Here is a 282,539-nt window from a genome sequence, read left to right on the forward strand (position 1 = left end):
GTGATTGGATCTGAGGGCCATTGTAGCCTTGGAGAGTGAGAGTTAGCCTGCTAGGGAGACTAGCAACGAGAAAGAGAGAGACCAGGAAAAGGACAGGAAAGTGCAGCCAGTATGCCTTCTGAGAAGGGCAGAGTGTGGAAGAATCACAGCATCTCTCCTTTCTTCCCCTTCCCCTTCTCTGAGTGGTGAAATAACTCTACTGAAATAATGCATATAAATCTAACTCAGACAATAGTTCATTTTCAGATAAGGGAAGGAAGGGATTTGGGATGATCTATCTAAAACCCAAGTCAAGTGGTTACCTCCACCATTTAATACTTCACTACCTACAAATCTACTTGCTTCATCTAGTGAAATGAAACCCCCTTAGTTAATATATAAAAGTGGGAAGGAATTGAAGGTAGCAGGAACAGGATTCAAAGGAAGGTCTCGCTGACAGTTGTCCTCTGGAGTCTTGAGCATCTCTGTTGGAAATCAGTCTCGGCAGTAGCAGGGACCCACAAGAACAGACTGGATCACCAGGAAAGCCACAGGAGAGAGAATATCTAGCTCTCTACATCCTTCCCAGAAGAACTAGACAGAAACTCAACTCCTGGCTGCTCAACTGTCCCTCTCAGAAGGAACTGCCTGTCACTCTCCAGAGTTCTGGAACCATGCTCTTCTGCCTTGCAGGATCTCTTATTCCTGCTAATTTCCGTGTAACAGTGGGCAAGCAATGTGATATGGAGTGTACAGAAGCAATACTGTCAAACTGTACCCCATACTCATCACTGAGTGGAAGAGAATCTGAGCCAAGAAAAGAGGAAGTCTGCATCCAGACTCCATCAGCTCCTTCTCTGGAGGCAGAGGGCCCTTCTTGTCATGAGTCCTTGTGGTTGTCTTCATGTGGCTCTACTAATTGGTGTTGAAAAGCCAATATTGTGCCCACCTGAGAGTCAGAATTAGTAGAAGAGTTTTGCAGATAAGAAGTGTTTTTCATTCCTTCTTGGAGACAAGCACTCATGGTGATAGACTCTTTGAAACTGACTGCAGGAAAGAGAAAGAGAGATCTCTTAAAGACAGGTAGGGGAAGTTGGATTCTTAGTCTATCCCCATTTTCCATTTGCTTCCCTAAAGACTTCTGGGAGTTTTCCCCAATATGGAAGAGGCATGAAGGAAGAGATAATTTCATGCATGGAAGACAGAGCGTAAAGGACCTGTTAATGTAGAAATTTTAGGCTTCTGGGAGAGGTTATAATATTGTAATGGCTAAAATTGTGGTTCCAGGATTTATGTAATATTAAACAATGGCCGCCAAGGAATTTACTCATGAAATTCCTAAAATGAAACACTCAAGTCAGAATGGAGTTTATGGAGGTTTAATCACACTGGAAGTAGAGAAAGGAGAGGGAGGGAAGGAGATAAGAGAAAAGGGAAAGGGGCTACTCAACCTCTGACCAAGGCAGAGGGAGTTTTAGGCCCAAAGGCCCAGGTGGAAAGAATCAGTCCTTAACTCACGTGACCAATCTGAAGGAAAGCTGTCTGTGGGCGTCCTCCCTCTCCAAGCTCCTAACACCAACTCCCGTCTCACTCTCTCCACAGGAAGTGAGCGAATTCCAGAGCCTGTTCCCTACCTCACTTCCTGTGTCTCACAAATGCCAATGGTTGGCTCTAGCTTGGCTTAGGACAGCCCAGGTGGGCAGTTAGTTATTTCTGATTTGTCATTGACTAGCACATGCCTGTGTAGTGTGAGTGTACACAATTTTTGGGTGCTAGACCAAGATGGAGACTTTTAAAATTCACAGACCTCAGATGTCAATAAAGAAAGACATTTCAAATAGAATGTTCCCAGGAATGTCAGGTGGAGAATGGCCAGTGGATGAACTGAGAGACTGCCTTGGCTTCTGACCAAGGGGAGACTGGCTTGCTTTCTGACCTAGGCTGAGGCTTTGGTGTGGCTGATGTTGGTCATTGACTATTATATACTGGGCTGATTAGAAGAAGACAGAAGAAAGTCAATTGTCCTTCATATCTCCTTGACAGACTTGTGTCACAGCTGTGACAGAACTGACATTTCCCAAAATCCTCCTAACCTTCCTTAGAGATTAGGGAACATCTTATCCCTCTCACCTCATCTTACCTCGGTTCTCCATCCTGTTGTTCCCAATAAACCCCCTTACTTGAAAAAGGAAGAGAAAAGAGTTTTTCCTCATAAATCCTATAGTCCACTCGGGGGGGGGGGGGGGGGAGAGTGGTGGGAGTGGTGTTTGCGAAGCCAAAGGCTTCAGAATAGGGTGGTGAAGGGAGGGATTGAGGGAGGAGGAGCTTAGGAAAAATAATCAATTAGACATCAGTAGTGATCAATAGGCAACCCTAGAATATCTCTCTCTAATAGTATCTCTCTATCTCTCAGAAGTACCTCTATCTCCATTACAACTGGGCTTCCTGAGTTTTCCCCAGTATCTCTCCTCAGAAGCAGAGTATGTCATTTACCGCAAGTAGAAATAGCTCCACAGATCATCTATTTTTAATACACCTGGATGATACTGAAGGCCTGTCTCTTGGTTGAACTCAGATATCTTGCTCCCCTTTGAGGAGTCATTTTCTATATACTATGCATAAGTTCTCTGATTTTGGATTTCCCTTCATGAGTAAATGAGTTCCCTCAATATTTCACTCTTCACATTATATATAAAACCCAGTGGAATTGCTTGTTGGCTATGGGATGGAGGTAGAAGGAGAGGAGGGAAAGAGTGTGAATCATGTAACCATGGAATAATATTCTAAATTAATTAATGAAAATTTCTCAAAAAATTTTGTTCAGTCTCTTTGCTGTCCCTCTAACGAAGGAAAGTAGAAGGTTCATGGGAATGTGCCTTGGCAAGAAAAGAGGGAAGGGAAGATCTTTCTGACATGGAAAGAAACCATCCTGAATATGAGAGCTGCCCAAAAGGAGTTGTTGGGGAAGGTTAGCATCTGGAATGTGAATACCCCCCTTTGGGTACATTGTAAAGAGTCAGAATTAGAGGGAAGGTCCCTTCCTCCTCTGATTCTGGGATCCTCTGTGGTTTAGAACCCTTGGACTAGAATTCTATGCCTTTGGGGATGCATGTGCCACAAGGGTATATGTGCATATGAGTCTGTTTTCTGTTTAGGAGTTTAATTAGAGGAGCATCTAGACCCTCCAGAAGGAAGGATTGTTTCCCTTAATGGTGTTAGACTTCCACTTGAAAGCCAGTGTAAAAATAAAGAAAATATTTAGCTGGAAAAACTGTTTCTATATAGATTCAAAACTTTTTAAAAGTGTTCCAATACTTTTGATAGATATAATCAAAAGTATCCTCAGTGATCAAGTGAAGCTCATATGTGAACTTCCCATCAGGCCCAGGTGCAAGGATGCTAAAGAGACTCTTATTATAAACACAAAATGTTTATTGAACTATATAAGGAAAAATAAAGGACTTCTAATTCTAAGAGATTCTAAATCCACCCAAATAAACTCCCAGATTCCAGGAGGAACCACTTCTCCTGTGTTTTGCAGGCTACACTACTCCTCCCTGATCTGACTAACCCAAATTTATATTATCTAAACAAAAACTACTGCTATTATCCTTATACTTCTCAACTTCACCTTCAAATTACAAAATAGCAAAGTCTACTGGTTAAGTCTCAACAAGAATCAAGTTAGGACTCTGAACCTTAACAGACTCAGAGTCCAAACCAAAGATCAGGTTTTTCTTTGGTCTTCCCAGAGTTAAACACTCTACAAAAACCCCAATAGAGGGTCATGAGTGTTTCCTAAGTTGGGAAAGGAAAACGTGATGATATGTGTATAACCCAGATTGAATTGCTTGCTTGACTGCCAGCTCTGTGAAGGGGGAGGGAAAAAGAAAATTTGAATCTTGTAACTTTGAATGATTTGGAAATTTCTTATTGGTAAATTACCAATTTTTTGTAAAATGAAATATAAGAATAAATTTTAAAAATCTGTCACTCTTGGAGCTTTCCTATCATGCCTTCTTTCTCCTAATGAAGATTAGCTACGATTAAATTGTGAGACTGACTCCACACTTTTCTCCAACTCCGTTTCATTTCTTTTTTAAAAAACTCATGAACAAGGCTTCTGGTGTCCAAAGCAGAAGTGATTTCCCTGTTGGAACAAGAAGTATCATGGACAGCAGAGAAAGAAGTGCCAAGAAACACATATCCAAGTAAGGAAGAGAGAAGACAAGTGGATGGTAGTTATTGTAGTCAATAGCTCTGTTCCTCAGTCTTTGGAGTATTAGGTGTGTAGTTTTACTCAGTCTACTAGTCCTGGAGAGGGGGCCTCAGACGTTCAGACATTAGTTTGTTCCCATAGACCTTTTGTCATCAAATCACCTGCCTGATTTGTGATAAGACAACCTTATAGTTCTCTAGTAATGGTATCTTATCTTTTGCCTGCTTTAAACTTTTTATTACTGAAAGGACACTCTCTTTCTCATCTAAGCTAACCTCTTTCATATACTGACAAACAGGAGTATGCCTCCTGCCTCAACTGTCCTGCTCCTTCTCCAGTAATCCACATACTCTACATCTTCTACATCTTCTAAATAGTCAATTGGAGCCTCACCTTCCTTATGTCCATCCCCCCTTTTTTTTTGCTATTACAGATTATTTTTATTCCTCCCTTCCTTGAACTTCTATTACTTAGTCTTTCTCCTTCTAATAATCCCTGTCTCCCCTGGCTTTTCTATATCTGTAAATCTGGATGTTACTCAGTCTAAATATTTCACCAGATGTTTGTGAGGAAATGTTATTTTTAATCTGAGTGAGGAGAAAATATCTCCAATATGAACATTTTACTCCAATGATTTGTTTCCCCATAAATTGGGAGGCTAAACTTGAGACCAAGAACTCAGTTGCAAAGCAAGGTACTTCCTTGAAAGACTTATCCCAGGGAAGACTTGCAGAATATGACTTATGGGACTCCAATTTGGGACCATACTGGGAATGTGATGGCAGATTCCAGAGGCCACAGGAGACCCATGAAAGGAATTTGAGGCAAATAACAATCAGCCACAAGAACATACCTTATAAAATAAGAATTTGTGAATGTGATATATTTGGGAAGAATTTCCTTCATAAGTCAAGCATTGTTATAGAAAGAGACATTTCTCTAGGAAAGAGTATTCATAAATAAGATATACGTGGGAATAACTTTAAACAGTATTCAGAAGCAATTAAAAACATAGAATCTCAAGAAAGAGACGTTGTAACAAAAATGTTTGTAAGAAAGAATTTAATTACTCTTCAGCTCTATGTAATAAAATAGCTACTGGAGAGAAATCCTACAAACATAATGAATTTGAGGAAGCATTCCTACACAGTAAGTTCTTAACTCAACATCAGGGAATGTGTACTGGAGGGAAACACTATAAATGCAAGGAGTGTGGGAAAGTTTTAAGTAAATTTCATCTCTTAAACTACATCAAAGAGTTGATACTGGAGAGAAACCTTATGAATGCAATGAATGTGGTAAAGCTTTCAATGATGGCCCTTCTCTTACTAAACATCAGAGAATCCATACAGGAGAGAAACCTTATAAATGTAGTGACTGTGGAACATCCTTCATTGACAGTTCGTCTCTCGCTCAACATCAGAGAATTCATACTGGAGAGAAGCCCTACAAATGTTCTGAATGTGGTGCAGCATTCACACACAGTCATCCCTTTCTCCCCACCAGAGAATTCATACTGGAGAAAAACCCTTTAAGTGTAATGAATGTGGCAAAGCGTTCAGGCAGAATGTATTTCTGATACTACATCAGAGGATGCACACTGGTGAGAAACCCTATGAATGGAGTGGGCGTGGCAAAGCCTTTGGTGATAGCTCTTCTTTTACTAAGCATCAGAGTATTCATACAGGAGAGAAGCCCAATAAATGCAATGATTGTAGAAAATCTTTCAGTGACAGTTCATCTTTTACTCGACACCAGAGAATTCACACTGGAGAGAAACTTTATAAATGTACTTGTGGAAAATCTTTTAGTGATAGTTCTTCTCTTTCTCATCATCAGAGAATTCATCCTGGAGAAAAAACCCTTTAAGTGTAATGAATGTGGTTACACCTTCAGGCAGAATGCATTACTGGTTCTACACCTGACAGTTCGTACTGGTGAGAAACCCTATGAATGTAGTAGATGTGGCAAAGCTTTTAGTAGCAGCTTTTCCCTTATGAAACATCAGAGAATTCGTATAGGACCAAAGTCTTATAAGTTTATTGATTGTGGAAAATCTTTCAGTGACAGTTTATCCTCTCAACATCAGAAAATTCATACTGAAGAGAAACCTTTTGAATGTAATGAGTGAATGTGGGGAAAACTTCACAAACAGGTCATCTTTTTCTCATCATCAGAGAATTCAGAGTCAAGATAAAACTTAAGTATGAATTCTCTGATGGTGAGAAAAAGGTGACCTGTGTGTGAAGTTTTTTCCACATTCTTTCAGTAAAGTGTTGTATAATTTCTAACTGTAGGAATGCAAATAAGGGAAACCAAGTCTCCAAGCCAAAAAGAAATAGTTTTATTGCACGAGTGCCAGTCTTATAATAAAGCCGGACTTCTGGTTAAGACTAAAGGAACCCACTTGTGAGAAGACTTCTTTTATAACTCAAGAATATCACAACTTGTGAAATAATCTAAGACAGTAATAAAAATAGAGGGATGTGGATGGGTTGAATAATCTTGTTGGTAGAAGTCACTTGATAGGCAAGGCGAGGAGCAGGGGAAACTGATCCCTACTTTTTAAGCCTGATGATGTCTAGGATGATGTATACAAAGATGACCAGGGTAAGGAGGAGGTGCCAGGTGCTGAAGAGGGGCAAAAACCTGATGAGGTATTCTAGGATTTATACAAAGGCAGAGGGAAATCTGTTGTTGAGAATGAATTGGGTTCTGCAACCTACCCAAAATGGCCATTTGTGAAGAATTCAACTTGAAGATTATGTTGAAGAATATCCTTCATAGCTAAGAAGATTTAGCAGTAACACTTAAAACAGGAAAAAGATACAAAATCTGTATAAAATTTTCAAACTCCAGAAGGATAGAGATAAAGCTCTTTAAACAACAAAAATAGAACTGACATCATGAAGACTTCAAAAATCATAAGATTATAAGCTAAAAGTCATGAAGAGCCTAATTTGTAAAAATCCTAAAAGGCATGGTTTGGAATCTAGTAATCATGTTCTTCAAACTTATGCATAAAAAATTGCCTTTCAGAATAGAAGCTAAGACACCAGGGATGTTCTAGAGTCAGGAGGACCTGGGTACAAATCTGGGTTTAGGCACTTCTTAACTATGTGACTGTGGGCGTGTCACAACCCTAGATCTCTAGTTCTTGTTGCTCATTTATTAGAATGACTACTAAGACAGAAGGTAAAGGCTTTTGAGGGTGGGAGGACTTGAATTGAGGATGTCAGAGGAAGGTCTGATTGTAGAAACTTCCAAAATATCACAAGAGCAGAATCTATAAGAACTAAACTTTCTCTGAGTATTCTGCAAAGATCTCCAAGCTCTTTACTCCCAAATCACAAACAACTGAAAGGAGTTACTTAAAAACAATCCAATCAAATATTGGCAGGACTGTGGGGAGAAAAATGTTTCTGCTATTGATAGAATTTGTACAATCTGACAATAGAGAATAGTTGTAAGAGCTTTCTTCTCTGAAGAGGTAATTCTGACTAAAATGTGTCCTTGGGGGAAAAGAAAACTATATACAAATTTGTTTCCAGAAGTCTTATATATAGTATTTTTTTAAAAGCCCACATCTGGAAATAGTGTAAGGACCCCAGATTGGGAAATGGTTACGCAAACCAGTACTTCAATTCAATGGAAACTGTCATGCCATAGAGCAAAAAGCATGAGGAACATGCAGGCATATTAAAGAATCAACACAGTGTAATGCAAAGTGAGGAGAGGGCTTACAAGATTGTAGGTATTAAAAAGAATGTTGAGTGAATTACTGAAAGTTCTTCCCAATTGTTTATTCATCTTATGGTGAAACAAATAGATTGCATAAAGACCCAGTTCTTTCAATACTTTAGTCCCCATCAATGAAGGAGCAACCCCATTTATCAGTATCAGGCAGCTAGAGCCCTAGCACTAGGAGGCCTCCACAGACTCTGCTTCTAGCCCAGCCCCATAGCTGTCATCCAGTGTAGCAGAAATAATCAAAGGGGGCCAGTGACCTTCACCAATTGGTACCTATGGGGCAAGAAAGTCAATTTAGCATAAGTGGCAAAGCACCCTGAAGAGAAGACAGGAGATCACATGTCAGGGGAGTCATGCCGCCACCACTTGGATCACCATCCTCACTCCTGTGAGAATGCAGATTGCCCAGGATTCCGGGCCCTAGATTTCTGGAAATAGCACTGCCACGCAGACCACCACTTCTAGCTTAGCCCTTGTTCCCTGTTAACCAAGATAGCAATCCTTGGGGAGATGCCACCTGACGAACTGCTTTTGCAACTATAACAACCACTACTGAGGATTCAGAAAAGCAGGTTCTCACCACCAGCGTCCTTGACATGGTCAAATGATTTAACATTAGAAATGAATGTGGTTTCATCCATGGAAATCACATTAGAGAATGTGCCGTACCATCTTGTTTTAATGTTGTACCCTGAGGAACATGGGACTTGTAGCTCAAACTTTTGATATGGTGTCTCCCTGATTAGAATGTGAATTTCTGAGACCAGAGACATTTCACTTTTTTATTTGTGTTGCCAGCACATAGCATCTAAGTGCTTAATAAATGCTCTTTCATTCATTCTCCTCATCTAGACACAGGAACTTTGGTCATGAACAATGAGGTCTATTAAAAAGTTTATCCTTAAAGTCATAGAGTCCAAGGAGAATGCCTCTTGCTGTTTAATTTGCTCTAGGATTAGTGATTGTGTCAGCTTTTACCCCCTCAAGCTTTCAAGATGTATTTGAAAGAGCAAAGCCACTTTTCCTGGGATTGGAGGGCAACCACACATTTCTCATTCCTTGGCAGTAGTAAGTGTGAATATAGAAATGTGCAGCCTTTCTTGGAGGCGACTTTTCATAGATAGATTCAGGTGAGGAAATAGAATTTTGTATGGAAGCTCCTTGATGGTGGAGACTTGTTTTTCTCTTTGTATCTAATTGAGTGCCTTGCATAAGATGCCTAATAAATGTCTGTTAGATTTGTTAGTTGGATCTCTCTCTCTCTCTCTCTCTCTCTCTCTCTCTCTCTCTCTCTCTCTCTCTCTCTCTCTCTCTTTCTCTCTCTCTTTCTCTCTCTCTCTCTCTCTCTTTCTCTCTCTCTCTCTCTCTCTCTCTCTCTCTCTCTCTCTCTCTCTTTCCCTCTCTCTCTCTCTTTCTATCTATCTGTCTATCTATGTCTGTCTGTCCATCTATCTATATATCTGTCTGTCTATCTGTCTATCTTAAATAAAGAGAACATTAATCAGAAGTTAAAGTAATTGGAGAAATAGTGACGGTCATGTAGAAAATACCAGCACGCTTCCTTGTGCCATAGAGATGTAAGGACACCATTACATTTTCATATTTTATTAGGATGGTCAGCACATCAAAAATTATTTGTAGGTGTGCCCAGAACTGGTGAAGGACTAGGCTTCTATAGACAAAAACAGTCACCTCACAGAAAGAGCTCACATTCAAATGATACTCATCCAAGATATAGAGGGCAAGTGGAGGCACTGGTTTTGATTGGAACTAGGAAAGAACTCTGGCATAAGGTAAGATTTTAACTGATAAAAGAAATTCTAATCAAGGTAAAGAATAATGTTGCTCAAGAGAAACAGCAAATTTGGAAGAAGAGATGGGCTATGAAGAAAAGCATCTTTATGTGCAATGTTTCTACATTAAAGATAATTGATTTCATGGGATTGATCAAACTACCATGGACAGAGAACAAGTATAGAGAGCCTTTTATGAAGAAGCAAAGAGGGTCATATGAACAACATGACAAACAGATCTTTTCTTTCTCTACAACCCCTTTAATCTCTCAAAAGTATTTTATATAAGACATAAAGCAATGACAGCTGGCTTTATAATTGGGACATCCACAAGGTTAGGGACAACCAGGAACTGATGCTCACTGATTCCAGCTGCATTACATGCTCCTGGCAGCAAGTTTGTACTAACAGATCCAAGGGCACTCTAGACATTTGTGTCATGACCACCCTTATACCTTCCCTTTCTTTCCAAAGCCATGGAGACCCTGGCTCTAGGATATGGAAGTTTGCTGGGCAGCCAGCTTGACCACAGCCCTTCAGGAGTGAAAGCCTGCCAGGGAAAACTGACTCTGAACCACTAGTGCCATATTTTATTACTATATATAAAGTAGAGAGGAAGATTGGGGTTAGTGGGCAATGCCCGAACCTCACTCTCAAGAGAATTGGCTCAAAGAGGGAATAATATGCATACTTAGCTGGATTTAGAAATCTTGATCTTGGTCTACATGAAAGTAGGAAGGGAATAAAATAGAAGGAGGTTCTCAAGGAAGTGTGAACTAGGGGAAGAGGTGTTCAGAAGCAAAATATTTTTTGAGTAGGGATAGGGTGAAAGGAGAGAGAAGGATAAATCGGGAAAATTGGATGGAGGGAAATACATAGTAATCATAACTAAGAAATATTACAGCAAAATTCTCTGATAAAAGCCTCCTTTCTGAAATACATAGAGAAATAAGCCAAATTTGTAAGACTGTAAGTCATTCCCCAATTGAAAAACGGCCAAAGGATATGAATAAGCACTTTTCAGAAGAAGAAATCACAACTATCTAAAGTCATGTGAAAAAAAAATGCTCTAAATCGACATTGATTATAGAAATGCAAAAAGAACTGCTTATAATGGGGAAAAGAAAAGAAGAGTTCCTACTAAGGACAATAGGAAATTCAAGCTTCCCATTCTTTTTTTTGTGTTCTTTTTTTTTAAATATATTTTATTTGATCATTTCCAAGCATTATTCGTTAAAGATCATTTTCTTTTCCTCCCCCCCACCCCCCATAGCCGACGCGTAAGTCCACTGGGCATTAGATGTTTTCTTGATTTGAACCCATTGCTTTGTTGATAGTATTTGCATTAGAGTGTTCATTTAGAGTCTATCCTCTGTCATGTCCCCTCAACTTCTGTATTCAGGCAGTTGCTTTTTCTCGATGTTTCCACTCCCATAGTTTATCCTTTGCTTATGAATGGTGTTTTTTTCTCCTGGATCCCTGCAAGTTGTTCAGGGACATTACACCGCCACTAATGGAGAAGTCCATTACGTTCGATTATACCACAGTGTATTAGTCTCTGTATACAATGTTCTCCTGGTTCTGCTCCTCTCGCTCTGCATCACTTCCTGGAGGTTGTTCCAGTCTCCATGGAACTTCTCCACTTTATTATTCCTTTTAGCACAATAGTATTCTATCACCAACATATACCACAGTTTGTTCAGCCATTCCCCAATTGATGGGCATCCCCTTGTTTTCCAGTTTTGGGCCACCACAAAGAGCGCAGCTATGAATATTTTTGTACAAGTCTTTGTGTCCATTATCTCTTTGGGGTACAGACCCAGCAGTGCTATGGCTGGGTCAAAGGGTAGATATTCTTTTGTCGCCCTTTGGGCATAGTTCCAAATTGCCCTCCAGAATGGTTGGATCAGTTCACAGCTCCACCAGCAATGAATTAATGTCCCTGCTTTGCCACATCCCCTCCAGCATTCATTACTTTCATTTGCTGTTATGTTAGCCAATCTGCTAGGTGTGAGGTGATACCTCAGAGTTGTTTTGATTTGCATCTCTCTGATTATAAGAGATGTAGAACACTTCTTCATGTGCTTGTTGATAGTTTTGATTTCTTTATCTGAGAACTGCCTATCCATTTCCCTTGCCCATTTATCAATTGGAGAATGGCTTGATTTTTTGTACAATTGATTTAGCTCATTATAAATATGAGTAATTAAACCTTTGTCAGAGGTTTCTATGAAGATTTTTCCCCAATTTGTTGTTTCCCTTCTGATTTTAGTTATATTGGTTTTGTTTGTACAAAAGCTTTTTAGTTTGATGTAGTCAAAATTATTTATTTTACATTTTGTGATTCTTTCTATATCTTGCTTGGTTTTAAAGCCTTTCCCCTCCCAAAGGTCTGACATGTATACTATTCTGTGTTTACCCAATTTACTTATGGTTTCCTTCTTTATGTTTAAGTCACTCACCCATTTTGAATTTATCTTGGTGTAGGGTGTGAGGTGTTGATCTATTCCTAGTCTCTCCCACACTGTCTTCCAATTTTCCCAGCAGTTTTTATCGAATAGTGGATTTTTGTCCCAAAAGCTGGGATCTTTGGGTTTGTCATATACTGTCTTGCTGAGGTCGCTTGCCCCCAGTCTATTCCACTGATCTTCCTTTCTGTTTCTTAGCCAGTACCAAATTGTTTTGATGACTGCTGCTTTGTAATATAGTTTGAGGTCTGGGACTGCAAGGCCCCCATCATATGTGTTTTTTTTCATTATTTCCCTGGATATCCTTGATCTTTTGTTCTTCCAAATGAACTTTGTTATGGTTTTTTCTAAATCAGTGAAGAAGTATTTTGGTAGTTCAATGGGTATGGCACTAAATAGATAAATAAGTTTGGGTAGGATGGTCATTTTTATTATATTGGCTCGTCCTATCCATGAGCAGTTAATGTTTTTCCATTTGTTCAAGTCTAGTTTTAGTTGTGTGGCGAGTGTTTTGTAGTTGTGTTCATATAGTTCCTGTGTTTGTCTTGGGAGGTAGATTCCTAGGTATTTTATTTTGTCTAAGGTGATTTTGAATGGGATTTCTCTTTCTAGTTCTTGCTGCTGAGCTGTGTTGGAGATATATAGAAAAGCTGATGATTTATGTGGGTTTATTTTGTATCCTGCAACTTTGCTAAAGTTGTTGATTATTTCAATTAGCTTTTTGGTTGAATCTCTAGGATTCTTTAAGTAGACCATCATGTCATCCGCAAAGAGTGATAACTTGGTCTCCTCCTTGCCTATTTTGATGCCTTCAATTCCTTTATCTTCTCTAATTGCTACTGCTAGTGTTTCTAGTACAATGTCAAATAGTAGAGGTGATAATGGGCATCCTTGTTTCACTCCTGATCTTATTGGGAATGCATCTAGTTTATCCCCATTGCAGATGATATTAGCTGTTGGTTTTAGATATATACTGTTTATTATTTTTAGGAATGACCCTTCTATTCCTATGCTTTCTAGTGTTTTTAATAGGAATGGGTGTTGTATTTTATCAAAGGCTTTTTCTGCATCTATTGAGATAATCATGTGGTTCTTGCTAGTTTGCTTGTTGATGTGGTCAATTATGTGGATGGTTTTCCTAATGTTTAACCAGCCCTGCATCCCTGGTATGAATCCTACTTGATCATGGTGAATGATCCTTCTGATCACTTGCTGGAGTCTTTTTGCTAGTATCCTATTTAAGATTTTTGCATCTATATTCATTAGGGAGATTGGCCTATAGTTTTCTTTCTCTGTTTTTGACCTGCCTGGTTTTGGAATCAGTACCATGTTTGTGTCATAAAAGGAGTTTGGTAGAACTCCCTCTTTGCTTGTTATGTCAAATAGTTTGTATAGTATTGGGATTAACTGTTCTCTGAATGTTTGATAGAATTCACAGGTGAATCCATCAAGCCCTGGGGATTTTTTCTTTGGAAGTTCTTTGATGGCTTGATGGATTTCAATTTCTGATATGGGATTATTTAAGAATTCTATTTCCTCTTCTGTTAGTCTAGGCAGTTTGTATTTTTGTATATATTCATCCATTTCTCCTAAATTGGTGTATTTATTGCCATATAATTGGGCAAAGTAATTTCTAATGATTGCCTTAATTTCCTCCTCATTGGAGGTGCTGTCCCCCTTTTCATCTTTAATGCTGTGAATTTGCTTTTCTTCCTTCCTTTTTTTAATTAGATTGACCAGTACTTTGTCTATTTTGTTTGTTTTTTCAAAGTACCAGCTTCTTGTCTTATTTATTAAATCAATAGTTCTATCACTTTCGATTTTATTAATTTCTCCCTTAATTTTTAGGATTTCTAATTTGGTTTTCTGCTGGGGGGTTTTAATTTGATCGCTTTCGAGTTTTTTCATTTGCATTTCCAATTGATTGATCTCTGCTCTCCCTTGTTTGTTAATATAAGCATTCAGGGATATGAATTTACCTCTGATTACCGCTTTGGCTGCATCCCAAAAGGTTTGAAAGGATGTTTCGCCATTGTCATTTTCCTCGATGAAATTATTAATTGTTTCTATGATTTCTTCTTTAAACGGTTTTGGAGTATCATATTGTTTAATTTCCAATTGGTTTTAGATTTGGTTTTCCATGTACCATTACTAATCATTATTTTTATTGCCTTGTGATCTGAGAAGGCTGCATTCATTATTTCTGCTTTTTTGCATTTGTGTGCTATGTTTCTGTGACCTAATGTATGGTCAATTTTTGTGAATGTGCCATGTGGTGCTGAGAAGAAGGTGTATTCCTTTTTATCCCTATTTATTTTTCTCCATATGTCTATTAATTCTAATTTTTCTAAGATTTCATTCACTTCTTTTACCTTTTTGTTATTTATTTTTTGATTTGATTTATCTAAATTTGATAATGGTTGGTTTAAGTCTCCCAGTAGTATGGTTTTATTGTCTATTTCTTCCTTCAATTCTCCTAGTTTCTCCATTAGAAATTTGGGTGCTATATTATTTGGGGCATACATGTTGATTAATGATATTTCCTCATTGTCTAGAGTCCCTTTTAACAAAATATAATTACCTTCCCTATCCCTTTTGATCAGGTCTATTTTTGCATTGGCTTTATCAGATATCATGATTACCACTCCTGCCTTCTTTCTATCAGTTGAGGCCCAGAAGGTCTTACTCCATCCTTTAATTCTGACCTTGTGGGTGTCAACCCGCCTCATGTGTGTTTCTTGAAATCAACAAATGGTAGGGTTTTGGATTCTAATCTATTCTGCTATTCGTCTACGTTTTATGGGTGAGTTCATCCCATTCACGTTCAAAGTTATGATTGTCATTTGTGGACTCCCTGGCATTTTGATTGCCTTCCCTAATTCTAAGTTTTCTTCTTCGGCTCTACCTTTTAGTCCAGTGATTTACTTTGAATCAGTCCCCCTTGTCCCCTCCCTTGATGTTTCCCTTTTTAGTTCCTCCCTTTTTCTTCCCTCCCCCTCCCCCTCTCTTTCCCTCCCTTTTTGTTCTCCCTCTCCCCCTCCCCCCCTTGGTTTTCCCTTCTCCTTACCCTTGTTGGGTAAGATAGAATTCAAGATCCCAATGGATCTGGATGTTTTTCCCTCTCAGAGTTGATTTCCCTGAGATTGAGGTTTAAGTAACCCCCCCCCCTCTTCCTCTCCTTCTTATAGGAGTTTTCTTCCCCTCCCCTTCCCATGTGAATCTTTGTGTGAGAACAATTATTCATACTGCAGAAAAACCCTTTAAGTGTAATAAATGTGGCAAAGCATTCAGGCAGAATGCACTTCTGATACTACATCAGAGGATGCACACTGGTGAGAAACCCTATGAATGGAGTGGGCGTGGCAAAGCCTTTGGTGATAGCTCTTCTTTTACTAAGCATCAGAGTATTCATACAGGAGAGAAGCCCAATAAATGCAATGATTGTAGAAAATCTTTCAGTGACAGTTCATCTTTTACTCGACACCAGAGAATTCACACTGGAGAGAAACCTTATAAATGTACTTGTGGAAAATCTTTTAGTGATAGTTCTTCTCTTTCTCATCATCAGAGAATTCACCCTGGAGGAAAAAACCCTTTAAGTGTAATGAATGTGGTTACACCTTCAGGCAGAATGCATTACTGGTTCTACACCTGAGAGTTCATACTGGTGAGGAACCCTATGAATGTATTAGATGTGGCAAAGCTTTTAGTAGCAGCTCTTCCCTTATGAAACATTTCGTAGTTTAGCCCTTGTTCCCTGTTAAACAAGATAGCAATCCTTGGGGAGATGCCACCTGGCAAACTGCTTTTGCAACTATAACAACCACGACTGAGGATTCAGAAAAGCAGGTTCTCACCACCAGAGTCCTTGACATGGTCAAATGATTTAACATTAGAAATGAATGTGGTTTCATCCATGGAAATCACATTAGAGAATGTGCCGTACCATCTTGTTTTACTGTTGTACCCTGAGGAACATGGGACTTGTAGCTCAAACTTTTGATATGGTGTCTCCCTGATTAGAATGTGAATTTCTGAGATCAGAGACATTTCACTTTTTTATTTGTGTTGCCAGCACATAGCATCTAAGTGCTTAATAAATGCTCTTTCATTCATTCTCCTCATCTAGACACAGGAACTTTGGTCATGAACGATGAGGTCTCTTAAAAAGTTTATACTTAAAGCCATAGAGTCCAAGGAGAATGCCTCTTGCTGTTTCTTTTGTTCTACGATTAGTGATTGTGTCAGCTTTTACCCCCTCAAGCTTTCAAGATGTATTTGAAAGAGCGAAGCCACTTTTCCCGGGATTGGAGGGCAACCACACATTTCTCATTCCTTGGCAGTAGTAAGTGTGAATATAGAAATGTGCAGCCTTTCTTGGAGGCGACTTTTCATAGATAGATTCAGGTGAGGAAATAGAATTTTGTATGGAAGCTCCTTGATGGTGGAGACTTGTTTTTCTCTTTGTATCTAATTGAGTGCCTTGCATAAGAAGCCTAATAAATGTCTGTTAGATTTCTTAGTTGGATATCTCTCTCTCTCTCTCTCTCTCTCTCTCTCTCCCTTTCTATATATCTGTCTGTCTATCTGTCTATCTTAAATAAAGAGAACATTAATCAGAAGTTAAAGTAATTGGAGAAATAGTGAAGGTCATGTAGAAAATACCAACACGCTTCCTTGTGGCATAGTGACGTAGGGACACCACTATATTTTCATATATTATTAGGATGGTCAGCACATCAACAATTATTAGTAAGTGTGCCCAGAACTGGTGAAGGACTAGGCTTCTAAAGACAAAAACAGTCACCTCACGGAAGGAGCTCACATTCCAATGATGCTCATCCAAGATATAGAGGGCAAGTGGAGGCACTGGTTTTGATTGGAACTAGGGAAGAACTCTGGCATGAGGTAAGATTTTAACTGATAAAAGAAATTCTAATCAAGGTAAAGGATAATGTTGCTCAAGAGAAACAGCAAATTTGGAAGAAGAGATGGGCTATGGAGAAAAGCATCTTTATGTGCAATGTTTCTACATTAAAGATAATTGAACTCATGGGTCTGATCAAACTACCATGGACAGAGAACAAGTATAGAGAGCCTTTTATGAAGAAGCAAAGATGGTCATATGAACAACATGACAAACAGATCTTTTCTTTCTCTACAACCCCTTTAATCTCTCAAAAGTATTTTATATAAGACATAAAGCAATGATAGCTGGCTTTATAATGGGGACATCGAAAAGGTTAGGGACAACCAGGAACTGATGCTTACTGATTCCAGCTCCATTACATGCTCCTGGCAGCAAGTTTGTACTAACAGACCCAAGGGCACTCTAGAGATTTGTGTCATGACCACCCTTATACCTTCCCTTTCTTTCCAAAGCCATGGAGACCCTGGCTCTAGGATATGGAAGTTTGCTGGGCAGCCAGCTTGACCACAGCCCTTCCGGAGCGAAAGCCTGCCAGGGAAAACTGACTCTGAACCATTAGTGCCATATTTTATTACTATATATAAAGTAGAGAGGAAGATTGGGGTTAGTGGGCAATGCTCGAACCTTACTCTCAAGAGAATTGTCTGAAAGAGGGAATAATATGCATACTTAGCTGGATTTAGAAATCTTAATCTTGCTCTACATGAAAGTAGGAAGGGAAGAAAATAGAAGGAGGTTCTAAAGGAAGTGTGAACTAGGGGAGGAGCTGTTCAGAAGCAAAATATTTTTGAGTAGGGATAGGGTGAAAGGAGAGAGAAGGATAAATAGGGAAAATTGGATGGAGGGAAATACATAGTAATCATAACTAAGAAATATTACAGCAAAATTCTCTGATAAAAGCCTCATTTCTGAAATACATAGAGAAATAAGCCATATTTGTAAGACTGTAAGTCATTCCCCAATTGAAAAATGGCCAAAGGATATGAATAATCACTTTCAGAAGAAGAAATCACAACTATCTAAAGTCATGTGGAAAAAAAATGCTCTAAATCAACATTGATTATAGAAATGCAAAAAGAACTGCTTATAATGGGGAAAAGAAAAGAAGAGTTCCTAGTAAGGACAATAGGAAATTCAAGCTTCCCATTGTTATCATACTTCTCAATATGTTAGCTAAAGGAATTAGAAAATAACATTAAGAGAATAACTATTGGTAGATATAATTTGGAAGTATTTCTAGTTGCTGCTGCTGTTTTTGCTCTTTTCCCAATTACATGCCCAATGCACTATAAAACTGTGCAGTCTTTGATCCCTTAATACCATTACTAGGTGTGTTCCAGTGATATAAAAAAAGGGGAGAGAAAAGGTGCCGCAGTCGTGGTCCAGCCCAACTTGCAACTCCAGGGTTCCTGACAGGTGGCGAACGATCAGTCAAAATAAATAAAATAAAATAAATAACAAACAGAAGGCAGCTTAATCATTATGGCCATGGGACTGCTTTGCATCTCAGCTGCTCTGACATTTCCAGGCTTGGGATTATTTTATATCCATATTCTCGGCTTGCAGACACACAAAATCAAAGAGAGATAATTGGAAAAGTGATACATCAACTTTTAACAAATGACTTGATTAACATTCTATATTCTTGTATTGTGATTACAGACAGAATAAAGGTTGCGCACACGATCAATGATTTCTGTCACAGGTGGCTTAATTTTCTCATTACCTTGTGAGAAGTTTTGAGCTTACAATCCATCAAGGAAAATTATGGATTGCTTTTAATACAATGGAATAATTAATCAGCAGTTCATAGAAGACAATTCAACAATCATATCATGGAGGCTGAGGGGTCTGGGAACACAATTCAAATTTAGACTGGTGGCTTCTAGGGAGTTACTGATTTGTGGGATCGAGTCACTGAGGCATTCTGAAGCTTGATGTACTTGTACTTATCGCTTGGGCCTCTATGACTGATTTGTGTGCTTCCTTCATGAGAAGAGGCTTCTGTATGTGGGAGAGTTTTTGGCTTGGCCTGTAGCTGCGGTTTTGCTGGGAATTATGTACCTAAGTAAAAAGTAACCCATGATAGTCTTTTGGGATTGAGTTTGAGGGTCTGATCTTTTAGTGATGTTTAGGAGAATTAGGGTTCAGGTGCTTTGCTCTTGCATTATTTCTTTTGAGACTGGGGGAATAATAATCATGTCAATTCATAGGTAAGGGGCATTGATGGAAGAAGTCATGCAAGGGGGATAGAGTGGGCAGTCACATCTCTCCAAGGACACTCTGTGGCCTCCCCAGCTACCATGAGTGATTCTGTCAAGGCATCATGGACTGATGGCCCCCAGCAAAAAGGACCTACTTGTACAAAAATATTTACAACTCTTTATGATAGCAAAGAAGTGAAAATTGATGGGATATCCATCAATTGGGGAATGGCTGAACGGACAGTGGGGTATGATGTTAATGGAATACTATTGTGCTATAAGAAATGATGAGCAGCATGACTTGAGGAAGAATTATACCAAAGTGAACTGATGTAGAGTGAAATAAATTGAACCAGCAGAATATTGTACACAGTAACAACAATAACTCATGGTGATTAACTGTGAGAGATTTAGCTATTCGCAGCCATTTAATAATCCAGGAGAATTCTGAAGGACTTATGATAAAGAATGCTATCCACCTCCAGAGAAAGAACTGTGGGAGTTGGAATACAGATCAAAGCATTCTATTTTTCACTTTCTTTGTGTTTTTATTTTGGGGATGTGGTTTTATATGACTATTCTCTTACAACAGTGACCAATATGGGAAGTATGATTTGCATGACAATACATGTATGTATAACCCAGATCAAATTGCTCACCCTGTGGGGAAGGGAGAGGGAAGGGAAGAAGGGAGACAGTTTGGACCTTATAATTTTGAGGAAACATTGAATATTGTTGTTACATATAATTGGGGACATAAAATATTTTAAAAATTTAAATATGTAAAATATATTCAATAATACCATTAGGCAGCATGTCAAAATTGGTAAAAAGTTGGTCTTCTCGTCCTAAAGATCTGAGTTCAAGTTCTACTTCAGACAAATTTGAATGAATCTGGGTAAATCACTTAATAACTCAGTCCCTCCAAAGCTCTAAGACTAAAAATTGCAAAGAAGGTGCCTCAACGGTAAAGAAAATTCCTTACCAGGAGCTCAGTACACATTAAATCACAGGTGCAGTAAAAGATAAAAATACTGCATACACATGATAAAGATGATGATGGTACTCAAATGGATCAATCTAGAGAGTTTTATCCAATCAAAATAGCACTTAAGCTTCATTAAACTAGATAAAAATGTAAGAAGATAGTATGTAAACATGTAAGGAAGTGAGAACAGTAAGGCAAAATTGGCAAATATTGACAAAGTATAGAAAAAGATCTGAAATCTGATTAGATAATGATGAGATAGAACTATGACAGTTGCCATATTGGGTATTATTCTGGGGTTGGATAGACCATAACTCACAAAACACAGGAGAAGGTTTTGATTAAAAAGAAACTGTTGGAAAACTGGAAAGCAGTTTGGTGAGAAAAGGAAGCAGATGATCGTGTCATAGCAGAGCCATAATGTCCAAATGGATTCATGAAAAGATTTAGAAAATGCTCATCAAAAATATAAAAGATGATATTAAATCTTTTACACATATGATGGGGAAAAGTCTTAATGAGACATAACATGAAACTGTGAAAGAAGATTAATTTGTTTCTATAGGAAGGAAAAGCAGTGCATGAAGAAATCCAAAACAAACTTATGATCAACATCTATAATGATACTATCTCTAAGCAATTGGAAGTTTTCAAAGAAGGAAACAAATTGCTAGTAGCCATCAGAAAGAAGTGAGACGACAGGCAGCCAGGAGCTATGAGCAGGAGAGTCTGGGATCATCTGAGAGGGAGTCTTCCAGAAGGTGTGGTTGGCTGGTTGGGGAAGGTGGCAGGGAAAAGGCAGGGCTTGAACCAAGCCTTGAAGGCCATGTCAGGCTGAGCAGTGAAGACCAGGCAGTCCCTGCAGAGGGTGAACACCAGAGACAGCCTGCCAGGGTCAGGAGGTGCCCAGGGGCCCAACTGGGATGGGTCAGGACATGCCCAGGGTCACACAGCTTAGAAATGTCTGAGGCCAGATTTGAACCTGGCTCTCAATCCACTAAATCACCTGGCTGTTCCCTCTTTGTTCTTTCTCATAAAAAGTCACCAGAAAGGAGAAAGAGAGATCTCTTACAGATATGTAGAGATAGCTAGCTCCTCAGTATATCCACTCATTTCCATTGGCTTCTCTAAAGACTTCTGAGAATTTTCCCCAGGATGATATGGAAAACCTGACTGTTGGTTGAACTTAAATCGCTTGATCCCAGTTGGGGAGCCATTTTTTTCCATACTCTAATATTTGCAATTCATCTATTTTGTGGTTTGGGTTTGGTTGAGTAAATAGATTTCCTCAATATTCACTATTGGTGACAGCCTTTTTGTAGCCAGGATTTAGTGGGAAAGGCTCAGATGGTTGAGTGTGATCTTAAGACAGCCCATTTCTCTTAAAGAAAAAGTGGCTAGGAATGAGAGCTGTTTGCCCTCCTGCTCCCAGACTTAGAATATTTCGGTTGCAAAGTGGAAGACCCTGGCTTTTTTAAATGTCTAACCAAACTCTAAGAGCCCTAAAACCCAGCCCTGCCTCAACCACTGCCTTCATGACTGTTGTAAGAAATGGTTCTCATCTGCCCATTCAGCTGAGGAAGTCTTCACATTCTTTGGGGAGACATCTACCTAACACTGAGACAAGTTTGAGGCTTAGTTTACTGGTGTGTGTGTGACTGCTGCCAAAGGTAAGAGTTCGGTGGCAGGTAGATAGGTGGCAAAGATATACCGCAGACTCCACATACTATATGAGAAAGAAAAGGGAACATATATGTGTGTATACATGTGTGTGTGTAGTCTTAGAGAAGAATATTACAATCTTCAACTTTGTGGTATGATGGAGTTCTAGGCTTGGACTGCTCTGTCATACAGGAGATCTGTACCCTGGCCAGGGTACAGCAACATGGTGGTCAGGATCGATATTGGATCAAAGTTCACTGGTTGATTCAGAGACTCCCTTTAATGAGGGTACATGCACAGAAGTTTTCAGCTTAGTCTCAGCTGAGGACCCAAGTTCTGATGGAGTGATCTGGTGTTCTGGACCCTTGCAGGGGCTGCCACACGCCCATAGCAAGAGCAGCAGTAGAGGTTTAGACCTGCAGTTCTGTGGCCCAGAGTGGTGAAGTTCTGTAAATCATGGGAAACAACTGAAAACAAATAACAAGGCCTGAAGGAGACTCTCAGGAAGAAAGGCAACTCAGCTCCCTTTTATGTGGTGCATTCCTCCTATGTTCTTTTACAGTTCTATATCTGGAACTATAAAGGTTGAATTTAATGGTTGGACAATACTTTTATGAAATTATGTGTTCACCAATATTTATTATACTTTGAGTCAGAACTTTATTTACAAATAGAGAAGAAACAATAAAGAAGAGAAATGTGAGGGGATTAGAGAGGTTATCCATCCTATCTTAATCCAGGCAGAAATTAATTAGCTCTCAACCAGGAAGGCCTGTAGTCAGTAACCATACAGCTTCCTCCAAGATGGAAGCTAGTCTCTCCAGAAACTAGGAACAGAGTCAACCTTTCACTCCCCTCGCAAGTTAGTCTAGGAGTCAGGATCCAAGTTGAAGCCAAGCTCTAAGCCCTGGATCCAATGCACAGTCTCCAGTGAAGCTCCCTTGAAAACTCTCTCCAGTCAGGGGTCTATCTCCACAAGACTGACTCAAACTGAAGAATTCATGGCTTTTATAGTGAATTTTTGTCCCTATCTCTCTTCACAGGGGCCAGTCACAGTTTCCAAATTGTCCAGCACTGCTCAGGGGGCAGTGCTCATAGGAACCATTTCTCATCTTCGGGGGGGGGGGGGGGTGAATACTCATCAAAAAGGTTCACAGATTCCTGGCTGATTGTGTTTCTGAGGGTTTAAACTCTGATCATCATATTCACAAATTTGGGACTGAGTTAAAAGGGTGGAGCTCTCTCAGTAAGTGACTTGTGAGTTCTCTAAGTACCTTGTTAGCTTCTTACCTGTGTTCAATCTTGTTGATTCAATTCAAATGTAGACAAAGGAGAGTTAATCCTGTCTTCACAATCTAAGTAGGGCTTAGTGTTAACTAGAGTGTTAACTCAAAATAGATACTGGGAATAAAGAATTCCCTTTCACAGAATTGTGTGTGAGGGGGAGACAGGGCAAAGGGCCATGCAAGAATTAGCCAGAGCCTTGGCAAGGACCCTTCACAGGCCATGAAGAGGGAGAAGGGAGTGATGGGAAGGGTGACAGAAATAATATGTGGTACCTCAGAGGGGTTTTACTTTGCAGGGATATAATTTTTTTTTTTAATGTATAAAACAGAATCATAGTAGTCCAAAGGAAGCAGTTGTATTGGAATTGTTATTAAAGTATATTTTAAAACCAAATTAATCAAGCACAGCCAAGAATCCTGGCAATCAACATTGCTGGGTTGCCAAATTCCAAAAGAAGGAAGAGAGCAGGACATCAAACCAGTGTCAAAGGAACTGGCTATGTTTTATTTAAAGCAGAGTTGTCTCTGGTGAAGGTTATCCATATGGTCTCCCTCCATGCTGGTAGGAATTCTTAGGGCCATTAGCAGCAGGATGTTGGAGCCCAGGCTATACTCCTGGCCCCTGTCCTTCTCTGCCAGATATGCCACAGAAACATATTTACTCTGGAAACTCACTGACCTTCTGGACGTACATTGTAAATAATTCTGTCCCTGTGTCCTCTTCCTCTGACTGGATGCTTCTTCACAGAAGCACTAAGTCCAGAAGAGAAGCTGTGTGATTCTAGACAGGCCATGACATTTCTGAGCCTCAGTTTCTTTATTTTATGAATTCATTATAAATAACGCAAGAGGTCATTTGAGTATCCAATGAGGCTGCTCCTCTTAACCCTTTTTCCAGCCTTAAAGTCCCATGTCAATGCCAGCTACTCTCATTAATCTCTCTTCTCCCCTCTCTGCTTTATCCTTCTTAATATTCCCTTTTCTCTCTACCCCCTGCCTGCTCTTTCCTCCTCTCCATTCCCTATCTCTTTCCTTAGGTTCCTGTTGCCCTCTAACCCCTTCACCAAGTTCCTGACCTCTGCCAACATCCTACATCCCATTCCTGACCTCTCCAGCTCTGTAGCTACCTTCCATCTCATCTTTATCCACTTGGCTGCTCTTCTCAAGCCCTGGGATAGACTAGCCTCTGGCCATTACAGTGGAAAGGAAAACTAAAGCAAGTTTTGGACTTTCTGCCAGTCAGGTGGAACAAACAGTAGTTGGAATGTTAGAGACAAGATATTGACAAGAATGACAGGTGGTGGGGGGAGGGGCAACTGGAAGTGGAAGTTGGTCTTGTGAGGAGCACTCTCTTCCTGTTTCAAGATAGAAGTGCCTCTATTCACAAATTTCCCAACTGTGTGCTCTACCTGGATCCCTGTGATCATATTCATCGGACAAAAGGACTCAGTGGAAACAGTTTGGATGGTAAGGCCAGTATTTTGGGGCATCAGCCCGAAGAGACAGGCCCAACCACCTCTGAAGATCAGAACTTTTCTTCCTGTTGCTGTCAACTGCTAAGACTTTGAATTTAAGAAAACTAGCACAGAATAGCATAGACAGGAATAAAGGAAACCCTCCATCCCTCTGTGAGACCTGGCCTCAGCTCAAAAGCTGAGAGAGACTCAAACCTCATCTAGGGAAATCCCTCTTCTTCCCTGATACCTTCCCCAATCCAACATTGTTATTAAAATTTATCTTTGCAGTCACATAAGAGGACTGTCATTTCAGGGGACATAGAGGGATCTGAATCTCAGGACAGTTATTCAACAATCAATAGTCCTTGACCCCTGCTGGGCAACTAAGACTGGAGGGAGACTTGTCCCTCAGGAGTGTCCCATGCCTTCCTGCTCTGGGGTATCTGCCACATCAATCCAAATACAGAAGATGTCCCCTCAGGCTATCATTTTCAAAAATAGCATCAGCAGGGGGTATCTCCTATTCCCTCATCAGCAGCCATATTTCCTCTCTTTCCTCAACTCCTCCATTCCCTGTTCCAAAACCTTCAGTATCTCCTGTTCTTCATATCCCACCCATTTCCTCTATAAATATTACATTACTCAGGCCCAAAACCTTAATAGTATAGGAAGGAAAAGGGCCCTTCAGCTTCTGCCGGACAGTCAGAGAGGGAAGAATCTCTGGGCCTTCTGTGCAGTCCTTTCTCCCTTTGCCAAGAGGCCCACATTCTGCTGTGTGTGACTGCCTGGAGTAGGAGGGCACTTTCTGGGAAATCCTAACAAAATGGGAATGTCTACACCCCTTCTTTGATATGTGCCATCAAGTGACAAATTGGAAACCACTGACAGACGCCCTAGGCTGTCCTAAGTCAAGCTTAAGCTACCATTGGTACATGTGAGATGCAGGAAGTGATATTAAAAAAAGTCTATATATTCACGGCACTTCCTCTTGCCAGCTCTCTTTTGGTGGAGAGGTGGCTTGTGGCAGTGTGCTGGGCATCTTGGCATGGCTGCAGCTATTGTCCCGGTTTGGTGATGAGTGTCCTTGATACAGTAACTGGGAGAAGCTTAATATTGTGGGTCAGGTGAGGCCTGTTTCCTGAGCTCTCTTGGAGTTTAGGCTGATTCCTTTTTTTCCTCCTAGGAGGTCCCTCATCTTGGGAGGAGGCCTCATGATTGCAAGATTTCTGAAGAGCTTGGCTCAGGCTTGGCTGGAGAAATCTTATACCCTTTTCCCTCTCTGTTCTTAATTCCTTCCCTCTATATTAATTAAACCAACATAAAAAATTCCCTAATTGACTTGAATATTTTTATTGGGATTTGAATGAATCTCTGGTGACCATAAGGATGATATATTAGTCAAAACCCCTAAATTTACGCCTTTACATCCCCTGATTCTAACAATGAAGGCACTTGGGTCTTCCTTTCTTGGGAAGATTGAATTGTAATTCACAATCTACTTTTAGATGTTAATCTACAAAAAGGTGGTGATTCAGTATTTTAAGTAGATCTACCCATTTTAACTACAAAAGGTGTTAAGTAACTACAAAAGGTGAACTAATTTAAAAAAGGTGTTAAAATAACCAAAAATGTATAATATAACTAAAGACAGTGTGAACTAAAGAGTGGGCCGTCCTGGAGGGGAGCATCTGCTGTGATTGGACGTGACAGGAGACAAAGATCTTTAAAAAGATCAGAGGCCAGAAGAAGATATTATGACTCAAGATTCGAGTTGGATGGAGGATTCTCTGACTCCTCTATCCAACACAGAGTTGGACTAGAGGAACTGGACCTTTGGAGGAACTCCTGCAGGAGACCTCAGACTGCTTTTCCTTTGGTGAGTGAAAGTCTGAAGCAGAGATCTAAATCTCTTAAGAAAGGCCCATCATCTTGAGACCCAACCCCCACCCCCCTGGGGCTTAGAAATTCTAACTGATATCAGAATAAGCCCAATCCTGATGTCTCTCTATCTCTCTCTGTATATAATCTTCCCCTAATTGTAAATAAATAAATCATAAATTCCATTTACTTTAGTAATTCATCTTGGGATTTAGAATTTAATTCCCTGGCAAAGGCCTAATTAATATGTTTCAGTCACAAGCACAAATAAATTTAACACCTCCCATGGATGGGAGAACAACCTTTGGCCTCTAGAGGGGCTAGACTACCCTCAAATGAAACTCTTGGACAGGAAATGGATTGATATGCACAGCCAGCCACAAAGCACAGAAACAGTTGTATTCCCCAGGACTGAATATAGCCCAAAGATCCTGGACCATAGAGAATCCTAGAGTTGGAGCTGGAAGTTATCTTCTCCCGACCCTGTGCAACATCCTCAAAGAGGGGTCAGTTACTTCTCTGTTACTAACCTGTGAAGAAACAATTTCCCTCTACCCTATCCCACCAAGCCACTTCTACCCTCTGTGGGCAGCTCTCATGTTATATGGTTTTCATCAATGGAGGAAATCCGCCCTTCCCATCTTATCTTGCCAGGTCTTATGAATCTTTCACTTTCATGGATTATAGGGACAACAAAGAATATGGGGAGAGTAGGGGCCCTACTGGGAAAAGCTCTCTGCCTCCTCCCCAAATTAGCTGTAAGGTGTATGAAGGCTGCCCTTGTAAGATGAGGAAGCCTACACGATTTGTCTAAATGCATCTTCTGGGACAAAATGGAAAAATCTCTCTGGAATATTGCCAAGTTCTCCCACTCCAAAAGACACTGTGAAGCCTGCTTGGAAACCTGGAATTAAAATCATTTGGAAAACTTTTTACAAAACTGGCACCTCCTCACTACTGGTATTCATCCATGGACAGAAGGAACCATTCAAGTGCAACTTGTAAAGCAAATGGAGAGAATTGCAATATAGTAGGGTGGAAAACCCATCAAAACTGAGAGACTTCTTTCCCTTCTCTTGCATTCCAGTGCTCACAACATCATTTTTTCCTCCAACTCAATCGCCTTCTCATCTACGAGTCTGAAGCATCCATGGTGATACCCCCTCTAATAGGCTGGCCCCCCATTTCTTTAGCCTCTCCACATCCAAGTTAACATTGTCTTGGTGACTTAGCCATCCATAAAGTTGATTATATGCTTGATCTTAACATCACTCAAAACTATCTACCTCCATTATCTGGAAATCTATCATTTCCTTAAACACCCAATTCTTCCCATTTACTACTAGTCTGCATCTGCCCCTAGTAGTACAGATCCAAACTCATCTCTTCTTCCTCAGCCCTTTACAGACAATCCACCTAATGTGCAGATATTGTATGGATATACCAACAGAGGACATATTCTGTTCAGCAATGTTCCCTTATTCCTGCTACTGAACTTGTCCCTGTACTGTCCCCATTATATGTTTTTTCTATAAATGAATAAATGAATGATGGGATTGACAAAAAGAATAAAAAGAAAATTATTGAAAATAAACTGAAATTCCTAAATTTTAGAAATAGTTTGAATTTCTTATTAAAATAAGCCAAGTGGACTGTCTCAATTAACAAAAACACTGATGAGTTTTAAAAACCATTGAAGATAAACAATCCCTAGTTTTAAAATAAGCAATTATTCTAAAAATCACATTTTATTATACGTCAGAAATTAGAATATTAATATCAAGATGAAGTGACATTCAAACTAGAAAGCATTACCTTGTTTGTAATATGTAAAGATAAATATCAATCCTATATAAAAGTGGGAATAAATGAGAGGAGAAAATATATTAATAAAAATAATAAATATAAATGGTTTGTATTATCTGAGTGTCAAAAATGAGGTAAAGAATGAAATAAAAATTGAATTCATTATTGGGCTACATAACAGAAACACATTTCATGATTATCATACAGCCAAATGAAACTTTTTTTTACATGAAAGTTTTTTTTCAGCACAAGTTTTCTAATGTAGAAAATTTTGTATTTTGTACCAAAACATTCTCACAAGAAGCGTACGGAAAAGGTTTATATCTAACATGATCAGATGATCAATGAGTACTAGATGGTTACAGAGCCCTTTGGCATATTCATCACATTACTAAAGTTTCTCACCAATATGGGCCCTCTGATGATCAAGAAAATATGACTGAAAACTGAGGACTTTCTCACAGCCTTCACATTTATAAGGTTCCTCACCAGTGTGAATTCTCTGATGTACCAGGAAGTTTGTTCTCTTATTGAAATCTTTACCACATTCATGATTTTTTAATGAGCTTTCCAGTATGAATTCTCTGATGGACAATTAAATTTGAACTCCGATTAAAGGCCTTCCCACAATCATTACATTTAAATGGCTTCTCACCAGTATGAATTCTTTGGTGTTGAAGGAGGTTGGAACTCTGATTAAAGGCCTTCCCACAATCATGACATTGAAATGGCTTCTCACCAGTATGAATTCTCTGGTGTTTAAGGAGGGTAGAACTCCCATTAAAGGCCTTCTCACAATCATTACATTTAAAAGGCTTCTCACCAGTATGAATACTCTGGTGCTGAAGGAGGTGGGAATTCTGATTAAAGGCCTTCCCACAATCATCACATTTAAATGGCTTCTCACCAGTATGAATTCTCTGGTGTTGAAGGAGGTTGGATCTCTGATTAAAGGCCTTCTCACAATCATCACATTTAAAAGGCTTCTCACCAGTATGAATTCTCTGGTGTTGAAGGAGGTGGGAACTCTGATTAAAGGCCTTCTCACAATCATGACATTTAAAAGGCTTCTCACCAGTATAAATTCTCTGGTGTTGAAGGAGGTGGGAACTCCGATTAAAGGCCTTCTCACAGTCATCACATTTAAATGGCTTCTCACGAGTATGAATTCTCTGGTGTTGAAGGAGGTGGGAACTCCGATTAAAGGCCTTCTCACAATCATCACATTTAAATGGCTTCTCACCAGTATGAATTCTCTGGTGTTGAAGGAGATGGGAACTCCGATTAAAGGCCTTCTCACAATCATTACATTTAAAAGGCTTCTCACCAGTATGAATTCTCTGGTGTTGAAGGAGCTAGGAACTCCGATTAAAGGCCTTCTCACAATCATTACATTTAAAAGGCTTCTCAGCAGTATGAATTCTCTGGTGCCGAAGGAGGTGGGAATTCTCATTAAAGGCCTTCCCACAATCATGACATTGAAATGGCTTCTCACCAGTATGTATTCTTTGGTGAACAGAGAGGTTGGAATTCTGATTAAAGGCCTTCCCACAATCATGACATTGAAATGGCTTCTCACCAGTATGAATTCTTTGGTGTTGAAGGAGGTGGGAACTCTGTTTAAATGCTTTCCCACAATCATTACATTTAAATAGCCTCTCAATATTATGAATTCTTTGGTGAATAGAGATGTTGGAATTCTGATTAAAGGCCTTCCCAGTACCATGACTTTGAAATGGCTTCTCACCAGTATGAATTCTCTGGTGTTGAAGGAGGTGGGAACTCTGATTAAAGGCCTTCCCACAATCATCACATTTAAATGGCTTCTCACCAGTATGAATTCTCTGGTGTTGAAGGAGGTGGGAACTCCGATTAAAGGCCTTACCACAATCATTACATTGAAATGGCCTCTCACTAGTATGAATTCTTTGGTGAACAGAGCGGTTGGAATTCTGATTAAAGGCCTTCCCACAATCATGACATTGAAATGGCTTCTCACCAGTATGAATTCTCTGGTGTTGAAGGAGGTGGGAATTCTGATTAAAGGCCTTCCCACAATCATGACATTTAAAAGGTTTCTCACCAGTATGAATTCTCTGGTGTATAATAAGTTTTGACCTATGACTGAAGACTTTCCCACAATCATTGCATTTAAAAGGCTTCTCACCAGTATGAATCCTCTGATGCAAAATAAGTTTTGAGTCATTAATAAACATTTTCCCACAGTCATTGCATTGATAAGGATTTTTTCTAGTATGTGCCCTCCGATGTATGTTAAGTTCTGACCTATGACAGAAACCTTTCCCACAGTCATTGCATTCATAAGGGTTTTCTCCAACATGAATTCTCTGATGCAAAATGAGTTTTTAGCTTTTATTAAAAGCTTTCCTACATTGAGGGCACTTGTAGAATTTCTCTCCAGTATACATGTTGGTACTTTTCTGAAATGAGTAAAGATGAAATGCCCCAAATGTGACTCCTGGTTTCTCTGATTTCTCCACAGAATTTGTTTTCATCAATTTCTACTTCTCCAAAAGCAGAATGCAAGACCAATCTTTTTGCTTCCTTCTTCCTCAGGAATGCCTTATTTTGGAGTTTCCTTCTTGCTCTTAGACCTGGACTCCCAGTCTGAAAGAGATGAAATGAAATACACAAATTTCCTTTGTGGCCTCTTCTAGGGGAACAGGACCCTTGTAGCTGAGAAAAACCAGGCACATACCCCACAGTGACAATAGCCCTAAAAGGAATGCCCTTGAGTTCTCTCAAACTTAGCCTGAACTCATGGGGAAAAGGCAGAGAAGGTCAACAGAACTAGGAGGGAAAAGTGGCCATGATCCATGGGCAACAGAGCTAGGAAGGAATTGATGGAGGTGGGTAATGAGGAGTGATCAGAGATTCGGGAATCCAAGCCATGAGAACTACCAAAAGAGTTCAAGGATGAAGGAAGATGAGGGGAAATATCAGAAGGACAACTGAATGATTGTAATGAATAAACACTGTGTAAAAGGAGGTTGGAATGAGGTAGAGAGGCCTATCAATGCTGAACAGAGGAAGACTCATGAATTCTTTGTTTTTTAAACCCTTCCCTTCCCTCTCAGAATCAGTACTGTGTATCAGTTCCAAAGGAAAAGAGCAGGAAAGACTAGACAGTGGTGATTAGGTGACTTGCTCAGGGTCACATAGTTGGACCCATGAATTCCAGAGCAAATGGGAGTCACTGGCATTTCTTGAGTAGGAGAATGGCATGGTCTGATTGGGATAGGAGAGTCAAGTCAGACTCCACCATCAGTCATAGGAAGCAGCACTGTGGCCTAAAGAGAACCCTAGTTTAAGAGTCAGGAAATCTGGCTTCAACTATTAGACTAACTACTTAGTAGACACTGGGTCAATCACTGACTTCTCTTATTTCCCCTGCTAATTGCAGATAATGTCCCTCCTAATCTAGTGGCAGTGAAGTGATGGTGAAGGGAAGAGTTCACAAGGGCCTAAAGTCAGAAAGATTTGAGTTCAAATCTGGGCTTCAAACTCTTCCTAGCTGGGTGACCCTGGCCAAGTCACTTTACCTCTGCTGACTCAGTTTCCTCAACGGTAAAGTGACAACCTACCTCTTAGGACTCTTGTGAGGATCTTAAGAGATGGTAGTATTATAAAGTGCTCAGTACAGCCCAGCATAGAATAGACTTGCTGTCGATATTTTTTTTATCCATTAATTTATCTATTATCTCTAAATCTGCTTCTGAAGTTTCTAAATTTTCTATGTCAAGTTGTAACCGATTTGATAACACTCTAAACATGAAAAATAGATCAGTGGACATCTCTTGAGAGCTTATTATGAGCTGTGTATTATGCTAAGTGCTGGACATCCAAAAAAGGGGTAAAAAATGGCTCCTCCCTGAGGAAGCTCACAGGAGACAACATTCAAACAAAAACATACCAAGGAAGCTATACACAGGATTAACAGGACATCCAAGGGAATATCTCCTGGTTCCCCTGGCCCTTCTTAGTATTGAGGTCCCTTCCCATTCCCTAGGTTCTTATCTGTTTGCCTTAGGGTAAATGGGAAACTCCTAAAGGAAAGGTTCTATTTGCCTTTGGCCTTTGATTCCTCATCACCTAGAACTGGGAGTAGCACCTACCAGAGGTTTCATAGATAAGGGTTTCATTGGGGAACTAAGGCCCCTGAGGAATCCAGGGCCTCCTTTCCTCTGCAATCAGGGGTGACCCTCAGCTACCTTGTTCTAGGTCATTGGTCCTCATTAAGGCAGGAGGAGACCCCTCTGAGAGCTTGGGGTGAGGGACTGAAGCAAGGAGGACTTGAGGAGGAGGAGGAGAAAATGGGGCAGACTCACCCACAGCAGGAACAGACCCCAGAAGGCCCTGAAGCTCAATAGAGTAACCTCAGGTTCAGTTCAGTGGGACCAGAACAAGAGCTCCCACCTAAAAAGACTCATCCAGGCTGAGGGCTGCCTGAGGAAGTCTCCATCAGAAAGTGTAGGCCTGGTACCTCTCACTTCCTTATCTGGCCTCTTTCCTCCCAAGGTTCTGAAGCTCTGGGAGTTCTGCCTTTATTCCAGGCCTCAGCTCTGCCCTGCCCCATCTTGATCACCTCCAGGTGGTGGAATTTTCCCTTAATTCAGTGCTTATTTACTTCCCTGGAGAGATGGCATAGACCTTGAGAAGGTTTTGATTTCTTTATCTAAGTAGCAGATTTGGGGCCCAGCCTGATTTTTAACCACCTTTAAAATTTTTTTGAGTCAAATTGTTTTCCCCTCTCTATGGGAGTCATGTGTGGTAGACTCGTGATGAGTGATTCGATCTGAGGGCTGTTGTAGCCATGGAGAGTGAGTGTGAGCCAGCTAGGAAGAGTAGCAGCTAGAGAGAAAGAGTGAGATAAGGAGAAGGACCAGAAAGGTGAAGCCAGCAAGCCTTTTGAGAAGGACTAGGGGAAGAATCATGGCACCATGACTGGGGCTATGACTTCCTTTATTGTGACTAAAAGAAAGTCTTTTATAGAGAGAAAAATCCTAAGCACAACAACATTCCTGGGGGGCTGGATGTGCTACTCTCCTACAGGATAATGTTTATGAAAATGACTCCACACATGAACATTACCAGGGTTGCTATTATAGAGGTAAGCAAGCTGAGAAACTGTGATTGCTAATCTCTTCTGTGTAACTTGGAGAAAGGCAAGTGTGGTACTTTCAGTCTTGGTATTACAATGACTTCTTTGCTTTCCAGAGTGAGGGGGGACTCAGGACTTCATGATGTCATTTGACTGAGTGCAGTACTATTGACTATCAATTACTGTCTTTATAGATTGTTTAACTCTGAGAAGGCCAAAGAAAGATGTGGTCTTTGGTTTGGACTCTGAGTCTGCTAAGGCTCAGAGTCCTGACTTGGTTCTTGTTGAGACTCAACCAGCTATCCTTTGCTTTTTTATAATTTGAAGGCACAGTTAAGATTTATCAGGATAATAGTGGTAGTTTTTATTTAGATAGTATAAATTTGGGTTAGTCAGATCAGGTAGGATTAGTGTAGCCTGTGAAACACAGGAGAAGCGGATCTTTGTGGAACCAGGGTCTTGTGAGTGGTGTGGATGAGCTGATGAGGGATCCCTGCTGCTCGAGGAGAATCTGATTGGAGCATGTCTGTTTCTGGCTACTTCAGCTGCCATGTGTGATTGGATCTGAGGGCCATTGTAGCCTTGGAGAGTGAGAGTTAGCCTGCTAGGGAGACTAGCAACGAGAAAGAGAGAGACCAGGAAAAGATCAGGAAAGTGCAGCCAGTATGCCTTCTGAGAAGGGCAGAGTGTGGAAGAATCACAGCATCTCTCCCTTCTTCCCCTTCCCTTCTCTGAGTGGTGAAATAACTCTACTGAAATAATGTATATAAATTTAACTAAGACAATAGTTCATTTTCAGATAAGGGAAGGAAGGGTTTTGGGATGATCTATCTAAAACCCAAGTCAAGTGATTACCTCCACTGGCGCCCAACGTGGGGCCCGAGCGACCACCGGACGACTGACGAAATGTTCGGCGCCGAAATCGAGGCTACAGTAATGGGTAGGGATCGAACAGACGATCCTGAGGAAGGGGGTCGTAAGGGGCTGGTCCCCGACATCTGGCAGCCCAACGTGGGGCCCGAGCGACCACCGGACGACTGAGGAAATTTTCGGCGCCGAAATCGAGGCTACAGTAACGGGTAGGGATGGAACAGACGATCCTGAGGAAGGGTAAGTCGTCCCATTCATATCTCCCTCTCAAAGGGGATTCTTCCCAGCTGTGTCACTCTGATAGGCAGAAAACAGCTGTTTTAAATCTCAGCAACAGGACCCTAAAGTCCTGGCTGGAAGAGCTGTTTCTAAATATCCTTTCCCTTAAGGAACAACTTCCTGGATTAGAAAAAAAAAAAACCCTGTGGAAAGTTTGTTGCTTTGCTCTACTCCCCACGTGTTTTGTGAAATTACAAAATATATATATATATAAATGAATACTACATTCTTTGACAAATATATGGCAGCTGAAGAATTAGGGGCATTGAGGAATGAAGGATACCTCCAAATTTTTATATTAATAGGTACTGTCATTTTTGTACTCCTCAATACTATATTTAGAGATGCTGAAATAAAAATTATTGAGGATAAAATAGAAAAAATTGAGGATAAAATGCAAGCCCAATTAGAAGATCTAAAATGTTTCTTACAGGATCAATGGGCAAACACCCACTCTACCAGAAACAGATCTGTTTCTGAACCTTTGAATGAGGAAATTTCCTTCCCTGAAATAGAGATGGAAAACACCTTCCCTATAGCCCAGTTAACAGACTGCTTTTCTCATGTAGTGCAAATCTTGTCTGAATTTAATCCCCAAAACCCTTCCCTTGCAATCCCATTTTCTCATGTTCCCTCTCCTACAGAAAACCAAATTCCAACGCAAAGGAGATCTTGTCCTCCTAGAGAAACCTGTCCTTGTCAAACTGACCTACAGGTATAAAATTCAACTAGAGGCCTGTTTCCTCTAAGAGAGGTACCTGAAAGAGGACAGAATGGGGATGTGGTGACTTTAAGACATTGGATACCGTTTACTCCCCAAGAAATAAATGAATTTACACAAAATATCCCCACATATGAACAAGATCCTTTTCTAGTAACAAAAAAGATGGCAGACAGATTTTTTCAGTATAATCTGTCTTATAAGGACGTTGAGAACTTACTACAGGCTTTTGTAATTGAACGTGAAAAAAATAAAATAATTGCTCATGTCAACAAAACCCGGGGGCTTAATGCAGCACATTGGCCATCTCAGGATCCCGAATGGGACTATAACAATCCTGAGGATTATCTACAACTATACCGTTGTAGAGACGCCATCCTCACAGCAATCAAGGAATGTGCAGACAGTACAGATAAGTGGATGGAACTGGAAAAAATTAAGCAAAAGGAAGAAGAATCACCGTCCAGATTTATGGATAGAATTATCGAGTTTGGGGACAGATACTTAGATTGGGACTTAACTAAAAAGAGTAGTTTAAGACAAGTTAGAAGAATCTTTGTAAATAACTCTTGCAAAGCAATTAAGAATTATTTTAGAACACAATGCCCAAGATGGTCAGATATGGACCTTGAAGAATTGCGAAAAACAGCTATATATGTTTTAAAGGGAAACAAGGAAAAGGAGGAAGAAAATAATGATGACATGGAGGAAATGAAGAAAAAAATGAGATATTTAATAGATAGGATGACTAAATTAGAAAGTGGGCATGATAATGAACCAACGACAATTGCCCCTCTCCAGAAATCCAATTATCAATCCATTACTTGCCACTTCTGTGAGAAGAAGGGCCACAAAATGATGGAATGTAGAACCCTTCTTAAGATGATTGGAAGGAATACACAGTTTAATAATAGCTTTAGAAATAATAACTATAGAAATGATGATAATGGTTATAGAAACCAGAATTCTAGAAATTATAATAATGACTATGGAAATAACTATAATGAATATAGAAATAAGAACTTTAGAAACCAGAATTATAGAAATAGGATTTGGGAAAATAATGACAATGCTCCAATTGAAGAAAATTATAATGATAATGAAAAACAACAATATATGAGAAATGGCGCTCGTCCAAAAAATACTCGAGGTACTAATGACCCTCAGAGAGGTGCCCTTCAGGGGGGTGCCCAAGGAATATCCCAAACACAATGATGGTGTCCGGGGGGGCTGGGGCACAGGATTCAGAGGATACAACCTTTGATTTCCCAGACCCTGATGTCCTACTACCCGTTGTCCCTATCCACTGCCCCCCCATACTAAAGAACCACATGTTACCTTCAAGGTGGGTAACACCTATTATGATTGTCTATTAGACACCGGAGCTTCCTGGTCTGCATTAAAGAGAACACCTGATTTATAATGTTATTCTGTTGGCTCAGAGAATGTAATGGGAGTATCAGGAATAACCCAAAGAGTTAAAAGACTTCCTCCTAGAATGGTGTCTGTAGGACCCCTAGAGGTACAACACTCCTTCCTTTTGATGCCTGACTCCCCTTTAAATTTGCTGGGGAGGGACCTTCTATGCAAACTCAGAGCCACAATAACCTGCTCCCCAGATGGCTCATTATCATTAGAAGTACCAGAGGAATCTTTAAATTTACTCCCTGTACTTCTCTCGGAAAACCAGGAGGCAAAAGAGCCTTCCACTTTGGAAATACCTAAAGATATACTGGAGTCTCTTTGGGCTACATCTTCTTCTGATGTAGGCTTACTTAAATCTGCTGTTCCTGTGAAGATAAAAACTAAATCTAGCCCACCTCCTTCTATCCCTCAGTATCCCCTCTCAAAGGAGGCAATTGAGGGTATTACACCAGTTATTAACTCATTAATAGAACAGGGAATAAGAATCCCTTGCAAATCTGAATACAACACGCCCATCCTGCCAATTAAAAAACCAAAAAGAGGGCCCAATGGCAAGCACCTCTATAGATTCGTACAGGATCTAAGGGCAGTGAATAATCACATTATAAAGAGACACTCCATACTTTCTAACATACATACTATTATTCCATCTATTCCTAGCACAGCTACATACTTTACAGTAGTAGTTCAGCTATCTTTTCCATACCAATACATGAGAACTCCAGGCATCTTTTTGCTTTCACCTGGAAGGGCTGACAATATACCTGGTGTTGGCTGCCACAGGGTTATGTTGAAAGTCCGAGCTTATTTGAGCAAATTTTGAGCCAAGACACAGACAATATAACATTTAAAAATAGCAAATTAATCAAATATGTAGATGATCTACTCTTGGCTTCAACAGATGCAAAAACATGTCAAGAAGATAGCAAACACCTTCTTTTGGAATTGCACAAAAGAGGACATAAAATCTCTAAGGATAAAATTCAATGGTATCTCCAAAAAGTAGAATATTTGGGATTCATCTTGACTGTGGGTGCTTGTTATATTTCTCCAAAACGAATTGAGAACATTCAAAAATTGAGTGCTCCTAACACTAAGAAACAGCTGAGAGCAATTTTAGGAGCAACAGGGTTTTGTAGACAATGGATTCCTTGCTATGGGGAAATCACTAAACCCCTTATAGCATTAACAAAGGATTCGGTTCCTGAACCCCTCAAATTAGAGCCTGAACACTTGTCAGCTCTATCAGATCTAAAAAAGGCTATCATGTCTGCCCCTGCTCTAGGCATCCCAGATTACAACAAGCCATTTACTTTATATGTGCATGAGCGAAGAGGAGTAGCCTCTGGTGGGTAAACTCAGACTTTGGGACCTTCTCAGCGCTTTCATAACGATGCCAAAGGCTGGACGTTATAAATTTTGTCTAGTAATTGTAGATCAACTGACCAGATGGCCAGAAGCATTTCCTATGACCCGAGCCACAGCAGATTTTGTTGCAAAGATACTTTTAAAAGAAATTATTCCTCATTTTGGCCTGCCAGCACGTATTGACTCCAATAGAGGGAGTCATTTTACCAATTCTGTCTTAAACCAAATATGTTTGAGCTTGGGGATAACTCCAAAATTCCATGTTCCATATCACCCCCAGAGCTCAGGCCAAGTGGAGAGGATGAATAAAGAATTTAAGACTATGATTGGCAAATTATGTACTGAGACCCATTTAAAATGGCCTGAAATTCTCCCTCTGGCCCTATTTTATCTTAGAAGCAGGCCTAGAGGAGACTTACATATTTCACCATTTGAGACGCTTTTTGGACATCCACCTATACAGGCTAAGCCTTTCTCCCCGGCTTATACATCGCTATTAGGGGGAGATATTACTATTGTTTCCTATATACAGGAGTTACAGCACAAACTACGTGAACTTAATGAATCCGGAGCTGCAGTACAAGCCGGACCATTAGACTTTTCTCTGCATGACCTGAACCCAGGAGAGAAAGTTTATATCAAGAATTTCAAGCGAACTGGAGTAACTCAACCTTCATGGGAAGGACCATTCCAAATATTATTAACTACTCCAACATCTATAAAGATTGGAGAAAGAGACTCTTGGATTCACTGCTCACATGTGAAGAAAGCATCTTCTGCTGAGACTGATTGACTCTATCCTATCATATGAATTGTGACTATATCTTATCATATGAATTGGAGATAATAATCCATAGACAAATGGATATTTTTTTTCAAGAATATATTGAATTACTGATTTTTTTCTTATTTTTTCTTATTTCTTTTCTTTTATTTTTTTATCAGAATATTTGATTTTTTTCTCATTTTTTTTACTGAAGGTACACATAATTAATATTAATATTATTTTTCCCTGGAGTAATACAAGTTAATATATATACTCTTGCTATAATATCAATATATGCCTAAAAGCTTTAAACTATGGGAACCTGCCATTTATTGATAAAATATTATAGGATTGTGATTAAGGTTTGTGTCTGATTCCAGGAAAAGGGATAAAAACAAGGAGCACAGACTAAACCTGAATATTGCCAATAGAGCACACAAGAAATATTAAAGTGAGACTCGAGGTTGCGACGCTTAACTTATGTTTAAGTCGTAGGACTTCCTTGTATCTACACTCCTTTCGAAGTACTCAAACAAGTGCTGGCTCCCTATATCCCTGAGGAAAAAATCAGACAAGGGAATGACATTTCCCCATCAAAATAGAATTCTAATTTTTTTCTTCTTATATTATGGCAACTTCCTGTAGTCTTGGCTACAAATGGCTAAGTGAAATATTACTGCATTCTGTCCTACATACTTGTGGGATAGAAATTACTTTAAACTGGACCTATACAAGACCTATTTTGAATTTTTCTTATGTTTCTTATTATTTTTCTATTCTTTTGATAATTGACACATACACCCCCATAACTGAACATTGCATTCTGAGCAAAACTAGATATTTTTTTAAATACTTACTTCAGAGGGGATTGTATTTTAATTTAAAATCTAAGAATTTTGAATTTTTTTTTGTTTGAGATTGTATTTTGTAAAAATCCAAGAATTTTGTTTAATATTTTACTTTTATAAAAAATTCAAAGATTTCGATTCTTTTTGAGAAAAGATCTACAAGAAAGAAGCTTAAAACTTTTATATACAGAGAATGAGCTGTTGCAGAAAGATGCTGAAAACCTACACTTCATCAAGAAGATCAAGAATGAACTTTGGATGTGATTGATTGGACTGAACTTTTGATTGAACATTTATTGTAACTGTACACATTTATGCCAAAAGGGACTGCCCCTAATTTGGCTTTCTGTCAATGCGCCTAGCAAACATTGGTTTTGCTTTCTTTTCTTTTCTACTTCCTCTCTCACTATTCTAATTTCTCTTGGAAAATTGAATATTGTGTTTACCTTTAGTTAGAAGTGAATGTAGAACTACAAAATGATTATATTAAATGATCAATGGGGAGACTAGTCTCCCAATGTTCATCAGGGGGGATTGTAAACCTTAAAATTCCTTAAACTTATAAATGTTGGAAATTTCACCATTGGGAAATATCACACTTGAAAAATTTCGTATTGAGAATGGGAACTCTATTGGAATGTGAACCCCATTGGCATGGGAGGTTCCTCCTCCTCCCTTCTTAAGATTACATTAGGACAGAAACCTTTTGCTGAACAATGGAAAGGGCTTTGACCTATACTTAAGCACAGAACAGGAAGTTCTTTCAGTCATGATTGATTTTAGAATTGATACAATAGAGATACTTGGAATGACAGAATCAGGACTTGGAAATTGCAATCTCCACCCTACTCAGTCCTAACAGGATTTAGGAAGGGCTGCAGCATAGATCAAAATTTAATTATTCCAATCTCTACCCTACTCAGGGTAACAGGATTTAGGAAGGGCTGTAGCAAGAGATCAAGATTTAATTATTTGAGAATATGACTTTCAACAGACATGTGCAAAGCCAGAGACCTCTGGGCGGTCCTGGGTAAAGCTAGAGCCACCATTGGCACAGGGAGACATGGACAGTGATTGGTAGATGTGAGAACTGAGGGGAGGGAACTTGGATGGTTTCCTTAAAGATAGAGGGGTCTGAGACCTGAGGGGTTTGTTGGAGAGTTTTGGCTCTGAGTTGTTTGAGAGGTGCTCTGAGAAGCTTGCTCTGAGGGAAGCTGGAGGTGGAGGCCCTTGAGACTGTTTCTCCATTTTGGTCACGTGAGTAATAGGGAGTGATCTCCTTTCTTTGCCCCAGCTATCTAAGGGCTTGGGCCTTTTGGCCCAGCCTAAACAGAAGGGGTATTTAAGCCCTCTCCCTTTTCTCTCTCTCTCTCTCTCTCTCTCTCTCTCTCTCTCTCTCTCTCTCTCTCTCTCTAATTCCTTTCTTCCTCCTGTTTGTAATTAAACTCTATAAAAGGTTGATGGCTGACTTGAGTTTTCATTTAGAAATTACATAGCTGAATTCCTTGGCGACCTTAAATTAATATATATCAGTCTTTTAAAGTGATTTCCTTGTCACAGGTGCAATAAACCGATTTCTTTTTGGCTTGGAGACTTGGTTTCCATTATTTGAATTCCTACAGTTAGAAATTATACAACACTTTACTGAATGAATGTGGGGTAAACTTCACACACAGGTCACCTTTTTCTCACCATCAGAGAATTCATACTTAAGTTTTATCTTGACTCTGAATTCTCTGATGATGAGAAAAAGATGACCTGTGTGTGAAGTTTTCCCCACATTCACTCATTACATTTATAAGGTTCCTCTTCAGTATGAATTTTCTGATGTTGAGAGGATAAACTGTCACTGAAACATTTTCCACAATCAATAAACTTATAAGACTTTGGTCCAATACGAATTCTCTGATGTTTCATAAGGGAAGAGCTGCTACTAAAAGCTTTGCCACATCTACTACATTCATAGGGTTTGTCACCAGTATGAACTCTCAGGTGTAGAACCAGTAATGCATTCTGCCTGATGGTGTAACCGCATTCATTACACTTAAACGGTTTTTTCTCCAGGATGAATTCTCTGATGATGAGAAAGAGAAGAACTATCACTAAAAGATTTTCCACAAGTACATTCATAAGGTTTCTCTCCAGTGTGAATTCTCTGGTGTCGACTAAAAGATGAACTGTCACTGAAAGATTTTCTACAATCATTGCATTTATTGGGCTTCTCTCCTGTATGAATACTCTGATTCTTAGTAAAAGAAGAGTTATCACCAAAGGCTTTGCCACGCCCACTCCATTCATAGGGTTTCTCACCAGTGTGCATCCTCTGATGTAGTATCAGAAATGCATTCTGCCTGAAAGCTTTGCCACATTTATTACACTTAAAGGGTTTTTCTCCAGTATGAATTCTCTGGTGGGGAGAAAGGGATGACTGTGTGTGAATGCTGCACCACATTCATAACATTTGTAGGGCTTATCTCCAGTGTGAATTCTCTGATGTTGAGCGAGAGACGAACTGTCAATGAAGGATGTTCCACAGTCACTACATTTATAAGGTTTCTCTCCTGTATGGATTCTCTGATGTTTAGTACAAGAAGAGCCATCATTGAAAGCTTTACCACATTCATTGCATTCATAAGGTTTCTCTCCAGTATCAACTCTTTGATGTAGTTTAAGAGATGAAATTTATTTAAAACTTTCCCACACTCCTTGCATTTATAGTGTTTCCCTCCAGTACACATTCCCTGATGTTGAGTTAAGAACTTACTGTGTAGGAATGCTTCCTCAAATTCATTATGTTTGTAGGATGTCTCTCCAGTAACTATTTTATTACATAGAGCTGAAGAGTAATTAAATTCTCTCTCACACACATTTTTGTTACAACGTCTCTTTGTTGAGATTCTATGTTTTTAATTGCTTCTGAATACTGTTTAAAGTTATTCCCACGTATATCTTATTTATGAATACTCTTTCCTAGAGAAATGTCACTTCCTATAACAATGCTTGACTTATGAAGGAAATTCTTCCCAAATATATCACATTCACAAATTCTTATTTTATAAGGTATGTTCTTGTGGCTGATTGTTATTTGCCTCAAATTCCTTTCATGGGTCTCCTGTGGCCTCTGGAATCTGCCATCACATTCCCAGTATGGTCCCAAATTGGAGTCCCATAAGTCATATTCTGCAAGTCTTCCCTGGGATAAGTCTTTCAAGGAAGTATCTTGCTTTGCAACTGAGTTCTTGGTCTCAAGTCTGGCCTCCCAATTTATGGGGAAACAAATCATTGGAGTAAAAGCCCATGTTCATATTGGAGATATTTTCTCCTCACTCAGATTAAAAATAACATTTCCTCACAAACATCTGGTGAAATACTTAGACTGAGTAACATCCACATTTACAGATATAGAAAAGCCAGGGGAGACAGGGATTATTAGAAGGAGAAAGACTAAGTAATAGAAGTTCAAGGAAGGGAGGAATAAAAATAATCTGTAATAGCAAAAAAAAAAAGGCAGTGCTGGACATAAGGAAGGTGAGGCTCCAATTGACTATTTAGAAGATGTAGAAGATGTAGAGTATGTGGATTACTGGAGAAGGAGCAGGACAGTTGAGGCACGAGGCATACTCCTGTTTGTCAGTATATGAAAGAGGTTAGCTTAGATGAGAAAGAGAGTGTCCTTTCAGTAATAAAAAGTTTAAAGCAGGCAAAAGATAAGATACCATTACTAGAGAACTACAAGGTTGTATTATCACAAGTCTGAAAAAAAAAAGACAAATGGGTGGTCTGACCATATTCAAGAAAACCAAGGGCTCCAAGTCCTACCTTCAACTCATAATGGTTGAGGGAATGGCAGGAAAGAAAAGATGAGAAAGTCAGGCAGGTGATTTGATGACAATAGGTCTATGGGAACAAACTAATGTCTGAAAGTCTGAGGCCCCCTCTCCAGGACTAGTAGACTGAGTAAAACTACACACCTAATACTCTAAAGACTGAGGAACAGAGCTATTGACTACAATAAGTACCATCCACTTGTCTTCTCTCTTGCTTACTTGGATATGTGTTTCTTGGTACTTCTTTCTCTGCTGTCCATGATACTTCTTGTTCCAACAGGGAAATCACTTCTGCTTTGGACACCAGAAGCCTTGTTCATGAGTTTTTTAAAAAGAAATGAAACGGAGTTGGAGAAAAGTGTGGAGAAAAGTGTGGAGTCAGTCTCACAATTTAATCCTAGCTAATCTTCATTAGGAGAAAGAAGACATGATAGGAAAGCTCCAAGAGTGACAGATTTTTAAAATTTATTCTTATATTTCAGTTTACAAAAAATTGGTAATTTACCAATAAGAAATTTCCAAATCATTCAAAGTTACAAGATTCAAATTTTCTTCTTCCGTCCCCCTTCACAGAGCTGGCAGGCAAGCAAGCAATTCAATCTGGGTTATACACATATCATCACGTTTTCCTGTCCCAACTTAGGAAACACTCATGACCCTCTATTGGGGTTTTTGTAGATTGTTTAACTCTGGGAAGACCAAAGAAAAACCTGATCTTTGGTTTGGACTCTGAGTCTGTTAAGGTTCAGAGTCCTAACTTGATTCTTGTTGAAACTTAACCAGTAGACTTTGCTATTTTATAATTTGAAGGTGAAGTTTGAGAAGTATAAGGATAATAGCAGTAGTTTTTGTTTAGATAATATAAATTTGGGTTAGTCAGATCAGGGAGGAGTAGTGTAGCCTGCAAAACACAGGAGAAGTGGTTCCTCCTGGAATCTGGGAGTTTATTTGGGTGGATTTAGAATCTCTTAGAATTAGAAGTCCTTTATTTATCCTTATATAGTTCAATAAACATTTTATGTTTATAATAAGAGTCTCTTTAGCATCCTTGCACCTGGGCCTGATGGAAGTTCACATTTGAGCTTCACTTTATCACTGAGGATACTTTTGATTACATCTATCAAAAGTATTGGAACAGTTTTAAAAAGTTTTGAATCTATATAGAAATTATATAGAGATTTTTCCATTTTGTCCCAGAAGATGCATTTAGACAAATCGTGTAGGCTTCCTCATCTTACCAGGGCAGCCCTCATACACCTTACAGCTAATTTGCGGAGGAGGCAGAGAGCTTTTCCCAGTAGGGGCCCTACTCTCCCCACATTCTTTGTTGTCCCTATAATCCATGAAAGTGAAAGATTCATAAGACCTGGCATGAGAAGATGGGAAGGGCGGATTTCCTCCATTGATGAAAACCATATAACATGAGAGCTGCCCACAGAGGGTAGAAGTGGCTTGGTGGGATAGGGTAGAGGGAAGTTGTTTCTTCACAGGTTAGTAACAGAGAAGTAACTGACCCCTCTTTGAGGATGTTGCACAGGGTCGGGAGAAGATAACTTCCAGCTCCAACTCTAGGATTCTCTGTGGTTCAGGATCTTTGGGCTAGATTCAGTCCTCGGGAGTACAACTGTTTCTGTGCTATGTGGCTGGCTGTGCATATCAATCCATTTCCTGTCTAAGAGGTTCATTTGAGGGTAGTCTAGCCCCTCTAGAGGCCAAAGGTTGTTCTCCCATCCATGGGAGGTGTTAAATTTATTTGTGCTTGTGACTGAAATATATTAATTAGGCCTTTGCCAGGGAATTAAATTCTAAATCCCAAGATGAATTACTAAAGTAAATGGAATTTATGATTTATTTATTTACAATTAGGGGAAGATTATATAGAGAGAGACAGAGACAGAGAGACATCAGGATTTGGCTTATTCTGATATCAGTTGGAATTTCTAAGCCCCAGGGGGGTGGGGGGTGCGGTCTCAAGATGATGGGCCTTTCTTAAGAGATTTAGATCTCTGCATCAGACTTTCACTCACCAAAGGAAAAGCAGTCTGAGGTCTCCTGCAGGAGTTCCTCCAGAGGTCCAGTTCCTCTAGTCCAACTCTATGTTGGATAGAGGAGTCAGAGGATCCTCCATCCAACTCTAATTTTGAATCAAAATATCTTCTTCTGGACTCTGATCTTCTTAAAGATCTTTTTCTCCTGTCACGTCCAATCACAGCAGATGCTCCTCTCCAGGACTGCCCACTCTTTAGTTCACACTGTCTTTAGTTATATTATCTAATTTTGGTTATTTTAACACCTTTTTTAAATTAGTTCACCTTTTGTAGTTACTTAACACCTATTGTAGTTAAAATGGGTAGATCGACTTAAAATACTGAATCACCACCTTTTTGTAGATTAACATCTAAAAGTAGATTGTGAATTACAATTCAATCTTCCCAAGAAAGGAAGACCCAAGTGCCTTCATTGTTAGAATCAGGGGATGTAAAGGGGTCAATTTAGGGGTTTTGACTAATATATCATCCTTATGGTCACCAGAGATTCATTCAAATCCCAATAAAAATATTCAAGTCAGTTAGGGAATTTTTTATGTTGGTTTAATTAATATAGAGGGAAGGAATTAAGAAGAGAGAGGGAAAAGGGTATAAGATTTCTCCAGCCAAGCCTGAGCCAAGCTCTTCAGAGATCTTGCAATCATGAGGCCTCCTCCCAAGATGAGGGACCTCCTAGGAGGAAAAAAAGGAATCAGCCTAAACTCCAAGAGACCTCAGGAAACAGGCCTCACCTGACCCACAATATTAAGCTTCTCCCAGTTACTGTATCAAGGACACTCATCACCAAACCGGGACAATAGCTGCAGCCATGCCAAGATGCCCAGCACACTGCCACAAGCCACCTCTCCACCAAAAGAGAGCTGGCAAGAGGAAGTGCCGTGAATATATAGACTTTTTTTAATATCACTTCCTGCATCTCACATGTACCAATGGTAGCTTAAGCTGGCCTTAGGACAGCCTAGGGCATCTGTCAGTGGTTTCTGATTTGTCACTTGATGGCACATATCAAAGAAGGGGTGTAGACATTCCCATTTTGTTAGGATTTCCCAGAAAGTGCCCTCCTACTCCAGGCAGTCACACACAGCAGAATGTGGGCCTCTTGGCAAAGGGAGAAAGGACTGCAGAGAAGGCCCAGAGATTCTTCCCTCTCTGACTGTCCGGCAGAAGCTGAAGGGCCCTTTTCCCTCCTATAATATTAAGGTTTGGGGCCTGAGTAATGTAATATTTATAGAGGAAATGGGTGGGATATGAAGAACAGGAGATACTGAAGGTTTTGGAACAGCGAATGGAGGAGTTGAGGGGAGAGAGGAAATATGGCTGCTGATGAGGGAATAGGAGATACCCCCTGCTGAGGCTATTTTTGAAAATGATAGCCTGAAGGGACATCTTCCCTATTTGGATTGATGTGGGAGATACCCCAGAGCAGGAAGGCATGGGACACTCCTGAGGGACAAGGCTCCCTCCAGTCTTAGTTGCCCAGCAGGGGTCAAGGACTATTGATTGGTGAGTAACTGTCCTGAGATTCAGCTCCCTCTATGTCCCCTGAAATGACAGTCCTCTTATCTGACTGCAAAGATAAATGTTAATAACAATGTTGGATTGGGGAAGTTATCAGGGAAGAAGAGGGATTTCCCTAGATGAGGTTTGAGTCTCTCTCAGCTTTTGAGCTGAGGCCAGGTGTCACAGAGGGATATAGGGTTTCTTTTATTCCTGTCTATGCTATTCTGTGCTAGTTTTCTTAAATTCAAAGTCTTAGCAGTAGACAGCAAGAGGAAGAAAAGTTCTGATCGTCAGAGGAGGTTGGGCCTTTCTCTTCGGGCTGATGCCCCTAATTACTGGCCTTACAATCCAAACTGTTTCCACTGAGTCCTTTAGTCCGATGAATATGATCACAGGGATCCAGGTAGAGCACACAGTTGGGAAATTTGTGAATAGAGGCACTTCTATCTAGAAACAGGAAGAGAGTGCTCCTCACACTCAACCATCTGAGCCTTTCCCACTAAATCCTGGCTACAAAAAGGCTGTCACCAATAGTGAATATTGAGGAAATCTATTTACTCAACCAAACCCAAACCACAAAATAGATGAATTGCAAAAATTAGAGTATGGAAAAAATGGCTCCCCAACTGGGATCAAGCGATTTAAGTTCAACCAACAGTCAGGTTTTCCATATCATCCTGGGGAAAATTCTCAGAAGTCTTTAGAGAAGCCAATGGAAATCAGTGGATATACTGAGGAGCTAGCTATCTCTACATATCTGTAAGAGATCTCTCTTTCTCCTTTCTGGTGACTTTTTATAAGAAAGAACAAAGAGGGAACATCCAGGTGACTTAGTGGATTGAGAGCCAGGTTCAAATCTGGCCTCAGACATTTCTAAGCTGTTTGACCATGTCCTGACCCATCCCAGTTGGTCCCCTGGGCACCTCCTGACCCAGGCAGGCTGTCTCTGGTGTTCACCCTCTGCAGGGACTGCCTGGTCTTCACTGCTCAGCCTGACATGGCCTTCAAGGCTTGGTTCAAGCCCTGCCTTTTCCCTGCCACCTTCCGCAACCAGCCAATCACACCTTCTGGAAGACTCCCTCTCCGATGATCCCAGACTCTCCTGCTCATAGCTCCTGGCTGCCTGTCGTCTCACTTCTTTCTGATGGCTAGTAGTAATTTGTTTCCTTCTTTGAAAACTTCCAATTGTTTAGAGATAGTATCATTATAGATGTTGATCATAAGGTTGTTTTGGATTTCTTCATGCACTGCTTTTCCTTCTTATAGAAACAAATTAATCTTTTTTCACAGTTTCATGTTATGTCTCATTAAGACTTTTCCCCATCATATGTGTAAAAGATTTAATATCATCTTTTATATTTTTGATGAGGATTTTCTAAAACTCGTTATGAATCCATTTGGACATTATGGCTCTGCTATGACAGGATCATCTGCTTCCTTTTCTCACCAAACTGCTTTCCAGTTTTCCAACAGTTTATTTTTATTCAAAACCTTCTCCCATGTTTTGTGAGTTTGGGTCTATCCAACACCAGAATAATACCCAATATGGCAAGTGACATAGTTCTATCTCATCATTATCTAATCAGATTTCAGATCGTTTTCTATACTTTGTCAATATTTGCCAATTTTGCCTTACTGTTTTTACTTCCTTACATGTTTACATACTATCTTCTTACATTTTTATCTAGTTTAATGAAGCTTAAGTGCTATTTTGATTGGATAAAACTCTAGATTGATCCATTTGAGTACCATCATCATCTTTATCATGTGTATGCAGTATTTTTATCTTTTACTGCACCTGTGATTTAATGTGTACTGAGCTCCTGGTAAGGAATTTTCTTTACCTTTGAGGCACCTTCTTTCCAATTTTCAGTGTTAGAGCTTTGGAGGGACTGAGTTATTAAGTGATTTACCCAGGATCATTCAAATTTGTCAGAAGTAGAACTTGAACTCAGATCTTTAGGACTTTAAGACCAACTTTTTACCAATTTTTACATGCTGCCTAATGGTATTATTGAATATATTTTACATATTTAAATTTTAAAAATATTTTATGTCCCCAATTATATGTAACAGCAATATTCAATGTTTCCTCAAAATTATAAGGTCCAAACTGTCTCCCTTCTTCCCTTCCCTCTCCCCTCCCCAGAGGGTGAGCAATTTGATCTGGGTTATACATACATGTATTGTCATGCAAATCATACTTCCCATATTGGTCACTGTTGTAAGAGAAAAGTCATATAAAACCACATCCCCAAAATAAAATCACAAAGAAAGTGAAAAATAGAATGCTTTGATCTGTATTCCAACTCCCACGGTTCTTTCTCTGGAGGTGGATAGCATTCTTTATCATAAGTCCTTCAGAATTGTCCTGGATTATTACATGGCTGGGAATAGCTAAATCTCTCACATTTAATCACCATGAGTTATTGTTGTTACTGTGTACAATATTCTGCTGGTTCAATTTATTTCAGTCTACATCAGTTCATTTTGGTATAATTCTTTCTGAAGTCATGCTGCTCATCATTTCTTATAGCACAATAGTATTCCATTAACATCATACCCCACTGTCTGTTCAGCCATTCCCCAATTGATGGATATCCCATCAATTTTCACTTCTTTGCTATCATAAAGAGTTGTAAATATTTTTGTACAAGTAGGTCCTTTTTGCTGGGGGCCATCAGTCCATGACGCCTTGACAGAATCACTCATGGTAGCTGGGGAGGCCACAGAGTGGTCCTTGGAGGGATGTGACTGCCCACTCTATCCCCCTTGCATGACTTCTTCCATCAATGCCCCTTACCTATGAATTGACATGATTATTATTCCCCCAGTCTCAAAAGAAATAATGCAAGAGCAAAGCACCTGAACCCTAATTCTCCTAAACATCAACAAAAGATCAGACCCTCAAACCCAATCCCAAAAGACTATCATGGGTTAACTTTTACTTAGGTACATAATTCCCAGCAAAACCGCAGCTACAGGCCAAGCCAAAAACTCTCCCACATACAGAAGCCTCTTCTCATGAAGGAAGCACACAAATCAGTCATAGAGGCCCAAGCGATAAGTAGAAGTACATCAAGCTTCAGTATGCCTCAGTGACTCGATCCCACAAATCAGTAACTCCCTAGAAGCCACCAGTCTAAATTTGAATTGTGTTCCCAGACCCCTCAGCCTCCATGATATGATTGGTGAATTGTCTTCTATGAACTGCTGATTAATGATTCCATTTTATTAAAAGCAATACATAATTTTCCTTGATTGATTGTAAGCTCAAAACTTCTCACAAGGTAATGAGAAAATTAAGCCACCTGTGACAGAAATCATTGATCTTGTGCGCAACCTTTATTCTGTCTGTAATCACAATACAAGAATATAGAATGTTAATCAAGTGATTTGTTAAAAGTTGATGTATCGCTTTTCCAATTATCTCTCTTTGATTTTGTGTGTCTGCATGCCGAGAATATGGATATAAAATAATCCCAGGCTTGGGAATGTCGAAGAAGCTCAGAGATGCAAAGCAGTCCCATGGCCTTAATGATTAAGCTGTCTTCAGTTTGTTATTTATTTTATTTTATTTATTTTGACTGATTGTTCGCCACCTGTCGGGAACCCTGGAGTTGCGAGTGGGGCTGGACCATGACTGCGGCACCTTTAATCTCCCCTTTTTTTATATCACTGGAACAGACGTAGTAATGGTATTAAGGGATCAAAGACTGCCCAGTTTTATAGTGCATTGGGCATGTAATTGGGAAAAGAGCAAACACAGTAGCAGCAACTAGAAATACTTTCAAATTATATCTAGCAATAGTTATTCTCTTAATGTTATTTTCTAATTCCTTTAGCTAACATATTGAGAAGTATGATAACAATGGGAAGCTTGAATTTCCTATTGTCCTTACTAAGAACTCCTCTTTTCTTTTCCCCATTATAAGCAGTTCTTTCTGCATTTCTATAATCAATGTCGATTTAGAGAATTTTTTTTTCCACATGACTTTAGATAGTTGTGATTTCTTCTTCTGAAAAGTGCTTATTCATATCCTTTGGCCATTTTTCAATTGGGGAATGACTTACAGTCTTACAAATTTGGCTTATTTCTCTATGTATTTCAGAAATGAGGCTTTTATCAGAGAATTTTGCTGTAATATTTTTTAGTTATGATTCCTATGTATTTCCCTCCATCCAATTTTCCCTATTTATCCTTCTTTCTCCTTTCACCCTATCCCTACTCAAAAAATATTTTGCTTCTGAACACCTCCTCCCCTAGTTCACACTTCCTTTAGAACCTCCTTCTATTTTCTTCCCTTCCTACTTTCATGTAGACCAAGATCAAGATTTCTAAATCCAGCTAAGTCTGCATATTATTCCCTCTTTGAGCCAATTCTCCTGAGAGTGAGGTTCAAGCATCGCCCACTAACCCCAATGTTCCTCTCTACTTTATATATAGTAATAAAATATGGCACTAGTGGTTCAGAGTCAGTTTTCCCTGGCAGGCTTTCGCTCCGGAAGGGCTGTGGTCAAGCTGGCTGCCCAGCAAACTTCCATATCCTAGAGCGAGGGTCTCCATGGCTTTGGAAAGAAAGGGAAGGTATAAGGGTGGTCATGACACACATCTCTAGAGTGCCCTTGGGTCTGTTAGTACAAACTTGCTGCCAGAAGCATGTAATGGAGCTGGAATCAGTAAGCATCAGTTCCTGGTTGTCCCTAACCTTTTCGATGTCCCAATTATAAAGCCAGCTGTCACTGCTTTATGTCTTATATAAAATACTTTTGAGAGATTAAAGGGGTTGTAGAGAAAGAAAAGATCTGTTTGTCACGTTGTTCATATGACCATCTTTGCTTCTTCATAAAAGGCTCTCTATACTTGTTCTCTGTCCATGGTAGTTTGATCAGACCCATGAGTTCAATTATCTTTAATGTAGAAACATTGCACATAAAGATGCTTTTCTCCATAGCCCATCTCTTCTTCCAAATTTGCTGTTTCTCTTGAGCAACATTATCCTTTACCTTGATTAGAATTTCTTTTATCAGTTAAAATCTTACCTTATGCCAGAGTTCTTCCCTAGTTCCAATCTAAACCAGTGCCTCCACTTGCCCTCTATATCTTGGATGAGCATCATTGGAATGTGAGCTCCTTCCGTGAGGTGACTATTCTGGTCTTTAGAAGCCTAGTCCTTCACCAGTTCTGGGCACACTTACTAATAATTGTTGATGTGCTGACCATCCTAATAATATATGAAAATGTAACGGTGTCCCTACATCTCTATGCCACAAGGAAGCATGTTGGTATTTTCTACATGACCTTCACTATTTCTCCAATTACTTTAACTTCTGTTTAATGTTCTCTTTATTTAGATAGACAGATAGACAGACAGATATATAGATAGATGGACAGACAGACATAGATAGATACACAGACAGATATAGATAGACAGAGAGAGAAAGAGAGAGAGAGAGAGATCCAACTAACAAATCTAACAGACATTTATTAGGCATCCTATGCAAGGCACTCAATTAGATACAAACAGAAAAACAAGTCTCCACCATCAAGGAGCTTCCATACAAAATTCTATTTCCTCACCTGAATCTATCTATGAAAAGTCACCTCTAGGAAAGGCTGCACATTTCTATATTCACACTTACTACTGCCAAGTAATGAGAAATGTGTGGTTGCCCTCTAATCCCAGGAAAAGTGGCTTCGCTCTTTCAAATACATCTTGAAAGCTTGAGGGGGTAAAAGCTGGGACAATCATTAATCCTAGAGCAAATGAAACAGCAAGAGGCATTCTCCTTGGTCTCTATGGATTTAAGGATAAACTTTTTAATAGACCTCATTGTTCATGACCAAAGTTCCTGTGTCTAGATGAGGAGAATGAATGAAAGAGCATTTATTAAGCACTTAGATGCTATGTGCTGGCAACACAAATAAAAAAGTGGAATGTCTCTGATCTCAGAAATTCACATTCAAATCAGGGAAACACCATATCAAAAGTTTGAGCTACAAGTCCCATATTCCTCAGGGTACAACAGTAAAACAAGATGATACGGCACATTCTCTAATGTGATTTCCATGGATGAAACCACATTCATTTCTAATGTTAAATCATTTGACCATGTCAAGGACTCTGGTGGTGAGAACCTGCTTTTCTGAATCCTCAGTAGTGGTTGTTATAGTTGCAAAAGCAGTTTGCCAGGTGGCATCTCCCCAAGGATTGCTATCTTGGTTAACAGGGAACAAGGGCTAAGCTAGAAGTGGTGGTCTGCGTGGCAGTGCTATTTCCAGAAATCTAGGGCCCGGAATCCTGGGCAATCTGCATTCTCACAGGAGTGAGGATGGTGATCCAAGTGGTGGTGGCATGACTCCCCTGACATGTGATCTCCTGTCTTCTCTTCAGGGTGATTTGCCACTTCCGCTAAATTGGCTTTCTTGCCCCATAGGTACCAATTGGTGAAGGTCACTGGCCCCCTTTGATTATTTCTGCTACACTGGATGACAGCTATGGGGCTGGGCTAGAAGCAGAGTCTGTGGAGGCCTCCTAGTGCTAGGGCTCTCGCTGCCTGATACTGATAAATGGGGTTGTTCCTTCATTGATGGGGACTAAAGAATTGAAAGAACTGGGTCTCTATGCAATCTATGTATTTCACCATAAGATGAATAAACAATTGGGAAGAACTTTCAGTAATTCACTCAACATTCTTTTTAATACCTACAATCTTGTAAGCCCTCTCCTCACTTTGCATTACACTGTGTTGATTCTTTAATATGCCTGCATGATCCTCATGGTTTTTGCTCTATGGCATGACAGTTTCCATTGAATTGAAGTACAGGTTTGCGTAACCATTTCCCAATCTGGGGTCCTTACACTATTTCCAGATGTGGGCTATTAAAAAAAATACTGTATATAAGACTTCTGGAAACAACTTTGTATATAGTTTTCTTTTCGCCCAAGGACATATTTTAGTCAGAATTACCTCTTCAGAGAAGAAAGCTCTTACAACTATTCTCTATTGTCAGATTGTACAAATTCTATCAAGAGCAGAAATATTTTTCTCCCCACAGTCCTGCCAATATTTGATTGGATTGTTTTTAAGTAACTCCTTTCAGTTGTTTGTGATTTGGGAGTAAAGAGCTTGGAGATCTTTGCAGAATACTCAGAGAAAGTTTCGTTCTTATAGATTCTGCTCTTGGGATATTTTGGAAGTTTCTACAATCAGACCTTCCACTGACATCCTCAATTCAAGTCCTCCCACCCTCAAAAGCCTTTACCTTCTGTCTTAGTAGTCATTCTAATAAATGAGCAACAAGAACTAGATATATAGGGTTGTCACATGCCACAGTCACATAGTTAAGAAGTGCCTAAACCCAGATTTGTACCCAGGTCCTCCTGACTCTAGACCATCCCTGATGTCTTAGCTTCTATTCTGAAAGGCAATTTTTTATGCATAAGTTTGAAGAACATGATTACTAGATTCCAAAACATGCCTTTTAGGATTTATACAAATTGGGCTCTTCATGATTTTTAGCTTATAATCTTATGATTTTTGAAGTCTTCATGATGTCAGTTCTATTTTTGTTGTTTAAAGAGCTTTATCTCTATCCTTCTGGAGGTTGAAAATTATATACAGATTTTGTGCATACGATTTTGTGTCTTTTTCCTGTTTTAAGTGTTACCGCTAATTCTTCTTAGCTATGAAGGATATTCTTCAACATAATCTTCAAGTTGAATTCTTAACAAATGGCCATTTTGGGTAGGTTGGAGAACCCAATTCATTCTCAACAACAGATTTCCCTCTGCCTTTGTATAAATCCTAGTATACCTCATCAGGTTTTTGCCCCTCTTCAGCACCTGGCACCTCCTCCTTACCCTGGTCATCTTTGTATATATAATCGTAGACATCATCAGGCTTAGAAAGTAGGGATCAGTTTCCGCTGCTCCTCGCCTTGCCTATCAAGTGACTTCTACCAACAAGATTATTCAACCAATCCACATCCCTCTATTTTTATCAATGTCTTAGATTATTTCACAAGGTGTGATATTCTTGAGTTATAAAAGAAGTCTTCTCACAAGTGGGGTCCTTTAGTCTTGACCAGAAGTCCGGCTTTATTATAAGACTGGCACAGCTGTGTAAACCTTAAAATTTCTTACACTTATAAATGTTGGAAATTTCACCATTGGGAAATTTCATACTTGAAAAATTTCCTATTGAGAGTGGGAACTCTATTGGAATGTGAACCCCATTGGCATGGGATGTTCCTCCTCCTCCCTTCTTAAGATTACTTTAGGACAGAAACCTTTTGCTGAACAATGGAAAGGGCTTTGACCTATGCTTAAGCATAGAACAGGAAGTTCTTTGAGTCATGATTGATTTTAGAATTGATACAATGGAGATACTTGGAATGACAGAACCAGGTCTTGGAAATTGCAATCTCCACCCTACTCAGTCCTAACAGGATTTAGGAAGGGCTGCAGCATAGATCAAAATTTAATTATTCCTATCTGTACCCTACTCAGGGTAACAGGATTTAGGAAGGGCTGTAGCAAAAGATCAAGATTTAATTATTTGAGAATATGACCTTCAACAGACATGTGCAAAGCCACAGACCTCTGGGCAGTCCTGGGTTAAGCTAGAACCACCATGGGCACAGGGAAAATGATGGACAGTGATTGGTAGATGTGAGAACTGAGCGGAGGGAACTTGGATGGTTTCCTTAAAGATAGAGGGGTCTGAGGACTGAGGGGTTGGTTGGAGAGTTTTGGCTCTGAGTGGTTGGAGAGGTGCTCTGAAAAGCTTGCTCTGAAGGAAGCTGGAGGTGGAGGCCCTTGAGACTGTTTCTCCATTTTGGTGACGTGAGTAATAGGGACTGATCTCCTTTCTTTGCCCCAGCTATCTAAGGGCTTGGGCCTTTTGACCCAGCCTAAACAGAAGGGGTATTTAAGCCCTATTCCCTTCTCTCCCCTTTCTCTCTCTCTCTCTCTCTCTCTCTCTCTCTCTCTCTCTCTCTCTCTCTCTCTCTCTCTCTCTCTCTCTCTCTCTCTCTCTCTCTCTCTCTCTCTCTCTCTCTCTCTCTCTCTCTCTCTCTCTCTCTCTCTCTATCTCTCTCTCTCTCATTCCTTTCTTCCTCCTGTTTGTAATTAAACTCTATAAAAGGTTGACGGCTGACTTGACTTTTCATTTAGGAATTACATAGCTGAATTCCTTGGCGAACTTAAATTAATATATATCCGTCTTTTAAAGTGATTTCCTTGTCACAGGTGCAATAAACCTATTTCTTTTTGGCTTGGAGACTTAGTTTCCCTTAGTTGCATTCCTACAGTTAGAAATTATACAACACCTTACTGAATGAATGTGGGGAAAACTTCATACACAGGTCACCTTTTTCTCACCATCAGAGAATTCATACTTAAGTTTTATCTTGACTATGAATTCTCTGATGATGAGAAAAAGATGAGATGTGTGTGAAGTTTTCCCCACATTTACTCATTACATTTATAAGGTTTCTCTTCAGTATGAATTTTCTGATGTTGAGAGGATAAACTGTCATTGAAAGATTTTCCACAATCAATAAACTTATAAGACTTTGGTCCTATACGAATTCTCTGATGTTTCATAAGGGAAGAGCTCCTACTAAAAGCTTTGCCACATCTACTACATTCATAGGGTTTCTCACCAGTATGAACTCTCAGGTGTAGAACCAGTAATGCATTCTGCCTGAAGGTGTAACCACATTCATTACACTTAAACGGTTTTTTCTCCAGGATGAATTCTCTGATGATGAGAAAGAGAAGAACTATCACTAAAAGATTTTCCACAAGTACATTTATAAGGTTTCTCTCCAGTGTGAATTCTCTAATGTCGAGTAAAAGATGAACTGTCACTGAAAGATTTTCTACAATCATTGGATTTATTGGGCTTCTCTCCTGTATGAATACTCTGATGCTTAGTAAAAGAAGAGCTATCACCAAAGGCTTTGCCACGCCCACTCCATTCATAGGGTTTCTCACCAGTGTGCATCCTCTGATGTAGTATCAGAAGTGCATGCTGCCTGAACGCTTTGCCACATTCATTACACTTTTTCTCCAGTATGAATCCTCTGGTAGGGAGAAAGGGATGACTGTGTGTGAATGCTGCACCACATTCAGAACATTTGTAGGGCTTCTCTCCAATATGAATTCTCTGATGTTGAGCGAGAGACGAACTGTCAATGAAAGATGTTCCACAGTCACTAAATGTATAAGGTTTCTCTCCTGTATGGATTCTCTGATGTTTAGTAAGAGAAGAGCCATCATTGAAAGCTTTACCACATTCATTGCATTCATAAGGTTTCTCTCCAGTATCAACTCTTTGATGTAGTTTTAGAGATGAAATTTACTTAAAACTTTCCCACACTCCTTGCATTTATAGTGTTTCCCTCCAGTACACATTCCCTGATGTTGAGTTAAGAACTTACTGTGTAGGAATGCTTCCTCAAATTCATTATGTTTGTAGGATTTCTCTCCAGTAGCTATTTTATTACATAGAGCTGAAGAGTAATTAAATTCTCTCTTACAAACATTTTTGTTACAACGTCTCTTTCTTGAGATTCTATGTTTTTAATTGCTTCTGAATACTGTTTAAAGTTATTCCCACGTATATCATATTTATGAATACTCTTTCCTAGAGAAATGTCTCTTTCTATAACAATGCTTGACTTATAAAGGAAATTCTTCCCAAATATATCACATTCACAAATTCTTATTTTATAAGGTATGTTCTTGTGGCTGATTGTTATTTGCCTCAAATTCCTTTCATGGGTCTCCTGTGGCCTCTGGAATCTGCCATCACATTCCCAGTATGGTCCCAAATTGGAGTCCCATAAGTCATATTCTGCAAGTCTTCCCTGGGATAAGTCTTTCAAAGAAGTACCTTGCTTTGCAACTGAGTTCTTGGTCTCAAGTCTAGCCTCCCAATTTATGGGGAAACAAATCATTGGAGTAAAAGCCCATGTTCATATTGGAGATATTTTCTCCTCACTCAGATTAAAAATAACATTTCCTCACAAACATCTGGTGAAATACTTAGACTGAGTAACATCCACATTTACAGATATAGAAAAGCCAGGGGAGACAGGGATTATTAGAAGGAGAAAGACTAAGTAATAGAAGTTCAAGGAAGGGAGGAATAAAAATAATCTGTAATAGCAAAAAAAAAGGGGGGGTGGAAATAAGGAAGGTGAGGCTCCAATTGACTATTTAGAAGATGTAGAAGATGTAGAGTATGTGGATTATTGGAGAAGGAGCAGAACAGTTGAGGCAGGATGCATACTCCTGTTTGTCAGTATATGAAAGAGGTTAGCTTAGATGAGAAAGAGAGTGTCCTTTCAGTAATAAAAAATTTAAAGCAGGCAAAAGATAAGATACCATTACTAGAGAACTGCAAGATTGTATTATCACAAGTCTGAAAAAAAAAAAGACAAATGGGTGGTCTGACCATATTCAAGAAAACCAAGGGCTCCAAGTCCTACCTTCAACACATAATGGTTGAGGGAATGGCAGGAAAGAAAAGATGAGAAAGTCAGGCAGGTGATTTGATGACAATAGGTCTATGGGAACAAACTAATGTCTGAACGTCTGAGGCCCCCTCTCCAGGACTAGTAGACTGAGTAAAACTACACACCTAATACTCCAAAGACTGAGGAACAGAGCTATTGACTACAATAAGTACCATCCACTTGTCTTCTCTCTTGCTTACTTGGATATGTGTTTCTTGGTACTTCTTTCTCTTCTGTCCATGATGCTTCTTGTTCCAACAGGGAAATCACTTCTGCTTTGGACACCAGAAGCCTTGTTCATGAGTTTTTTAAAAAAGAAATGAAACGGAGTTGGAGAAAAGTATCAGTCTCACAATTTAATCCTAGCTAATCTTCATTAGGAGAAAGAAGGCATGATAGGAAAGCTCCAAGAGTGACAGAATTTCAAAATTTATTCTTATATTTCATTTTACAAAAAATTGGTAATTTACCAATAAGAAATTTCCAAATCATTCAAAGTTACAAGATTCAAATTTTCTACTTCCCTCCCCCTTCACAGAGCTGGCAGGCAAGCAAGCAATTCCATCTGGGTTATACACATATCATCACGTTTTCCTTTCCCAACTTAGGAAACACTCATGACCCTCTATTGGGGTTTTTGTAGAGTGTTTAACTCTGGGAAGACCAAAGAAAAACGTGATCTTTGGTTTGGACTCTGAGTCTGTTAAGGTTCAGAGTCCTAACTTGATTCTAGTTGAGACTTAACCAGTAGACTTTGCTATTATATAATTTGAAGGTGAAGTTGAGAAATATGAGGATAATAGCAGTAGTTTTTGTTTAGATAATATAAATTTGGGTTAGTCAGATCAAAGAGGACTAGTGTAGCCTGCAAAACACTGGAGAACTGGTTCCTCCTGGAATCTGGGAGTTTATTTGGGTGGATTTAGAATCTCTTAGAATTAGAAGTCCTTTATTTATCCTTATATAGTTCAATAAATATTTTATGTTTATAATAAGAGTCTCTTTAGCATCCTTGCACCTAGGTCTGACGGGAAGTTCACATTTGAGCTTCACTTGATCACTGAGGATAATATTGGAACAGTTTTAAAAAGTTTTGAACCTATATAGAAACAGTTTTTCCAGCTAAATATTTTCTTTATTTTTACACTGGCTTTCAAGTGGAAGTCTAACACCATTAAGGGAAACAATCCTTCCTTCTAGAGGGTCGAGATTCTCCTCTAATTAAACTCCTAAACAGAAAACAGACTCATATGCACATATACCCTTGTGGCACATGCATACCCAAAGGCATAGAATTCTAGTCCAAGGATTCTAAACCACAGAGGATCCCAGAATCAGAGGTGGAAGGGACCTTCCCTCTAATTGTGACTCTTTACAATGTCCCCAAAGGGGGGTAATTCACATTCCAGATGCTAACCTTCCCCAACAACTCCTTTTGGGCAGCTCTCATATTCAGGATGGTTTCTTTCCATGTCAGAAAGATCTTCCCTTCTCTCTTTTCTTGCCAAGGCACATTCCCATGAACCTTCTACTTTCCTGGGTTAGAGGGACAGCAAAGAGACTGAAAAAATTTTTTCAGAAATTTTCATTAATTAATTTAGAATATTATTCCATGGTTACATGATTCACACTCTTTCCCTCCTCTCCTTCTACCTCCCTCCCATAGCCAACAAGCAATTCCACTGGGTTTTATATATAATGTAAGGAGTGAAATATTGAAGGAACTCATTTACTCATGAAGGGAAATCCAAAATCAGAGAACTTATGCAGAGTATGTAGAAAATGACTCCTCAAAGGGGAGCAAGTTATCTGAGTTCAACCAAGAGACAGGACTTCAGTATCATCCAGGTGTATTAAAAATAGATGATCTGTGGAGCTATTTCTAGTTGCAGTAAATGATGTACTCTGCTTCTTAGGAGAGATACTGGGAAAAACTCAGGAAGCCCAGTTGTAATGGAGATAGATGTATTTCTGAGAGATAGAGAGATACTATTAGAGAAAGATATTCTAGGGTTGCCTATTGATCACTACTGATGTCTAATAGATTATTTTTCCTAAGCCCCTCCTCCCTCAATCCCTCCTGTCACCACCCTATTCTGAAGCCTTTGGCTTCGCACCACCCCCCTGAGTGGACTATAGGATTTATGAGGAAAAACTCTTTTCTCTTCCTTTTTCAATAAGGGGGGTTATTTGGAACAACAGGATGGAGAACTGAGGTAAGATGAGGTGAGAGGGATAAGGTGTTCCCTAATCTCTAAGGAAGGTTAGGAGGATTTTGGGAAATGTCAGTTCTGTCACAGCTGTGACACAAGTCTGTCAAGGAGATATGAAGGACAATTGATCTTCTTCTGTCTTCTTCTAATCAGCCCAGTATATAACAATCAATGACCAACGTCAGCCACACCAAAGCCTCAGCCTAGGTCAGAAGCCAAGGCAGTCTCTCAGTTCATCCCCTGGCCATGCTCCACCTGACATTCCTGGGAACATTCTATTTGAAATGTTCTTTCTTGATTGACATCTGAGGTCCTTTACTCTCTGTCTTCCATGCATAAAATTATCTCTTCCTTCATGCCTCTTCCACATTGGGGAAAACTCCCAAAAGTCTTTAGGGAAGCAAATGGAAAATGGGGATAGACTAAGAATCCAACTTCCCCTACCTGTCTTTAAGAGATCTCTCTTTCTCTTTCCTGCAGTCAGTTTCAAAGAGTCTATCACCATGAGTGCTTGTCTCCAAGAAGGAATGAAAAACACTTCTTATCTGCAAAAGTCTTCTACTGATTCTGACTCTCAGGTGGGCACAACATTGGCTTTTCAACACCAATTAGTAGAGCCACATGCAAGACAACCAAAGGACTCATGATAAGAAGGGCCCTCTGCCTCCAGAGAAGGAACTGATGGAGTCTGGATGCAGACTTCCTTTTTTCTGATGAGTGATGAGTATGGGGAACAGTTTGACAGTATTCCTTCTGTACACTCCATATCACATTGCTTGCCCACTGTTACAGGGAAATTAGCAGGAATAAGAGATCCTGCAAGGCAGTAGAGCAAGGTTCCAGAACTCTGGAGAGTGACAGGCAGTTCCTTCTGAGAGGGACAGTTGAGCAGCCAGGAGTTGAGTTTCTGTCTAGTTCTTCTGGGAAGGATGTAGAGAGCTAGATATTCTCTCTCCTGTGGCTTTCCTGGTGATCCAGTCTGTTCTTGTGGGTCCCTGCTACTGCTGAGACTGATTTCCAACAGAGATGCTCAAGACTCCAGAGGACAACTGTCAGTGAGACCTTCCTTTGAATCCTGTTCCTGCTACCTTCAATTCCTTCCCACGTTTATATATTAATTATGGGGGTTTCATTTTACTAGATGAAGCAAGTAGATTAGTAGGTAGTGAAGTATTAAATGGTGGAGGTAACCACTTGACCTGGGTTTTAATAGATCATCCCAAATCCCTTCCTTCCCTTATCTGAAAATGAACTATTGTCTTAGTTAGATTTATATACATTATTTCAGTAGAGTTATTTCACCACTCAGAGAAGGGGAAGGGGAAGAAGGGAGAGATGCTGTGATTCTTCCACACTCTGCCCTTCTCAGAAGGCATACTGGCTGCACTTTCCTGTCCTTTTCCTGGTCTCTCTCTTTCTCGTTGCTGGTCTCCCTAGCAGGCTAACTCTCACTCTCCAAGGCTACAATGGCCCTCAGATCCAATCACACATGGCAGCTGAAGTAGCCAGAAACAGACATGCTCCAATCAGATTCTCCTCGAGCAGCAGGGATCCCTCACCAGCTCATCCACACCACTCACAAGACCCTGGTTCCACAAAGATCTGCTTCTCCTGTGTTTCACAGGCCACACTAATCCTCCCTGATCTGACTAACCCAAATTTATACTATCTAAATAAAAACTACCACTATTATCCTGATAAATCTTAACTTTGCCTTCAAATTATAAAAAAGCAAAGGATAGCTGGTTGAGTCTCAACAAGAACCAAGTCAGGACTCTGAGCCTTAGCAGACTCAGAGTCCAAACCAAAGACTAGATCTTTCTTTGGTCTTCTCAGAGTTAAAAAATCTATAAAGACAGTAATTGATAGTCAATAGTACTGCACTCAGACAAATGACATCATTAAGTCCTGAGTCCCCCCTCACTCTGGAAAGCAAAGAAGTCACTGTAATACCAAGACTGAAAGTACCACACTTGCCTTTCTCCAAGTTACACAGAAGAGATTAGCAATCACAGTTTCTCAGCTTGCTTACCTCTATAATAGCAACCCTGGTAATACTCATGTGTGGAGTCATTTTCATAAACATTATCCTGTGGGAGAGTAGCACATCCAGCCCCCAGGAATGTTGTTGTGCTTAGGATTTTTCTCTCTATAAAAGTCTTTCTTTTAGTCACAATAAAGGAAGTCATAGCCCCAGTCATGGTGCCATGATTCTTCCCCCTGGTCCTTCTCAAAAGGCATGCTGGCTTCACCTTTCTGGTCCTTCTCTTTATCTCACTCTTTCTCTCTAGCTGCTAGTTTTCCTAGCTGGCTCACTCTCACTCTCCATGGCTACAACAGCCCTCAGATCCAATCACTCATCACCAGTCTCCCACACATGACCCCCATAGAGAGGGGAAAACAATTTGACTCAAAAAAATTTTAAAGGTGGTTAAAAATCATATTTACATTTAATTAAGGGAAGAAATAGAATGTGATTTTTAAAAATGTACCAGGCTGGGCCCAAAATCTGCTTCTTAGATAAAGAAATCAAAACCTTCTCAAGGTCTATGCCATCTGCTCAGGGAAGTAAATAAGCCCTAAATTAAGGGGAAATTCTACCACCTGGAGGTGATCAAGATGGGGCAGGGCAGAGCTGAGGCCTGGAATAAAGGCAGAACTCCCAGAGCTTCAGAACCTTGGGAGGATAGAGGCCAGATAAGGAAGTGAGAGGTACCAGGCCTACACTTTCTGATGGAGACTTCCTCAGGCAGCCCTCAGCCTGGATGAGTCTTTTTAGGTGGGAGCTCTTGTTCTGGTCCCACTGAACTGAACCTGAGGTTACTCTATTGAGCTTCAGGGCCTTCTGGGGTCTGTTCCTGCTGTGGGTGAGTCTGCCCCATTTTCTCCTCCTCCTCCTCAAGTCCTCCTTGCTTCAGTCCCTCACCCCAAGCTCTCAGAGGGGTCTCCTCCTGCCTTAATGAGGACCAATGACCTAGAACAAGGTAGCTGAGGGTCACCCCTGATTGCAGAGGAAAGGAGGCCCTGGATTCCTCAGGGGCCTTAGTTCCCCAAAGAAACCCTTATCTATGAAACCTCTGGTAGGTGCTACTCCCAGTTGGAGGTGATGGGCAATCAAAGGCCAAAGGCAAATAGAACCTTTCCTTTAGGAGTTTCCCATTTACCCTAAGGCAAACAGATAAGAATGTAGGGAATGGGAAGGGACCTCAATACTAAGAAGGGCCAGGGGAACCAGGAGATATTCCCTTGGGTATCCTGTTAATCCTATGTATAGCTTCCTTGGTATGTTTTTGTTTGAATGTTGTCTCCTGTGAGCTTCCTCAGGGAGGAGCCATTTTTTACCTCTTTCTTGGATGTCCAGCACTTAGCATAATACAAAGCTCATAATAAGCTCTCAAGACATGTCCACTGATCTATTTTTCATGTTTAGAGTGTTATCAAATCAGTTACAATTTGACATAGAAAATTTAGAAACTTCAGAAGCAGATTTAGAGATAATAGATAAATTAATGGATAAATAAAATATCGACAGCAAGTCTATTCTATGCTGGGCTGTACTGAGCACTTTATAATACTGCCATCTCTTAAGATCCTCACAACAGTCCTAAGAGGTAGGTTGCCACTTTACCAGTGAGGAAACTGAGTCAGCAGAGGTAAAGTGACTTGGCCAGGGTCACCCAGCTAGGAAGAGTCTGAAGCCCAGATCTGAACTCAAATCTTTCTGACTTTGGGCCCTTGTGAACTCTTCCCTTCACCATCACTTCACTGCCACTAGATTAGGAGGGACCTTATCTGCAATTGGCAGATGAGTGCTGGGGGCCATCAGACCACGAGACAGAGTCACGCGTGGTAGCTGGGGAGACCACAGAGTGGTCCATGGCGAGACGTGATTACCCACCCAACCCCCTTTTACATGACCTCTTTCATCAATGCCCCTCACCTATGAATTCACATGATTATTATTCCCCCTAGTCTCAAAAGAAATAATAAAAGAACGAAGCACACGTGCCCTAATTCTCCAAAACATCACCAAAAGGTCAGACCCTCAAACCCAATCCCAAAGAGACTGTCATGGGTTACCTTTTACTTAGGAACATAATTCCCAGAAAACCTCATCTACAGGCCAAGCCCAAAACTTGCTCATGAAGTCGGCACCCAAATCAGTCAAAGAGGCCCAAAGATAAGTACATGAAGCTTCCGTGTGACTCAGGAACTCCCTAGAAGCCACCAGTCTAAATCTGAATTGTGTTCCCAGACCCCACAGCCTCCATGATATGATTGTTGAGTTTTCTCCTAAGAACTATAGATTAATTATTCCATTTTATTAAAAGCAAGACGTAATTTTCCTTGATTGTTAGCTCAAAACTTCTCACAGGGTGAGAAAATTAAGCCACCTGTGACAAAATCATTGATCTTGTGTGCAACCTTTATTCTGTCTGAAATCACAATACAAGAATATAGAATGTTAATCAAGTCATTTGTTAAAAGATAATGTATTGGGGCAGCTGGGTAGCTCAGTGGATTGAGAGTCTAGAAATGGGAGGACTTAGCTTCAAATATCGGCTCAGACACTTCCCAGCTGTGTGACCCTGGACAAGTCACTTGACCCCCATTGCCTAGCCCATACCACTCTTCTGCCTTGGAGCCAATACACAGTATTGAATCCAAGAAGAAAGGTAAGGGTTTAAAAAAAAAGTTAATGTATCACTTTTCCAATTATCTCTCTTTGATTTTGGGTATCTGCATGCCAACAGAATGGGTATAAAAATAAAGATTAGACATGGAGAAAGCAGAGCAGCAGTCAGATGCAAAGCAATCCCATGGCTGTTATGATTAAGCTCTCTTCTGTTTGTTATTTATTTTGACTGATCGTTCATCACTCCGGAATACCCTGGAGTCTTGGACTTCGCCCATGACACCAGTTGACCCAGTGTCTACTAAGTAGTTAGTCTAATAGTTGAAGCCAGATTTCCTGACTCCTAAACTAGGGTTCTCTTTAGGCCACAGTGCTGCTTCCTATGACTGATGGTGGAGTCTGACTTGACTCTCCTGTCCCAATCAGACCATGCCATTCTCCTACTCAAGAAATGTCAGTGACTCCCATTTGCTCTGGAATTCATGGGTCCAACTATGTGACCCTGAGCAAGTCACCTAATCACCACTGTCTAGTCTTTCCTGCTCTTTTCCTTTGGAACCGATACACAGTACTGATTCTGAGAGGGAAGGGAAGGGTTTAAAAAACAAAGAATTCATGAGCCTTCCTCTGTTCAACATTGATAGGCCTCTCTACCTCATTCCAACTTCCTTTTACACAGTGTTTATTCATTACAATCATTCAGTTGTCCTTCTGATATTTCCCCTCATCTTCCTTCATCCTTGAACTCTTTTGGTAGTTCTCATGGCTTGGATTCCCAAATCTCTGATCACTCCTCATTGCGCACCTCCTTCAATTCCTTCCTAGCTCTGTTGCCAATGGATCATGGCCACTTTTCCCTCCTAGTTCTGTTGACCTTCTCTGCCTTTTCCCCATGAGTTCAGGCTATGTTTGAGAGAACTCAAGGACATTCCTCTTAGGGCTATTGTCACTGTGGGGTATGTGCCTGGTTTTTCTCAGCTACAAGGGTCCCGTTCCCCTAGAAGAGGCCACAAAGGAAATTTGTGTATTTCATTTCATCTCTTTCAGACTGGGAGTCCAGGTCTAAGAGCAAGAAGGAAACTCCAATATAAGGCATTCCTGAGGAAGAAGGAAGCAAAAAGATTGGTCTTGCATTCTGCTTTTGGAGAAGTAGAAACTGATGAAAACAAATTCTGTGGAGAAATCAGAGAAACCAGGAGTCACATTTGGTGCATTTCATCTTTACTCATTTCAGAAAAGTACCAACATGTATACTGGAGAGAAATTCTACAAGTGCCCTCAATGTAGGAAAGCTTTTAATAAAAGCTCAAAACTCATTTTACATCAGAGAATTCATGTTGGAGAAAACCTTTGTGAATGCAATGACTGTGGGAAAGGTTTCCATCATAGGTCAAAACTTAACATACATCGGAGGGCACATACTAGAAAAAATCCTTATCAATGCAATGACTGTGGGAAAATGTTTATTAATGACTCAAAACTTATTTTACATCAGAGGATACATACTGGTGAGAAGCCTTTTAAATGTAATGATTGTGGGAAAGTCTTCAGTCATAGGTCAAAACTTATTATACACCAGAGAATTCATACTGGTGAGAAACCTTTTAAATGTCATGATTGTGGGAAGGCCTTTATTCGGAGTTCCCACCTCCTTCAACACCAGAGAATTCATACTGATGAGAAGCCATTTAAATGTGATGATTGTGGGAAGGCCTTTAAGCAGAATTCCCACCTCCTTCAACACCAGAGAATTCATACTGGTGAGAAGCCATTTAAATGTGATGATTGTGGGAAGGCCTTTAATCAGAATTCCAACCTCTCTGTTCACCAAAGAATTCATACTAGTGAGAGGCCATTTCAATGTAATGATTGTGGGAAGGCCTTTAATCGGAGTTCCCACCTCCTTCAACACCAGAGAATTCATACTGGTGAGAAGCCATTTAAATGTGATGATTGTGGGAAGGCCTTTAATCAGAGTTCCCACCTCTTTAAACACCAGAGAATTCATACTGGTGAGAAGCCATTTCAATGTCATGACTGTGGGAAGGCCTTTAATCAGAGCTCCCACCTCCTTCAACACCAGAGAATTCATACTGGTGAGAAGCCATTTAAATGTCATGATTGTGGGAAGGCTTTTAATCAGAATTCCAACATCTCTGTTCACCAAAGAATTCATACTAGTGAGAGGCCATTTCAATGTAATGATTGTGGGAAGGCCTTTAAACAGAGTTCCCACCTCCTTCAACACCAAACAATTCATACTGGTGAGAAGCCATTTCAATGTCATGATTGTGGGAAGGCCTTTAATCAGAGTTCCCACCTCCTTCAACACCAGAGAATTCATACTGGTGAGAAGCCATTTGAATGTCATGATTGTGGGAAGGCCTTTAATCAGAATTCCAACCTCTCTGTTCACCAAAGAATTCATACTAGTGAGAGGCCATTTAAATGTAATGATTGTGGGAAGGCCTTTAATCAGAGTTCACACCTCCTTCAACACCAGAGAATTCATACTGGTGACAAGCCTTTTAAATGTAATGATTGTGAGAAGGCCTTTAATCGGAGTTCCACCCTCCTTAAACATCAGAGAATTCATACTGGTGAGAAGCCATTTAAATGTAATGATTGTGGGAAGGCCTTTAATCAGAATTCCCACCTCCTTCGGCACCAGAGAATTCATACTGGTGAGAAGCCTTTTAAATGTAATGATTGTGAGAAGGCCTTTAATCGGAGTTCCATCCTCCTTAAACACCAGAGAATTCATACTGGTGAGAAGCCATTTAAATGTAATGATTGTGGGAAGGCCTTTAATCAGAATTCCAACCTCCTTCAGCACCAGAGAATTCATACTGGTGAGAAGCCATTTCAATGTCATGATTGTGGGAAGGCCTTTATTCGGAGTTCCACCCTCCTTAAACACCAGAGAATTCATACTGGTGAGAAGCCATTTAAATGTAGTGATTGTGGGATGGCCTTTAACCAGAGTTCAAATTTAATTGTCCATCAGAGAATTCATACTGGAAAGCTTATTAAAAAATCATGAATGTGGTAAAGATTTTAATAAGAGAACAAACTTCCTGGTACATCAGAGAATTCACACTGGTGAGGAACCTTATAAATATGAAGGCTGTGAGAAAGTCCTCAGTTTTCAGTCATATTTTCTTGATCATCAGAGGGCCCATATTGGTGAGAAACTTTAGTAATGTGATGAATATGCCAAAGGGCTCTGTAAGCATCTAGTACTCATTGATCATCTGATCATGTTATATATAAAGCTTTTACTTACTCTTTTTGTGAGAATGTTTTGGTACGAAATACAAAATTTTCTACATTAGAAAACTCGTGCTGAAAAAAAACTTTCATTTGAAAAAAAAGTTTCATTTGGCTGTATGATAATCATGAAATGTGTTTCTGTTATATAGCCCAATAATGAATTCAATTTTTTATTTCATTCTTTACCTCATTTTTGACACTCAGATAATACAAACCATTTATATTTATTATTTTTATTAATATATTTTCTCCTCTCATTTATTCCTAGTTTTATATAGGATTGATATTTATCTTTACATATTACAAACAAGGTAATGTTTTCTAGTTTGAATGTCACTTCATCTTGATATTAATATTCTAATTTCTGACGTATAATAAAATGTGATTTTTAGAATAATTGCTTATTTTAAAACTAGGGATTGTTTATCTTCAATGGTTTTTAAAACTCATAAGTGTGTTTGTTAACTGAGACATTCCACATGTCTTATTTTAATAAGAAATTCAAACTATTTCTAAAATTTTAGGAATTTCAGTTTATTTTCAATAATTTTCTTTTTATTCTTTTTGTCAATCCCATTATTCATTGATTCATTTATAGCAAAAACATATAATGGGGACAGTAAATGGACAAGTTCAGTAGCAGGAATAAGGGAACATTGCTGAACAGAATATGTCCTCTGTTGGTATATCCATACAATATCTGCCCATTAGGTGGATTGTCTGTAAAGGGCTGAGGAAGAAGAGATGAGTTTGGATCTGTACTACTAGGGGCACATGCAGACTAGTAGTAAATGGAAGAATTGGGTGTTTAAGGAAATGATAGATTTCCAGATAATGGAGGTAGATAGTTTTGAGTGATGTTAAGATCAAGCATATAATCAACTTTATGGATGGCTAAGTCACCAAGACAATGTTAACTTGGATGTGGAGAGGCTAAAGAAATGGGGGGCCAGCCCATTAGAGGGGGTATCACCATGGATGCTTCAGACTCGTAGATGAGAAGGCGATTGAGTTGGAGGAAAAAATGATGTTGTGAGCACTGGAATCCAAGAGAAGGGAAAAAAGTCTCTCAGGTTTGATGGGTTTTCCCCCCTACTATATTGCAATTCTCTCCATTTGCTTTACAAGTTGCACTTGAATGGTTCCTTCTGTCCATGGATGAATACCAGGAGGAGACCTCAGACTGCTTTTCCTTTTAGATGGTCACCATTGGTGAGTGAAAGGCTGACTTAGTGACCATGCCTTTCTCAGAGGTCTAAACTTCTGAGAGAGTCCCATCGTTTTGAGACTTTTTTCTCCTGGCTGGGGCTTAGAAATTCTGATATCAGAAGAAGCCAGATCTCTCTCTCCCTCTCTCTCTCTCTGTATACATACATATACATATACATATACGTATATATATATACATATACATATACATATATATATATTCCCTCTATTATAAATAAACTACCATAAATTCTATTTACTTGAGTAATACTTTTTGGGATTTATTATTTAAATCCCTGGCGACCACCTAATTAATATTTCCATCTCAACCACAACTAAATTTAATACCTACCATGGATCGGAGAACAACCTTTGACCTCTAGAGGGGCTAGACTCCCCTCAAATAAAAGTCTACTGAACTTGTCCGTTTACCTTACCCATTAAAGGGCTTTGCTGTAGATGAATGATGGAATTAGCAAAAATCATGAAAAGAAAATTATCCAAAATAAACTGAAATTCCTAAAATTTTAGAAATAGTTTGAATTTCTTTTTTTTTATTTTTTTTAAATATATTTTATTTGATCATTTCCAAGCATTATTCGTTAAAGATCATTTTCTTTTCTTCCCCCCCACCCCCCCATAGCCGAAGTGTAAGTCCACTGGGCTTAAGCCCAGTGGCGTAATTAATGTCAACTAGAAAAAACAAAGAACTATTAAATAGTCAAAATCACTCTTTAATCAAGGGAAAAGGGGTTAGCGCTGCTACTATGACAACAGAGCTGATTTCCAAGACTGCACCAGAGTCAAGACGCTCTGGTCACCAGCCCCTGGGAGTGCCACTGACTCAGGATGGACTCTGAGGAACAAAAGAACTTAGAGAACCTATATACCACTCTAGATGACCTGGGGGCTTTAGGATTAGAGGGACAGTTGATTGACTTTACAATGGTAAGAAAGGAAAATGAAGAGTTCTGGACAGGAATAATAGTGAGGGGCTGGGGCCCTACAATGGACACAAAAGGGAAAGACTCAGCCTAGGGCTGGGTCACCTTGGTCATGGACTTTAGCCTAGGGGGAAGAAACCATTGGGACAAAAGGGATGCTTAATATTGGATGGGATTAGCTGTTCCCACCCAAACTACCAGGAAGTTCACTGTCTGGTGAAGAGGGACCTTCCCTCAGGGGAAACTCTCCTGTGACAAGGTCAAAACCTGGGGTTTCTATACTTAAACTAAATAAACTGGGGATCTCTAGATTTCCATGTTGACACACCCCCCTTTTGGTCAAGACCAAACGTCGCTGACCAAACATGGACAAATGAGTAATGCTATATGGGATTGGACTCCATCCCCTACTGGTGGGAAAGTCTAGGGACACAGATATTGGTGATTGGCATTTGGGGGCGTTCCCAATGCCACCGGCACATTGACAATTGAGCCAGAAAGGCAGGCAGTCTGCCTTTGGCCAAAAACTGACTAACAATCAAAACACTACCCCAATTCCCAAAGTCTCAAGTCTTTCACTTCTGGTGGGTCCTGATGATGTCTTCAGCCTCTTCTCTCGCAGACTTCTGTCCTCTGGTAGGCTCCTCCTTTGGTATCAGTCAGTTTCCTTGCTGCTGCAAGAGAAAACTTAAGAGAGATCTATAAACACATTCTTTAACGGGACTTGATCTACTCCCTATATGCTTATTCACTATAAGGATTATCCACACTGCTAACCTCAAATCTGTAATTCCATCTTATTAATTTTAATAATGTCTTTTCCACACAAATCATAAAATCATGTAATTTACATGCTTAATCAGAAAGATTACCTTACTTTACCAAAATATAAAAATCCTACAAACTGTAGAAATATAAAAGCAGAAAAATTCTCACTATTAAAAATGCTTTTAATTTTCTCCCTAATGAATATAGATGCAAAAATCTTAAATAGGATACTAGCAAAAAGACTCCAGCAAGTGATCAGAAGGATCATTCACCATGATCAAGTAGGATTCATACCAGGGATGCAGGGCTGGTTCAACATTAGGAAAACCATCCACATAATTGACCACATCAACAAGCAAACTAGTAAGAACCACATGATTATCTCAATAGATGCAGAAAAAGCCTTTGATAAAATACAACACCCATTCCTATTAAAAACACTAGAAAGCATAGGAATAGAAGGGTCATTCCTAAAAATAATAAACAGTATATATCTAAAACCAACAGCTAATATCATCTGCAATGGGGATAAACTAGATGCATTCCCAATAAGATCAGGAGTGAAACAAGGATGCCCATTATCACCTCTACTATTTGACATTGTACTAGAAACACTAGCAGTAGCAATTAGAGAAGATAAAGGAATTGAAGGCATCAAAATAGGCAAGGAGGAGACCACGTTATCACTCTTTGCGGATGACATGATGGTCTACTTAAAGAATCCTAGAGATTCAACCAAAAAGCTAATTGAAATAATCAACAACTTTAGCAAAGTTGCAGGATACAAAATAAACCCACATAAATCATCAGCTTTTCTATATATCTCCAACACAGCTCAGAAGCAAGAACTAGAAAGAGAAATCCCATTCAAAATCACCTTAGACAAAATAAAATACCTAGGAATCTACCTCCCAAGACAAACACAGGAACTATATGAACACAACTACAAAACACTCGCCACACAACTAAAACTAGACTTGAACAAATGGAAAAACATTAACTGCTCATGGATAGGACGAGCCAATATAATAAAAATGACCATCCTACCCAAACTACTACCAAACATTACCTCTGCTGACTCAGTTTCCTCAATGGTAAAGTGGCAATCTACCTCTTAGGATTGTTGTGAGGATCTTAAGAGATGGTAGTATTATAAAGTGCTCAGTACAGCCCAGCATAGAATAGACTTGCTCTCGATATTTTATTTATTCATTAATTTATCTATTATCTCTAAATCTGCTTCTGAAGTTTCTAAATTTTCTATGTCAAGTTGTAACCGATTTGATAACACTCTAAACATGAAAAATAGATCAGTGGACATGTCTTCAGAGCTTATTATGAGCTGTGTATTATGCTAAGTGCTGGACATCCAAGAAAGAGGTAAAAAATGGCTCCTCCCTGAGGAAGCTCACAGGAGACAACATTCAAACAAAAACATACCAAGGAAGCTATACATAGGATTAACAGGATACCCAAGGGAATATCTCCTGGTTCCCCTGGCCCTTCTTAGTATTGAGGTCCCTTCCCATTCCCTACTTTCTTATCTGTTTGCCTTAGGGTAAATGGGAAACTCCTAAAGGAAAGGTTCTATTTGCCTTTGGCCTTTGATTCCCCATCACCTAGAACTGGGAGTAGCACCTACCAGAGGTTTCATAGATATGGGTTTCATTGGGGAACTAAGGCCCCTGAGGAATCCAGGGCCTCCTTTCCTCTGCAATCAGGGGTGACCCTCAGCTACCTTGTTCTAGGTCATTGGTCCTCATTAAGGCAGGAGGAGACCCCTCTGAGAGCTTGGGGTGAGAGACTGAAGCAAGGAGGACTTGAGGAGGAGGAGGAGAAAATGGGGCAGACTCACCCACAGCAGGAACAGACCCCAGAAGGCCCTGAAGCTCAATAGAGTAACCTCAGGTTCAGTTCAGTGGGACCAGAACAAGAGCTCCCACCTAAAAAGACTCATCCAGGCTGAGGGCTGCCTGAGGAAGTCTCCATCAGAAAGTGTAGGCCTGGTACCTCTCACTTCCTTATCTGGCCTCTTTCCTCCCCAGGTTCTGAAGCTCTGGGAGTTCTGCCTTTATTCCAGGCCTCAGCTCTGCCCTGCCCCATCTTGATCACCTCCAGGTGGTAGAATTTCCCCTTAATTTAGGACTTATTTACTTCCCTGAGCAGATGGCATAGACCTTGAGAAGGTTTTGATCTCTTTATCTAAGAAGCAGATTTTGGGCCCAGCCTGGTACATTTTTTAAAATCACATTCTATTTTTTCCCTTAATTAAAAGTAATAATGATTCTAAACTTTCTTTAAAATTTTTTTTTGAGTCAAATTGTTTTCCCCTCTCTATGGGAGTCATGTGTGGTAGACTGGTGATGAGTGATTGGATCTGAGGGCTGTTGTAGCCATGGAGAGTGAGAGTGAGCCAGCTAGGAAAACTAGCAGCTAGAGAGAAAGAGTGAGATAAGGAGAAGGACCAGAAAGGTGAAGCCAGCATGCCTTTTGAGAAGGACCAGGGGAAAGAATCATGGCACCATGACTGGGGCTATGACTTCCTTTATTGTGACTAAAAGAAAGACTTTTATAGAGAGAAATATCCTAAGCACAACAACATTCCTGGAGGGCTGGATGTGCTACTCTCCCACAGGATAATGTTTATGAAAATGACTCCACACATGAACATTACCAGGGTTGCTATTATAGAGGTAAGCAAGCTGAGAAACTGTGATTGCTAATCTCTTCTGTGTAACTTGGAGAAAGGCTAGTGTGGTACTTTCAGTCTTGGTTTTACAATGACTTCTTTGCTTTCCAGAGTGAGGGGGGACTCAGGACTTAATGATGACCTTTCACTGAGTGCAGTACTATTGACTATCAATTACTGCCTTTATAGATTGTTTAACTCTGAGAAGACCAAAGAAAAATCTGGTCTTTGGTTTGGACTCTGAGTCTGCTAAGGCTCAGAGTCCTGACTTAGTTCTTGTTGAGACTCAACCAGCTATCCTTTGCCTTTTTATAATTTGAAGGCAAAGTTAAGATTTATCAGGATAATAGTGGTAGTTTTTATTTAGATAGTATAAATTTGGATTAGTCACATCAGGGAGGATTAGTGTGGCCTGTGAAACACAGGAGAAGCAGATCTTTGTGGAACCAGGGTCTTGTGAGTGGCGTGGATGAGCTGGTGAGGGATCCCTGCTGCTCGAGGAGAATCTGATTGGAGCATGTCTGTTTCTGGCTACTTCAGCTGCCATGTGTGATTGGATCTGAGGGCCATTGTAGCCTTGGAGAGTGAGAGTTAGCCTGCTAGGGAGACTAGCAACGAGAGAGAGAGAGACCAGGAAAAGGACAGGAAAGTGCAGCCAGTATGCCTTCTGAGAAGGGCAGAGTGTGGAAGAATCACAGCATCTCTCCCTTCTTCCCCTTCCCTTCTCTGAGTGGTGAAATAACTCTACTGAAATAATGTATATAAATCTAACTAAGACAATAGTTCATTTTCAGATAAGGGAAGGAAGGGATTTGGGATGATCTATCTAAAACCCAAGTCAAGTGGTTACCTCCACCATTTAATACTTCACTACCTACTAATCTACTTGCTTCATCTAGTGAAATGAAACCCCCATAATTAATATATAAACGTGGGAAGGAATTGAAGGTAGCAGGAACAGGATTCAAAGGAAGGTCTCACTGACAGTTGTCCTCTGGAGTCTTGAGCATCTCTGTTGGAAATCAGTCTCAGCAGCAGCAGGGACCCACAAGAACAGACTGGATCACCAGGAAAGCCACAGGAGAGAGAATATCTAGCTCTCTACATCCTTCCCAGAAGAACTAGACAGAAACTCAACTCCTGGCTGCTCAACTGTCCCTCTCAGAAGGAACTGCCTGTCACTCTCCAGAGTTCTGGAACCTTGCTCTTCTGCCTTACAGAATCTCTTGTTCCTGCTAATTTCCCTGTAACAGTGGGCAAGCAATCTGATATGGAGTGTACAGAAGCAATACTGTCAAACTGTTCCCCATACTCATCTCTGAGTGGAAGGGAATCTGAGCAAGGAAAAAAGGAAGTTTGCATCCAGACTCCATCAGCTTCTTCTCTGGAGGCAGAGGGCCCTTCTTATCATGAGTCCTTATGGTTGTCTTCATGTGGCTCTACTAATTGGTGTTGAAAAGCCAATGTTGTGCCCACCTGAGAGTCAGAATCAGTAGAAGACTTTTGCAGATAAGAAGTGTTTTTCATTCCTTCTTGGAGACAAGCACTCATGGTGATAGACTCTTTGAAACTGACTGCAGGAAAGAGAAAGAGAGATCTCTTAAAGACAGGTAGGGGAAGTTGGATTCTTAGTCTATCCCCATTTTCCATTTGCTTCCCTAAAGACTTTTGGGAGTTTTCCCCAATGTGGAAGAGGCATGAAGGAAGAGATAATTTCATGCATGGAAGACAGAGAGTAAAGGACCTCAGATGTCAATCAAGAAAGAACATTTCAAATAGAATGTTCCCAGGAATGTCAGGTGGAGCATGGCCAGGGGATGAACTGAGAGACTGCCTTGGCTTCTGACCAAGGGGAAACTGGCTTGGTTTCTGACCTAGGCTGAGGCTTTGGTGTGGCTGAAGTTGGTCATTGATTGTTATATACTGGGCTGATTAGAAGAAGACAGAAGAAAATCAATTGTCCTTCATATCTCCTTGACAGACTTGTGTCACAGCTGTGACAGAACTGACATTTCCCAAAATCCTCCTAACCTTCCTTAGAGATTAGGGAACACCTTATCCCTCTCACCTCATCTTACCTCAGTTCTCCATCCTGTTGTTCCAAATAACCCCCCTTATTGAAAAAGGAAGAGAAAAGCGTTTTTCCTCATAAATCCTATAGTCCACTCAGGGGGGTGGTGCGAAGCCAAAGGCTTCAGAATAGGGTGGTGAACGGAGGGATTGAAGGAGGAGGAGCTTAGGAAAAATAATCAATTAGACATCAGTAGTGATCAATAGGCAACCCTAGAATATCTCTCTCTAATAGTATCTGTCTATCTCTCAGAAGTACCTCTATCTCCATTACAACTGGGCTTCCTGAGTTTTCCCCAGTATCTCTCTCGTCAGAAGCAGAGCATATCATTTACCGCAACTAGAAATAGGCTCCACAGATCATCTATTTTTAATACACCTGGATGATACTGAAGGCCTGTCTCTTGGTTGAACTCAGATAACTTGCTCCCCTTTGAGGAGTCATTTTCTACATACTCTGCATAAGTTCTCTGATTTTGGATTTCCCTTCATGAGTAAATGAGTTCCCTCAATATTTCACTCTTCACATTATATATAAAACCCAGTGGAATTGCTTGTTGGCTATGGGAGGGAGGTAGAAGGAGAGGAGGGAAAGAGTGTGAATCATGTAACCATGGAAAAATATTCTAAATTAATTAATGAAAATTTCTGAAAAAATTTTTTCAGTCTCTTTGGTGTCCCTCTAACCCAGGAAAGTAGAAGGTTCATGGGAATGTGCCTTGGCAAGAAAAGACGGAAGGGAAGATCTTTCTGACATGGAAAGAAACCATCCTGAATATGAGAGCTGCCCAAAAGGAGTTGTTGGGGAAGGTTAGCATCTGGAATGTGAATTACCCCCCTTTGGGGATGTTGTAAAGAGTCAGAATTAGAGGGAAGGTCCCTTCCACCTCTGATTCTGGGATCCTCTGTGGTTTAGAATCCTTGGACTAGAATTCTATGCCTTTGGGTATGCATGTGCCACAAGGGTTTATGTGCATATGAGTCTGTTTTCTGTTTAGGAGTTTAATTAGAGGAGAATCTAGACCCTCTAGTCGGAAGGATTGTTTCCCTTAATGGTGTTAGACTTCCACTTGAAAGCCAGTGTAAAAATAAAGAAAATATTTAGCTGGAAAAACTGTTTCTATATAGGTTCAAAACTTTTTAAAACTGTTCCAATGCTTTTGATAGATTTAATCAAAAGAATCCTCAGTGATGAAGTGAAGCTCAAATGTGAACTTCCCGTCAGGCCCAGGTGCAAGGATGCTAAAGAGACTCTTATTATAAACATAAAATGTTTATTGAACTATATAAGGATAAATAAAGGACTTCTAATTCTAAGAGATTCAAAATCCACCCAAATAAACTTCCAGATTCCAGGAGGAACCAGTTCTCCTGTGTTTTGCAGGCTACACTACTCCTCCCTGATCTGACTAACCCAAATTTATATTATCATTTATATTATATTTATATTATATGTGGCAAAGCTTTTAGTAGCAGCTCTTCCCTTATGAAACATCAGAGAATTCGTATAGGACCAAAGTCTTATAAGTTTATTGATTGTGGAAAATCTTTCAATGACAGTTTATCCTCTCAACATCAGAAAATTCATACTGAAGAGAAACCTTATAAATGTAATGAGTGAATGTGGGGAAAACTTCACACACAGGTCATCTTTTTCTCATCATCAGAGAATTCATAGTCAAGATAAAACTTAAGTAAGAATTCTCTGATGGTGAGAAAAAGATGACCTGTGTGTGAAGTTTTCCCCACATTCTTTCAGTAAAGTGTTGTATAATTTCTAACTGTAGGAATGCAAATAAGGGAAACCAAGTCTCCAAGCCAAAAAGAAATAGGTTTATTGCACCTGTGACAAGGAAATCACTTTAAAAGACTGATATATATTAATTTAAGGTCGCCAAGGAATTCAGCTATGTAATTCCTAAATGAAAACTCAAGTCAGCCGTCAACCTTTTATAGAGTTTAATTTCAAACAGGAGGAAGAAAGGAATTAGAGAGAGAGAGAAAGAGAGAGAGAGAGAGAGAAAGGGGAGAGAAGGGAATAGAGCTTAAATCCCCTTCTCTTTAGGCTGGGCCAAAAGGCCAAAGCCCTTAGAGAGCTGGGGCAAAGAAAGGAGATCAGTCCCTATTACTCACGTGACCAAAATGGAGAAACAGTCTCAAGGGCCTCCACCGCCAGATTCCTTCAGAGCAAGCTTCTCAGAGCACCTCTCCAACCACTCAGAGCCAAAACTCTCCAACCAACCCCTCAGTCCTCAGACCCCTCTATCTTTAAGGAAACCATCCAAGTTCCCTCCCCTCAGTTCTCACATCTACCAATTACTGTCCATCATTTTCCCTGTGCCAATGGTGGTTCTAGCTTAACCCAGGACCACCCAGAGGTCTGTGGCTTTGCACATGTCTGTTGAAGGTCATATTCTCAAATAATTAAATCTTGATCTTTTGCTAAGGCCCTTCCTAAATCCTGTTACCCTGAGTAGGGTAGAGATTGGAATAATTAAATTTTGATCTATGCTGCAGCCCTTCCTAAATCCTGTTAGGACTGAGTAGGATGGAGATTGCAATTTCCAAGACCTGGTTCTGTCATTCCAAGTATCTCCATTGTATCAATTCTAAAATCAATCATGTCTCAAAGAAATTCCTGTTGTATGCTTAAGCATAGGTCAAAGCCCTTTCCATTGTTCAGCAAAAGGTTTCTGTCCTAAAGTAATCTTAAGAAGGAAGGAGGAAGTACCTCCCATGCGAATGGGGTTCACATTCCAATAGAGTTCCCACTCTCAATAGGAAATTTTTCAAGTATGAAATTCCCGAATGGTGAAATTTCCAACATTTATAAGTCTAAGAAATTTTAAGATTTACACACCAGTGCCAGTCTTATAATAAAGCCGGATTTCTGGTCAAGACTAAAGGACCCCACTTGTGAGAAGACTTCTTTTATAACTCAAGAATATCACAACTTGTGAAATAATCTATGACAGTGATAAAAATAGAGGGATGTGGATTGATTGAATAATCTTGTTGGTAGAAGTCACTTGATAGGCAAGGCGAGGAGCAGGGGAAACTGATCCCTACTTTCTAAGCCTGATGATGTCTAGGATGATATATACAAAGATGACCAGTGTAAGGAGGAGGTGCCAGGTGCTGAAGAGGGGCAAAAACCTGATGAGGTATTCTAGGATTTATACAAAGGCAGAGGGAAATCTGTTGTTGAGAATGAATTGGGGTTCTCCAACCTACCCAAAATGGCCATTTGTGAGGAATTCAACTTGAAGATTATGTTGAAGAATATCCTTCATAGCTAAGAAGAATTAGCAGTAACACTTGAAACAGGAAAAAGACGCAAAATCGTATGCACAAAATCTGTATAAAATTTTCAAACTCCAGAAGGATAGAGATAAAGCTCTTTAAACAACAAAAATAGAACTGACATCATGAAGACTTCAAAAATCATAAGATTATAAGCTAAAAATCATGAAGAGCCCAATTTGTATAAATCCTAAAAGGCATGGTTTGGAATCTAGTAATCATGTTCTTCAAACTTATACATAAAAAATTGCCTTTCAGAATAGAAGCTAAGACACCAGGGATGGTCTAGAGTGAGGAGGACCTGGGTACAAATCTGGGTTTAGGCACTTCTTAACTATGTGACTGTGGGCATGTCACAACCCTAGATATCTAGTTCTTGTTGCTCATTTATTAGAATGACTACTAAGACAGAAGGTAAAGGCTTTTGAGGGTGGGAGGACTTGAATTGAGGATGTCAGTGGAAGGTCTGATTGTAGAAACTTCCAAAATATCCCAAGAGCAGAATCTATAAGAACTAAACTTTCTCTGAGTATTCTGCAAAGATCTCCAAGCTCTTTACTCCCAAATCACAAACAACTGAAAGGAGTTACTTAAAAACAATCCAATCAAATATTGGCAGGACTGTGGGGGGAAAATTGTTTCTGCTATTGATAGAATTTGTACAATCTGACAATAGAGAATAGTTGTAAGAGCGTTCTTCTCTGAAGAGGTAATTCTGACTAAAATATGTCCTTGGGGGAAAAGAAAACTCTATACAAAGTTGTTTCCAGAAGTCTTATACATAGTATTTTTTTAAAAGCCCACATCTGGAAATAGTGTAAGGACCCCAGATTGGGAAATGGTTACGCAAACCAGTACTTCAATTCAATGGAAACTGTCATGCCATAGAGCAAAAGCCATGAGGAACATGCAGGCATATTAAAGAATCAACACAGAGTAATGCAAAGTGAGGAGAGGGCTTACAAGATTGTAGGTATTAAAAAGAATGTTGAGTGAATTACTGAAAGTTCTTCCCAATTGTTTATTCATCTTATGGTGAAATACATAGATTGCATAGAGACCCAGTTCTTTCAATTCTTTAGTCCCCACCAATGAAGGAACAACCCCATTTATCAGTATCAGGCAGCGAGAGCCCTTGCACTAGGAGGCCTCCACAGACTCTGCTTCTAGCCCAGCCCCACAGCTGTCATCCAGTGTAGCAGAACTAATCAAAGGGGGCCAGTGACCTCCACCAATTGGTACCTATGGGGCAAGAAAGCCAATTTAGCGGAAGTGGCAAAGCACCCTGAAGAGAAGACAGGAGATCACATGTCAGGGGAGTCATGCCACCACCTCTTGGATCACCATCCTCACTCCTGTGAGAGTGCAGATTGCCCAGGATTCCCGGCCTTAGATTTCTGGAAATAGCACTGCCACGCAGACCACCACTTCTAGCTTAGCCCTTGTTCCCTGTTAACCAAGATAGCAATCCTTGGGGAGATGCCACCTGACAAACTGCTTTTGCAACTATAACAACCACGACTGAGGATTCAGAAAAGCAGGTTCTCACCACCAGAGTCCTTGACATGGTCAAATGACTTAACATTAGAAATGAATGTGGTTTCATCCATGGAAATCACATTAGAGAATGTGCCGTATCATCTTGTTTTACTGTTGTACCCTGAGGAACATGGGACTTGTAGCTCAAACTTTTGATGTGGTGTCTCCCTGATTAGAATGTGAATTTCTGAGATCAGAGACATTCCACTGTTTTATTTGTGTTGCCAGCACATAGCATCTAAGTGCTTAATAAATGCTCTTTCATTCATTCTCTTCATCTAGACACAGGAACTTTGGTCATGAACAATAAGGTCTATTAAAAAGTTTATCCTTAAAGTCATAGAGTCCAAGGAGAATGCCTCTTGCTGTTTAATTTGCTCTAGGATTAGTGATTGTGTCAGCTTTTACCCCCTCAAGCTTTCAAGATGTATTTGAAAGAGCAAAGCCACTTTTCCTGGGATAGGAGGGCAACCACACATTTCTGATTCCTTGGCAGTAGTAAGTGTGAATATAGAAATGTGCAGCCTTTCTTGGAGGTGACTTTTCATAGATAGATTCAGGTGAGGAAATAGAATTTTGTATGGAAGCTCCTTGATGGTGGAGACTTGTTTTTCTGTTTGTATCTAATTGAGTGCCTTGCGTAGGATGCCTAATAAATGTCTGTTAGATTTGTTAGTTGGATCTCTCTCTCTCTCTCTCTCTCTCTCTCTCTCTCTCTCTCTCTCTCTGTCTGTCTGTCAGTCTATCTATCTATGTCTGTCTGTCCATCTATCTATATATCTGTCTGTCTATCTGTCTATCTTAAATAAAGAGAACATTAAACAGAAGTTAAAGTAATTGGAGAAATAGTGAAGGTCATGTAGAAAATACCAACACGCTTCCTTGTGGCATAGAGACGTAGGGACACCACTATATTTTCATGTATTATTAGGATGGTCAGCACATCAACAATTATTAGTAAGTGTGCCCAGAACTGGTGAAGGACTAGGCTTCTAAAGACAAAAACAGTCACCTCACGGAAGGAGCTCACATTCCAGTGATGCTCATCCAAGATATAGAGGGCAAGTGGAGGCACTGGTTTTGATTGGAACTAGGAAAGAACTCTGGCATAAGGTAAGATTTTAACTGATAAAAGAAATTCTAATCAAGGTAAAGGATAATGTTGCTCAAGAGAAACAGCAAATGTGGAAGAAGAGATGGGCTATGGAGAAAAGCATCTTTATGTGCAATGTTTCTACATTAAAGATAATTGAACTCATGGGACTGATCAAACTACCATGGACAGAGAACAAGTATAGAGAGCCTTTTATGAAGAAGCAAAGATGGTCATATGAACAACGTGACAAACAGATCTTTTCTTTCTCTACAACCCCTTTAATCTCTCAAAAGTATTTTATATGAGACATAAAGCAATGACAGCTGGCTTTATAATTGGGACATCCAAAAGGTTAGGGACAACCAGGAACTGATGCTTACTGATTCCAGCTGCATTACATGCTGCTGGCAGCAAGTTTGTACTAACAGACCCAAGGGCACTCTAGACATTTGTGTCATGACCACCCTTATACCTTCCCTTTCTGTCCAAAGCCATGGAGACCCTCGCTCTAGGATATGGAAGTTTGCTGGGCAGCCAGCTTGACCACAGCCCTTCCGGAGCGAAAGCCTGCCAGGGAAAACTGACTCTGAACCACTAGTGCCATATTTTATTACTATATATAAAGTAGAGAGGAAGATTGGGGTTAGTGGGCAATGCCCGAACCTCACTCTCAAGAGAATTGGCTCAAAGAGGGAATAATATGCATACTTAGCTGGATTTAGAAATCTTGATCTTGGTCTTCATGAAAGTAGGAAGGGAAGAAAATAGAAGGAGGTTCTCAAGGAAGTGTGAACTAGGGGAAGAGGTGTTCATTAGCAAAATATTTTTGAGTAGGGATAGGGTGAAAGGAGAGAGAAGGATAAATATTGAAAATTGGATGGAGGGAAATACATAGTAATCATAACTAAAAAATATTACAGCAAAATTCTCTGATAAAAGCCTCATTTCTGAAATACATAGAGAAATAAGCCAAGTTTATAAGACTGTAAGTCATTCCCCAATTGAAAAATGGCCAAAGGATATGAATAAGCACTTTTCAGAAGAAGAAATCACAACTATCTAAAGTCATGTGGAAAAAAAATGCTCTAAATCGACATTGATTATAGAAATGCAAAAAGAACTGCTTATAATGGGGAAAAGAAAAGAGGAGTTCCTACTAAGGACAATAGGAAATTCAAGCTTCCCATTGTTATCATACTTCTCAATATGTTAGCTAAAGGAATTAGAAAATAACATTAAGAGAATAACAATTGGTAGATATAATTTGGAAGTATTTCTAGTTGCTGCTGCTGTTTTCGCTCTTTTCCCAATTACATGCCCAATGCACTATAAAACTGTGCAGTCTTTGATCCCTTAATACCATTACTAGGTCTGTTCCAGTGATATAAAATAAGGGGAGAGAAAAGGTGCCGCGGTCGTGGTCCAGCCCCACTTGCAACTCCAGGGTTCCTGACAGGTGGCAAAGGATCAGTCAAAATAAATAAAATAAAATAAATAACAAACAGAAGGCAGCTTAATCATTATGGCCATGAGACTGCTTTGCATCTCAGCTGCTCCGACATTGTATTCAATAATACAATTAGGCAGCATGTCAAAATTGGTAAAAAGTTGGTCTTCTAGTCCTACAGATCTGAGTTCAAGTTCTCCTTCTGACAAATTTGAATGATCCTGGGTAAATCACTTAATAACTCAGTCCCTCCAAAGCTCTAAGACTAAAAATTGCAAAGAAGTTGCCTCAACTGTAAAGAAAATTCCTTACCGGGAGCTCAGTACACATTAAATCACAGGTGCAGTAAAAGATAAAAATACTGCATACACATGATAAAGATGATGATGGTACTCAAATGGATCAATCTAGAGAGTTTTATCCAATCCAAATAGCACTTAAGCTTCATTAAACTAGATAAAAATGTAAGAAGATAGTATGTAAACATGTAAGGAAGTGAGAACAGTAAGGCAAAATTGGCAAATATTGACAAAGTATAGAAAAAGATCTGAAATCTGACTAGATAATGATGACATAGAACTATGACACTTGCCATATTGGGTATTATTCTGGTGTTGGATAGACCCAAACTCACAAAACATGGGAGAAGGTTTTGATTAAAAATAAACTGTTGGAAAACTGGAAAGCCGTTTGGTGAGAAAAGGAAGCAGATGATCGTGTCATAGCAGAGCCATAATGTCCAAATGGATTCATAAAGAGTTTTAGAAAATCCTCATCGAAAATATAAAAGATGATATTAAATCTTTTACACATATGATGGGGAAAAGTCTTAATGAGACATAACATGAAACTGTGAAAAAAGATTAATTTGTTTCTATAAGAAGGAAAAGCAGTGCATGAAGAAAACCAAAACAACCTTATGATCAACATCTATAATGATAATTTCTCTAAGCAATTGGAAGTTTTCAAAGAAGGAAACAAATTGCTACTAGCCATCAGAAAGAAGTGAGACGACAGGCAGCCAGGAGCTATGAGCAGGAGAGTGTGGGATCATCTGAGAGGGTGTCTTCCAGAAGGTGTGGTTGGCTGGTTGGGGAAGGTGGCAGGGAAAAGGCAGGGCTTGAACCAAGCCTTGAAGGCCATGTCAGGCTGAGCAGTGAAGACCAGGCAGTCCCTGCAGAGGGTGAACACCAGAGACAGACAGCCTGCCTGGGTCAGGAGGTGCCCAAGGGACCAACTGGGATGGGTCAGGACATGCCCAGGGTCACACAGCTTAGAAATGTCTAAGGCCAGATTTGAACCTGGCTCTCAATCCACTAAATCACCTGGCTGTTCCCTCTTTGTTCTTTCTTATAAAAAGTCACCAGAAAGGAGAAATAGAGATCTCCTACAGATATGTAGAGATAGCTAGCTCCTCAGTATATCCACTGATTTCCATTGGCTTCTCTAAAGACTTCTGAGAATTTTCCCCAGGATGATATATATGGAAAACCTGACTGTTGGTTGAACTTAAATCGCTTGATCCCAGTTGGGGAGCCATTTTTTCCATACTCTCATTTTTGCAATTCCTCTATTTTGTGGTTTGGGTTTGGTTGAGTAAATAGATTTCCTCAATATTCACTATTGGTGACAGCCTTTTTGTAGCCAGGATTTAGTGGGAAAGGCTCAGATGGTTGAGTGTGATCTTAAGACAGCCCATTTCTCTTAAAGAAAAAGTGGCTAGGAATGAGAGCTGTTTGCCCTCCTGCTCCCAGACGTAGAATATTTCGGTTGCAAAGTGGAAGACCCTGGCTTTTTCAAATGTCTAACCAAACTCTAAGAGCCCTAAAACCCAGCCCTGCCTCAACCACTGCCTTCATGGCTGTTGTAAGAAATGGTTCTCATCTGCCCATTCAGCTGAGGAAGTCTTCACATTCTTTGGGGAGACATCTACCTAACACTCAGACAAGTTTGAGGCTTAGTTTCCTGGTGTGTGTGTGACTGCTGCCAAAGGTAAGAGTTTGGTGGCAGGTAGATAGGTGGCAAAGATATACCGCGGACTCCACATACTATATGAGAAAGAAAAGGGAACATATATGTGTGTATACATGTGTGTGTGTAGTCTTAGAGAAGAATATTACAATCTTCAACTTTGTGGTATGATGGAGTTCTAGGCTTGGACTGCTCTGTCATACAGGAGATCTGTACCCTGGCCAGTGTACAGCAACATGGTGGTCAGGATCGGTATTGGATCAAAGTTCACTGGTAGATTCAGAGACTCCCTTTAATGAGGGTACATGCACAGAAGTTTTCAGCTTGGTCTCAGCTGAGGACCCAAGTTCTGATGGAGTGATCTGGTGTTCTGGACCCTTGCAGGGGCTGCCACACGCCCATAGCAAGAGCAGCAGTAGAGGTTTAGACCTGCAGTTCTGTGGCCCAGAGTGGTGAAGTTCTGTAAATCATGGGAAACAACTGAAAACAAATAACAAGGCCTGAAGGAGACTCTCAGGAAGAAAGGCAACTCAGCTCCCTTTTATGTGGTGCATTCCTCCTATGTTCTTTTACAGTTCTATATCTGGAACTATAAAGGTTGAATTTAATGGTTGGACAATACTTTTATGAAATTATGTGTTCACCAATATTTATTATGCTTTGAGTCAGAACTTTATTTACAAATAGAGAAGAAACAATAAAGAAGAGAAATGTGAGGGGATTAGAGAGGTTATCCATCCTATCTTAATCCAGGCAGAAGTTAATTAGCTCTCAACCAGGAAGGCTTGTAGTCAGTAACCATACAGCTTCCTCCAAGATGGAAGCTAGTCTCTCCAGAAACTAGGAACAGAGTCAACCTTTCACTCCCCTCGCAAAGTAGTCTAGGAGTCAGGGTCCAAGTTGAAGCCAAGCTCTAAGCCCTGGATCCAATGCACAGTCTCCAGTGAAGCTCCCTTGAAAACTCTCTCCAGTCAAGATTCTATCTCCTCAAGACTGACTCAAACTGAAGAATTCATGGCTTTTATATTGAATTTTTGTCCCTATCTCTCTTCACAGGGGCCAGTCACAGTTTCCAAATTGTCCAGCACTGCTCAGGGGGCCGTGCTCATAGGAACCATTTCTCATCTTCTGGGGAGGGGGGTGAATACTCATCACAAAGGTTCACAGATTCCTGGCTGATTGAGTTTCTGAGGGTTTAAACTCTGATCATCATATTCACAAGTTTGGTACTGAGTTAAAAGGGTGGAGCTCTCTCAGGAAGAGACTTGTGAGTTCTCCAAGTACCTTGTTAGCTTCTTACCTGTGTTCAGTCTTGTTGATTCAATTCAAATGTAGACAAAGGAGAGTTAATCCTGTCTTCACAATCTAAGTAGGGGTTAGTGTTAACTAGAGTGTTAACTCAAAATAGATACTGGGAATAAAGAATTCCCTTTCACAGAATTGTGTGTGAGGGGGAGACAGGGCAAAGGGCCATGCTAGAATCAGCCAGAGCCTTGGCAAGGACCCATCACAGGCCATGAAGAGGGAGAAGGGAGTGATGGGAAGGGTGACAGAAATAATATGTGGTACCTCAGAGGGGTTTTACTTTGCAGGGATACAATTTTTTTAATGTATAAAACAGAATCATAGTAGTCCAAAGGAAGCAGTTGTATTGGAATTGTTATTAAAGTATATTTTAAAACCAAATTAATCAAGCACAGCCAAGAATCCTGGCACTCAACATTGCTGGCTTGCCAAATTCCAAAAGAAGGAAGAGAGCAGGACATCAAACCAGTGTCAAAGGAACTGGCTATGTTGTATTTAAAGCAGAGTTGTCTCTGGTGAAGGTTATCCATATGGATAACCATAGGAAGGTTATCCATAAATCATAAATATGATTTATATTTGGACATTGGCTACGTCCTTTATGTGCCACTTGGGGGGTCCTAAATTTCAAGTTCATTCCCATAATGAGCAACTTCAAAATTAGAATGGAGAATGAATAGTAGTGGGAAGAACCAGGCAGTACTCTAGATAGTAGAGGATGTCAGTGTTTAGAGGAGAGAATGGGGCATATTCTAGAGATGCTGCAAAGGTAAAAACAACAGACCTGGGGAAGCTTAGATATGGGGTGGAGGTAGTTAAAGGATCTTTTTTTTTTTTTAAACCCCCACCTTCCATCTTGGAGTCAATACTATGTATTGGCTCCAAGGCAGAAGAGTGGTAAGGGCTAGGCAATGGGGGTTAAGTGACTTGCCCAGGGTCACACAGCTGGGAAGTGTCTGAGGCTATATTTGAACCTAGGACTTCCCGTCTATATGCCTGGCTCTCAATCCACTGAGCCACCCTGCTGCCCCCTAAAGGATTTTTTTGAGAACATCTGTCATCTAAGTTTTGTACTCAACTCTTAGAACTTCACATTTTTCAATCCTAAAGAGTGAGATAGGAAGGAATCCTGGGTCACTGTTAGGTTGGAAGTCTATGGGAATGGGAGAATGCTGTTGCCCTCAACAGTAAGAGGGAGTGGAGGAGGATTTAGAGGGAAAGATCAGGAGTTCTGTTTTGGATCTTCAATTTATTCTTTATTTATTTATACATCTTTTCCCACATTTACATGATTCATTTTCTCTCCCTCCCCATTCCAGTGGCTGACAAGCAATTCCACTGGGTCATACAAGTGTTATCAATGGATACCTATTTCCATATTATTCATGTTTGCAATAGAGCAATCTTTGAAAACCCAAACCCCAAATCCTATCCCCATATAAACCATTGATGAATCCTATGCTTTTCTTCTGCATTTCTCCTCCCACAGTTCTTTCTTTCTCCTAAGTCCCTTGGGGATTGGACATCTTCAATTTAAGATGTCTGGTGGACATGCATTTGGAGATGTCTGGAAGACAACTGGAGATGTGAGATTGGAGATCAGCCAAGAAATCGGGGCAGGAAAAGTAACTGAGATTTATCAGCCTAGAGATGACAGTATCCATGGGAGCCAATAAGGTCACCAAGTAAAATAGTAGAGAGGGAGGAGAGCCTGGGATCCAGGATAGACTCTGGAGAGAGGCACCCATGGTTAGAGGGTATGATCTGGATTAGGATGAAGCCAGGAAGACAGGAATGGTTAGAGAGACAGGAGGAAAAGCAGGGGGTGGGGGGGTCCTGATAATCGAGAGTGATCAACAGTGTCAAAGGTTCCAGGGAGGGCAGGAAGAATGGAGCCTGAAAAAAGATCACTGGATTTGGAGACTAAGAGATCATTCCTGTGCTGCCTCCTCTTATGGATCTAAAATTGCTGGTTCTTTTTGAGAACGATTGCCATCTAAGTTTAGACTCATGAAGTTCAATTTTTGTATCCAACCATAAAACTTTCCATTTTTCAATACTAAATTTAATCATATGATATCCAGCCCAACGTCTCTCTAACCTATTGAGATTCTTTTGGATCCTGCCATTAGCATCCATTGACTTGTCACTCCATCTTGCCGAAACTGTCCAACTTGGTGAATAAACTATCTATGCCTTTATCCAAGCCATTGATAATGATGCTAAACACCAGGGAACAAGCCTACACTGGTAGAGTATGCCAATAGGGAGCTCATGCTTTGTTGACCTTGAGCCATTAAGGAATCTTTGAGTCCTGCTTTGGAGCCAAGTCTTGGAGTCTTTCATCCTTGTAGAAAGATATCCTTCCGGAACCCCAGGGGAGCATCTCTTCACTCCCAGCCCCCAACGCTACCATCCATCCAATTCTGAATCCTTCTTGCATTACCCCTACTCACTCCGGGACCCTTGCCCTTTGGCATGACAGGACGGGTTATTTAGGGGTTGGTTCTTGGCCCATCCAGGACTAAGAACATTTCAACACAAATACTTGACTATGTACCTACAACTAGACAAGGGGAAGGCGTTTTAATTACCTATTTTCTTGGTCAAAGATCAGTCATTACATTTCGAACTCAGATCCCTTTCCCCTCTGGTTCCTAAAATAGTGCCTTCTTTTTCTTGAAGCTTCTTGATTTATTCCATGTATTTATTTTCCTGTTTGTTTCACTGAATGAATGAATGAATGAACAAGGAATGAGAAATATTTATTATATGAAAAGAACTGTTTAAGCACTGGGAAAACGCTAGAAAAGCAAGGCTGCCCTCAAGGAGCTCCTGTGCCAAGACAATCTATGGAGGGTCTTTCAGTTGTAAGTCAGATGGAAAGACCTCCATGGCTCTTAGGGTACGAGAACAAAGTCATTTTGAGGAAGACCAAGGAGCCTGGTTCAGCATGTCCAGAAAATCAAGCCTCTGGGAGATTTCTCGCAGGGGCTTTGGAACCAATGGAGATTGTTCTAGTGAGCTGTACTGATTAGAGCTAGTCTTTATGTGGCTATTTATTAAAGGATTCAGGTAGAAATTAGGGAGATGAGGGATTCATGAGGCTTCCAAAGCATTTTACAAGTATCATTTCATTTGATCCTTACTACAGCCCTAGTCGGGGTAGGTGCCTATTATTATCCCCATTTTACAGATGAAGTTCAGTGACTTTTAAACTCTGGACTTTTGAACTTCAGGTCCTGTGTTCTATTTCCTTCACCATCTAGCCACCTCAGTTTTTGTTTTTGTTTTTTAAAATAAACCGTTACCTTCTGCTTTGGAGTCAATACTGTGTATTGGTTCCAAGGCAGAAGAGCATAAGGGCTAGGCAATGGGGGTCAAGTGATTTGCCCATCTAGGAAGTGTCTGAGGTCACATTTGAACCCAGGACCTCCCATCTCTAGGCCTGGCTCTCAATCCACTGAGCTACTGTTCAGTAATTTTCAGTCCTGTCTTATTCTTCATGACCCCATTTGGGATTCTTGTGGCAGAAATATGAAGCACTTTGCCTTTTCCTTCTTTAGCTCGCTTTACAGAGGCGAAAAGTGACTTGTCCAGGGTCACATAGCTTATAAGTGTCTGAGGCCAGATTTTAATTAAGCAAGATGAGTCCAGGCCCAGCACTCTACCCCCTGGGCCACTTAGCTGCCCCTCATAATTTCTTACAGTACAATGAACTGTCACATTTGTATGGAGATGTGGTCCGTAAAATGTTTTAGAATGAAATTGTATTATTTTAATCAGAAAGAAATCTACCCTCTCTTCTTCCACCTCCCTATTCCCCATCGAAAAAGAAAAACACACACATACACACAGACATGGTCAAGCAAAGAAATTTCTGCATTGGCCAAGTCCAAAACAAAGGCTCATTCTGCACTTCCGACAGGAAGCAGGTAACTGATTTCAAATCATGAGTCTTGTTTTTCTCCTTAAGTCCTTCAAAAGTATTCGCCTTTATGATCTCGTTGCCATTGTGTGAATTGTTCTCCTGGTTTTACTCCCTTCTCTCTCTCTCTCAGTTCATACAAGTCTCTCCAAGTTTGCCAGAAATCATTCCCTTCTTTGTTTCTTAGAACAAATTCTAAATTGAAATTAAAAGTTCCGTCCCAATTTCTATGTCATAACTGGTTCAGCCAATCCCCCGTTGAATGGCGCCCAATTCTTTGGCTCTCCAAGAAGACCCAAGAACATTTTTATACTTTCTTGGGGACTTTTTTGTACTTTCTTGGTGCCTTTTTTGTTTGGCTTCAGTCTACTCTCTGCCTTTAATGTACCCTTTTCTAGTTCCCTCTTCTCCCCTCTTCCCTCGATTTCCCCGAGTGAAATCGATTTCTTCTTGTCATTTTTTAGCCCGTATCTTTGGTCTTAGTTAGGATGTGTCTGTCTTAGCTACCAGACTGATACTTTGGGGGCTTTTTAACCCTTCCTTTCCATTTAAAAATCAATATTAAGGATTAGTTCCTAGGCAGAAGAATGATAAGGGTTGACAATTGGGCTTAAGGGAGTTAAAGCTGGGAAGTGTCTGAGTTCACATTTGAACCCAGGATCATCTATATGCCTGGTTCTCCCTCCAGGGCCCTGGGAAAGGTATTTCTATTTAATGTGGATTCTTCCCTCCTTTCACAAATTGGGATGAGGGTGAGGCTTGTTTCTTGGGATCCTCCAGATTTGTATAGAGTTCTCATTTAGTGGGATTACATTTCCCAATTATGCTCTCCTTCTTCCTCCCTTCCCCACCCTCCAGATTTGTCCTTGCCTTCCTTTCCATTGTTTCCAAGAAAAAAAGACAGTCAATCCACCAGGGCGCCACTCCCAGGGCCTTTGTCCCATTAACTTGGGTTAGGATTTGGCATCTGAATGGATTTGAGAAAGGAGGGCTCAGGAAGGTGGAGCTACTATCTGCCTGGAGGGGCTGCTAGATGGTTCAGTAGATGGAGCACTCAGGCCTGGAGTCTGGAAGGTCTGGGTTAAAATCTAGCCTTGGACTCCTGGGAGTTGTGTGACCTTGAGCAAGTCACTTCTTCATTTCTCAAATGGGAACCCATTGGGGGGAAAATGGCGCACCACTCCAGTACCCTTGCGGAGAAAATCCCGAGGACCAAAGTCCAAGGGGTTCAGGGCTGAGAACAGTAACAAGTCTCTGGGGACACAAAGAAAAACATGAAAGCCTCAGGTCCAGGGGACCAATTTTAATGAACACATACAGGCACCTGCATAATAGATATAAGGGATTTTATTGGGGATGGGGCTATGGAGTAACAGCTGGAGGAATCAGGAAGGGGAAGCTGGGTGACTCAGTGGATAGAGGACCAGGCCTATAGATGGGAGGTCCTGGGTTCAAGTCCCATCTTGGATTTTCCTAGCTATGTGACCCTGGGCAAGGCACTTAACTCTTCTGCTTTGGAAGCAATACCTGGTATCAGTAAGGGCTAAAAATAAAGTGACATTTGGTCTGAGCCTTGAGTAACACTAGGAATAGTGAGAAGCAGAGGTAAGGAGTACAGTAGAGGAATGCCAGGTAGACTGAGTCAGGTAACAGTAAAGGAAAAGTCTAAATTTGAGGCTGGTAGTCTGGGAGACTAGGAGAAAGGCGGGGGGGGGGGGGGGAAGCCTCTTAAAAAAAAACCCAACCCTTACCTTCTCTCTTAGAATGGGCAGAAGTGTGCTAAGGGCAAAGCAATTGTTAAGTGACTTGCCCAAGGTCATGTAGCTAGAGAAGGTCATGTCAAATTTGAACCCAGGTCCTCCTGGCTCCAGGCCTGGCTTTCTGTCCTCTGAACCCCCTGAGTACCTCCATAAACCCTCTTAATTCTAGTGCCTTTTCTCTCATCATTATTTCCTGTTTATCCCTCATAGAGCTTGATTTGTCTACATTTGTTCACCCATTTGTCTGTCCAGTTTGCTTGTAAGCCTACTGATTGAAAGCAACTCCCTTTGGCCTCTTTTTGGATCCTCAGAATACAGTTGGAGGCACATAGTAGGTCTTAATAAATGCTTTTTGACACTGAAATAGAGGTTCAGAAGAGGAAAGTTGGGGGAGGTGGGGGAAGAATTCATTCCATTTTTTTAGAGATGTTTGTTGAGTTTGGGGACATCCTAGGGCAAGTCCAACTGGTACATTGTGATTCTGGGCTGGGAGTCCAGAGAGGGAAAAAAGAGATTTGTGGTCATTTGCATAGATTTGATTCTGGAGCCCCAGGGAGCAGAGACTCACCTGGGAAGACAAAGAAGAGAAGGAAGGCACCAGAAGGGCTAGGGTCTGAGCTCTGCCTTCCATTGGAAGCTTTTCCCCAGCTTTCTTCCTTCCAGTGGCTTTCCCTCTCTTCATCCCACATCCAACATGTCTGTCCATATCTGTCTTCTTGCTCTCTCCCCAGGAGTTTGGGAGCTCTCTGAGCATAGGGACTGGCTCTGGCCTCTTTCAGCATCTCCAGCACTTAGCCTAATGTCTAGTGACCATGTGGCATCTAGAGTCCCCCAATTTGTAGCCTAATAAGATCTGATGAACCCCAAGTTTTAGGACTAGCTTGTAAGTTGGAGCCCCCAAAGTTCCCTGTTCCTATGAGGATGGGCAAAAAGTGAGAAGGGCATAGAGGGTCCTGGCTGTCCAGGAACTTACCATCTAATGGCACCCAGGACGACGAGTAATGGCAAAACTGGGCCACCACCATAAGCAAATGGTGAGTGTGTCTGGGAGTGGTTGAGGGTGGTCAGTCCTTTGTCTCTTCTCTTACTGGAATGATCCCAAACCAATTCACACACACACACACACACACACACACACACACACACACACACACACACACACACACAGGGGTGCCCTTATTTTCCTGCCAATTTGTTGTTTTCTACCAATAAAATAGAAACTCTTTCTGTCTTGGCATTCCCAGCCCCTGGCGTAGTGTTTGGTACGTAGGAGATGCTAAATAAAGACTTACTCAATGACTAGATTAATAATTAGGTCCTGGGACTAAGCATGGAGATATCCCAAGTAGATGGGATGGATAGGGGTGCTGATAGAGTCAAGGAGATCAAGGAGGAGCAGACAGAGTAAGAGAATCAGAAGGGACCAGAGATTTCCCAAGAGGAAGGATCAATCAATGGTGACATAAACAATGGACAAAATGGAGATAAAGATCCAAAACTCTTGCACTTAGCAGTTAGGGCTGTCTGGGTGTTCCAGGAGGACCTGCACCTTTGGGAGGGCTCTCCATCTAGGAGAGAGAAGCTCCATTCCGGTGGTTTGGGCCAGAAGTGACTTGCAAGGGGCTCAGTAATGGATGGGAAGTGAGAAAGTGGAGGTGATGGGCCAAGGAGAAATACGGGATCATCTTTTTCAGGAGATAAGCTCAAGGGAGAGTATTTAAAGGTAGATGGACAGCTTTGAGAATGGATATAGACAACAGGAAGGCAGTTAACAGGGAGAGATCCAAGATGAAAGAATGATGAAGGGGATAACTGGGGGGGCTGAAAGTGTCCCCAAGTTCTGGTTGGGGAATCTGGGTCAGTAAATTCCTGAAGATCAAGTGTCCAGAGGCAGGATAAGGGGGTGAGAGAGGAGATTGGAATAGATGATACTGAGAATACAAGGATGGGGATGGACTTGGCAGGATGCTCTTCTTCATAACTAGGGAGAAGGTGGTGAAGATGTAGATTGCTGGGTTGGTTGGTTTGTTTTTAACTCTTACCTTCTCTCTTAGAATCAATACCAAGGATCGATTCCAAGACAGAAGAGTGGTCAGGGCTAGGCAATGGGGGTTCAAGGACATGCCCAGGGTAATACAGCTAGGAAGTATCTGAGGTGAGACCAGATTTGAACCCAGGTCCTCTAATATCTAGACTTGGCTCTTTTTCCACACATCCACCTAGCTCCCTTTGTAGAGTGGTTGATTTTTATTTTTTAAAAATCCTTACCTTCTGTCTTAGAATCAGTAGTGTGTAAGGGCAAGTAAGGGCAAGATTAAGTGACTGGTCCAGGGTCACTCTGCTAGAAAGTGTCTGAAGCCAGATTTGGTCCCTGAACCTCACATCTCTAGGCCTGACTTCTATTCATTGAGCCTCCCAGCTGCCCCTGGACTTCACTGGCCAATAACTATGGTGTCCCATCAGCATCCCTCCTGGGCCTTCTCTTCTCCCTCTAAACTGCTTTACTAGGTAATCTCATCAGCTCCAAATGCTTTACCTATTCTCTATTCTAATGTTTCAGGAATCTTTATCTTTATTTAATCATCCTACTTAACTGCTCTACTGATTTCAAGATTTTGGGTTTTTTTAAACCCTTTGTCTTATAATCAATACTAAGTATTCCTTTCTAGGTAGAAGAGTGGTAAGGGCTAGGCAATGGAGGTCAAGTGACTTGTCCAAGGTCACACAGCCAGGAAGTGTCAGATCACATTTGAACCCAGGACCCCCTGTCTCTAGGCTTGGCTCTCTGTCCCCTGATCCACTTAGGTGCCCCTTGATTTCAAGTTTTGCATTTCTAACTACATTTCAGACATCTTGAACCAGAAACCCATTTTAATTGTCTTACAATCCAACAAGGCCCAAACTGAATTCAGGCTCTTTCCCCCCTAGTCTACCTTCCCCACTACTATAGAGGCAACCCAGGTGTCATCCCTCAACTCTGTTTTTTTTAAAGCCCTTACCTAACACTTTAGTGTTGGCAAAAGAGTGGTAAGGGCTAGGCAATGGAATGAAGTGACTTGCCCAGGGTCACCCAGGTAGGAAGTGTCTGAGGCCAAATTTGAACCCAGGACCTCCCATCTTTAGGCCTGGCTCTCAATCCACTGAGCTACCCAGCTGCCCCAATCCCACAACTCATCAGGATCACTCACTCTCGTGTCCAATTTGTGGCCAAAGCCTATTTGATTTTACCTTCCCAATATTTCCCCAGGATGCCGCCTCTCCTCTGATACTGTTGCCACCCTAAAGCAGACTCTTGTGTCCTCACTCTTTGACCACTGGAATAGCCCACTGGTTGTTCTGACTGCCACAAATCTCTCCTCACTCCACTCCATCCTCCATTCAGCCATCTGTGATTTCCTTCAAGCTCGGGGTCCATCATTTCACCTCCTCTATTCAATAATCTCTAGTGGCTCCCTATTACCTCCAGAATCAAATACAAAATCCTTTGCCATTCTAAGTCCTTCATAACTTTAACCCCCTCCTCTACCTTTCCAGGCTTCATATACCTGAAACTTTGAGCACCCTCCCCTCAATATTCTTCAATCCATTGACATTGACCTACTATGTGTCAGGCACTTGCTAAGTGCACCAGGTACAAAAAGAGGCAAAAGATAATCTCTGCCCTCAAGTAACTCACAGTCTCACGGAGGGGACAATAAATAAATATCTGGACTAGCTTTATACATGGTGAAATGGAAACAATTGATAGAGGGAAGGTGGGGTAGTAGATAGAGCAATGGACCTGAAGTCAGGAAAACCTGAGTTCCAATCCAGCCTCACACAGTTAAGTCACACACTAGTGTGAGCCTGGGCAAATCACTTAACCCTGTTTGCCTCAGTTTCCTTATCTGTCAAATGAGCTGGCAAACCACTGGGATCTTTGTCAAGAAACCCCCAAAAGGGGTCATGAAAGGCCAGATCTGCCTGTAGAACATCTAGAATGGAGATGAATTGAGAAAGGTTTGCTGCAGAAAATGAGATTTTAGCTGGCACTTGAAGGAAGCCTGGAAAGCTCAATAAGTGAAAAGACTATGTCTGATGCTTCCATCCTTTGAGAGGTAGGAGAGCTGGATTTGGAGCCAAGAGGATGGGTTCAGCTCTGTGATGGGGCAAGTCATTGGTTATTCATTTTGAGACTGAATTCCCTGTCTTCTCCTTCCAATTAGAGGAGGAGTGGCAAGAGCCAGGCTTGATCCCCAAACTAATGGGCACAGGAGCTTTCCAACCCGGGACAGCTGCCCTTGGTGAGCTAACCAGTTGGCTTTCTGGTCCCCATGACAAATTTGTGGGTCTTTTGGTGGCTTTAGCCATAGTGACACTCGGAATTCCAGAAATAAAGTTATCTGCCACTCCAACAGCAGGGAAGAAAAGCATATGCCATCATGCCCCGGTAGGCTAGTCATTTAATCATATTCTTTTTTTTTAACCCCTTACCTTCCATCTTGGAATCATTGCTAACCACTTTCTGGTCATTATGCAGCCATTTTTTTTTAACCCTCACCTTCCAGCCTTGGAGTCAATACTGTGTATTGGTTCCAAGGCAGAAGAGTGGTAAAGGCTAGGCAGTGGGGGTTAAGTGACTTGCCCAGGGTCACACAGCTGGGAAGTGTCTGAGGCCAAATTTGAACCCAGGACCTCTGGTCTCTCAACCCACTAAGCTACCCTGCTGCCCCCCATTTAATCATATTCTGACTCAGTTTCCTCATCCAGAAAACTAGGGAATTGAATTAGATGATAGAGATGCCCTAGGGATATCAAAACAAAATGGAGAAACTGTCTCCCAGAGGTGGAGTACAGTATGTAAATCTCAGATAAGGCAGGAGGTGTGGTCTCAGAATCCAGAGAAAGGGCACATGAGATGCTCCCCACCCCCACCCCCCCACCCCCGGGGCATGGGCTTTACACCCCTGCTGGGTGGGTGAACTTCCTCCTCCTTGGAATCTAGTTAAGATTCTGGTTTAAGCCATTATAAGTAAATGTCTGCTGGGTAGGGAGGGATCTTTTGTTTTTCCTGCCATCTCCAGCATTTAACATAATGGTTACTATCAGGTTAAATGCTAATTGGTTGATTGACTTAACCTTGGAGAGCCTGGGCTTAAGGCCCAGGAGGTACCAAAGATGGTAGGAGTTAACTTGGGGGGGAGGGGATGAAGTGGAAGGAGAAGGGAGAAAACTTCTGCCCTTTGCCATCCCCTGACTCTTCTCCCTTTCCCCTCCCCCCCCAGCCCCTTCTGGTCTTTTCTTTCCCTTTTCCAAGCATATTCTTTTCCCCTTTCATGGCTCCATAAATTCTCCAATGACCCTGTGGGTCCCTCAAGCAGGTCCATCTTCTAGTTGAGGTCACAGAGGTTTTAATAGCCAGATTGACATGTTCAGGCTCACTGGACTTGGGGGTCAGATCCTGCCTGTGTGACCCTGCAAGGCCTGCCTCAGTTTCCCCAACTATATGAAGGGATTAATAATAGCATTACCCTTTCAGGGTTGTTTTCTGGATCAAATGAGTCTTTATAAAGGTCCTAATAAACCTTGTTTATTTATTTTTTAAACCCTTTCCTTCTGGCTTAGAATCAACCCGGTGTATTGGTTCTAAGGCAGAAGAGGAGTAAGGGCCAGGCAAGGGGGGTCAAGTGACTTGCCCAGTTAGGAAGTGTCTGAAGCCACATTGGAACCCAGGACCTCCCATCTCCATCCACTGAGCTATCTGGCTCCCCCCTCCCCCCCCCAATAAACTTTAAAGAGCTCTAGACACCCTGGCTGCAGAGAAAAGGTCTCCTTCCTAGAACTGCACTCTATGAATATTTATTGAGACTTGAATGTGCTTTGTTAAAACCCTCTGGTCTCTTCCCCATCCTTCTCCATCCCATCACCCCCATCTCTAGGGATTCTGGGCCCCAGGTGATGGTAAAGTTTGGCCTAGCTTTGGGGATTCCCAGCAGCCTCTGGGCAGGGGCAGGATGGAGCCCCCAAGGGACCCTGTACTCAGAAGGACCCAGAAGATCCTGGCTCCAGGGCAGGAAGTCTGGACTTGGGTTTTCTCATCTCTAAAATGGGAACATCCATGGCTTCTACCTCACAAAGGACAGTATCATAGAAAAGGCCCCCAAGAAGGAGGGGATCTGAAATGGGGGAGGGAGGGGATATTGAAGGACTCCATCCGGGATCCTGGAGTTTGCCCTGGAAACTGCTTGGGTGGGGGCTGAGGAGGGTGGGGGGAGGTGGGTGGGGGGAGGTGGGTGGGGGCTGAGGAGGGTGGGGCTTTGTGTAGTGGAAAGCAGGTATATGAGAGGGGCTCCTGGAGTTCCAATCCAGATCTCCTGGCAGCCTCTTGGGACCTCAGGAAGCCTTATTCTCACAGGAGCGACTCCAGCCCAGACCTCAGCGGAAGGTGAGCCAAAGGGCCTTTCCAGGCCTGACAACCTGTGTCCTCTCCCTCCTTTCCTTCCCTTTTCCTTCCCTTCTGCCTCCTATCCTTTTGGATGTTCTGTAATTCTGGCCCCCTGCCTGTCCCCCAGTGGAGCTCCTTCCACCCAGCATCCTCTGGCTAGGCTTGCAATGAGTTCAAGTTAATTGGCTTTGAAGAACAGGATTAATTGTTAAGGATGCAGGACCTGAGATACAAATTGAGCCTTTTTCCTCTTTCCTTTTTTTTATACCGAGGCAAACAGGTTTAATGACTTGGCTAGGGTCACTTGGGGTTAAGCCCTTGCCTTCTCCTTACAGTATGGTTGCCCCCTCAGGAAGGAAAGCAAGTAGGAATGGCCGGGGAGTCAATCCACAAGTCTGGGGACTTTTAACTTTTAAGTTGAATTAAATTATTGATTTATTAAATAGTTGAATTAAAATTTCATTGGGATACACTCTCCCTGGGGAAGAGAATAGCATCCAGTGACTGTAGTCCATTTCTACCCGGGCCAGGATATGGTTTTTGTTTAAATTCAATTATAAAATTATAAAATTCTGTCTTTCATCTTCTATGCAATATATATTTTATAGTGCCACTATAGTGCCACTATATATTTTTGTTTTTGTCATTGATTGCTGCTTTGTGGATCTGGTGCTTGATTAGAATTTTTCTAGCTCACTATTGGGGGGTGCATTAATGATACAGAAGCATTTTCTTGAGATAAAAATCTGCTTCACATGTTGCCTCTTTAAGAAATCAATAGTTATCAATACTGTATTGGTTCCAAGGCAGACTGAAGGGTTAGGCAATGAGGGTGAAGTGACTTGTCCAGGGTCACCCAGCTGGAACCCAGGACCTAGCTCAATCCACTGAGCTACCCAGCTGCCTCCACTTGGCAGGCCTGCACTTCTACTTCCAAGGGGAGGGTGCTCACCAGAATAACCTAGCCTGAGCATGCACCTCCTAACTTGGGGCCCTTATTTAATGTATCAGACTGATAAGTGCTCCCAGTTGGGACTTGCATGAGGATTAAGTTGCTATCAGAATGGATAAAGGAGATGGAGGACGACTTGGACTTGTCATTCCTAGCTGGGATCACTTTTGTGAAGAAGAATCCGTCCCTCGGTGGGAAGCATTTAGTATTTGGTGATGATGTTGGTTATAAGGTAATATAGCAATATGGGCTGGTATCAATAATATGGGGTAACTTGGGATAGGATGGAAACTGCAGAAATGCAAAGGCAAAAGTGACTTGCTAGCTGGGAGCTTTCATTTGGCATGTGATAGTTTAGGGGCAAATCAATCCAACAGACACTTGCCAATGGTCGTTCCTTCCCTCTGGCTTTTTTGGGGGGATGTCGGAACCCTGGCTGCTAGCCCAAATCCAGAGGACCACTTGTGCTCTCATTGAACCTGCCAGTTCTAGAGGCAAAAGATCTGTCAGGTCTGCAGCACAGACACGGGATAGAGAATGTAAGTGGCAAGTCTGGGAAGTTGCCTACAGAGGAGCAGCTAGACTTGCGCCTCCTAACTGGGAGCACTTCTTTAATTCATCAGAGAGATAAGTGCTCCCAGTGGGGAGGAGCCAGTCTGAGGGACTCTCCGAGTAGGAATCCTGATGTCAAGCCAATGGATTATTTTGCTAAGGGGGAACCTGGATGTGCTGCTTCGTGCATACTTGATGCCTGCATAACCTAGACTTGGACTTTCTAGCTGGGAGCATTTGTTTGGTTTTGAAGATCAATAAGTGCTGCCAGTTAGGATGTGGCAGTCTAGGAGTAAGGCTGAAGGCCCAGCAATAATGGGTTTCTTGCTTCAGAAGGCGAGAATGATCACTGCTTTCTAGCTGGAACTCTAGCAGGATTACTAGGCTGGCACCTCCTAACTGGGAGCACTTGTTTGGTTTTGAAGAATAAGTGCTCCCAGCTGGGATGTGACAGTCTAGGAATAGATCCCTGGGAGCACTTATCCCAGTCTGGGAACAAAGGCAATAATAGAATGACTAGCAGAAATTTTAGTTTAAAGGGAGAATGATTGCTTCCTAGCAGTAACAAGTGTTGGATTTGCTCTTGAGCTACCCATCTACCTATGGACTAATTTTACCTAATGGGATTATTTTCTACTGTTCTCAATGGCAGAATGGAAGTTCAGGATGGAAATAACCTTTTTCATTTTACCAAGCTAACCCATTTATTTTACCAGTACATCCTTTGCCTTTTCCAAAAGGTAAATGGCTCTAACTGGGAAGAACACTTTAGTGTTGTCCGGGGCCTCTGGGAAATGAGGGCCATATTGAACTTGGGAGCTCCCCTCTCCATGCCTGGCTCTTAATCCATCCCCCTCTTCATTCAGGTTTATGATGTGTGCAAGTTCATGGTTAAATCTCTAGTGCATGTCAAGGCAGTCCTAGGCTTGTACCTCCTAACTGGGAGCACTTATTTGATTTTGAATAATAAGTGCTCCCAGTTGGGATGTGGAAGGCTAAGGTCAGAGCACAAACTCCCAGTTCCTAGTTAGGCTGTGCAGGGGAGAAGTTCACAATACCTCATCTAGAAGGTGAGGATGGGGTTTGCCTTGCCTCAGATTCTAGGATGCCTTCAGGGACATCCTACATCAATACAGCACTTGAAACAGCCCAATTCACTCCCAATTTGAGTTTGTCAGGTAGGTGTGTCTGAGGGTTAGTCCAGTGTTTTGCCACTTTGGCCTCAAAGGTGAAGTAGCAGAAGGTGAGGATGACCTGGGCTGGCACCTCCTTACTGGGAGCACTTGTTTGATTCAGAGTAATAAGTGCTCCCAGTTGGGATGTGACAGTCTGAAGGAACAAAGCAATAATAGGATGATGAGCACAGACTTCTGACATGCCCAGGGCTTTGCTTCAAAGGTGAGGATGATCACAGCTTTCTAGCAGGATTACTAGGCTTGTGCCTCCTACCTGGGAGCACTTATTTGGAATTATTAAGGAATAAGTGCTCCCAGTTAGGATGTGACAGTCTAGGAACAAATTACATTACAGAAGTGCCAACAAGCATTTCTATATTCAATCCACATCTTTCTGTGCTTCTATATGTATAGAAGTTGATATTCTTTGGGGTCTTTTGCTCTTCTTAATGGCTTGACCATCTTGACGGCTTGACAGTCTCAGAGGAGCGTCTTGCTCAGTTATCTTAGTCTAAAGGATTCATCCTCAGAGTTCAGTGCTTGGAAATAATTCCAAGTAATAAGTACAAGTAGTCAGGATGCTTTTTATTCATTCAAGCACCAGAAACTTTGAGAAACCAGAAACGAGAATAATCACTGCTTCAAAAAGGTTGAATTACTTCTACTTAGGCTGGCACTTTCTAACTGGGAGGACTTATTTGATTTTGAAGAATAAGTGCTCCAGGTTGGGATGTGAAAGGCTAAGGTCGAAGTACAAAAAGTCTTTAGAAAGATCAAGTGTTCCTAGTTAGGGTCTGCAAAGGAATGTGAGAGTTATGCCTCATCTCCTAGAAGGTGAGAATGGGGTTTGCTTTCTCTGAGATGCTGCGATGTCTTCAGGGGACATCCTAGATAAATAAGCAATAATAGAATGATCAGCACAACTTCTGTACAGGAATGCTTCCTAGATGAGGCTTACCTAGGCCAGCACCTCCTAACTGGGAGCACTTATTTGATTTTGAATAATAAGTGCTCCCAGTTGGGATGCGACAGTTTAGGAACATTAATCTCTTGCATCAACCAATCCACAGGAATTGCTTCCTGTACTATGGACAGTTTCAGAGGAGACCTTGCTGAGATGATTTAAGGAATAAGTGCTATAGAATTTGATATTCTTTGGGGTGTAGGTCTCTTGCTCTTATGGGCTTGAAGATAGTCTCAGATGAGCTTTTATCTTCAGTTATCTTAGTCTAAGGATCTACGGATTCATCCTCATAGTTCAGTGCTTAATTCCAGTAAGTCCCAAGTAAGAAGTCAGGATGTTTTTCTTCCCCCTGGTTGGGAGAAATTCTGGCAATTTCAGTCAAGCCTAGACCTGTATCTACCTGGAAGCACTTACTTGATTTGTGCTTCCATTTGGGACAGAATCATCATCAAACTTGTACAGTACTTTTGCTCAAGGTTGAGAATTACTTAGGCTTGCACTTTCTAACTGGGAGGACTTATTTGATTCAGAGTAATAAGTGCTCCCAGTTGGGATGTGACAGTCTGAAGGAACAAACCAATAATAGGATGATGAGCACAGACTTCTGACATGCCCAGGGCTTTGCTTCAAAGGTGAGGATGATCACAGCTTTCTAGCAGGATTCCTAGGCTTGTGCCTCCTTACTGGGAGCACTTATTTGATTTTGAATAATAAGTGCTCCCAGTTGGGATGTGGAAGGCTAAGGTCAGAGCACAAACTCCCAGTTCCTAGTTAGGCTGTGCAGGGGAGAAGTTCACAATGCCTCATCTAGAAGGTGAGAATGGGGTTTGCCTTGCCTCAGATTCTAGGATGTCTTCAGGGACATCCTACATCAATACAGCACTTGAAACAGCCCAATTCACTCCCAATTTGAGTTTGTCAGGTAGGTGTGTCTGAGGGTTAGTCCAGTTTGATCAGTGTTTTGCCACTTTGGCCTCAAAGGTGAAGTAGCAGAAGGTGAGGATGACCTAGGCTGGCACCTCCTTACTGGGAACACTTATTTGATTCAGAGTAATAAGTGCTCCCAGTTGGGATGCGACAGTCTAGGGAACAAAGCAATAATAGAATGACCAGCACAAACTTCTGACATGCCCAGGGCTTTGCTTCAAAGGTGAGGATGATCACAGCTTTCTAGCAGGATTACTAGGCTTGTACCTCCTTACTGGGAGCACTTATCTGATTTTGAATGATAAGTGCTCCCAGTTGGGATGTGGAAGGCTAAGAAAGCAATAATAGAATGACCAGCACAAACTTCTGACATGATGAGGAGGATGAGGATGAGGATGACCACTGCTTCCTAGCAGTCAAGTTGAGGATGACCTAGGCTGGCACCTCCTACCTGGGAGCACTTATTTGATTCAGAGTAATAAGTGCTCCCAGATGGGATGCGACAGTCTAGGGAACAAAGCAATAATAGAATGACCAGCACAAACTTCTGACATGCACAGGACTGCTTCAATGGTGAATCCTTGCTTCGATGACCTAGGCCTGCACCTCCTACCTGGGAGCACTTGATTGGAATTATTAAGGAATAAGTGCTCCCAGTTGGGATGTGACAGTCTAGGAACAAATTACATTACAGAAGTGCCAACAAGCATTTCTATATTCAATCCACATCACTTTCTGTGCTTCTATACATATAGTTGATATTTGGGGTCTTTTGCTCTTCTGGATGGCTTGACCATCTTGATGGCTTGACAGTCTTCATCTCTGAGCTCTTCATCTTGCTCAGTTATCTTAAAGTCTAAAGGATTCATCCTCATAGTTTGAGAAACTTTGAGAAACCAGAAACATTTCACTGCTTCAAAAAGGTTGAATTACTTCTACTTAGGCTTGCACTTTCTAACTGGGAGGACTTATTTGATTTTGAAGAATAAGTGCTCCAGGTTGGGATGTGAAAGGCTAAGGTCGAAGCACAAACTCCTGACATCCCAGTAGCTCCTGACATACCGTACTTTGGCTTTCAGGTGAAATTGCTTTCTAGACTTTCACCACCTAACCTGGAGCACTTATTAAAGTCTTTAGAAAGCTCAAGTGTTCCTAGTTAGGGTGTGCAAAGGGAGAATGTGAGAGTTATTACCTCGTCTCCTAGAAGGTGAGAATGGGGTTTGCTTTCCCTCTGAGATGCTGGGATGTCTTCAGGGGACATCCTAGATAAATAATAAAGCAATAATAGAATGATCAGCACAACTTCTGTACAGGAATGCTTCCTAGATGAGGCTTACCTAGGCCGGCACCTCCTAACTGGGAGCACTTATTTGATTCAGAGTAATAAGTGCTCCCAGTTGGGATGCGACAGTTTAGGAACATTAATCTCTTGCATCAACCAATCCACAGGAATTGCTTCCTGTACTATGGAATAAGTGCTATAGAATTTGATATTCTTTGGCGTGTAGGTCTCTTGCTCTTATGGGCTTGAAGATAGTCTCAGATGAGCTTTTATCTTCTTCAGTTATCTTAGTCTAAGGATCTACGGATTCATCCTCATAGTTCAGTGCTTAATTCCAGTAACTCCCAAGTAAGAAGTCAGGATGTTTTTCTTCCCCCTGGTTGGGAGAAATTCTGGCAATTTCAGTCAAGCCTAGACCTGTATCTACCTGGAAGCACTTACTTGATTTGGGACAGAATCATCATCAAACTTGTACAGTACTTTTGCTCAAGGTTGAGAATTGCTTAGGCTTGCACTTTCTAACTGGGAGGACTTATTTGATTCAGAGTAATAAGTGCTCTCAGTTGGGATGTGACAGTCTCAAGGAACAAACCAATAATAGGATGATGAGCACAGACTTCTGACATGCCCAGGGCTTTGCCTCAAAGGTGAGGATGATCACAGCTTTCTAGCAGGATTACTAGGCTTGTGCCTCCTTACTGGGAGCACTTATTTGATTTTGAATAATAAGTGCTCCCAGTTGGGATGTGGAAGGCTAAGAAAGCAATAATAGAATGACCAGCACAAACTTCTGACATGATGAGGAGGATGAGGATGAGGATGACCACTGCTTCCTAGCAGTCAAGTTGAGGATGACCTAGGCTGGCACCTCCTACCTGGGAGCACTTGTTTGATTCAGAATAATAAGTGCTCCCAGTTGGGATGTGACAGTCTGGGAACAAAGCAATAGAATGACCAGCACAAACTTGACATGCACATGACTTGCTTTAATGGTGAAGAATCATTGCTTCCTAGCAGTAACTTAGGCCTCCTAACTGGGATGTCTGGGACAGTCTGGGCGCACTTATCCCAGTCTGGGAACAAGCAGAAACTTTAAGCAAGCAGCAAGCTTGAGGATGACCTAGGCTGGCACCTCCTAACTATGAGCATTTATTTGATTCAGAGTAATAAGTGCTCTCAGTTGGGATCTGACAGGCTGGGAGCACTTATCCCAGTCTGGGGACAAGCAATAAAGATGACAATGATTGCTTCCTAGCAGTAGGAGTTGGGGATCACCTAGGCTGGCACCTCCTAACTGGGAGCACTTGTTTGATTCAGAGTAATAAGTGCTCCCAGTTGGGATGCGGCGGTCTGGGAACAAAATCATTACTTCAACCAATCCACCTTCCAGGGTCACAGCTGGGAAGTGTGGCCAGACAGGAACCCAGGACCTCCTGTCTCTAGGCCTGGCTACCCAGCTGCCCCCATACCTTGTCTTCTGCCCCAGCAGAAACTTCTAACATGGAGGATGATCTGCTTAATGCAGGATTTTCTTCCCCTTGTTGAACTCCCAGCTGGTGTGACAGGAAGAAACCACTGAGCACTTGTCCCAGACTGGGGTGACCAGCAGAAACCGAGGCTTGTGGCTGGGAGAACCTGCCACCACATGGACAGGCCTTTCCTTCCAAAAGGCCGAGAATTGCTTAGGCTGGGAGGATTTGAGCTTCAAAGGCTTGCAGCTAGAAAGTGTAGAAAGAGTGTAAAACAAGGTGACAAAGCAAGGCAGAATTTCTCTGGATGCTGAAAGCTCTCCCCAGGGCTCCCCAGACAGTTCAACTGACCCCCCTTCCCTCCCGGGGCCCTCAAAAGCAAAGATTGGCTGATTAATGGCCAGGGGATGGAGAACCGCATCCCAAGACAGTCAGCTCGCAGGGTATAAGGGTTTGGTACTATAGGATGGAAGGTTCAATCCTCTTACTTCCCTGAGATCTTGGTGGATGGGGTGATGGTACAGGGTGCCGGGTTGTTGCCCAGGTACCAGGATTCCTCCCTCCAGTCTGTATGGCCTGCTTGCTGATCCTGTACTGCCTTACCTGGACAGGTGGCAGAGCTGGGAAGCTGCACCACCCCTGGTGCCTAGGCCCGGGGGATCCCCAGACCCTGGGAGACTCCTGCAGTAATGAGGGCTGGCCTGTGCTGTCAATACTCCTGAGTGGGCAGGACAGGAGGAGGGTCTGTAGTAGAGCTTTAGTCCCTCCCTTGAGTGAGATGGCATGACCAAGAAGGACTGAGGACCATCCCTGCTCCAAGATGACTGCCTGATCCAGGGGTGGGATTCAATGTGGCCATTGGCACCTTGGGATGAATACTGGGATCAGTGCGCAAAGCAGAATACCTGGTCCCTTTACCACGGGCTTGGGTGTGGGGAGTGCTGGCTCACTAGGTCCACTGGGGTTATTTTATTTTGTAGGCCTTCAAAGGAAGGCTGAGGGTGACTCGGACCCCGGGTTACCTCACTTTTTAGAGGCTGCATCCTGGACTCCAATCCCTACCTGCATCCCCAAGTGGGATTATGGGAGAAGAGGAAGGATGCTGATTCTTCCAGTCTGTGAAAGAAAAGGGGCATAAACCCTTTGGCTGTGGATTTTCCCCTGTCCAGGTCCTGCCTAAAGGCAGCTGGGATCTAGCAACAATCCAGCCTGTCCTGGAGTAATGATGGGGGTACCCAGTGTATGGGATGGGATGGGCTCTGAAGGAAGGGGGGGGTAGAGAACTCTCAAGGGGATGGGGATGGGGGTAGGGGGAGGAGTTGTGGTAATAACACAGGGAGGTGGCTCCTCAGGCTCCCCTTGAGCACAGGGGGAGGCTTGCTCAGCCTGATTCCCAGATCTGTAGTCCGCTCTGGGGGCCTTCACCTGTGTGAAGCACAGACAGTCCCACTCTGGGTCTGGAGACTTCAGCTGCACTTGATGGTCCTGTTTGGCTCCTGAGCTCTCCCTTTGCCAACTCTAACAAGAGTGTTTAGTTGGAAGCAGAGTTGAGTCCCCTATTAGTAAATTTGCCTTGTTTTCTCCTTAGTAATCATTGAACCTGGTTTCTTCCTGTTCCACTGAAGCAGATCCTCACATGCTGGGTGAGCGAAGCCCTGGTTCACCAGGGGAGGCACAAGTGAGAGCTGGGTGTGAGGTGGGGGTCAGAGGCTGGAGAGCTGCCCTAGAAGGGCACGACAAGCCCTCCATACCAGAGATACTACCCCTCCCTGAGCACCCCATACACCGCCCCTGTGGAATTAAGGAGATTCTGTGGAGAAAGAGGGGGATCTGAAATGCCTCAACACAACTGTCAGAATTCATCTGCTAAAAGAAAAAGGAAGCTATTGGGTGTTGATGATTACTAAGGGGAAAACAAAGGAATTTAACATGAGTGTGATGTGCCAGAACATCCTGTCTTTGCTTCATGACTTTCATGAAATCAGTCATTTCTTCCTAGAAAATATTTAGTTACAAAACACAAGTGAGGAAAGGAGGGTTTGTCCATCTGTGACTTCCTGGGGTTGGGACTGAGCTCAGTCATTGAGCAGAATTTCTTCATCTTGGCCATTTAATAGCACATGTTGCACACACATTTCTACCACTGTTGTCTCTCTGTCCATCTATAGACAACTGTCTTGATACACACCCACAGCCACAATACCAGCACATGAGTGGACCCCTCATTTGAACCACAAGCTCCCCCTGTGGGAGGAGGTTCAAGGTGGATCAGTACAAATAAAAAATTGTCATCCTCTGAGGATAGATTCTTTTGCCTGGTTATCTGATTATTCACTAAATACTAACATAACCCTCACTCAGCAGTTCAGTTTTCTAGAGCAGCCCCCAAATTGGGGGGGGGACGCCGAGCTGTCCCTATAGAGAAATAGAAGGTAATAAGAAATGGGGAGAGAAAATGGGATGTTCAAAAGGCCCCCCCAGGGGCCCAGGGATAAACAGGGGAGAGGAAAATGTGAAAGGAGGAAGTCAGAATGGAGGGGAATACAGACATTCATGGCCATGACAGTGAATGGGATGAACTCATGAAAAGGAAGCCCATGAAAAGGAAGAGAAGAGGAAGGGAAGGACAGAATGAATTACAAGAAACATACTTAAGGGGGCAGCTGGGTGGCTCAGTGCACTGAGCCAGGCCTAGAGCCATTCAAAACTGGCCTCCCCATACACTTCATAACTTAACCCACATTGTCCAGTCCAAATGGCATAGCATACAGATTTGGAGCTTAAGGATTGAATAGAAATAGAAACAACCTCCCCTATGAGCACTAGATAAATTTTTCTTAAAATGGATGAATGTTAGAAAATAGAGCTAACAGGTATCTGGGGAAAACTGAACAGGGAATACTCTCTCACAGCACCTCTTGTGGTATCTGCACAAAGACCATGCATTAGGCCACAGAGGCCATCTCAACAAAAAGGTTTCTTCCTCCTTCACAGCTCCAACCACCTGTTGCAGCCTTTTCTGTCTGTCTCTTACAACCACTTCTTCAACCAGGTTCAAAGAGTGGTTTAGGCTTTACAACCTAAAGCACTGGGATGACCTGCCCCCCCCCACCTCAGCCTTCCTTGCAAGCCCCCTGAGAGCAGAAGCAGCATCTCTGATGATGATGAGGCTGGCATTGACAGCCTCAGTGTTGAGCGGGGAACATACAGCCGACCAGCTTCAAAGTGCTCCACAGTCCATATACTGCAAGCTACTCAGGCACGCCTGGCTCGCCATGATTTCTGTCTTTAATGTCATGGACAGCCTCCTTATCCCCCCTCAGCACTGCCCTTGGCACTCACCTTCTTAGGACCTTTGGTTAAAAATTTGGGCAATTTATATTTATATTCCAAATAGTCCCATCTCGCCTAGATTGTCATTCCCATATAGTTGGGCAAAGAAACTCTTGACACATCAGGAGAGATCACCCTGTAAACCTCAAGATGTCCTTAAGACTTATAAATGTTGGAAATTTCACCATTGGGATATTTCATACTTGGGAAAATTTCTTACTGGAATGGGAACCCCATTGGCATGGGAGGTTCCTTCTCTTCCCTTAAGATTACCTTAGTACAGAAACCCTTTGCTGAACAATGGAAAGGACTTTGATCTATGCTTAAGCATAGAACAGGAATTTCTTTGAGTCATGATTGATTTTAGAATTGATACAATGGAGATACTTGGAATAAATCTCCACCCTATTCAGACCTAACAGGATTGAGTAAGGGCTGTAGCCTAGATCAAAATTTAATTATTCCAATCTCTACCCTACTCAGGTTAACAGGATTTAGGAAGGGCTGTAGCAAAGGAGCAAAGATTTAATCATTTGAAAATATGACCATCAATAGACATGTGCAAAAGCCAGAAACCTCTGGGCGGTCCCGGGTTAAGCTAGAGCCTCCATTGGCACAGGGAAATTGATGAACAATGATTGGTAGATGGGAGAACTGAGGGGAGGAACTTGGGTGGTTTCCTTAAAGATAGGAGGGTCTGGAGACTCCAGGGGGGGGTTGAGTAGTTGGTCAGTGTGGTTCCTGTGGGCTCTTGAAAAGCTTGCTCTGAAGGAAGCTGAAGGTGGGGGCCTCTGAGACTGTTTCTCCATTTTGGTCACGTGAGTAATAGAGACTGATGTCTTTTCTTTGCCCCAGCTATCTAAAGCTTGGGCCTTTAGCCCAGCCTAAACAGAAGGGGTATTTAAGCCCTATTTCCTTCTCTCCTTTTTATCTCACTCTCTAATTCGTTTCTTCCTCCTATTGTAATTAAACTCCATAAAAGATTGACAGCTGACCTAAGTTTTCATTTAGGAATTACATAGCTTAATTCCTTGGCGACCTTAAATTAATATATATCAGTCTTTTAAAGTGATTCCCTTGTAACAACCCCCAGAGCAGGCCACTCCAATTCACATAAAATGTGCACGGTGCCAGGAGAAACCTGAATTCCATGCTATCTTCCATGCTATTCTTAAGGAAGAATTCTCAAATTTGAGGACTGACCCATTATGAAAACAGCATACTGGGCAAAAACCCACAGGACATTCACACACAGGGTTTAATGACACCCTAATATTTTCCTGCAGTCCCAGAAGACCTTCAACCTGATTGGGATTAAAGCTGAATCCAGCAACCAAACATCCAACAACTGCTAAAACAGTCCGAAACTAGACTCTGGGGACTCGACTGGGGCCCTGGGCTAAAACAAGACAATTCTAGAGAAACAGCAACTTGCCAGAGCAGAATAGAGTGGAACAGGACAGATGGTCCCAAAATCAGCCCAAATTCCGTCTGAAATCTCAAGTACCAGGACCAGGAGAGGACATCATTCACTTCCCCCGATTTCTGACCCAGTCCCTCACAGGAGTTACGGAATGCATGCTTGAGAAAGGGGTTCAAGTCTCCACAGGAACTAGTATAGCAAAGGCTGCCCAACTACAATTTGGGTTAGAACCCCAGCCATTTAGCCACAAGCCATGGACCCAGAGACTTGCCACAAGCCCCTGCAGGCACACAGCAGGCCTCTGGAGTCCTTACATCCTGGTCCCGGGGCTCCAACTGAAGTGGGACACCTAGAATATTGGTTATTGGAACCAGAATTTATTAATAAAATATTATAGAGGTTTCCCAGATACAAGTTATACATGCAATGCAGGAAATAGGAGATAAGGAGTCCATCCTGGGTGTGTGTGATCCAGGGAGTGTTTATATTAGTCCCCCACCCAATTGTTCCTGAAATGCCTCCCTGAAATGCCTCCTTGCCGCCACATTGTTATCCACATAAAGGTGACCTGTGGGAATGGAAGCCAGGTCTGTCCCCTAAAAATGTGGCCTGAGGGCTCTCTTCCATCTTTTGGTCTATTTGGGGCTCTCTACAAACGTGTAGAGAAAGTTGGGCTCCTCAGTAGAGCCACAATTGGCTTCTCTAAAGAATTGAGAATTTTCCCCATAACTATATTGAAAACCAGACTGTTGCTTGAATCTAAATAGCTTCCTCCTAGATCAGGAACCATTTTTTCCCCATACTCTGATTTTTGAATTTGCTCTGATTTGGGGTTTGGATTTGGTATTGGTGACAGCCTTTGTAGAAGGATTTAGTGGGGAAAAGGCCCAAATGGCTGAGTGTGATCTAAAGACAGCCCGTCGGTCAAAAAGTGACTACGAATGAGAGCAGGTTCCCTCCTGCTCCCCAACTTTCAGTATTTAGGTTGCAAAGTGGAAGATCTTGGCCTTTTTAAATGGCTGATAACCTCAGTAAGAGACCTAAAACCCAGCCCTGCCTCAACCATTCCCTTCATGACTGCTGGAGAAAGTGTCCTCACCTGCCCATTCAGCCCTGGAATCAGTCTTTGGAGAGACATCTACCAACACTTAGAAAAGTGAGGCTTGGTTTACTGGGGTGTTTGAGTTTCTGAGGGTTTAAACAGCTCATAGTGGTTTGGGGACTGAGTTAAAAAGGTGGAGCTCTCTCAGGAAGTGACTGGCGAGCTCTCCAGGTACCTTGCTAGCTTTTTACCTGTGTTCAGTCTTGTTGATTCAATTCAAATGTAGACAAAGGAGAGTTAATCCTGTCTTCACAATCTAAGTAGGGCTTAGTGTTAACTAGAGTGTTAACTCAAAATAGATACTGGGAATAAAGAATTCCCTTTCACAGAATTGTGTGTGAGGGGGAGACAGGGCAAAGGGCCAGGCAAGAATCAGCCAGAGCCTTGGCAAGGACCCTTCACAGGCCATGAAGAGGGAGAAGGGAGTGATGGGAAGGGTGACAGAAATAGTATGTGGTACCTCAGAGGGGTTTTGCTTTGCAGGGATACAATTTTTTTTTTAATGTATAAAACAGAATCATAGTAGTCCAAAGGAAGCAGTTATATTGGAATTGTTATTAAAGTATATTTTAAAACCAAATTAATCAAGCACAGCCAAGAATCCTGGCACCCAACATTGCTGGGTTGCCAAATTCCAAAAGAAGGAAGAGAGGAGGACATCAAACCAGTGTCAAAGGAACTGGCTATGTTGTATTTAAAGCAGAGTTGTCTCTGTTGAAGTTTATCCATATGGTCTTCCTGCATGCTGGTAGGAATTCTTAGGGCCATTAGCAGCAGGATGTTGGAGTCCAGGCTATACTCCTGGCCCCTGTCCTTCCCCTGCCAGATATGCCACAGAAACATTTACTCTGGAAACTCACTGACCTTCTGGACTTACATTGTAAATAATTCTGTCCCTGTGTCCTCTTCCTCTGACTGGATGCTTCTTCACAGAAGCACTAAGTCCAGAAGAGAAGCTGTGTGATTCTAGTCAGGCCATGACATTTCTGAGCCTCAGTTTCTTTATTTTCTGAATTCATTATAAATAATGCAAGAGGTCATTTGAGTATCCAATGAGGTTGCTCCTCTTAAGCCTTTTGCCAGCCTTAAAGTCCCATGTCAATGCCAGCTACTCTCATTAATCTCTCTTCTCCCCTCTCTGCTTTATCCTTCTTAATATTCCCTTTTCTCTCTACCCCCTGCCTGCTCTTACTTCCTCTCCATTCCCTATCTATCTCTTTCCTTACCTTCCTGTTGCCCTCTAACCCCTTCACCAAGTTCCTGACCTCTGCCAACATCCTACATCCCATTCCTGACCTCTCCAGCTCTGTAGCTAACTTCCTTCTCATCTTCATCCTCTTGGCTGCTCTTCTCAAGCCCTGGGAGAGTCTAACCTCTGGCCATTACAGTGGAAAGGAAAACTAAAGCAAGTGTTGGACTTTCTGCCAGTCAGGTGGAACACACAGTAGTTGGAATGTTAGAGACAAGATATTGACAAGAATGACAGGTGGTGGGGGGAGGGGCAACTGGAAGTGGAAGTTGGTCTTGTGAGGAGCACTCTCTTCCTGTTTCTAGATAGAAGTGCCTCTATTCATGAATTTCCCAACTGTGTGCTCTACCTGGATCTCTGTGATCATATTCATCAGACAAAAGGACTCAATGGAAACAGTTTGGATTGTAAGGCCAGTATTTAGGGGCATCAGCCCGAAGAGACAGGCCAAACCACCTCTGAAGATCAGAACTTTTCTTCCTCTTGCTGTCTACTGCTAAGACTTTGAATTTAAGAAAACTAGCACAGAATAGCATAGACAGGAATAAAAGAAACCCTCCATCCCTCTGTGAGACCTGGCCTCAGCTCAAAAGCTGAGAGAGAGTAAACCTCATCTAGGGAAATCCCTCTTCTTCCCTGATACCTTCCCCAATCCAACATTGTTATTAAAATTTATCTTTGCAGTCAGATAAGAGGACTGTCATTTCAGGGGACATAGAGGGAGCTGAATCTCAGGACACTTATTCAACAATCAATAGTCCTTGACCCCTGCTGGGCAACTAAGACTGGAGGGAGCCTTGTCCCTCAGGAGTGTCCCATGCCTTCCTGCTCTGGGGTATCTCCCACATCAATCCAAATAGAGAAGATGTCCCCTCAGGCTATCATTTTAAAAAATAGCCTCAGCAGGGGGTATCTCCTATTCCCTCATTAGCAGCCATATTTCCTCTCTCCCCTCAACTCCTCCATTCCCTGTTTCAAAACCTTCAGTATCTCCTGTTCTTCATATCCCACCCATTTCCTCTATAAATATTACATTACTCAGGCCCAAAACCTTAATAGTAGAGGAGGGAAAAGGGCCCTTCAGCTTGTGCCGGACGGTCAGAGAGGGATGAATCTCTGGGCCTTCTCTGCAGTCCTTTCTCCCTTTGCCAAGAGGCCCACATTCTGCTGTGTGTGACTGCCTGGAGTAGGAGGGCACTTTCTGGGAAATCCTAACAAAATGGGAATGTCTACACCCCTTCTTTGATATGTGCCATCAAGTGACAAATCAGAAACCACTGACAGATGCCCTAGGCTGTCCTAAGGCCAGCTTAAGCTACCATTGGTACATGTGAGATGCAGGAAGTGATATTAAAAAAAGTCTATATATTCACGGCACTTCCTCTTGCCAGCTCTCTTTTGGTGGAGAGGTGGCTTGTGGCAGTGTGCTGGGCATCTTGGCATGGCTGCAGCTATTGTCCCGGTTTGGTGATGAGTGTCCTTGATACAGTAACTGGGAGAAGCTTAATATTGTGGGTCAGGTGAGGCCTGTTTCCTGAGGTCTCTTGGAGTTTAGGCTGATTCCTTTTTTTCCTCCTAGGAGGTCCCTCATCTTGGGAGGAGGCCTCATGATTGCAAGATCTCTGAAGAGCTTGGCTCAGGCTTGGCTGGAGAAATCTTATACCCTTTTCCCTCTCTCTTCTTAATTCCTTCCCTCTATATTAATTAAACCAACATAAAAAATTCCCTAACTGACTTGAATATTTTTATTGGGATTTGAATGAATCTCTGGTGACCATAAGGATGATATATTAGTCAAAACCCCTAAATTGACCCCTTTACATCCCCTGATTCTAACAATGAAGGCACTTGGGTCTTCCTTTCTTGGGAAGATTGAATTGTAATTCACAATCTACTTTTAGATGTTAATCTACAAAAAGGTGGTGATTCAGTATTTTAAGTCGATCTACCCATTTTAACTACAATAGGTGTTAAGTAACTACAAAAGGTGAACTAATTTAAAAAAGGTGTTAAAATAACCAAAATTAGATAATATAACTAAAGACAGTGTGAACTAAAGAGTGGGCAGTCCTGGAGAGGAGCATCTGCTGTGATTGGACGTGACAGGAGAAAAAGATCTTTAAGAAGATCAGAGTCCAGAAGAAGATATTTTGATTCAAAATTAGAGTTGGATGGAGGATCCTCTGACTCCTCTATCCAACATAGAGTTGGACTAGAGGAACTGGACCTCTGGAGGAACTCCTGCAGGAGACCTCAGACTGCTTTTCCTTTGGTGAGTGAAAGTCTGATGCAGAGATCTAAATCTCTTAAGAAAGGCCCATCATCTTGACCGCACCCCCCACCCCCCTGGGGCTTAGAAATTCCAACTGATATCAGAATAAGCCAAATCCTGATGTCTCTCTGTCTCTGTCTCTCTCTATATAATCTTCCCCTAATTGTAAATAAATAAATCATAAATTCCATTTACTTTAGTAATTCATCTTGGGATTTAGAATTTAATTCCCTGGCAAAGGCCTAATTAATATATTTCAGTCACAACCACAAATAAATTTAACACCTCCCATGGATGGGAGAACAACCTTTGGCCTCTAGAGGGGCTAGACTACCCTCAAATGAAACTCTTGGACAGGAAATGGATTGATATGCACAGCCAGCCACATAGCACAGAAACAGTTGTACTCTCCAGGACTGAATCTAGCCCAAAGATCCTGAACCACAGAGAATCCTAGAGTTGGAGCTGGAAGTTATCTTCTCCCGACCCTGTGCAACATCCCCAAAGAGGGGTCAGTTACTTCTCTGTTACTAACCTGTGAAGAAACAACTTCCCTCTACCCTATCCCACCAAGCCACTTCTACCCTCTATGGGCAGCTCTCATGTTATATGGTTTTCATCAATGGAGGAAATCCGCCCTTCCCATCTTCTCTTGCCAGGTCTTATGAATCTTTCACTTTCATGGATTATAGGGACAACAAAGAATGTGGGGCCCCTACTGGGAAAAGTTCTCTGCCCCCTCCCCAAATTAGCTGTAAGGTGTATTAAGGCTGCCCTTGTAAGATGAGGAAGCCTACACGATTTGTCTAAATGCATCTTTGGGGACAAAATGGAAAAATCTCTCTGGAATATTGCCAAGTTCTCCCACTCCAAAAGACACTGTGAAGCCTGCTTGGAAACCTGGAATTAAAATCATTTGGAAAACTTTTTACAAAACTGGCACCTCCTCACTTCTGGTATTCATCCATGGACAGAAGGAACCATTCAAGTGCAACTTGTAAAGTAAATGGAGAGAATTGCAATATAGTAGGGGGGAAAACCCATCAAAACTGAGAGACTTCTTTCCCTTCTCTTGGATTCCAGTGCTCACAACATCATTTTTTCCTCCAACTCAATCGCCTTCTCATCTACGAGTCTGAAGCATCCATAGTGATACCCCCTCTAATGGGCTGGCCGCCCATTTCTTCAGCCTCTCCACATCCAAGTTAACATTGTCTTGGTGACTTAGCCATCCATAAAGTTGATTATATGCTTGATCTTAACATCACTCAAAACTATCTACCTCCATTATCTGGAAATCTATCATTTCCTTAAACACCCAATGCTTCCCATTTACTACTAGTCTGCATCTGCCCCTAGTAGTACAGATCCAAACTCATCTCTTCTTCCTCAGCCCTTTACAGACAATCCACCTAATGGGCAGATATTGTATGGATATACCAACAGAGGACATATTCTGTTCAGCAATGTTCCCTTATTCCTGCTGCTGAACTTGTCCATTTTCTGTCCCCATTATATGTTTTTCCTATAAATGAATAAATGAATGATGGAATTGACAAAAATAATGAAAAGAAAATTATTGAAAATAAACTTAAATTCCTAAAATTTTAGAAATAGTTTGAATTTCTTATTAAAATAAGACATGTGGAATGTCTCAATTAACAAAAACACTTATGAGTTTTAAAAACCATTGAAGATAAACAATCCCTAGTTTTAAAATAAGCAATTATTCTAAAAATCACATTTTATTATACGTCAGAAATTACAATATTAATATCAAGATGAAGTGACATTCAAACTAGAAAACATTACCTTGTTTGTAATATGTAAAGATAAATATCAATCCTATATAAAACTAGGAATAAGTGAGAGGAGAAAATATATTAATAAAAATAATAAATATAAATGGTTTGTATTATCTGAGTGTCAAAAATGAGGTAAAGAATGAAATAAAAAATTGAATTCATTATTGTGCTACATAACAGAAACACATTTCATGATTATCATACAGCCAAATGAAACTTTTTTTTCAAATGAAATTTTTTTTTCAGCACGAGTTTTCTAATGTAGAAAATATTGTATTTCGTACCAAAACATTGTCACAAGAAGCGTACAGAAAAGCTTTATATCTAACATGATCAGATGATCAATGAGTACTAGATGCTTACAGACCCCTTTGACATATTCATCACATTACTAAAGTTACTCACCAATATGGGCCCTCTGATGGTCAAGAAAATATGACTGAAAACTGAGGACTTTCTCACAGCCTTCACATTTATAAGGTTCCTCACCAGTGTGAATTCTCTGATGTACCAGGAAGTTTGTTCTCTTATTGAAATCTTTACCACATTCATGATTTTTTAATAAGCTTTCCAGTATGAATTCTCTGATTGACAATTAAATTTGAACTCTGATTAAAGGCCTTCCCACAATCCTGGCTTCTCACCAGTATGAATTCTCTGATGTTGAAGGAGGTGGGAACTCTGATTAAAGGCCTTCCCACAATCATGACATTGAAATGGCTTCTCACCAGTATGAATTCTCTGGTGTTGAAGGAGGTGGGAACTCTGATTAAAGGCCTTCCCACAATCATGACAATGAAATGGCTTCTCACCAGTATGAATTCTATGGTGCTGAAGGAGGTGGGAATTCCGATTAAAGGCCTTCCCACAATCATGACATTGAAATGGCTTCTCACCAGTATGAATTCTCTGGTGATGAAGGAGGTGGGAATTCTGATTAAAGGCCTTCCCACAATCATTACATTTAAATGGCTTCTCACCAGTATGAATTCTCTGGTGCTGAAGGAGGGTGGAACTCCGAATAAAGGCCTTCCCACAATCATCACATTTAAATGGCTTCTCACCAGTATGAATTCTCTGGTGCTGAAGGAGGGTGGAACTCCGAATAAAGGCCTTCCCACAATCATCACATTTAAATGGCTTCTCACCAGTATGAATTCTCTGGTGTTTAAGGAGGTTGGAACTCCGATTAAAGGCCTTCTCACAATCATTACATTTAAAAGGCTTCTCACCAGTATGAATTCTCTGGTGATGAAAGAGGTGGGAAATCTGTTTAAAGGCTTTCCCACAATCATGACATTGAAATGGCTTCTCACCAGTATGAATTCTTTGGTGAACAGAGAGGTTGGAATTCTGATTAAAGGCCTTCCCACAATCATGACATTGAAATGGCTTCTCACCAGTATGAATTCTCTGGTGTTGAAGGAGGTGGGAACTCTGACTAAAGGCCTTCCCACAATCATGACATTGAAATGGCTTCTCACCAGTATGAATTCTCTGGTGTTGAAGGAGGTGGGAACTCCGATTAAAGGCCTTCCCACAATCATTACATTGAAATGGCCTCTCACTAGTATGAATTCTTTGGTGAACAGAGAGGTTGGAATTCTGATTAAAGGTCCTCCCACAATCATTACATTGAAATGGCTTCTCACCAGTATGAATTCTCTGGTGTTGAAGGAGGTTGGAATTCCTATTAAAGGCCTTCCCACAATCATCACATTTAAATGGCTTCTCACCAGTATGAATTCTCGAGTGTTGAAGGAGGTTGGAATTCTGATTAAAGGCCTTCCCACATTCATCACATTTAAATGGCTTCTCATCAGTATGAATTCTCTGGTGTTGAAGGAGGTGGGAACTCCGAATAAAGGCCTTGCCACAATCATGACATTTAAAAGGTTTCTCACCAGTATGAATTCTCTGGTGTATAATAAGTTTTGACCTATGACTGAAGAATTTCCCACAATCATTACATTTAAAAGGCTTCTCACCAGTATGAATCCTCTGATGTAAAATAAGTTTTGAGTCATTAATAAACATTTTCCCACAGTCATTGCATTGATAAGGACTTTTTCTAGTATGTGCCCTCTGATGTATGTTAAGTTTTGACCTATGATGGAAACGTTTCCCACAGTCATTGCATTCACAAGGGTTTTCTCCAACATGAATTCTCTGATGTAAAATGAGTTTTGAGCTTTTATTAAAAGCTTTCCTACATTGGGGGCACTTGTAGAATTTCTCTGCAGTATACATGTTGGTACTTTTCTGAAATGAGTAAAGATGAAATGGCCCAAATGTGACTCCTGGTTTCTCTGATTTCTCCACAGAATTTGTTTTCATCAATTTCTACTTCTCCAAAAGCAGAATGCAAGACCAATCCTTTTGCTTCCTTCTTCCTCAGGAATGCCTTATTTTGGAGTTTCCTTCTTGCTCTTAGACCTGGACTCCCAGTCTGAAAGAGATGAAATGAAAAACACAAATTTCCTCTGTGGCCTCTTCTAGGGGAACGGGACCCTTGTAGCTGAGAAAAACCAGGCACATACCCCACAGTGACAATAGCCCTAAGAGGAATGTCCTTGAGTTCTCTCAAACATAGCCTGAACTCAAGGGGAAAAGGCAGAGAAGGTCAACAGAACTAGGAGGGAAAAGTGGCCATGATCCATGGGCAACAGAGCTAGGAAGGAATTGAAGGAGGTGGGTAATGAGGAGTGATCAGAGATTGGGGAATCCAAGCCATGAGAACTACAAAAAGAGTTCAAGGATGAAGGTCGATGAGGGGAAATATCAGAAGGACAACTGAATGATTGTAATGAATAAACACTGTGTAAAAGGAAGTTGGAATGAGGTAGAGAGGCCTATCAATGCTGAACAGAGGAAGGCTCATGAATTCTTTGTTTTTTAAACCCTTCCCTTCCCTCTCAGAATCAGTACTGTGTATCGGTTCCAAAGGAAAAGAGCAGGAAAGACTAGACAGTGGTGATTAGGTGACTTGCTCAGGGTCACATAGTTGGACCCATGAATTCCAGAGCAAATGGGAGTCACTGGCATTTCTTGAGTAGGAGAATGGCATGGTATGATTGGGATAGGAGAGTCAAGTCAGACTCCACCATCAGTCATAGGAAGCAGCACTGTGGCCTAAAGAGAACCCTAGATTAGGAGTCAGGAAATCTGGCTTCAACTATTAGACTACCTACTTAGTAGACACTGGGTCAATCACTGACTTCTCTTATTTCCCCAGCTAATTGCAGATAATGTCCCTCCTAATCTAGTGGCAGTGAAGTGATGGTGAAGGGAAAAGTTCACAAGGGCCCAAAGTCAGAAAGATTTGAGTTCAAATCTGGGCTTCAAACTCTTCCTAGCTGGGTGACCCTGGCCAAGTCACTTTACCTCTGCTGACTCAGTTTCCTCAATGGTAAAGTGGCAACCTACCTCTTAGGATTGTTGTGAGGATCTTAAGAGATGGTAGTATAATAAAGTGCTCAGTACAGCCGAGCATAGAATAGACTTGCTGTTGATATTTTATTAATCCATTAATTTATCTATTATCTCTAAATCTGCTTCTGAAGTTTCTAAATTTTCTATGTCAAGTTGTAACCGATTTGATAACACTCTAAACATGAAAAATAGATCAGTGGACATGTCTTGAGAGCTTATTATGAGCTGTGTATTATGCTCAGTGCTGGACATCCAAGAAAGAGGTAAAAAATGGCTCCTCCCTGAGGAAGCTCACAGGAGACAACATTCAAACAAAAACATACCAAGGAAGCTATACATAGGATTAACAGGATACCCAAGGGAATATCTCCTGGTTCCCCTGGCCCTTCTTAGTATTGAGGTCCCTTCCCATTCCCTACATTCTTATCTGTTTGCCTTAGGGTAAATGGGAAACTCCTAAAGGAAAGGTTCTATTTGCCTTTGGCCTTTGATTCCCCATCACCTCCAACTGGGAGTAGCACCTACCAGAGGTTTCATAGATAAGGGTTTCATTGGGGAACTAAGGCCCCTGAGGAATCCAGGGCCTCCTTTCCTCTGCAATCAGGGGTGACCCTCAGCTATCTTGTTCTAGGTCATTGGTCCTCATTAAGGCAGGAGGAGACCCCTCTGAGAGCTTGGGGTGAGGGAATGAAGCAACGAGGACTTGAGGAGGAGGAGGAGAAAATGGGGCAGACTCACCCACAGCAGGAACAGACCCCAGAAGGCCCTGAAGCTCAATAGAGTAACCTCTGGTTCAGTTCAGTGGGACCAGAACAAGAGCTCCCACCTAAAAAGACTCATCCAGGCTGAGGGCTGCCTGAGGAAGTCTCCATCAGAAAGTGTAGGCCTGGTACCTCTCACTTCCTTATCTGGCCTCTTTCCTCCCAAGGTTCTGAAGCTCTGGGAGTTCTGCCTTTATTCCAGGCCTCAGCTCTGCCCTGCCCCATCTTGGTCACCTCCAGGTGGTGGAATTTCCCCTTAATTCAGGGCTTATTTACTTCCCTGGGGAGATGGCACAGACCTTGAGAAGGTTTGGATTTCTTTATCTAAGTAGCAGATTTGGGGCCCAGCCTGGTACATTTTTAAAAATCACATTCTATTTTTTCCCTTAATTAAATGTAAAAATGATTTTTAACCACCTTTAAAATTTTTTTGAGTCAAATTGTTTTCCCCTCTCTATGGGGGTCATGTGTGGGAGACTGGTGATGAGTGATTGGATCTGAGGGCTGTTGTAGCCATGGAGAGTGAGAGTGAGCCAGCTAGGAAAACTAGCAGCTAGAGAGAAAGAGTGAGATAAGGAGAAGGACCAGAAAGGTGAAGCCAGCATGCCTTTTGAGAAGGACCAGGGGAAGAATCATGGCACCATGACTGGGGCTATGACTTCCTTTATTGTGACTAAAAGAAAGACTTTTATAGAGAGAAAAATCCTAAGCACAACAACATTCCTGGGGGCTGGATGTGCTACTCTCCCACAGGATAATGTTTATGAAAATGACTCCACACATGAGCATTACCAGGGTTGCTATTATAGAGGTAAGCAAGCTGAGAAACTGTGATTGCTAATCTCTTCTGTGTAACTTGGAGAAAGGCAAGTGTGGTACTTTCAGTCTTGGTATTACAATGACTTCTTTGCTTTCCAGAGTGAGGGGGGACTCAGGACTTCATGATGTCCTTTGACTGAGTGCAGTACTATTGACTATCAATTACTGTCTTTATAGATTTTTTAACTCTGAGAAGACCAAAGAAAGATGTGGTCTTTGGTTTCGACTCTAAGTCTGCTAAGGCTCAGAGTCCTGACTTGGTTCTTGTTGAGACTCAACCAGCTATCCTTTGCTTTTTTATAATTTGAAGGCAAAGTTAAGATTTATCAGGATAATAGTGGTAGTTTTTATTTAGATAGTATAAATTTGGGTTAGTCAGATCAGGGAGGATTAATGTAGCCTGTGAAACACAGGAGAAGCAGATCTTTGTGGAACCAGATCTTTGTGGAACCAGGGTGTTTCATTTGGGTGGAGTTGGAATCCCTTTGAGTTAGAAATCCTTTTATTCTTATATATTTCAACATATATTTTCTTTTTGATAACCAGAGTCTCTTTAGCATCCTTGTGCCTGGCCCTGAAATGTTGTTCATTTATGAGTTTCACTTCACTGATATAAACTGAGGATACTTTGTGAGCACAGTAAGCAGAGTATCTGAAATCAGTTTTTAATCAATAATCAAGTCCATTGCCTATATTAGATTTACTGTCCCCCTTTTGTTTTTACAGTCATGAAAATGCCTAGCAGCATTTAGATTGTTCTCATCAATGATTAAATAGTCGGTATGAATATGAAATCATTTGGGGGGTACTTAATCATCTTTCACTTCATGACTTTAAGTAAAAATATCGCAGTGGTGTGATTTCCATAAACCCTTTTTTCAGAAATCTTATACATTACAGTTGAGATAAAAACGTGTTCTTATTAGCATTCTGATTTCAATCATATATAATCCATAACCTCAAACAACTTTCTTGTTTGGGGCTCTACTTATTCTGATCAGAGTTCTCTTAGGCTCAATCCTGGTTTTTTTGTTTGTGCACACCAGATAAGACAACACCAGAGGACAACAACAGGGTTCAACATAGACTAGGTTTAACACAGAGTGATCGTGTTCTAAAATCATTGTTGTTCTGGGATTAACTGCTGCTCAGACCCTTCTTGGCAGTGAGTTGTTGAAAAGTCCTCGAGTGTCTCTTGGCTAAAGCTGTTTCTTTCCATCTCCAGGTCTTTCAATCTCTCCTCTGGCTGCACTTGTGCTCTCTTACATTGGGATGTATCCTCAGGCCTTGTCAAAGTTCTTTTTACATCCATCCTGGCTTTTGTGTCGAATTGATTCTGTTTCTGGTTCCTGCAATCTTTTTGGAAATGAAATATACTGGGCTGACTCTTTGGAAAGGCACCTACGGTGCTCCGGAATGGTTTGGTGTTTGGCTTGGTGGGGCTGTGATCCGTTGGTTCCACTTTTCACCTGCTCACTTGTGTCTTTTGTGTCCCTAAAGAATTGCTCTTGGCCAGGAGTCTTGTGAGTGGCGTGGATGAGCTGGTGGGGGATCCCTGCTGCTCGAGGAGAATCTGATTAGAGCATGTCTGTTTCTGGCTACTTCAGCTGCCATGTGTGATTGGATCTGAGGGCCATTGTAGCCTTGGAGAGTGAGAGTTAGCCTGCTAGGGAGACTAGCAATGAGAAAGAGAGAGACCAGGAAAAGGACAGGAAAGTGCAGCCAGTATGCCTTCTGAGAAGGGCAGAGTGTGGAAGAATCACAGCATCTCTCCCTTCTTCCCCTTCCCTTCTCTGAGTGGTGAAATAACTCTACTGAAATAATGTATATAAATCTAACTCAGACAATAGTTCATTTTCAGATAAGGGAAGGAAGGGATTTGGGATGATCTATCTAAAACCCAAGTCAAGTGGTGACCTCCGCCATTTAATACTTCACTACCTACAAATCTACTTGCTTCATCTAGTGAAATGAAACCCCCTTAGTTAATATATAAAAGTGGGAAGGAATTGAAGGTAGCAGGAACAGGATTCATAGGAAGGTCTCACTGACAGTTGTCCTCTGGAGTCTTGAGCATCTCTGTTGGAAATCAGTCTCAGCAGCAGCAGGGACCCACAAGAACAGACTGGATCACCAGGAAAGCCACAGGAGAGAGAATATCTAGCTCTCTACATCCTTCCCAGAAGAACTAGACAGAAACTCAACTCCTGGCTGCTCAACTGTCCCTCTCACAAGGAACTGCCTGTCACTCTCCAGAGTTCTGGAACCTTGCTCTTCTGCCTTGCAGGATCTCTTATTCCTGCTTATTTCCCTGTAACACTGGGCAAGCAATCTGATATGGAGTGTACAGAAGCAATACTGTCAAACTGTTCCCCATACTCATCACTGAGTGGAAGGGAATCTGAGCAAGGAAAAAAGTAAATCTGCATCCAGACTCCATCAGTTACTTTTCTGGAGGCAGAGAGCCCTTCTTATCATGAGTCCTTCTGGTTGTCTTCATGTGGCTCTACTAATTGGTGTTGAAAAGCCAATGTTGTGCCCACCTGAGAGTCAGAATCAGTAGAAGACTCTTGCAGATGAGTATTTTTCATTCCTTCTTGGAGACAAGCACTCATGGTGATAGACTCTTTGAAACTGACTGCAGGAAGGAGAAAGAGATATCTCTTAAAGACAGGTAGGGGAAGTTGGATTCTTAGTCTATCCCCATTTTCCATTTGCTTCCCTAAAGACTTCTGGGAGTTTTCCCCAATGTGGAAGAGGCATGAAGGAAGAGATAATTCCATGCATGGGAGACAGAGAGTAAAGGACCTCAGATGTCAATCAAGAAAGAACATTTTAAATAGAATGTTTCCAGGAATGTCAGGTGGAGCATGGCCAGGGGATGAACTGAGAGACTGCCTTGGCTTCTGACCTAGGCTGAGGCTTTGGTGTGGCTGATGTTGGTCATTGATTGTTATATACTGGGCTGATTAGAAGAAGACAGAAGAAAGTCAATTGTCCTTCATATCTCCTTGACAGACTTGTGTCATAGCTGTGACAGAACTGACATTTCCCAAAATCCTCCTAACCTTCCTTAGAGATTAGGGAACACCTTATCCCTCTCACCTCATCTTACCTCAGTTCTCCATCCTGTTGTTCCCAATAAACCCCCTTACTTGAAAAAGGAAGAGAAAAGAGTTTTTCCTCATAAATCCTATAGTCCACTCGGGGGGTGGTGCGAAGCCAAAGGCTTCAGAATAGGGTGGTGAAGGGAGGGATTGAGGGAGGAGGGGCTTAGGAAAAATAATCTATTAGACATCAGTAGTGATCAATAGGCAACCCTAGAATATCTTTCTCTAATAGTATCTCTCTATCTCTCAGAAGTACCTCTATCTCCATTACAACTGGGCTTCCTGAGTTTTCCCCAGTATCTCTCGTCAGAAGTAGAGCATATCATTTACCGCAACTAGAAATAGCTCCACAGATCATCTCTTTTTAATACACCTGGATGATACTGAAGGCCTGTCTCTTGGTTGAACTCAGATAACTTGCTCCCCTTTGAGGAGTCATTTTCTACATACTCTCATGAGTTCTCTGATTTTGGATTTCCCTTCATGAGTAAATGAGTTCCCTCAATATTTCACTCTTCACATTATATATAAAACCCAGTGGAATTGCTTGTTGGCTATGGGAGGGAGGTAGAAGGAGAGGAGGGAAAGAGTGTGAATCATGTAACCATGGAAAAATATTCTAAATTAATTAATGAAAATTTCTGAAAATTTTTTTTCAGTCTCTTTGCTGTCCCTCTAACCCAGGAAAGTAGAAGGTTCATGGGAATGTGCCTTGGCAAGAAAAGAGGGAAGGGAAGATCTTTCTGACATGGAAAGAAACCATCCTGAATATGAGAGCTGCCCAAAAGGAGTTGTTGGGGAAGGTTAGCATCTGGAATGTGAATTACCCCCCTTTGGGGATGTTGTAAAGAGTCAGAATTAGAGGGAAGGTCCCTTCCACCTCTGATTCTGGGATCCTCTGTGGTTTAGAATCCTTGGACTAGAATTCTATGCCTTTGGGTATGCATGTGCCACAAGGGTATATGTGCATATGAGTCTGTTTTCTGTTTAGGAGTTTAATTAGAGGAGAATCTAGACCCTCTAGAAGGAAGGATTGTTTCCCTTAATGGTGTTAGACTTCCACTTGAAAGCCAGTGTAAAAATAAAGAAAATATTTAGCTGGAAAAACTGTTTCTATATAGATTCAAAACTTTTTAAAACTGTTCCAATACTTTTGATAGATGTAATCAAAAGTATCCTCAGTGATGAAGTGAAGCTCAAATGTGAACTTCCCGTCAGGCCCAGGTGCAAGGATGTTAAGAGACTCTTATTATAAACATAAAATGTTTATTGAACTATATAAGGATAAATAAAGGACTTCTAATTCTAAGAGATTCTAAATCCACCCAAATAAACTCCCAGATTCCAGGAGGAACCACTTCTCCTGTGTTTTGCAGGCTACACTACTCCTCCCTGATCTGACTAACCCAAATTTATATTATCTAAACAAAAACTACTGCTATTATCCTTATACTTCTCAACTTCACCTTCAAATTATAAAATAGCAAAGTCTACTGGTTAAGTCTCAACAAGAATCAAGTTAGGACTCTGAACCTTAACAGACTCAGAGTCCAAACCAAACATCACGTTTTTCTTTGGTCTTCCCAGAGTTAAACACTCTACAAAAACCGCAATATAGGGTCATGAGTGTTTCCTAAGTTGGGAAAGGAAAACGTGATGATATGTGTATAACCCAGATGGAATTGCTTGCTTGCTTGCCAGCTCTGTGAAGGGGGAGGGAAGAAGAAAATTTGAATGTTGTAACTTTGAATACTTTGGAAATTTCTTATTGGTAAATTACCAATTTTTTGTAAAATGAAATATAAGAATAAATTTTAAAAATCTGTCACTCTTGGAGCTTTCCTATCATGTCTTCTTTCTCCTAATTAAGATTAGCTAGGATTAAATTGTGAGACTGACTCCACACTTTTCTCCACACTTTTCTCCAACTCCGTTTCATTTCTTTTTTAAAAAACTCATGAACAAGGCTTCTGGTGTCCAAAGCAGAAGTTATTTCCCTGTTGGAACAAGTAGTATCATGGACAGCAGAGAAAGAAGTACCAAGAAACACATATCCAAGTAAGCAAGAGAGAAGACAAGTGGATGGTACTTATGGTAGTCAATTGCTCTGTTCCTCAGTCTTTGGAGTATTAGGTGTGTAGTTTTACTCAGTCTACTAGTCCTGGAGAGGGGGCCTCAGACTTTCAAACATTAGTTTGTTCCCATAGACCTATTGTCATCAAATCACCTGCCTGACTTTCTCATCTTTTCTTTCCTGCCATTCCCTCAACCATTATGTGTTGAAGGTAGGACTTGGAGCCCTTGGTTTTCTTGAATATGGTCAGACCACCCATTTGTCTTTTTTTTTTTCAGACTTGTGATAATACAACCTTGCAGTTCTCTAGTAATGGTATCTTATATTTTGCCTGCTTTAAACTTTTTATTACTGAAAGGACACTCTCTTTCTCATCTAAGCTAACCTCTTTCATATACTGACAAACAGGAGTATGCCTCCTGCCTCAACTGTCCTGCTCCTTCTCCAGTAATCCACATACTCTACATCTTCTACATCTTCTAAATAGTCAATTGGAGCCTCACCTTCCTTATGTCCACCACCGCCTTTTTTTTTTTGCTATTACTGATTATTTTTATTCCTCCCTTCCTTGAACTTCTATTACTTAGTCTTTCTCCTTCTAATAATCCCTGTCTCCCCTGGCTTTTCTATATCTGTAAATGTGGATGTTACTCAGTCTAAGTATTTCACCAGATGTTTGTGAGGAAATGTTATTTTTAATCTGAGTGAGGAGAAAATATCTCCAATATGAACATGGGCTTTTACTCCAATGATTTGTTTCCCCATAAATTGGGAGGCTAGACTTGAGACCAAGAACTCAGTTGCAAAGCAAGATACTTCCTTGAAAGACTTATCCCAGGGAGGACTTGCAGAATATGACTTATGGGACTCCAATTTGGGACCATACTGAGAATGTGATGGTAGATTCCAGAGGCCACAGGAGACCCATGAAAGGAATTTGAGGCAAATAACAAGCAGCCACAAGAACATACCTTATAAAATAAGAATTTGTGAATGTGATATATTTGGGAAGAATTTCTTTCATAAGTCAAGCATTGTTATAGAAAGAGACATTTCTCTAGGAAAGAGTATTCATAAATAAGATATACGTGGGAATAACTGTAAACAGTATTCAGAAGCAATTAAAAACAGAATCTCAACAAAGAGACGTTGTAACAAAAATGTGTGTGAGAGAGAATTTAATTACTCTTCAGCTCTATGTAATAAAATAGCTACTGGAGAGAAATCCTACAAACATAATGAATTTGAGGAAGCATTCCTACACAGTAAGTTCTTAACTCAACATCAGGGAATGTGTACTGGAGGGAAACACTATAAATGCAAGGAGTGTGGGAAAGTTTTAAGTAAATTTCATCTCTTAAACTACATCAAAGAGTTGATACTGGAGAGAAACCTTATGAATGCAATGAATGTGGTAAAGCTTTCAATGATGGCTCTTCTTGTACTAAACATCAGAGAATCCATACAGGAGAGAAACCTTATAAATGTAGTGACTGTGGAACATCCTTCATTGACAGTTTGTCTCTTGCTCAACATCAGAGAATTCATACTGGAGAGAAGCCCTACAAATGTTCTGAATGTGGTGCAGCATTCACACACAGTCATCCCATTCTCCCCACCAGAGAATTCGTACTGGAGAAAAACCCTTTAAGTGTAATAAATGTGGCAAAGCGTTCAGGCAGAATGCACTTCTGATACTACATCAGAGGATGCACACTGGTGAGAAACCCTATGAATGGAGTGGGCGTGGCAAAGCCTTTGGTGATAGCTCTTCTTTTACTAAGCATCAGAGTATTCATACAGGAGAGAAGCCCAATAAATGCAATGATTGTAGAACATCTTTCAGTGACAGTTCATCTTTTACTCGACACCAGAGAATTCACACTGGAGAGAAACCTTATAAATGTACTTGTGGAAAATCTTTTAGTGATAGTTCTTCTCTTTCTCATCATCAGAGAATTCTTCCTGGAGAAAAAACCCTTTAAGTGTAATGAATGTGATTATACCTTCAGGCAGAATGCATTACTGGTTCTATACCTGAGAGTTCATACTGGTGAGAAACCCTATGAATGTAGTAGATGTGGCAAAGCTTTTAGTAGCAGCTCTTCCCTTATGAAACATCTGAGAATTCGTATTGGACCAAAGTCTTATAAGTTTATTGATTGTGGAAAATGTTTCAGTGACAGTTTATCCTCTCAACATCAGAAAATTCATACTGAAGAGGAACCTTATAAATGTAATGAGTGAATGTGGGGAAAACTTCACACACAGGTCATCTTTTTCTCATCATCAGAGAATTCAGAGTCAAGATAAAACTTAAGTATAAATTCTCTGATGGTGAGAAAAAGGTGACCTGTGTGTGAAGTTTACCCCACATTCATTCAGTAAAGTGTTGTATAATTTCTAACTGTAGGAATTCAAATAATGGAAACCAAGTCTCCAAGCCAAAAAGAAATAGGTTTATTGCACCTGTGACAAGGAAATCACTTTAAAAGACTGATATATATTAATTTAAGGTCGCCAAGGAATTCAGCTATATAATTTCTAAATGAAAACTCAAGTCAGCCATCAACCTTTTATAGAGTTTAATTACAAACAGGAGGAAGAAAGGAATTAGAGAGAGAGAAAGAGAGAGAGAGAGAGAGAGAGAAAGGGGAGAGGGCTTAAATACCCCTTCTGTTTAGGCTGGGCCAAAAGGCCCAAGCCCTTAGATAGCTGGGGTAAGGAAAGGAGATCACTCCCTATTACTCACGTGACAAAAATGGAGAAACAGTCTCAAGGGCCTCCACCTCCAGCTTCCTTCAGAGCAAGCTTCTCAGAGCACCTCTCCAACCACTCAGAGCCAAAACTCTCCAACAAACCCCTCAGTCCTCAGACCCCTCTATCTTTAAGGAAACCATCCAAGTTCCCTCCCCTCAGTTCTCACATCTACCAATCACTGTCCATGTCTCCCTGTGCCAATGGTGGCTCTAGCTTAACCCAGGACCGCCCAGAGGTCTCTGGCTTTGCACATGTCTGTTGAAGGTCATATTCTCAAATAATTAAATCTTGATCTTTTGCTACAGCCCTTCCTAAATCCTGTTACCCTGAGTAGGGTAGAGATTGGAATAATTAAATTTTGATCTAGGCTGCAGTCCTTCCTAAATCCTGTTAGGACTGAGTAGGGTGGAGATTGCAATTTCCAAGTCCTGATTATGTCATTCCAAGTATCTCTATTGTATCAATTCTAAAATCAATCATGACTCAAAGAACTTCCTGTTCTGTGCTTAAGTATAGGTCAAAGCCCTTTCCATTATTCAGCAAAAGGTTTCTGTCCTAAAGTAATCTTAAGAAGGGAGGAGAAGGAACCTCCCATGCCAATGGGGTTCACATTCCAATAGAGTTCCCACTCTCAATACGAAATTTTTCAAGTATGAAATTTCCTAATGGTGAAATTTACAACATTTATAAGTTTAAGGAATTTTAAGGTTTACCATCCCCCCTGATGAACATTGGGAGACTAGTCTCCCCATTGATCATTTAACATAATCATTTTATAGTTCTAAATTCACTTCTAACTAAAGATATACACAATATTCAATTTTCCAAGAGAAATTAGAATAGTGAGAGAGGAAATAGAAAAGAAAAGAAAGCAAAACCAATGTTTGCTAGGCGCATTGACAGAAAGCCAAATTAGGGGCAGTCCCTTTTGGCATAAATGTGTACAGTTACAATAAATGTTCAATCAAAAGTTCAGTCCAATCAATCACATCCAAAGTTCATTCTTGATCTTCTTGATGAAGTGTAGGTTTTCAGCATCTTTCTGCAACAGCTCATTCTCTGGATATAAAAGTTTTAAGCTTCTTTCTTGAAGATCTTTTCTCAAAAAGAATCGAAATCTTTGAATTTTTTATAAAAGTAAAATATTAAACAAAATTCTTGGATTTTTTCAAAATACAATCTCAAACAAAAAAAATTCAAAAATTCTTAGATTTGAAATTAAAATACAATCCACTCTGAAGTAAGTATTTAAAAAAATATCAAGTTTTGCTCAGAATGCAATGTTCAGTTATGGGGGTGTATGTGTCAATTATCAAAAGAATAGAAAAATAATAAGAAACATAAGAAAAATTCAAAATAGGTCTTGTATAGGTCCAGTTTAAAGTAATTTCTATCCCACAAGTATGTAGGACAGAATGCAGTAATATTTCACTTAGCCATTTGTAGCCAAGACTACAGGAAGTTGCCATAATATAAGAAGAAAAAAATTAGAATTCTATTTTGATGGGGAAATGTCATTCCCTTGTCTGATTTTTTCCTCAGGGATATAGGGAGCCAGCATGATAGTCAAGCTTTGTACTTGTTTGAGTACTTCGAAAAGAGTGTAGATACAAGGAAGTCCTACGACTTAAACATAAGTTAAGCGTCGCAACCTCGAGTCTCACTTTAATATTTCTTGTGTGCTCTATTGGCACTATTCAGGTTTAGTCTGTGCTCCTTGTCTTTATCCCTTTTCCTGGAATCAGACACAAACATTAATCACAGTCCTATAATATTTTATCAATACATGGCAGGTTCCCATAGTTTAAAGCTTTTAGGCATATATTGATATTATAGCAAGAGTATATATATTAACTTGTATTAATGCAGGGAAAAATAATATTAATATTAATTATGTGTACCTTCAGTAAAAAAAATGAGAAAAAAATCAAATATTCTGATCAAAAAATAAAAGAAAAGAAATAAGAAAAAATAAGAAAAAATCAGTAATTCAATATATTCTTGAAAAAAAACATCCATTTGTCTATGGATTATTATCTCCAATTCATATGATAAGATAGAGTCACAATTCATATGATAGGATAGAGTCAATCAGTCTCAGCAGAAGATGCTTTCTTCACATGTGAGTAGTGAATCCAAGAGTCTCTTTCTCCAATCTTTATAGATGTTGGAGTAGTTAATAATATTTGGAATGGTCCTTCCCATGAAGGTTGAGTTACTCCAGTTCGCTTGAAATTCTTGATATAAACTTTCTCTCCTGGGTTCAGGTCATGCAGAGAAAAGTCTAATGGTCCGGCTTGTACTGCAGCTCCGGATTCATGAAGTTCACGTAGTTTGTGCTGTAACTCCTGTATATAGGAAGCAATATTAATATCTCCCCCTAATAGCAATGTATAAGCCAGGGAGAAAGGCTTAGCCTGTATAGGCGGATGTCCAAAAAGCGTCTCAAATGGTGAACTATGTAAGTCTCCTCTAGGCCTGTTTCTAAGATAAAATAGGGCCAGAGGGAGAATTTCAGGCCATTTTAAATGGGTCTCAGTGCATAATTTGCCAATCATAGTCTTAAATTCTTTATTCATCCTCTCCACTTGGCCTGAGCTCTGGGGGTGATATGGAACATGGAATTTTGGAGTTATCCCCAAGCTCGAACATATTTGGTTTAAGACAGAATTAGTAAAATGACTCCCTCTATTGGAGTCAATACGTGCTGGCAGGCCAAAATGAGGAATAATTTCTTTTAAAAGTATCTTTGCAACAAAATCTGCTGTGGCTCGGGTCATAGGAAATGCTTCCGGCCATCTGGTCAGTTGATCTACAATTACTAGACAAAATTTATAACGTCCAGCCTTTGGCATCGTTATGAAAGCGCTGAGAAGGTCCCAAAGTCTGAGTTAACACACCAGAGGCTACTCCTCTTCGCTCATGCACATATAAAGTAAATGGCTTGTTGTAATCTGGGATGCCTAGAGCAGGGGCAGACATGAAAGCCTTTTTTAGATCTGATAGAGCTGACAAGTGTTCAGGCTCTAATTTGAGGGGTTCAGGAAATGGTTGTTAATGGTATAAGGGGTTTAGTGATTTCCCCATAGCAAGGAATCCATTGTCTACAAAACCCTGTTGCTCCTAAAATTGCTCTCAGCTGTTTCTTAGTGTTAGGAGCACTCAATTTTTGAATGTTCTCAATTCGTTTTGGAGAAATATAACAAGCACCCACAGTCAAGATGAATCCCAAATATTCTACTTTTTGGAGATACCATTGAATTTTATCCTTAGAGATTTTATGTTCTCTTTTGTGCAATTCCAAAAGAAGGTGTTTGCTATCTTCTTGACATGTTTTTGCATCTGTTGAAGCCAAGAGTAGATCATCTACATATTTGATTAATTTGCTATTTTTAAATGTTATATTGTCTGTGTCTTGGCTCAAAATTTGCTCAAATAAGCTCGGACTTTCAACATAACCCTGTGGCAGCCGACACCGGGTATATTGTGAGCCCTTCCAGGTGAAAGCAAAAAGATGCCTGGAGTTCTCATGTATTGGTATGGAAAAGATAGCTGAACTACTTCTGTAAAGTATGTAGCTGTGCTAGGAATAGATGAAATAATAGTATGTATGTTAGAAAGTACGGAGTGTCTCTTTATAATGTGATTATTCACTGCCCTTAGATCCTGTACGAATCTATAGAGGTGCTTGCCATTGGGCCCTCTTTTTGGTTTTTTAATTGGCAGGATGGGCGTGTTGTATTCAGATTTGCAAGGGATTATTATTCCCTGTTCTATTAATGAGTTAATAACTGGTGTAATACCCTCAATTGCCTCCTTTGAGAGGGGATACTGAGGGATAGAAGGAGGTGGGCTAGATTTAGTTTTTATCTGCACAGGAACAGCAGATTTAAGTAAGCCTACATCAGAAGAAGATGTAGCCCAAAGAGACTCCGGTATATCTTTAGATATTTCCAAAGTGGAAGGCTCTTTTGCCTCCTGGTTTTCCGAGAGAAGTACAGGGAGTAAATTTAAAGATTCCTCTGGTACTTCTAATGATAATGAGCCATCTGGGGAGCAGGTTATTGTGGCTCTGAGTTTGCATAGAAGGTCCCTCCCCAGCAAATTTAAAGGGGAGTCAGGCATCAAAAGGAAGGAGTGTTGTACCTCTAGGGGTCCTACAGACACTATTCTAGGAGGAAGTCTTTTAACTCTTTGGGTTATTCCTGATACTCCCATTACATTCTCTGAGCCAACAGAATAACATTATAAATCAGGTGTTCTCTTTAATGCAGACCAGGAAGCTCCGGTGTCTAATAGACAATCATAATAGGTGTTACCCACCTTGAAGGTAACATGTGGTTCTTTAGTATGGGGGGGCAGTGGATAGGGACAACAGGTAGTAGGACATCAGGGTCCGGGAAATCAAAGGTTGTATCCTCTGAATCCTGTACCCCAGCCCCCCCGGACACCATCATTGTGTTTGGGATATTCCTTGGGCACCCCCCTGAAGGGCACCTCTCTGAGGGTCATTAGTACCTCGAGTATTTTTTGGACGAGCGCCATTTCTCATATATTGTTCTTTTTCATTATCATTATAATTTTCTTCAATTGGAGCATTGTCATTATTTTCCCAAATCCTATTTCTATAATTCTGGTTTCTAAAGTTCTTATTTCTATATTCATTATAGTTATTTCCATAGTCATTATTATAATTTCTAGAATTCTGGTTTCTATAACCATTATCATCATTTCTATAGTTATTATTTCTAAAGCTATTATTAAACTGTGTATTCCTTCCAATCATCTTAAGAAGGGTTCTACATTCCATCATTTTGTGGCCCTTCTTCTCACAGAAGTGGCAAGTAATGGATTGATAATTGGATTTCTGGAGAGGGGCATTTGTCGTTGGTTCATTATCATGCCCACTTTCTAATTTAGTCATCCTATCTATTAAATATCTCATTTTTTCTTCATTTCCTCCATGTCATCATTATTTTCTTCCTCCATTTCCTTGTTTCCCTTTAAAACATATATAGCTGTTTTTCGCAATTCTTCAAGGTCCATATCTGACCATCTTGGACATTGTGTTCTAAAATAATTCTTAATTGCTTTGCAAGAGTTATTTACAAAGATTCTTCTAACTTGTCTTAAACTACCCTTTTTAGTTAAGTCCCAATCTAAGTATCTGTCCCCAAACTCGATAATTCTATCCATAAATCTGGATGGTGATTCTTCTTCCTTTTGCTTAATTTTTTCCAGTTCCATCCACTTATCTGTACTGTCTGCACATTCCTTCATTGCCGTGAGGATGGCGTCTCTACAACTGTATAGTTGTAGATAATCCTCAGGATTGTTATAGTCCCATTCGGGATCCTGAGATGGCCAATGTGCTGCATTACGCCCCTGGGTTTTGTTGACATGAGCAATTATTTTATTTTTTTCACGTTCAATTACAAAAGCCTGTAGTAAGTTCTCAACGTCCTTATAAGACAGATTATACTGAAAAAATCTGTCTCCCATCTTTTTTGTTACTAGAAAAGGATCTTGTTCATATGTGGGGATATTTTGTGTAAATTCATTTATTTCTTGGGGAGTAAACGGTATCCAATGTCTTAAAGTCACCACATCCCCATTCTGTCCTCTTTCAGGTACCTCTCTTAGAGGAAACAGGCCTCTAGTTGAATTTTGTACCTGTGGGTCAGTTTGACAAGGACAGGTTTCTTTAGGAGGACAAGATCTCCTTTGCATTGGAATTTAGTTTTCTGTAGGAGAGGGAAAATGAGAAAATGGGATTGCAAGGGAAGGGTTTTGGGGATTAAATTCAGACAAGATTTGCACTACATGAGAAAAGCAGTCTGTTAACTGGGCTATAGGGAAGGTGTTTTCCATCTCTATTTCAGGGAAGGAAATTTCCTCATTCATAGGGTCAGAAACAGGTCTGTTTCTGGTAGAGTGGGTGTTTGCCCATTGATCCTGTAAGAAACATTTTAGATCTTCTAATTGGGCTTGCATTTTATCCTCAATTTTTTCTATTTTATCCTCAATAATTTTTATTTCAGCATCTCTAAATATAGTATTGAGGAGTACAAAAATGACAGTACCTATTAATATAAAAATTTGGAGGTATCCTTCATTCCTCAATGCCCCTAATTCTTCAGCTGCCATATAATTGCCAAAGAATGTAGTATTCATTTATATATATATATATATATATATATATATTGTAATTTCACAAAACACATGGGGAGCAGAGCAAAGCAACAAACTTTCCACAGGGTTTTTTTTTCTAATCCAGGAAATTGTTCCTTAAGGGAAAGGATATTTAGAAACAGCTTTTCCAGCCAGGACTTTAGGGTCCTGTTGCTGAGATTTAAAACAGCTGTTTTCTGCCTATCAGAGTGACACAGCTGGGAAGTATCCGAGGTCCGATTTGAACCCAGGACCTTCTGTCTCTAGGCCTGGCTCTCAATCTGCTGAGCTACCCAGCTGTCCCTTAAGATTAAAGGGAAGAAAAAGAAAAACTGCTGATTCAAATTTAACTTAAGGAGAAAAGAGAAGAGAGAAAAAGTTTTTTATACTCACGTTTTCTAGCAGCTGTGTCTTTAAGCCAAGTTTTTTGTTAAAAAAAAGGGATGAAGTGGTGAGACGGTATAGTAAAAAGGCAAGGAATTTCAGAAGTTTATTGAGAGAATTCTTTAGACTCCGTTGTGGTCAGACACAATGTGACAAGGAAATCACTTTAAAAGACTGATATATATTAATTTAAGGTTGCCAAGGAATTCAGCTATGTAATTCCTAAATGAAAACTCAAGTCAGCCATCAACCTTTTATAGAGTTTAATTACAAACAGGAGGAAGAAAGGAATGAGAGAGAGAGAGAGGGGGGGGGGAAGAGAAGGGAATAGGGCTTAAATACCCCTTCTGTTTAGGCTGGGCCAAAAGGCCCAAGCCCTTAGATAGCTGGGGCAAAGAAAGGAGATCAGTCCCTATTACTCACGTGACAAAAATGGAGAAACAGTCTCAAGGGCGTCCACCTCCAGCTTCCTTCAGAGCAAGCTTCTCAGAGCACCTCTCCAACCACTCAGAGCCAAAACTCTCCAACCAACCCCTCAGTCCTCAGACCCCCTATCTTTAAGGAAACCATCCAAGTTGCCTCCCCTCAGTTCTCACATCTACCAATCACTGTCCATCATTTTCCCTGTGCCAATGGTGGTTCTAGCTTAACCCAGGACCGCCAAGATGTCTGTGGCTTTGCACATGTCTGTTGAAGGTCATATTCTCAAATAATTAAATCTTGATCTTTTGCTACAGCCCTTCCTAAATCCTGTTACCCTGAGTAGGGTAGAGATTGGAATAATTAAATTTTGATCTATGCTGCAGCCCTTCCTAAATCCTGTTAGGACTGAGTAGGGTGGAGATTGCAGTTTCCAAGACCTGGTTCTGTCATTCCATGTATCTCCATTGTATCAATTCTAAAGTCAATCATGACTCAAAGAAATTCCTGTTCTATGCTTAAGCATAGGTCAAAGCCCTTTCCATTGTTCAGCAAAAGGTTTCTGTCCTAAAGTAATCTTAAGAAGGGAGGAGGAGGAACCTCCCATGCCAATGGGGTTCACATTCCAATAGAGTTCCCACTCTCAATAGGAAATTTTTCAAGTATGAAATTTCCCAATGGTGAAATTTCCAACATTTATAAGTCTAAGAAATTTTAATGTTTACACACCAGTGCCAGTCTTATAATAAAGCCGGACTTCTGGTCAAGAGTAAAGGACCCCACATGTGAGAAGACTTCTTTTATAACTCAAGAATATCACAACTAGTGAAATAATCTGAGACAGTGATAAAAATAGAGGGATGTGGATTGGTTGAATAATCTTGTTGGTAGAAGTCACTTGATAGGCAAGGAGAGGAGCAGGGGAAACTGATCCCTACTTTCTAAGCCTGATGATGTCTAAGATGATGTATACAAAGATGACCAGGGTAAGGAGGAGGTGCCAGGTGCCAAAGAGGGGCAAAAACCTGATGAGGTATACTAGAATTTATACAAAGGCAGAGGGAAATCTGTTGTTGAGAATGAATTGGGGTTCTCCAACCTACCCAAAATGGCCATTTGTGAAGAATTCAACTTGAAGATTATGTTGAAGAATATCCTTCATAGCTAAGAAGAATTAGCAGTAACACTTAAAACAGGAAAAAGACACAAAATCATATGCACAAAATCTGTATAAAATTTTCAAACTCCAGAAGGATAAAGATAAAGCTCTTTAAACAGCAAAAATAGAACTGACATCATGAAGACTTCAAATGTCATAAGATTATAAGCTAAAAATCATGAAGAGCCCAATTTGTATAAATCCTAAAAGGCATGTTTTGGAATCTAGTAATCATGTTCTTCAAACTTATGCATAAAAAATTGCTTTTCAGAATAGAAGCTAAGACACCAGGGATGTTCTAGAGTCAGGAGGACCTGGGTACAAATCTGGGTTTAGGCACTTCTTAACTATGTGACTGTGGGCATGTCACAACCCTAGATATCTAGTTCTTGTTGCTCATTTATTAAAATGACTACTAAGACAGAAGGTAAAGGCTTTTGAGAGTGGGAGGACTTGAATTGAGGATGTCAGTGGAAGGTCTGATTGTAGAAACTTCCAAAATATTCCAAGAGCAGAATCTATAAAAAGTAAATTTTCTCTGAGCATTCTGCAAAGATCTCCAAGCTCTTTACTCCCAAATCACAAACAACTGAAAGGAGTTACTTAAAAACAATCCAATCAAATATTGGCAGGACTGTGGGGAGAAAAATATTTCTGCTCTTGATAGAATTTGTACAATCTGACAATAGAGAATAGTTGTAAGAGCTTTCTTCTCTGAAGAGGTAATTCTGACTAAAATATGTCCTTGGGGGAAAAGAAAACTATATACAAAGTTGTTTCCAGAAGTCTTATATATAGTATTTTTTAAAAGCCCACATCTGGAAATAGTGTAAGGACCCCAGATTGGGAAATGGTTACGCAAATCAGTACTTCAATTCAATGGAAACTGTCATGCCATAGAGCAAAAGCCATGAGGAACATGGAGGCATATTAAAGAATCAACACAGTGTAATGCAAAGTGAGGAGAGGGCTTACAAGATTGTAGGTATTAAAAAGAATGTTGAGTGAATTACTGAAAGTTCTTCCCAATTGTTTATTCATCTTATGGTGAAATAAAGAGATTGCATAGAGACCCAGTTCTTTCAATTCTTTAGTCCCCATCAATGAAGGAACAACCCCATTTATCAGTATCAGGCAGCTAGAGCCCTAGCACTAGGAGGCCTCCACAGACTCTGCTTCTAGCCCAGCCCCATAGCTGTCATTCAGTGCAGCAGAACTAATCAAAGGGGGCCAGTGACCTCCACCAATTGGTACCTATGGGGCAAGAAAGCCAATTTAGCGGAAGTGGCAAAGCACCCTGAAGAGAAGACAGGAGATCACATGTCAGGGGAGTCATGCCACCACCATTTGGATCACCATCCTCACTCCTGTGAGAATGCAGATTGCCCAGGATTCCCGGCCCTAGATTTCTGGAAATAGCACTGCCATGCAGACCACCACTTCTAGCTTAGCCCTTGTAAAGATTAAAATTTTGGGGAGATGGGGAGACTGAGGCAGGTAGAGGCAGAAATTAGTTTCTCTCTGCAAGGAGTACTATATTTTTTAGAGGTTTATTAAAGGTCAAAGATTAAGAATATACAAGTAAGAAACATGTGCCTAGGCCAGAGGCCTAGACAAAATAACCTCACATCATGGAAGAGACGCCTCTGCTCCAAAAACGGAAGTCCAAAAGGCTGAGCCCTTCAAAAGCCTTTGCTTAAATATCTTCTCGATCTCGGCCCAGATGAGATTACAAGGCATTCTGGGGAAGTGGAGCAAAGGCTCATGGGGATTGTAGTCCTGTATTCGAGTCTATTTTTTACATCCCTCGTGTGATCATTTTTGGAAAAATTAATTTTTCCCCAAAAGGATCATAAAAACATAATAAACTTAAAAGATTACAATAGTGTGAGGATAAGAGAAAAAAGAATAAAACGAATAATTTCTGAACACATTGACAAAAAGCCAGTTAGGGGGCAGTCCCCTTTGGCATAAAAGTATACATACAAATAAATGTTCAATCAACCACACCCAAAGTTCAATTTTGTGCAACTTGTGGTCTGGAGGCTTCTTCATGATGGCTTCTCCAACAGTTCAGTTCTGGATTCAGAGAGGTAGCATCTTCTTTACCTAAAATTCTTCTCAAAAAGAATTTAAACTTTGCAATTTAAATAATGATATTTTTTTACATTCCCCCGTGTTGTGGGTGATTGAAAGATTCAGAATCAGTTAGGGATGCATGGCTGAGGTATATGAATCAATTGGCAAGAGATATTAAAAAGACATCAGAAAATCCAAAAGAAAAGAAAAATTTCTGGATGAAAATATAGACTATCAAAGTCTTATGTGTAAAAATTCCAAGTAGAAGAAAAATAAATCTATAACAGGTCCTTCAATCAGGGCCCAATCAAAATGATCTAAGTAATGATGCATTTACCCAATCAGTGCCAGGACTACAGAAAGGTACCACACTATGAGAGGCAGAAAAGAAAGGGACCAGATTATAGAAGCCAAGTAGGAGCCAAGGTTTCGGGGATACTCATCTTTGAGTATCTTCAGAGTGAGTGTGGATACAAGGAAAGCCTATGTCTTAACACATGTTAAACATAGTAACCTCGAGTCTTCACACTAGGTTCAAGACCTTTGTATTGGCTTAGAAGTACATCAATCCATCCTAGATTGGCCTTTCTTTGGCCCTATGCAATGAATGGCTCTTGTGTGTATATGTTCTCCTGGAATCAGACAGAAACATTAAGCAAAGTCCCATAATTTATCTAAATAATTAGTGGAATCATTTTCATAGTCACAAGCTTTTTAGGGCATGCATTAGCAAATGTATCTTAAACTTAAAAATCAAAAGGTTAAAGAAAATCTTAATACTGGTGACATGTGCTTCAAATATAAAAAGGAGAGAAAAAATAATAAAAAAACTGAAAAAGTATATTGCACATGCAAGAAAAATATAATAATAAAAGAGCTTTAAAAAATTCAAAAATATAGCTTATAACCATTGACACTCTGTGTCAGTTAAGAAAATATAAAATACAAGGCTTTCTCACCAAAAAATGAGATCCATTTCCTCTTTGTATCTGGCCATGATCACTGTGAGTAGAAGGCAAATGAATTGAACAAGGTTAACAATTTTTTCATCTTTAAAATACAGTAGTACAAATATGTAGATATCAAAATCCCCAAAATTCTCAATAGCCCAATTAATTACAATAGCAAACAAACACACTTTCATATTTCACATAAGTTGCTGTGTGACATTTTTAAAACCTATGAATTGATGGACATTTGTCACAATTTTTACAAACGTAGCAATCTTTCAACCTTGGTAATAAACATATATTTTTTTTTAAAACAAAGTAAAACTCATCTTGGGTTAAGAACATAATCAAGAAATCTATATATCATTCTGGTGCAAGTAAAGTAGTGAGCTGAAGAGTATAAATAAAGGGTGCTCCTTTTGGAGGCTTTTCCCAAGGGTACAAATGCCCTGAAATTAACTGCCCAACTTCCATTCACATGTGGGAAGGTTGGGGGTTATAAAATATATCTCACTTCAGCTACTGTAATGGGCCTTACCTCGTGGTAGGGGCAGGCAAAATAACCAGATTGTTAAAAAAAATTCCAAAAATCATATTTAAAAAACCCTTAAAATCAAATCATTTGAGGTATTTAGCACATTAAAATTCCAAAGGTTGTTAATACAATTATAACCAGTTCTGAAGTCCATCTATCCTCAGCAAAATAGAAAAAAGCTGTTTTTTCATATATGGGCTTATTCACAATAATATTTTTTCAACACAGTTATAGGGGGAAAACAACAGAATTTTAAAACTCAGTACATTCAAAATAAATTCAATCAACCTTCAGTTCACAGAATAATATTCAATCCAGTAATATATGAACTTAAAATCACAAAGTTAAACCTTAAACAAAAAATGCAATAGAATACAGAGATTTTTTAATAAACCATTGGAGTCTGAAATACCTTAGAGCCTTTAGTCTCTTCAAAGTTCCTTGGGTTGTTTTTTCTTGTTTGTTTGTTTTTAATTATCCATTTAAATGTCTATTGTCCGAAGGTAGAGTAGTAAAGGCTAGGCTACGGGGTTCAAGGGATCCATCCAGGGCCCCATAGCTGGGAAGCATCGGAGGCCAGATTTTAACTAGAGACCTCCCGTCTCTGGGCCTGGCTTCCAGTTCGCTGGGCCACCCATTTTCCTCCCCAAAGTTAAAGTTGAATCTTTGGGCTGAGTCTGCTCCCTGACAGGCAGGCAAAATCAATGAAATTGCCAGAAGAGTCAAAAATCCTTTTAAACAGCCCATTGCTATTAAGTTTCTGTTTGAAAGGTCTGTTTCTTCTCTCTAGTCTTTTCTCTCTTTCCCCTCTCTGACCCTCCTGTGGCCGATACCCCCAGCCACATGGAGGCTTAGCCTAAGGGAAAATTGCCCGGTCTCCTTTCCCTCTGGTCTCTCCCCTCCGCCCACGTGGCCAATACTGTTACCAGCTGGTCGCAATGAGTCCTCAGCGATCTGCTCCAAGGATCTGGGTGATGAGCCGGCTGGGTCAGAAGCCAGATGGGTGAGAGACAGACTGCCGGGGTGGGTCGGGCTGGGAGCTGGAGCACAGCTCAGGCACCAGGTGAGAGGCCAGGAGCAGAAGCAGGAGCTGGAGAGGGCCGCAGGCAGGAGCTGATCAAGATGGTTTTCTAAAGAGCATCTCGGAGAACCTTGGCTTTAAAAAAAAATTATCTAGGCTAAAAATTTTTTGAGAAGTTCTCATCCAATCTAGTGGTCGCCAACTGTAAAGATTAAAATTTTGGGGAGATGGGGAGACTGAGGCAGGTAGAGGCAGAAATTAGTTTCTCTCTGCAAGGAGTACTATATTTTTTAGAGGTTTATTAAAGGTCAAAGATTAAGAATATACAAGTAAGAAACATGTGCCTAGGCCAGAGGCCTAGACAAAATAACCTCACATCATGGAAGAGACGCCTCTGCTCCAAAAACCGAAGTCCAAAAGGCTGAGCCCTTCAAAAGCCTTTGCTTAAATATCTTCTCGATCTCGGCCCAGGTGAGATTACAAGGCATTCTGGGGAAGTGGAGCAAAGGCTCATGGGGATTGTAGTCCTGTATTCGAGTCTATTTTTTACACCCTTGTTCCCTGTTAACCAAGATAGCAATCCTTGGGGTGATGCCACCTGGCAAACTGCTTTTGCAACTATAACAACCACAACTGAGGATTCAGAAAGGCAGGTTCTCACCACCAGAGTCCTTGATATGTCAAATGATTTAACATTAGAAATGAATGTGGTTTCATCCATGGAAATCATATTAGAGAATGTGCCGTACCATCTTGTTTTACTGTTGTACCCTGAGGAACATGGGACTTGTAGCTCAAACTTTTGATATGGTGTCTCCCTGATTAGAATGTGAATTTCTGAGATCAGAGACATTCCACATTTTTATTTGTGTTGCCAGCACATAGCATCTAAGTGCTTAATAAATGCTCTTTCATTCATTCTCCTCATCTAGACACAGGAACTTTGGTCATGAACAATGAGGTCTATTAAAAAGTTTATCCTTAAAGCCATAGAGTCCAAGGAGAATGCCTCTTGTTGTTTCATTTGCTCTAGGATTAGTGATTGTCCCAGCTTTTACCCCCTCAAGCTTTCAAGATGTATTTGAAAGAGCGAAGCCACTTTTCCCGGGATAGGAGGGCAACCACACATTTCTCATTACTTGGCAGTAGTAAGTGTGAATATAGAAATGTGCAGCCTTTCTTAGAGGTGACTTTTCATAGATAGATTCAGGTGAGGAAATAGAATTTTGTATGGAAGCTCCTTGATGGTGGAAACTTGTTTTTCTCTTTGTATCTAATTGAGTGCCTTGCATAGGATGCCTAATAAATGTCTGTTAGATTTGTTAGTTGGATCTCTCTCTCTCTCTCTCTCTCTCTCTTTCTCTCTTCTCTCTCTCTCTCTCTCTCTCTCTCTCTCTCTCTCTTTCTCTCTCTCTTTCTCTCTCTCTCTCTCTCTTCTCTCTCTCTCTCTCTCTCTCTCTCTCTCTCTCTCTCTCTCTCTCTCTCTCCCTCTCTCTCTCTCTTTCTATCTATCTGTCTATCTATGTCTGTCTGTCCATCTATCTATATATCTGTCTGTCTATCTGTCTATCTTAAATAAAGAGAACATTAATCAGAAGTTAAAGTAATTGGAGAAATAGTGACGAGAAATAGAGTTGGAGCTGGAAGTTATCTTCTTTTTTTTTCTTTTCTTTTTTTTTTTAATATATTTTATTTGATCATTTCCAAGCATTATTCGTTAAAGACATAGATCATTTTCTTTTCCTCCCCCCCACCCCCCATAGCCGACGCGTAAGTCCACTGGGCATTAGATGTTTTCTTGATTTGAACCCATTGCTTTGTTGATAGTATTTGCATTAGAGTGTTCATTTAGAGTCTCTCCTCTGTCATGTCTCCTCAACCTCTGTATTCAGGCAGTTGCTTTTTCTCGATGTTTCCACTCCCATAGTTTATCCTTTGCTTATGAATGGTGTTTTTTTCTCCTGGATCCCTGCAAGTTGTTCAGGGACATTACACCGCCACTAATGGAGAAGTCCATTACGTTCGATTATACCACAGTGTATTAGTCTCTGTGTACAATGTTCTCCTGGTTCTGCTCCTCTCGCTCTGCATCACTTCCTGGAGGTTGTTCCAGTCTCCATGGAACTTCTCCACTTTATTATTCCTTTTAGCACAATAGTATTCCATCACCAACATATACCACAGTTTGTTCAGCCATTCCCCAATTGATGGGCATCCCCTCGTTTTCCAGTTTTGGGCCACCACAAAGAGCGCAGCTATGAATATTTTTGTACAAGTCTTTGTGTCCATTATCTCTTTGGGGTACAGACCCAGCAGTGCTATGGCTGGGTCAAAGGGTAGATATTCTTTTAGCACCCTTTGGGCATAGTTCCAAATTGCCCTCCAGAATGGTTGGATCAGTTCACAGCTCCACCAGCAATGAATTAATGTCCCTGCTTTGCCACATCCCCTCCAGCATTCATTACTTTCCTTTGCTGTTATGTTAGCCAATCTGCTAGGTGTGAGGTGATACCTGAGAGTTGTTTTGATTTGCATCTCTCTGATTATAAGAGATGTAGAACACTTCTTCATGTGCTTGTTGATAGTTTTGATTTCTTTATCTGAGAACTGCCTATCCATTTCCCTTGCCCATTTATCAATTGGAGAATGGCTTGATTTTTTGTACAATTGATTTAGCTCATTATAAATATGAGTAATTAAACCTTTGTCAGAGGTTTCTATGAAGATTTTTCCCCAATTTGTTGTTTCCCTTCTGATTTTAGTTATATTGGTTTTGTTTGTACAAAAGCTTTTTAGTTTGATGTAGTCAAAATTATTTATTTTACATTTTGTTATTCTTTCTATATCTTGCTTGGTTTTAAAGCCTTTCCCCTCCCAAAGGTCTGACATGTATACTATTCTGTGTTTACCCAATTTACTTATGGTTTCCTTCTTTATGTTTAAGTCACTCACCCATTTTGAATTTATCTTGGTGTAGGGTGTGAGGTGTTGATCTATTCCTAGTCTCTCCCACACTGTCTTCCAATTTTCCCAGCAGTTTTTATCGAATAGTGGATTTTTGTCCCAAAAGCTGGGATCTTTGGGTTTGTCATATACTGTCTTGCTGAGGTCGCTTGCCCACAGTCTATTCCACTGATCTTCCTTTCTGTTTCTTAGCCAGTACCAAATTGTTTTGATGACTACTGCTTTGTAATATCGTTTTAGGTCAGGGACTGCAAGGCCCCCATCGTATGTGTTTTTTTTCATTATTTCCCTGGATATCCTTGATCTTTTGTTCTTCCAAATGAACTTTGTTATGGTTTTTTCTAAATCAGTGAAGAAGTATTTTGGTAGTTCAATGGGTATGGCACTAAATAGATAAATAAGTTTGGGTAGGATGGTCATTTTTATTATATTGGCTCGTCCTATCCATGAGCAGTTAATGTTTTTCCATTTGTTCAAGTCTAGTTTTAGTTGTGTGGCGAGTGTTTTGTAGTTGTGTTCATATAGTTCCTGTGTTTGTCTCGGGAGGTAGATTCCTAGGTATTTTATTTTGTCTAAGGTGATTTTGAATGGGATTTCTCTTTCTAGTTCTTGCTGCTGAGCTGTGTTGGAGATATATAGAAAAGCTGATGATTTATGTGGGTTTATTTTGTATCCTGCAACTTTGCTAAAGTTGTTGATTATTTCAATTAGCTTTTTGGTTGAATCTCTAGGATTCTTTAAGTAGACCATCATGTCATCCGCAAAGAGTGATAACTTGGTCTCCTCCTTGCCTATTTTGATGCCTTCAATTCCTTTATCTTCTCTAATTGCTACTGCTAGTGTTTCTAGTACAATGTCAAATAGTAGAGGTGATAATGGGCATCCTTGTTTCACTCCTGATCTTATTGGGAATGCATCTAGTTTATCCCCATTGCAGATGATATTAGCTGTTGGTTTTAGATATATACTGTTTATTATTTTTAGGAATGACCCTTCTATTCCTATGCTTTCTAGTGTTTTTAATAGGAATGGGTGTTGTATTTTATCAAAGGCTTTTTCTGCATCTATTGAGATAATCATGTGGTTCTTACTAGTTTGCTTGTTGATGTGGTCAATTATGTAGATGGTTTTCCTAATGTTTAACCAGCCCTGCATCCCTAGTATGAATCCTACTTGATCATGGTGAATGATCCTTCTGATCACTTGCTGGAGTCTTTTTGCTAGTATCCTATTTAAGATTTTTGCATCTATATTCATTAGGGAGATTGGCCTATAGTTTTCTTTCTCTGTTTTTGACCTGCCTGGTTTTGGAATCAGTACCATGTTTGTGTCATAAAAGGAGTTTGGTAGAATTCCCTCTTTGCTTGTTATGTCAAATAGTTTGTATAGTATTGGGATTAACTGTTCTCTGAATGTTTGATAGAATTCACAGGTGAATCCATCAAGCCCTGGGGATTTTTTCTTTGGAAGTTCTTTGATGGCTTGATGGATTTCAATTTCTGATATGGGATTATTTAAGAATTCTATTTCCTCTTCTGTTAGTCTAGGCAGTTTGTATTTTTGTATATATTCATCCATTTCTCCTAAATTGGTGTATTTATTGCCATATAATTGGGCAAAGTAATTTCTAATGATTGCCTTAATTTCCTCCTCATTGGAGGTGCTGTCCCCCTTTTCATCTTTAATGCTGTGAATTTGCTTTTCTTCCTTCCTTTTTTTAATTAGATTGACCAGTACTTTGTCTATTTTGTTTGTTTTTTCAAAGTACCAGCTTCTTGTCTTATTTATTAAATCAATAGTTCTATCACTTTCAATTTTATTAATTTCTCCCTTAATTTTTAGGATTTCTAATTTGGTTTTCTGCTGGGGGGTTTTAATTTGATCGCTTTCGAGTTTTTTCATTTGCATTTCCAATTGATTGATCTCTGCTCTCCCTTGTTTGTTAATATAAGCATTCAGGGATATGAATTTACCTCTGATTACCGCTTTGGCTGCATCCCAAAAGGTTTGAAAGGATGTTTTGCCATTGTCATTTTCCTCGATGAAATTATTAATTGTTTCTATGATTTCTTCTTTAAACGGTTTTGGAGTATCATATTGTTTAATTTCCAATTGGTTTTAGATTTGGTTTTCCATGTACCATTACTAATCATTATTTTTATTGCCTTGTGATCTGAGAAGGCTGCATTCATTATTTCTGCTTTTTTGCATTTGTGTGCTATGTTTCTGTGACCTCATGTATGGTCCCCATAGAGTCCCATAAATTGGGACTCTAGACCTGAGACCAAGAACTCAGTTGCAAAGCAAGGTACTTCCTTGAAAGACTTATCCCAGGGAAGACTTGCAGAATATGACTTATGGGACTCCAATTTGGGACCATACTGGGAATGTGATGGCAGATTCCAGAGGCCACAGATGACCCATGAAAGGAATTTGAGGCAAATAACAATCAGCCACAAGAACATACCTTATAAAATAAGAATTTGTGAATGTGATATATTTGGGAAGAATTTCCTTCATAAGTCAAGCATTGTTATAGAAAGAGACATTTCTCTACGAAAGAGTATTCATAAATATGATATACGTGGGAATAACTTTAAACAGTATACAGAAGCAATTAAAAACATAGAATCTCAAGAAAGAGACGTTGAAACAAAAATGTTTGTAAGAAAGAATTTAATTACTCTTCAACTCTATGTAATAAAATAGCTACTGGAGAGAAATTCTACAAACATAATGAATTTGAGGAAGCATTCCTACACAATAAGTTCTTAACTCAACATCAGGGAATGTGTACTGTAGGGACACACTATAAATGCAAGGAGTGTGGGAAAGTTTTCAGTAAATTTCATCTCTTAAACTACATCAAAGTGTTGATACTGGAGAGAAACCTTATGAATGCAATGAATGTGGTAAAGCTTTCAATGATGCCTCTTCTCTTACTAAACATCAGAGAATCCATACAGGAGAGAAACCTTATAAATGTAGTGACTGTGGAACATCCTTCATTGACAGTTTGTCTCTTGCTCAACATCAGAGAATTCATACTGGAGAGAAGCCCTACAAATGTTCTGAATGTGGTGCAGCATTCACACACAGTCATCCCTTTCTCCCCACCAGAGAATTCATACTGGAGAAAAACCCTTTAAGTGTAATGAATGTGGCAAAGCGTTCAGGCAGAATGCACTTCTGATACTACATCAGAGGATGCACACTGGTGAGAAACCCTATGAATGGAGTGGGCGTGGCAAAGCCTTTGGTGATAGCTCTTCTTTTACTAAGCATCAGAGTATTCATACAGGAGAGAAGCCCAATTAATGCAATGACTGTAGAAAATCTTTCAGTGACAGTTCATGTTTTACTCAACACCAGAGAATTCACACTGGAGAGAAACCTTATAAATGTACTTGTGGAAAATCTTTTAGTGATAATTCTTCTCTTTCTCATCATCAGAGAATTCATCCTGGAGAAAAACCCTTTAAGTGTAATGAATGTGGTTACACCTTCAAGCAGAATGCATTACTGGTTCTACACCTGAGAGTTCATACTGGTGAGAAACCATATGAATGTAGTAGATGTGGCAAAGCTTTTAGTAGCAGCTCTTCCCTTATGAAACATTTCGTATCGTACCAAATTCTTATATGTTTATTGATTGTGGAAAGTCTTTCAGTGACAGTTTATCCTCTCAACATCAGAAAATTCATACTGAAGAGGAACCTTATAAATGTAATGAGTGAATGTGGGGAAAATTTCACACACAGGTCATCTTTTTCTCATCATCAGAGAATTCAGAGTCAAGATAAAACTTAAGTAAGAATTCTCTGATGGTGAGAAAAAGGTGACCTGTGTGTGAAGCTTTCCCCACATTCATTCAGAAAAGTGTTGTATAATTTCTAACTGTAGGAATGCAAATAAGGGAAACCAAGTCTCCAATCCAAAAAGAAATAGGTTTATTGCACCTGTGACAAGGAAGTCATAGAGATGTAGGGACACCACTATATTTTCATATATTATTAGGATGGTCAGCACATCAACGATTACTAGTAAGTGTGCCCAGAACTGGTGAAGGACTAGGCTTCTATAGACAAAAACAGTCACCTCACGGAAGGAGCTCACATTCCAATGATGCTCATCCAAGATATAGAGGGCAAGTGGAGGAACCGGTTTTGATTGGAACTAGGGAAGAACTCTGGCATAAGGTAAGATTTTAACTGATAAAAGAAATTCTAATCAAGGTAAAGGATAATGTTGCTCAAGAGAAACAGCGAATTTGGAAGAAGAGATGGGCTATGGAGAAAAGCATCTTTATGTGCAATGTTTCTACATTAAAGATAATTGAACTCATGGGACTGATCAAACTACCATGGACAGAGAACAAGTATAGAGAGCCTTTTATGAAGAAGCAAAGATGGTCATATGAACAACGTGACAAACAGATCTTTTCTTACTCTACAACCCCTTTAATCTCTCAAAAGTATTTTATATAAGACATAAAGCAATGACAGCTGGCTTTATAATTGGGACATCCAAAAGGTTAGGGACAACCAGGAACTGATGCTTACTGATTTCAGCTGCATTACATGCTCTTGGCAGCAAGTTTGTACTAACAGACCCAAGGGCACTCTAGAGATTTGTGTCATGACCACCCTTATACCTTCCCTTTCTTTCCAAAGCCATGGAGACCCTGGCTCTAGGATATGGAAGTTTGCTGGGCAGCAGCTTGACCACAGCCCTTCCGGAGCGAAAGCCTGCCAGGGAAAACTGACTCTGAACCACTAGTGCCATATTTTATTACTATATATAAAGTAGAGAGGAAGATTGGGGTTAGTGGGCAATGCTCGAACGTTACTCTCAAGAGAATTGGCTCAAAGAGGGAATAATATGCATACTTAGCTGGATTTAGAAATCTTAATCTTGCTCTACATGAAAGTAGGAAGGGAAGAAAATAGAAGGCGGTTCTCAAGGAAGTGTGAACTAGGGGAGGAGGTGTTCAGAAGCAAAATATTTTTTGAGTAGGGATAGGGTGAAAGGAGAGAGAAGGATAAATAGGGAAAATTGGATGGAGGGAAATACATAGTAATCATAACTAAAAAATATTACAGCAAAATTCTCTGATAAAAGCCTCATTTCTGAAATACATAGAGAAATAAGCCAAATTGGTAAGACTGTAAGTCATTCCCCAATTGAAAAATGGCCAAAGGATATGAATAAGCACTTTTCAGAAGAAGAAATCACAACTCTCTAAAGTCATGTGAAAAAAAATGCTCTAAACCGACATTGATTATAGAAATGCAAAAAGAACTGCTTATAATGGGGAAAAGAAAAGAGGAGTTCCTAGTAAGGACAATAGGAAATTCAAGCTTCCCATTGTTATCATACTTCTCAATATGTTAGCTAAAGGATTTAGAAAATAACATTAAGAGAATAACTATTGCTAGATATAATTTGGAAGTATTTCTAGTTGCTGCTGCTGTTTTTGCTGTTTTCCCAATTACATGCCCAATGCACTATAAAACTGGGCAGTCTTTGATCCCTTAATACCATTACTAAGTCTGTTCCAGTGATATAAAAAAAGGGGAGAGAAAAGGTGCAGCGGTCGTGGTCCAGCCCCACTCCCAACTCCAGGGTTCCCGAGACGTGGCGAACGATCAGTCAAAATAAATAAAATAAAATAAATAACAAACAGAAGACAGCGTAATCATTACGGCCATGGGACTGCTTTGCATCTCAGCTGCTCCGACATTTCCAGGTTTGGGATTATTTTATATCCATATTCTCGGCATGCAGACACACAAAATCAAAGAGAGATAATTGGAAAAGTGATACATCAACTTTTAACAAATCTCTTGATTAACATTCTATAATCTTGTATTGTGATTACAGACAGAATAAAGGTTGCGCACAAGATCAATGATTTCTGTCACAGGTGGCTTAATTTTCTCATTACCTTGTGAGAAGTTTTGAGCTAACAATCAAGGAAAATTATGTATTGCTTTTAATAAAACGGAATAATTAATCAGCAGTTCATAGAAGACAATTCAACAATCATATCATGGAGGCTGAGGGGTCTGGGAACACAATTCAAATTTAGACTGGTGGCTTCTAGGGAGTTACAGATTTGTGGGATCGAGTCACTGAGGCATACTGAAGCTTCATGTACTTGTACTTATCGCTTGGGCCTCTATGACTGATTTGTGTGCTGCCTTCATGAGAAGAGGCTTCTGTATGTGGGAGAGTTTTTGGCTTTGCCTGTAGCTGCGGTTTTGCTGGGAATTATGTACCTAAGTAAAAGTTAACCCACGATAGTCTTTTGGGATTGGGTTTGAGGGTCTGCTCTTTTGGTGATGTTTAGGAGAATTAGGCTACATGTGCTTTGCTCTTGCATTATTTCTTTTGAGACTGGGGGGAATAATAATCATGTCAATTCATAGGTAAGGGGCATTGATGGAAGAAGTCATGCAAGGGGGATAGAGTGGGCAGTCACATCTCTCCAAGGACCACTCTGTGGCCTCCCCAGCTACCATGAGTGATTCTGTCAAGGCGTCATGGACTGATGGCCCCCAGCAAAAAGGACCTACTTGTACAAATATATTTACAACTCTTTATGATAGCAAAGAAGTGAAAATTGATGGCATATCCATCAATTGGGGAATGGCTGAACAGACAGTGGGGTATGATTTTAATGGAATACTATTGTGCTATAAGAAATGATGAGCAGCATGACTTCAGGAAGAATTATACCAAAATGAACTGATGTAGAGTGAAATAAATTGAACCAGCAGAATATTGTACACAGTAACAACAATAACTCATGGTGATTAACTGTGAGAGATTTAGCTATTCCCAGCCATGTAATAATCCAGGGGAATTCTGAAGGACTTATGATAAAGAATGCTATCCACCTCCAGAGAAAGAACTGTGGGAGTTGGAATACAGATCAAAGCATTCTATTTTTCACTTTCTTTGTGTTTTTATTTTGGGGATGTGGTTTTATATGACTATTCTCTTACAACAGTGACCAATATGGGAAGTATGATTTGCATGACAATACATGTATGTATAACCCAGATCAAATTGCTCACCCTCTGGGGAGGGGAGAGGGAAGGGAAGAAGGGAGACAATTTGGACCTTATAATTTTGAGGAAACATTGAATATTGTTGTTACATATAATTGGGGACATAAAATATTTTTAAAATTTAAATATGTAAAATATATTCAATAATACCGTTAGGCAGCATGTCAAAATTGGTAAAAAGTTGGTCTTCTATTCCTAAAGATCTGAGTTCAAGTTCTACTTCTGACAAATTTGAATGATCCTGGGTAAATCACTTAATTACTCAGTCCCTCCAAAGCTCTAAGACTAAAAATGAGGCAAAGAAGGTGCCTCAAAGGTAAAGAAAATTCCTTACCAGGAGCTCAGTACACATTAAATCACAGGTGCAGTAAAAGATAAAAATACTGCATACACATGATAAAGATGATAATGGTACTCAAATGGATCAATCTAGAGAGTTTTATCCAATCCAAATAGCACTTAAGCTTCATTAAACTAGATAAAAATGTAAGAAGATAGTATGTAAACATGTAAGGAAGTGAGAACAGTAAGGCAAAATTGCCCTGGAAAATCTCAAATACATAAAGCAAATATTGACAAAGTACAGAAAAAGATCTGAAATCTGAATAGATAATGATGAGATAGAACTATGACACTTGCCATATTGGGTATTATTCTGGGGTTGGATAGACCCAAACTCACCAAACATGGGAGAAGGTTTTGATTAAAAATAAACTGTTGGAAAACTGGAAAGCAGTTTGGTGAGAAAAGGAAGCAGATGATCATGTCATAGCAGAGCGATAATGTCCAAATGGATTCATGAAGAGTTTTAGAAAATGCTCATTAAAAATATAAAAGATGATATTAAATCTTTTACACATATGATGGGGAAAAGTCTTAATGAGACATAACATGAAACTGTGAAAGAAGATTAATTTGTTTCTATAGGAAGGAAAAGCAGTGCATGAAGAAAACCAAAACAACCTCATGATCAACATCTATAATGATACTATCTCTAAGCAATTGGAAGTTTTCAAAGAAGGAAACAAATTGCTACTAGCCATCAGAAAGAAGTGAGAGGACAGGCAGCCAGGAGCTATGAGCAGGAGAGTCTGGGATCATCGAGAGGGATTCTTGCAGAAGGTGTGGTTGGCTGGTTGGGGAAGGTGGCAGGGAAAAGGCAGGGCTTGAACCAAGCCTTGAAGGCCATGTCAGGTTGAACAGTGAAGACCAGGCAGTCCCTGCAGAGGGTGAACACCAGAGACAGCCTGCCTGGGTCAGGAGGTGCCCAGGGGACCAACTGGGATGGGTCAGGACATGCCCAGGGTCACACAGCTTAGAAATGTCTGAGGCCAGATTTGAACCTGGCTCTCAATCCACTAAATCACCTGGCTGTTCCCTCTTTGTTCTTTCTTATAAAAAGTCACCAGAAAGGAGAAATAGAGATCTCCTGCAGATATGTAGAGATAGCTAGCTCCTCAGTATATCCACTGATTTCCATTGGCTTCTCTAAAGACTTCTGAGAATTTTCCCCAGGATGATATGGAAAACCTGACTGTTGGTTGAACTTAAATCGCTTGAGCCCAGTTGGGGAGCCATGTTTTCCATACTCTAATTTTTGCAATTCATCTATTTTGTGGTTTGGGTTTGGTTGAGTAAATAGATTTCCTCAATATTCACTATTGGTGACAGCCTTTTTGTAGCCAGGATTTAGTGGGAAAGTCTCAGATGGTTGAGTGTGATCTTAAGACAGCCCATTTCTCTTAAAGAAAAAGTGGCTAGGAATGAGAGCTGTTTGCCCTCCTGCTCCCAGACTTAGAATATTTCGGTTGCAAAGTGGAAGACCCTGGCTTTTTCAAATGTCTAACCAAACTCTAAGAGCCCTAAAACCCAGCCCTGCCTCAACCATTGCCTTCATGACTGTTGTAAGAAATGGTTCTCATCTGCCCATTCAGCTGAGGAAGTCTTCACATTCTTTGGGGAGACATCTACCTAACACTCAGACAAGTTTGAGGCTTAGTTTACTGGTGTGTGTGTGACTGCTGCCAAAGGTAAGAGTTTGGTGGCAGGTAGATAGGTGGCAAAGATGTACCGCGGACTCCACATACTATATGAGAAAGAAAAGGGAACATATATGTGTGTATACATGTGTGTGTGTAGTCTTAGAGAAGAATATTACAATCTTCAACTTTGTGGTATGATGGAGTTCTAGGCTTGGACTGCTCTGTCATACAGGAGATCTGTACCCTGGCCAGGGTACAGCAACATGGTGGTCAGGATCGATATTGGATCAAAGTTCACTGGTAGATTCAGAGACTCCCTTTAATGAGGGTACATGCACAGAAGTTTTCAGCTTGGTCTCAGCTGAGGACCCAAGTTCTGATGGAGTGATCTGGTGTTCTGGACCCTTGCAGGGGCTGCCACACGCCCATAGCAAGAGCAGCAGTAGAGGGTTAGGCCTGCAGTTCTGTGGCCCAGGGTGGTGAAGTTCTCTAAATCATGGGAAACAACTGAAAACAAATAACAAGGCCTGAAGGAGACTCTCAGGAAGAAAGGCAACTCAGCTCCCTTTTATGTGGTGCATTCCTCCTATGTTCTTTTACAGTTCTATATCTGGAACTATAAAGGTTGAATTTAATGGTTGGACAATACTTTTATGAAATTATGTGTTCACCAATATTTATTATACTTTGAGTCAGAACTTTATTTACAAATAGAGAAGAAACAATAAAGAAGAGAAATGTGAGGGGATTAGAGAGGTTATCCATCCTATCTTAATCCAGGCAGAAGTTAATTAGTTCTCAACCAGGAAGGCCTGTAGTCAGTAACCATACAGCTTCCTCCAAGATGGAAGCTAATCTCTCCAGAAACTAGGAACGGAGTCAACCTTTCACTCCCCTCGCAAGGTAGTGTAGGAGTCAGGATCCAAGTTGAAGCCAAGCTCTAAGCCCTGGATCCAATGCACAGTCTCCAGTGAAGCTCCCTTGAAAACTCTCTCCAGTCAGGAGTCTATCTCCACAAGACTGACTCAAACTGAAGAATTCTTGCCTTTTATAGTGAATTTTTGTCCCTATCTCTCTTCACAGGGGCCAGTCACAGTTTCCAAATTGTCCAGCACTGCTCAGGGGGCAGTGCTCATAGGAACCATTTCTCATCTTCTGGGAGGGGGGGTGAATACTCATCAACAAGGTTCACAGATTCCTGGCTGATTGAGTTTCTGAGGGTTTAAACTCTGATCATCATATTCACAAGTTTGGGACTGAGTTAAAAGGGTGGAGCTCTATCAGTAAGTCACTTGTGAGTTCTCTAAGTACCTTGTTAGCTTCTTACCTGTGTTCAATCTTGTTGATTCAATTCAAATGTAGACAAAGGAGAGTTAATCCTGTCTTCACAATCTAAGTAGGGGTTAGTGTTAACTAGAGTGTTAACTCAAAATAGATACTGGGAATAAAGAATTCCCTTTCACAGAATTGTGTGTGAGGGGGAGACAGGGCAAAGGGCCATGCAAGAATCAGCCAGAGCCTTGGCAAGGACCCTTCACAGGCCATAAAGAGGGAGAAGGGAGTGATGGGAAGGGTGACAGAAATAATATGTGGTACCTCAGAGGGGTTTTGCTTTGCAGGGATACAATTTTTTTTTAATGTATAAAACAGAATCATAGTAGTCCAAAGGAAGCATTTGTATTGGAATTGTTATTAAAGTATATTTTAAAACCAAATTAATCAAGCACAGCCAAGAATCCTGGCACAAAACATTGCTGGGTTGCCAAATTCCAAAAGAAGGAAGAGAGCAGGACATCAAACCAGTGTCAAAGGAACTGGCTATGTTTTATTTAAAGCAGAGTTGTCTCTGGTGAAGGTTATCCATATGGTCTCCCTCCATGCTGGTAGGAATTCTTAGGGCCATTGGCAGCAGGATGTTGGAGTCCAGGTTATACTCCTGGCCCCTGTCCTTCCTCTGCCAGATATGCCACAGAAACATATTTACTCTGGAAACTCACTGACCTTCTGGACTTACATTGTAAATAATTCTTTCCCTGTGTCCTCTTCCTCTGACTGGATGCTTCTTCACAGAAGCACTAAGTACAGAAGAGAAGCTGTGTGATTCTAGTCAGGCCATGACATTTCTGAGCCTCAGTTTCTTTATTTTCTGAATTCATTATAAATAATGCAAGAGGTCATTTGAGTATCCAATGAGGCTGTTCCTCTAAAGCCTTTTGCCAGCCTTAAAGTCCCATGTCAATGCCAGCTACTCTCATTAATCTCTCTTCTCCCCTCTCTGCTTTATCCTTCTTAATTTTCCCTTTTCTCTCTACCCCCTGCCTGCTCTTTCCTCCTCTCCATTCCCTATCTCTTTCCTTAGCTTCTTGTTGCCCTCTAACCCCTTCACCAAGTTCCTGACCTCTGTCAACATCCTACATCCCATTCCTGACCTCTCCAGCTCTGTAGCTAACTTCCTTCTCATCTTCATCCTCTTGGCTGCTCTTCTCAAGCCCTGGGAGAGTCTAACCTCTGGCCATTACAGTGGAAAGGAAAACTAAAGCAAGTGTTGGACTTTCTGCCAGTCAGGTGGAACAAACAGTAGTTGGAATGTTAGAGACAAGATATTGACAAGAATGACAGGTGGTGGGGGGAGGGGCAACTGGAAGTGGAAGTTGGTCTTGTGAGGAGCACTCTCTTCCTGTTTCTAGATAGAAGTACCTCTATTCATGAATTTCCCAACTGTGTGCTCTACCTGGATCTCTGTGATCATATTCATCAGACAAAAGGACTCAATGGAAACAGTTTGGATTGTAAGGCCAGTATTTAGGGGCATCAGCCCGAAGAGACAGGCCAAACCACCTCTGAAGATCAGAACTTTTCTTCCTCTTGCTGTCTACTGCTAAGACTTTGAATTTAAGAAAACTAGCACAGAATAGCATAGACAGGAATAAAAGAAACCCTCCATCCCTCTGTGAGACCTGGCCTCAGCTCAAAAGCTGAGAGAGAGTAAACCTCATCTAGGGAAATCCCTCTTCTTCCCTGATACCTTCCCCAATCCAACATTGTTATTAAAATTTATCTTTGCAGTCAGATAAGAGGACTGTCATTTCAGGGGACATAGAGGGAGCTGAATCTCAGGACAGTTACTCAACAATCAATAGTCCTTGACCCCTGCTGGGCAACTAAGACTGGAGGGAGCCTTGTCCCTCAGGAGTGTCCCATGCCTTCCTGCTCTGGGGTATCTCCCACATCAATCCAAATAGAGAAGATGTCCCCTCAGGCTATCATTTTAAAAAATAGCCTCAGCAGGGGGTATCTCCTATTCCCTCATTAGCAGCCATATTTCCTCTCTCCCCTCAACTCCTCCATTCCCTGTTTCAAAACCTTCAGTATCTCCTGTTCTTCATATCCCACCCATTTCCTCTATAAATATTACATTACTCAGGCCCAAAACCTTAATAGTATAGGAGGGAAAAGGGCCCTTCAGCTTCTGCCGGACAGTCAGAGAGGGAAGAATCTCTGGGCCTTCTCTGTAGTCCTTTCTCCCTTTGCCAAGAGGCCCACATTCTGCTGTGTGTGACTGCCTGGAGTAGGAGGGCACTTTCTGGGAAATCCTAACAAAATGGGAATGTCTACACCCCTTCTTTGATATGTGCCATCAAGTGACAAATCGGAAACCACTGACAGATGCCCTAGGCTGTCCTAAATCAAGCTTAAGCTACCATTGGTACATGTGAGATGCAGGAAGTGATATTAAAAAAGTCTATATATTCACGGCACTTCCTCTTGCCAGCTCTCTTTTGGTGGAGAGGTGGCTTGTGGCAGTGTGCTGGGCATCTTGGCATGGCTGCAGCTATTGTCCCGGTTTGGTGATGAGTGTCCTTGATACAGTAACTGGGAGAAGCTTAATATTGTGGGTCAGATGAGGGCTGTTTCCTGAGCTCTCTTGGAGTTTAGGCTGATTCCTATTTTTCCTCCTAGGAGGTCCCTCATCTTGGGAGGAGGCCTCATGATTGCAAGATCTCTAATGAGCTTGGCTGGAGAAATCTTATACCCTTTTCCCTTTCTCTTCTTAATTCCTTCCCTCTATATTAATTAAACCAACATAAAAAATTCCCTGACTTGAATATTTTTATTGGGATTTGAATGAATCTCTGGTGACCATAAGGATGATATATTAGTCAAAACCCCTAAATTGACCCCTTTACATCCCCTGATTCTAACAATGAAGGCACTTGGGTCTTCCTTTCTTGGGAAGATTGAATTGTAATTCACAATCTACTTTTAGATGTTAATCTACAAAAAGGTGGTGATTCAGTATTTTAAGTCGATCTACCCATTTTAACTACAATAGGAATTAAGTAACTACAAAAGGTGAACTAATTTAAAAAAGGTGTTAAAATAACCAAAAATAGATAATATAACTAAAGACAGTGTGAACTAAAGAGTGGGCAGTCCTGGAGAGGAGCATCTGCTGTGATTGGACGTGACACGAGAAAAAGATCTTTAAAAAGATCACAGGCCAGAAGAAGATATTTTGACTCAAGATTCGAGTTGGATGGAGGATTCTCTGACTCCTCTATCCAACACAGAATTGGACTAGAGGAACTGGACCTCTGGAGGAACTCCTTCAGGAGACCTCAGACTGCTTTTCCTTTGGTGAGTGAAAGTCTGACCCAAAGATCTAAATCTCTTAAGAAAGGCCCATCATCTTGAGACCGACCCCCCACCCCTCCCCCGGGCCTTAGAAATTCTAACTGATATCAGAATAAGCCCAATCCTGATGTCTCTCTGTCTCTGTCTCTCTCTATATAATCTTCCCCTAATTGTAAATAAATAAATCATAAATTCCATTTACTTTAGTAATTCATCTTGAGATTTAGAATTTAATTCCCTGGCAAAGGCCTAATTAATATATTTCAGTCACAAGCACAAATAAATTTTAACACCTCCCATGGATGGGAGAACACCTTTGGCCTCTAGAGGGGCTAGACTACCCTCAAATGAAACTCTTGGACAGGAAATGGATTGATATGCACAGCCAGCCACATAGCACAGAAACAGTTGTACTCCCCAGGACTGAATCTAGCCCAAAGATCCTGAACCACAGAGAATCCTAGAGTTGGAGCTGGAAGTTATCTTCTCCCGACCTTGTGCAACATCCCCAAAGAGGGGTCAGTTACTTCTCTGTTACTAACCTGTGAAGAAACAACTTCCCTCTACCCTATCCCACCAAGCCACTTCTACCCTCTATGGGCAGCTCTCATGTTATATGGTTTTCATCAATGGAGGAAATCAGCCCTTCCCATCTTCTCTTGCCAGGTCTTATGAATCTTTCACTTTCATGGATTACAGGGACAACAAAGAATGTGGGGAGAGTAGGGCCCCTACTGGGAAAAGTTCTCTGCCTCCTCCCCAAATTAGCTGTAAGGTGTATGAAGGCTGCCCTTGTAAGATGAGGAAGTCTACACGATTTGTCTAAATGCATCTTCTGGGACAAAATGGAAAAATCTCTCTGGAATATTGCCAAGTTCTCCCACTCCAAAAGACACTGTGAAGCCTGCTTGGAAACCTGGAATTAAAATCATTTGGAAAACTTTTTACAAAACTGGCACCTCCTCACTACTGGTATTCATCCATGGACAGAAGGAACCATTCAAGTGCAACTTGTAAAGCAAATGGAGAGAATTGCAATATAGTAGGGTGGAAAACCCATCAAAACTGAGAGACTTCTTTCCCTTCTCTTGGAATCCAGTGCTCACAACATCATTTTTTCCTCCAACTCAATCGCCTTCTCATCTACGAGTCTGAAGCATCCATGGTGATACCCCCTCTAATGGGCTGGCCGCCCATTTCTTTAGCCTCTCCACATCCAAGTTAACATTGTCTTGGTTACTTAGCCATCCATAAAGTTGATTATATGCTTGATCTTAACATCACTCAAAACTATCTACCTCCATTATCTGGAAATCTATCATTTCCTTAAACACCCAATTCTTCCCATTTACTACTAGTCTGCATCTGCCCCTAGTAGTACAGATCCAAACTCATCTCTTCTTCCTCAGCCCTTTACAGACAATCCACCTAATGTGCAGATATTGTATGGATATACCAACAGAGGACATATTCTGTTCAGCAATGTTCCCTTATTCCTGCTACTGAACTTGTCCATTTACTGTCCCCATTATATGTTTTTTCTATAAATGAATAAATGAATGATGGGATTGACAAAAAGAATAAAAAGAAAATTATTGAAAATAAACTGATATTCCTAAAATTTTAGAAATAGTTTGAATTTCTTAGTAAAATAAGACATGTGGAATGTCTCAATTAACAAAAACACTTGTGAGTTTTAAAAACCATTGAAGATAAACAATCCCTAGTTTTAAAATAAGCAATTATTCTAAGAATCACATTTTATTATACGTCAGAAATTAGAATATTAATATCAAGATTAAGTGACATTCAAACTAGAAAGCATTACCTTGTTTGTAATATGTAAAGATAAATATCAATCCTATATAAAAGTGGGAATAAATGAGAGGAGTAAATATATTAATAAAAATAATAAATATAAATGGTTTGTATTATCTGAGTGTCAAAAATGAGGTAAAGAATGAAATAAAAAATTGAATTCATTATTGGGTTACATAACAGAAACGCATTTCATGATTATCATACAGCCAAATGAAACTTTTTTTTCACATGAAAGATTTTTTTCAGCACAAGTTTTCTAATGTAGAAAATTTTGTATTTTGTACCAAAACATTCTCACAAGAAGCGTACGGAAAAGCTTTATATCTAACATGATCAGATGATCAATGAGTACTAGATGCTTACAGAGCCCTTTGGCATATTCATCACATTACTAAAGTTTCTCACCAATATGGGCTCTCTGATGATCAAGAAAATGTGACTGAAAACTGAGGACTTTCTCACAGCCTTCACATTTATAAGGTTCCTCACCAGTGTGAATTCTCTGATGTACCAGGAAGTTTGTTCTCTTATTGAAATCTTTACCACATTCATGATTTTTTAATGAGCTTTCCAGTATGAATTCTCTGATGGACAATTAAATTTGAACTCCGATTAAAGGCCTTCCCACAATCATTACATTTAAATGGCTTCTCACCAGTATGAATTCTTTGGTGTTGAAGGAGGTTGGAACTCTGATTAAAGGCTTTCCCACAATCATGACATTGAAATGGCTTCTCACCAGTATGAATTCTCTGGTGTTTAAGGAGGGTAGAACTCCCATTAAAGGCCTTCCCACAATCATGACATAGAAATGGCTTCTCACCAGTATGAATACTCTGGTGCTGAAGGAGGTGGGAATTCTGATTAAAGGCCTTCCCACAATCATCACATTTAAATGGCTTCTCACCAGTATGAATTCTGTGGTGTTGAAGGAGGTTGGATCTCTGATTAAAGGCCTTCTCACAATCATCACATTTAAAAGGCTTCTCACCAGTATGAATTCTCTGGTGTTGAAGGAGGTGGGAACTCTGATTAAAGGCCTTCTCACAATCATTACATTTAAAAGGCTTCACACCAGTATGAATTCTCTGGTGTTGAAGGAGGTGGGAACTCCGATTAAAAGCCTTCTCACAATCATCACATTTAAATGGCTTCTCACCAGTATGAATTCTCTGGTGTTGAAGGAGGTGGGAACTCCGATTAAAGGCCTTCTCACAATCATCACATTTAAATGGCTTCTCACCAGTATGAATTCTCTGGTGTTGAAGGAGGTGGGAACTCCGATTAAAGGCCTTCTCACAATCATTACATTTAAAAGGCTTCTCACCAGTATGAATTCTCTGGTGTTGAAGGAGGTGGGAACTCCGATTAAAGGCCTTCTCACAATCATTACATTTAAAAGGCTTCTCGCCAGTATGAATTCTCTGGTGCCGAAGGAGGTGGGATTTCTGATTAAAGGCCTTCCCACAATCATGACATTGAAATGGCTTCTCACCAGTATGTATTCTTTGGTGAACAAAGAGGTTGGAATTCTGATTAAAGGCCTTCCCACAATCATGACATTGAAATGGCTTCTCACCAGTATGAATTCTTTGGTGTTGAAGGAGGTGGGAACTCTGTTTAAAGGCTTTCCCACAATCATTACATTTAAATAGCCTCTCAATATTATGAATTCTTTGGTGAATAGAGATGTTGGAATTCTGATTAAAGGCCTTCCCAGTACCATGACATTGAAATGGCTTCTCACCAGTATGAATTCTCTGGTGTTGAAGGAGGTGGGAACTCTGATTAAAGGCCTTCCCACAATCATCACATTTAAATGGCTTCTCACCAGTATGAATTCTCTGGTGTTGAAGGAGGTGGGAACTCCGATTAAAGGCCTTACCACAATCATTACATTGAAATGGCCTCTCACTAGTATGAATTCTTTGGTGAACAGAGAGGTTGGAATTCTGATTAAAGGCCTTCCCACAATCATGACATTGAAATGGCTTCTCACCAGTATGAATTCTCTGGGGTTGAAGGAGGTGGGAATTCTGATTAAAGGCCTTCCCACAATCATGACATTGAAATGGCTTCTCATCAGTATGAATTCTCTGGTGTTGAAGGAGGTGGGAACTCCAAATAAAGGCCTTCCCACAATCATGACATTTAAAAGGTTTCTCACCAGTATGAATTCTCTGGTGTATAATAAGTTTTGAGTCATTAATAAACATTTTCCCACAGTCATTGCATTGATAAGGATTTTTTCTAGTATGTGCCCTCCGATGTATGTTAAGTTTTGACCTATGATGGAAACCTTTCCCACAGTCATTGCATTCATAAGGGTTTTCTCCAACATGAATTCTCTGATGTAAAATGAGTTTTGAGCTTTTATTAAAAGCTTTCCTACATTGAGGGCACTTGTAGAATTTCTCTCCAGTATACATGTTGGTACTTTTCTGAAATGAGTAAAGATGAAATGCCCCAAATGTGACTCCTGGTTTCTCTGATTTCTCCACAGAATTTGTTTTCATCAATTTCTACTTCTCCAAAAGCAGAATGCAAGACCAATCCTTTTGCTTCCTTCTTCCTCAGGAATGCCTTATATTGGAGTTTCCTTCTTGCTCTTAGACCTGGACTCCCAGTCTGAAAGAGATGAAATGAAATACACAAATTTCCTTTGTGGCCTCTTCTAGGGGAACGGGACCCTTGTAGCTGAGAAAAACCAGGCACATACCCCACAGTGACAATAGCCCTAAGAGGAATGTCCTTGAGTTCTCTCAAACATAGCCTGAACTCATGGGGAAAAGGCAGAGAAGGTCAACAGAACTAGGAGGGAAAAGTGGCCATGATCCATGGGCAACACAGAGCTAGGAAGGAATTGAAGGAGGTGGGCAATGAGGAGTGATCAGAGATTCGGGAATCCAAGCCATGAGAACTACCAAAAGAGTTCAAGGATGAAGGACGATGAGGGGAAATATCAGAAGGACAACTGAATGATTGTAATGAATAAACACTGTGTAAAAGGAAGTTGGAATGAGGTAGAGAGGCCTATCAATGCTGAACAGAGGAAGACTCATGAATTCTTTGTTTTTTAAACCCTTCCCTTCCGTCTCAGAATCAGTACTGTGTATCGGTTCCAAAGGAAAAGAGCAGGAAAGACTAGACAGTGGTGATTAGGTGACTTGCTCAGGGTCACATAGTTGGACCCATGAATTCCAGAGCAAATGGGAGTCACTGGCATTTCTTGAGTAGGAGAATGGCATGGTCTGATTGGGATAGGAGAGTCAAGTCAGATTCCACCATCAGTCATAGGAAGCAGCACTGTGGCCTAAAGAGAACCCTAGTTTAGGAGTCAGGAAATCTGGCTTCAACTATTAGACTACCTACTTAGTAGACACTGGGTCAACTGGTGTCATGGGCGAAGTCCAAGATTCCAGGGTATTCCGGAGTGATGAACGATCAGTCAAAAAAAAAAAAAAACAGAAGAGAGCTTAATCATAACAGCCATGGGATTGCTTTGCATCTGACTGCTGCTCTGCTTTCTCCATGTCTAATCTTTATTTTTATACCCATTCTGTTGGCATGCAGATACCCAAAATCAAAGAGACATAATTGGAAAAGTGATACCTTAACTTTTTTTTTTTTAACGCTTACCATTTTTCTTGAATTCAATACTGTGTATTGGCTCCAAGGCAGAAGAGTGGTATGGGCTAGGCAATGGGGGTCAAGTGACTTGTCCAGGGTCACACAGCTGGGAAGTGTCTGAGCCCATATTTGAAGCTAAGTCCTCCCATTTCTAGACTCTCAATCCACTGAGCTACCCAGCTGCCCCAATACATTATCTTTTAACAAATGACTTGATTAACATTCTATATTCTTGTATTGTGATTACAGACAGAATAAAGGTTGCACACAAGATCAATGATTTTGTCACAGGTGGCTTAATTTTCTCACCCTGTGAGAAGTTTTGAGCTAACAATCAAGGAAAATTACGTCTTGCTTTTAATAAAATGGAATAATTAATCAGCCGTTCTTAGAAGACAACTCAACAATCATATCATGGAGGCTGTGGGGTCTGGGAACACAATTCAGATTTAGACTGGTGGCTTCTAGGGAGTTCCTGAGTCACACGGAAGCCTGATGTACTTATCTTTGGGCCTCTTTGACTGATTTGGGTGCCGACTTCATGAGAAAGTTTTGGGCTTGGCCTGTAGATGAGGTTTTCTGGGAATTATGTGCCTAAGTAAAAGGTAACCCATGACAGTCTCTTTGGGATTGGGTTTGAGGGTCTGACCTTTTGGTGATGTTTTGGAGAATTAGGGCACGTGTGCTTCGTTCTTTTATTATTTCTTTTGAGACTAGGGGGAATAATAATCATGTGAATTCATAGGTGAGGGGCATTGATGAAAGAGGTCATGTAAAAGGGGGTTGGGTGGGTAATCACATCTCGCCAAGGACCACTCTGTGGTCTCCCAGCTACCACGCGTGACTCTGTCTCGTGGACTGATGGCCCCCAGCACTCATCTGCCAATTGCAGATAAGGTCCCTCCTAATCTAGTGGCAGTGAAGTGATGGTGAAGGGAAGAGTTCACAAGGGCCTAAAGTCAGAAAGATTTGAGTTCAAATCTGGGCTTCAGACTCTTCCTAGCTGGGTGACCCTGGACAAGTCACTTTACCTCTGCTGACTCACTTTCCTCAATGGTAAAGTGACAACCTACCTCTTAGGATTATTGTGAGGATCTTAAGAGATGGTAGTATAATAAAGTGCTCAGTACAGCCCAGCATAGAATAGACTTGCTGTCGATATTTTATTTATCCATTAATTTATCTATTATCTCTAAATCTGCTTCTGAAGTTTCTAAATTTTCTATGTCAAGTTGTAACTGTTTTGATAACACTCTAAACATGAAAAATAGATCAGTGGACATGTCTTGAGAGCTTATTATGAGCTGTGTATTATGCTAAGTATTGGACATCCAAGAAAGAGGTAAAAAATGGCTCCTCCCTGAGGAAGCTCACAGGAGACAACATTCAAACAAAAACATACCAAGGAAGCTATACATAGGATTAACAGGATACCAAAGGGAATATCTCCTGGTTCCCCAGGCCCTTCTTAGTATTGAGGTCCCTTCCCATTCCCTACATTCTTATCTGTTTGCCTTAGGGTAAATGGGAAACTCCTAAAGGAAAGGTTCTATTTGCCTTTGGCCTTTGCTTCCTGATCACCTCCAACTGGGAGTAGCACCTACCAGAGGTTTCATAGATAAGGGTTTCATTGGGGAACTAAGGCCCCTGAGGAATCCAGGGCCTCCTTTCCTCTGCAATCAGGGGTGACCCTCAGCTACCTTGTTCTAGGTCATTGGTCCTCATTAAGGCAGGAGGAGACCCCTCTGAGAGCTTGGGGTGAGGGACTGAAGCAAGGAGGACTTGAGGAGGAGGAGGAGAAAATGGGGCAGACTCACCCACAGCAGGAACAGACCCCAGAAGGCCCTGAAGCTCAATAGAGTAACCTCAGGTTCAGTTCAGTGGGACCAGAACAAGAGCTCCCACCTAAAAAGACTCATCCAGGCTGAGGGCTGCCTGAGGAAGTTTCCATCAGAAAGTGTAGGCCTGGTACCTCTCACTTCCTTATCTGGCCTCTTTCCTCCCAAGGTTCTGAAGCTCTGGGAGTTCTGCCTTTATTCCAGGCCTCAGCTCTGCCCTGCCCCATCTTGATCACCTCCAGGTGGTAGAATTTTCCCTTAATTCAGGGCTTATTTACTTCCCTGGGGAGATGGTATAGATCTTGAGAAGGTTTGGATTTCGTTATCTAAGTAGCAGATTTTGGGCCCAGCCTGGTACATTTTTAAAAATCACATTCTATTTTTTCCCTTAATTAAATGTAAAAATGATTTTTAACCACCTTTAAAATTTTTTTGAGTCAAATTGTTTTCCCCTCTCTATGGGGGTCATGTGTGGGAGACTGGTGATGAGTGATTGGATCTGAGGGCTGTTGTAGCCATGGAGAGTGAGTGTGAGCCAGCTAGGAAAACTAGCAGCTAGAGAGAAAGAGTGAGATAAGGAGAAGGACCAGAAAGGTGAAGCCAGCATGCCTTTTGAGAAGGACCAGGGGGAGAATCCTGGCACCATGACTGGGGCTATGACTTCCTTTATTGTGACTAAAAGAAAGTCTTTTATAGAGAGAAAAATCCTAAGCACAACAACATTGGGGGGCTGGATGTGCTACTCTCCCACAGGATAATGTTTATGAAAATGACTCCACACATGAGCATTACCAGGGTTGCTATTATAGAGGTAAGCAAGCTGAGAAACTGTAATTGCTAATCTCTTCTGTGTAACTTGGAGAAAGGCAAGTGTGGTACTTTCAGTCTTGGTATTACAGTGACTTCTTTGCTTTCCAGAGTGAGGGGGGACTCAGGACTTCATGATGTCCTTTGTCTGAGTGCAGTACTATTGACTATCAATTACTGTCGTTATAGATTGTTTAACTCTGAGAAGACCAAAGAAAAATCTGGTCTTTGGTTTGGACTCTGAGTCTGCTAAGGCTCAGAGTCCTGACTTGGTTCTTGTTGAGACTCAACCAGCTATCCTTTGCTTTTTTATAATTTGAAGGCAAAGTTAAGATTTATCAGGATAATAGTGGTAGTTTTTATTTAGATAGTATAAATTTGGGTTAGTCAGATCAGGGAGGATTAATGTAGCCTGTGAAAAACAGGAGAAGCAGATCTTTGTGGAACCAGATCTTTGTGGAACCAGGGTGTTTCATTTGGGTGGAGTTGGAATCCCTTAGAGTTAGAAATCCTTTTATTCTTATATATTTCAACATATATTTTATTTTTGATAACCAGAGTCTCTTTATCATCCTTGTGCCTGGCCCTGAAATGATGTTCATTTATGAGTTTCACTTCACTGATATAAACTGAGGATACTTTGTGAGCACAGGAAGCAGAGTATCTGAAATCAGTTTTTAATCAATAATCAAGTCCATTGCCTATATTAGATTTACTGTCCCCCTTTTGTTTTTACAGTCATGAAAATGCCTAGCAGCATTTAGATTGTTCTCATCAATGATTAAATACTCAGTATGAATATGAAATCATTTTGGGGGGTATTTAATCATCTTTCACTTTATGACTTTAAGTAAAAATATCCCAGTGGTGTGATTTCCATAAACCCTTTTTTCATAAATCTTATACATTAAAGTTGAGATAAAAATCTTTCTTGTTAGTATTCTGATTTCATTCATATATAATCCATAACCTCAAACAACTTTCTTGTTTGGGGCTCTACTTATTCTGATCAGACGTCTCTTAGGCTCAATCCTCGTTTTTTTGTTTGTGCACACCAGATAAGACAACACCAGAGGACAACCACAGGGTTCAACATAGACCAGGTTTAACACAGAGTGATCGTGTTCTAAAATCATTGTTGTTCTGGGATTAACTGCTGCTCAGACCCTTCTTGGCAGTGAGTTGTTGAAAAGTCCTCGAGTGTCTCTTGGCTAAAGCTGTTTCTTTCCATCTCTCCAGGTCTTTCAATCTCTCCTCTGGCTGCACTTGAGCTCTCTTACATTGGGATGTATCCTCAGGCCTTGTCAAAGTTCTTTTTACATCCATCCTGGCTTTTGTGTCGAATTGATTCTGTTTCTGGTTCCTGCGATCTTTTTGGAAATGAAATATACTGCGCTTCCTCTTTGGAAAGGCACCTACGGTGCTCCGGAATGGTTTGGTGTTTGGCTTGGTGGGGCTGTGATCCGTTGGTTCCACTTTTCACCTGCTCACTTGTGTCTTTTGTGTCCCTAAAGAATTGCTCTTGGCCAGGAGTCTTGTGAGTGGCGTGGATGAGCTGGTGGGGGATCCCTGCTGCTGGAGGAGAATCTGATTGGAGCATGTCTGTTTCTGGCTACTTCAGCTGCCATGTCTGATTGGATCTGAGGGCCATTGTAGCCTTGGAGAGTGAGAGTTAGCCTGCTAGGGAGACTAGCAACGAGAAAGAGAGAGACCAGGAAAAGGACAGGAAAGTGCAGCCAGTATGCCTTGTGAGAAGGGCAGAGTGTGGAAGAATCACAGCATCTCTCCCTTCTTCCCCTTCCCTTCTCTGAGTGATGAAATAACTCTACTGAAATAATGTATATAAATCTAACTAAGACAATAGTTCATTTTCAGATAAGGGAAGGAAGGGATTTGGGATGATCTATCTAAAACCCAAGTCAAGTGGTTACCTCCACCATTTAATACTTCACTACCTACAAATCTACTTGCTTCATCTAGTGAAATGAAACCCCCTTAGTTAATATATAAAAGTGGGGAGGAATTGAAGGTAGCAGGAACAGGATTCAAAGGAAGGTCTCGCTGACAGTTGTCCTCTGGAGTCTTGAGCATCTCTGTTGGAAATCAGTCTCAGCAGTAGCAGGGACCCACAAGAACAGACTGGATCACCAGGAAAGCCACAGGAGAGAGAATATCTAGCTCTCTACATCCTTCCTAGAAGAACTAGACAGAAACTCAACTCCTGGCTGCTCTACTGTCCCTCTCAGAAGGAACTGCCTATCACTCTCCAGAGTTCTGGAACCTTGCTCTTCTGCCTTGCAGGATCTCTTATTCCTGCTAATTTCCGTGTAACAGTGGGCAATCAATCTGATATGGAGTGTACAGAAGCAATACTGTCAAACTGTTCCCCATACTCATCACTGAGTGGAAGAGAATCTGAGCAAAGAAAAAAGGAAGTCTGCATCCAGACTCCATCAGCTCCTTCTCTGGAGGCAGAGGGCCCTTCTTGTCATGAGTCCTTGTGGTTGTCTTCATGTGGCTCTACTAATTGGTGTTGAAAACCCAATGTTGTGCCCACCTGAGAGTCAGAATCAGTAGAAGACTTTTGCAGATAAGAAGTGTTTTTCATTCCTTCTTGGAGACAAGCACTCATGGTGATAGACTCTTTGAAACTGACTGCAGGAAAGAGAAAGAGAGATCTCTTAAAGACAGGTAGGGGAAGTTGGATTCTTAGTCTATCCCCATTTTCCATTTGCTTCCCTAAAGACTTCTGGGAGTTTTCCGCAATGTGGAAGAGTCATGAAGGAAGAGATAATTCCATGCATGGGAGACAGAGAGTAAAGGACCTCAGATGTCAATCAAGAAAGAACATTTCAAATAGAATGTTCCCAGGAATATCAGGTGGAGCATGGCCAGGGGATGAACTGAGAGACTGCCTTGGCTTCTGACCTAGGCTGAGGCTTTGGTGTGGCTGATGTTGGTCATTGACTGTTATATACTGGGCTGATTAGAAGAAGACAGAAGAAAATCAATTGTCCTTCATATCTCCGTGACAGACTTGTGTCACAGCTGTGACAGAACTGACATTTCCCAAAATCCTCCTAACCTTCCTTAGAGATGAGGGAACACTTTATCCCTCTCACCTCATCTTACCTCAGTTCTCCATCCTGTTGTTCCCAATAAACCCCCTTACTTGAAAAAGGAAGATAAAAGAGTTTTTCCTCATTAATCTTATAGTCCACTCAGGGGGGTGGTGCGAAGCCAAAGGCAAAATCAGACAAGGCTCCAGAATAGGGTGGTGAAGGGAGGGATTGAGGGAGGAGGAGCTTAGGAAAAATAATCAATTAGACATCAGTAGTGATCAATAGGCAACCCTAGAATATCTCTCTCTAATAGTATCTCTCTATCTCTCAGAAGTACCTCTATCTCCATTACAATTGGGCTTCCTGAGTTTTCCCCAGTATCTCTCTAATCAGAAGCAGAGTATATCATTTACTGCAACTAGAAATAGCTCCACAGATCATCTATTTTTAATACATCTGGATGATACTGAAGGCCTGTCTCTTGGTTGAACTCAGATAACTTGCTCCCCTTTGAGGAGTCATTTTCTACATACTCTGCATAAGTTCTCTGATTTTGGATTTCCCTTCATGAGTAAATCAGTTCCCTCAATATTTCACTCTTCACATTATATATAAAACCCAGTGAAATTGCTTGTTGGCTATGGGAGGAAGGTAGAAGGAGAGGAGGGAAAGAGTGTGAATCATGTAACCATGGAATGATATTCTAAATTAATTAATAAAAATTTCTCAAAATTTTTTTTCAGTCTCTTTGCTGTCCCTCTAACCCAGGAAAGTAGAAGGTTCATGGGAATGTGCCTTGGCAAGAAAAGAGGGAAGGGAAGATCTTTCTGACATGGAAAGAAACCATCCTGAATATGAGAGCTGCCCAAAAGGAGTTGTTGCGGAAGGTTAGCATCTGGAATGTGAATTACCCCCCTTTGGGGATGTTGTAAAGAGTCAGAATTAGAGGGAAGGTCCCTTCCACCTCTGATTCTGGGATCCTCTGTGGTTTAGAATCCTTGGACTAGAATTCTATGCCTTTGCGTATGCATGTGCCACAAGGGTTTACGTGCATATGAGTCTGTTTTCTGTTTAGGAGTTTAATTAGAGGAGAATCTAGACCCTCTAGAAGGATGGATTGTTTCCATTAATGGTGCTAGACTTCCACTTGAAAGCCAGTGTAAAAATTGTGACAAGGAAATCACTTTAAAAGACTGATATATATTAATTTAAGGTCGCCAAGGAATTCAGCTATGTAATTCCTAAATGAAAACTCAAGTCAGCCGTCAACCTTTTATAAAGTTTAATTACAAAGAGGATGAAGAAAGGTATTAGAGATAAAGAGAGAGAGGGAGAGAGAAAAGGGAGAGAAGGGAATAGGGCTTAAATACCCCCTTCTGTTTAGGCTGGGCCAAAAGGCTCAAGCCCTTAGATAGCTGAGGCAAAGAAAGAGATCAGTCCCTATTACTCACGTGACCAAAATGGAGAAACAGTCTCAGGGGCCTCCACCTCCAGCTTCCTTCAGAGCAATCTTCTCAGAGCACCTCTCCAACCACTCAGAGCCAAAACTCTCCAACCAACCGCCTCAGTCCTCAGACCCCTCTCTCTTTAAGGAAACCATCCATGTTCCCTCCCCTCAGTTCTCACATCTACCAATCACTGTCCATGTCTTCCCTGTGCCAATGGTGGCTCTAGCTTAACCCAGGACCGCCAAGATGTCTGTGGCTTTGCACATGTCTGTTAAAGGTCATATTCTCAAATAATTAAACTTGATCCTTTGCTACAGCCCTTCCTAAATCCTGTTACCCTGAGTAGGGTAGAGATTGGAATAATTAAATTTTGATCTATGCTGCAGCCCTTCCTAAATCCTGTTAGGACTGAGTAGGGTGGAGATTGTAATTTCGAAGACCTGGTTCTGTCATTCCAAGTATCTCTATTGTATCCATTCTAAAATCAATCATGACTCAAAGAAATTCCTGTTCTATGCTTAAGCATAGGTCAAAGCCCTTTCCATTGTTCAGCAAAAGGTTTCTGTCCTAAAGTAATCTTAAGAAGGGAGGAGGAGGAACCTCCCATGCCAATGGGGTTCACATTCCAATAGAGTTCTCACTATCAATAGGAAAATTTTCAAGTATGAAATTTCCCAATGGTGAAATTTCCAACATTTATAAGTCTAAGAAATTTTAAGGTTTACAAAATAAAGAAAATATTTAGCTGGAAAAACTGTTTCTATATAGGTTCAAAACTTTTTAAAACTGTTCCAATACTTTTGATAGATATAATCAAAAGTATCCTCAGTGATCAAGTGAAGCTCAAATGTGAACTTCCCGTCAGACCGAGGTGCAAGGATGTTAAAGAGACTCTTATTATAAACATAAAATGTTTATTGAACTATATAAGGATAAATAAAGGACTTCTAATTCTAAGAGATTCTAAATCCACCCAAATAAACTCCCAGATTCCAGGAGGAACCACTTCTCCTGTGATTTGAAGGCTACACTAGTCCTCTTTGTTCTGACAAACCCAAATTTATATTATCTAAACAAAAACTACTGCTATTATCCTTATATTTCTCAACTTCACCTTCAAATTATAAAATAGGAAAGTCTACTGGTCAAGTCTCAACAAGAATCAAGTTAGGACTCTGAACCTTAACAGACTCAGAGTCCAAACCAAAGATCAGGTTTTTCTTTGGTTTTCCCAGAGTTAAACAATCTACAAAAACCCCAAAAGAGGGTCATGAGTGTTTCCTAAGTTGGGAAAGGAAAATGTGATGATATGTGTATGACCCAGAGTGAATTGCTTGCTTGCCTGCAAGCTCTGTGAAGGGGGAGGGAAGAAGAAAATTTGAATCTTGTAACTTTGAATAATTTGGAAATTTCTTATTGGTAAATTACCAATTTTTTGTAAAATGAAATATAAGAATAAAATTTAAAAATCTGTCACTCTTGGAGCTTTCCTATCATGGCTTCTTTCTCCTAATGAAGATTAGCCAAGATTAAATTGTGAGACTGATACTTCTCTCGAACTCTGTTTCATTTCTTTTTAAAAAACTCATGAACAAGGTTTCTGGTGTCCAAAGCAGAAGTGATTTCCCTGTTGGAACAAGAAGTATCATGGACAGCAGAGAAAGAAGTACCAAGAAACACATATCCAAGTAAGCAAGAGAGAAGACAAGTGGATGGTACTTATTTTAGTCAATAGCTCTGTTCCTCAGTCTTTGGAGTATTAGGTGTGTAGTTTTACTCAGTCTACTAGTCCTGGAGAGGGGGCCTCAGACATTCAGATATTAGTTTGTTCCCATAGACCTATTGTCATCAAATCACCTGCCTGACTTTCTCGTCTTTTCTTTCCTGCCATTCCCTCAACCATTATGTGTTGAAGGTAGGACTTGGAGCCCTTGGTTTTCTTGAATATGGTCAGACCACCCATTTGTCTTTTTTTTTTCAGACTTGTGATAATACAATCTTGCAGTTCTCTAGTAATGGTATCTTATCTTTTGCCTGCTTTAAACTTTTTATTACTGAAAGGACACTCTCTTTCTCATCTAAGCTAACCTCTTTCATATACTGACAAACAGGAGTATGCCTCCTGCCTGAACTGTCCTGCTCCTTCTCCAGTAATCCACATTCTCTACATCTTCTACATCTTTTACTAGTCAATTGGAGCCTCACCTTCCTTATGTCCACCCGCCCCCTTTTTTTGCTATTACAGATTATTTTTATTCCTCCCTTCCTTGAACTTCTATTACTTAGTCTTTCTACTTCTAATAATCCCTGTCTCCCCTGGCTTTTCTATATCTGTAAATGTGGATGTTACTCAGTCTAAGTATTTCACCAGATGTTTGTGAGGAAATGTTATTTTTAATCTGAGTGTGGAGAAAATATCTCCAATATGAACATGGGCTTTTACTCCAATGATTTGTTTCCCCATAAATTGGGAGGCTAGACTTGAGACCAAGAACTCAGTTGCAAAGCAAGGTACTTGCTTGAAAGACTTATCCCAGGGAAGACTTGCAGAATATGACTTATGGGACTCCAATTAGGGACCATACTGGGAATGTGATGGCAGATTCCAGAGGCCACAGGAGACCCATGAAAGGAATTTGAGGCAAATAACCATCAGCCACAAGAACATACCTTATAAAATAAGAATTTGTGAATGTGATATATTTGGGAAGAATTTCCTTCATAAGTCAAGTATTGTTATAGAAAGAGACATTTCTCTAGGAAACAGTATTCATAAATATGATATACATGGGAATAACTTTAAATAGTATTCAGAAGCAATTAAAAACATAGAATCTCAAGAAAGAGACTTTGTAACAAAAATGTTTGTAAGAAAGAATTTAATTACTCTTCAGCTCTATGTAATAAAATAGCTACTGGAGAGAAATCCTACAAACTTAATGAATTTGAGGAAGCATTCCTACACAGTAAGTTCTTAACTCAACATCAGGGAATGTGTACTGGAGGGAAACACTATAAATGCAAGGAGTGTGGGAAAGTTTTAGGTAAATTTCATCTTAAACTACATCAAAGAGTTGATACTGGAGAGAAACCTTATGAATGCAATGAATGTGGTAAAGCTTTCAATGATGGCTCTTCTCTTACTAAACATCAGAGAATCCATACAGGAGAGAAACCTTATAAATGCAGTGACTGTGGAACATCCTTCATTGACAGTTTGTCTCTCGCTCAAAATCAGAGAATTCATACTGGAGAGAAGCCCTACAAATGTTCTGAATGTGGTGCAGCATTCACACACAGTCATCCCTTTCTCCCCACCAGAGAATTCATACTGGAGAAAAACCCTTTAAGTGTAATGAATGTGGCAAAGCGTTCAGGCAGAATGTATTTCTGATACTACATCAGAGGATGCACACTGGTGAGAAACCCTATGAATGGAGTGGGCGTGGCAAAGCCTTTGGTGATAGCTCTTCTTTTACTAAGCATCAGAGTATTCATACAGGAGAGAAGCCCAATAAATGCAATGATTGTAGAAAATCTTTCAGTGACAGTTCATCTTTTACTCGACACCAGAGAATTCACACTGGAGAGAAACTTTATAAATGTACTTGTGGAAAATCTTTTAGTGATAGTTCTTCTCTTTCTCATCATCAGAGAATTCATCCTGGAGAAAAAACCCTTTAAGTGTAATGAATGTGGTTACACCTTCAGGCAGAATGCATTACTGGTTCTACACCTGAGAGTTCATACTGGTGAGAAACCCTATGAATGTAGTAGATGTGGCAAAGCTTTTAGTAGCAGCTCTTCCCTTATGAAACATCAGAGAATTCGTATAGGACCAAAGTCTTATAAATTTATTGATTGTGGAAAATCTTTCAATGACAGTTTATCCTCTCAACATCAGAAAATTCATACTGAAGAGCAACCTTATAAATGTAATGAGTGAATGTGGGGAAAACTTCACACACAGCTCATCTTTTTCTCACCATCAGAGAATTCATAGTCAAGATAAAACTTAAGTAAGAATTCTCTGATGGTGAGAAAAAGGTGACCTGTGTATGAAGTTTTTCCCACATTCTTTCAGTAAAGTGTTGTATAATTTCTAACTGTAGGAATGCAAATAAGGGAAACCAAGTCTCCAAGCCAAAAAGAAATAGGTTTATTGCACCTGTGACAAGGAAATCACTTTAAAAGACTGATATATATTAATTTAAGGTCGCCAAGGAATTCAGCTATGTAATTCCTAAATGAAAACTCAAGTCAGCCGTCAACCTTTTATAGAGTTTAATTTCAAACAGGAGGAAGAAAGGAATTAGAGAGAGAGAGAGAGAGAGAGAGAGAGAGAGAGAGAGAGAGAGAGAATGGGGAGAGAAGGGAATAGGGCTTAAATACCCCTTCTGTTTAGGCTGGGCCAAAAGGCCCAAGCCCTTAGATAGCTGGGGCAAAGAAAAGAGATCATTCCCTATTACTCACGTGACCAAAATGGAGAAACAGTCTCAAGGGCCTCCACCTCCAGCTTTCTTCAGAGCAAGCTTCTCAGAGCACCTCTCCAACCACTCAGAGCCAAAACTCTCCAACCAATCCCTCAGTCTTCAGACCCCTCTATCTTTAAGGAAACCATCCAAGTTCCCTCCCCTCAGTTCTCACATCTACCAATTACTGTCTATCATTTTCCCTGTGCCAATGGAGGCTCTAGCTTAACCCAGGACCACCCAGAGGTCTGTGGCTTTGCACATGTCTTTTTGTCAGAGACCATATTCGGGGACAACTTGACCTGAAACAAGATTTAAGATCCTAGGGAAACTGAACAAACAAGTTACCTCCCAGGCGTCGCCAAGACCAACAGCCACAAAACATAACAATAACCATTCTTCATGTTCCCTCCTGGTACAAGCAGTCTTTAGTCACCACCACCACCCCCCCTTTACCTCAAGCATATATATTCTACCTTACACCTGCAATAAACGGAGCCTTGACACTACCAGATTGACTCTGTCTCTCTATTGCGTGCTTGGTCTCCCCCTCTCTCCCCCTATGGGTTCTTTTTAGGTGGCTGCTCCCCGAACCCCACCATTGAAGTCCGGCAGGCCCGGATAGATGGCGTCTCAACGTGTTGGGATTTGAGTACGACAGCTTACCGGACGACTGAGAAACAGATTCCGCGGACAAAGTAAACGGTAGAGGCTGAATGGACAGCCTTGAGATAAGGGTAAGTCGTCCCATCCCCCATAGGCATAAGAAGTTGAGAGTAATTACCCCAGAGTGACTGTATGTGACTGTGTGTAATAATTGTGTGAATGAGATGGGGAAGACACTCTCAAAAGAAACTTTATTTGTTAAAGAATTAAAAAATAGTCTCAGGGAGAGAGGTATTAGGGTAAAAAAGAAAAACTTATTTAAGTTCTTCTGCTTCATAGAGGAACAATGCCCCTGGCTCATTCTACATGGCCCGGGAATTCACCCCCTTACTTGGAACAAAGTGGGTAAAGAATTGAATAGCCTAATAAAATCAGGCCAAGAGCTCTCCGATGAATATTTTTCTTACTACGGACTAATCCGTGATATTCTTAAAGAAGCCGACACCAATAAACAGGTGTCCCACCTCCTTAGCTTAGCTGAAGAGGCTATCTTAGACCATAAAACAAAAATTGAGAAGGAGGAAATACCACCAGAAAAAGACAAACGCCCTCCTTCCCTCTTAGATGAACCAATTGAAAATTCCTCCCTTAGGGAACCCCTTGTCCCTTCCAAACCCCACCTTTATCCTGTTCTATATACAAACCCCGAATCAGAGAACATACTTAAACCCAATTATCAGACAGAGCTAGAAGAAGAGGCCGCCCGCTATCAGGACAGCAATCGCCTGGAAAACAGGCCCCCCCTGCAGTATAAAAACAAATCTTTCCAGCACGATCTCTGTGGCAGCCTCACTCCTCCTAATTTTTCTGTACTTCCTGGTTCTGAGAATCTTAAAGAGGCCACAAAACAACTCAGCCAGCAAGTTACTGAACTTAAAAATTTCCTAGGACTTCAAAAGGAGGTGCATACATTAACTAACCAATTACATGAGCTGCAAATAGATATTTTTCGGCCTCTGATTCCTAAGTCCAAGCCAACTCGATTAAAAGATAAGACCACTCTTGCCTTCCCAGTTGTTACTAGGCAACAACAAGCTACTCAGATTCTACCCGAGGACACCCCCCTCCCCCCTTCTGAAGATTCCTCTGACTCTGAAGGAGCAGAAGGAAATGATACAGAGGGGAAAAATCCTAGAGGGGCTGATATTTCAACCCCACCACAATTCGGTAACCCGATCTATAAAAAGTTAAAATTCAAACACATTAAAGACCTCCATTCAGCTGTTAAAAATTATGGCCTTAACGCTCCTTTTACACTCTCCATTCTGGAGGGGCTTGGAGGAGAAGGACACATGCTCCCCTCCGAATGGTCCAAAGTAGTACAGTCCGTCCTCTCCAGGGGACAATTTTTAATTTGGAAGGCAGAATTCCTTGAAAGTGCAGAAAATCAGGCTAAACTTAACTTGAAAAATGCCCAGACAGCTACTTGGACGGTTGACAAAATCGTCGGCCGTGACCGCTTTGCATCAGAAAGCCAGCAAATGAAATTAACCCCTGGCTTGCTCATGCAAACTGCACACGCTGCTATGGCTGCTTGGCGGGCAGTTCCTGCCGCTGGGTCAGTCACAGCACCCCTCTCAAAAATTCTCCAGGGACCCAATGAGCCATACGCTCAATTTGTTGCAAAACTTTTAGAAACTGCTGAAAGGGTCTTGGGCCAAGATGGAGCAGATAACCCGATGGTGAGACATTTGGCAATTGAAAATGCTAATTCTGCCTGTAAGGCTGCCCTAAGAGGAAAAGCAAGAGATCTTGATCTAGATGGAATGATCCGCTTATGCAATGATATTGATGCTTATGATCACAAAATAAACAAGTCCATCTCCCTAGCCATAGGGGCTGCCATCCAGGCTTCTCGCCCCAACACCCCCCGCAATTGCTTTAAATGCGGACAACTTGGTCATTTTGCACGTCAATGCCCTTCTGGACAAAATCCTAGGCAGGCACCCGCACCAATAATAGCCCCTCACAAACCACCGCCTAGCATTTGCCCAAAGTGTAGAAAGGGCCGGCACTGGGCCCGAGACTGCCGATCCAGAACCACCTTTAATGGGCAGATATTTCCCCCGGTTCAGGGAAACGGGGTGCGGGGCTCCTTCGGGAGCCCCTGTCCAACTCCCTTACCCGAGCCACAGCAGGTAGCGCAGGCTTGGACCTCTGTGCCTCCACCACCAGAATACTGACACCAGAGGAGGGCCCAATAATTCTCCCTACTGGCAAATTCGGACCACCACCCCCTGGTATGTTTTTCTTGGTCATAGGTAGAGCACTCACCACCCTGCAAGGTGTTGTAGTACATCCCACCCTTGTCGATAATGATTACACAGGAGAAATAAAAATCATCATAGAATCTCCACATGGCCCTGTTACCATCCCTGCAGGCAAACGCTTAGCCCAAGCACTCCCCCTCCCTATGATTGGCAATTTTCCAGCGGTAGCCCACACACGGGGCCCCTCCTCCCCAGGCTCCTCCAATATTTACTGGGTGCAGCAACTTACTGAGTCCCGACCCACACTCCAGTTGAAAATCGAAGGGAAAACCTTCACTGGATTACTAGATACAGGAGCGGATTCCACTGTTATTTCTCAGGCTCACTGGCCCCGCTCCTGGCCCCTTCAACCTTCATCTACCCATTTATCAGGAATAGGCCAAGTCCAAGACACCCTGCAGAGCTCTAAGATCCTTACTTGGCAAGATACTGAGGGCAATAGAGGCACCACACGCCCATATGTAGTTGCAGGGCTTCCAGTCAATCTCTGGGGCAGAGACATCCTAGCCCAAATGAGACTTCTCATGGTTAGCCCTAGTGACCCTGTCACCACCATGATGTTAAAATCTGGGTACCTCCCAGGGAAGGGCCTTGGAAAAAGGGAACAAGGCCTCCCCCACCCCATTTCCTTTCGACCCCATAAGGACAGGGAAGGTCTGGGGTTGCAAAGTTTTTGTTCTTAACTTCCTCACTCTGGATGAGGAGGGACGCTCTGCCGCTGATCGCCACTGGCATCCACACACCACATCTGATCTGGCAAAAGTCCTTTGGCGAGACCCACTTACAGGCCTTTGGCAAGGCCCTGACCCTGTCCTCACTTGGGGAAAAGGCTCAGCTTGCATCTTTGATGCCAAAGCAAACAACGCCCGCTGGGTCCCATCTCGATTAATCAAAACCACGAATATCCCCTCCCCTTAATCAGCTTCCAGGGACCATCCCTGAGAAAATCTTCTGTTCTCTTTCAGCTACTTCACAACGGAACAGATGGCGACAGTTCTGACAGTAACCCTCATCTGTATCCTGCTACCAGCCACCAGATCAGGAAGTCCACACATCCCCGTTCATCAAGTATGGGAGATTGTCAATCCAGTGAACCAAGCCATTCTTGCCTCTGTCTCCAGTTCCCAGTGGCCGCGCCTTACATGGTTCCCCCAACTGACCATCGACCTTTGTGTCCTCGGTATCCCATACCAGTCATCAATGCACTATTGCGCCCCAAATGTGCCCGGTCTCCCGATTAAGGACTATTGGACTCAATATACCCAATACCCTCTATACGGCTGCCCTGGGTTCGGCCAGCCAGACTACTGTGGGGGCCAGTCAGATGGATTCTGTGCCACATGGGGCTGTTTAACTTTTGGCACTGCTCATTGGATCACCAACAAAGACTTGATTACCATCGCCCGAAATCCCTCCCGCCCTCAGACCTGCTCCTTTAATCCCCCCAATTGCAATCCCCTTATTATCAAATTCACCAACAAGGGCAAAACGGATCCCCGTTGGACAGAAGGACTCACCTGGGGACTGCGCCTTTATAAAAGGGGCCCCGATGATGTCTTTCTCTTCACACTCCGACTGCGCGTGACCCCTATTACCAACTCTATGGGTCCTAATTTTGTTCTCACCGACCAACACCGCCCTTCATATCAGTACCCCCAGCCCCCCCCCGACCCCTCTCCCCCACCCAATTCCCCCCCCTTACACTCCCACCTACCCCTATTCCCAAAATACCTCCTGGTACCACTGATAGACTCCTCAAACTCATTGAGAGCTCCTATTTGGTTTTGAATGCTACCGCCCCAAACCTTACAATCAGTTGTTGGCTATGTCTCCACTCGCAGCCCCCATACTATGAAGGAATCACCTTTACCGATCACCCTTACAACACCTCTACCCCTTCCCCTCGATGCGCCCGGTTCCCCCACCACTTTACCCTTGCCGAAGTCTCCGGAAAAGGCCTTTGCATAGGTCACCCCCCTTCCTCTCACTCCCATCTTTGTAATGTTACCCTTCCCATCTCCCACTCCCCTTATTATCTAGAGGCTCCCAATAACACCTTTTGGGCCTGCAACACCGGCCTCACCCCCTGCATCTCCCTTCAGGTCTTTAATACCTCCTCAGAATTCTGTGTACTTATACAATTATGGCCCAGAATTACTTATCACACAGACACTGCTTTAGAAAAAATTTTGTCTCCGTTCCCTCGGGTTAAACGGGAACCCCTCTCTACTATTGCCATTATTCTAGGTATTGGTGGTCTTGCTGCCGGCATTGGCACCGGCACCACCGCTTACCTACAGACCCAACACCTCACAACTTTGCATGCTGATATGACAACTGACATTGAGATCCTACAAAAGTCTGTCTCTGCTTTAGCAAAATCCCTATCCTCCCTCTCAGAAGTTGTACTGCAGAACAGACGTGGCCTCGACCTACTTTTTTTTAAAAGAAGGGGGATTATGTGTAGCCATTAAAGAAGAATGTTGCTTTTATGCTGACCACACAGGCATAGTCAGAAAATCAATGGCAAAATTAAGAGAACGCCTAGCCCTTAGAAAAAAGAAGGCCGAGGCCCAAGAAGGATGGTACAACAATCTTTTAAGAAAATCCCCTTGGCTCTCTACTCTAATTCCCACAATAATAGCTCCCTTTATTATCATCCTCCTAATACTCACCTTTGGCCCTTGGGCTTTCCAACACCTGACTGGATTTATTAAATCAAACATTGACTCAGCCCTTACTAAGTTCCCTACGGTCCAATACCATCGTATCGAAATAACAGATACTGACCGACCACACATTCCTACTGATCGTCTCCAATTTACTAGCAGGGCGGTAACCCAATGACGGGAATAGCACAGGTCCTTGACCCTTGATGGTCAAGCAACTCCCCCTGTGTAGCCTAAGACAGGGGCCGTCGCTGCGGTCCTGACTTAAAACCTTCCCTCTATAAAAAAGAAAGGGGGAATTGTCAGAGACCATATTCGGGGACAACTTGACCTGAAACAAGATTTAAGATCCTAGGGAAACTGAACAAACAAGTTACCTCCCAGGCGTCGCCAAGACCAACAGCCACAAAACATAACAATAACCATTCTTCATGTTCCCTCCTGGTACAAGCAGTCTTTAGTCACCACCACCACCCCCCCTTTACCTCAAGCATATATATTCTACCTTACACCTGCAATAAACGGAGCCTTGACACTACCAGATTGACTCTGTCTCTCTATTGCGTGCTTGGTCTCCCCCTCTCTCCCCCTATGGGTTCTTTTTAGGTGGCTGCTCCCCGAACCCCACCGTTGAAGTCCGGCAGGCCCGGATATCTTTTGAAGGTCATATTCTCAAATAATTAATTCTTGATCTTTTGCTACAGCCCTTCCTTAATATTGTTACCCTGAGTAGGGTAGAGATTGGAATAATTAAATTTTGATCTCTGCTGCAGCCCTTCCTAAATCCTGTTAGGACTGAGTAGGATGGAGATTGCAATTTCCAAGACCTGGTTCTGTCATTCCAAGTATCTCCATTGTATCAATTCTAAAATCAATCATGACTCAAAGAAATTCCTGTTGTATGCTTAAGCATAGGTCAAAGCCCTTTCCATTGTTCAGCAAAAGGTTTCTGTCCTAAAGTAATATTAAGAAGGAAGGAGGAGGAACCTCCCATGCGAATGGGGTTCACATTCCAATAGAGTTCCCACTCTCAATAGGAAATTTTTCAAGTATGAAATTCCCGAATGGTGAAATTTCCAACATTTATAAGTCTAAGAAATTTTAAGATTTACACACCAGTGCCAGTCTTATAATAAAGCCGGACTTCTGGTCAAGACTAAAGGACCCCACTTGTGAGAAGACTTCTTTTATAACTCAAGAATATCACAACTTGTGAAATAATCTAAGACAGTGATAAAAATAGAGGGATGTGGATTGGTTGAATAATCTTGTTGGTAGAAGTCACTTGATAGGCAAGGCAAGGAGCAGGGGAAACTGATCCCTACTTTCTAAGCCTGATGATGTCTAGGATGATATATACAAAGATGATCAGGGTAAGGAGGAGGTGCCAGGTGCTGAAGAGGGGCAAAAACCTGATGAGGTATACTAGGATTTATACAAAGGCAGAGGGAAATCTGTTGTTGAGAATGAATTGCGGTTCTCCAACCTACCCAAAATGGCCATTTGTGAGGAATTCAACTTGAAGATTATGTTGAAGAATATCCTTCATAGCTAAGAAGAATTAGCAGTAACACTTAAAACAGGAAAAAGACACAAAATCGTATGCACAAAATCTGTATAAAATTTTCAAACTCCAGAAGGATAGAGATAAAGCTCTTTAAACAACAAAAATAGAACTGACATCATGAAGACTTCAAAAATCATAAGATTATAAGCTAAAAGTCATGAAGAGCCCAATTTGTATAAATCCGAAAAGGCATGGTTTGGAATCTTGTAATCATGTTCTTCAAACTTATGCATAAAAAATTGCCTTTCAGAATAGAAGCTAAGACACCAGGGATGGTCTAGAGTCAGGAGGACCTGGGTACAAATCTGGGTTTAGGCACTTCTTCACTATGTGACTGTGGGCATGTCACAACCCTAGATATCTAGTTCTTGTTGCTCATTTATTAGAATGACTACTAAGACAGAAGGTAAAGGCTTTTGAGGGTGGGAGGACTTGAATTGAGGATGTCAGAGGAAGGTCTGATTGTAGAAACTTCCAAAATATCCCAAGAGCAGAATCTACAAGAACTAAACTTTCTCTGAGTCTTCTGCAAACATCTCCAAGCTCTTTACTCCCAAATCACAAACAACTGAAAGGAGTTACTTAAAAACAATCCAATCAAATATTGGCAGGACTGTGGGGAGAAAAATGTTTCTGCTATTGATAGAATTTCTCATTCCTTGGCAGTAATAAGTGTGAATATAGAAATGTGAAGCCTTTCTTAGAAGGTGACTTTTCATAGATAGATTCAGGTGAGGAAATAGAATTTTGTATGGAAGCTCCTTGATGGTGGAGACTTGTTTTTCTCTTTGTATCTAATTGAGTGCCCTGCATAGGATGCCTAGTAAATGTCTGTTAGATTTGTTATTTGGATCTCTCTCTCCCTCTATCCCTCTCTATCTCTCTCTCTCTCTCTCTCTCTCTCTCTCTCTCTCTCTCTCTCTCTCTCTCTCTCTCTCTCTCTCTCTCTCTCTCTCTCTCTCTGTCTATCTATATCTGTATGTCTATCTATATCTGTCTATCTATCTATGTCTGTCTGTCCATCTATCTATATATCTGTCTGTCTATCTTAAATAAAGAGAACATTAAACAGAAGTTAAAGTAATTGGAGAAATAGTGAAGGTCATGTAGAAAATACCAACACGCTTCCTTGTGGCATAGTGACGTAGGGACACCACTATATTTTCATATATTATTAGGATGGTCAGCACATCAACAATTATTAGTAAGTGTGCCCAGAACTGGTGAAGGACTAGGCTTCTAAAGACAAAAACAGTCACCTCACGGAAGGAGCTCACATTCCAATGATGCTCATCCAAGATATAGAGGGCAAGTGGAGGCACCGGTTTTGATTGGAACTAGGAAAGAACTCTGGCATAAGGTAAGATTTTAACTGATAAAAGAAATTCTAATCAAGGTAAAGGATAATGTTGCTCAAGAGAAACAGCAAATTTGGAAGAAGAGATGGGCTATGGAGAAAAGCATCTTTATGTGCAATGTTTCTACATTAAAGATAATTGAACTCATGGGACTGATCAAACTACCATGGACAGAGAACAAGTATAGAGAGCCTTTTATGAAGAAGCAAAGATGGTCATATGAACAACATGACAAACAGATCTTTTCTTTCTCTACAACCCCTTTAATCTCTCAAAAGTATTTTATATAAGACATAAAGCAATGACAGCTGGCTTTATAATGGGGACATCGAAAAGGTTAGGGACAACCAGGAACTGATGCTTACTGATTCCAGCTGCATTACATGCTCCTGGCAGCAAGTTTGTACTAACAGACCCAAGGGCACTCTAGAGAGTTGTGTCTTCACCACCCTTATACCTTCCCTTTCTTTCCAAAGCCATGGAGACCCTGGCTCTAGGATATGGAAGTTTGCTGGGCAGCCAGCTTGACCACAGCCTTTCCGGAGCGAAAGCCTGCCAGGCAAAACTGACTCTGAACCACTAGTGCCATATTTTATTACTATATATAAAGTAGAGAGGAAGATTGGGGTTAGTGGGCGATGCTCGAACGTTACTCTCAAGAGAATTGGCCCAAAGAGGGAATAATATGCATACTTAGCTGGATTTAGAAATCTTAATCTTGCTCTACATGAAAGTAGGAAGGGAAGAAAATAGAAGGAGGTTCTAAAGGAAGTGTGAACTAGGGGAGGAGGTGTTCAGAAGCAAAATATTTTTGAGTAGGGATAGGGTGAAAGGAGAGAGAAGGATAAATAGGGAAAATTGGATGGAGGGAAATACATAGTAATCATAAATAAGAAATATTACAGCAAAATTCTTTGATAAAAGCCTCATTTCTGAAATACATAGAGAAATAAGCCAAATTTGTAAGACTGTAAGTCATTCCCCAATTGAAAAATGGCCAAAGGATATGAATAAGCGCTTTTCAGAAGAAATCACAACTATCTAAAGCCATGTGGAAAAAAAATGCTCTAAATCGACATTGATTATAGAAATGCAAAAAGAACTGCTTATAATGGGGAAAAGAAAATAGGAGTTCCTAGTAACGACAATAGGAAATTCAAGCTTCCCATTGTTATCATACTTCTCAATATGTTAGCTAAAGGAATTAGAAAATAACATTAAGAGAATAACTATTGCTAGATATAATTTGGAAGTATTTCTAGTTGCTGCTGCTGTTTTTGCTCTTTTCCCAATTACATGCCCAATGCACTATAAAACTGGGCAGTCTTTGATCCCTTAATACCATTACTAGGTCTGTTCCAGTGATATAAAAAAAGGGGAGAGAAAAGGAGCCGCAGGTCATGGTCCAGCCCCACTTGCAACTCCAGGATTCCTGACAGATGGCAAAGGATCAGTCAAAATAAATAAAATAAAATAAATAACAAACATAAGACAGCTTAATCATTATGGCCATGAGACTGCTTTGCATCTCAGCTGCTCCGACATTTCCAGGTTTGGGATTATTTTATATCCATATTCTCGGCATGCAGATACACAAAATCAAAGAGAGATAATTGAAAAAGTGATACATCAACTTTTAACAAATCTCTTGATTAACATTCTATAATCTTGTATTGTGATTACAGACAGAATAAAGGTTGCGCACAAGATAAATGATTTCTGTCACAGGTAGCTTAATTTTCTCATTAACTTGTGAGAAGTTTTGAGCTTATAAGCAATCAAGGAAAATTATGTATTGCTTTTAATAAAATGGAATAATTAATCAGCAGTTCATAGAAGACAATTCAACAATCATATCATGGAGGCTGAGGGGTCTGGGAACACAATTCAAATTTAGACAGGTGGCTTCTAGGGAGTTACTGATTTGTGGGATCGAGTCACTGAGGCATACTGAAGATTGATGTACCTGTACTTATCGCTTGGGCCTCTATGACTGATTTGTGTGCTGCCTTCATGAGAAGAGGCTTCTGTATGTGGGAGAGTTTTTGGCTTGGCCTGTAGCTGCGGTTTTGCTGGGAATTATGTACCTAAGTAAAAGTTAAGCCACGATAGTCTTTTGGGATTGGGTTTGAGGGTCTGATCTTTTGGTGGTGTTTAGGAGAATTAGGGTTCAGGTGCTTTGCTCTTGCATTATTTCTTTTGAGACTGGGGGAATAATAATCATGTCAATTCATAGGTAAGGGGCATTGATGGAAGAAGTCATGCAAGGGGGATAGAGTGGGCAGTCACATCTCTCCAAGGACACTCTGTGGCCTCCCCAGCTACCAGGAGTGATTCTGTCAGGGCGTCATGGACTGATGGCCCCCAGCAAAAAGGACCTACTTGTACAAATATATTTACAACTCTTTATGATAGCAAAGAAGTGAAAATTGATGGGATATCCATCAATTGGGGAATGGCTGAACAGACAGTGGGGTATGATGTTAATGGAATACTATTGTGCTATAAGAAATGATGAGCAGCATGACTTCAGAAAGAATTATACCAAAATGAACTGATGTAGAGTGAAATAAATTGAACCAGCAGAATATTGTACACAGTAACAAGAATAACTCATGGTGATTAACTGTGAGAGATTTAACTATTCCCAGCCATGTAATAATCCAGGGGAATTCTGAAGGACTTATGATAAAGAATGCTATCCACCTCCAGAGAAAAAACTGTGGGAGTTGGAATACAGATCAAAGCATTCTATTTTTCACTTTCTTTGTGTTTTTATTTTGGGGATGTGGTTTTATATGACTATTCTCTTACAACAGTGACCAATATGGGAAGTATGATTTGCATGACAATACATGTATGTATAACCCAGATCAAATTGCTCACCTTCTGTGGAGGGGAGAGGGAAGGGAAGAAGGGAGACAGTTTGGACCTTATAATTTTGAGGAAACATTGAATATTGCTGTTACATAAAATTGGGGACATAAAATATTTTTAAAATTTAAATATGTAAAATATATTCAATAATACCATTAGGCAGCATGACAAAATTGGTAAAAAGTTGGTCTTCTAGTCCTACAGATCTGAGTTCAAGTTCTACTTCTGACAAATTTGAATGATCCTGGGTAAATCACTTAATAACTCAGTCCCTCCAAAGCTCTAAGACTAAAAATTGCAAAGAAGGTGCCTCAACGGTAAAGAAAATTCCTTACCAGGAGCTCAGTACACATTAAATCACAGGTGCAGTAAAAGATAAAAATACTGCATACACATGATAAAGATGATGATGGTACTCAAATGGATCAATCTAGAGAGTTTTATCCAATCAAAATAGCACTTAAGCTTCATTAAACTAGATAAAAATGTAAGAAGATAGTATGTAAACATGTAAGGAAGTGAAAACAGCAAGGCAAAATTGGCAAATATTGACAAAGTATAGAAAAAGATCTGAAATCTGACTAGATAATGAGGAGATAAAACTATGACACGTGCAATATTGGGTATTATTCTGGGGTTGGATAGACCCAAACTCAGAAAACATGGGAGAAGGTTTTGATTAAAAATAAACTGTTGGAAAACTGGAAAGCAGTTTGGTGAGAAAAGGAAGCAGATGATCCTGTCATAGCAGAGCCATAATGTCCAAATGGATTCATAAAGAGTTTTAGAAAATCCTCATCGAAAATATAAAAGATGATATTAAATCTTTTACACATATGATGGGGCAAAGTCTTAATGAGACATAACATGAAACTGTGAAAAAAGATTAATTTGTTTCTATAGGAAGGAAAAGCAGTGCATGAAGAAAACCAAAACAACCTTATGATCAACATCTATAATGATAATTTCTCTAAGCAACTGGAAGTTTTCAAAGAAGGAAACAAATTGCTACTAGCCATCAGAAAGAAGTGAGACGACAGGCAGCCAGGAGCTATGAGCAGGAGAGTCTGGGATCATTCTAGAGGGAGTCTTGCAGAAGGTGTGGTTGGCTGGTTGGGGAAGGTGGCAGGGAAAAGGCAGGGCTTGAACCAAGCCTTGAAGGCCATGTCAGGCTGAGCAGTGAAGACCAGGCAGTCCCTGCAGAGGGTGAACACCAGAGACAGACAGCCTGCCTGGGTCAGGAGGTGCCCTGGGGACCAACTGGGATGGGTCAGGACATGCCCAGGGTCACACAGCTTAGAAATGTCTGAGGCCAGATTTGAACCTGGCTCTCAATCCACTAAATCACCTGGCTGTTCCCTCTTTGTTCTTTCTTATAAAAAGTCACCAGAAAGGAGAAAGAGAGATCTCTTACAGATATGTAGAGATAGCTAGCTCCTCAGTATATCCACTGATTTCCATTGGCTTCTCTAAAGACTTCTGAGAATTTTCCCCAGGATGATATATATGGAAAACCTGACTGTTGGTTGAACTTAAATCGCTTGATCCCAGTTGGGGAGCCATGTTTTCCATACTCTAATTTTTGCAATTCATCTATTTTGTGCTTTGGGTTTGGTTGAGTAAATAGATTTTCTCAATATTCACTATTGGTGACAGCCTTTTTGTAGCCAGGATTTAGTGGGAAAGGCTCAGATGGTCGAGTGTGATCTTAAGACAGCCCATTTCTCTTAAAGAAAAAGTGGCTAGGAATGAGAGCTGTTTGCCCTCCTGCTCCCAGACTTAGAATATTTCGGTTGCAAAGTGGAAGACCCTGGCTTTTTTAAATGTCTAACCAAACTCTAAGAGCCCTAAAACCCAGCCCTGCCTCAACCATTGCCTTCATGACTGTTGTAAGAAATGGTTCTCATCTGCCCATTCAGCTGAGGAAGTCTTCACATTCTTTGGGGAGACATCTACCTAACACTCAGACAAGTTTGAGGCTTAGTTTACTGGTGTGTGTGTGACTGCTGCCAAAGGTAAGAGTTTGGTGGCAGGTAGATAGGTGGCAAAGATATACCGCGGACTCCACATACTATATGAGAAAGAAAAGGGACCATATATGTGTGTATACATGTGTGTGTGTAGTCTTAGAGAAGAATATTACAATCTTCAACTTTGTGGTATAATGGAGTTCTAGGCTTGGACTGCTCTGTCATACAGGAGATCTGTACCCTGGCCAGGGTACAGCAACATGGTGGTCAGGATCGATATTGGATCAAAGTTCACTGGTAGATTCAGAGACTCCCTTTAATGAGGGTACATGCACAGAAGTTTTCAGCTTGGTCTCAGCTGAGGACCCAAGTTCTGATGGAGTGATCTGGTGTTCTGGACCCTTGCAGGGGCTGCCACACGCCCATAGCAAGAGCAGCAGTAGAGGGTTAGGCCTGCAGTTCTGTGGCCCAGGGTGGTGAAGTTCTGTAAATCATGGGAAACAACTGAAAACAAATAACAAGGTCTGAAGGAGACTCTCAGGAAGAAAGGCAACTCAGCTCCCTTTTATGTGGTGCATTCCTCCTATGTTCTTTTACAGTTCTATATCTGGAACTATAAAGGTTGAATTTAATGGTTGGACAATACTTTTATGAAATTATGTGTTCACCAATATTTATTATGCTTTGAGTCAGAACTTTATTTACAAATAGAGAAGAAACAATAAAGAAGAGAAATGTGAGGGGATTAGAGAGATTATCCATCCTATCTTAATCCAGGCAGAAGTTAATTAGCTCTCAACCAGGAAGGCTTGTAGTCAGTAACCATACAGCTTCCTCCAAGATGGAAGCTAGTCTCTCCAGAAACTAGGAACAGAGTCAACCTTTCACTCCCCTCGCAAAGTAGTCTAGGAGTCAGGGTCCAAGTTGAAGCCAAGCTCTAAGCCCTTGATCCAATGCACAGTCTCCAGTGAAGCTCCCTTGAAAACTCTCTCCAGTCAAGATTCTATCTCCTCAAGACTGACTCAAACTGAAGAATTCATGGCTTTTATATTGAATTTTTGTCCCTATCTCTCTTCACAGGGGCCAGTCACAGTTTCCAAATTGTCCAGCACTGCTCAGGGGGCCGTGCTCATAGGAACCATTTCTCATCTTCTGGGGAGGGGGGTGAATACTCATCACAAAGGTTCACAGATTCCTGGCTGATTGAGTTTCTGAGGGTTAAACTCTGATCATCATATTCACAAGTTTGGGACTGAGTTAAAAGGGTGGAGCTCTCTCAGTAAGTGACTTGTGAGTTCTCTAAGTACCTTGTTAGCTTCTTACCTGTGTTCAGTCTTGTTGATTCAATTCAAATGTAGACAAAGGAGAGTTAATCCTGTCTTCCCAATCTAAGTAGGGGTTAGTGTTAACTAGAGTGTTAACTCAAAATAGATACTGGGAATAAAGAATTCCCTTTCACAGAATTGTGTGTGAGGGGGAGACAGGGCAAAGGGCCATGCTAGAATCAGCCAGAGCCTTGGCAAGGACCCTTCACAGGCCATGAAGAGGGAGAAGGGAGTGATGGGAAGGGTGACAGAAATAATATGTGGTACCTCAGAGGGGTTTTACTTTGCAGGGATACAATTTTTTTAATGTATAAAACAGAATCATAGTAGTCCAAAGGAAGCAGTTGTATTGGAATTGTTATTAAAGTATATTTTAAAACCAAATTAATCAAGCACAGCCAAGAATCCTGGCACTCAACATTGCTGGGTTGGCAAATTCCAAAAGAAGGAAGAGAGCAGGACATCAAACCAGTGTCAAAGGAACTGGCTATGTTGTATTTAAAGCAGAGTTGTCTCTGGTGAAGGTTATCCATATGGATAACCATAGGAAGGTTATCCATAAATCATAAATATGATTTATATTTGGACATTGGCTACGTCCTTTATGTGCCACTTGGGGGGTCCTAAATTTCAAGTTCATTCCCATAATGAGCAACTTGAAAATTAGAATGGAGAATGAATAGTAGTGGGAAGAACCAGGCAGTACTCTAGATAGTAGAGGATGTCAGTGTTTAGAGGAGAGAATGGGGCATATTCTAGAGATGCTGCAAAGGTAAAAACAACAGACCTGGGGAAGCTTAGATATGGGGTGGAGGTAGTTAAAGGATCTTTTTTTTTTTTTTAAACCCCCACCTTCCATCTTGGAGTCAATACTATGTATTGGCTCCAAGGCAGAAGAGTGGTAAGGGCTAGGCAATGGGGGTTAAGTGACTTGCCCGGGGTCACACAGCTGGGAAGTGTCTGAGGCTATATTTGAACCTAGGACTTCCCGTCTATATGCCTGGCTCTCAATCCACTGAGCCACCCTGCTGCCCCCTAAAGGATTTTTTTGAGAACATCTGTCATCTAAGTTTTGTACTCAACTCTTAGAACTTCACATTTTTCAATCCTAAAGAGTGAGATAGGAAGGAATCCTGGGTCACTGTTAGGTTGGAAGTCTATGGGAATGGGAGAATGCTGTTGCCCTCAACAGTAAGAGGGAGTGGAGGAGGATTTAGAGGGAAAGATCAGGAGTTCTGTTTTGGATCTTCAATTTATTCTTTATTATTTATACATCTTTTCCCACATTTACATGATTCATTTTCTCTCCCTCCCCATTCCAGTGGCTGACAAGCAATTCCACTGGGTCATACAAGTGTTATCAATGGATACTTATTTCCATATTATTCATGTTTGCAATAGAGCAATCTTTGAAAACCCAAACCCCAAATCCTATCCCCATATAAACCATTGATGAATCCTATGCTTTTCTTCTGCATTTCTCCTCCCACAGTTCGTTCTTTCTCCTAAGTCTCTCGGGGATTGGACATCTTCAATTTAAGATGTCTGGTGGACATGCATTTGGAGATGTCTGGAAGACAACTGGAGATGTGAGATTGGAGATCAGCCAAGAAATCGGGGCAGGAAAAGTAACTGAGATTTATCAGCCTAGAGATGACAGTATCCATGGGAGCCAATAAGGTCACCAAGTAAAATAGTAGAGAGGGAGGAGAGCCTGGGATCCAGGATAGACTCCGGAGAGAGGCACCCATGGTTAGAGGGCATGATCTGGATTAGGATGAAGCCAGGAAGACAGGAATGGTTAGAGAGACAGGAGGAAAAGCAGAGGTGGGGGTGGGGGTCCTGATAATCGAGAGTGATCAACAGTGTCAAAGGTTCCAGGGAGGGCAGGAAGAATGGAGCCTGAAAAAAGATCACTGGATTTGGAGACTAAGAGATCATTCCTGTGCTGCCTCCTCTTATGGATCTAAAATTGCTGGTTCTTTTTGAGAACGATTGCCATCTAAGTTTAGACTCATGAAGTTCAATTTTTGTATCCAACCATAAAACTTTCCATTTTTCAATACTAAATTTAATCATATGATATCCAGCTCAACGTCTCTCTAACCTATTGAGATTCTTTTGGATCCTGCCATTAGCATCCATTGACTTGTCACTCCATCTTGCTGAAACTGTCCAACTTGGTGAATAAACTATCTATGCCTTTATCCAAGCCATGGATAATGATGCTAAACACCCGGGAACAAGCCTACACTGGTAGAGTATGCCAATAGGGAGCTCATGCTTTGTTGACCTTGAGCCATTAAGGAATCTTTGAGTCCTGCTTTGGAGCCAAGTCTTGGAGTCTTTCATCCTTGTAGAAAGATATCCTTCCGGAACCCCAGGGGAGCATCTCTTCACTCCCAGCCCCCAACGCTACCATCCATCCAATTCTGAATCCTTCTTGCATTACCCCTACTCACTCCGGGACCCTTGCCCTTTGGCATGACAGGACGGGTTATTTAGGGGTTGGTTCTTGGCCCATCCAGGACTAAGAACATTTCAACACAAATACTTGACTATGTACCTACAACTAGACAAGGGGAAGGTGTTTTAATTACCTATTTTCTTGGTCAAAGATTAGTCATTACAGGTCCAACTCAGATCCCTTTCCCCTCTGGTTCCTAAAATAGTGCCTTCTTTTTCTTGAAGGGTCTTGATTTATTCCATGTATTTATTTTCCTGTTTGTTTAACTGAATGAATGAATGAATGAATGAATGAATGAATGAACAAGGAATGAGAAATATTTATTATATGAAAAGAACTGTTTAAGCACTGGGAAAACGCTAGAAAAGCAAGGCTGCCCTCAAGGAGCTCCTGTGCCAAGACAATCTATGGAGGGTCTTTCAGTTGTAAGTCAGATGGAAAGACCTCCATGGCTCTTAGGGCACAAGAACAAAGTCATTTTGAGGAAGACCAAGGAGCCTGGTTCAGCATGTCCAGAAAATCAAGCCTCTGGGAGATTTCTCGCAGGGGCTTTGGAACCAATGGAGATTGTTCTAGTGAGCTGTACTGATTAGAGCTAGTCTTTATATGGCTATTTATTAAAGGATTCAGGTAGAAATTAGGGAGATGAGGGATTCATGAGGCTTCCAAAGCATTTTACAAGTATCATTTCATTTGATCCTTACTACAGCCCTAGTCGGGGTAGGTGCCTATTATTATCCCCATTTTACAGATGAAGTTCAGTGACTTTTAAACTCTGGACTTTTGAACTTCAGGTCCTGTGTTCTATTCCCTTCACCATCTAGCCGCCTCAGTTTTTGTTTTTGTTTTTTATAATAAACCATTACCTTCTGCCTTGTAGTCAATACTGTGTATTGGTTCCAAGGCAGAAGAGCATAAGGGCTAGGCAATGGGGGTCAAGTGACTTGCCCAGCTCGGAAGTGTCTGAGGTCACATTTGAACCCAGGACCTCCCATCTCTAGGCCTGGCTCTCAATCCACTGAGCTACTGTTCAGTAATTTTCAGTCCTGTCTTACTCTTCATGACCCCATTTGGGATTCTTGTGGCAGAAATATGAAGCACTTTGCCTTTTCCTTCTCCAGCTCACTTTACAGAGGCGAAAAGTGACTTGTCCAGGGTCACATAGCTTATAAGTGTCTGAGGCCAGATTTTAATTAAGCAAGATGAGTCCAGGCCCAGCACTCTACCCCCTGGGCCACTTAGCTGCCCCTCATAATTTCTTACAGTACAATGAACTGTCACATTTGTATGGAGATGTGGTCCGTAAAATGTTTTAGAATGAAATTGTATTATTTTAATCAGAAAGAAATCTACCCTCTCTTCTTCCACCTCCCTATTCCCCATCGAAAAAGAAAAACAGACACACACACACACAGACATGGTCAAGCAAAGAAATTTCTGCATCGGCCAAGTCCAAAACAAAGGCTCATTCTGCACTTCCGACAGGAAGCAGGTAACTGATTTCAAATCATGAGTCTTGTTTTTCTCCTTAAGTCCTTCAAAACTATTTGCCTTTATGATCTCCTTGCCATTGTGTGAATTGTTCTCCTGGTTTTACTCCCTTCTCTCTCTCTCAGTTCATACAAGTCTCTCCAAGTTTGCCAGAAATCATTCCCTTCTTTGTTTCTTAGAACAAATTCTAAATTGAAATTAAAAGTTCCGTCCCATTTCTATGTCATAACTGGTTCAGCCAATCCCCCGTTGAATGGCGCCCAATTCTTTGGCTCTCCAAGAAGACCCAAGAACATTTTTCTACTTTCTTGGGGACTTTTTTGTACTTTCTTGGTGCCTTTTTTGTTTGGCTTCAGTCTACTCTCTGCCTTTAATGTACCCTTTTCTAGTTCCCTCTTCTCCCCTCTTCCCTCGATTTCCCCGAGTGAAATCGATTTCTTCTTGTCATTTTTTAGCCCGTATCTTTGGTCTTAGTTAGGATGTGTCTGTCTTAGCTACCAGACTGATACTTTGGGGGCTTTTTAACCCTTCCTTTCCATTTAAAAATCAATATTAAGGATTAGTTCCAAGGCAGAAGAATGATAAGGGTTGACAATTGGGATTAAGGGAGTTAAAGCTGGGAAGTGTCTGAGTTCACATTTGAACCCAGGATCATCTATATGCCTTGTTCTCCCTCCAGGGCCCTGGGAAAGGTATTTCTATTTAATGTGGATTCTTCCCTCCTTTCACAAATTGGGATGAGGGTGAGGCTTGTTTCTTGGGATCCTCCAGATTTGTATAGAGTTCTCATTTAGTGGGATTACATTTCCCAATTATGCTCTCCTTCTTCCTCCCTTCCCCACCCTCCAGATTTGTCCTTGCCTTCCTTTCCATTGTTTCCAAGAAAAAAAGACAGTCAATCCACCAGGGCGCCACTCCCAGGGCCTTTGTCCCATTAACTTGGGTTAGGATTTGGCATCTGAATGGATTTGAGAAAGGAGGGCTCAGGAAGGTGGAGCTACTATCTGCCTGGAGGGGCTGCTAGATGGTTCAGTAGATGGAGCACTCAGGCCTGGAGTCTGGAAGATCTGGGTTAAAATCTAGCCTTGGACTCCTGGGAGTTGTGTGACCTTGAGCAAGTCACTTCTTCATTTCTCAAATGGGAACCCATTGGGGGGAAAATGGCGCACCACTCCAGTACCCTTGCGGAGAAAATCCCGAGGACCAAAGTCCAAGGGGTTCAGGGCTGAGAACAGTAACAAGCCTCTGGGGACACAAAGAAAAACATGAAAACCTCAGGTCCAGGGGACCAATTTTAATGAACACATACAGGTACCTGCATAATAGATATAAGGGATTTTATTGGGGATGGGGCTATGGAGTAACAGCTGGAGGAATCAGGAAGGGGAAGCTGGGTGACTCAGTGGATAGAGGACCAGGCCTATAGATGGGAGGTCCTGGGTTCAAGTCCCATCTTGGATTTTCCTAGCTATGTGACCCTGGGCAAGGAACTTAACTCTTCTGCTTTGGAAGCAATACCTGGTATCAGTAAGAACATTTGGTCTGAGCCTTGAGTAACACTAGGAATAGTGAGAAGCAGAGGTAAGGAGTATAGTAGAGGAATGCCAGGTAGACTGAGTCAGGTAACAGTAAAGGAAAAGTCTAAATTTGAGGCTGGTAGTCTGGGAGACTAGGAGAAAGGTGGGGGAAAAGCCTCTTAAAAAAAAAAAACCCAACCCTTACCTTCTCTCTTAGAATGGGCAGAAGTGTGCTAAGGGCAAAGCAATTGTTAAGTGACTTGCCCAAGGTCATGTAGCTAGAGAAGGTCATGTCAAATTTGAACCCAGGTCCTCCTGGCTCCAGGCCTGGCTTTCTGTCCTCTGAACCCCCTGAGTACCTCCATAAACACTCTTAATTCTAGTGCCTTTTCTCTGATCATTATTTCCTGTTTATCCCTCATAGAGCTTGATTTGTCTACATTTGTTCACCCATTTGTCTGTCCAGTTTGCTTGTAAGCCTACTGATTGAAAGCAACTCCCTTTGGCCTCTTTTTGGATCCTCAGAATACAGTTCGAGGCACATAGTAGGTCTTAATAAATGCTTTTTGACACTGAAATAGAGGTTCAGAAGAGGATAATTGGGGGAGGTGGGGGAAGAATTCATTCCATTTTTTTAGAGATGTTTATTGAGTTTGGGGACATCCTAGGGCAAGTCCAACTGGTACATTGTGATTCTGGGCTGGGAGTCCAGAGAGGGAAAAAAGAGAATTGTGGTCATTTGCATAGATTTGATTCTGGAGCCCCAGGGAGCAGAGACTCACCTGGGAAGACAAAGAAGAGAAGGAAGGCACCAGAAGGGCTAGGGTCTGAGCTCTGCCTTCCATTGGAAGCTTTTCCCCAGCTTTCTTCCTTCCAGTGGCTTTCCCTCTCTTCATCCCACATCCAACATGTCTGTCCATATCTGTCTTCTTGCTCTCTCCCCAGGAGTTTGGGAGCTCTCTGAGCATAGGGACTAGCTCTGGCCTCTTTCAGCATCTCCAGCACTTAGCCTAATGTCTAGTGACCATGTGGCATCTAGAGTCCCCCAATTTGTAGCCTAATAAGATCTGATGAACCCCAAGTTTTAGGACTAGCTTGTAAGTTGGAGCCCCCAAAGTTCCCTGTTCCTATGAGGATGGGCAAAAAGTGAGAAGGGCATAGAGGGTCCTGGCTGTCCAGGAACTTACCGTCTAATGGCACCCAGGACGACGAGTAATGGCAAAACTGGGCCACCACCATAAGCAAATGGTGAGTGTGTCTGGGAGTGGTTGAGGGTGGTCAGTCCTTTGTCTCTTCTCTTACTGGAATGATCCCAAACCAATTCACACACACACACACACACACACACGCACACACACACACACACACACACACAGGGATGCCCTTATTTTCCTGCCAATTTGTTGTTTTCTACCAATAAAATAGAAAGTCTTTCTGTCTTGGCATTCCCAGCCCCTGGCGTAGTGTTTGGTACGTAGGAGATGCTAAATAAAGACTTACTCAATGACTAGATTAATAATTAGGTCCTGGGACTAAGCATGGAGATATCCCAAGTAGATGGGATGGATAGGGGTGCTGATAGAGTCAAGGAGATCAAGGAGGAGCAGACAGAGTAAGAGAATCAGAAGGGACCAGAGATTTCCCAAGAGGAAGGATCAATCAATGGTGACATAAACAATGGAGAAAATGGAGATAAAGATCCAAAACTCTTGCACTTAGCAGTTAGGGCTGTCTGGGTGTTCCAGGAGGACCTGTACCTTTGGGAGGGCTCTCCAGCTAGGAGAGAGAAGCTCCATTCCGGTGGTTTGGGCCAGAAGTGACTTGCAAGGGGCTCAGTAATGGATGGGAAGTGAGAAAGTGGAGGTGATGGGCGAAGGAGAAATACGGGATCATCTTTTTCAGGGGATAAGCTCAAGGGAGAGTATTTAAAGGTAGATGGACAGCTTTGAGAATGGATATAGACAACAGGAAGGCAGTTAACAGTTAGGGAGAGATCCAAGATGAAAGAATGATGAAGGGGATAACTGGGGGGGCTGAAAGTGTCCCCAAGTTCTGGTTGGGGAATCTGGGTCAGTAAATTCCTGAAGATCAAGTGTCCAGAGGCAGGATAAGGGGGTGAGAGAGGAGATTGGAATAGATGATACTGAGAATACAAGGATGGGGATGGACTTGGCAGGATGCTCTTCTTCATAACTAGGGAGAAGGTGGTGAAGATGTAGATTGCTGGGTTGGTTGGTTTGTTTTTAACTCTTACCTTCTCTCTTAGAATCAATACCAAGGATTGATTCCAAGACAGAAGAGTGGTCAGGGCTAGGCAATGGGGGTTCAGTGACATGTCCAGGGTAATACAGCTAGGAAGTATCTGAGGTGAGGCCAGATTTGAACCCAGGTCCACTAATATCTAGACTTGGCTCTTTTTCCACACATCCACCTAGCTCCCTTTGTAGAGTGGTTGATTTTTATTTTTTAAAAACCCTTACCTTCTGTCTTAGAATCAGTACTGTGTAAGGGCAAGTAAGGGCAAGATTAAGTGACTGGTCCAGGGTCACTCTGCTAGAAAGTGTCTGAAGCCAGATTTGGTCCCTGAACCTCACATCTCTAGGCCTGACTTCTATTCATTGAGCCACCCAGCTGCCCCTGGACTTCACTGGCCAATAACTATGGTGTCCCATCAGCATCCCTCCTAGGCCTTCTCTTCTCCCTCTAAACTGCTTTACTAGGTAATCTCATCAGCTCCAAATGCTTTACCTATTCTCTATGCTAATGTTTCAGGAATCTTTATCTTTATTTAATCATCCTACTTAACTGCTCTGCTGATTTCAAGATTTTGGGTTTTTTTAAACCCTTTGTCTTACAATCAATACTAAGTATTCCTTTCTAGGTAGAAGAGTGGTAAGGGCTAGGCAATGGAGGTCAAGTGACTTGTCCAAGGTCACACAGCCAGGAAGTGTCAGATCACATTTGAACCCAGGACCCCCTGTCTCTAGGCCTGGCTCTCTGTCCCCTGATCCACTTAGGTGCCCCTTGATTTCAAGATTTGCATTTCTAACTACATTTCAGACATCTTGAACCAGAAACCCATTTTAATTGTCTTACAATCCAACAAGGCCCAAACTGAATTCAGGCTCTTTCTCCCCCTAGTCTACCTTCCCCACTACTGTAGAGGCAACCCAGGTGTCATCCCTCAACTCTGTTTTTTTTAAGCCCTTACCTAACACTTTAGTGTTGGCAAAAGAGTGGTAAGGGCTAGGCAATGGAATGAAGTGACTTGCCCAGGGTCACCCAGGTAGGAAGTGTCTGAGGCCAAATTTGAACCCAGGACCTCCTATCTTTAGGCCTGGCTCTCAATCCACTGAGCTACCCAGCTGCCCCAATCCCACAACTCATCAGGATAACTTACTCTCGTGTCCAATTTGTGGCCAAAGCCCATTTGATTTTACCTTCCCAATATTTCCCCAGGATGCCGCCTCTCCTCTGATACTGTTGCCACCCTAAAGCAGACTCTTGTGTCCTCACTCTTTGACCACTGGAATAGCCCACTGGTTGTTCTGACTGCCACAAATCTCTCCTCACTCCACTCCATCCTCCATTCAGCCATCTGTGATTTCCTTCAAGCTCGGGGTCCATCATTTCACCTCCTCTATTCAATAATCTCTAGTGGCTCCCTATTACCTCCAGAATCAAATACAAAATCCTTTGCCATTCTAAGTCCTTCATAACTTTAACCCCCTCCTCTACCTTTCCAGGCTTCATATACCTGAAACTTTGAGCACCCTCCCCTCAATATTCTTCAATCCATTGACATTGACCTACTATGTGTCAGGCACTTGCTAAGTGCTCCAGGTACAAAAAGAGGCAAAAGATAATCTCTGCCATCAAGTAACTCACAGTCTCACGGAGGGGACAATAAATAAATATCTGGACTAGCTTTATACAGGGTGAAATGGAAACAATTGATAGAGGGAAGGTGGGGTAGTAGATAGAGCAATGGACCTGAAGTCAGGAAAACCTGAGTTCCAATCCAGCCTCACACATTTAAGTCACACACTAGTGTGAGCCTGCGCAAATCACTTAACCCTGTTTGCCTCAGTTTCCTTATCTGTCAAATGAGCTGGCAAACCACTGGGATCTTTGTCAAGAAACCCCCAAAAGGGGTCATGAAAGGCCAGATCTGCCTGTAGAACATCTAGAATGGAGATGAATTGAGAAAGGTTTGCTGCAGAAAATGAGATTTTAGCTGGCACTTGAAGGAAGCCTGGAAAGCTCAATAAATGAAAAGACTATGTCTGATGCTTCCATCCTTTGAGAGGTAGGAGAGCTGGATTTGGAGCCAAGAGGATGGGTTAAAAAATGACTTTATGAGCTCTGTGATGGGACAAGTCATTGGTTATTCATTTTGAGACTGAATTCCCTGTCTTCTTCTTCAGATTAGAGGAGGAGTGGCAAGTGGCAGGCTTGATCCCCAAACTAATGGGCACAGGAGCTTTCCAACCTGGGACAGCTGCCCTTGGTGAGCTAACCAGTTGGCTTTCTGGTCCCCATGACAAATTTGTGGGTCTTTTGGTGGCTTTAGCCATAGTGACACTCAGAATTCCAGAAATAAAGTTATCTGCCACTCCAACAGCAGGGAAGAAAAGCATATGCCATCATGCCCCGGTAGGCTAGTCATTTAATCATATTCTTTTTTTTTTTAACCCCTTACCTTCCATCTTGGAATCATTGCTAACCATTTCCTGGTCATTATGCAGCCATTTTTTTTAACCCTCACCTTCCAACCTTGGAGTCAATACTGTGTATTGGTTCCAAGGCAGAAGAGTGGTAAAGGCTAGGCAGTGGGGGTTAAGTGACTTGCCCAGGGTCACACAGCTGGGAAGTGTCTGAGGCCAAATTTGAACCCAGGACCTCTGGTCTCTCAACCCACTAAGCTACCCTGCTGCCCCCCATTTAATCATATTCTGACTCAGTTTCCTCATCCAGAAAACCAGGGAATTGAATTAGATGATAGAGATGCCCTAGGGATATCAAATCAAAATGGAGAAACTGACTCCCAGAGGTGGAGTACAGTATGTAAATCTCAGATAAGGCAGGAGGTGTGGTCTCAGAATCCAGAGAAAGGGCACAAGAGATGCTCCCTCCCCCCGGGGGCATGGGCTTTACACCCCTGCTGGGTGGGTGAACTTCCTCCTCCTTGGAATCTAGTTAAGATTCTGGTTTAACCCATTATAAGTAAATGTCTGCTGGGTAGGGAGGGATCTTTTGTTTTTCCTGCCATCTCCAGCATTTAACATAATGGTCAGTATCAGGTTAAATGCTAATTGGTTGATTGACTTAACCTTGGAGAGCCTGGGCTTAAGGCCCAGGAGGTACCAAAGATGGTAGGAGTTAACTTGGGGGGGAGGGGATGAAGAGGAAGGAGAAGGGAGAAAACTTCTGCCCTTTGCCATCCCCTGACTCTTCTCCCTTTCCCCTCCCCCCCCAGCCCCTTCTGGTCTTTTCTTTCCCTTTTCCAAGCATATTCTTTTCCCCTTTCATGGCTCCACAAATTCTCCAATGACCCTGTGGGTCCCTCAAGCAGGTCCATCTTCTAGTTGAGGTCACAGAGGTTTTAATAGCCAGATTGACATGTTCAGGCTCACTGGACTTGGGGGTCAGATCCTGCCTGTGTGACCCTGCAAGGCCTGCCTCAGTTTCCCCAACTATATGAAGGGATTAATAATAGCATTACCCTTTCAGGGTTGTTTTCTGGATCAAATGAGTCTTTATAAAGGTCCTAATAAACCTTATTTATTTATTTTTTAAACCCTTACCTTCTGGCTTAGAATCAACCCGGTGTATTGGTTCTAAGGCAGAAGAGGAGTAAGGGCCAGGCAAGGGGGGTCAAGTGACTTGCCCAGTTAGGAAGTGTCTGAAGCCACATTGGAACCCAGGACCTCCCATCTCCATCCACTGAGCTATCTGGCTCCCCCCTCCCCCCCCCACAATAAACTTTAAAGAGCTCTAGACACCCTGGCTGCAGAGAAAAGGTCTCCTTCCTAGAACTGCACTCTATGAATATTTATTGAGACTTGAATGTGCTTTGTTAAAACCCTCTGGTCTCTTCCCCATCCTTCTCCATCCCATCACCCCCATCTCTAGGGATTCTGGGCCTAGCTTTGGGGTGATGGTAAAGTTTGGCCTAGCTTTGGGGATTCCCAGCAGCCTCTGGGCAGGGGACAGGATGGAGCCCCCAAGGGAGCCTGTACTCAGAAGGACCCAGAAGATCCTGGCTCCAGGGCAGGAAGTCTGGACTTGGGTTTTCTCATCTCTAAAATGGGAACATCCATGGCTTCTACCTCACAAAGGACAGTATCATAGAAAAGGCCCCCAAGAAGGAGGGGATCTGAAATGGGGGAGGGAGGGGATATTGAAGGACTCCATCCGGGATCCTGGAGTTTGCCCTGGAAACTGCTTGGGTGGGGGCTGAGGAGGGTGGGGGGGAGGTGGGTGGGGGCTGAGGAGGGTGGGGGGAGGTGGGTGGGGGCTGAGGAGGGTGGGGCTTTGTGCAGTGGAAAGCAGGTATATGAGAGGGGCTCCTGGAGTTCCAATCCAGATATCCTGGCAGCCTCTAGGGACCTTAGGAAGCCTTATTCTCACAGGAGCGACTCCAGCCCAGACCTCAGCAGAAGGTGAGCCAAAGGGCCTTTCCAGGCCTGACAACCTGTGTCCTCTCCCTCCTTCCTTCCCTTTTCCTTCCCTTCTGCCTCCTATCCTTTTGGATGTTCTGTAATTCTGGCCCCCTGCCTGTCCCCCAGTGGAGCTCCTTCCACCCAGCATCCTCTGGCTAGGCTTGCAATGAGTTCAAGTTAATTGGGAAAATTTTAGAGGCTTTGAAGAACAGGATTAATTGTTAAGGAAGCAGGACCTGATATACAAATTGAGTCTTTTTCCTCTTTATATGTATATATATTAAACTGGTCTAATGACTTGGCTAGGGTCACTTGGGGTTAAGCCCTTGCCTTCTTACAGTATGGTTGCCCCCTCAGGAAGAAAAGCAAGTAGGAATGGCCGGGGAGTCAATCCACAAGTCTGGGGACTGCAAGTTTAAATTAAAATTTCATTGGGATACACAGATGTAGCCTGATATTATTCTCCCTGGGGAAGAGAATAGCATCCAGTAACTGGATTTTAATTTAATTTAATAACTTGTAGTCCATTTCAACCCCGGGAAGGATATGCTTTTTGTTTGTGTAAATTCATCTTTCAACTTCAATGCAATATATATTATAGTGCTTTTTATTTTTTGTCATTGATTGCTGCTTTGTGGATCTGGTGCTATAACACTTTTAATTTGATTAGAATTTTTCTAGCTCGCTTTATTGGGGGGTGCATTAATGATACAGAAGCCTTTTCTTGAGATAAAAATCTGCTTCACATGTTGTTGCCTCTTTAAGAAATCAATAGTTATCAGTACTGTATTGGTTCCAAGGCAGACTGGGGTTAGGCAATGAGGGTGAAGTGACTTGTCCAGGGTCACCCAGCTGGAACCCAGGAGTTTCTTGGCAGGCCTGCACTTCTACTTCCAAGGGGAGGGTGCTCACCAGAATAACCTAGCCTGAGCTGCACCTCCTAACTTGGGGCCCTTATTTAATGTATCAGACTGATAAGTGCTCCCAGTTGGGACTTGCATGAGGATTAAGTTGCTATCAGAATGGATAAAGGAGATGGAGGACGACTTGGACTTGTCATTCCTAGCTGGGATCACTTTTGTGAAGAAGAATCCGTCCCTCGGTGGGAAGCATTTAGTGATGATGTTGGTTATAAGGTAATACAGCAATATGGGCTGGTATTAATACGGGGTAACTTGGGATAGGATGGAAACTGCAGAAATGCAAAGGCAAAAGTGACTTGCTAGCTGGGAGCTTTCATTTGGCATGTGATAGTTTAGGGGCAAATCAATCCAACAGACACTTGCCAATGGTCGTTCCTTCCCTCTGGCTTTTTTGGGGGGACATCGGAACCCTGGCTGCTAGCCCAAATCCACTTGTGCTCTCATTGAACCTGCCAGTTCTAGAGGCAAAAGATCTGTCAGGTCTGCAGCACAGACACGGGATAGAGAATGTAAGTGACAAGTCTGGGAAGTTGCCTACAGAGGAGCAGCTAGACTTGCGCCTCCTAACTTGGAGCACTTCTTTAATTCATTAGAGAGATAAGTGCTCCCAGTGGGGAGGTGCCAGTCTGAGGGACTCTCCAAGTAGGAATCCTGATGTCAAGCCAATGGATTATTTTGCTAAGGGGGAACCTGGATGTGCTGCTTCCTGCATACTTGATGCCTGCATAACCTAGACTTGGACTTTCTAGCTGGGAGCATTTGTTTGGTTTTGAAGATCAATAAGTGCTGCCAGTTAGGATGTGGCAGTCTAGGAGTAAGGCTGAAGGCCCAGCAATAATGGGTTTCTTGCTTCAGAAGGCGAGAATGATCACTGCTTTCTAGCAGGAACTCCAGCAGGATTGCTAGGCTGGCACCTCCTAACTGGGAGCACTTGTTTGGTTTTGAAGAATAAGTGCTCCCAGCTGGGATGTGACAGTCTAGGAATAGATCCCTGGGAGCACTTATCCCAGTCTGGGAACAAAGGCAATAATAGAATGACTAGCAGAAATTTTAGTTTAAAGGGAGAATGATTGCTTCCTAGCAGTAACAAGTGTTGGATTTGCTCTTGAGCTACCCATCTACCTATGGACTAATTTTGCCTAATGGGATTATTTTCTACTGTTCTCAATGGCAGGATGCAAGTCCAGGATGGAAATTAACCTTTTTCATTTTACCAAGCTAACCCATCTATTTTACCAGTATATCCTTTGCATTTTCCAAAAGGTAAATGGCTCTAACTGGGAAGATTTACTTTAGTGTTCTGGGCCTCTAGGAAATGAGGGCCATGTTGAACTTGGGAGCTCCCCTCTCCATGCCTGGCTCTTAATCCATCCCCCTCTTTCATTCAGGTTTATGATGTGTGCAAGTTCATGGTTAAATCTCTAGTGCATGTCAAGGCAGTTCTAGGCTTGTACCTCCTAACTGGGAGCACTTACTTGATTTTGAATGATAAGTGCTCCCAGTTGGGATGTGGAAGGCTAAGGTCAGAGCACAAACTCCCAGTTCCTAGTTAGGCTGTGCAGGGGAGAAGTTCACAATGCCTCATCTAGAAGGTGAGGATGGGGTTTGCCTTGCCTCAGATTCTAGGATGTCTTCAGGGACATCCTACATCAATACAGCACTTGAAACAGCCCAATTCACTCCCAATTTGAGTTTGTCAGGTGGGTGTGTCTGAGGTTTAGTCCAGTGTTTTGCCACTTTGGCCTCAAAGGTGAAGTAGCAGAAGGTGAGGATGACCTGGGCTGGCACCTCCTTACTGGGAGCACTTATTTGATTCAGAGTAATAAGTGCTCCCAGTTGGGATGTGACAGTCTCAAGGAACAAACCAATAATAGAATGATGAGCACAGACTTCTGACATGCCCAGGGCTTTGCTTCAAAGGTGAGGATGATCACAGCTTTCTAGCAGGATTACTAGGCTTGTGCCTCCTTACTGGGAGCACTTACTTGATTTTGAATAATAAGTGCTCCCAGTTGGGATGTGGAAGGCTAAGAAAGCAATAATAGAATGACCAGCACAAACTTCTGACATGATGAGGAGGATGAGGATGAGGATGACCACTGCTTCCTAGCAGTCAAGTTGAGGATGACCTAGGCTAGCACCTCCTACCTGGGAGCACTTATTTGATTCAGAGTAATAAGTGCTCTCAGTTGGGATGTGACAGTCTGGGAACAAAGCAATAGAATGACCAGCACAAACTTGACATGCACGAGACTTGCTTTAATGGTGAAGAATCATTGCTTCCTAGCAGTAACTTAGGCCTCCTAACTGGGATGTCTGGGACAGTCTGGGCGCACTTATCCCAGTCTGGGAACAAGCAGAAACTTTAAGCAAGCAGCAAGCTTGAGGATGACCTAGGCTGGCACCTCCTAACTATGAGCATTTATTTGATTCAGAGTAATAAGTGCTCTCAGTTGGGATCTGACAGGCTGGGAGCACTTATCCCAGTCTGGGGACAAGCAATAAAGATAACAATGATTGCTTCCTAGCAGTAGGAGTTGGGGATCACCTAGGCTGGCACCTCCTAACTGGGAGCACTTGTTTGATTCAGAGTAATAAGTGCTCCCAGTTGGGATGCGGCGGTCTAGGAACAAAATCATTACTTCAACCAATCCACCTTCCAGGGTCCCACAGCTGGGAAGTGTGGCCAGACAGGAACCCAGGACCTCCCGTCTCTAGGCCTGGCTACCCAGCTGCCCCCATACCTTGTCTTCTGCCCCAGCAGAAACTTCTAACATGGAGGATGATCTGCTTAATGCAGGATTTTCTTCCCCTTGTTGAGCTCCCAGTTGGTGTGACAGGAAGAAACCACTGAGCACTTGTCCCAGACTGGGGTGACCAGCAGAAACCGAGGCTTGTGGCTGGGAGAACCTGCCACCACATGGACAGGCCTTTCCTTCCAAAAGGCCGAGAATTGCTTAGGCTGGGAGGATTTGAGCTTCGAAGGCTTGCAGCTAGAAAGAGTAGAAAGTGTAAAACAAAGCAAGGTGACAAAGCAAGGCAGAATTTCTCTGAATGCTGAAAGCTCCCCAGGGCTCCCCAGACAGTTCAACTGACCCCCCTTCCCTCCCTGGGGCCCTCAAAAGCAAAGATTGGCTGATTAATGGCCAGGGGATAGAGAACCGCATCCCAAGACAGTTAGCTCCCAGGGTATAAGGGTTCGGTACTATATAGGATGGAAGGTTCAATCCTCTTACTTCCCTGAGATCTTGGTGGATGGGGTGATGGTACAGGGTGCCGGGTTGTTGCCCAGGTACCAGGATTCCTCCCTCCAGTCTGTATGGCCTGCTTGCTGATCCTGTACTGCCTTACCTGGACAGGTGGCAGAGCTGGGAAGCTGCACCACCCCCGGTGCCTAGGCCAGGGGGATCCCCAGACCCTGGGAGACCCTGCAGTAATGAGGGCTGGCCTGTGCTGTCAATACTCCCGAGTGGGCAGGACAGGAGGAGGGTCTGTAGTAGAGCTTTAGCCCTCCCTTGAGTGAGATGGCATGACCAAGAAGGACTGAGGACCATCCCTGCTCCAAGATGACTGCCTGATCCAGGGGTGGGATTCAATGTGGCCATTGGCACCTTGGGATGAATATTGGGATCAGTGCGCAAAGCAGAATACCTGGTCCCTTTACCACGGGCTTGGGTGTGGGGAGTGCTGGCTCACTAGGTCCACTGGGGTTTACTTTATTTTGTAGGCCTTCACAGGAAGGCTGAGGGTGACTCCTGGGCCCCGGGTTACCTCACTTTTTAGAGGCTGCATCCTGGACTCCAATCTAGAGCCCTACCTGCATCCCCAAGTGGGATTATGGGAAAAGAGGAAGGATGCTGATTCTTCCAGTCTGTGGAAGAAAAGGGGCATAAAGCCTTTGGCTGTGGATTTTCCCCTGTCCAGGTCCTGCCTAAAGGCAGCTGGGATCTAGCAACAATCCAGCCTGTCCTGGAGTAATGATGGGGGTACCCAGTGTATGGGATGGGCTCTGAAGGAAGGGGGGGGTAGAGAACTCTCAAGGGGATGGGGATAGGGGGAGGGGGGGGATAGCGGTAATAACACAGGGAGGTGGCTCTGCAGTCTCCCCTTGAGCACAGGGGGAGGCTTGCTCAGCCTGATTCCCAGATCTGTAGTCCGCTCTGGGGGCCTTCACCTGTGTGTTCCCCTAGGGAGGAAGGAGATTCTGTGGAGAAAGAGGGTGATCTGAAATGCCTCAACACAACTGTCAGAATTCATCTGCTAAAAGAAAAAGGAAGCTATTGGGTGTTGATGATTATTAAGGGGAAAACAAAGGAATTTAACATGAGTGTGATGTGCCAGAACATCCTGTCTTTGCTTCATGACTTTCATGAAATCAGTCATTTCTTACTAGAAAATATTTAGTTACAAAACACAAGTGAGGAAAGGAGGGTTTGTCCATCTGTGACTTCCTGGGGTTGGGACTGAGCTCAGTCATTGAGCAGAATTTCTTCATCTTGGCCATTTAATAGCACATGTTGCACAATTTCCACAATATGAAAGAAAAAGGTAATTCTGCCACTGTTGTCTCTCTGTCTATATTTATAGACACATCAACTGTCTTGATACACAACCACAGCCACAATACCACTCATTTGAACCACAAGCTCCCCGTGGGAGGAGGTTCAAGGTGGATCAGTACAAATTGTGATCCTCTGAGGATGGATTCTTTTGCCTGGTTATCTGATTATTCACTAAATACTAACATAACCCTCACTCAGCAGTTCAGTTTTCTATAGCAGCCCCCAAATTGGGGGGGGGGGGACGCCGTCCTGTCCCTATAGAGAAATAGAAGGTAATAAGAAATGGGGAGAGAAAATGGGATGTTCAAAAGGCCCCCCCAGGGGCCCAGGGATAAACAGGGGAGAGGAAAATGTGAAAGGAGGAAGTCAATGGAGGGGAATACAGACATTCATGGCCTTGACAGTGAATGGGATGAACTCATGGAAAGGAAGCCCATGAAAAGGAAGAGGAGAGGAAGAGAAAAGGAGAGAATGAATTACAAGAAACATACTTGAAGGGGCAGCTGGGAGGCTCAGTGCACTGAGCCAGGCCTAGAGCCATTCAAAACTGGCCTCCCCATACACTTCCTAACTTAGCCCACATTGTCCAGGCCAAATGGCATAGCATACAGATTTGGAGCTTAAGGATGGAACAGAAATAGAAACAACCTCCCCTATGAGCACTAGATAAGTTTTTCTTAAAATGGATGAATGTTAGAAAGAGCTAACAGGTATCTGGAGAAAACAGGGAGTATTCCTTTTCACAGCACCTCTTCTTGTGGTACCTGCACAAAGACCATGCATTAGGCCACAGGCCATCTCAACAAAAAGGTTGTTTCTTCCTCCTTAACAGCTCCAACCACCTGTTGCAGCCTTTTCTGTCTGTCAACCACTTCTGTCTTACAACCACTTCAACCAGATTCAAAGAGTGGTTAAGGCTTTACAACCTAAAGCACTGGGATGACCCGCCCCCCCCTCCCCTGAGCCTTCCTGTTTTCCTCTTCCCCTCTGACCATCCTCCAAAGCCTGTGAGGCCAGGGAGCTCCTGGCATTGCTGAGGCTGGCATTGACGGCCTCAGTGTGGAGCTGAGTGCGAGGAAGATACAGCCGACCAGCTTCAAAGAGCTCCACTGTCCATGTACTGGAAGCTACTCGGGCACACCTGGCTCGCCATGATTTCTGGCTTTAACATCATGGTCAGCCTCCTTATCCCCCCTAAGCGCTGCCCTTGCCACTCACCTTCTTAGGACCCTTGGTTAAAAGTTGGGCAATTTATATTTATATTCCAAATAGTCGCCCATCTCGCCTAGATTGTCCCATATAGTTGGGCTCTTGACACATCAGAGGTGAGATCCCCCCAGAGCAGGCCACTCCAATCCCCATAAAATGTGCAGGGTGCCAGGAGAGGCCTCAAACTTGGGAATTCTTCTTAAGGAAGAACTGGCCCACTATGAAAACAGCCTACTGGGCAAAAAGCCACAGGACATTCACACGCAGGGCTTAATGACACCCTAATGTCTTCCTGCAGTCCCAGAAGACCTTCAACCTGATTGGGATTAAAGCTGAACCAAAGCAGCAACCAAACATCCAACAACTGCTAAAACAGTCCGAAACTAGACTCTGGGGACTAGACTCCTAGTCAGGCCCTGGGGTAAAACAAGACAATTAGAGAAACAGCTAACTTGCCAGAGCAGAATAGAGTGGAACAGGACAGATGGTCCCCAAATCAGCCCAAATTTCCTCTGAAATCTCAAGTACCAGAACCAGGAGAGGACATCATCCACTTCCTCCGATTTCTGACCCAGTCCCTCACAGGAGCTGCGGAATGCATGCTTGAGAAAGGGGTTCAAGTCTCCACAGGAACTAGTATAGCAAAGGCTGCCCAAGTATAATTTGGGTTAGAACCCCAGCCATTTAGCCACAAGCCATGGACCCAGAGACTTGCCACAAGCCCCTGCAGGCACACAGCAGGCCTCTGGAGTCCTTACATCCTGGTCCCGGGGCTCCAACTGAAGTGGGACACCTAGAATATTGGTTATTGGAACCAGAATTTATTAATAAAAAATTATAGAGGTTTCACAGATACAAGTGATACTGGCAATTCCTTAATGCAGGAAATTAGGAGATCAGAGTCCATCCTGGGTGTGTGTGATCTAGGGAGTGTTTATATTAGTCCCCCACCCAATTGTCCCTGAAATGCCTCCTTATTGTTATCCACATAAAGGTGACCTGTGGGAATAGAAGCCAGGTCTGTCCCCCTAAAAATGTGGTCCAAGGGCTCTCTTCCATCTTTTGGGACTCTCTACAAACGTAGAGAAAGTTGGGCTCCTCAGTAGAGCCACAATTGGCTTCTCTAAAGAATTGAGAATTTTCCCAATAACTATATTGAAAACCAGACTGTTTGAATCTAAATAGCTTCCTCCTACATCAGGAGCCATTTTTTCCCCATACTCTGATTTTTGAATTTGCTCTGATTTGGGGTTTGGATTTGGTATTGGTGACAGCCTTTTTGTAGACAGGATTTAGTGGGGAAAAGGCCCAAATGGCTGAGTGTGATCTAAAGACAGCCCGTCTGTCAAAAAGTGACTACGAATGAGAGCAGGTTCCCTCCTGCTCCCCGACTTTCAGTATTTAGGTTGCAAAGTGGAAGATCTTGGCCTTTTTAAATGACTGATAACCTCAGTAAGAGCCCTAAAACCCAGCCCTGCCTCAACCACTGCCTTCATGACTGCTGGAGAAATTGTTCTCATCAGCCCATTCAGCCCTGGAATCAGTCTTTGGAGAGACATCTACCAACACTTAGAAAGTGAGGCTTGGTTTACTGGGGTGTGGCTGCTGGTTGAGTTTCTGAGGGTTTAAACAGCTCACAGTGGTTTGGGGACTGAGTTAAAAGGGTGGAGCTCTCAGGAAGTGACTGGCCAGCTCTCCAGGTACCTTGTTAGCTTCTTACCTGTGTTCAGTCTTTTTGATTCAATTCAAATGTAGACAAAGGAGAGTCAATCCTGTCTTCACAATCTAAGTAGGGGTTAGTGTTAACTAGTGTGTTAACTCAAAATAGATACTGGGAATAAAGAATTCCCTTTCACAGAATTGTGTGTGAGGGGGAGACAGGGCAAAGGGCCATGCTAGAATCAGCCAGAGCCTTGGCAAGGACCCTTCACAGGCCATGAAGAGGGAGAAGGGAGTGATGGGAAGGGTGACAGAAATAATATGTGGTACCTCAGAGGGGTTTTACTTTGCAGGGATACAATTTTTTTTTAATGTATAAAACAGAATCATAGTAGTCCAAAGGAAGCAGTTGTATTGGAATTGTTATTAAAGTATATTTTAAAACCAAATTAATCAAGCTCAGCCAAGAATCCTGGCACCCAACATTGCTGGGTTACCAAATTCCAAAAGAAGGAAGAGAGCAGGACATCAAACCAGTGTCAAAGGAACTGGCTATGTTGTATTTAAAGCAGAGTTGTCTCCGGTGAAGGTTATCCATATGGTCTCCCTCCATGCTGGTAGGAATTCTTAGGGCCATTAGCAGCAGGATGTTGGAGCCCAGGCTATACTCCTGGCCCCTGTCCTTCCTCTGCCAGATATGCCACAGAAACATATTTACTCTGGAAACTCACTGACCTTCTGGACGTACATTGTAATTCTGTCCCTGTGTCCTCTTCCTCTGACTGGATGCTTCTTCACAGAAGCACTAAGTCCAGAAGAGAAGCTGTGTGATTCTAGTCAGGCCATGACATTTCTGAGCCTCAGTTTCTTTATTTTCTGAATTCATTATAAATAATGCAAGAGGTCATTTGAGTATCCAATGAGGCTGCTCCACTTAAGCCTTTTGCCAGCCTTAAAGTCCCATGTCAATGCCAGCTACTCTCATTAATCTCTCTTCTCCCCTCTCTGCTTTATCCTTCTTAATATTCCCTTTTCTCTCTACCCCCTGCCTGCTCTTACTTCCTCTCCATTCCCTATCTATCTCTTTCCTTAGCTTCCTGTTGCCCTCTAACCCCTTCACCAAGTTCCTGACCTCTGCCAACATCCTACATCCCATTCCTGACCTCTCCAGCTCTGTAGCTAACTTCCTTCTCATCTTCATCCACTTGGCTGCTCTTCTCAAGCCCTGGGATAGCCTAGCCTCTGGCCATTACAGTGGAAAGGAAAACTAAAGCAAGTTTTGGACATTCTGCCAGTCAGGTGGAACAAACAGTAGTTGGAATGTTAGAGACAAGATATTGACAAGAATGACAGGTGGTGGGGGGAGGGGCAACTGAAAGTGGAAGTTGGTCTTGTGAGGAGCACTCTCTTCCTGTTTCTAGATAGAAGTACCTCTATTCATGAATTTCCCAACTGTGTGCTCTACCTGGATCCCTGTGATCATATTCATCGGACAAAAGGACTCAATGGAAACAGTTTGGATTGTAAGGCCAGTATTTAGGGGCATCAGCCCGAAGAGACAGGCCAAACCACCTCTGAAGATCAGAACTTTTCTTCCTCTTGCTGTCTACTGCTAAGACTTTGAATTTAAGAAAACTAGCACAGAATAGCAGAGACAGGAATAAAAGAAACCCTCCATCCCTCTGTGAGACCTGGCCTCAGCTCAAAAGCTGAGAGAGACTCAAACCTCATCTAGGGAAATCCATCTTCTTCCCTGATAACTTCCCCAATCCAACATTGTTATTAAAATTTATCTTTGCAGTCACATAAGAGGACTATCATTTAAACCAACATAAAAAATTCCCTAACTGACTTGAATATTTTTATTGGGATTTGAATGAATCTCTGGTGACCATAAGGATGATATATTAGTCAAAACCCCATAATTTACGCCTTTACATCCCCTGATTCTAACAATGAAGGCACTTGGGTCTTCCTTTCTTGGGAAGATTGAATTTTAATTCACAATCTACTTTTAGATGTTAATCTACATAAAGGAGGTAATTCAGTATTTTAAGTAGATCTACCCATTTTAACTACAAAAGGTGTTAAGTAACTACAAAAGGTGAACTAATTTAAAAAAGGTGTTAAAATAACCAAAAATAGATAATATAACTAAAGACAGTGTGAACTAAAGAGTGGGCAGTCCTGGAGAGGAGCATCTGCTGTAATTGGACGTGACAGGAGAAAAAGATCTTCAGAGGCCTGAAGAAGATATTTTGACTCAAGATTCGAGTTGGATGGAGGATCCTCTGACTCCTCTATCCAACACAGAGTTGGACTAGAGGAACTGGACCCCTGGAGGAACTCCTGCAGCAGACCTCAGACTGCTTTTCCTTTGGTGAGTGAAAGTCTGAAGAAGAGATCTAAATCTCTTAAGAAAGGCCCATCATCTTGAGACCCCATCCCCCACCCCCCTGGGGCTTAGAAATTCTAACTGATATCAGAATAAGCCCAATCCTGATGTCTCTCTGTCTCTGTCTCTCTCTATATAATCTTCCCCTAATTGTAAATAAATAAATCATAAATTCCATTTACTTTAGTAATTCATCTTGAGATTTAGAATTTAATTCCCTGGCAAAGGCCTAATTAATATGTTTCAGTCACAAGCACAAATAAATTTAACACCTCCCATGGATGGGAGAACAACCTTTGGCCTCTAGAGGGGCTAGACTACCCTCAAATGAAACTCTTGGACAGGAAATGGATTGATATGCACAGCCAGCCACATAGCTCAGAAACAGTTGTACTCCTCAGGACTGAATCTAGCCCAAAGATCCTGAACCACAGAGAATCCTTGAGTTGGAGCTGGAAGTTATCTTCTCCCGACCCTGTGCAACATCCCCAAAGAGGGATCAGTTACTTCTCTGTTACTAACCTGTGAAGAAACAACTTCCCTCTACCCTATCCCACCAAGCCACTTCTACCCTCTGTGGGCAGCTCTCATGTTATATGGTTTTCATCAATGGAGGAAATCCACCCTTCCCATCTTCTCTTGCCAGGTCTTATGAATCTTTCACTTTCATGGATTATAGGGACAACAAAGAATGTGGGGAGAGTAGGGCCCCTACTGGGAAAAGTTCTCTGCCTCCTCCCCAAATTAGCTGTAAGGTGTATGAGGGCTGCCCTTGTAAGATGAGGAAGTCTACACGATTTGTCTAAATGCATCTTCTGGGACAAAATGGAAAAATCTCTCTGGAATATTGCCAAGTTCTCCCACTCCAAAAGACACTGTGAAGCCTGCTTGGAAACCTGGAATTAAAATCATTTGGAAAACTTTTTACAAAACTGGCACCTCCTCACTACTGGTATTCATCCATGGACAGCAGGAACCATTCAAGTGCAACTTGTAAAGCAAATGGAGAGAATTGCAATATAGTAGGGGAGGAAACCCATCAAAACTGAGAGACTTCTTTCCCTTCTCTTGGATTCCAGTGCTCACAACATCATTTTTTCCTCCAACTCAATCACCTTCTCATCTAGGAGTCTGAAGCATCCATGGTGATACCCCCTCTAATAGGCTGGCCGCCCATTTCTTTAGCCTCTCCACATCCACGTTAACATTGTCTTGGTGACTTAGCCATCCATAAAGTTGATTATATGCTTGATCTTAACATCACTCAAAACTATCTACCTCCATTATCTGGAAATCTATCATTTCCTTAATCACCCAATTCTTCCCATTTACTACTAGTCTGCATCTGCCCCTAGTAGTACAGATCCAAACTCATGTCTTCTTCCTCAGCCCTTTACAGACAATCCACCTAATGTGCAGATATTGTATGGATATACCAACAGAGGACATATTCTGTTCAGCAATGTTCCCTTATTCCTGCTACTGAACTTGTCCATTTACTGTCCCCATTATATGTTTTTCCTATAAATGAATAAATGAATGATGGAATTGACAAAAAAAATGAAAAGAAAATTATTGAAAATAAACTGAAATTCCTAAAATTTTAGAAATAGTTTGAATTTCGTTTTAAAATAAGACATGTGGAATGTCTCAATTAACAAAAACAGTTATGAGTTTTAAAAACCATTGAAGATAAACAATCCCTAATTTTAAAATAAGCAATCATTCTAAAAATCACATTTTATTATACGTCAGAAATTAGAATATTAATATCAAGATGAAGTGACATTCAAACTAGAACACATTACCTTGTTTGTAATATGTAAAGATAAATATCAATCCAATATAAAACTAGGAATAAATGAGAGGAGAAAATATATTTATAAAAATAATAAATATAAATGGTTTGTATTATCTGAGTGTCAAAAATGAGGTAAAGAATGAAAAAAAAATTGAATTCATTATTTGGCTACGTAACAGAAACACATTTCATGATTATCATACAGCCAAATGAAACTTTTTTTTCAAATGAAAGTTTTTTTTCAGCACAAGTTTTCTAATGTAGAAAATTTTGTATTTCGTACCAAAACATTCTCACAAGAAGCATACGGAAAAGGTTTATATCTAACATGATCAGATGATCAATGAGTACTAGATGCTTACAGAGCCCTTTGGAATATTCATCACATTACTAAGGTGGGAACTCCGATTAAAGGCCTTCTTACAATCATCACATTTAAATGGCTTCTCACCAGTATGAATTCTCTGATGTTGAAGGAGGTTGGAATTCCTATTAAAGGCCTTCCCACAATCATTACATTTAAATGGCTTCTCACCAGTATGAATTCTCTGGTGTTGAAGGAGTTTGGAATTCTGATTAAAGGCCTTCCCACAATCATCACATTTAAATGGCTTCTCATCAGTATGAATTCTCTGGTGTTGAAGGAGGTGTGAACTCCGAATAAAGGCCTTGCCACAATCATGACATTTAAAAGGTTTCTCACCAGTATGAATTCTCTGGTGTATAATAAGTTTTGACCTATGACTGAAGAATTTCCCACAATCATTACATTTAAAAGGCTTCTCACCAGTATGAATCCTCTGATGAAAAATAAGTTTTGAGTCATTAATAAACATTTTCCCACAGTCATTGCATTGATAAGGATTTTTTCTAGTATGTGCCCTCCGATGTATGTTAAGTTTTGACCTATGATGGAAACCTTTCCCACAGACATTGCATTCACAAGGGTTTTCTCCAACATGAATTCTCTGATGTAAAATGAGTTTTGAGCTTTTATTAAAAGCTTTCCTACATTGGGGGCACTTGTAGAATTTCTCTCCAGTATACATGTTGGTACTTTTCTGAAATGAGTAAAGATGAAATGCCCCAAATGTGACTCCTGGTTTCTCTGATTTCTCCACAGAATTTGTTTTCATCAATTTCTACTTCTCCAAAGCAGAATGCAAGACCAATCCTTTTGCTTCCTTCTTCCTCAGGAATGCCTTATATTGGAATTTCCTTCTTGGTCTTAGACCTGGACTCCCAGTCTGAAAGAGATGAAATGAAAAACACAAATTTCCTTTGTGGCCTCTTCTAGGGGAACGGGACCCTTGTAGCTGAGAAAAACCAGGCACATACCCCACAGTGACAATAGCCCTAAGAGGAATGTCCTTGAGTTCTCTCAAACATAGCCTGAACTCATGGGGAAAAGGCAGAGAAGGTCAACAGAACTAGGAGGGAAAAGTGGCCATGATCCATGGGAAACAGAGCTAGGAAGGAATTGAAGGAGGTGGGTAATGAGGAGTGATCAGAGATTCGGGAATCCAAGCCATGAGAACTACCAAAAGAGTTCAAGGATGAAGGACGATGAGGGGAAATATCAGAAGGACAACTGAATGATTGTAATGAATAAACATTGTGTAAAAGGAAGTTGGAATGAGGTCGAGAGGCCTATCAATGCTGAACAGAGGAAGACTCATGAATTCTTTGTTTTTTAAAGCCTTCCCTTCCCTCTCAGAATCAGTACTGTGTATCGGTTCCAAAAAGTTTTGGGCTTGGCCTGTAGATGAGGTTCTGCTGGGAATTATGTTCCTAAGTAAAAGTTAACCCATGACAGTATTTTTGGGATTGGGTTTGAGGGTCTGCTCTTTTGGTGATGTTTTCGAGAATTATGGCACGTGTGCTTTGTTCTTTTATTATTTCTTTTGAGACTAGGGGGAATAATAATCATGTGAATTCATAGGTGAGGGGCATTGATGAAAGAATTCATGTAAAAGGGGGTTGGGTGGGTAATCACATCTCGCCAAGGACACTCTATAGTCTCCCCAGCAACCCTGAGTGACTCTGTCTCCTGGACTGATGGCCCCCAGCACTCATCTGCCAATTGCAGATAAGGTCCCTACTAATCTAGTGGCAGTGAGGTGATGGTGAAGGGAAGAGTTCACAAGGGCCCAAATTCAGAAAGATTTGAGTTCAAATCTGGGCTTCAGACTCTTCCTAGCTGGGTGACCCTGGCCAAGTCACTTTACCTCTGCTGACTCAGTTTCCTCAATGGTAAAGTGGCAACCTACATCTTAGGATTGTTGTGAGGATCTTAAGAGATAGTAGTATTATAAAGTGCTCAGTACAGGCCAGCATAGAATAGACTTGCTGTCGATATTTTATTTATCCATTAATTTATCTATTATCTCTAAATCTGCTTCTGAAGTTTCTAAATTTTCTATGTCAAGTTGTAACCGATTTGATAACACTCTAAACATGAAAAATAGATCAGTGGACATGTGTTGAGAGCTTGTTATGAGCTGTGTATTATGCTAAGTGCTGGACATCCAAGAAAGAGGTAAAAAATGTCTCCTCCCTGAGGAAGCTCACAGGAGACACCATTCAAACAAAAACATACCAAGGAAGCTATACATAGGATTAACAGGATACCCAAGGGAATATCTCCTGGTTCGCTGGCCCTTTGGGTTAGTCAGATCAGGGAGGATTAATATAGTCTGTGAAACACAGGAGAAGCAGATCTTTGTGGAACCAGGGTGTTTCATTTGGATGGAATTGGAATGCCTTAGAGTTAGAAATCCTTTTATTCTTATATATTTCAACATATATTTTATTTTTGATAACAAGAGTCTCTTTAGCATTCTTGTGCCTGGCCCTGAAATGATGTTCATTTATGAGTTTCACTTCACTGATATAAACTGAGGATACTTTGTGAGCACAGTAAGCAGAGTATCTGAAATCAGTTTTTAATCAATAATCAAATCCATTGCCTACATTAGATTTACTGTCCCCCTTTTGTTTTTACAGTCATGAAAATGCCTCGTAGCAGCATTTAGATTGTTCTCATCAATGATTAAATTCTCGGTGTGAATATGAAATCCTTTTGGGGGGTATTTAATCATCTTTCCCTTTATGACTTTAAGTAAAAATATCCCAGTGGTGTGATTTCCATAAACCCTTTTATCAGAACTCTTATACATTACAGTTGAGATAAAAACCTGTTCTTATTAGCATTCTGATTTCATTCATATATAATCCATAACCTCAAACAACTTTCTTGTTTGGGGCTCTACTTATTCTGATCAGAGTTCTCTTAGGCTCAATCCTGGTTTTTTTGTTTGTGCACACCAGATAAGACAACACCAGAGGACAACAATCAAGATGTCAATCAAGAAAGAACATTTCAAATAGAATGTTCCCAGGAATGTCAGGTGGAGCATGGCCAGGGGATGAACTGAGAGACTGCCTTGGCTTCTGACCAAGGGGAGACTGGCTTGGTTTCTGACCTAGGCTGAGGCTTTGGTGTGGCTGATGTTGGTCATTGATTGTTATATGCTGGGCTGATTAGAAGAAGACAGAAGAAAATCAATTGTCCTTCATATCTCCTTGACAGACTTGTGTCACAGCTGTGACAGAACTGACATTTCCCAAAATCCTCCTAATCTTCCTTAGAGAATAGGGAACACCTTATCCCTCTCACCTCATCTTACCTCGGTTCTCCATCCTGTTGTTCCCAATAAACCCCCTTACTTGAAAAAGGAAGAGAAAAGCGTTTTTCCTCATAAATCCTATAGTCCACTCAGGGGGGTGGTGCGAAGCCAAAGGCTTCAGAATAGGGTGGTGAAGGGAGGGATTGAGGGAGGAAGAGCTTAAGAAAAATAATCAATTAGACATCAGTAGTGATCAATAGGCAACCCTAGAATATCTCTCTCTAATAGTATCTCTCTATCTCTCAGAAGTACCTCTATCTCCATTACAACTGGGCTTCCTGAGTTTTCCCCAGTATCTCTCTCGTCAGAAGCAGAGTATATCATTTACCACAAGTAGAAATAGCTCCACAGATCATCTATTTTTCATACACCTGGATGATACTGAAGGCCTGTCTCTTGGTTGAACTCAGATAACTTGCTCCCCTTTGAGGAGTCATTTTCTACATACTCTGCATAAGTTCTCTGATTTTGGATTTCCCTTCATTAGTAAATGAGTTCCCTCAATATTTCACTCTTCACATTATATATAAAACCCAGTGGAATTGCTTGTTGGCTATGGGAGGGAGGTAGAAGGAGAGGAGGGAAAGAGTGTGAATCATGTAACCATGGAAAAATATTCTAAATTAATTAATGAAAATTTCTGAAAAATTTTTTTCAGTCTCTTTGCTGTCCCTCTAATGCAGGAAAGTAGAAGGTTCATGGGAATGTGCCTTGGCAAGAAAAGAGAGAAGGGAAGATCTTTCTGACATGGAAAGAAACCATCCTGAATATGAGAGCTGCCCAAAAGGAGTTGTTGGGGAAGGTTAGCATCTGGAATGTGAATTACCCCCCTTTGGGGATGTTGTAAAGAGTCAGAATTAGAGGGAAGGTCCCTTCCACCTCTGATTCTGGGATCCTCTGTGGTTTAGAATCCTTGGACTAGAATTCTATGCCTTTGGGTATGCATGTGCCACAAGGGTATATGTGCATATGAGTCTGTTTTCTGTTTAGGAGTTTAATTAGAGGAGCATCTAGACCCTCCAGAAGGAAGGATTGTTTCCCTTAATGGTGTTAGACTTCCACTTGAAAGCCAGTGTAAAAATAAAGAAAATATTTAGCTGGAAAAACTGTTTCTATATAGGTTCAAAACTTTTTAAAAAGTATTGGAACAAATACTTTTGATAGATGTAATCAAAAGTATTCTCAGTGATGAAGTGAAGCTCAAATGTGAACTTCCCGTCAGGCCCAGGTGCAAGGATGCTAATGAGACTCTTATTATAAACATAAAATATTTATTGAACTATATAAGGATAAATAAAGGACTTCTAATTCTAAGAGATTCTAAATCCACCCAAATAAACTCCCAGATTCCAGGAGGAACCACTTCTCCTGTGATTTGAAGGCTACACTAGTCCTCTTTGATCTGACTAACCCAAATTTATATTATCTAAACAAAAACTACTGCTATTATCCTTATACTTCTCAACTTCACCTTCAAATTATAAAATAGCAAAGTCTACTGGTTAAGTCTCAACAGGAATCAAGTTAGGACTCTGAACCTTAACAGACTCAGAGTCCAAACCAAAGATCAGGTTTTTCTTTCGTCTTCCCAGAGTTAAACAATCTACAAAAACCCGAATAGAGGGTCATGAGTGTTTCCTAAGTTGGGAAAGGAAAACGTGATGATATGTGTATAACCCAGATTGAATTGCTTGCTTGCCTGCCAGCTCTGTGAAAGGGGAGGGAAGAAGAAAATTTGAATGTTGTAACTTTGAATAATTTGGACATTTCTTATTGGTAAATTACCAATTTTTTGTAAAATGAAATATAAGAATAAATTTTGAAATTCTGTCAATCTCGGAGCTTTCCTATCATGCCTTCTTTCTCCTAATGAAGATTAGCTAGGATTAAATTGTGACACTGATACTTTTCTCCAACTCCGTTTCATTTCTTTTTTAAAAAACTCATGAACATGGCTTCTGGTGTCCAAAGCAGTAGTGATTTCCCTGTTGGAACAAGAAGTATCATGGACAGCAGAGAAAGAAGAACCAAGAAACACGTAGCCAAGTAAGCAAGGGAGAAGACAAGTGGATGGTACTCATTGTAGTCAATAGCTCTGTTCCTCAGTCTTTGGAGTATTAGGTGTGTAGTTTTACTCAGTCTACTAGTCCTGGAGAGGGGGCCTCAGACTTTCAGACATTAGTTTGTTCCATAGACCTATTGTCATCAAATCACCTGCCTGACTTTCTCATCTTTTCTTTCCTGCCATTCCCTCAACCATTATGTGTTGAAGGTAGGACTTGGAGCCCTTGGTTTTCTTGAATATGGTCAGACCACCCATTTGTCTTTTTTTTTTCAGACTTGTGATAATACAACCTTGCAGTTCTCTAGTAATGGTATTTTATCTTTTGCCTGCTTTAAACTTTTTATTACTGAAAGGACACTCTCTCATCTAAGCTAACCTCTTTCATATACTGACAAACAGGAGTATGCCTCCTGCCTCAACTGTCCTGATCATTCTCTAGTAATCCACATACTCTACATCTTCTACATCTTGTAGTAGTCAATTGGAGCCTCACCTTCCTTATGTCCACCGCCCCATTTTTTTTTTTTGCTATTACAGATTATTTTTATTCCTCCCTTCCTTGAACTTCTATTACTTAGTCTTTCTCCTTCTAATAATCCCTGTCTACCCTGGCTTTTCTATATCTGTAAATGTGGATGTTACTCAGTCTAAATATTTCACGTGATGTTTGTGAGGAAATGTTATTTTTAATCTGAGTGAGGAGAAAATATCTCCAATATGAACATGGGCTTTTACTCCAATGATTTGTTTCCCCATAAATTGGGACTCTAGACCTGAGACCAAGAACTCAGTTGCAAAGCAAGGTACTTCCTTGAAAGACTTATCCCAGGGAAGACTTGCAGAATATGACTTATGGGACTCCAATTTGGGACCATACTGGGAATGTGATGGCAGATTCCAGAGGCCACAGGGGACCCATGAAAGGAATTTGAGGCAAATAACAATCAGCCACAAGAACATACCTTATAAAATAAGAATTTGTGAATGTGATATATTTGGGAAGAATTTCCTTCATAAGTCAAGCATTGTTATAGAAAGAGACATTTCTCTACGAAAGAGTATTCATAAATATGATATACGTGGGAATAACTTTAAACAGTATACAGAAGCAATTAAAAACATAGAATCTCAAGAAAGAGACGTTGTAACAAAAATGTTTGTAAGAAAGAATTTAATTACTCTTCAGCTCTATGTAATAAAATAGCTACTGGAGAGAAATCCTACAAACATAATGAATTTGAGGAAGTATTCCTACACAGTACGTTCTTAACTCAACATCAGGGAATGTGTACTGGAGGGAAACACCATAAATGCAAGGAGTGTGGGAAAGTTTTCAGTAAATTTCATCTCTTAAACTACATCAAAGTGTTGATACTGGAGAGAAACCTTATGAATGCAATGAATGTGGTAAAGCTTTCAATGATGCCTCTTCTCTTACTAAACATCAGAGAATTCATACAGGAGAGAAACCTTATAAATGTAGTAACTGTGGAACATCCTTCATTGACAGTTCATCTCTCGCTCAACATCAGAGAATTCATACTGCAGAGAAGCCCTACAAATGTTATGAATGTGGTGCAGCATTCACACACAGTCATCCCTTTCTCCCCACCAGAGAATTCATACTGGAGAAAATCCCTTTAATTGTAATGAATGTGGCAAAGCGTTCAGGCAGAATGTATTTCTGATACTACATCAGAGGATGCACACTGGTGAGAAACCCTATGAATGGAGTGGGTGTGGCAAAGCCTTTGGTGATAGCTCTTCTTTTACTAAGCATCAGAGTATTCATACAGGAGAGAAGCCCAATTAATGCAATGATTGTAGAAAATCTTTCAGTGACAGTTCATCTTTTACTCAACACCAGAGAATTCACACTGGAGAGAAACCTTATAAATGTACTTGTGGAAAATCTTTTAGTGATAGTTCTTCTCTTTCTCATCATCAGAGAATTCATCCTGGAGAAAAAATCCTTTAAGTGTAATGAATGTGGTTACACCTTCAGGCAGAATGCATTACTGGTTCTACACCTGAGAGTTCATACTGGTGAGAAACCCTATGAATGTAGTAGATGTGGCAAAGCTTTTAGTAGGAGCTCTTCCCTTATGAAACATCAGAGAATTCGTATTGGACCAAAGTCTTATAAGTTTATTGATTATGGAAAATCATTCAATGACAGTTTATCCTCTCAAGATCAGAAAATTCATACTGAAGAGAAACCTTATCAATGTAATTAGTGAATGTGGGGAAAACTTCACACACAGGTCATCTTTTTCTCATCATCAGAGAATTCAGAGTCAAGATAAAACTTAAGTATGAATTCTCTGATGGTGAGAAAAAGATGACCTGTCAGTGAAATTTTCCCCACATTCATTCAGTAAAGTGTTGTATAATTTCTAACTGTAGGAATGCAAATAAGGGAAACCAAGTCTCCAATCCAAAATGAAATAGGTTTATTTATAGTTTGAGATTGGTCGGGAAGGGTTTTCCGGAGATCTGAACTTTAGCTTTCTCTAAGCCGCCATCTTAACCGGAAGTCTCAAGCTTCCCATTCTTATCATACTTCTCAATATGTTAGCTAAAAGAATTAGAAAATAACATTAAGAGAATAACTATTGCTAGATATAATTTGGAAGTATTTCTAGTTGCTGCTACTGTTTTGTAAGGCCAGTATTTAGGGGCATCAGCCCGAAGAGACAGGCCCAACCACCTCTGAAGATCAGAACTTTTCTTCCTCTTGCTGTCTACTGTTAAGACTTTGAATTTAAGAAAACTAGCACAGAATAGCATAGACAGGAATAAAAGAAACCCTCCACCAGCTTGTGAGACCTGCCCTCAGCTCAAAAGCTGAGAGAGACTCAAACCTTATCTATGGAAATCCCTCTTCCTTCTTCCCTGATACCTTCCCCAATCCAACATTGTCATTAAAATTTATCTTTATTTAAATAACCGCAGTCAGATAAGAGGACTGTCATTTTAATGGACATAGAGGGAGCTGAATCTCAAGATAGTCATTCAAGTATCAATGGTCCTTATTGGACCCCTTCTGGGCAACTAAGTCTGGGGGGAGGCTTTCCCTCAGGAGGATCTGTGTTTACCTATTCCGGAGTATCTTCCACATCAATCCAATAGAGAAAATGTCTCCTCAGGCTATCATAAGTGGCCCATTTCTTGGGAACCCCATTTTTCAAAAATAGCCTCTCAGTAGCGGGCATCTCACTCCTTTTCCCTCACCAGCAGCCATATTTCATCTCTCCCCTCAACTCCTCCATTCCCTGTTACAAAACCTTCAGTATCCCCTGTTCCTTATATTCCACCCATTTTCCCTATAAATATTACATTACTCAGCCCCTGAGTACAGGAGGGAAATGGAGCATCTCCTTCAGCCTCTCTGCTCAGAGTTTAGCTCGTTCCTCTCTGCCAGACAGACAGAGAGGAAAGAATCAGGCTTCTCTGCAGTCCTTTCTCCCTTTCCCAAGAGGACTATGTTCTGTGTGTGACTGCCTGGAATAGGAGGGCACTTTCTGGGACATCAGGCTCAGGAAGGATCACCTGGCCATCACTCCAGGCTGGCCTTATTGGCTAGAATGAAAGGGGTCCTTCTCTGAGGAGACACAGGAAAATCCTCTGTGAAGATTGGATTTAGCTCTCCCCTGATTGTTACAATCAAGATACTTAGCTCTTCTTTTATTGTGAAGATTAAATTGTAATCCCTGTGAATTTTAGATTTTGGCCACCCTGATTAAATCTTTAAAATCCTAACAAAACAAGGTTGTCTACACCCCTATTTATGGATCAAATGTTGAGAAGGATGACCAATGACCAACATGTTCTATCAAGTGACAAATTAGAAACAACTATCAGACCCCCTGGGCTGTCCTAAGTCATGCTTAAGCTACCATTGATACATGTGAGATGCAGGAAGTGATATTAAAAAAAGTCTATATATTCACGGCACTTCCTCTTGCCAGCTCTCTTTTCGTGGAGAGGTGGCTTGTGGCAGTGTGCTGGGCATCTTGGCATGGCTGCAGCTATTCTCCCGGTTTGGTGATGAGTGTCCTTGATACAGTAACTGGGAGAAGTTTAATATTGTGGGTCAGGTGAGGCGTGTTCCCTGAGCTCTCTTGGAGTTTAGGCTGATTCCTTTTTTTCCTTTACCTTTCCTAAAAACGTCATCCTCCTAGGAGGCCCCTCATCTCGGAGGAGGCCTTGTGGCTGGAAGGTCTCTGAACTACCCTTGGCTCAAGGCTAGGCCAGAGAAATCTTATACCCTTTCCCCTCTCTGTTCTTCTTCATTCCTTCCCTCTATATTAATTAAACTAACATACAATTCCCAAACTGACTTGAATATTTTTATTGGGATTTGAATGAATCCCTGGTGACTATAAGGATAATATATTAGTCAGAACCCCTACATTTACCCCTTACAACCTCTGATTGTAACAATGAAGGTACTTAGCTCTTCCTTTATTGGGAAGATTGAATTGTAATACACAATGTAGTTTTAGACTTTAATCTACAAAAAGGTGGTAACTCAGTATTTTAAGTAGATCTACCCATTTTAAATACAAAAGGTGTTAAGTAGCTACAAAAAGTGATCTAACCAAAAAAGGTGTTAAATAACTAAAAAAGGTTTACTCAAACCAAAGAAGGTATGAACTAAAGAGTGGGCAGTCCTGGAGAGTAGCATCTGCTGTGATTTGTGTGAAATTTAGGAGAGGTGACACAAGAGAAAAAGATCTTTAAGAAGATCAGAGGCCAGAAGAAGATATTTTGATTCAAGATTCGAGTTGGATGTAGGGTTCTCTGACTTGGTGTTGGACCCGAGGAACTGGACCCCTGAAGGAACTCAGGCCAGAGACCTCAGACTGCTTTTCCTTTTAGATGGTCACCATTGGTGAGTGAAAGGCTGACTTAGTGACCGTGCCTTTCTCAGAGGTCTAAACTTCTGAGAGAGTCCCATCGTTTTGAGACTTTTTTCTCCTGGCTGGGGCTTAGAAATTCCGATATCAGAAGAAGCCAGATCTCTCTCTCCCTCTCTCTCTCTCTGTATACATACATATACATATACATATATATATACATATACATATACATATATATATACATATACATATATATATATATATTCCCTCTATTATAAATAAACTACCATAAATTCTATTTACTTGAGTAATACTTTTTGGGATTTAGAATTTAAATCCCTGGCGACCACCTAATTAATATTTCCATCTCAACCACAAATAAATTTAATACCTACCATGGATCGGAAAACAACCTTTGACCTCTAGAGGGGCTAGACTCCCCTCAAATAAAAGTCTACTGAACTTGTCCATTTACCTTACCCATTAAAGGGCTTTGCTGTAGATGAATGATGGAATTAACAAAAATCATGAAAAGAAAATTATCCAAAATAAACTGAAATTCCTAAAATTTTAGAAATAGTTTTAATTTCTTATTAAAATAAGACATGTAGAATGTTTCTTGCAACAAAAAACTTATGATTTTTAAAAATCATTGAAGATAAATAATACACAAAATCCCTAGTTTAAAAATAAGCAAATATTGTAAAAATTATATTTTATTATAAGACAGAAAATGCAATATTAACATCTAGATGAAGTGACATTCAAACTAGAAAACATTACCTTGCTTGAAATATGTAAAGAAAAATATCAATCCCATGTAAAACTAGGAATAACTGAGAGGAGAAAATATATTTATAAAAATAATAAATATAAATGGTTTGAATTTGATTGTCAAAAATGAGGTAAAGAATGAAATAAAAAATTGAATTCATTATTGCGCTACTACACAGAAACACATTTCATGATAAACATACAGCCAAATGAAACTTGTGTACCTAATGTTTTGTTTTGTTTTTTCAGAATGAGTTTTCTAATGTAGAAAATTTTGTATTTTGTACCAAAACATTCTCAGAAGAAGCGTACGGAAAAGGTTTATATCTAACATGATCAGATGATCAATGAGTACTAGATGCTTACAGGGCCCTTTGGCATATTCATCACATAACTAAAGTTTCTCACTAATACGGGCCCTCTGATGGTCAAGAAAATATGACTGAAAACTGAGTACTTTCTCACAGCCTTCACATTTATAAGGTTCCTCACCAATGTGAATTCTCTGATGTACCAGGAAGTTTGTTCTCTTATTGAAATCTTTACCACATTCATGATTTTTTAATAAGGTTTCCATTATGAATTCTCTGATGGACAATTAAATTTGAACTCTGATTAAAGGCCTTTCCAAAATCATTACATTTAAATGGCTTCTCACTAGTATGAATTCTCTGGTGTTTAAGGAGGTTGGAAATCCAATTAAAGGCCTTCCCACAATCATGACATTTAAATGGCTTCTCACCAGTATGAATTCTCTGATGTATAATAAGTTTTGACCTATGACTGAAGACTTTCCCACAATCATGACATTGAAATGACTTCTCAGCAGTATGAATTCTCTGGTGTTGAAGGAGGTGGAAACTCTGATTAAAGGCCTTTCCACAATCATTACATTTAAATGGCCTCTCATTAGTATGAATTCTTTGGTGTTGCAGGAGGTGAGAACTCTAATTAAAGGCCTTCCCACAATCATGACATTGAAATGGCTTCTCACCAGTATGAATTCTCTGATGTTGAAGGAGGTGGGAATTCTGATTAAAGGCCTTCCCACAATCATGACATTGAAATGGCTTCTCACCAGTATGAATTCTCTGGTGCTGAAGGAGGTGGGAATTCTGATTAAAGGCCTTCGCACAATCATGACATTGAAATGGCTTCTCACCAGTATGAATTCTCTGGTGTTTAAGGAGGGTGGAACTCCGATTAAAGGCCTTCTCACAATCATTACATTTCAAAGGCTTCTCACCAGTATGAATTCTCTGGTGTTGATGGAGGTTGGAATTCTGATTAAAGGCCTTCCCACAATCATGACATTGAAATGGCTTCTCACCAGTATGAATTCTCTGGTGTTGAAGGAGGTGGGAAATCTGATTAAAGGCCTTCCCACAATCATTACATTTAAATGGCTTCTCACCAGTATAAATTCTCTGGTGTTGATGGAGGTTGGAATTCTGATTAAAGGCCTTCCCACAATCATCACATTTAAATGGCTTATCACCAGTATGAATTCTCTGGTGTTGAAGGAGGTGGGAATTCTGATTAAAGGCCTTCCCACAATCATGACATTTAAAAGGCTTCTCACCAGTATGAATTCTCTGGTGTATAATAAATTTTGACCTATGACTGAAGACTTTCCCACAATCATGACATTGAAATGACTTCTCAGCAGTATGAATTCTCTGGTGTTGAAGGAGGTGGAAACTCTGATTAAAGGCCTTTCCACAATCATTACATTTAAATGGCCTCTCATTAGTATGAATTCTTTGGTGTTGAAGGAGGTGAGAACTCTGATTAAAGGCCTTCCCACCATCATGACATTGAAATGGCTTCTCACCAGTATGAATTCTCTGATGTTGAAGGAGGTGGGAATTCTGATTAAAGGCCTTCCAACAATCATGACATTGAAATGGCTTCTCACCAGTATGAATTCTCTGGTGCTGAAGGAGGTGGGAATTCTGATTAAAGGCCTTCCCACAATCATGACATTGAAATGGCTTCTCACCAGTATGAATTCTCTGGTGTTTAAGGAGGGTGGAACTCCGATTAAATGCCTTCTCACAATCATTACATTTCAAAGGCTTCTCACCAGTATGAATTCTCTGGTGTTGATGGAGGTTGGAATTCTGATTAAAGGCCTTCCCACAATCATGACATTGAAATGGCTTCTCACCAGTATGAATTCTCTGGTGTTGAAGGAGGTGGGAAATCTGATTAAAGACCTTCCCACAATCATTACATTTAAATGGCTTCTCACCAGTATGAATTCTCTGGTGTTGATGGAGGTTGGAATTCTGATTAAAGGCCTTCCCACAATCATCACATTTAAATGGCTTCTCACCAGTATGAATTCTCTGGTGTTGAAGGAGGTGGGAATTCTGATTAAAGGCCTTCCCACAATCATGACATTTAAAAGGCTTCTCACCAGTATGAATTCTCTGGTGTATAATAAATTTTGACCTATGACTGAAGACTTTCCCACAATCATTACATTTAAAAGGTTTTTCACCAATATGAATCCTCTGATGTAAAATAAGTTTTGAGTCATTAATAAACATTTTCCCACAGTCATTGCATTGATAAGGATTTTTTCTAGTATGTGCCCTCTGATGTATGTTAAGTTTTGACCTATGATGGAAACCTTTCCCACAGACATTGCATTCATAAGGGTTTTCTCCAACATGAATTCTCTGATGTAAAATGAGTTTTGAGCTTTTATTAAAAGCTTTCCTACATTGGGGGCACTTGTAGAATTTCTCTCCAGCATACATGTTGGTACTTTTCTGAAATGAGTAAAGATGAAATGCCCCAAATGTGACTCCTGGTTTCTCTGATTTCTCCACAGAATTTGTTTTCATCAATTTCTACTTCTCCAAAAGCAGAATGCAAGACCAATCTTTTTGCTTCCTTCTTCCTCAGGAATGCCTTATTTTGGAGTTTCCTTCATGCTCTGAGACCTGGACTCCCAGTCTGAAAGAGATGAAATGAAATACACAAATTTCCTTTGTGGCCTCTTCTAGGGGAACGGGACCCTTGTAGCTGAGAAAAACCAGGCACATACCCCACAGTGACAATAGCCCTAAAAGGAATGTCCTTGAGTTCTCTCAAACATAACCTGAACTCATGGGGAAAAGGCAGAGAAGGTCAACTGAACTAGGAGGGAAAAGTGGCCATGATCCATGGGCAACACAGAGCTAGGAAGGAATTGAAGGAGGTGGGTAATGAGGAGTGATCAGAGATTCGGGAATCCAAGCCATAAGAACTACCAAAAGAGTTCAAGGATGAAGGAAGATGAGGGGAAATATCAAATGGAGAACTGAATGATTGTAATGAATAAACACTGTGTAAAAGGAGGTTGGAATGAGGTAGAGAGGCCTATCAATGCTGAACAGAGGAAGACTCATGAATTCTTTGTTTTTTAAACCCTTACCTTCCCTCTCAGAATCAGTACTGTGTATCGGTTCCAAAGGAAAAGAGCAGGAAAGAGTAGACAGTGGTGATCAGGTGACCTGCTCAGGGTCACATAGTTGGACCCATGAATTCCAGAGCAAATGGGAGTCACTGGCATTTCTTGAGTAGGAGAATGGCATGGTCTGATTGGGACAGGAGAGTCAAGTAATTTTCTCACCCTGTGAGAAGTTTTGAGCTAACAATCAAGGAAAATTACGTATTGCTTTAATAAAATGGAATAATTCATTAGCAGTTCTTAGAAGAAAACTCAACAATCATATCATGGAGGCTGTGGGGTCTGGGAACACAATTCAGATTTAGACTGGTGGCTTCTAGGGAGTTCCTGAGTCACACTGAAGCTTGATGTACTTATCTTTGGGCCTCTATGACTGACTTGGGTGCCGACTTCATGAGAAAATTTTGGGCTTGGCCTGTAGATGAGGTTTTGCTGGGAATTATGTCCCTAAGTAAAAGGTAACCCATGACAGTCTCTTTGGGATTGGGTTTGAGGGTCTGCTCTTTTGGTGATGTTTTGAAGAATTAGGGCACTTGTGCTTCGTTCTTTTATTATTTCTTTTGAGACTAGGGGGAATAATAAACATGTGAATTCATAGGTGAGGGGCCTTGATGAAAGAGGTCATGTAAAAGGGGGTTTGGTGGGTAATCACGTCTCGCCAAGGACCACTCTGTGGTCTCCCAGCTACCACGCGTGACTCTGTCTCATGGACTGATGGCCCCCAGCACTCATCTGCCAATTGCAGATAAGGTCCCTCCTAATCTAGTGGCAGTGAAGTGATGGTGAAGGGAAGAGTTCACAAGGGCCCAAAGTCAGAAAGATTTGAGTTCAAATCTGGGCTTTAAACTCTTCCTAGCTGGGTGACCCTGGCCAAGTCATTTTACCTCTGCTGACTCAGTTTCCTCAATGGTAAAGTGGCAACCTATATGTTAGGATTGTTGTGAGGATCTTAAGAGATGGTAGTATTATAAAGTGCTCAGTACAGCCCAGCATAGAATAGACTTGCTGTCGATATTTTATTTATTCATTAATTTATCTATTATCTCTAAATCGGCTTCTGAAGTTTCTAAATTTTCTATGTCAAGTTGTAACCGATTTGATAACACTCTAAACATGAAAAATAGATTAGTGGACATGTCTTGAGAGCTTATTATGAGCTGTGAATTATGCTAAGTGCTGGACATCCAAGAAAGAGGTAAAAAATGGCTCCTCCCTGAGGAAGCTCACAGGAGACAACATTCAAACAAAAACATACCAAGGAAGCTATACATAGGATTAACAGGATACCGAAGGGAATATTTCCTGGTTCCCCCGGCCCTTCTTAGTATTGAGGTCCCTTCCCATTCCCTACATTCTTATCTGTTTGCCTTAGGGTAAATGGGAAACTCCTAAAGGAAAGGTTCTATTTGCCTTTGGCCTTTGATTCCCCATCACCTAGAACTGGGAGTAGCACCTACCAGAGGTTTCATAGATAAGGGTTTCATTGGGGAACTAAGGCCCCTGAGGAATCCAGGGCCTCCTTTCCTCTGCAATCAGGGGTGACCCTCAGCTACCTTGTTCTAGGTCATTGGTCCTCATTAAGGCAGGAGGAGACCCCTCTGAGAGCTTGGGGTGAGAGACTGAAGCAAGGAGGACTTGAGGAGGAGGAGGAGAAAATGGGGCAGACTCACCCACAGCAGGAACAGACCCCAGAAGGCCCTGAAGCTCAATAGAGTAACCTCAGGTTCAGTTCAGTGGGACAGAACAAGAGCTCCCACCTAAAAAGACTCATCCAGGCTGAGGGCTGCCTGAGGAAGTCTCCATCAGAAAGTGTAGGTCTGGTACCTCTCACTTCCTTATCTGGCCTCTTTCCTCCCAAGGTTCTGAAGCTCTGGGAGTTCTGCCTTTATTCCAGGCCTCAGCTCTGCCCTGCCCCATCTTGATCACCTCCAGGTGGTGGAATTTCCCCTTAATTCAGGGCTTATTTACTTCCCTCGGGAGATGGCATAGACCTTGAGAAGGTTTTGATTTCTTTATCTAAGTAGCAGATTTTGGGCCCAGCCTGGTACATTTTTTTTAACTTCCTTTAAAAATTTTTTTGAGTCAAATTGTTTTCCCCTCTGTATAGGAGTCATGTGTGGGAGACTGGTGATGAGTGATTGGATCTGAGGGCTGTTGTAGCCATGGAGAGTGAGAGTGAGTCAGCTAGGAAAACTAGCAGCTAGAGAGAAAGAGTGAGATAAGGAGAAGGACCAGAAAGGTGAAGCCAGCATGCCTTTTGAGAAGGACCAGGGGAAAGAATCATGGCACCATGACTGGGGCTATGACTTCCTTTATTGTGACTAAAAGAAAGACTTTTATAGAGAGAAAAATCCTAAGCACAACAACATTCCTGGGGGCTGGATGTGCTACTCTCCCACAGGATAATGTTTATGAAAATGACTCCACACATGAACATTACCAGGGTTGCTATTATAGAGGTAAGCAAGCTGAGAAACTGTGATTGCTAATCTCTTCTGTGTAACTTGGAGAAAGGCGAGTGTGGTACTTTCAGTCTTGGTATTACAGTGACTTCTTTGCTTTCCAGAGTGAGGGGGGACTCAGGACTTAACGATGTCCTTTGACTGAGTGCAGTACTATTGACTATCAATTACTGTCTTTATAGATTGTTTAACTCTGAGAAGACCAAAGAAAGATGTGGTCTTTGGTTTGGACTCTGAGTCTGCTAAGGCTCAGAGTCCTGACTTGGTTCTTGTTGAGACTCAACCAGCTATCCTTTGCCTTTTTATAATTTGAAGGCAAAGTTAAGATTTATCAGGATAATAGTGGTAGTTTTTATTTAGATAGTATAAATTTGGATTAGTCATATCAGGGAGGATTAATATAGTCTGTGAAACACAGGAGAAGCAGATCTTTGTGGAACCAGGGTCTTGTGAGTGGCATGGATGAGCTGGTGGGGGATCCCTGCTGCTCGAGGAGAAACTGATTGGAGCATGTCTGTTTCTGGCTACTTCAGCTGCCATGTGTGATTGGATCTGAGGGCTTTGTAGCCTTGGACAGTGAGAGTTAGCCTGCTAGGGAGACTAGCAACGAGAAAGAGAGAGACCAGGAAAAGGACAGGAAAGTGCAGCCAGTATGCCTTCTGAGAAGGGCAGAGTGTGGAAGAATCACAGCATCTCTCCCTTCTTCCCCTTCCCTTCTCTGAGTGGTGAAATAACTCTACTGAAATAATGTATATAAATCTAACTCAGACAATAGTTCATTTTCAGATAAGGGAAGGAAGGGATTTGGGATGATCTATCTAAAACCCAAGTCAAGTGGTTACCTCCACCATTTAATACTTCACTACCTACAAATCTACTTGCTTCATCTAGTAAAATGAAACCTCCTTAATTAATATATAAACGTGGGAAGGAATTGAAGGTAGCAGGAACAGGATTCAAAGGAAGGTCTCACTGACAGTTGTCCTCTGGAGTCTTGAGCATCTCTGTTGGAAATCAGTCTCAGCAGCAGCAGGGACCCAGAAGAACAGACTGGATCACCAGGAAAGCCACAGGAGAGAGAATATCTAGCTCTCTACATCCTTCCCAGAAGAACTAGACAGAAACTCAACTCCTGGCTGCTCAACTGTCCCTCTCAGAAGGAACTGCCTGTCACTCTCCAGAGTTCTGGAACCTTGCTCTTCTGTCTTGCAGGATCTGTTGTTCCTGCTAATTTCCCTGTAACAGTGGGCAAGCAATCTGATATGGAGTGTACAGAAGCAATACTGTCAAACTGTTCCCCATACTCATCACTGAGTGGAAGGGAATCTGAGCAAGGAAAAAAGTAAGTCTGCATACAGACTCCATCAGTTCCTTTTCTGGAGGCAGAGGGCCCTTCTTATCATGAGTCCTTATGGTTGTCTTCATGTGGCTCTACTAATTGGTGTTGAAAAGCCAATGTTGTGCCCACCTGAGAGTCAGAATCAGGACCTGTTATAGATTTATTTTTTTTCTACTTGGAATTTTTACACATAAGACTTTGATAGTCTATATTTTCATCCAGAAATTTTTCTTTTCTTTTTGATTTTCTGATGCCTTTTTAATATTTCTTGCCAATTGATTCATATACCTCATACCTCAGCCATGCATCCCTAACTGATTCTGAATCTTTCAATCACCCAAAACACGGGGGAATGTAAAAAATATCATTATTCAAATTGCAAAGTTTAAATTCTTTTTGAGAAGAATTTTAGGTAAAGAAGATGCTACTTCCCTGAATTCAGAAACTGAACTGTTGGAGAAGCCACCATGAAGAAGCCTCCAGACCACAAGTTGCACAAAATTGAACTTTGGGTGTGGTTGATTGAACATTTATTTGTATGTATACTTTTATGCCAAAGGGGACTGGCCCCTAACGGCTTTTTGTCAATGTGTTCAGAAATTATTGGTTTTATTCTTTTTTCTCTTATCCTCACACTATTGTAATCTTTTAAGTTTATTATGTTTTTATGATCCTTTTGGGGAAAAATTAATTTTTCCACAAATGATCACACGGGGGAATGTAAAAAATAGACTCGAATACAGGACTACAATCCCCATGAGCCTTTGCTCCACTTCCCCAGAATGCCTTGTAATCTCACCTGGGCCGAGATCGAGAAGATATTTAAGCAAAGGCTTTTGAAGGTCTCGGGCTTTTTGGACTTCAGTTTGGAGCAGAGGCGTCTCTTCCATGATGTGAGGTTATTTTTTCTAGGCCTCTGGCCTAGGCACATGTTTCTTACTTGTATATTCTTAATCTTTAACCTTTAATAAACCTCTAAAAAATATATATTCCTTGCAGAGAGAAACTAATTTCTACCTGCCTCAGTCTCCCCATCTCCCCTAAATTTTAATCTTTACAATATGGAATGTGAATTACCCCCCTTTGGGGATGTTATAAAGAGTCAGAATTAAAGGGAACAACCCTTCCACCTCTGATTCTGGGATCCTCTGTGGTTTAGAATCCTTGGACTAGAATTCTATGCCTTTGGGTATGCATGTGCCACAAGGGTATATGTGCATATGAGTCTGTTTTCTGTTTAGGAGTTTAATTAGAGGAGAATCTAGACCCTCTAGAAGGAAGGATTGTTTCCCTTAATGGTGCTAGACTTCCACTTGAAAGCCAGTTTAAAAATAAAGAAAATATTTAGCTGGAAAAACTGTTTCTATATAGGTTCAAAACTTTTTAAAACTGTTCCAATGCTTTTGATAGATTTAATCAAAAGTATCCTCAGTGATGAAGTGAAGCTCAAATGTGAACTTCCCATCAGGCCCAGGTGCAAGGATGCTAAAGAGACTCTTATTATAAACATAAAATGTTTATTGAACTATATAAGGATAAATAAAGGACTTCTAATTCTAAGAGATTCTAAATCCACCCAAATAAACTCCCAGATTCCAGGAGGAACCACTTCTCCTGTGTTTTGCAGGCTACACTACTCCTCCCTGATCTGACTAACCCAAATTTATATTATCTAAACAAAAACTACTGCTATTATCCTTATACTTCTCAACTTCACCTTCAAATTATAAAATAGCAAAGTCTACTGGTTATGTCTCAACAGGAATCAAGTTAGGACTTTGAACCTTAACAGACTCAAAGTCCAAACCAAAGATCAGGTTTTTCTTTGGTCTTCCCAGAGTTAAACAATCTACAAAAACCCCAATAGAGGGTCATGAGTGTTTCCTAAGTTGGGAAAGGAAAACGTGATGATATGTGTATAACCCAGATTGAATTGCTTGCTTGCCTGCTATCTCTGTGAAAGGGGAGGGAAGAAGAAAATTTGAATGTTGTAACTTTGAATAATTTGGAAATTTCTTATTGGTAAATTACCAATTTTTTGTAAAATGAAATATAAGAATAAATTTTGAAATTCTGTCACTCTTGGAGCTTTCCTATCATGTCTTCTTTCTCCTAATGAAGATTAGGGGAATAGAAAACTATAAACAAAGTTGTTTCCAGAAGTCTTATATATAGTATTTTTTTAAAAGCCCACATCTGGAAATAGTGTAAGAACCCCAGATTGGGAAATGGTTACGCAAACCAGTACTTCAATTCAATGGAAACTGTCATGCCATAGAGCAAAAAGCATGAGGAACATGCAGGCATATTAAAGAATTAACACAGAGTAATGCAAAGTGAGGAGAGGGCTTACAAGATTGTAGGTATTAAAAAGAATGTTGAGTGAATTACTGAAAGTTCTTCCCAATTGTTTATTCATCTTATGGTGAAATAAATAGATTGCATAGAGACACAGTTCTTTCAATTCTTTAGTCCCCACCAATGAAGGAACAACCCCATTTATCAGTATCAGGCAGCTAGAGCCCTAGCACTAGGAGGCCTCCACAGACTCTGCTTCTAGCCCAGCCCCATAGCTGTCATCCAGTGTAGCAGAACTAATCAAAGGGGGCCAGTGACCTCCACCAATTGGTACCTATGGGGCAAGAAAGCCAATTTAGCGGAAGTGGCAAAGCACCCTGAAGAGAAGACAGGAGATCACATGTCAGGGGAGTCATGCCACCACCATTTGGATCACCATTCTCACTCCTGTGAGAATGCAGATTGCCCAGGATTCCCGGCCCTAGATTTCTGGAAATAGCACTGACATGCAGACCTCCACTTCTAGCTTAGCCCTTGTTCCCTGTTAACCAAGATAGCAATCCTTGGGGAGATGCCACCTGGCAAACTGCTTTTGCAACTATAACAACCACGACTGAGGATTCAGAAAAGCAGGTTCTCACCACCAGAGTCCTTGACATGGTCAAATGATTTAACATTAGAAATGAATGTGGTTTCATCCATGGAAATCACATTAGAGAATGTGCCGTACCATCTTGTTTTACTGTTGTACCCTGAGGAACATGGGACTTGTAGCTCAAACTTTTGATATGGTGTCTCCCTGATTAGAATGTGAATTTCTGAGATCAGAGACATTCCACTTTTTTATTTGTGTTGCCAGCACATAGCATCTAAGTGCTTAATAAATGCTCTTTCATTCATTCTCCTCATCTAGACACAGGAACTTTGGTCATGAACAATAAGGTCTATTAAAAAGTTTATCCTTAAAGCCATAGAGTCCAAGGAGAATGCTTCTTACTGTTTAATTTGCTCTAGGATTAGTGATTGTCCCAGCTTTTACCCCCTCAAGCTTTCAAGATGTATTTGAAAGAGCGAAGCCACTTTTCCTGGGATAGGAGGGCAACCACACATTTCTCATTCCTTGGCAGTAGTAAGTGTGAATATAGAAATGTGCAGCCTTTCTTAGAGGCGACTTTTCATAGATAGATTCAGGTGAGGAAATAGAATTTTGTATGGAAGCTCCTTGATGGTGGAGACTTGTTTTTCTCTTTGTATCTAATTGAGTGCCTTGCATAGGATGCCTAATAAATGTCTGTTAGATTTGTTAGTTGGATCTCTCTCTCTCTATCTCTATCTGTCTCTCTCTCTCTCTTTCCCTCTCTTTTTTTCTCTCTCTCTCTTTCTACATATCTGTCTGTCTATCTGTCTATCTTAAACAAAGAGAACATTAAACAGAAGTTAAAGTAATCAGAGAAATAGTGAAGGTCATGTAGAAAATACCAACACGCTTCCTTGTGGCATAGAGATGTAGGGACACCACTATATTTTCATATATTATTAGGATGGTCAGCACATCAACAATTATTAGTAAGTGTGCCCAGAACGGGTGAAGGACTAGGCTTCTAAAGACAAAAACAGTCACCTCACGAAAAGAGCTCACATTCCTATGATGCTCATCCAAGATATAGAGGGCAAGTGGAGGCACTGGTTTTGATTGGAACTAGGGAAGAACTCTGGCATAAGGTAAGATTTTAACTGATAAAAGAAATTCTAATCAAGGTAAAGGATAATGTTGCTCAAGAGAAACAGCAAATTTGGAAGAAGAGATGGGCTATGGAAAAAAGCATCTTTATGTGCAATGTTTCTACATTAAAGATAATTGAACTCATGGGACTGATCAAACTACCATGGACAGAGAACAAGTATAGAGAGCTTTTTATGAAGAAGCAAAGATGGTCATATGAACAGCATGACAAACAGATCTTTTCTTTCTCTAAAACCCCTTTAATCTCTCAAAAGTATTTTATATAAGACATAAAGCAGTGACAGCTGGCTTTATAATTGGGACATCCAAAAGTTTAGGGACAACCAGGAACTGATGCTTACTGATTCCAGCTCCATTACATGCTCCTGGCAGCAAGTTTGTACTAACAGACCCAAGGGCACTCTAGACATTTGTGTCATGACCACCCTTATACCTTCCCTTTCTTTCCAAAGCCATGGAAACCCTCTCTCTAGGATATGGAAGTTTGCTGGGCAGCCAGCTTGACCCCAGCCCTTCTGGAGCGAAAGCCTGCCAGGGAAAACTGACTCTGAACCACTAGTGCCATATTTTATTACTATATATAAAGTAGAGAGGAAGATTGGGGTTAGTGGGCAATGCTCGAACCTTACTCTCAAGAGAATTGGCTCAAAGAGGGAATAATATGCATACTTAGCTGGATTTAGAAATCTTAATCTTGCTCTACATGAAAGTAGGAAGGGAAGAAAATAGAAGGAGGTTCTAAAGGAAGTGTGAACTAGGGGAGGAGCTGTTCAGAAGCAAAATATTTTTGAGTAGGGATAGGGTGAAAGGAGAGAGAAGGATAAATCGGGAAAATTGGATGGAGGGAAATACATAGTAATCATAACTAAAAAATATTACAGCAAAATTCTCTGATAAAAGCCTCATTTCTGAAATACATAGAGAAATAAGCCAAATTGGTAAGACTGTAAGTCATTCCCCAATTGAAAAATGGCCAAAGGATATGAATAAGCACTTTTCAGAAGAAGAAATCACAACTATCTAAAGTCATGTGGAAAAAAAAATGCTCTAAATCGACATTGATTATAGAAATGCAAAAAGAACTGCTTATAATGGGGAAAAGAAAAGAAGAGTTCCTAGTAAGGACAATAGGAAATTCAAGCTTCCCATTGTTATCATACTTCTCAATATGTTAGCTAAAGGAATTAGAAAATAACATTAGGAGAATAACTATTGCTAGATATAATTTGGAAGTATTTCTAGTTGCTGCTGCTGTTTTTGCTCTTTTCCCAATTACATGCCCAATGCACTATAAAACTGTGCAGTCTCTGATCCCTTGATACCATTACTAGGTCTGTTCCAGTAATATAAAAAAAGGGGAGATTAAAGGTGCCGCGGTCATGGTCCAGCCCCACTTGCAACTCCAGGGTTCCCGAGAGGTGGCGAACAATCAGTCAAAATAAATAAAATAAAATAAATAACAAACATGAGACAGCTTAATCATTATGGCCATGGGACTGCTTTGCATCTCAGCTGCTCCGACATTTCCAGGCTTGGGATTATTTTATATCCATATTCTCGGCATGCAGACACACAAAATCAAAGAGAGATAATTGGAAAAGTGATACATCCACTTTTAACAAATCACTTGATTAACATTCTATATTGTTGTATTGTGATTACAGACAGAATAAAGGTTGAGCACAATATAAATGATTTCTGTCACAGGTGGCTTAATTTTCTCATTATCGTGTGAGAAGTTTTGAGCTTACAAGCAATCAAGGAAAATGGTGTATTGCTTTTAATAAAATGGAATAATTAATCAGCAGTTGTTAGAAGACAATTCAACAATCATATCATGGAGGCTGAGGGGTCAGGGAACACAATTCAAATTTAGACTGGTGGCTTCTAGGGAGTTACAGATTTGTGGGATCGAGTCACTGAGGCATACTGAAGCTTGATGTACTTATCGCTTGGGCCTCTATGACTGATTTGTGTGCTGCCTTCATGAGAAGAGGCTTCTGTAGGTGGGAGAGTTTTTGGTTTAGTCTGTAGCTGCGGTTTCGCTGGGAATTATGTACCTAAGTAAATGTTAACCCATGATAGTCTTTTGGGATTGGGTTTGAGGGTCTGCTCTTTTGGTGATGTTTAGGAGAATTAGGGTTCAGGTGCTTTGCTCTTGCATTATTTCTTCTGAGACTGCGGGGAATAATAATCATGTCAATTCATAGGTAAGGGGCATTGATGGAAGAAGTCATGCAAGGGGGATAGAGTGGGCAGTCACATCTCTCCAAGGACACTCTGTGGCCTCCCCAGCTACCATGAGTAATTCTGTCAAGGCGTCATGGACTGATGGCCCCCAGCAAAAAGGACCTACTTGTACAAAAATATTTACAACTCTTTATGATAGCAAAGAAGTGAAAATTGATGGGATATCCATCAATTGGGGAATGGCTGAACAGACAGTGGGGTATGATGTTAATGGAATACTATTGTGCTATAAGAAATGATGAGCAGCATGACTTCAGGAAGAATTATACCAAAATGAACTGATGTAGAGTGAAATGAATTGAACCAGCAGAATATTGTACACAGTAACAACAACAATTTATTGTGATTAACTGTGAGAGATTTAGCTATTCCCAGCCATTTAATAATCCAGGACAATGCTGAAGGACTTATGATAAAGAATGCTATCCACCTACAGAGAAAGAACTGTGGGACTTGGAATACAGATCAAAGCATTCTATTTTTCACTTTCTTTGTGTTTTTATTTTGGGGATGTGGATTTATATGACTATTCTCTTACAACAGTGACCAATATGGGAAGTATGATTTGCATGACAATACATGTATGTATACCCCAGACCAAATTGCTCACCCTCTGTGGAGGGGAGAGGGAAGGGAAGAAGGGAGACAACTTGGACCTTATAATTTTGAGGAAACATTGAATATTGTTGTTACATATAATTGGGGACATAAAATATTTTTAAAATTTAAATATGTAAAATATATTCAATAATACCATTAGGCAGCATGTCAAAATTGGAAAAAAGTTGGTTTTCTAGTCCTAAAGATCTGAGTTCAAGTTCTCCTTCTGACAAATTTGAATGATCCTGGGTAAATCACTTAATAACTCAGTCCCTCCAAATCTCTAACACTAAAAATTGCAAAGAAGGTGCCTCAATGGTAAAGAAAATTCCTTACCAGTAGCTCAGTACACATTAAATCACAGGTGCAGTAAAAGATAAAAATACTGCATACACATGATAAAGATGATGATGGTACTCAAATGGATCAATCTAGAGAGTTTTATCCAATCAAAATAGCACTTAAGCTTCATTAAACTAGATAAAAATGTAAGAAGATAGTATGTAAACATGTAAGGAAGTGAGAACAGCAAGGCAAAATTGGAAAATATTGACAAAGAATAGAAAAAGATCTGAAATCTGATTAGATAATGATGAGATAGAACTATGACACTTGCCATATTGGGTATTATTCTGGTGTTGGATAGACCCAAACTCACAAAACATGGGAGAAGGTTTTGATTAAAAATAAACTGTTGGAAAACTGGAAAGCAGTTTGGTGAGAAAAGGAAGCAGGTGATCGTGTCATTGCAGAGCCATAATGTCCAAATGGATTCATAAAGAGTTTTAGAAAATCCTCATCAAAAATATAAAAGATGATATTAAATCTTTTACACATATGATGGGGCAAAGTCTTAATGAGACATAACATGAAACTGTGAAAAAAGATTAATTTGTTTCTATAAGAAGGAAAAGCAGTACATGAAGAAATCCAAAAACAACCTTATGATCAACATCTATAATGATACTATCTCTAAGCAATTGGAAGTTTTCAAAGAAGGAAACAAATTGCTACTAGCCATCAGAAAGAAGTGAGACGACAGGCAGCCAGGAGCTATGAGCAGGAGAGTCTGGGATCATCTGAGAGGGAGTCTTGCAGAAGGTGTGGTTGACTGGTTGGTGGAAGGTGGCAGGGAAAAGGCAGGGCTTGAACCAAGCCTTGAAGGCCATATCAGGCTGAGCAGTGAAGACCAGGCAGACTCTGCAGAGGGTGAACACCAGAGACAGCCTGCCTGGGTCAGGAGGTGCCCAGGGGCCCAACTGGGATGGGTCAGGACATGCCCAGGGTCACACAGCTTAGAAATGTCTGAGGCCAGATTTGAACCTGGCTCTCAATCCACTAAATCACCTGGCTGTTCCCTCTTTGTTCTTTCTTATAAAAAGTCACCAGAAAGGAGAAAGAGAGATCTCTTACAGATATGTAGAGATAGCTAGCTCCTCAGTATATCCACTGATTTCCATTGGCTTCTCTAAAGACTTCTGAGAATTTTCCCCAGGATGATATATATGGAAAACCTGACTGTTGGTTGAACTTAAATCGCTTGATCCCAGTTGGGGAGCCATTTTTTTCTGTATAGAACCTGACAACAGGCTAGAAATACTGCAAACATAACATACCTCCCTTCCTCCCTTAAAACAGGATGTCTTCCCTAACTAGTTCCAGGTGTAGGTTGTAAAACCCCCTCTCCCTGACACCAAATGTACTTACATTCCTCCTAGGTTGTAAATCCCCCTCTGACACCAAATGTGCCTGCATTCCTCCTACCCTTTTGTCCTCCTAGCCACAGTATATATATACAATGCTTTTGCTTCAATAAACGACTTCTCTTTGCATACTATGTGAGAGCTGTCCGTACCTTTGTCTCTCTTCCCCGTTCCTTCTCTCTCTCCCCCTTCCCCTCTCAGGGGTCGTAAGGGGCTGGTCCCCAGCAGCTGGCAGCCCAACGTGGGGCCTGAGCGACCACCGGACAACTGAGGAAAAGTTCGGCGCCGAAACCGAGGCTACAGTAACGGGTAGGGATCGGACGATCCCGAGGAAGGGTAAGTTGTCCCATTCATATCTCCCTCTCAAACCCCATTGTGTGAATGGTTGAATGTATGTGTGTTTTGATGGCAACGGAATAACAGTCCCCTTATATATACGAGTAATAGGGCGCCCCTTCGGGGAACCTGGCCGGGGCTTATACGGCACGCCTACGCTCAAATATAAGGGACCCCTCTTTGACCAAAGGGGAGAGGCCAATTCGTGGAGAGTTGATCTCGCGGTTTCACTGCCGTTGACCTGTTTCTGAGTGTTGACCTGGGATTACTGCGGTTCCGTCCCTGCGCGAGCACGGCGGCCAGGAAACCAGGGAAGCGAGTCTTGTGTGTGACTGAAAATGGGGAAAACACTATCTAAGGAAGCTCTGTTTATAAAAGAATTAAAAGAAAGAATTAAAGAGCGCAATGTAGAAGTTAAGAAAAGAGATCTGTTGCGCTTCTTCTCCTTCATTGAACAACGCTGCCCGTGGCTCATTCTCCATGGCCCTGGCATTCACCCCCTAACTTGGGATAAGGTTGGCCGAGACCTTAATGATTTTGCACGCTCAGGTCAGCCCATCCCTGAGGATTTCTTTACCTTTTATGGCCTGATTCGGGACATCCTTAAAGAGGCTGATTCCAGCGCACAGGTCTCCCACCTCCTCAGCCTTGCTGAGGACGCTATTGAGGAAAGTAAAAAACAGACTGAAGAAACCCCTGAATTAGACAACATGGATAAAAAATACAAAACCCCGTCTCAAGAAACCCCTGAATTAGACGAACCTATTAACACCCCCTCACACTTACCAGAACCACTGCCTCCCTCCCACAGACCCGCTCTCTATCCTGTCCTTTACGATAGCAATACACCAGAGACCCTCAATCCCGCATACCAGACTGAACTGGATGAGGTGGCAGCCAGATACCACCCTCCAGACTTCCTTAAAAACAAACCCCCTCCCTACAATCCGCTTTACCCTTCCTCGATTTTACCAACTCTTCCCAATACAAATGACCTAAAGATAGCCACTGCTCAATTAACTAAGCAAATCACTGATCTCAAACAATTTATAGACTTACAACATGAGATCGGCCACTTAACAAGCCAATTACATGACCTTCAGGTCGCCACCATGAAACCAATCTCACATTCAAAAAAACCTAAAAACAACCCCTCCAAACTACAAAAGCCCCTCCTGGCCCTCCCGGTAGTTACCAGGCGTAGGACCACCACCGGTACCACCCCGGAGGATGTAGACATAGAGGAGATCCCTGACGAACTGTCCCAACCCTACCAAAATTCACCCCCCGTTTCCTCTGAATCTGACAGAGAGGAGGGGGATGAAGAAGCGAATCAAGGGGTCCATACCACCGATACAATCCAGCCCCATGCCCACCCATTTAAAAGACTTAAATTCAAACAGATTAAGGACCTCCATTCAGCAGTAAAAAACTATGGCCTTAATGCTCCCTTTACCCTTTCTATCTTGGAAAGTCTCGGGGGAGATGGGCACTTACTCCCCTCAGAATGGACTAAGGTTACACAATCTGTCTTGTCTAGAGGCCAGTTTTTAACCTGGAAGGCAGAGTTTCAGGAAAGGGTAGAAAATCAAGCAAAATCAAATCTCACAAACCCCCAAACAGCCAATTGGACAGTAGACAAACTCATCGGTCGTGGTCGTTATGCCCCTGACACCGTGCAATTGAGATTGCCTCCTGGCCTCCTCATGCAAACTGCCCACGCCGCCTTAGCCGCATGGCGCGCTGTCCCTGCCTCCGGGGCCATCACCGCCCCGATCTCTAAAATCCTCCAGGGACCAAACAAGCCCTATGCTCAATTTGTAGCCAGACTCTTAGAGACAACAGAAAGGGTCTTGGGACAGGACGGTACCGATAACCCAGTGGTTAGACACCTGGCCATTGAAAACGCCAACCCTGCCTGTAAGGCCGCCCTTAGAGGAAAATCTAGAGAGCTTGATCTGAACGGCATGATCCGCTTATGTAATGATATTGACTCTTATGACCACAGAATTAACAAATCTATCTCCTTAGCTATTGGAGCAGCCATTCAAGCCACCCGACAGAACGCTCCCCGTAATTGCTTTAAGTGCGGCATGCCCGGACATTTTGCTCGTGAATGTCCCTCCAATCAGGCTGCCCCTAGTTTACCTTTCAGCCCCTCGGGGGTGCCTTCGAGACTGCCCCCAAGTGTCTGTCCGAAATGTAGGAAAGGGCGTCACTGGGCCAGCGACTGCCGCTCCAAAACTACCTCAAATGGACAAAATATTCCACCTGTCCAGGGAAACGGGATGCGGGGCTCCCTCGGGAGCCCCTTCCCCTCACCCTTGCTCGAGCCACAACAGGCAGCGCAGGCTTGGACCTCTGTTCCTCCTCCACCAGAATATTAACCCCTGAGGATGGCCCTGAGGTCATTTCCACCGGTGTCACTGGTCCACCACCCCCTGGTATGTTCTTCTTAATCATCGGAAGGGCACTCACTACTCTACAGGGAGTTGTGGTCCACCCCACATTAGTGGACAATGACTATACAGGAGAAATAAAGCTCATTGTTGAGTCTCCCCATGGCCCGGTTACTATCCCTGCTGGCCACCGACTAGCCCAAGCCCTTCCCCTTCCCATGGTGGGTGACTTCCCTACCATTGAACAGACAAGGGGCCCTTCGTCCCCAGGATCGTCAAACATCTATTGGGTACAACAAATCACTGAGTCCCGTCCCACCCTCCAGTTGTCTCTTGACGAGAAAAAATTTATCGGACTACTTGACACCGGGGCTGATTCCACGGTCATTTCCCACAAACACTGGCCTTGTGCCTGGCCCCTTCAGCCCTCTACCACTCATTTGTCCGGCATAGGGCAAGTCAATCACACACTTCAGAGTTCAAAGTTCCTTACTTGGAGAGATGCTGAGGGTAACACCGGCACGACTCGACCCTATGTAGTCAAAGGGCTCCCCGTTAACCTCTGGGGCAGAGATATTCTCGCTCAAATGCGACTCCTCATGGTGAGCCCCAGCGACCCTGTCACACAAATGATGCTTAAATCTGGCTTCCTCCCAGGAAAAGGGCTTGGCAAAAATGAACAGGGCGATCCTCAACCTATCTCCCTTACACCTAATAGAGATAAAGCAGGCTTTGGGTCACAAAATTTTTCATAAAGGCCACTGGTCCTCCTGCACCCCAGGCAGATAAGATAACTTGGAAGTCTGATTCCCCTGTCTGGGTCGACCAGTGGCCCCTCACCTCTGAAAAGGTCCAGGCCGCCATCATGCTGGTGCAGGAGCAAATCTCTTTGGGCCACCTCGAGCCCTCCACCTCACCATGGAACACACCTATTTTTGTTATCAAAAAGAAGGCTGGAGGGTGGAGACTACTACAAGATCTACGGGAAGTTAATAAAACCATGATTCCCATGGGCGCCTTACAGCCCGGACTCCCATCTCCTACAGCTATCCCCAAGGGATTTCACAAAATAGTTATAGATATAAAGGACTGTTTTTTCTCCATTCCCCTCCACCCTCAGGATTGCCCTCGATTCGCCTTCTCTATCCCCATAGTCAATCAAATTGGCCCCAATCCCCGTTTTCAATGGTTAGTCCTGCCTCAAGGAATGGCCAATTCTCCTACCCTATGTCAAAAGTATGTTGCTCAGACGATAGATCCCATCAGGCTTCGATTCCCTTCCGCATATATTATCCATTATATGGATGATCTTCTCATAGCAGCTCCCTCCCCTCAACTGACCCAGACCATCGCTCAAACCATTACTTCAGCCCTACAGGACAGAGGCTTTAAAATTGCCCCCGATAAGGTACAGGTCCAATATCCCTTTTCTTTTCTTGGATTCCGTCTCGAGACTGATCATCTCTTTACACATAAAGTCACGCTTAATCGTTCCACCCTAAAAACACTTAATGATTTTCAAAAACTTCTAGGGGATATTAATTGGCTTCGTCCTTATCTCGCCCTTGCAAAAGCAGACCTCCGCCCCCTAGAAGATATTCTATGCGGAGATACCGACCCCTCTTCATCACGATCACTAACACCTGAAGGAGAAATCTCCTTACAAAAAGTTGAACAGGCAATTGCCAAACAGAACATCGGTTACTTCTCCCCTAAGGATCCCCTCTATTTAATCATCTTTTCCACCGAATTCTCTCCCACAGGTCTCCTATGGCAGGACCCTTCTCCCCTCATTTGGCTACACCTTCCCCTAGCCTCTAGGAAGATCCTGATCCCCTACCCTGACCTGGTTGCTCAGCTTATTATGATGGGTGTCCGCCTGGCCACTCGCCACTTCGGCCGCCAGCCCGATCATATTGTTTCCCCGTATAATAAAGAGCAACTACGATGGCTGCAAACACAGAATGATAATTGGGCCGTCCTTATCTCATCCTATCAAGGCACTATTGACAATCACATGCCCAGTAATAAACTCTTACAATTCTTTACCCTTACCCCCTTCACCTTAACCCGTATTACACAGTCATCCCCCATTCCCGGAGCGCCCACGATTTTCGTGGACGGCTCGAAAACAGGCCTCGCGGCCATTGTTATGCATGATTATCCCCATACTGTCCACACTCCTTATCAATCTGCACAACTGGTTGAACTCTATGCAGCACTCACTGTTTTTATCTCTCTGCCTGAATCCCCCTTCAATCTGTACTCTGACAGTCGATATGTCGTTCAGTCCCTACTACGGCTTGAGGCTACTCCTGTTATTCAACCCACAACAGCCACCTTTTCCTTATTCACCAAAATACAGCAAGCCATCAGAGCACGGTCCCACCCCTTCTTTATAGGTCACATACGTGCTCATTCAGGTCTCCCAGGCCCCTTGGCATTAGGAAACGACCTTGCAGATCAATATACCCGCTTGGCCGCTCTGGCTGTACCTACAATCCCTTCGCCAGACCCTATTTCCCTTGCTACTGAAGCCCACAAACTGCACCACCTTAACGCCCATACTCTTCGCTTAGCCTACAAAATCACTAGAGAGCAAGCCAGAGCTATAGTGAAAAGCTGCAAAAATTGCCTTACGCTGTTACCTGAACCTCACCTTGGAGTCAACCCCCGTGGCCTCCTCCCTGGCCACCTGTGGCAGATGGACGTTACTCATGTTCCCTCCTTTGCTAAATTGAAATATGTTCATGTTTCCATTGACACCTTCAGTGGGTTTCTTTTTGCCTCGGCACAATCTGGCGAGGCCACCAAACATGTCATCAAACATATGTTTCTCGCCATGTCAGTCATGGGAAGACCATTGACCCTTAAGACAGACAATGGTCCTGGCTACGCAAGCCGTTCCTTTAAACAGTTCTGTGCTCAATTAGGCATAAAACATATCACTGGCATCCCCTACAATCCCCAGGGCCAAGGTATTGTAGAAAGAGCAAACCAAACACTGAAAAATACCATTTTCAAACTAAAAACTCAGGAGACCCTCTACCCCTTGTGCGGCAGCCAAACCACCTTGCTGGCACATGCCCTTTTTGCCCTTAACTTCCTCACCCTGGATACGGAGGGCCGCTCTGCTGCGGACCGTTTTTGGCACCCACACACCACCTCTAACCTCGCTCAGGTCCTATGGCGTGATCCCCTCACGGGCCGTTGGAACGGCCCTGACTCTGTTCTGACCTGGGGCAAAGGCTCAGCCTGCATTTTCGACAAAAGGGAGCAGTCTGCTCGCTGGATCCCCTCACGTCTAATAAAACCCTTCAGCCCAGATAATCATATTCCCCCAGGGTCTACCCCTGAGAAAAATCTCCCCTCTTGTCTTACAGGTAATGCGTGAAACCCATGATCCATCCTGCCTTGTACTGCGAACACTGTTGGCTGCCTCCTTGTTCTTCGCGATCCTTGGCCTTCTTGCTGCCCTGATAGAATCCATCCACATCATCCTCTACATTCGCAGTCTGAAGGACCCTTGAACGTTCGCGACCATTATGGGCCTTCAAATTTTATTGTTTCTTTCCCTACTCACCCCCCCTCTGAGTGCACAACACCACTCCCACCGTCCATGGAAATGGACCCTTAGCAGCTGGGACAGTAGCTCTATTATCCAGACTACAACCACCTCTGGAGCACCCAGCTTCACCTTTCTCCCCTGCACAATTATTCAACAGGACGGACCATGCCTACCGGAAAAACGCGGAGCCCCTACATCACACTTCACGTATAATGATTATTACATTTGCCCTTCTTCCAATCCTGGAAAGCATTATTGTAATCGCCCAAATGTATACTATTGCTCCTACTGGGGATGTGAGACTCGCTCTACCGGATGGACTCCCCCCAAATTGGACTCCTTCCTTTCCTTTCATTGGGGACCCTCGGGTTGTAAGCCCCGATCACAGCTCGGGCGCTTTATCGCGGAGGGTTCTAAAGGACTATGGATTGACTGTTCATATCTCAACCTTACAGTACTACAACCCACCGATGACAGCTGGCTCCTAGGAAGAACTTGGGGACTCCGCTCCTACCAACCAGGAGATGACCCCGGAGGACTGTTTTTCATCAAGAAAGAACTCCCTCAGGAAACCCCCCCCTCCATTCAGGGCCCAAACAAGGCCCTCCGACCCGCTAAACCCCGACCCCCACCTCACCCCCCCACACCGACATCTGCTCCCCAACTTAGACCGTCTCCCTCGTCCCCCGTCTCCTTCCCTTCACCCCCTCCTCCTCCCCTGTTACCCCCTATCCCTAAGGAGAAACCGATAATCCCTTACCCGTACCTCCCTCTCCTGCAAGCGTCTTTTTCCGCGCTTAATCATTCCTTCCCAAACTTCACGACCAATTGCTGGCTTTGTTTAGTCGCGTCCCCGCCCTATCTTGAAGCTTATGCCCTAACCGATAATAATCTTACGTGCTCTAAGGTTGACAACCCCTCTGCTTGTCACTGGGATAATGATGATCCCTCCCTTACTATACCTATCATCGGAGGCAACGGCACTTGCATTGGCAAAAATGCTACACTTAATCCTTATTGTGCTGTGTCCTTCGTGACTAGGAATGACTGCAAATTTTATATTCCCCCTGGTAATACCCGTTGGCTTTGCGCGAAAGCAGGCCTTCAAGCCTGTTGGGCTTCCACCGCCCCAGAGGACGTGTGCATTCTGGTCACCATTGTACCACGTGTCACCTTTAGGCCCGACCAGGACTTCCTCCCCCTGTGGGAACGACTCCAAAACCCCAGATGGAGAAGAGAACCGGTAACCCTCGCCGTCACGGTTGCTGCTCTTCTTGGCGCCGCCGGTGCAGGGACGGGCATAGCCGCTCTAACTTCCCAACACATATCCCACAATCATCTACGGGCAGCAGTAGATGAAGACATTGCCCGCTTAGAATCCACCATAAATTTCTTGGAAAAGTCCCATGCTTCCCTTGCTGAAGTAGCCTTACAAAATAGACGAGGATTAGACCTCCTCTTCCTCCGCGAAGGGGGACTCTGTGCCGCCCTCGGAGAAGAATGTTGCTTCTATGCTAACCACTCCGGCGTCATCAGGGACTCTCTAGCCCAACTCAGGAAAGAGCTTGAACAGAGGTGCAAAGATAGGGAAACAAACGGCCCTTGGTATGCACAGTTTCTGCCTAGTTCTCCATGGTTCTCTGCAATCCTCTCTACCCTCCTTACCCCCCTCATAGTTTTTATCCTTGCTTTGACTTTTGGCCCTTGGATTTTCAAAACTATCACACGGCTGGTCACTCGCTCCATTGAATCATCCTTGAAGGCCTTCCCTATGGTACAGTACCACCGCCTAGAGACGGTTGGCCACACCTCCCCCTCCACTGAGCAATACAACCAACTCCACTTCTCGGGACCGTAATCCAACGACGGGAATATTGCGGGTCCCTTGCCCTTGCGTGGAGGCTATTAGGGAAACACCCCGCATAGCCTAAGACAGGAGCCGCCTCCGAAAGGGTTCTTCAAGACGGGCTTAAGACCATGTTGTGATAGTTCTGCAAATCCATTTTTCTCTCAGAACCCCTCTCCCTCTTTTGAAAAGAAAAGGGAGGAATTGTATAGAACCTGACAACAGGCTAGAAATACTGCAAACATAACATACCTCCCTTCCTCCCTTAAAACAGGATGTCTTCCCTAACTAGTTCCAGGTGTAGGTTGTAAAACCCCCTCTCCCTGACACCAAATGTACTTACATTCCTCCTAGGTTGTAAATCCCCCTCTGACACCAAATGTGCCTGCATTCCTCCTACCCTTTTGTCCTCCTAGCCACAGTATATATATACCATGCTTTTGCTTCAATAAACGACTTCTCTTTGCATACTATGTGAGAGCTGTCCGTACCTTTGTCTCTCTTCCCCGTTCCTTCTTTCTCTCCCCCTTCCCCTCTCAGGGGTCGTAAGGGGCTGGTCCCCAGCATTTTTCCATACTCTAATTTTTGCAATTCATCTATTTTGTGGTTTGGGTTTGGTTGAGTAAATAGATTTCCTCAATATTCACTATTGGTGACAGCCTTTTTGTAGCCAGGATTTAGTGGGAAAGGCTCAGATGGTTGAGTGTGATCTTAAGACAGCCCATTCCTCTTAAAGAAAAAGTGGCTAGGAATGAGAGCTGTTTGCCCTCCTACTCCCAGACTTAGAATATTTCGGTTGCAAAGTGGAAGACCCTGGCTTTTTTAAATGTCTAACCAAACTCTAAGAGCCCTAAAACCCAGCCCTGCCTCAACCACTACCTTCATGGCTGTTGTAAGAAATGGTTCTCATCTGCCCATTCAGCTGAGGAAGTCTTCACATTTTTTGGGGAGACATCTACCTAACACTCAGACAAGTTTGAGGCTTAGTTTACTGGTGTGTGTGTGACTGCTGCCAAAGGTAAGAGTTTGGTGGCAGGTAGATAGGTGGCAAAGATATACCGCGGACTCCACATACTATATGAGAAAGAAAAGGGAACATATATGTGTGTATACATGTGTGTGTGTAGTCTTAGAGAAGAATATTACAATCTTCAACTTTGTGGTATGATGGAGTTCTAGGCTTGGACTGCTCTGTCATACAGGAGATCTGTACCCTGGCCAGGGTACAGCAACATGGTGGTCAGGATCGATATTGGATCAAAGTTCACTGGTAGATTCAGAGACTCCCTTTAATGGGGGTACATGCACAGAAGTTTTCAGCTTGGTCTCAGCTGAGGACCCAAGTTCTGATGGAGTGATCTGGTGTTCTGGACCCTTGCAGGGGCTGCCACACGCCCATAGCAAGAGCAGCAGTAGAGGGTTAGGCCTGCAGTTCTGTAGCCCAGAGTGGTGAAGTTCTGTAAATCATGGGAAACAACTGAAAACAAATAACAAGGCCTGAAGGAGATTCTCAGGAAGAAAGGCAACTCAGCTCCCTTTTATGTGGTGCATTCCTCCTATGTTCTTTTACAGTTCTATATCTGGAACTATAAAGGTTGAATTTAATGGTTGGACAATACTTTTATGAAATTATGTGTTCACCAATATTTATTATACTTGGAGTCAGAACTTTATTTACAAATAGAGAAGAAACAATAAAGAAGAGAAATGTGAGGGGATTAGAGAGGTTATCCATCCTATCTTAATCCAGGCAGAGGTTAATTAGCTCTCAACCAGGAAGGCCTGTAGTCAGTAACCATACAGCTTCCTCCAAGATGGAAGCTAGTCTCTCCAGAAACTAGGAACGGAGTCAACCTTTCACTCCCCTCTCAAAGTAGTCTAGGAGTCAGGGTCCAAGTTGAAGCCAAGCTCTAAGCCCTTGATCCAATGCACAGTCTCCAGTGAAGCTCCCTTGAAAACTCTCTCCAGTCAGGAGTCTATCTCCACAAGACTGACTCAAACTGAAGAATTCATGGCTTTTATAGTGAATTTTTGTCCCTATCTCTCTTCACAGGGGCCAGTCACAGTTTCCAAATTGTCCAGCACTGCTCAGGGGGAAGTGCTCATGGGAACCATTTCTCATCTTCTGGGGAGGTGAATACTCATCAAAAAGGTTCACAGATTCCTGGCTGATTGAGTTTCTGAGGGTTTAAACTCTGATCATCATATTCACAAGTTTGGGACTGAGTTAAAAGGGTGAAGCTCTCACTAAGTGACTTGTGAGTTCTCTAAGTACCTTGCTAGCTTCTTACCTGTGTTCAATCTTGTTGATTCAATTCAAATGTAGACAAAGGAGAGTTAATCCTGTCTTCACAATCTAAGTAGGGGTTAGTGTTAACTAGAGTGTTAACTCAAAATAGATACTGGGAATAAAGAATTCCCTTTCACAGAATTGTGTGTGAGGGGGAGACAGGGCAAAGGGCCATGCCAGAATCAGCCAGAGCCTTGGCAAGGACCCTTCACAGGCCATGAAGAGGGAGAAGGGAGTGATGGGAAGGGTGACAGAAATAATATGTGGTACCTCAGAGGGGTTTTACTTTGCAGGGATACAATTTTTTTTAATGTATAAAACAGAATCATAGTAGTCCAAAGGAAGCAGTTGTATTGGAATTGTTATTAAAGTATATTTTAAAACCAAATTAATCAAGCACAGCCAAGAATCCTGGCAAATTCCAAAAAAAGGAAGAGAGCAGGACATCAAACCAGTGTCAAAGGTACTGGCTATGTTTTATTTAAAGCAGAGTTGTCTCTGGTGAAGGTTATCCATATGGTCTCCCTCCATGCTGGTAGGAATTCTTAGGGCCATTAGCAGCAGGATGTTGGAGTCCAGGCTATACTCCTGGCCCCTGTCCTTCCTCTGCCAGATATGCCACAGAAACATATTTACTCTGGAAACTCAATGACCTTCTGGACTTACATTGTAAATAATTCTGTCCCTGTGTCCTCTTCCTCTGACTGGATGCTTCTTCACAGAAGCACTGAGTCCAGAAGAGTAGCTGTGTGATTCTAGTCAGGCCATAACATTTCTGAGCCTCAGTTTCTTTATTTTCTGAATTCATTATAAATAATGCAAGAGGTCATTTGAGTATCAAATGAGGCTGCTCCTCTAAAGCCTTTTGCCAGCCTTAAAGTCCTATGTCAATGCCAGCTACTCTCATTAATCTCTCTTCTCCCCTCTCTGCTTTATCCTTCTTAATATTCTCTTTTCTCTCTACCCCCTGCCTGCTCTTTCCTCCTCTCCATTCCCTATCTCTTTACTTAGCTTCCTGTTGCCCTCTAACCCCTTCACCAAGTTCCTGACCTCTGCCAACATCCTACATCCCATTCCTGACCTCTCCAGCTCTGTAGCTACCTTCCTTCTCATCTTCATCCACTTGGCTGCTCTTCTCAAGCCCTGGGATAGCCTAGCCTCTGGCCATTACAGTGGAAAGGAAAACTAAAGCAAGTTTTGGACTTTCTGCCAGTCAGGTGGAACAAACAGTAGTTGGAATGTTAGAGACAAGATATTGAGAAGAATGACAGGTGGTGGGGGGAGGGGCAACTGGAAGTGGAAGTTGGTCTTGTGAGGAGCACTCTCTTCCTGTATCTAGATAGAAGTACCTCTATTCACAAATTTCCCAACTGTGTGCTCTACCTGGATCCCTGTGATCATATTCATCGGACAAAAGGACTCAGTGGAAACAGTTTGGATTGTAAGGCCAGTATTTAGGGGCATCAGCCCGAAGAGACAGGCCAAACCACCTCTGAAGATCAGAACTTTTCTTCCTCTTGCTGTCGACTGCTAAGACTTTGAATTTAAGAAAACTAGCACAGAATTGCATAGACAGGAATAAAAGAAACCCTCCATCCCTCTGTGAGACATGGCCTCAGCTCAAAAGCTGAGAGAGAGTAAACCTCATCTAGGGAAATCCCTCTTCTTCCCTGATACCTTCCCCAATCCAACATTGTTATTAAAATTTATCTTTGCAGTCAGATAAGAGGACTGTCATTTCAGGGGACATAGAGGGAGCTGAATCTCAGGACAGTTACTCAACAATCAATAGTCCTTGACCCCTGCTGGGCAACTAAGACTGGAGGGAGCCTTGTCCCTCAGGAGTGTCCCATGCCTTCCTGCTCTGGGGTATCTCCCACATCAATCCAAATAGAGAAGATGTCCCCTCAGGCTATCATTTTCAAAAATAGCCTCAGCAGGGGGTATCTCCTATTCCCTCATCAGCAGCCATATTTCCTCTCTCCCCTCAACTCCTCCATTCCCTGTTCCAAAACCTTCAGTATCTCCTGTTCTTTATATCCCACCCATTTCCTCTATAAATATTACATTACTCAGGCCCCAAACCTTAATAGTATAGGAGGGAAAAGGGCCCTTCAACTTCTGCCAGACAGTCAGAGAGGGAAGAATCTCTGGGCCTTCTCTGTAGTCCTTTCTCCCTTTGCCAAGAGGCCCACATTCTGCTGTGTGTGACTGCCTGGAGTAGGAGGGCACTTTCTGGGAAATCCTAACAAAATGGGAATGTCTACACGCCTTCTTTGATATGTGCCATCAAGTGACAAATCGGAAACAACTGACAGATGCCCTAGGCTGTCCTAAGTCAAGCTTAAGCTACCATTGGTACATGTGAGATGCAGGAAGTGATATTAAAAAAAGTCTATATATTCACGGCACTTCCTCTTGCCAGCTCTCTTTTGGTGGAGAGGTGGCTTGTGGCAGTATGCTGGGCATCTTGGCATACCTGCAGCTATTGTCCCGGTTTGGTGATGAGTGTCCTTGATACAGTAACTGGGAGAAGCTTAATATTGTGGGTCAGGTGAGGCCTGTTTCCTGAGCTCTCTTGGAGTTTAGGCTGATTCCTAATTTTCCTCCTAGGAGGTCCCTCATCTTGGGAGGAGGCCTCATGATTGCAAGATCTCTGAAGAGCTTGGCTCAGGCTTGGCTGGAGAAATCTTATACCCTTTTCCCACTCTCTTCTTAATTCCTTCCCTCTAGATTAATTAAACCAACATAAAAAATTCCCTAACTGACTTGAATATTTTTATTGGGATTTGAATGAATCTCTGGTGACCATAAGGATGATATATTAGTCAAAACCCCTAAATTGACGCCTTTACATCCCCTGATTCTAACAATGAAGGCACTTGGGTCTTCCTTTCTTGGGAAGATTGAATTGTAATTCACAATCTACTTTTAGATGTTAATCTACAAAAAGGAGGTGATTCAGTTTTTTAAGTCGATCTACCCATTTTAACTACAAAAGGTGTTAAGTAACTACAAAAGGTGAACTAATTTAAAAAAGGTGTTAAAATAACCAAAAATAGATAATATAACTAAAGACAGTGTGAACTAAAGAGTGGGCAGTCCTGGAGAGGAGCATCTGCTGTAATTGGACGTGACACGAGAAAAAGATCTTTAAAAAGATCAGAGGCCAGAAGAAGATATTTTGACTCAAGATTCGAGTTGGATGGAGGATTCTCTGACTCCTCTATCCAACACAGAGTTGGACTAGAGGAACTGGACCTCTGGAGGAACTCCTGCAGGAGACCTCAGACTGCTTTTCCTTTGGTGAGTGAAAGTCTGAAGCAGAGATCTAAATCTCTTAAGAAAGCCTTGTCTGAAGATTCGAGTTGGATGGAGGATTCTCTGACTCCTCTATCCAACACAGAGTTGGACTACAGGAACTGGACCTCTGGAGGAACTCCTGCAGGAGACCTCAGACTGCTTTTCCTTTGGTGAGTGAAAGTCTGAAGCAGAGATCTAAATCTCTTAAGAAAGGCATCATCTTGAGACCCCATCTCCCACCCCCCTGGGGCTTAGAAATTCTAACTGATATCAGAATAAGCCCAATCCTGATGTCTCTCTGTCTCTGTCTCTATATAATCTTCCCCTAATTGTAAATAAATAAATCATAACTTCCATTTACTTTAGTAATTCATCTTGGGATTTAGAATTTAATTCCCTGGCAAAGGCCTAATTAATATATTTCAGTCACAAGCACAAATAAATTTAACACCTCCCATGGATGGGAGAACAATCTTTGGCCTCTAGAGGGGCTAGACTACCCTCAAATGAAACTCTTGGACAGGAAATGGATTGATATGCACAGCCAGCCACATAGCACAGAAACAGTTGTACTCCCCAGGACTGAATCTAGCCCAAAGATCCTGAACCACAGAGAATCCTAGAGTTGGAGCTGGAAGTTATCTTCTCCCGACCCTGTGCAACATCCTCAAAGAGGGGTCAGTTACTTCTCTGTTACTAACCTGTGAAGAAACAACTTCCCTCTACCCTATCCCACCAAGCCACTTCTACCCTCTGTGGGCAGCTCTCATGTTATATGGTTTTCATCAATGGAGGAAATCAGCCCTTCCAATCTTCTCATGCCAGGTCTTATGAATCTTTCAATTTCATGGATTATAGGGACAACAAAGAATGTGGGGAGAGTAGGGCCCCTACTGGGAAAAGTTCTCTGCCTCCTCCCCAAATTAGCTGTAAGGTGTATAAAGGCTGCCCTTGTAAGATGAGGAAGTCTACACGATTTGTCTAAATGCATCTTCTGGGACAAAATGGAAAAATCTCTCTGGAATATTGCCAAGTTCTCCCACTCCAAAAGACACTGTGAAGCCTGCTTGGAAACCTGGAATTAAAATCATTTGGAAAACTTTTTACAAAACTGTCACCCCCTCACTACTGGTATTCATCCATGGACAGAAGGAACCATTCAAGTACAACTTGTAAAGCAAATGGAGAGAATTGCAATATAGTAGGGGGGAAAACCCATCAAAACTGAGAGACTTTTTTCCCTTCTCTTGGATTCCAGTGCTCACAACATCATTTTTTCCTCCAACTCAATCGCATTCTCATCTACGAGTCTGAAGCATCCATGGTGATACCCCCTCTAATAGGGTGGCCGCCCATTTCTTTAGCCTCTCCACATCCAAGTTAACATTGTCTTGGTGACTTAGCCATCCATAAAGTTGATTATATGCTTGATCTTAACATCACTCAAAACTATCTACCTCCATTATCTGGAAATCTATCATTTCCTTAAACACCCAATTCTTCCCATTTACTACTAGTCTGCATCTGCCCCTAGTAGTACAGATCCAAACTCATCTCTTCTTCCTCAGCCCTTTACAGACAATCCACCTAATGTGCAGATATTGTATGGATATACCAAAAGAGGACATATTCTGTTCAGCAATGTTCCCTTATTCCTGCTACTGAACTTGTCCATTTACTGTCCCCATTATATGTTTTTTCTATAAATGAATAAATGAATGATGGTATTGACAAAAAGAATAAAAAGAAAATTATTGAAAATAAACTGAAATTCCTAAAATTTTAGAAATAGTTTGAATTTCTTATTAAAATAAGACATTTGGAATGTCTCAATTAACAAAAACACTTATGAGTTTTAAAAACCATTGAAGATAAACAATCCCTAGTTTTAAAATAAGCAATTATTCTAAAAATCACATTTTATTATACATCAGAAATTAGAATATTAATAACAAGATGAAGTGACATTCAAACTAGAAAGCATTTCCTTGTTTGTAATATATAAAGATAAATATCAATCCTATATAAAAGTGGGAATAAATGAGAGGAGCAAATATATTAATAAAAATAATAAATATAAATGGTTTGTATTATCTGAATGTCAAAAATGAGGTAAAGAATGAAATAAAAAATTGAATTCATTATTGGGCTACATAACAGAAACGCATTTCATGATTATCATACAGCCAAATGAAACTTTTTTTTCAAATGAAAGTTTTTTTTCAGCACAAGTTTTCTAATGTAGAAAATTTTGTATTTTGTACCAAAACATTCTCACAAGAAGCGTACGGAAAAGGTTTATATCTAACATGATCAGATGATCAATGAGTACTAGATGCTTACAGAGCCCTTTGGAATATTCATCACATTACTAAAGTTTCTCACCAATATGGGCCCTCTGATGGTCAAGAAAATATGACTGAAAACTGAGGACTTTCTCACAGCCTTCACATTTATAAGGTTCCTCACCAATGTGAATTCTCTGATGTACCAGGAAGTTTGTTCTCTTATTGAAATCTTTACCACATTCATGATTTTCTAATGAGCTTTCCAGTATGAATTCTCTGATGGACAATTAAATTTGAACTCCGATTAAAGGCCTTCCCACAATCATTACATTTAAATGGCTTCTCACCAGTATGAATTCTCTGGTGTTTAAGGAGGTTGGAACTCTGATTAAAGGCCTTCCCACAATCATGACATTGAAATGGCTTCTCACCAGTATGAATTCTCTGGTGCTGAAGGAGGTGGGAATTCTGATTAAAGGCCTTCCCACAATCATTACATTTAAATGGCTTCTCACCAGTATGAATTCTCTGGTGTTTAAGAAGGGTAGAACTCCCATTAAAGGCCTTCTCACAATCATTACATTTAAAAGGCTTCTCACCAGTATGAATACTCTGGTGCTGAAGGAGGTGGGAATTCTGATTAAAGGCCTTCCTACAATCATCACATTTAAATGGCTTCTCACCAGTATGAATTCTTTGGTGTTGAAGGAGGTGGGAACTCTGATTAAAGGCCTTCCCACAATCATTACATTTAAAAGGCTTCTCACCAGTGTGAATTCTCTGATGTATAATAAGTTTTGACCTTTGACTGAAGGCCTTACCACAATCATTACATTTAAAAGGCTTCTCACCAGTATGAATTCTCTGGTGTTGAAGGAGGTGGGAACTCTGATTAAAGGCCTTCCCACAATCATTACATTTAAAAGGCTTCTCACCAGTGTGAATTCTCTGATGTATAATAAGTTTTGACCTTTGACTGAAGGCCTTACCACAATCATTACATTTAAAAGGCTTCTCACCAGTATGAATTCTCTGGTGTTGAAGGAGGTGGGAACTCTGATTAAAGGTCTTACCACAATCATTACATTTAAATGGCTTCTCACCAGTATGAATTCTGTGGTGTTTAAGGAGGTGGGAATTCTGATAAAAGGCCTTCCCACAATCATCACATTTAAATGGCTTCTCATCAGTATGAATTCTCTGGTGTTGAAGGAGGGTGGAACTCCGAATAAAGGCCTTCCCACAATCATGACATTTAAAAGGCTTCTCACCAGTATGAATCCTCTGGTGTTGAAGGAGGTGGGAACTCTGATTAAAGGCCTTCCCACAATCATCACATTTAAATGGCTTCTCACCAGTATGAATTCTCTGGTGTTGAAGGAGGTGGGAACTCTGATTAAAGGCCTTCCCACAGTCATTACATTGAAATGGCCTCTCACTAGTATGAATTCTTTGGTGAACAGAGAGGTTGAAATTCTGATTAAAGGTCTTCCCACAATCATTACATTTAAATGGCTTCTCACCAGTATGAATTCTCTGGTGTTGAACGAGGTTGGAATTCTGATTAAAGGCCTTCCCACAATCATCACATTTAAATGGCTTCTCACCAGTATGAATTCTCTGGTGTATAATAAGTTTTGACCTATGACTGAAGACTTTCCCACAATCATTACATTTAAAAGGCTTCTCACCAGTATGAATCCTCTGATGTAAAATAAGTTTTGAGTCATTAATAAACATTTTCCCACAGCCATTGCATTGATAAGGATTTTTTCTAGTATGTGCCCTCCAATGTATGTTAAGTTTTGTCCTATGATGGAAACCTTTCCCACAGTCATTGCATTCATTAGGGTTTTCTCCAACATGAATTCTCTGATGTAAAATGAGTTTTGAGCTTTTATTAAAAGCTTTCCTACATTGGGGGCACTTGTAGAATTTCTCTCCAGTATACATGTTGGTACTTTTCTGAAATGAGTAAAGATGAAATGCCCCAAATGTGACTCCTGGTTTCTCTGATTTCTCCACAGAATTTGTTTTCATCAATTTCTACTTCTCCAAAAGCAGAATGCAAGACCAATCTTTTTGCTTCCTTCTTCCTCAGGAATGCCTTATTTTGGAGTTTCCTTCTTGCTCTTAGACCTGGACTCCCAGTCTGAAAGAGATGAAATGAAATACACAAATTTCCTTTGTGGCCTCTTCTAGGGGAACGGGATCCTTGTAGCTTAGAAAAACCAGGCACATACCCCACAGTGACAATAGCCCTAAGAGGAATGTCCTTGAGTTCTCTCAATCATAGCCTGACCTCATGGGGAAAAGGCAGAGAAGGTCAACAGAACTAGGAGGGAAAAGTGGCCATGATCCATGGGAAACAGAGCTAGGAAGGAATTGATGGAGGTGGGTAATGAGGAGTGATCAGAGATTCGGGAATCCAAGCCATGAGAACTACCAAAAGAGTTCAAGGATGAAGGACGATGAGGGGAAATATCAGAAGGACAACTGAATGATTGTAATGAATAAACACTTTGTTAAATGAAGTTGGAATGAGATAGAGAGGCCTATCAATGCTGAACAGAGGAAGACTCATGAATTCTTTGTTTTTTAAACCCTTCCCTTCACTCTCAGAATCAGTACTGTGTATTGGTTCCAAAGGAAAAGAGCAGGAAAGACTAGACAGTGGTGATTAGGTGACTTGCTCAGGGTCACATAGTTGGACCCATGAATTCCAGAGCAAATGGGAGTCACTGGCATTTCTTGAGTAGGAGAATGGCATGGTCTGATTGGGATAGGAGAGTCAAGTCAGACTCCACCATCAGTCATAGGAAGCAGCACTGTGGCCTAAAGAGAACCCTAGTTTAGGAGTCAGGAAATCTGGCTTCAACTATTAGACTACCTACTTAGTAGACACTGGGTCAATCACTGACTTCTCTTATTTCCCCTGCTAATTGCAGATAATGTCACTCCTAATCTAGTGGCAGTTAAGTGATGGTGAAGGGAAGAGTTCACAAGGGCCCAAATTCAGAAAGATTTGAGTTCAAATCTGGGCTTCAAACTCTTCCTAGCTGGGTGACCCTGGCCAAGTCACTTTACCTCTGCTGACTCAGTTTCTTCAATGGTAAAGTGACAACCTACCTCTTAGGATTGTTGTGAGGATCTTAAGAGATAGTAGTATTATAAAGTGCTCAGTACAGCCCAGCATAGAATAGACTTGCTGTCAATATTTTATTTATCCATTAATTTATCTATTATCTCTAAATCTGCTTCTGAAGTTTCTAAATTTTCTATGTCAAGTTGTAGCCGATTTGATAACACTCTAAACATGAAAAAATAGATCAATGGACATGTCTTGAGAGCTTATTATGAGCTTTGTATTATGCTAAGTGCTGGACATCCAAGAAAGAGGTAAAAAATGGCTCCTCCCTGAGGAAGCTCACAGGAGACAACATTCAAACAAAAACATACCAAGGAAGCTATACATAGGATTAACAGGATACCCAAGGGAATATCTCCTGGTTCCCCTGGCCCTTCTTAGTATTGAGGTCCCTTCCCATTCCCTACATTCTTATCTGTTTGCCTTAGGGTAAATGGGAAACTCCTAAAGGAAAGGTTCTATTTGCCTTTGGCCTTTGCTTCCTCATCACCTAGAACTGGGATTACCACCTACCAGAGTTTTCATAGATAAGGGTTTCATTGGGGAACTAAGGCCCCTGAGGAATCCAGGGCCTCCTTTCCTCTGCAATCAGGGGTGACCCTCAGCTACCTTGTTCTAGGTCATTGGTCCTCATTAAGGCAGGAGGAGACCCCTCTGAGAGCTTGGGGTGAGGGACTGAAGCAAGGAGGACTTGAGGAGGAGGAGGAGAAAATGGGGCAGACTCACCCACAGCAGGAACAGACCCCAGAAGGCCCTGAAGCTCAATAGAGTAACCTCAGGTTCAGTTCAGTGGGACAGAACAAGAGCTCCCACCTAAAAAGTCTCATCCAGGCTGAGGGCTGCCTGAGGAAGTCTCCATCAGAAAGTGTAGGCCTGGTACCTCTCACTTCCTTACCTGGCCTCTTTCCTCCCAAGGTTCTGAAGCTCTGGGAGTTCTGCCTTTATTCCAGGCCTCAGCTCTGCCCTGCCCCATCTTGATCACCTCCAGGTGGTGGAATTTTTCCTTAATTTAGGGCTTATTTACTTCCCTGGGGAGATGGCATAGACCTTGAGAAGGTTTTGATTTCTTTATCTAAGTAGCAGATTTTGGGCCCAGCCTGATTTTTAACCACCTTTAAAATTTTTTTGAGTCAAATTGTTTTCCCCTCTCTATGGGAGTCATGTGTGGTAGACTGGTGATTAGTGATTGGATCTGAGGGCTGTTGTAGCCATGGAGAGTGAGGGTGAGTCAGCTAGGAACTAGCAGCTAGAGAGAAAGAGTGAGATAAGGAGAAGGACCAGAAAGGTGAAGCCAGCATGCCTTTTGAGAAGGACCAGGGGAAGAATCATGGCACCATGACTGGGGCTATGACTTCCTTTATTGTGACTAAAAGAATGTCTTTTATAGAGAGAAAAATCCTAAGCACAACAACATTCTTGGGGGGCTGGATGTGCTACTCTCCCACAGGATAATGTTTATGAAAATGACTCCACACATGAGCATTACCAGGGTTGCTATTATAGAGGTAAGCAAGCTGAGAAACTGTGATTGCTAATCTCTTCTGTGTAACTTGGAGAAAGGCAAGTGTGGTACTTTTAGTCTTGGTATTACAATGACTTCTTTGCTTTCCAGAGTGAGGGGGGACTCAGGACTTAATGATGACCTTTGACTGAGTGCAGTACTATTGACTATCAATTACTGTCGTTATAGATTGTTTAACTCTGAGAAGACCAAAGAAAAATCTGGTCTTTGGTTTGGACTCTGAGTCTGCTAAGGCTCAGGGTCCTGACTTGGTTCTTGTTGAGACTCAACCAGCTATCCTTTGCTTTTTTATAATTTGAAGGCAAAGATAAGATTTATCAGGATAATAGTGGTAGTTTTTATTTAGATAGTATAAATTTTGGTTAGTCAGATTAGGAAGGATTAGTATAGTCTGTGAAACACAGGATAAGCCTTTTCTTCTGGAACCAGGGAGTTTTATTTGTGTGGAGTTGGAATCCCTTAGAGTTAGAAATCCTTTTATTCTTATATATTTCAACATATATTTTATTTTTGATAACAAGAGTCTCTTTATCATCCTTGTGCCTGGCCCTGAAATGATGTTCACTTATGAGTTTCACTTCACTGATATAAACTGAGGATACTTTGTGAGCACAGTAAGCAGAGTATATGAAATCAGTTTTAATCAATAATCAAGTCCATTGCCTACATTAGATTTACTGTCCCCCTTTTGTTTTTACAGTCATGAAAATGCCTCTAGTAGCATTTAGATTGTTCTCATCAATGATTAAATACTCTGTATGAATATGAAATCATTTGGGGGGGGGGTATTTAATCATCTTGTACTTAATGACTTTAAGTAAAAATATCCCAGTGGTGTGATTTCCATAAACCCTTTTATCAGAAATCTTATACATTACAGTTGAGATAAAAACCTGTTCTTATTAGCATTCTGATTTCATTCATATATAATCCATAACCTCAAACAACTTTCTTGTTTGGGGCTCTACTTATTCTGATCAGAGTTCTCTTAGGCTCAATCCTCGTTTTTTTGTTTGTGCACACCAGATAAGACAACACCAGAGGACAACCACAGGGTTCAACATAGACCAGATTTAACACAGAGTGATCGTGTTCTAAAATCATTGTTGTTCTGGGATTAACTGCTGCTCAGACCCTTCTTGGCAGTGAGTTGTTGAAAAGTCCTCGAGTGTCTCTTGGCTAAAGCTGTTTCTTTCCATCTCTCCAGGTCTTTCAATCTCTCCTCTGGCTGCACTTGTGCTCTCTTACATTGGGATGTATCCTCAGGCCTTGTCAAAGTTCTTTTTACATCCATCCTGGCTTTTGTGTCGAATTGATTCTGTTTCTGGTTCCTGCAATCTTTTTGGAAATGAAATATACTGGGCTGTCTCTTTGGAAAGGCACCTACGGTTCTCCGGAATGGTTTGGTGTTTGGCTTGGTGGGGCTGTGATCCGTTGGTTCCACTTTTCACCTGCTCACTTGTGTCTTTTGTGTCCCTAAAGAATTGCTCTTGGCCAGGAGTCTTGTGAGTGGCGTGGATGAGCTGGTGGGGGATCCCTGCTGCTCGAGGAGAATCTGATTGGAGCATGTCTGTTTCTGGCTACTTCAGCTGCCATGTGTGATTGGATCTGAGGGCCATTGTAGCCTTGGAGAGTGAGGGTTAGCCTGCTAGGGAGACTAGCAACGAGAAAGAGAGAGACCAGGAAAAGGACAGGAAAGTGCAGCCAGTATGTCTTCTGAGAAGGGCAGAGTGTGGAAGAATCACAGCATCTCTCCCTTCTTCCCCTTCCCCTTCTCTGAGTGGTGAAATAACTCTACTGAAATAATGTATATAAATCTAACTCAGACAATAGTTCATTTTCAGATAAGGGAAGGAAGGGATTTGGGATGATCTATCTAAAACCCAAGTCAAGTGGTTACCTCCACCATTTAATGCATCAGTACCTACAAATCTACTTGCTTCATCTAGTGAAATGAAACCCCCTTAATTAATATATGAAAGTGGGAAGGAATTGCAGGGAGCAGGAACAGGATTCAAAGGAAGGTCTCACTGACAGTTGTCCTCTGGAGTCTTGAGCATCTCTGTTGGAAATCAGTCTAAGCAGTAGCAGGGACCCACAAGAACAGACTGGATCACCAGGAAAGCCACAGGAGAGAGAATACCTAGCTCTCTACATCCTTCCCAGAAGAACTAGACAGAAAGTCAACTCCTGGCTGCTCAACTGTCCCTCTCAGAAGGAACTGCCTGTCACTCTCCAGAGTTCTGGAACCTTGCTCTTCTGCCTTGCAGGATCTCTTGTTCCTGCTAATTTCCCTGTAACAGTGGGCAAGCAATCTGATATGGAATGTACAGAAGCAATACTGTCAAACTGTTCCCCATACTCATCACTGAGTGGAAGAGAATCTGAGCAAAGAAAAAAGGAAGTCTGCATCCAGACTCCATCAGCTCCTTCTCTGGAGGCAGAGGGCCCTTCTTATCATGAGTCCTTGTGGTTGTCTTCATGTGGCTCTACTAATTGGTGTTGAAAAGCCAATGTTGTGCCCACCTGAGAGTCAGAATCAGTAGAAGACTTTTGCAGATAAGAAGTGTTTTTCATTCCTTCTTGGAGACAAGCACTCATGGTGATAAACTCTTTGAAACTGACTGCAGGAAAGAGAAAGAGAGATCTCTTAAAGACAGGTAGGGGAAGTTGGATTCTCAGTCTATCCCCATTTTCCATTTGCTTCCCTAAAGACTTCTGGGAGTTTTTCCCAATGTGGAAGAGGCATGAAGGAAGAGATAATTCCATGCATGGGAGACAGAGAGTAAAGGACCTCAGATGTCAATCAAGAAAGAACATTTCAAATAGAATGTTCCCAGGATTGTCAGGTGGAGCATGGCCAGGGGATGAACTGAGAGACTGCCTTGGCTTCTGACCTAGGCTGAGGCTTTGGTGTGGCTGATGTTGGTCATTGATTGTTATATACTAGGCTGATTAGAAGAAGACAGAAGAAAATCAATTGTCCTTCATATCTCCTTGATAGACTTGTGTCACAGCTGTGACAGAACTGACATTTCCCAAAATCCTCCTAACCTTCCTTAGAGATTAGGGAACACCTTATCCCTCTCACCTCATCTTACCTCAGTTCTCCATCCTGTTGTTCCCAATTAACCCCCTTATTGAAAAAGGAAGAGAAAAGAGTTTTTCCTCATAAATCCTATAGTCCACTCAGGGGGGTGGTGCGAAGCCAAAGGCTTCAGAATAGGGTGGTGAAGGGAGGGATTGAAGAAGGAGGAGCTTAGGAAAAATAATCAATTAGACATCAGTAGTGATCAATAGGCAACCCTAGAATATCTCTCTTTAATAGTATCTCTCTATCTCTCAGAAGTACCTCTATCTCCATTACAACTGGGCTTCCTGAGTTTTTCCCAGTATCTCTCGTCAGAAGCAGAGTATATCATTTACTGCAACTAGAAATAGCTCCACAGATCATCTATTTTTAATACACCTGCATGATACTGAAGGCCTGTCTCTTGGTTGAACTCAGATAACTTGCTCCCCTTTGAGGAGTCATTTTCTACATACTCTGCATAAGTTCTCTGATTTTGGATTTCCCTTCATGAGTAAATGAGTTCCCTCAATATTTCACTCTTCACATTATATATAAAACCCAGTGGAATTGCTTGTTGGCTATGGGAGGAAGGTAGAAGGAGAGGAGGGAAAGAGTGTGAATCATGTAACCATGGAAAAATATTCTAAATTAATAAAAATTTCTCAAAAAAATTTTTTTAGTCTCTTTGCTGTCCCTCTAACCCATGAAAGTGGGAATGTGCCTTGGCAAGAAAAGAGGGAAGGGAAGATCTTTCTGACATGGAAAGAAACCATCCTGAATATGAGAGCTGCCCAAAAGAGTTGTTGGGGAAGGTTAGCATCTAGAATGTGAATTACCCCCCTTTGGGGATGTTGTAAAGAGTCAGAATTAGAGGGAAGATCCCTTCCACCTCTGATTCTGGGATCCTCTGTGGTTTAGAATCCTTGCACTAGAATTCTATGCCTTTGGGTATGCATGTGCCACAAGGGTATACGTGCATATGAGTCTGTTTTCTGTTTAGGAGTTTAATTAGAGGAGAATCTAGACCCTCTAGAAGGAAGGATTGTTTTCCTTAATGGTGTTAGACTTCCACTTGAAAGCCAGTGTAAAAATAAAGAAAATATTTAGCTGGAAAAACTGTTTCTATATAGATTCAAAACTTTTTAAAAGTGTTCCAATACTTTTGATAGATGTAATCAAAAGTATCCTCAGTGATCAAGTGAAGCTCATATGTGAACTTCCCGTCAGACCCAGGTACAAGGATGCTAAAGAGACTCTTATTATAAACACAAAATGTTTATTGAACTATATAAGGATAAATAAAGGACTTCTAATTCTAAGAGATTCTAAATCCACCCAAATAAACTCCCAGACTCCAGGAGGAACCACTTCTCCTGTGTTTTGCAGGCTACACTACTCCTCCCTGATCTGACTAACCCAAATTTATATTATCTAAACAAAAACTACTGCTATTATCCTTATACTTCTCAACTTCACCTTCAAATTACAAAATAGCAAAGTCTACTGGTTAAGTCTCAACAAGAATCAAGTTAGGACTCTGAACCTTAACAGACTCAGAGTCCAAACCAAAGATCAGGTTTTTCTTTGGTCTTCCCAGAGTTAAACAATCTACAAAACCCCCAATAGAGGGTCATGAGTGTTTCCTAAGTTGGGAAAGGAAAACGTGATGATATGTGTATAACCCAGATTGAATTGCTTGCTTGCCTGCCAGCTCTGTGAAGGGGGAGGGAAGAAGAAAATTTGAATCTTGTAACTTTGAATGATTTGGAAATTTCTTATTGGTAAATTACCAATTTTTTGTAAAATGAAATATAAGAATAAATTTTAAAAATCTGTCACTCTTGGAGCTTTCCTATCATGCCTTCTTTTTCCTAATGAAGATTAGCTAGGATTAAATTGTGAGACTGATACTTTTCTCCAACTCTGTTTCATTTCTTTTTTAAAAAAACTCATGAACAAGGCTTCTGGTGTCCAAAGCAGAAGTGATTTCCCTGTTGGAACAAGAAGTATCATGGACAGCAGGGAAAGAAGTACCAAGAAACACATATCCAAGTAAGCAAGAGAAAAGACAAGTGGATGGTACTTATTGTAGTCAATAGCTCTGTTCCTCAGTCTTTGGAGTATTAGGTGTGTAGTTTTACTCAGTCTACTAGTCCTGGAGAGGGGGCCTCAGACTTTCAGATATTAGTTTGTTCCCATAGACCTATTGTCATCAAATCACCTGCCTGACTTTCTCATCTTTTCTTTCCTGCCATTCCCTCAACCATTATGTGTTGAAGGTAGGACTTGGAGCCCTTGGTTTTCTTGAATATGTTCAGACCACCCATTTGTCTTTTTTTTTCAGACTTGTGATAATACAACCTTGCAGTTCTCTAGTAATGGTATCTTATCTTTTGCCTGCTTTAAACTTTTTATTACTGAAAGGACACTCTCTTTCTCATCTAAGCTAACCTCTTTCATATACTGACAAACAGGAGTATGCCTCGTGCCTCAACTGTCCTGCTCCTTCTCCAATAATCCACATACTCTACATCTTCTACATCTTCTAATAGTCAATTGGAGCCTCACCTTCCTTATGTCCACCCCCCCTTTTTTTTTTTTGGTATTACAGATTATTTTCATTCCTCCCTTCCTTGAACTTCTATTACTTAGTCTTTCTCCTTCTAATAATCCCTGTCTCCCCTGGCTTTTCTATATCTATAAATGTGGATGTTACTCAGTCTAAATATTTCACCAGATGTTTGTGAGGAAATGTTATTTTTAATCTGAGTGAGGAGAAAATATCTCCAATATGAACATGGGCTTTTACTCCAATGATTTGTTTCCCCATAAATTTGGAGGCTAGACCTGAGACCAAGAACTCAGTTGCAAAGCAAGTTACTTCCTTGAAAGACTTATCCCAGGGAAGACTTGCTGAATATGACTTATGGGACTCCAATTTGGGACCATATTAGGAATGCAGATTCCAGAGGCCACAGGAGACCCATGAAAGGAATTTGAGGCAAATAACCATCAGCCACAAGAACATACCTTATAAAATAAGAATTTGTGAATGTGATATATTTGGGAAGAATTTCCTTCATAAGTCAAGCATTGTTATAGAAAGAGACATTTCTCTAGGAAAGAGTATTCATAAATATGATATACGTGGGAATAACTTTAAACAGTATTCAGAAGCAATTAAAAACATAGAATCTCAAGAAGGAGACGTTGTAACAAAAATATTTGTAAGAAAGAATTTAATTACTCTTCAGCTCTATGTAATAAAATAGCTACTGGAGAGAAATCCTACAAACATAATAAATTTGAGGAAGCATTCCTACACAGTAAGTTCTTAACTCAACATCAGGGAATGTGTACTGGAGGGAAACACTATAAATGCAAGGAGTGTGGGAAAGTTTTAAGTAAATTTCATTTCTTAAACTACATCAAAGAGTTGATACTGGAGAGAAACCTTATGAATGTAATGAATGTGGTAAAGCTTTCAATGATGGCTCTTCTCTTACTAAACATCAGAGAATCCATACAGGAGAGAAACCTTATAAATGTAGTGACTGTGGAACATCCTTCATTGACAGTTTGTCTCTCGCTCAACATCAGAGAATTCATACTGGAGAGAAGCCCTACAAATGTTCTGAATGTGGTGCAGCATTCACACACAGTCACCCCTTTCTCCCCACCAGAGAATTCATACTGGAGAAAAAGTGTAATGAATGTGGCAAAGCGTTCAGGCAGCATGCACTTCTGATACTACATCAGAGGATGCACACTGGTGAGAAACCCTATGAATGGAGTGGGCGTGGCAAAGCCTTTGGTGATAGCTCTTCTTTTACTAAGCATCAGAGTATTCATACAGGAGAGAAGCCCAATAAATGCAATGATTGTAGAAAATCTTTCAGTGATAGTTCATCTTTTACTCGACACCAGAGAATTCACACTGGAGAGAAACCTTATAAATGTACTTGTGGAAAATCTTTTAGTGATAGTTCTTCTCTTTCTCATCATCAGAGAATTCATCCTGGGGAAAAAAACCCTTTAAGTGTAATGATTGTGGTTACACCTTCAGGCAGAATGCATTACTGGTTCTACACCTGAGAGTTCATACTGGTGAGAAACCCTATGAATGTAGTAGATGTGGCAAAGCTTTTAGTAGGAGCTCTTCCCTTATGAAACATCTGAGAATTCGTATAGGACCAAAGTCTTATAAGTTTATTGATTGTGGAAAATCTTTCAGTGACAGTTTATCCTCTCAACATCAGAAAATTCATACTGAAGAGAAACCTTATGAATGTAATAAGTGAATGTGGGGAAAACTTCACACACAGGTCATCTTTTTCTCATCATCAGAGAATTCAGAGTCAAGATAAAACTTAAGTATGAATTCTCTGATGGTGAGAAAAAGGTGATCTGTGTGTGAAATTTTCCCCACATTCATTCAGTAAGGTGTTGTATAATTTCAAACTGTAGGAATGCAAGTAAGGGAAACCAAGTCTCCAAGCCAAAAAGAAATAGGTTTATTACACCTGTGACAAGGAAATAACTTTAAAAGACTGATATATATATATTCATTTAAGGTCGCCAAGGAATTCAGCTATGTAATTCCTAAATGAAAACTCAAGTCAGCCGTCAACCTTTTATAGAGTTTAATTAAAACAGGAGGAAGAAAGGAATTAGAGAGAGAGAGAGAGAGAGATAGATAGATAGATAGATAGATAGAGAGAGAGAGAGAGAAAGAGAGAGAGAGAGATAGAGAGAGAGAGAGAGAATGGGGAGAGAAGGGAATAGGGCTTAAATACCCCTTCTGTTTAGGCTGGGCCAAAAGGCCCAAGCCCTTAGATAGCTGGGGCAAAGAAAGGAGATCAGTCCCTATTACTCACGTGACCAAAATGGAGAAACAGTCTCAAGGGCCTCCACCTCCAGCTTCCTTCAGAGCAAGCTTCTCAGAGCACTTCTCCAACCACTCAGAGCCAAAACTCTCCAACAAACCCCTCAGTCCTCAGACCCCTCTATCTTTAAGGAAACCATCCAAGTTCCCTCCCCTCAGTTCTCACATTTACCAATTACTGTCCATCATTTTCCCTGTGCCAATGGAGGCTCTAGCTTAACCCAGTACCGCCCAGAGGTCTGTGGCTTTGCACATGTCTGTTGAAGGTCATATTCTCAAATAATTAATTCTTTATCTTTTGGTACAGCCCTTTCTAAATCCTGTTACCCTGAGTAGGGTAGAGATTGGAATAATTAAATTTTGATCTATGCTGCAGCCCTTCCTAAATCCTGTTAGGACTGAGTAGGATGGAGATTGCAATTTCCAAGACCTGGTTCTGTCATTCCAAGTATCTCGATTGTATCAATTCTAAAATCAATCATGACCCAAAGAAATTCCTGTTCTATGCTTAAACATAGGTCAAAGCCCTTTCCGTTGTTCAGCAAAAGGTTTCTGTCCTAAAGTAATCTTAAGAAGGATGGAGGAAGAACCTCCCATGTGAATGGGGTTCACATTCCAATAGAGTTCCCACTCTCAATAGGAAAATTTTCAACTATGAAATTTCCCAATGGTGAAATTTCCAACATTTATAAGTCTAAGAAATTTTAAGGTTTACACACCAGTGCCAGTCTTATAATAAAGCCGAACTTCTGGTCAAGACTAAAGGAACCCACTTGTGAGAAGACTTCTTTTATAACTCAAGAATATCACAACTTGTGAAATAATCTAAGACAGTGATAAAAATAGAGGGATGTGGATTGGTTGAATAATCTTGTTGGTAGAAGTCACTTGATAGGCAAGGCGAGGAGCAGGGGAAACTTATCCCTACTTTCTAAGCCTGATGATATCTAGGATGATGTATACAAAGATGACCAGGGTAAGGAGGAGGTGCCAGGTGCCGAAGAGGGGCAAAACCTGATGAGGTATACTAGGATTTATACAAAGGCAGAGGGAAATCTGTTGTTGAGAATGAATTGGGTTCTCCAACCTACCCAAAATGGCCATTTGTGAAGAATTCAACTTGAAGATTATGTTGAAGAATATCCTTCATAGCTACGAAGAATTAGCAGTAACACTTAAAACAGGAAAAAGACACAAAATCATCTGCCCAAAATCTGTATATAATTTTCAAACTCCAGAAGGATAGAAATAAAGCTCTTTAAACAACAAAAATAGAACTGATATCATGAAGACTTCAAAAATCATAAGATTATAAGCAAAAAGTCTTGAAGAGCCCAATTTGTATAAATCCTAAAAGGCATGGTTTGGAATCTAGTAATCATGTTCTTCAAACTTATGCATAAAAAATTGCCTTTCAGAATAGAAGCTAAGACACCAGGGATGGTCTAGAGTCAGGAGGACCTGGGTACAAATCTGGGTTTAGGCACTTCTTAACTATGTGACTGTGGGCATGTCACAACCCTAGATATCTAGTTCTTGTTGCTCATTTATTAGAATGACTACTAAGACAGAAGGTAAAGGCTTTTGAGGGTGGGAGGACTTGAATTGAGGATGTCAGTGGAAGGTCTGATTGTAGAAACTTCCAAAATATCCCAAGAGCAGAATCTATAAGAACTAAACTTTCTCTGAGTATTCTGCAAAGATCTCCAAGCTCTTTACTCCCAAATCACAAACAACTGAAAGGAGTTACTTAAAAACAATCCAATCAAATATTGGCAGGACTGTGGGGAGAAAAATGTTTCTGCTATTGATAGAATTTGTACAATCTGACAGTAGAGAATAGTTGTAAGAGCTTTCTTCTCTGAAGAGGAAATTCTGACTAAAATATGTCCTTGGGGGAAAAGAAAACTATATACAAATTTGTTTCCAGAAGTCTTATATATAGCATTTTTTTAAAAGCCCACATCTGGAAATAGTGTAAGGACCCCAGATTGGGAAATGGTTATGCAAATCAGTACTTCAATTCAATGGAAACTGTCATGCAATAGAGCAAAATCCATGAGGAGCATGCAGGCATATTAAAGAATCAACACAGTGTAATGCAAAGTGAGGAGAGGGCTTACAAGATTGTAGGTATTAAAAAGAATGTTGAGTGAATTACTGAAAGTTCTTCCCAATTGTTTATTCATCTTATGGTGAAATAAATAGATTGCATAGAGACCCAGTTCTTTCAATTCTTTAGTCCCCATCAATGAAGGAACAACCCCATTTATCAGTATCAGGCAGCGAGAGCCCTAGCACTAGGAGGCCTCCACAGACTCTGCTTCTAGCACAGCCCCATAGCTGTCATCCAGTGTAGCAGGACAAATCAAAAGGAGCCAGTGACCTCCACCAATTGGTACCTATGTGGCAAGAAAGCCAATTTAGTGGAAGTGGCAAAGCACCCTGAAGAGAAGGCAGGAGATCACATGTCAGGGGAGTCATGCCACCACCACTTGGATCACCATCCTCACTCCTGTGAGAATGCAGATTGCCCAGGATTCCCGGCCCTAGATTTCTGGAAATAGCACTGCCACGCAGACCACCACTTCTAGCTTAGCCCTTGTTCCCTGTTAACCAAGATAGCAATCCTTGGGGAGATGCCACCTGGCAAACTGCTTTTGCAACTATAACAACCACGACTGAGGATTCAGAAAAGCAGGTTCTCACCACCAGAGTCCTTGACATGGTCAAATGATTTAACATTAGAAATGAATGTGGTTTCATCCATGGAAATCACATTAGAGAATGTGCCGTACCATCTTGTTTTACTGTTGTACCCTAAGGAACATGGGACTTGTAGCTCAAACTTTTGATATGGTGTCTCCCTGATTAGAATGTGAATTTCTGAGATCAGAGACATTCCACTTTTTTATTTGTGTTGCCAGCACATAGCATTTAAGTGCTTAATAAATGCTCTTTCATTCATTCTCCTCATCTAGACACAGGAACTTTGGTCATGAACAATGAGGTCTATTAAAAAGTTTATCCTTAAAGCCATAGAGTCCAAGGAGAATGCCTCTTGCTGTTTAATTTGCTCTAGGATTAGTGATTGTCCCAGCTTTTACCCCCTCAAGCTTTCAAGATGTATTTGAAAGAGGGAAGCCACTTTTCCCGGGATTGGAGGGCAACCACACATTTCTCATTCCTTGGCAGTAGTAAGTGTGAATATAGAAATGTGCAGCTTTTCTTGAAGGTGACTTTTCATAGATAGATTCAGGTAAGGAAATAGAATTTTGTATGGAAGCTCCTTGATGGTGGAGACTTGTTTTTCTCTTTGTATCTAATTGAGTGCCTTGCATAGGATGCCTAATAAATGTCTGTTAGATTTGTTATTTGGATCTCTCTCTCTCTCTCTCTCTCTCTCTCTCTCTCTCTCTCTCTCTCTCTCTCTCTCTCTCTTTCTCTCTCTCTCTCTCTCTCTCTTTCTCTCTCTCTCTGTTTGTCTGTCTATCTATATCTGTCTGTCTATCTATCTATGTCTGCCTGTCCATCTATCTATATATCTGTATGTCTATTTGTCTATCTTAAGTAAAGAGAGCATTAAACAGCAGTTAAAGTAATTGGAGATATAGTGAAGGTTATGTAGAAAATACCAACACGCTTCCTTGTGGTATAGAGACGTAGGGACACCACTATATTTTCATGTATTATTAGGATGGTCAGCACATCAACGATTATTAGTAAGTGTGCCCAGAACTGGTGAAGGACTAGGCTTCTAAAGACAAAAACAGTCACCTCACGGAAGGAGCTCACATTCCAATGATGCTCATCCAAGATATAGAGGGCAAGTGGAGGCAATCATGACATTGAAATGGCTTCTCACCAGTATGAATTCTTTGGTGTTGAAGGAGGTGGGAACTCTGTTTAAAGGCCTTCCCACAATCATTACATTTAAATAGCCTCTCACTATTATGAATTCTTTGGTGAACATAGATGTTGGAATTCTGATTAAAGGCCTTCCCAGTACCTTAACATTGAAATGGCTTCTCACCAGTATGAATTCTCTGGTGTTGAAAGAGGTGGGAACTCTGATTAAAGGCCTTCCCACAATCATGACATTGAAATGGCTTCTCACCAGTATGAATTCTCTCGTGTTGAAGGAGGATGGAACTCCGAATAATGGCCTTCCCACAATCATTACATTGAAATGGCCTCTCACTAGTATGAATTCTTTGGTGAACAGAGAGGTTGGAATTCTGATTAAAGGTCTTCCCACAATCATTACATTGAAATGGCTTCTCACCAGTATGAATTCTCTGGTGTTTATGGAGGTTGGAAATCCAATTAAAGGCCTTCCCACAATCATTACATTTAAATGGCTTCTCACCAGTATGAATTCTTTGGTGCTGAAGGAGGTGGGAATTCTGATTAAAGGCCTTCCCACAATCATGACATTGAAATGGCTTCTCACCAGTATGAATTCTCTGGTGTTGAAGGAGGGTGGAACTCTGATTAAAGGCCTTCCCACAATCATCAGAATAGAAGCTAAGACACCAGGGATGGTCTAGAGTCAGGAGGACCTGGGTACAAATCTGGGTTTAGGCACTTCTTAACTATGTGACTGTGGGCATGTCACAACCCTAGATATCTAGTTCTTGTTGCTCATTTATTAGAATGACTACTAAGACAGAAGGTAAAGGCTTTTGAGGGTGGGAGGACTTGAATTGAGGATGTCAGTGGAAGGTCTGATTGTAGAAACTTCCAAAATATCCCAAGAGCAGAATCTATAAGAACTAAACTTTCTCTGAGTATTCTGCAAAGATCTCCAAGCTCTTTACTCCCAAATCACAAACAACTGAAAGGAGTTACTTAAAAACAATCCAATCAAATATTGGCAGGACTGTGGGGAGAAAAATGTTTCTGCTCTTGATAGAATTTGTACAATCTGACAGTAGAGAATAGTTGTAAGAGCTTTCTTCTCTGAAGAGGTAATTCTGACTAAAATATGTCCTTGGGGGAAAAGAAAACTATATACAGAGTTGTTTCCAGAAATCTTATACATAGTATTTTTTTAAAAGCCCACATCTGGACTTCCGGTTAAGATGGCGGCTTAGAGAAAGCTAAATTTCAGATCTCCGGAAAACCCTTCCCGACCGATCTCAAACTATAAGCTCCTAAGGCCCCGAAATTCAAAACGATCAACAGCACAGACCCTGGGAACCCTCCTCTTGGACCTGGACCCGGATCAAAAGGTACGGCTCCCCTCAAAAGCCAGAACCCGAGATCCCTCGGACCTCAGGGGTAGGAGCGCAGAGTCCAAGGCTCCCGGAAGCCGCAGCCCGGCCTGGCTCAGAGAGCAGGGTCCTCGGAACAACAACCCTCAGGGCCTTCTATCCGAGTCCCAGTGAAAGTCACTGCCTGGAGCAAGACAGCCTCACGGGCTGGATCCTGCTATCCAAGTCTCAGAGAAAGTCCCTGCCCTCGGAGCTTGGGTTAGCTGCAGCCCATCCCCCCGCAGGCCGACGAAACAGCCTCACCGCCAGCGATTCTGAAGGCAACTTCCGGAAAGCAACGTGGTCCGACCCTTCCATTCCAGTTCCAGTGAGGCATATTCAGTTTAACCCAGGGAAAGCTCATAGAACCATCTGCCCAGGACTAAAGCCTCTGAACACCAGACAGAGATAAGAAAAGCTAATCCTCCACATTCAGAGATGGCAAACTCCACAGAAGCACAGAAGCCCCAAAATACCAAGAAAAATAAGAAGAAAGGGGCGACTTTGGACACATTCTATGGATCCAAAATACAAAATACAGAGCAGATAGAAGATAATATACAAGAAAATGCTCCAAAACCTTCCAAAGGAAATGGAAACTCTCCACAAACCTATGAAGAATTCGAATCAGAAATGACCAAAAAGATGGAAGCCTTCTGGGAGGAAAAGTTGGAAATAATGCAAAAGAAATTCACGCATCTACAAAACCGGTGTGATGAAACTGAAAAGGAAAACCAGGCTTTAAAGGCCAGAATCAGGCAGCTGGAAGACAACGATCATGTAAAAGAGCAAGAATTAATAAAGCAAAGCCAAAATACCAAGAAATTAGAAGAGAAAATAAAATATCTCACCGACAAGGTGATAGATCTGGAAAATAGTGGGAGAAGGGATAATTTAAGAATAATTGGACTCCCAGAAAAGCCAGAAATAAACACCAAACTGGATATGGTGATACAAGATATAATCAAAGAAAATTGCCCAGAGATTCTAGAACAAGGGGGCAATACAGCCACTGACAGAGCTCACAGAACACCTTCTACACTAAACCCCCAAAAGACAACTCCCAGGAATGTAATTGCCAAATTCCAAAGCTATCAAACAAAAGAAAAAATCCTACAGGAAGCCAGAAAAAAGACAATTTAGATATAAAGGAATGCCAATCAGGGTCACACAAGACCTTGCAAGTTCTACTCTGAATGATCGTAAGACATGGAACATGATCTTCAGAAAGGCAAGAGAGCTGGGTCTCCAAACAAGAATCAGCTACCCAGCAAAACTGACTATATACTTCCAAGGGAAAGTATGGGCATTCAACAAAATAGAAGACTTCCAACTTTTTGCAAAGAAAAGACCAGAGCTCTGTGGAAAGTTTGATACCGAAAATCAAAGAGCAAGGAATACCTGAAAAGGTAAATATTAAGGAAAGGGGAAAATGTTATCTTCTTCTTTTACTCAAACTCTCTTCTATAAGGACTACATTTATATCAATCTATGTATACTAATATGTGGGGAAAATGTAATGTATAAATAGGGGGTAAAGAAAGACCAAATAGAATAATTGTTCTCACACAAAGATTCACATGGGAAGGGGAGGGGAAGAAAACTCCTATAAGAAGGAGAGGAAGAGGGGGGGGGGGTTACTTAAACCTCAATCTCAGGGAAATCAACTCTGAGAGGGAAAAACATCCAGATCCATTGGGATCTTGAATTCTATCTTACCCAACAAGGGTAAGGAGAAGGGAAAACCAAGGGGCAGAGGGGGAGAGGGAGAACAAAAAGGGAGGGAAAGAGAGGGGGGAGGGGGAGGGAAGAAAAAGGGAGGGACTAAAAAGGGAAACATCAAGGGAGGGGACAAGGGGGACTGTTTCAAAGTAAATCACTGGACTAAAAGGTAGAGCCAAAGAAGAAAAGGTTAGAATTAGGGAAGGCAATCAAAATGCCAGGGAGTCCACAAATGACAATTATAACTTTGAACGTGAATGGGATGAACTCACCCATAAAACGCAGACAAATAGCAGAATGGATTAGAATCCAAAACCCTACCATATGTTGTCTTCAAGAAACACACATGAGGCGGGTTGACACCCACAAGGTCAGAATTAAAGGATAGAGTAAGTCCTTCTGGGCCTCAACTGATAGAAAGAAGGCAGGAGTGGTAATCATGATATCTGATAAAGCCAATGCAAAAATAGACCTGATCAAAAGGGATAGGGAAGGTAATTATATTTTGTTAAAAGGGACTCTAGACAATGAGGAAATATCATTAATCAATATGTATGCACCAAATAATAGAGCACCCAAATTTCTAATGGAGAAACTAGGAGAATTGAAGGAAGAAATAGACAATAAAACCATACTAGTGGGAGACTTAAACCAACCATTATCAAATTTAGATAAATCAAATCAAAAAATAAATAAGAAAGAGGTAAAAGAAGTGAATGAAATCTTAGAAAAATTAGAATTAATAGACATATGGAGAAAAATAAATAGGGATAAAAAGGAATACACCTTCTTCTCAGCACCACATGGCACATTCACAAAAATTGACCATACATTAGGTCACAGAAACATAGCACACAAATGCAGAAAAGCAGAAATAATGAATGCAGCCTTCTCAGATCACAAGGCAATAAAAATAATGATTAGTAATGGTACATGGAAAACCAAATCTAAAACCAATTGGAAATTAAACAATATGATACTCCAAAACCGTTTAGTTAAAGAAGAAATCATAGAAACAATTAATAATTTCATCGAGGAAAATGACAATGGCGAAACATCCTTTCAAACCTTTTGGGATGCAGCCAAAGCGGTAATCAGAGGTAAATTCATATCCCTGAATGCTTATATTAACAAACAAGGGAGAGCAGAGATCAATCAATTGGAAATGCAAATGAAAAAAACTGGAAAGCGATCAAATTAAAAACCCCCAGCTGAAAACCAAATTAGAAATCCTAAAAATTAAGGGAGAAATTAATAAAATCGAAAGTGATAGAACTATTGATTTAATAAATGAGACAAGAAGCTGGTACTTTGAAAAAACAAACAAAATAGACAAGGTACTGGTCAATCTAATTAAAAAAAGGAAGGAAGAAAAGCAAATTCACAGCATTAAAGATGAAAAGGGGGACAGCACCTCCAATGAAGAGGAAATTAAGGCAATCATTAGAAATTACTTTGCCCAATTATATGGCAATAAATACACCAATTTAGGAGAAATGGATGAATATATACAAAAATACAAACTGCCTAGACTAACAGAAGAGGAAATAGAATTCCTAAATAATCCCATATCAGAAATTGAAATCCAACAAGCCATCAAAGAACTTCCTAAGAAAAAATCCCCAGGGCCTGATGGATTCACCTGTGAATTCTATCAAACATTCAGAGAACAGTTAATCCCAATACTATACAAACTATTTGACATAATAAGCAAAGAGGGAGTTCTACCAAACTCCTTTTACGACACAAACATGGTACTGATTCCAAAACCAGGCAGGTCAAAAACAGAGAAAGAAAACTATAGGCCAATCTCCCTAATGAATATAGATGCAAAAATCTTAAATAGGATACTAGCAAAAAGACTCCAGCAAGTGATCAGAAGGATCATTCACCATGATCAAGTAGGATTCATACCAGGGATGCAGGGCTGGTTCAATATTAGGAAAACCATCCACATAATTGACCACATCAACAAGCAAACTAGCAAGAACCACATGATTATCTCAATAGATGCAGAAAAAGCCTTTGATAAAATACAACACCCATTCCTATTAAAAACACTAGAAAGCATAGGAATAGAAGGGTCATTCCTAAAAATAATAAACAGTATATATCTAAAACCAACAGCTAATATCATCTGCAATGGGGATAAACTAGATGCATTCCCAATAAGATCAGGAGTGAAACAAGGATGCCCATTATCACCTCTACTATTTGACATTGTACTAGAAACACTAGCAGTAGCAATTAGAGAGGATAAAGGAATTGAAGGCATCAAAATAGGCAAGGAGGAGACCAAGTTATCACTCTTTGAGGATGACATGATGGTCTACTTAAAGAATCCTAGAGATTCAACCAAAAAGCTAATTGAAATAATCAACAACTTTAGCAAAGTTGCAGGATACAAAATAAACCCACATAAATCATCAGCTTTTCTATATATCTCCAACACAGCTCAGCAGCAAGAACTAGAAAGAGAAATCCCATTCAAAATCACCTTAGACAAAATAAAATACCTAGGAATCTACCTCCCGAGACAAACACAGGAACTATATGAACACAACTACAAAACACTCGCCACACAACTAAAACTAGACTTGAACAAATGGAAAAACATTAACTGCTCATGGATAGGATGAGCCAATATAATAAAAATGACCATCCTACCCAAACTTATTTATCTATTTAGTGCCATACCCATTGAACTACCAAAATACTTCTTCACTGATTTAGAAAAAACCATAACAAAGTTCATTTGGAAGAACAAAAGATCAAGGATATCCAGGGAAATAATGAAAAAAAACACATATGATGGGGGCCTAGCAGTCCCTGACCTAAAATTATATTACAAAGCAGCAGTCATCAAAACAATTTGGTACTGGCTAAGAAACAGAAAGGAAGATCAGTGGAATAGACTGGGGGAAAGCGACCTCAGCAAGACAGTATACGATAAACCCAAAGATCCCAGCTTTTGGGACAAAAATCCACTATTCGATAAAAACTGCTGGGAAAATTGGAAGACAGTGTGGGAGAGACTAGGAATAGAT

At 41.3% G+C, this 282,539-nt stretch overlaps 4 protein-coding genes and 1 pseudogene across 4 annotated transcripts; 2 read left to right on the top strand and 3 right to left on the bottom strand.

Annotated features, from left to right (window-relative positions):
• The first annotated feature begins 66,819 nt into the window (after positions 1-66,819).
• On the top strand, positions 66,820-68,842 carry LOC130459048 (zinc finger protein 160-like). Its single transcript, XM_056826307.1, has one exon. It carries the CDS (start codon positions 66,820-66,822, stop codon positions 68,614-68,616), a length of 1,797 nt encoding a protein of 598 aa, XP_056682285.1. The 3' UTR covers positions 68,617-68,842.
• Positions 68,843-80,969: 12,127 nt separating this feature from the next.
• On the bottom strand, positions 80,970-164,182 carry LOC100032625 (zinc finger protein 721-like). The gene is made up of 9 exons (XM_056826308.1): positions 162,547-164,182; positions 118,447-119,810; positions 113,144-113,297; positions 107,224-107,338; positions 106,746-106,869; positions 101,930-102,132; positions 92,305-92,369; positions 86,188-86,342; positions 80,970-81,071 (listed from the first exon to the last, which is right to left on the bottom strand). The coding sequence occupies exons 1-9, from the start codon at positions 164,171-164,173 to the stop codon at positions 80,970-80,972; spliced, it is 3,909 nt and encodes a 1,302-aa protein (XP_056682286.1). The 5' UTR covers positions 164,174-164,182.
• Positions 164,183-226,308: 62,126 nt separating this feature from the next.
• LOC130459049 (zinc finger protein 420-like) lies at positions 226,309-230,766 on the bottom strand (annotated as a pseudogene).
• A 13,765-nt stretch (positions 230,767-244,531) lies between these two features.
• On the top strand, positions 244,532-246,580 carry LOC130459050 (endogenous retrovirus group K member 8 Gag polyprotein-like). Its single transcript, XM_056826309.1, has one exon. The coding sequence runs from the start codon at positions 244,532-244,534 to the stop codon at positions 246,578-246,580; it is 2,049 nt and encodes a 682-aa protein (XP_056682287.1).
• A 13,405-nt stretch (positions 246,581-259,985) lies between these two features.
• On the bottom strand, positions 259,986-261,684 carry LOC107652307 (zinc finger protein 665-like). Its single transcript, XM_056796867.1, has one exon. The coding sequence runs from the start codon at positions 261,625-261,627 to the stop codon at positions 260,128-260,130; it is 1,500 nt and encodes a 499-aa protein (XP_056652845.1). The 5' UTR covers positions 261,628-261,684; the 3' UTR covers positions 259,986-260,127.
• Between the last annotated feature and the right edge of the window lie 20,855 nt (positions 261,685-282,539).

The sequence above is a fragment of the Monodelphis domestica genome, chromosome 4 (genome assembly GCF_027887165.1).
Source record: "Monodelphis domestica isolate mMonDom1 chromosome 4, mMonDom1.pri, whole genome shotgun sequence".
In the NCBI taxonomy this organism is placed as follows: domain Eukaryota; kingdom Metazoa; phylum Chordata; class Mammalia; order Didelphimorphia; family Didelphidae; genus Monodelphis; species Monodelphis domestica.

Excerpts from the sequence above, each read along its gene's own strand:
- LOC130459048 (XM_056826307.1), top strand. The coding sequence starts at position 66,820 with ATGTATACTGGAGAGAAATTCTACAAGTGCCCTCAATGTAGGAAAGCT.
- LOC100032625 (XM_056826308.1), bottom strand. The coding sequence starts at position 164,173 with ATGTTTATTAATGACTCAAAACTTATTATACACCAGAGAATTCATACT. Across the intron at positions 113,298-118,446 it reads ATCAGAGAATTCATACTGGT|GGGAAGGACAGGGGCCAGGA; the intron begins GAGAAGCCAGGA and ends CATATCTGGCAG. Across the intron at positions 86,343-92,304 it reads TCGGGATTTTCTCCGCAAGG|AACTTCACCACTCTGGGCCA; the intron begins GTACTGGAGTGG and ends CATGATTTACAG.
- LOC130459050 (XM_056826309.1), top strand. The coding sequence starts at position 244,532 with ATGGGGAAAACACTATCTAAGGAAGCTCTGTTTATAAAAGAATTAAAA.
- LOC107652307 (XM_056796867.1), bottom strand. The coding sequence starts at position 261,627 with ATGTTTATTAATGACTCAAAACTTATTTTACATCAGAGGATTCATACT.